Source organism: Agelaius phoeniceus, chromosome 5, assembly GCF_051311805.1.
Source record: "Agelaius phoeniceus isolate bAgePho1 chromosome 5, bAgePho1.hap1, whole genome shotgun sequence".
Taxonomy (NCBI): domain Eukaryota; kingdom Metazoa; phylum Chordata; class Aves; order Passeriformes; family Icteridae; genus Agelaius; species Agelaius phoeniceus.
In genome coordinates this window covers 30,823,465-31,101,807 of record NC_135269.1, presented here as the reverse complement: position 1 = coordinate 31,101,807, position 278,343 = coordinate 30,823,465, and the positions used below count along the sequence as shown (strand labels likewise).

The window sequence follows — 278,343 nt, the reverse complement described above, 5'->3', positions numbered from 1 at the left end:
GTGTTCTTATACTATGATATCTGTTATGCATAAGTCAGATTACAAAGCAAAAAAAAAAAAAAAGTAAAAAATATAATCAGGTGTCCCTGATGAAGGAGGAGCTTTATGTTGTCAAAATCAAATGCACAAAGGAGTAAAAGGAGATATTTGTGAAAATTCTGGAAGACATATCAAAGTTTCATGAGAATCGAGATGAGCTTTAATGTTTGTGTACATTGGTAAGAAAATAATTACTTACTTTTTAGTGTGGTTAAAAAGGCAAGAGCCTTCTAATGGATTCTCAGTGAAAGAACTTTTTAAAAAGCAAATTCTCTAAATGCCAGCCAGTTTAGGTAGTAAATAAATAAAGTAATATTCACCAGAATGAGCATGGCAGAGTCAAGCTTCTTACAGTCCTAATAAGTTCTGGGGGAAAAATATCCACTTTTTATTATTTTCTCCTCTGATATTTGCTGTTCTTCATAGTTAATATTTATCCTAACAATGGGTTTATTATTGCTTTGACAAAGAGAAGATATAATGAAAGGAAATATGCATCGACCATTAATATAAGATCATTCTCTAATTTACAAAATTCAAATGTCCTTAATAAAGTTTACAATCCTTATTTTTAAAGGTAAAATCTAATCTACAAAGAGATGTTAGTTATTTTTTGTTACTCTTTGTTTCGTATATTGCTCACTCATTAAATTTAATTTTACAAGTTAATAATGGTGTTGTACTTTTATTAATATAGTTTGATATAATTGCTACACCCTATTTAATGATAGCATAACTTTGCAATTAAACAATTTGCTTTACCCACAAAAAGTTTCTGTGATACAGTCTTTTTTTTTTAGTCCACTGAATTGCTGCCAATTTCTTGGTGAAACTATTTGCTTTTTCCAACACACTCTCTTATCCTTTTATTTAATGCTCACTTAAGTGTTCTCCTGAACTTTGGATGTTTGATGACAGGTTTGCAAGGTTCAAAACACTTGATTTGTTGGGCATGCCCTTTGGAAATGAAAAACACATAAGAAAAAATCATGTCTCTGAAGACTTGAATCAAATATAAGTTGTCTCTCATAGCCTATATAAACATATGAGGGTATGCCTCTGCAGGATAATGATGAGAAGCTTTATAGGACAATAAATCAAGTTTCTATTTTTGATGATGTATAGTTGTCTTCCTTTAATTGTACCTCTCTTATAAAATAAGTTATGTGGTCTTTCAGTACTCAGTGTTGTAATCTCTCTCTGCTAACTTACACAGTCATCCAAGTGTCCTGTTTGTAGTGCTTGTAGTCTGCTCATCAAATCTGTAATCAGCATCACTTGTATTATGCTTTGGAGTGCTGTGTCACATCAGCATCACAGCCCACCTGACAGAGACCACTGCATATTTCTGAGGTTTTTCAGAGACACTGTCACCTTGTATGTTGTCAGAGCTGCTTTATCCATGAAAAACCTTTTTCTACCCTAGCAGCTTGAAAATCTTTAGAGGATTGCCCTTAGGAGAGGGGACTTGTACAGTGTGATGACAACATCCATCAGCTCCTCTTCAGAAAAAAATCCAACAAACACATAGTGTAGGTAATATTGCACTGAAGAGCTTTCAGAGAATTCTTTACTAAAAATTATCTGCCAGATTGTTTATGCTGTGGTGAAAGAAATGCTAGGGAAAGAATAAGGCAAGCACTGACAAAGCCTAAAGACCTAGATCTTGAAAGTGTAAATCCCATGTCTACCAGAGCTGTATGAGGGTAACAAACCACCCTTAGCTCTCTTTCACCCTTACCTCTCCTGAAAACATCCTCTGCTAAAGTTGAGAAGAAAACTTGCCTGTATGTCTATCTGACCATAACATTTGGTTATTTAGAAATTCATTGCTATTTTACTTGTACCTGTTCCTTTTGTAGTTCTTCAGTAGCCAACAAACAGTAACCAGAACACATACATGTCCTCACAGTCTACTTACTCCAACTTGAAATGTTTGCTAATGGCTAGGATGGGCTCTTAACTTAGGCAGTTTTTCTGCCTTTTGCCCAGTTTTTACATCAAATACTACATATTACATCCAAATTTTGATAATGTAAGGCACTACTTTAGGCAAATTGCCTATGGGTAAGGCAGAAACATTTTTTATTTTCTAGGGCAATTAATTAGGCATCTGCAATGTCACTCCCACACTTAAATTAATCTCCATATGTTCAGTTATCATAGGGGAAAGAAAAGAAAGAAGAAACTGAAATGAAAACTCATAGCCACAACTCTGCAATGTATTTTTCAGACACCTGAATTTCTGTCAGCTTGCTGGGGAACCATAATGTCTTTGCTACATGCTTAGCTAACCAGCACATATCATAATTTCTACACAAGCAATGGCTCTATCACTTTTCATCATATATTTAAAATAGAAGGGAAAAAAGGAAGTGTAACTGATGAGTTTTTTGTACTTTTATTCCATGCAGTTTAGGATAGTTACTATTTACCTGTGAAATACTACTTTTAATTTAAATAGTGCATCACAAGTTATTTATCTTGTGATATACTGTCTTTGGTTCTTTAACTTCTTGTTCAATTTTCTTGCTAATTTGGAAAACAAAATCCATACTTGCTTTGTAATTTTTCTGAATTGCCAAAGTTCTAATAGGTCTTGCTGGGGACTCTATTAGGCTTTTAAAATTAAATATCTTGTTTGATGGGTGGACTCAGGGGAAAAAAGAAATACGGAAAGCACATCTGAACTACTGAAACACTTTAACGCAGGAAACGTTAAGAACTTACAACTAGTGAAATGTAGCAATTTTAACCTGTACTTATGGATTCTTGGCCTGATATATTTGTTTTCTTTATGCAACATTCCTGCGTTTTAAGGCATTAAAATTGCTCCCAGTCTTGCCTACAGTGTTTCAGTTGCACTCAGTCTGGCTGATCAGGTGGTATGAGGGGGCAGGATTTAATGTTGCATGGGCTCAGGCTGGCATGGGGTTACTTTTCCCCATGGCAGCTCCCCTGGTGCCGTGATGGTGCTGGAAAGGTGTTGATGACACCTGGGTGTTTTGGGTACTGCTGAGTGGTTCTGGCACAGCACCAAGGGTGTCTCTCCAACATTGTCCCCTCACCTCAGATGAGGATGGGCCAGTTCTTGGCAGGGACACAGCCAGGAGAGCTGACCCAAGGTGACTAAAGGGATATTCCATAACATGTGGCATCTGCTCAGCAATGAAAGCTAAGGAAAAGGGGATGGAGGCATTTGTTATGAGATTTGGTCTTTTGGAGGATCCATTTATACTTGCCAGAAAGTAACTGGACATCTCCTGCTGATGGGAAGTAGAGAATAAATATTTTGTTTTCCGTGCTTCTGTTCATGGCCTTTACTTTATCAACTGAGATTAGCTCAGTTGTTTGGGGCATAGTGCTAAAAATGTTAAGGTTGTTGATTTGATCCCTCTATGGACCATTTACTTAAAAGCTGGACTCAATTATCTTTTTGGGACCCTTCCAACTCAGAATATTCTGTGATAAACTGCCATTTTCTGACCTGTGAGGTTTTGTGAGGTTTTTCCTGGGTTTTTTTTGGTTTTTTTTTGTTGTTGTTTTTTTTTTGTTGTTGTTGTTGGGTTTTTTTGGTTGGTTTTTTTGGTGTTTTTTGTTTTGTTTTGTTTTTTTTTGTTTTGTTTTGTTTTTTTTAATTTATTTTATCCTCACCCTGCCTTGCTGAGGAAAGGGAATGATAGAGTGACTTGGTGGGCACATGTTATCCAGCTGGGATCAACCCACCACAACGAAACAGGCACGAATCTTGTCCAGCTTGCAAGTCACAGACTCAGCCCTCCTTCTAGGCCGCTGCCCACGCATGTTTCGGAGGCTTACTGCACAGATCTGACTGTGATAAGGAGTTTTCTTCTTCCAGCTTTTGGAAAGGAGCATGAAAACCAAACCCTAACCATCTACAGAGGCAGTTGAGCCATGCTGCCACTATCATTCTTTTCTCTACAGCACTTCAATGCACAGCAGGTACTTGAAACCCATAGTTTCAAGCACCCCATATGAACCCTGTACGAACTTGTTGACCTGGATTTTATAGTTTCAGTAAACAGAACCACATTAAGGAGGAAGGAGTCCAAGGTTTTATGTAAAGTTCTGCTAGATATGCCTTATCTGTGACAGGAAAGTTCTGTGACTTTCCCATCTTTCAGGTCTCACTCTCAATTTCAGCATTTCTTTAGGTCTTGTTATCTTATTTCTTATTTGGTTTAATGTTTTCTTCAAGCTACTACCTGTTTTCTTGCATTTTTATTTCCAGCTGGGGAATTCATCAGGCATGGCAATAGACCATTACAATAGACAGAGAAGACTGTTTAGTTGTAGCCATACCTGTGCTTTTTTTTGTTTTTCTTTTCATTTGTAGAGATTGAAGAAGGATGTTGAAATTTAATCAGTCTAAAAGCAGCCCTTCCTCCTTCCCCTTCTCCTTCTCCTTTCTCATTTCTTCTTCCTCTCCTCCTCCTGTCTTTCTCCCTTTTGTTCCACCTTTCCTCCCTTCCTCTCTTTTTTTTTTCCTTCTCTTCTTCCTTATCTGTAGAACCACTATGGAATTCAGTAAGATTTCTGAACTGATTGTAACTATATAACTAGATGTTAATAGAATTGTTCTTCTGTGTAAGGGCAAATAAAAGAGACATTGAAAGAGAAAATTTCCATGGAAACAATATTTCAGTAGCAATGAAAAATATTTCTCACCACAACATGCTAAAAATAACTTCACAAATAACTTCATAAAATTGGACTTTTTTATTGATAGTATGGCAGGAAAAACCATAATACTTTTCAGCTGGAGGATAATATGTTGCATTCTGAGTTCTGCATCACTAATTCTTTAATAGGATAACTTTGCATTTCCCAACCTGCTTTTTAAAGTCTATTCTGATGTTAGTTATTTCTATTCATCTAGACAGAGGGATTACAAAGCAAAGCGGGCTATAACGTGTTCTTGGTTGCTTGCCACTTCCCAAATTCTGCATTGTGGTTCTTTCATAGCAATCTTAAGATCAATTTTCCTGGGAAAGAGCAAGCAGCTTGTATCTGCACATTCTTCACTATTGCAAGGAAGCGATGTCTTCTTTTACCCTACTTACAATTTTTATGGAAAGGTTGATTGACAGTTCCTCTACAAGCTACAATAGAGCAGTTAAATTGGATAAGCAGTCCTTTGTGAGAACTCTCATTGTACCATATATTTTGCTTCTTCTATCACTGGGCTTATGAAATTCCCCTTGGGATCTCAGTTTTATGTTCGTATCTCCAATAGTCATGTACATCCTTGGTTTTTGGTTTCTTTTTCTTCTGCATTTAATTTTCAAGTACAAATATAAAAGCATATATCTGTGATGATTTGTGTCACTAATATTGCAAGTTGTACACAACTGGATTATTGCAGTCTGCAACTCTGTTTTGTCTGTAAGGGTTGTATGGTTGTACTTGTTTTCCCCTGGTGCTTCATTATTTCAGTGAAGTAAAATTTCAGTGGAATTATCTGTATAGGTGGTTTGTGTAGCTAACTGAAACATTGTAGCCATAGAGGAAGGAGTTAGTTTCTATGGAATAAAGTAGAACTGTAAAGATTATTTGATCAACAGATTTGTGCAGTAGGGCTTTGCTATCATCTGATGGGTCCTGTCTGACAAGGACTGAAAGGTTTAGAACAGAAAGAGCTAAAGTAAATACAAACACCTTTTCTTTTATTTTCATCAGCCTATTTAAACAGAGATTTTCTGCTAGAGCAGTTTGAAGGAAGAGGAAATGTTCCTGTCTTGTTGCTGACTGCTGGGTCTTCAGGGTTTTTGAATGTATGGGCTTAGAAGTCCCGTATGTAGGCCTGCTACTTATAGAGCAACCTCTGGCTATGTTTGTTTTCTCCTTTGAGCAGGCAAAATTATGAGCTTGTAAGGGTCATGCAGAAGGGCAATTGCCCATAATTATTTTCTGTTTGTTTGTTTTTCTGAGAAATGTGTGTTTAAGCTTATAGTGGTAGTTGGAGCTGGGTCTTACATAGAGATATCTGGGTTTTGGCTCTTGGAGGAAATGTTTATGTTCTTAACTGGGAAAGACTGGATTCCACCCAGATGGTGGAAGTCTCAAATGGGAGTCCCTAACTGCATCTCCTCAGTTACATGAGAGTGTCTACAGCTGGGCACTTTATTGGGTGCTATAGTGGAGAACAATACAGATTGTGCTCTTATGGTATTTTCTCTGCCAAGGACCTGCTCCTCTGTGGCTATTTGTGAGCCACTCCCAAGAAGAAGCATGTTACTAGCTTAAGTGACTTAAGAAATGACCTGCAGAAAATTAGGGAACCTTTTACAATTCAAATATGTAAATACTTAAGCACAAACAAAGCCTTTAGGTAGTTAGGGTTAATAGACCAAGACTACATAGTCTTCTCCAGTCATATGATGGTAAAGCAAATTTAATGTTCTTTTGAAATTATGGAAAAAAATAGTTTGAGATGTAAGATGGGACACACTATAATGAAATAATGATTACTTTGTCATATTGATAAAAAAATTATTCTAAAGGTCAATATATTTTTTCTTCAACATTTTATCCACCTATGTAGTAACACTTACTTGCTTTTGGATCAGTACAACTAAAAGTTGAATATCTGTGACATATTCACGTACTGGTGGGAAAGAAAAGACCTAGAATTTGTATCCTGAAGAAGAAATTGAGATAGAACTCTGAAATGAAAGTTTGACTGAATTAACAGATTGGAGGTTTAGTACATACTCTTATTTACAACTTTCAGATGGAATGAAGTGAACACAAGAGCTGAGATCATTGAAAAGGACCAATAGTGAGGTGAAAAGAAAATTAAACCAGTTTTAAATGGAATTTTTAGGTTAGGTAAGGACAGCCCGAAACCTTGCTAGCCATACTGCACAGGGTCTCATGGCTGACAAAATAGATAGGGTCAGGACTCATCCATCTTGTCAGTCTGAAATGCCTTTAGTCTACTAATGGCCTTTTCTGTAAGAGTAAATTCTTTTTAAAAATAGTCTTAATATGCAGGTTGGGGGGTTTGATGTAAATATGTTCTAATTAGGGATATATGCATTGATTAAATGACTTTAATTTCTTTGTGCTTTGAAGTTTTGTGGCAATCTCATTGGTGATCATGCTTAAAAAGACTTGCTTTGAGTAGACCATCTTCTCTGCACAGTGGATAAAAAATACTGTGAACTTCAGTATCTGCAGTCAGAACTCCTTTTGAATGGATTTTGGAATGTCAGATTGAACATACCCTCCTGCCTGTGATCCAAAGCAGTCACCCATGTGAAAGGTTTTCAGCCTCTATTTGTTTGTGCTCTTGGCTCCACTGGCAGTGTAGGTTTTGCACAGATGATTTAAGCTGACTGTCAATAAGTTTGCTGCTGTTAAAGACGCTGGTAGCACCTTAAGCAGAATGTGTAGACCATAACTTGGAAACCTTCAATTTAAGAAACTGCTACATGACAGTTACCCTATTTGAAATATTAAATAGTATGTAGGATGACAGACTTGAAATGGGCTTGTAGTAATGAGCATCTTATGCAATAATTATCTTAACTAGGTCCCTTTCTTTGTGTTACCTGAGCCTAGATCCAGAAAAGCATATATTTATGTGTGTCTTCACTGATTGTTCATTTGACTCCACTGGTGACTACCAGCCAAGAACAAGTAGCCATTTACATTGCATACACCTAAGGTTTACTCTAGCAGAGTCTAGCTTGATTCTGTAAGATGTGAATGTCCTCCAAGGGGTTAACCTTGCTCCTGTGGAGTTTGGAAAGTGGATCAATGCTGAAGGGCTATTTATGGACTGCAAATGTAGGTGCTTAATTCCAAAACATGGAAATTCGAACTGGCCATTGCCTGTTACCCATATTGTCTGTTCTAACCAGCAGAATTCTGCAAGTGGGCATAGGTCTGACCTGAGTGTGCTCAGAGATACTGACAAACTCACAGACTGAAAGGGTCACTAGAATACATAAATTAGAAATTGACTCCCAAATCATCTAACCCACTGCATATATTCAGAGACTGTGACTGAAGAAAACCTGCCCTAAACCCCAGCTGTGATGATGAGTCTCCTTTAACTGCTAACCTGATGGTTAAACCTCTCAACTGTTAGATAGGGCACACGAGTCTGGTTTCCTTTTTTAGGAGATTCAACCCTCTACTTCCTGGTGAAATATCAGCCCCTGAGGTATTTGGTATTCAGTTCTTGTAGCCTCTTCTGATGAAAAATAAGGAAAAAAGTCATTCTGTGGAAACACAGTGTCCATCTAAGCGAGGCCATATCCAGGGTGTACATCCAGCAGCACTGGTGGATGCCTGAACATATGCTGGGACTCTCCTCCCAGGCTGATAAGGAGGGCTCTTTCTACTTGAGCTGCTTCATTTTTTCAATTAATCAATTCTCTCACAAAGGATATGAGACTTTATTTGTCCTGTGTTTCCCAGAAGTGGTTTTCTTCTGTTCTTGCAATGGCAAGAGGATTTTAATTTTTTTTTAAGTGTTATGGAATGTTACTATCATTTGGGATAGGTTGGTTGTTTTCCTTGTGTTTATATAAATAAGTGATCAGTGTTTCATTCAAAGCCAAAACAAACCTGAGAAGACAGTCCAATCTAAATGAAAGGATTGCAGGCACTATTAACTCTCCTCCAATGTGGTAGCAGATGTTGCTTGAGGGAGTGGGTCAAACACTGCCAGAGATATAGCTCTCCTCAGCACAAGGAAATGCTGCAAACTGGTCCCAGTGCTGCTAACAATTGTTTTGGTCCTCAGGTGCTGGCAGCATTTAGAGCCTTGGGGTAAACAAACCTGCCAGCACTTTCAACACTGTTATCTACTTAGAGCAGACCTAATCAACACTGCTTAAAATGCTAAAGGTCTTCTGTGCTCTGTACTACAGCTTCCAGCTTTACTGAGCAGACAAATCAGTCAAGACTTTAGGTTTTGACATGGTTTAGAGCCTTTGCAGCTTACAGAGTGTTGTAACACATTTAACTACTCCTTAAGAGCTGGGATGATGGTGAGAACCACAGGAGGCTTGGAAGGGATGCAAGGGGTGTTATGTGGTGGGCCCTGAAGAAAACCTGATCATGATCTTTATCCAGGCAGAAGGCTACTATTTGAGAATTGCCATCAGTCATCATCAATGATGTAACACAAATCTTCTGTTACAGCATAATAAAAATGATTATACATATTTTTTTCAATGAAAAGTTAGTAAATGAGCTGCTCTTCCTAACTTTAAAGTAGATAATGAACCAGACTGTATACATATAGCCTTGTGGATTTCAGTTGTAGCAGAACACACTTGCACAGTTTTAAAACATAAATAACTCTATTAATATATTTGTATTCTCTGTGTCAAAGTCTTAGCTTCTGTGACATAAATCTGTATGACATTTTGATCTGTAAATCCTCTCACATGGTGATTTGCACTGTAAACCACAGGTTTTTTTTCAATATGCAATGTACTGCAAAGTGGAAAAAATATTTTTAAGAATCAGAGATAAATAAAAATATGTTATAAAGTGCAACTGGAAAACTGCATGGGGCCTTCTATTGTGCCTTATATGACATAAAAATATATTTTAACCCAGGATAATAAGGACACAAAGCTTGGTGAAGGCCCTTGGCTATTTTGTTAATACCTTGGCTGTCTGATTTGCTATGTTTGCTTTGGTTTTTATGCTACTTTAACTGATTATTTATTATCTTTTAATATTAATATATTAATAAATTTTATTTTAAGCTTTTGTATTCTTTATGTTATTTGCATACCTTTCACACTATATTTTGTCATAGTATTATCAGAATGTAAACTTTAAAGGTTTGACTGGAATTTTTTCTAGCTTGTTAAGAGAGATTCTTGGGGAAATTCTCATTTCACTTCAACTGGCATTTCTCTTTCAAGTTTGGGATAACATTGCTAAAAATGGAGATTTAGTCTACACAGAAATTATTGTCACTGACCTTTTGTATTGCTACTCCGCCAAGTTCAGAGTACTGCAGAGTTGCCTTTTTTTCTTTTCAAGTTTAATTTGTTGCTAAGTTCTCACCACCATATTTGGTGCCATTGTTTCACTTATTCTTTGTACTTTTGTTTTCTGACTAGATTTAGTGCAATGATTGAAAACAGAAAAGTTCTAAGCATGCTTTGTGGGGTACTAAAGCAGTATTTAATTTCTGGCAACATATTGTAGGTATTATCTCAGCTGTGTTTCAAAAATACTTAATATGGGTAGGAGGAAGGAAGATGAGAAAGAGGCACTCTTGCTCTCCCTTACATGGTTGTAGAAGACAGACAAGGTTATGGAAGGAGCAAATAACATCTCTTTTATAGACTAGTCAAAGATTTTTGTGAGACCACAGGGTAACTCTTGTCTATTTGCTCATCCTGAAATAGATGTTGGAAAACAATGGAGAAGTGGGAAAAAGGTCACTAGCTGGTCTGATGAATTAATATTTTACCTGCAAAAACATGCACCAGTTGACTTCCCCTCCTCCTTTACTGGCACAGCAGCTTATCTCAGGAAGATGCTGTGAGTAATAGAATGTTTCCACAAAAAGCCTCAAGCACCCAGAAGGTTAAATAATTGGTTTGTTCTCCCATGTTTTGCAAAAAATAAAAAATAAAAAAAGCCCTAATCATAGTTCCAAACATGCAGGTCTTCCAAAGGTAAGCTTTAGACAGTACAGATGATGGAAGAAGTTCAGGAGGAGGAAGGTGTGAACAAAAACTGGGTAAGGCAGTAGGCTGCAGTGAGCTATTGAGTTTTAGATATGGCTTGAAAGCAAAGAAAGATGCTTGGCTGAGTGAGGTAGGAAACATTAAAGAAAGTAAAATTTGAAAGAGGCAGAAAGATAAAAGAAATTAAGAAAGAAAGCAAAGCTGAGTGTAGGGACACAAAGGGTCACTTGAAGTTTTACAGTTCTTCAATTCAATAATACACTTATTATTTATTACACTTATTGGGTTTTTACCCTTTCAGAATGTCCATCTCTTCAGTTATCTGGCTTTTCAGGGTCTTTCTCCAGAATTATTTCATTTTGAAATGAGTTATGTACTAAACATTAGTTTCAATATATTTGTGTTTAAAGCCACTAGGCAGTACCAATTCTAATTCCTCTTTTCTCTATCCTGATAGTGGAAGAGAAGGTAAAAGCAAATTTTTTTCTGTTTGTTCATGAAGCCAAAATGAACAAGGTTGAGATCTGAGACTTGTGACTCAGAACCTGAATAGCAACTACTTTTTAGCTGGGAGAAAAAAAATACATTGATCTGAGACTTGGCTTGGCAGGTTTTACATTTTCATTAAATATTGATATTCAAACATCATCTTTGTTTACACTGCATGCTGCTTCCTCTAGGTTTTAAACAAGGTGGAATTTTGCAGATAGTGTTGAAGTCAAGTTCATAGCAACTTATTTATATGTGATAGGAGTTTGTCAGTGGCTTGTGAACAATATGGAGGTATTCTGGTATTGTTAATGACACCTCAAAGCTGCGGGGTTCTTGATATCAGATTTCTGACTTCAGTCACCTTAGAGAAGCTTCTAATTAAATCATAGCCCAATAAATAATCTGCATAAATGTCATGCTATGTGTGATCAATGCAATAGGGTGCAATCACTAAGGACATCAACATTTGAAATGGATTTAATCTGCAGTCTTTTTCTAGTTGTTTGTATTGTGTTTTCTTTCCAGTGAAACATATTCTATAGTTCTTAAGTTTGATTTTCCTGTTTTCAATAGATTTATAAATTTGCCTTTGTATTTGCATCAGGGCCTAGGGAAAGGCAGAAGGAAGGCTAAGAGGAAACAATTTCAAGGTGTTTAGAGGTACCATTTTTAGCTATTGTGAAGATAAGCAAGGTCCTGCTTGTGTGTTTAGGTTCCCAAATCAGGGTCAGATCCTGCCTTGAGGCTGTTACAGCAACTAAGTTGGCTGCTGTTGGCTTTTGCTTCCCTGTGGATGGATGTGCAGGAACTGCACAACCGAAGTCACTGTAACATGACTGCAAGCAGATCTCACTTGGGGTGCAATGGAAAGGGGAAGAGCTACCTCAATTTTACTTCTCCATTTTTCTTCTAATAAAATCACAAGAGAGACAATTAAATCAGCACTTTTTCACGTCTCAGTGATATCAGTACCCTGTGAGTTCATGGGAACATAAAGTTCAGGATACCTCCACACTCAGCGATTCGAGAGGCGGTGCATGTGTCATGGTGATAAAGTTTGCATGTTGCAGAACCACATAAATGTACACTGCCAAACAAAGAAGTTTGGCAGTGTACATTTATGTGGTTCTGACTGCCACAGAGATGAGAGCATGGAGCTCATGAATACCTACTTCAAAGGTATATGACACTAAAAGCAGGTTAGAAGGCATAAGCATGTATAACTCCATTTAATATCTTTCCATAGCCGCCCACTTGGAGCTCTTCTTGCTTCCACTGTTTGCCTACAATAATTTTGGCTTACCCTATTGTCATCTGCAGTGCTAGGGACCCCAGTGTCATATCACAAATAGCTACTTCTTATATACAGAAGATCCTGGCAGACATTATCCACTTACTAAAAGGAAGCTGGTTGAATCTGCTGCAGTTTCAAGTTACTGAGTACCACCCAGATTATACAACTGAGAAACACCCAGATTATTCAACCACAGCCTCCTACCACCCTCCTTTCAGAAGGCACTCCAATTGCTCCAGCCATCATCCACATTCTGCACTCTACTAGACTGGATCCACTACTTTTCCCTAAGAGGGCAAAACTCATCCAAGATACAGAGATATCTGTTAAGCAAGCTTGATGGACTATTAGAATAATTTATCAAAGGAGACGGTGGATTTTCTGTTCAGCTCTTACTGACTGTTTTTCTATTTCATAGACATGAAAGTAGTCCAATCAGAAGCTCTATCCAGAAATTAGTTGGATTAAAATTGATGACCTAGATTATCACTGTGAATATATTTGTTTTGTAAACAGAGTCCATGCAATAATCTGCTTATATCTAGCTGCAAAGAATAGGTTGGCATCAATGTAATTTAAATAAAATAAATCTAAGCATAAATGCAAACTGCAAAGATCATCCCTGAAGTCGGTACACCTATTCTGGTGTAAACTGGCACAGGTTTGCAGTGAATCACAAGCAAGTCATAAATACTGTTCTAAAATGAAAGTAGTCATATGGAATATTGATATCCAAAGCAAGGAGTAAAGGTGAATTAGTATTACCAGCTCATTTTGTTTACCACAGCAATGACTGGCTGTGGAGGGAAAAAATTACTTGATAGTTTATCATGAGTAAGTTTTTCCATTGTATCTTTTATGCCCACACGCAGCAATCGAAGATGCAATGAGTTGTAAAATGGTTTCTGAGATTGCATCCACTGGCAGGCTCAGGGCAGGGGTAGGTGTGTACCTGCTGCTGCCTGGGGCTGAGCTCTGCAGGGAGGGATGCCAGGACACCTCACTGTCCCAGGGCTGCTCCTGCTCTGGGCTCCAGACTGGACCTTAGGACCCATCACCAGCACCAAATCTGTTTACAGTGCTAACAGAGGCCTTGCTTTTGAATGCCAATTGTGTCAGCCAGCAGATCTGAGAAAAGCAGGAGAAAGAAGGCTGAGTGAAGCCTGGGTATTCTGTACTAGGAAAAATGGCAATAAATTAACTATCTTGCACAGGAGTCACAGAAATCTGGGCATCTGAACAAAGAAGGAATGGGTTGTTGAGCCAGTCTTTCCACTGGACAAAATAACTGGTATAGATAATGCCCTGAAGACAACCACCATCCCTTCCACTTTGTGTCCATTTTTTTGAAGGTACTTGATATGTGTCTAAAAAGGGGAGAGGGAAAGGCAGGATGAGAGCTGGGACATCATTCTGAGCAGACAAATCTAGCTTGTCTGTCATCAATTCCATGTGCTTGGTTTATTTGCATGCTAGCCTTCAGCTCTAGGTTCATTAATTAGTTGTTTGTTTGGGCTTTTTTCCCCCATTTTGTTTGACACTGCTGAGAGATATCTTGCATCTGTTTCTTAAGTTGAATGTTTTGTGGGGAGAAAATCCTCTCTGACTGCACGTAACATGCAGACTCAGCAGCTCAGCTTTTCTTCTTCTCATGCTTTCCTGAAACTTCAGACAGCAACATTCAAATCTGTACAATGACAGGGCAGGATCAGCCTAAAAGAGACACAATTCTAGTTTCTTTCCAGCTGGTTGACCAAGTTTTTGGTCACTTTTAACAGTAAGTTAAACCACATTTTGTAAGTGTATGAGAATTTTGCCACCCTGACAAAAGTAGGTATGGAAATTAATGTACAAAGCCAACTTGACCACTACTCTTCAACAATGCAAAACTGGTTGATTAATCTGGGTTTACACTGCTTCATATTGCCAAATAAAATAAAGCTAGATTTGATAAAAACTAATACATAGATAATAATTTAAAATTTATAACAGGACACATTTTCCCGTATTATCTGATTGTCTGCATGTTTCCCTACTGTTAGGAATACATCCTAAGACATGTGATAACAATGGGAATTTCAGTTACTGTGTGCATTACTGAAGAGATCACATGATTTTGTTTAGACTTGAGAGAAAAGAGTGGTGAGGAAGCAGTGCTAGATTCAAGAGATTATAAAAAATGTATTTATAGCAGTTATGTTTGACTGGCATAAGCTGTGTAATTACTCAATGCCCAAGGGGAGCACTCCTCTTTTCTGGCATGATTTACCTATCATAATAAAGGCCATGAAGAAAGAAATGGGACTTGAGCTGACACAGAATTGTGAGTTTGAGTGACCTCTGAATGTTCAATGTGGCTTTGTCTACAACAGTACACAGTAAGTCATATATAAATTAGTATAATTTCTGGATTGCAATAAGTTCTGTGATGTCTACCCTCAGACATAAAGTGCACAGTTTGTGGCCTCTGCAGGGTAGCATGGAGGAGAGGAGAGGCAGCTGGGTATAAAATAAGGCCACAGTGCATGATCATAAGCAAAAAAAAATTCAAGTTACAAAGACTTCAGTGGCTTTAATGGCTTTTTTAGTCTTGAGCACTTTGCTAGAAAGAATAGAGAAAACATGCATTGACTGAGAATTCATTTTGCAGATGTGTGAACTCTTTTCTGCAAAATGCTGTTTGATCAGTTTTGACCGCACCTTTCCTGTCTTCTAAAAAAAGCTGAAAACATAAATGAGGAATTGTGGTTAGAAACTGACAACACTTATTTGGTTGCATGGTTACAGGCTGTGAGCATATAATGTCTGTTAGGGTAAATGGATTTACATTATTATCAGCTCTCAGTGTTTTGTGAGGTTGTTTCTATGTACAGTTTCTAGAAGCTGTTGTGTAGGTGAACAGAGACTTAAACTACAATTAGTGTTTTGCTGAACAACTGCTGAGTTTAATCAAAAAGGAAAAGGAATGACTGAAATAGTAAGTAAAGTTCTCTATGTTGCAAATGAGAATAATGTTTACATCTTACTGTAATTTCTTTGGAGCATTAATGGGATTTGGCTCTGCATTTTTTGAGGGGAAAAGGGAATGAAACATGTCTTAAAGTAGCAATTGCAGAACATAAACTGTGCACGACTGTCCCTGAATATTCTTAGTATCTTGAACCTTGACAACAGGGCAGATTCACCATATCTTTAGAGCATGCCTGGCCTTTAGGTTAACCTGGTTTGGATGAGCTTAGTATTCAGGATACATGGTACAGCTGCTTCCACTTACAAATATTTCACAATATGAAAATAAAGTAAGTACCTTCAAAAAAATGGACACAAAGAGCAATATCAGAAGTTTGGCATTTGAAATGCAGTGTAGGCTCAGGTATCTATACTAAATAGAATAAATTAAAATAAATAATATAAAAATAGACCAGTATGACCTGAACAGGGTCCTCAAATTATTAATGAACCTAAGTTTCCTGGAAAAAGTCCCATGCAGGGACATGCAGTTTGGTAGTTAACATAATATCCTGTGAGAGGGAAGGGGCTACTCAGCTTCAGCTCCCCATTGGGTACATTGCAGGAATAAAAAGTAATGTAAAATTCAGAAAGTTTCCTGGAAACAGATGATATAGTAATCCTTCAAACAATATGCTGTTGATTTAGAAACAAAATGGAGCAGCAGCTGAAATGAAAGTTAGGCAACGGGACAAAATGTCACAGACACTGTTGTGTAAATCCTAATGGTATTTCCAGATTATTCTTACCCTCATTGCAGTCACTGATAAGTTTGTTGGTTGCTCTCAGAAGGATGAACAGAAGCAGTTGGGGTGTGTGTAAGTGCCAAACCTGTCTATCAGAACTTTACTTTTACAGTGGCTTTGATTTGTAAGAGTTCAAACTATACCAAGCCTCATTAGATCCCTAAAATTAACTTGTTTGCAGGGAAAATGTTGACTCATTATCCAGTGGTCATGATGTGTTCAACCATACAGCTACCAGCCTTGGGATGAAGACATCTATCTATTCAATCTGTCTGCAGAGAGACTAACAACATGGCACTACTCTAGAACTGTCCTCTCATTCTTACTAGCACAGTAAATGAAGCATAAGATTTTTCTCAGACAGTCCTAAAAGGGCATTTTTGCAGCAGACCATTGTACTGTGCAAACTGGTGTAACACTCATTGACTGAAATAGAAATGGGCTGATTTATGGAGAAGGTGTCATTTGGAAAAGAAAATCTTCTTGCAGAAGTCTGCACTGCTGCAAAACTCTTGGGGAAAAATGCAACCAGGCCAATAGAAAGAAAAAAAGCCAAAACATTTTAAGATTATTACATTAATTTTGCAAAGTATCAATGTACATACTGCTAAAATGAGTTGTAAAAGATGGGCTAATGACAAAATGATGTATTAGATGATGGAATTAAAACCAGGTGCTTGCTACATTAAGAACACTTGATAGTTCAACATCATCATCTATATATTTATCAGCATAGTGACGGAGATGGCATGTAATTTGCTTCTGAAAGTACTCTCCTGCAATCCTTGGGTCTTCAAAAGCCATTAAAGCAAATTAGCCACAAAAATCTAGAGATCAAAAATAGGCTGCCAAATAGCTGGGCATGGATTTTCAAACCCATAGGTATAGTAAAACCAGATAAAAATCTTAATGTGTCCCTGCAGTTGCAATCCATGGCAAACATCAAGTCTGGCAATGATGATGGTATAATTGAAACCTATGCAAAAAATCTATATCTTTAATAGACATTACACATTAAGTTCAGTAACAGTTAATGTTTTCTTTTTTTTTTTTTTAAGTGGCAAAAGAGTTTTGTTTGTTTGGTTGTTTTTTTGAGGCAATACAGCTGTTACTGGTACTCAGCAGAAATTGGATGTAGTTTAGAAAAGTTTTGTCTGCTTAATCTAGCTCTGGTATATATAAGCATGCATGTCTGTAGAGTCTGCAGTGTTAAAGACAAGAAAAACATTTGGCAGAGAGGAGTTATCTGAAAGGGAGGTTACAGACTGCATAATGTTGGTAAAGAAAGCTCACACTGTTTATGTCTGCACCATATGGCCCATGTGTTTATGAAGTAGTTCAATACTTATCTCATTCCTACCCAACATTCTCTTCCTCTTATTCTCATCTTCACTTCCTTGTTTATGGATGAGACAAGCATGAGAACTGGAGTTTCATATGAAGCTATACTGTTTTTTTTTTACTATTGCTTTTGCAATAGTCAGCATCTTAACTACTCAGAAATGTATACAATCTTTAAACATATGAACAGAAATTCCTCAAGCTCTGTTGATAATTGAGTTAATTGGAAGTATGGTAAAAGGGAATAGGACCACTTGTGCCTAAAAAATTAATCCAGAGGAACAAAAAGTGTTCAACCACTGGATTGAGTTGATGGTGAGCAGTTGGTTGTTAAATGGTCAAGAGTGAAGTTAAATAAAACCATCATCCAGCTGAAGAGGGACACTGATTCAACCAAATCATGTTTGGTTTATTTGCTGCTAGCTCGGCTGATGATATCGGTAGCCAGCCAGAGGAATAATGAAATCCTGTTGCTGCTGCATTACTGTCCTTGCCTAAGAACTACTGTTTATATTTACTATCTCTACCCCATTTTATATCAGATAATTAAGATATACAAGCAGAAACTGTTTCATATTATCCTTGTGTAATCCCACGGGCCTCCCCTGGCAATACTAATGCTGTTGAGAGAGGCAGTATTGGAAGCACCAGAAAGATGGAAACCTGTGCTTTTAAACCTACACATGCATACCTGTTTTCACATTTGCATATACATTCTGGCATATATGAGAAGATGGATCAGGCTGACAGCCTGATTTAGCAGCATCAAACTGTTAAGGATTGAGGATGAGCCAGTGGAATGACCTGCTTGAAAGGAAGGCCATCAGCATCCTGGATTGTGCTAACTGCAGCACAGGCAGTAGATGGAACTGATTATTCTCTTTTACTTGTGAGACCACATCTAGATATTTCATCCAGTTTTAGGCCTCCCAATACAGGAAAGTCATAATGAGCAAGTTCAGCAGAGGACCACCAAGTTGGTTTGGGCTGGAGGGTCTGACCTGTGAGAAGAGACTAGGGAACCAAGGCTAGTTCAGCCTACTCAAAAGAAGATTTCAGGCAAACCTAGCAGCTGCCTTCCACTCCCACAGTGCTCTGTACCTGCAGAGTATCAAGAAGACAGAGCCAGGCTGTACATGGGAGTGCATGGTGGGTGGACAAAAAACAGTGGCTGTTTATCAAGGGTTTCTACCTAATAAGTATTTTTTTTGCCATGTGGACAGTCAAGCAATGGTTGCCTACAGAGGTTGTGCAGTCTCCATCCTTTGAGGTTTCCAAGGCCTGACTAGATATAAGGCTCTGAGTAATGCAGTCTGATCTCAAAGGTGAATCCATTTTGAGTGAGTGTTTGGACTATAGACTTTCTGAGATCCCTTTCAACCAGAATTATTCAGTGATTTTATGATTCTTTGATTCTACATGGATAAACACATTTCCTACACTGAACTCTAAATTAAGCCCTACTTCATCAAAGGAAAAATGGGAGACTATTCTGCCATTATTTGTGCTCTGGCTGTGATTACAAAAGTAAGATGTTTCTCAGAGGAAATTTCTCTCTGAACAAACATCTATATCTGTGTGCTTCTTGCTTCACTAAACAGGTAAGAGTGATGTTAAGTGCTCAAGGTTGCTCAAGGGGTCTGTGGCAGAGGGAGATAACTCAGATCTCTTGGGCCCCACTCTATTTTGAATTTAGTTCTGAAGACATGGTCCTCACAAGTATTCAGTTCTCTTATTCAGTAATATACACACTTGTGCCCAAAACACCCCATTGAAAACAATCTTTAATTAAAGCTGCTGTTTTAATAGAAAAGGCTTTCATTTTTCTTTTTTTTGAAAAATACATAAACTTGTTCAGCAATAGGATCAAATAATGTTCTATTTTAGAGAAGGGCTAACTTGTGCCAATCATTCATATATTCTCATCTCTGATAGTCATAGTATCATAAACGTGCTTTCAATTTATTCTAGCTCTGGGTGAGAATCACATTTATTTATGGTTAGTTATTATAACTGTATATGCACTCCAAACAGGACTGGTATCTTTTTCATTGGAGGTACAAACACGTAGAAAAGACTGTTCTGCCTGTGGAGAGTTTTCATGATTAGCTAGATGGCTGATTATTAGAGACATATGACTTCCATATTTCAACTAAGCTTTAAATTCATGAGCTGACATTCCTTAGAGATGTCCCTACACAGAGGTCTTTGGGTTCATACATGCTAACCTCTGTTCAGTTTTAAAACCCACCAAAAGCCATATGTAACAAATGCAACAAAGCAGAAGTGCAATTGTTCCTTGTTTGTTAGCTGAGTCCTCTTTGATGATATGAACCACCTATCTCTTCACTGGACCTCCAGTAATACTCTACAGACTTCCAATTTTCCCATTCTGGTATGGAATTAGTTTCTTCCTTCAGCTATCCTCAAGTCAGCGCCTGAGTACCTGACAACTAATCCTGTCCATTTTACTTTCACCAGGGAAATAGCAGATGGCATTGATAGAATTTTGACCATTTCTATTCTGCCTGGAATCTGTACAACTTCTTCCTCCCAAATTGTTGGCCTGTTGAGATGAAGAAAACCATAGTTTGTCATTGTTTCTTTTTCTTCTTCTCACTGCAGCTGATCCAGAACACCTTCTCTTCTATTGTCTTGCCCATTGCCACAGAATGAGTTTTCTTCTATTTGCCTCATCAGGTATTTGCTACTATTATTTTAAAACCTATCACAGAAGTACAGAGCTCAGAATAATCTAATTACCTTATCAAGCATTCCATGTTGAGCCCCATGCTATTCTATTGAGGTGACTACTGTCAACTAAAATAGGTAGTAGGTTAATGCTGGCTTAAACACAAGTTTTTACAGTGCAATAGAGGTGCTCTGCTAATATATGTTATGTCATTCAACTTCCAAAATACCTGACTTGATCTTTCTTTTCTTTTTCAATTTGAAGATTGGCTGCTACCCAAACTGAAGAGAACAGCGGTAATAATAACTTTTGTTACAATACTTTATGGCTTCTGTCTTAGAAATGTACAAAGTCATTTTGGAGAGCTATGCTGAAGAATTTCACCATGTACTTTGCTTTAAGTGCAAAATAAGGTCAAATTTGCAATTCCATATGCAAAATGGTTGATTTGATTAACCATTCATGCAACAAGTATTTAGGCAAAATAAAACTTGCTATTTAAAGATGGGTTTTTTTGTGTATATCAGCTTTTTCATGACAGGAGTGATATTGTTGTCTTGGTTTTGTAACTGAGGACTTACACTTGAAATTCAAATTAATTAAAGATAATCTGTAACAGAATCATACTATGTTAAAAGACCAAGAAAAGTAAGAAATTATTAGAATCGTCCTGGAGATTACTTTGATAACCTGGGTGGAGGAAGGGGATGGAAGAAGAAGAGAGAGAGGGGGTTTTGTTTACATGGAATTATAGGCATTGAAGATGCCTATAATTGCCCCCACTGTGACAGTGTAGCTAAAAACTCTGGTGTGGCTCTTAACAGTAGAAATAGATCCCATTGCCATGGAGGCTCTACCACCTTGGTGCTCGTGCAAGCAACTTCTACTGGAATAATGTATCCATTTCATGTGTCCAGAAGTCAAGAGAAGTCAAGAGGAGGAAACTGAGAAGAAGTGAAAGGAACAATTATTGGGAGGATGATAAATGTGCTAGCAAGGCAGTTTTCGGTAGACACCTTGTCTGCATTTGAAGTAAAACATGTTCAGTTCTGAATTAATGAACATGTCGATTTTGGGGTTTGTGGGGTTTTTTTTGTGTTGTTTTGTTTTGTTTTTTTAGAAAAGATAATTAGATATCAGAATAATTTACCAAGGTGGATTCTTCATCACTAAAGCTTAAATAGAAAGTAGTTTGTTTGGTTTTGTTATTGGTTTTAGACATGCTGTAATTAAACCAGGAACAACTTGGGAAAAGTCCTGTAGCCTGTCAGGGATCAGAAATATCAGCCATTACACTTGGCGGACTGCTAGACAATTCCTAGCTTGCATAACTTCTTATTATACTAAGGAGAAATGTGGGAGTAGAGAGGGATGCTAATCCTGTTCCTACTCAGCTCACAGGGGTGATAGAACTGAAGGATAAGAAGAGACATCAGCCCCTAATTTCTTTTGCTACAAAAGCAATGGCAAGTATTAATATTTCATCATGGGTCTGAGTGACATTGCATGTATTTTTCTCAGAAGAAAAATTCTTGTAAACCAATGAGTGGAACTTTCAACTTTTCTTAAAACAGAAAAACCAACATCTTCCTAACCTTCTCCTTTCAAAGAGACACTTGAAAACAATGCAGTTTCACCCTGAAGGCTAAGAAAGTGATAGATAAAAGTATGCACATACATAATTAAAAAAAATAGTTGCGGCTTTTTTTTCGAGAGAAGCGATTCATAAATTTTACATGCTTGAGGTTGGTAGTGCTGTCACTAACACAGTTGATTAATACACTGATCTGGGTGCTAGACAAGTGCTTCTTCATCTGTAGAGAATGCAGAAAAGAGCAGATGCCACCCAGTTCAGATCACATGAGCAGGATATTGCTGTGGCACAACAAAGTAGTCTTTAGTCCTGAAATCACTTCAGATTCTTGGTAAGAGGGGGTTTTTCGGAGCTTTTTTGGTTTGGGTTTTTTTTTAATGCTTGTGAAAATCATTCAATTGTGAGTTACAGTACAAGGCTCCAAAAAGGTTTCTAAATCAGGTTGAGTCTTCAAAGAGCTCATAACAGTAGGAGACAAAGGCAGATTCTCACAGAAGGGACAGGCTCTTTCCAGCACTGCCCGCTGCCTTACACCACCTCCTGTCCTTACCGGTGTTGGCTTCACCGAGGGCTTGCCATAAAAGCTTACATGACAGCACTCATTAAGTCTGACTGGCTCCAAAAATATTCACTGCCTCTTTGCTTCTTATGCTCCAACCTGGACCCATAAATTAAGGCAATGGCTTCCTAAGGCTGTTTAGTAATTTAACAAGGAGCCAGTTCTTTGGAATGTAGGCTCCTCCAATGAGTTAGGGGCCTATGAGGTATACGTGTCAATTAATAGTGTCACTTAATTAATAGTCAAGATAAACTAATGATGACTCACTGAGGTGACAGTGCACTGAGTTTTAATGCTGTATAACTCACAATAATAATTTCATATATTGTTGTTTCTTTTTTATTTCTCCATATTATCTTTGATTGTTAATATGTAATTTAAAAACTTAAAGACATTTCAAAGAATTTTTCTAGGCAGGTATAGCAATTTAATTAAATTTTACTTTCCTGACTTGTTAATTTCCAAATGTTTTTCTGAATGTTTTGGAGTTATTTGCATGCTTGTTTTGTTTGAGCAGATATTTTTAGTTCTTGTCCATTGTGGGTAGGCTCTGTCTTGATATACTTAGAATTGTATATAGTTGTATGGTCAATTTATTTTGCACCATTACTTTCATATATATATATATAATCATTAGTTAGTAATTGAAAACTAATTTATGCTTTAACTGGAAAAGTGTGATTCCTAAAAAGCAGTCCAACTAGAAGATAGCTTGAGACCTGCAAGTTGATAATATCGACATGAGTTAGTCAAAGTAAGTAAATCAACTTCTGTGTAAAGTACAATACAATATTTTTAACATATGTTAAATCTCAAAGTAGATCCTTAGGCAGCCAAGCTTGTGAAAAAGCTGTGAGGGGAGAAGCAGTGGACATACATAGAGCAGTAATTATATGATTTTCCATCTTGCTTAAAGGTCAGGTCCCTGACCTCATGTCCAGTCACTCCAAGGTTTTCAAGCAGTGCAAGACAATGAGGAATCTGCTCTTAGTGCAATCTAATCCCTGTTATTACAGACTCCTACTCCCTTCTCCTTACAGCCAGAAAATTCGAAATCGTGAATAGACAGCTTCTACAGCACTCATATCCATTATTCTGCCAAAAGAGCTGTCTTAATTGGAGATTTGGATTATGAGGAAATCTGAGGTTCACCTTATGGATTCATCCCATTCTGGGCTGGTGGAGTGGTCCTCATGAATCTGCTGTAGTCTTGGGCAGCCAGAGGAACTAGCTGCCCAAGGTGATCCCAGACTGAGGAAGATCAAAATGGAGATATAAGAGCCTGTTCTTGTCTAAACCACAATCACAAAGAGCTGAAAGTTCTTCAGGAATATGGAAATATCTGAATTGCATCCCCTGGAAGCATTCAAACTTGGACAGTTCTTCCATGCAAAGGCAAGATGCCAGAGGAGAGCCTTGAAGTCGGCGCACCTTTTGTTAAGGAGTATTATAAAGTATCGGTTTATGCAAGGAGTATTATAAAGTATCGGTTTATGCAAGGAGTGTGCAAGGAGTATTATAAAGTATCGGTTTTGCCAGTTTTGTCTTCTGCCTGGAAATGGTGCCACTTATATTTCTGCCCCTAATCCCAGGTTCTCCCATCCTTTCATGATTGCAGCCACAAGTGAAAGCATCCTCTGATACTTCCTTCTTAGCAACACCTTCAGATCTGGATTTCTTTGACTTTTAATACCCATTTGTTGTCCCTGGCTCTACTACTGTGGACAACTTACTCCTTTACCTGTATGTAGAACTTGTCCCAGCTATAGTGCTATTGAATATATTATAATTCCTTAAGTAATTCTAGACCAGTTGAGAAAGCAGTCAACATCCCCCCAGTATGCCATATTCCATCGCTACTGCTTTTCCACCCTTTTTCTCATGAGGTTTTTAATATTATGTAAGCAGAAATTGAATGCTTTGGTACCAACTAACCTTGATATTACCTAGACTAATGTTGCTTCATTCCTTCTGTTTCTATGGTTTTCTCCACATAATTGAAATTAAGGGTCTGTGCTTATTATTGCTGACAAACAAAGATCCCTCGTCCTCTATTCATGTTGTAAAGGTTAGCCTAATGACTTCATGAGAAAAAGAATTAAGGTAGCTGTGTGGGAAGAATTGGTTCAGAGTGAGAAATCTCAGTATCCTGGAGACAAAAAGGATTCCTCATATTCCATACTGCATAGAATTCTTGTTTCAAGATCTCTTCCAAGGCTTCAACATGCACAGTGTTCTCAGGAATATATGTTTGAATTGCCCATGTAATTGTGCTCTGACCACAGAAAATATGTTAAATGACTGTGAGAAGCCCTTCTTTAACATTGTATCTTAACACGGCACAAAGGCAGCTTTTCAATGTAGAAGACACATGAGCTTTTATCCAGAAATGTCAAAGCTTTATTTTGAAATATGTATTTCTTTCCTATACTGGTGTCTTAAGTGCTGGATGGAATTCATACTGGCAGAATTGTTTGTAAATGTGTGTATATGCATATTAAGATATCCACATGCTTTTGAGTAATGGTGGAATTATAAACCTTGATACAAAGGAGGCTAAAAAAGCCTTTGATGTATCTGAGGAACTACTGGAATGTTAAATTCAAAGTTAAAATTTTCCAATACTAGCCTAGTTTTTAAAATTAAGTTCTTTGTGATATTATTGGTCTGTCATTAATATGGAACTAAAGTGTTATGAACAAACAAAACTTTAAAATTGGAAGAATTATGCTGTTTGTAATTTTGAGGTAACTACTTTCAGATCCTTAAATAGATCTATTTTTTGAGAGTAGATCTTCATCACTTTATGGAAAACTGTCATCTGTAAAACTTTTCAGTGTGGGTATCAAAACACTGAGGTACATGAAACATCAGGTTATGCTCGATTACATACTAGTGCCCAGAAAATTATTGCAAATAAGACTGTCTTATTGCAAATAATCTTGCTTATGCAGCATTGCATTTTGTAGTAACAGCAAACATTTCTAAAGCATGTTATTTATGTTCTTCTTTTTTACAGACTCTTTGGTAAGATTTTGTATTGATTCTAATCTGTTAATTGAATTTAGATCACTTTATTCTTATACCTTTGTTAGAAAGTATACCCACTTTCACAAAGAGGTAAAGCCATATCCAGGCTGAAATATTTGCAGAACACTTAAGGGAATTAATTATCCCACCACACTGAACTCGACTGACTGAGGTGAAGCAAATGGAAAACTCCCACATCTGGAAAGTTTAAAGAAGCAGAAATTTAAATGCTTGGGTTTATTTGCATTTGACCCATGCTTAGAATTTGCCACTGTAATTGAACATGTGACAGCCATGAAGTGTGCTAGCTGACTTCTGAGCATTGCTGCTATAATAAGCACTGTTCTGTTTCATGGCCAAATTCTCTTCATCAACAGAACATTTTAAAAGTTTCAACTGAAAAATTGCAGCAGCTTTCATGTTGGAAAAATTTTAGTAAGATGCTGGTTTTAGACAGCTTCATATTTCCTGGCAAGCAAGTAAAGCAGGTTGAAAAATTTTCCTCTTGGAAAATGTGGCTTTGCTGAAATAAGAACTTTCTGTGAGAAAATGTCAATTTCAATGCATATTTTTTATATTACAATTTGGGTAATCAAAACAAAGCCCTCCATGTTTCAAAGTGACAGTTTGAAACAAAGATACTTTTCTGTTCCAAATAATTGCTTGAATTAAAACAAACAAACAAAATAACAGGTCAAGTTGCTCAGGAAATTTTATTCCAATCAAAGGTCTGGTAACTTTTCACTTTGACATTTTCATTTTGAAACTTCTTATAGTTTTCTTCCTAGGTTTTGGGGTTTTTTTGTTTTGGTGGGTTTTTTTTGGTTTTTTGTTTAGTTTTTTTTTTTGATACTCCAATTTTTCATCCTGTCTTGAAGTAGAAACTAATTTTCTATGGAACAAAATTTTGTTTCCCAGCTAGTTCTGCAAGAGACCAATCAGTCTAAGATTTTCCACAGGAATAAGGGAGGAATACTTCATAAACATATGAATGTCAGTTACAATTACCTGACTGATCTCCCAAGCTGTTTTTGAAATAGATCAGGAGAAAACAATGTCATTATCAGATGTGATGTACCTCAGACTTTGTGCTCCTCAGACTGCCCTTACACATGGGAGGCTGTTTTAGATTTTCTTTTGTCTGGGTTATACAGACAAGCCCTTCAGAAAATATCTGGTTTTGAATCACTTCAGAAACCTTCCTCAGGTCTGTCACTAATGTCTGTGAGAACTGGGGACAATCTTTTCACGTGAGAAGAATGTAAAGACCTCACCAACCCTTTTTGTTACCAAACTAATGCCATCCTGCATGACTGCTGCCCGTTAGTCTGATTTCTTTTTCTTGTTTAATGAAATTGTATTTGTTAGCATGTGTAGTCAAGGATCTAACAATCTGAAAAGTCATACCTGAGGAATGACCTCTCTCTTGATTTCCACTTTGCCTAGGAAATAACTTTTGTTCACTACAAGCCCTTCACAGCCACCTTCTATCATTTATTATAACCAATGATCTACTCAACAAAAAATAGTAAACCATACCTGAAGAACATTGCAGATGGCTAGTTGAATTACTATAATGGCTAGAGATGATCAAGAATTCTGTAGGAAATAAAGGATTCTCTAAACAGGGATTTTACTTGTCATGATCAGTGCTATCTAGACTTCACTATCTGGCTCCCAGAAAGATGAGATTATTTTTCACTTGAGTTTTGGTCTCTGATGTTCTGAATATCTAGATATGCTGAAAAGTGTTTCTCTAAAAATAATACATCCATCTCACATATTTTGGGAAGATTAATCAGCAAAACTTGTGAATCCAACTAATTATGTCATAGTTTATAATTTTGACTTGGTGGCAGCAGATCAGCACCATTTTCTCTAGGAAATAACATTTAAAAAATATGTTTTGCAATGCAGAAGTGGTGCTAGAAACAGTATCAGTAAGCCTCGAATTTACTCTATGATGTGGAGTGCTGGAAGTTTTTGGAGAAGAAAATAAATCTGTGTTTGTTTCTGAAGGTCATACAGTTAAAAAGATGTATAATGCCATAAACAGCTTGTTTCAGAACAAGAATTTTCATTGCAGAAGATATGTGGTATTTTCCTCATTCTTTTCTGATTCATTCTGAGGGTAGACTTTACTGCATCATCTAAAAAGGGTGTTATTAGGCATAAATAACAAGGGACTGCTTCCTTAATAACAGAATAAAAATCTACAGTTTGATTAGCCAATCTGTGTTTCACAGAATGAATCAGAAAGCAGGATGATTCCTTGCAGATAGAACATCTTAAGAAAGGATTTTTGGAACAGCTCGTGGGACTAAGATTAAATGTCTTATACACACATACATGCCCATGCATCTTGGATATATCCCAAGATCTAGGATGTAATGACTGAAAAAGATTCAGCTTTCCCAAAATGTTATAAATGGAAGTAAATAAATGCCCTGATGGTCAAGGGAAGGTAGCCTTGTGTAAGTTTTGCACTTTACAGCACTGTGGTTATCAGTGCTTGGCTAGGCAATAATTAGCATAGCTGTCTCTCAGTGATGGAATTTATACCTGGACCCAACCCTCCACTGAGTTCATGGATGTTTTATTTCAGTTCCATCAGGGCTGATGACAGTCATGTGTTTTAAATTGTTGTCTCAGACTGGGCTGGTCAAGAGACTTCCTCAGCAGTGATGTTTCAGAAAACTGAATCTGCAGAAATCAAAATGTAGGACAGAGTTCTTTATGAGACCTTATTCCTAAATCATATATCTGCTATGACTCTGTGAGGATTTTTATTCTACTTCTGGCATAAAAAATGCTCAGTTTCTTATAACATTGGAATGTTTGGATCTGCTTTGATTCATTAGCATTACATGAGGAAGGGAGGAAGCTGAAACTCAGGTTTTGCTCTGCTTGGATGCTTTCTTTCATGGTTTCCAAGAAGTGCCAAAGTTCAAAGTGGAAAAGTTATCTAATTGTGTATTTCTGTGAATCTTATAAAGAAACTATCTGTATGCTGTAAACCTTCTCTATCAATAGGAGCTCTAAGAGAGTATGGTTGACATGTCTTTTTATGTCACAGGGGTGACACTATCTAGCAAGCAGTTAAACCCATTTGGGGGAAAAATCTAGTTCCCTGCCATAATGCAGTAGGTTATTATCCAATTAAAAATGATCTGATAAAAACACTTTTTAAAATTTGTCACATTTTTTGCCTGTTTGTGATCCAGCCAAAGAATTTCTATCATTTTGTGAATGCAACCAAGATATAACTAACTGTTGCTAACTGTTGCCATACCAATATCTAGGAAGAAAAAGAACCTCCTCCACATGTACTACCCACACAGATCTGATGGGCACAGTTTGTGAAATGCCTTGGGAATAAAATGGTGTGGAGACTGATGGCATGCACATGCCTGCTGCAGTTGGATCTGCCTGGGACTTACATGCTCTGTGCGTGCATATGGAGTGCGCGTGAATCACTGGGGCATTGTATCTGCTCATTGTATCTGCTCACACACACAGCTCCCATTTAACTCACCTGCTACTTCTTCTCCTCAATCTGTCAAATTCTGCCAGAGGAGCTGTGGGCCTGAATCTGGTTGTAGCTGTCTAACAGTACAACTTGCATAATCCCCACAGCAGAATGGCAAGATTATTCTTATTTTCTTTTGTTCCAACCTGAGGGCAGTTTTGCCTGTGTGACGTCCTGAGATGTTTGATGTCTGTGTTCAGTGATACCTTTTCACTGACACTAGATGTTCTGACATTCTTATGTAAAATGAGGAAGTCTATATGATGCCACTTATATTTCACTTTAAGTATGACCACTAATTTTCCTTTTAAAGCAGCATTTCTTTTTCCCATCCTTTTCTCTGTGTTCTTGGCTGTTAGATTGTGAGCACCTTGGAACAGCATTCAACTATTTCTGGCTGATGGCAGTGGGCTTAGCACATCATGAAAAACTAATACATATATATTTTAAAATGGATAAAGTTCTGAAGAAGTGTCTGAGCTACTTATTTCTCACTTATGTTATAAAACAGCAAAGAAAACAAAAGGCAAATCTCGGTAGTCCAAGGCAAACACTCAGTAGAAAAGAGAATGAAGAATTTATAGTTCCTTAATCTTTAGACTCTCAAAGATATTAAATTTACTACTCAGTTATAGTTGTCTTGTAATGCTAATGGTGTGATATGACTTACTGTTATAAATAAATACAGTCATTGAAACCTCAACATTGAAAAAATTAAGTTAGTTCAAGGCAAAATAAACTTTGCATGATAAGGGAGGATTTCTGCAAAATGAAAGGAAATTCCATGCTGCTTCATTTTCATATCAGTCAAAAAATCCTAATATAAAATAAAATATAATTTGGTTGTGGGCTATTTAAGACTTTTAACCCTTTCTTCCTCATTTAATCTACTATGAAATTCTTCTATTTTGTAAGCATAGAAAGCAAAGAAGAATAATGTCCCTTCCAAAATAAAAATTTCAAAAATATTTTGGTTTGTAAAGAGTTCTATTGATTTTTTTAGCTAACATTTTTCATCAGGTCCTACTCAACTTGTAGATAGCTTCTGCAATATGTGCCCCTTCCTTTCACTGAAAATGCCATTAAAAATAACAAGTAACTGATGACAGTAACTGGTCATCAATAGCATAGTACCTCCATTTTAACAATGGAGTCATGCTTTTATACATACTGTGTGCAAGGTTTTAAAAGTCATGTTCCAATGTAATATATATGGTCATTTTGAATGCCTGTAATGCACTCTCTATTGAATTCAAGCTTTCAGCACTCACAAATATCTGTTCTCATATTTATGCAGTCCTGGTTTTACATATGTTTCTAGTAAACATATCTTCTGAGATATTTGATGGGAAAAAAGTTTAGGATAGATCTACCTCTCTGGGCAACCTGTTCCAGTGTTTCACCTCCCTCATAAAATAGAATTTCTTCCTGATATCTAGTCTGCATCAACCCTCCTTCAGTTTAAAACCATTATCCCTTGTCCTATTGCTACAGACCCTACTAAAATGTCCGCACCCATTCGTCTTCTGTGCCCCCTTTAAGTATTGACAGGCTGCAATGAGGTCTCCCTGGAATCTCCTCATCCCCAGGCTGAGCAACCCAAGCTCTATCAGACGTGGGAGAGGTGCTCCATCTCTCTGATCATTTTTGTGAATCCAACAGATCCACTGCTTTCCTGCGCTTAGCTCCCCAGAGCTGGTTGCAACAGCCCAAGTGCGGTCTCAGAAGGGCAGAATAGAGGGGCATAATCACCTTCCTAGACCTGCTGGCTGCTTTTGATGCAGCCAGAATATGGAAGCAATCTTCTAATCTGACTAGACATCATAGGATTCACCCATTTAGATCCACAGTGGCTCCAGCAACTCATGATGAAGAAAACTGCTCAGGGCATTTATGTCAGATTTGATAAAACTTCTGCTAAAGCATCCATTCAAATAGGTCAGAAGTTTTAATGGTAAATCTATCAGACATTTTTTCTGAGGTCATGAACTGTGAAGAATTTGTTCCTTCTGGCTGTCAGTAGGTCTGCTCTTCTGGAAAATAAAAGCAGTACTTAGCTAAGGATACAGCTTTCCTCTGGGACACACACATACCACTTCATCTGATTTCACTGGGGCTTATGAAGTTCACCTGAGGTTTAAATGAGTCCTCTAATAATTAATTGTAAGGATTTTTAGGTTAACTTTAACTGTTCCAGTTAATAGTTCAGATACAGAACCATTTATAGTAACAGCCCAAGCAGCAGAAAGGCATCAGTCTCTTGTCAGCTGGTATAGTTGTTACAAATACATGAATGGCAGCTGCCTGCTGAGATTAAAGGGGAAAAGATATTACACATGATTTCTCTATCTCCTCACTTCTGTGTTTGTGAGAAAGTTGGCTTCTGTTTTTCATAAAAAATTTCAGATTCAGTCAAGCCAGCATCTTGTGCCTTTACATGACCTCTTAAGTTACACAGGCATTGATATCAGGGAAAACTTGACCCACACTATACCAGAGTGAACTGGGATCACTGAATGCACAATTTGTCCTGCTATTTGCTACATTACAGATGAGTATGAAACATTTGTGTGCCTGTTCTAATGGTGCACACAATTGTATAGGTTAGATTATATTTTAATGTTAAATTAATTTTGCACAGTTAATAAAAAATGAACATCTTTCCAGATTTGATAACAGGATATCATTGCCAATACACAAGTATTGCCCTTCAAGAAGTTAACTTCATAGTAGGTTCAGAGTTTTGCAAATGATGCCTCAAGTTCTGGTCTTGATGCTGTATACTGCACTTTTATATATACTCCTTCATACTGACTTTCTGTTTACTTAATAGAAAGGTACTTAGCTTTTGGAACTTTACAGTTTTTGGCACACTAAAAGAAACCAACCTGCTTTATTAAATTCATGATTGAAGGAAATCACTCTAAGCCTAATAAGATTTATGTGTTTCCATTCAGTGTCAGCAGGGAGTCAGATTAAATCAAGGCTGAAGGTCTCAGCTGCATTCAAACCCTTGATCAAGCTACTAATGCTTCAGTAGGAAAAGTATGACAAGATGATTAGATGATTTAAATAGCCCTGTGCTTTTTGAGATGACAGATATCATGAAAGAAATTATTTTTGCAGCAAAAATATGTATTTCTTATAATAATATTAATAAAATGTGGTGTCATGGCTCAACTCCAGCTGGAAACTAAGTACTGCACAGCTATTGGCTCACACCCCTACCTCACAGTGGGATGGGGAGGAGAATTGGGAAAATGTAAAATCTGTGAGTTGAGAACAACTTAAAAAATTACATAAAATAGTATATATATATATAAATAACACTAATACTTATAATAATGATAATAACAACAAAAATAATAATATTAATACTAGTAATAATAGTAATGAAAAGGGAGATAACAAAAAGAGAGGAATAAACCCCAGGAAATACCAATGCTCAGTACAATGTGTCACTGCCTGCTGACTGATACCCAGGCAGTCCCTGAGCAGTGGTCAGCCCCTTCTGCCAGCTTCCTGCAGTTTGTATGCTGAGTGCAATGTTCTCTGGCTAGTTCAGGCCAGCTGTCCTGGCCATGCTCTCTCCTGCCATCTTATGCACCTGCTCACTGTCAGGGCATGGGAAACTGAAAAGTCCTTGACAAAGAGTAAGCACTACTGGGCAACAAATAATCAACATGTAATCAACACGTGGTTTGTCAAGTTTTTCAATGTAGTTGTTTAATGAAAAGAATAATTTATTTTGTTTCATATGGTTACCTGTTGCACAGACATAATACTTGATGCTTACACAAAGTTGTTCTCAAAGCATTTTGCAAAAGACATCTGTGTGATTGTCCCTTTCTATAAATATGGAATGGAATGTATTTAATGTTGCATTTATTGAACATTAATAATATGTTCAATATGTTCGATATGTCAGGATTTCAACATCTGTTCTGATCTAGAGTGACTAATGAATGGCCACCTACCTTTTGAGGTCTTATTCCACAAATAATGTTTAAGTACAGCTAAAAGGAAGGAGCCATTTAACCAACACTGAGCATTTGGAAGAATTTTCTTGTACCATTTGAAGATTAGATAGTGTTACTTGGTGTTCTTTCATGAGGAATGGTCCAAAAACTGCCTGTGAAGGTCTACAAACTGACTCACCCACTTTTCCTTCCAAGATAAGACCAATGGTGCACCAATGCTTTAGTACCTGGTGCATATATGAGACTTATAGTCAAGGATGGATGTCAGATGGATGCTGGATTTAGAAACACATCTTTTACAATTTTATTGGAATTAAATGTTTCTTCATTCTACTACAATGTATGCAAATCAGACTTGGATTCTAGGCCACTAAGAGCCTACTGAAGAAATCCAGGGAAATTGAGTGAAATCTTGGGAATCTTATTTTCATGGGTTCATGTGATGACAGTATTATATTTCTGATAAAGCACACACTTTGAAAGCCAAAATTATTAATATGCCTTTCTTTTGCCTCAGTGTCTGCAAACCAAAACTGCAATCCCTGACAGTAAGTCTGGGAGCTAAAATCTGTAGATAATGGATCCATTTGTAATTAAGTCAAAAGATAAGCTAAGCATTAAGGAGTATGGTAGATATAGAAGGTTAAAATTTCCCTAAACTTTATCCAGGCTAAGCTCCTTTCTAAACCATGTTTCTCTTCCTTCATTAGCTGAGAGATCTTTGCTGGCTTTGTCAGTTTGAAATGCCATGCAGCTTATTACAAAAGATGGGCATTGCTATAAAATGAATGAACAAATCAAACTCAGTGTTGGCAACAAGGTATTTCCTAGTCCTCACTATGACTAAATGACAACCTGTGACACTGAAAGCTGGCAGTAAAGTAGATTTTAGACATTTACTAGCCTTACTGAAATTTTATCCTGTATTCTAAACTAGACTTTGTGCACAGGCATCAAACACTTGGAGTAGCAATAACCAAGGACTAACCACGTGTTGCTAAAATTTTTCTGTACTGAAAGAGGTAGTAGAAAACTACTTTTGGGATTCTCACATGGAGTACAAGTAGCCCTAACACTCTTCCAGACAAGATGGATGTGTAGGGTAGGGAAGATCATGGATTAACACCTCATTGGGGTAGATCTCTTCACACAGGGAAGGCCTTCTAGATACAGAGACATCATTGTTGATAATGTCATGGAATTGTCTGAACTGTAATCACACTGCTCCTGCCTGGGAGATAAAATCTTTCCCTTTTCTATTAGCAAAGTGATAGCTGAGAACTCTCCTTATAATGTTCCAGGTCACTGAAACCTATTTTCCTCTCAATGGACACCGTAAAAAAAGGTGATGAGCAGGTGGACAAAATGATTATTCAAAATATATCACTCAGGACTGTGTAGTCAAGGATCCTCTGATGAAGCAAAATGTTGTGGGATGATATAAATTGTCAATCTTCTCCTTTGCTGCTACTTGCCAGTTTGTTGTTGCTGTATAATATTATCAGTCTACTGGAGAATGTTGATATATACAGAAAACAAGTTTCCATGGTTTGTCCCAATCAGATAAATAGTGGCCATCTTAAATACAGTTCCCTCTTTAATTTCAAAGGTATGGGTACACAGTTATGTTTGGGCTGTACAAATTGCAAATAATGCAGAGGCTGAAGCAAGAAATCACAAACACATGACATTCTAGATGCAGTCAAGTGAGTACTGACTGTCCATTTAGAGGTCTCTGGAAATAAATTCTGTGTGATTCAGGAGTCTCAATTACAGAAGTGTCTTAAAATATGTAAAAATGTCCCTTAGGAAGTACAAACATACAAGAATAATTTATTCTATATGTAGGAAGCAAGAAATTATATGTTTTATATATGTACAAAATGTTTATCATTACAGAAAAAGTGGGAAGGGTTAAAGGGATGGAAGTTAAAAGGAAACTATCCCTTTCTTTTGTGAGTAAATGAGTAAGGGAGTACTTTGCAAAACTATCCAGTGAACTGAATGAGCTTTCCAACACTACTTTAGGCTACTGATGGCAAAACAAAATACTTATGCATCTATTTTGTTACACGTCATGAAATGCCATGTTTGCATAGAACTTGTTTAATGGTGAAGGTCTGGTAACAGAATTCCACTTCTTCCTGCATGAATATCCTCTTAACATGAATGCCTTTTCTCAAGCAGCAGTCTTGGCTAAGGCTCTGCAGCGACTGGCCAAGCTCACCCAAGTGAGGTAAGAAAGTTGTGGATGGCAGATGTCAGGAGCGAAGGCAGCTGCGTGACGGGGGGCTGCCGTGGAAGGAGCAGCTGCCTGCCAAGCCCTGTGAGCAGCGATGTGCTTGAGGTATGTGTGAAGCACAGAACTCTGTGCTGCAGTTGCAGGGCTGCTCTGATCCGTTCTGTGCTCACATATGAAATGTGCCTCCAAGTACCCGAGATAGAATTGGAGCAGTGTGAGACCAAGAAGCACATGTGCATCCCTAGCACCAAGCAGCCTTAGATAACTTGAATGGACTCCAAAGTGAGAGGAACTCGTGTCTGCTGTGATAAAAGAGCCAAATGATTATGGGCTAGACTGATAACTGGCAGTACAGAGACACAAGGTGGACTTTGACACACACCCTGGCTGCCCTAAATTTAATGCTCACCCCTCCTATCCATAACTGCAGGAACCCATTATCTCCCAGGAATGAATAAAGAGGAATCAGAGTCTGTCAGTGTCCATCCCATTCCTGTCTCTTCAGAATCATACAGACCTCAGACTCAGAGTTGAAGAGCTTTTCAGATGCTAACTACTAATTTACAAAGAGATAGGAACCTGCTGTGACTTTCAAATAAATAACAATGACACAATAATAGCAATAGATCCTAAAATGTCCTGGCTTTAGCTTATCTCTGTGACTTGCAAACTACTAAGTGGCATACACACCCACACAAACTCCTGAGCATGAGTAGAACACATGGTTCATGCTCACCCAGCCTCTTTCTTTGCAATCCACTCTCAGGGATCTCCATTCTGCCTTCTAACTCCTTCAGTGTTTGAGGTTTTAATCTTTAATGTCTCCACATGTTGCTTTTTATTTGGTAAGGAGTACCAACAGTAATGGATTAGGTGTCTTTTTTTAATAAGTTGCCATGATTGTTTATGAAATGTAATATCTATATGGGACTTCTCTGAATATTTGATTTTGCTGCTATGAAAGAACAAAGACCACTGTTTGCACGTTGTCCACTAGTGTTAGAGGAAACAATAAGCTAATATCCTTGTCCATAATTCTAGGAAGCCTTATTCTTCCTTTGTTTTTATGATAATTCAGAATTAAACACCCACATACCTGTGCAAAACGCAGGAAGGGAATCCTTGTCTGATAGCATTTGTCTCCTTCCAGAGACATTGCTTCCTAGTCCAGATTGAGCAGCTGCTGCAGGTGAGCACAGGGGTGCTTGTACAAGTCCCCCTGTGTGGTACCAATAGATGGCTGCCTGCTCCTTGAGCCTCTCCATCCAGTGGGTCTGAAATCATTGCATTTATCCTGGCAATAGCAGATCTGCTGTGCAACTGACCTGTTATTACACTTCATCTGTTGGAATACACACACAGGCAGAGACATGCTGCAGCTCTTCTTTGTGTTAAATGGAGGGTGAGAGGGTGAGTGGAGGACAGAAATTGCTATTGTTTTTAGAGTGTTCACAGAAATCATGAAAAAAGCACCATACATTCAGATAAAATTTGAAATATCTTTAATTCAAACCCACATGACAATGAAGATATTGTAACCCCTCACCTACATATTTCATACAAAGTGAGCCAACAGAACAACGAGGATAAAAATTGCTGTACATCTCCTTGCTTAATCACTCTTCCCTGCAGCTCTGAACAACAAATTAGACTTTTTAACATTCAAAACAATTCTTTCCTAACAAATGCTGTCTGAAGGAGTTCCTGCAGACAAGCCTTCTTTTCCTATGGAAAGGTTCAGGAATGTTACTGGCTACTTGGATACAAAGCTGAGGCTCCTTGGTGACTGTAAATCAGTCCCATCTTGTTAATGTCAGTAAGGCTATGCTAATTTATGCTTGCTCAAGTACTCGAACCTGCCAACGGGCACCTGGTTAAATAGGCATGTTTAACCTGCTGGAGTTGCTCAGAAACAATTAAAGCAGCAGACACTCCATTCGATGTGGAAAGGATGCACAGTTCAAGTCCATCTCTTCCTTCACCACCGACGGCATTTGGGTCCCCCTGCCAGTAAAGCCTCTGATGGAAATGTGAAGGCAGAGTACTCTAGATGCCAGCAATGTGCACTGGGAGCAATTGAAGAAGGAAGCTGAAGGCTTGCTGAGACCTTGTCCTGCTGTGCCCTGTGCTGAATGATGTTATGATCCAAACTTCCCCCATTATTATCCTTGCAGTCCTTACTTTTGCCTTCTTGACCTGCCACATTTCCTCGGTCTCTTTAGTTCTTGAACAAATTTTCACTTTGTTTATCACTACAACAGAAAAAATAGCAGAAAAATCATTACAGAAGAAAAAAAGCCCAAAAACCAAAACCACAAACAAAACAAAACAAAAAAGACAAAGAAACAAAAAATCCACAAACCCCACCAAAAAAACCCAAACCAACCCCCTCCCCCCCCAACAAGAAACCCAATCGAGCAAACAAAAAAACCCAGAAAACCACCTGACCTGATGTTGCTATTGCTGCTAGCTCTGCTCACATACCTCATGCTTTTCCTTTCCTTTGTATTGTCTTCTTGGACTGTATACTCTGAGCACTGTTTGCAGCTAAGTGCTGTACAAATAACGGGGGGCTAAATCTTGGTTTGTCCTCGGGCATTGCCACAACAAGAAGGCGTTTCAATTAAGAGCAGTATTGTAAAAGTGTGCCTGTTCTTAATGACAGATTGTCTTTCCTAGGTCCTACCAACACAAACAAAGCAAAGAGAGACCAGAATACTCATTATGAACAATGCTTTCAGTGCAATCCTGCTATTTCATTTTCACCCACTTCTTTTCCATGCAAAATGTACCTTTTTAACAACAGTTAAATATTATCATGAAACTAAGCAAAAAAGTACTATTCTAATGTGGCAAATTGTGCCCTTGCAGAACTGAAGACAGAAATGATAAAAGAAGCGTATCAAGCAATTTGATTAATGCTTAAGATAATATACCACATGAAGGAATAGTTAAAAAAAAGAATACTGCAAATTTGCAATATAACTTTATGGTGGCAAGGTAGTTAATTTTTCTGTGTTTTTTGCTTTGTTTTGTTTTTTTCTTTTCATTCTTGTTAGCATCTACTTTTCTGTCTTTACATGGGACACTACTTTCATACCAAAATAACAGTCTTTTGTTAGGGTTTTATGTGGGTTGTGAGATGATTTTGGTTGCTTTGTGTTCATGCCAGTGGTTGCTACTGTTCTCCTGACTGAAAATATTTAGTGGAAAGCTTTTACCTGGGCAGTACCATTAAAGAAACACATAAATTTGAAATGCTAGGGTACTCATTCACATGGAAAGGGAATGGAAGTATGGATGATTTTTGCCACTCAAATCAATGATATTCTGCTATCTTTCTTTATTAGATGGAGATATGAGACATCTCACCTAACTGTAAACACTCACACTGTAGATATCTCCTTTGACCAAATTATGCTAGTCCTTTTATAGTCAATGGAAAGAAGTGCCCTATCTTAGCCATTTCCTTTCAGATGAGAGAGATTGCACCCTCTGAGTGCCTGTTTCTCCCTCTTAGCTCTAAAGGCTGTTTAGCCTACAAGCTCAGATGGGGAGGTTTGCATTATAGATATTTGTATTTTGTCAACTCAGTCCTTTTCTTTAGTGTCAGATCTGTAAGGATTGAAGAAAATGCACAGTCTGAAAGACCTCACAATGTATGAATTGCTCCTTCTGTGCATGCCAGGCTTGGACCAGAGCTGAGTTACAGCTTCTGAGTTTGAGGCAAAATGAAAATTTCTGTGCAGTGGGAAGGACAGTCAGAGCAGGGTCTGCAGCACAAGAAGGAACAGGGCAAAGCTGGAAAATTCAGAGGACTTGGCTTAGTCCTTGCAGCTCTCACCCCATGCTCTGACACCTCCCTCAGCTGCAGCAGGCAGCCTGGTCTCCAGCCCTCTGGCACAGGGAATCCAGCTCTGAGCCCCTGGCCTTTCTGACACCTCTGCTGATCGCTGCTCCTGGTGTCCCTGACATGAGACTAGCTGTGACCTGAGACAAGAAGAGGAACACCTGCTTCCAGACCAGCTGTTCTCAAGGATAAGTCCTCTTTCCTCGCTCATCTGTCCAGCTGCAGGTTTTATTTGCCACTTCCTTGAAAGACTGTGATAAGCAGCAATTAGTAGAAGATAGCACAAGCAGGCATCTGCCTCCCTTAGGAATGAAGGCAACAAAATATTGTGAAGGAATTTGCTTCCCTTAGAAACTTAATTCTATTTAAAGACCTTCTTGTCATTTCAATAACTAATCTCAGGAGGAGGGATGTGGCTTGAGGGTTATGGGAACAGTTAATTCCTGACTGCCACTTGCTCCTTATGAAGAGTAAATCCTTCATGGTTCTCTCTTCCTCAATCTCTCTTTCACTCTCACAAAGATGCCTGAATCTAATATAATAGTGAATATTAAGGACTCTCTAATTTTTTAGAGGTCATGTTAAGCGTCACAAAACCAATGCAGGAGAGAAATTATTACTATTTTGTATGTCTATGACCAAAAAACCACTCTGGGAATGTTTGTGGGAATTAAATTATAGGTCAAATTCACAGAAGAGTCTCAGAGTTGACAGAAAAGCCCAAAATACTTGTTTAAATAGTTAAAGAATTATGTCTACTTTTCTAGTCCGTAGTCTTTACATTTTGCAATTTTTTTTATTTTAAAGACATTTTTTTATTCAAAGAAAAGAGATTCCACAAACAAGGACATAAACATATTTGTGTTCTGAGCCAGTCTGAACCAATCTTTTTCATGAAACCTAAAAGGCCATTATTCATAAAATTGTACTTAGAAAAACTGGAGGCAGATGAGAGAAACACTTTTCCCCCAGGCTCCTTGGAGACCAGTGAAGCTGCTAGTAGCTTGCTTTAATGCAGAACTGGAAAAGGGCTCTGCCTACCCACACAGTGTAGCTGTATTTATCTGAAAGTCTTCCTATTATTTGCCTTGGATACAATTAATTATTTTGTACCTAAGGTGTTCTGTGGCATACCATTACATCACATTAGCCTTGTGCTTGACATCAGACTGATGCAATGTGATACGTTAGGAGTCCTACCAGGGCTGTTTTAATTAGGCAAGGTATTTCATTCACTTAGCGAATATTTGCTTTGAGTTGCCTGTACAAGGCCATAAAATACAAGCACATCAATGCTCCCAACTAAATGTCAGATGGGGTATCCTACACTCTGCTGATTAATTATATAATACTTAGATCATTTAGCTAATCTGTTGAATGCATATCACACAGTTAATGAAAGACTTCAAAGCTGCAGGCAGACTTAAGAAATGAATCATCGAGTACAGCACAGTCTTCATTACTCATTGCAGAACTGCAGCATTCGTAGTTACTAAGCTTGAGCTGGGAGAGGTGCAAATGGCAGGGTTACCCTGCCAAACTCTGCTTGTTCTTTCTTTTCTGCCTGTTTGAGGAGTCACACGCAGTAGGGTGAATAGATACTCTGGCTGCTTTTCAGAAGGGCAGAGATTGATCCCCGAAGCACTGATGGGGAAGGGGATTCATCAGTATTGTTCCATTTTCTAGAGTGCTGCAGCACCCATGAACCAGGCTCATCTCTTGCATTGCTGCCCTGGGCAAAATTTTAGGGCAGTATAGGAAAATAGTAATGCTTGCCCAAGCAGAAAAATTCTGGGAAGGCCTAGAACCTGTAGACACCCGTGAGATTTTGGTTTTTGTTTTTTTTTTTTTTTTTCCCCACACGGATGTACAGTGATTAGCAAACAGACTGAAAAGTCAAGACATTGTCATCATCATCACCTATTGTCACGGCTCAAATAGCTCATTCCATTTTCAGAGTGGTTTTTTTTCAGCCTATTAGCAGCAATTAAAGGTATCAGTTTATCAGCTGACTTCTAAAAGGACTATGAGTTTTTTTTCCATAACTCTGAGGGGTGGAGTTTATTCGGTTTCTCTGGGATGGTGGAGGAGAAAAGTTTTTTGTTTTTTTTTTTTTAAGGAAAATATCTGGAACCATGGAATGGAAAGCTTCATTGAACAACAGCTCATTGATGTTTTGTGATCTGGCCCATTAGATCTGGTCTGGAAGCCTTAAGCTTGTAGCAAAGATACTTTGTGAAGGCTTGGGTGAAATGCAAATTAGAATTGGTAAGGACGAAAGGTATATGGGTTGGGAGGGCAAAAATAAAATCTATTTAGTTACTGTGATTTAGCTGATCAGGCAACTCCTCACTCACAGATTGCCTGTGGAAAGAAATTTTGTGAGTGTTGTGAGGTACTATCACAAAGAAATCAAAGCCAATAGAAATAGAAACTCTCCTCTGGGGTACACCTAGGAGGCTTCAGAGGGACATTCATCCCCATATCTCTCACATCACTGTTCTGCACCATTATCGGTGCTCAGTAGCACTGGGGGTCATCCTGCCCCGGTCTCCCTTTGTGGGAGGACTTGCGAATTCTCTCCCTATCTGACTCACCCGAAGGAAGCTGGAATAGCTAACAATCACCTACTCTTGTTTTTTAAAATTGCCTCTGGCTGAAGGAGATTAAGCAGTATGTGAGCTATCTCTCTGTCCCCTAACCCTCCAACGGGGGAGTGGAAACAAACATCTGGGGTGAGAGTGTCCTATCCACTCCAGATACTTTCTGAGTTAATTTCCGTTGGGGTATGGGGGATATACAGCAAAACGCAGCATCCATCTCCTCCCCCTGTTAAAAAAATTCCTGTATGTGGTCAGAACAGAGTTTTTTATCTCATCTGAAAGATAACACCTCCAGGAGAGCATCTTAGGAGAGCAATCTAGTACTGAGTCAGAGGGAAGAGAATGAGTCACTGCAGCACTTAGATTTTTCTTGGAAGTTTCTCACTAAAGCATTGCCCCAGTCTGACACTGTTTAGTAGATGACATCAGAGAGACTGGAGTTTATGTTAAATTCAGAATGGATAAAAGCTAGGATCCCAGGAAAATGTTTTTAAAAGAGTGGCTAATTTTTGTGGGGCAGTTAAAGAGCACTTAATTGGGGGTATATTCATCATGCACTTACTGCAAAACCAGAGTAAACAACAGCAAAAAAAAATCAGAAGGGAAGATTAACCAGAAATCTTAGGCTGTGAAATAGGATAGATACAGCATGTGTCACATTGCAGACTGTTCTTTCCTTTAGCAATGGCACACAAAGTGAACTCATTATAATTGAATTGTATTTGGCTAGGAAAAGTACCTTTTTTTTTTTTTTAATCTTACTTTGCAGCTACCTGATTTTTGCAGTAAAGCTGCATGCAATCCTGTGAAGGATCCCCTCAACAACAGCAAGACATCAATGGCAATACCAGGTTGTCATTGTGGAGTGGTGCTCTGGTGATTATCAGTGAATTGACAATGATTAGTGACTCACTGTTGCTCATTCTTAATCCAGCCCACTCCACCACTGCTTGTACTGCCTTGTGGGAAGCAAATCTAAGCACATGCAGAGGAAGAAGCTTCAGTGTTATTTTGCTGGCAGCCTTCTAGAAACCTCCTTTGCACTGTAAATGCTTGTTTGCTGCCCACGGAGTTTGCCATTCGGCTAGATTTTCTTCCAGCCCTACAGGGACTTCAGAGGGTAGACATTGTATATTACTGCCAAATGGTAAAAAAGATAAAAATTATTTAAGCCAGTGAAGCATGAGATGCACATGTGTGTATTGTGAAGATAGCTCATGTTGTGAATGAAAAATGTGCTGGCATGAATCACTGCTGTCAATCTCCTGAGGAATCTCCCTTGCTGAAGAGATCAGCTCCTGTGGACCATGGTGGTACCTACTTCAGCATCCTTAAGAAAGGACCCAAACCCAGAAAGGTTCATATAAGCTTCTTTTCTCTTGCTTCAGGCTTGAAGCGACATGACATGCAGACAACTGTAGATGGACAGAAGTTCTGTTTGCTCTGCCTTCTAGTTTTCTTCTTTATCTCTAGTAAAACTCAGATGAGGTTGAAGAGTAATGTGGCTGCTGCCTGGCTCATGTGCCTTGACTCTTTCCAGTCAGATGTGTCAGAACAGCCTATAGGCCAAACATCCCCTCACCAGACATCACAATTGTATGACACCAAGAAAGGAGAGTAGAAGGGCAGATGAGAAACTGAGAAAATTCAGCTTCAGAAGGGCTTTTAATAACCTGAGCTGAAAAAGCTGGAAATGAACCTGCCAGTGGAAATGTCTGATATTCACTGCATCTGTTTCAGTTCTCTTAAAATTCTATGAAAGCTGTCCCTCTCCTGGTATTGCCTTCTGCCTCTGTTGTGCCAACATATTTCCTCCATGAAGCTGTCCAATAAAACCTGAGCTTCTTTTATGATTAAGTACTCAAGGTGCAAGCAAATAGAGGCCCAATGTATTTTCAACAGGCAATTCTTTAAAAGATAGAGAGGAGAAGAAGCTGCCTATACGAATGGCTGTCTTTTTGGTATAGGCTTCATATTTAAAGCAACATTTCTCAGAAATCATACTGAAGGCAAAAACATGCTAAATAGCTATATGTTCAACAGCATTGTCTCTGGAAAGAAAAAACATTTCTCGTACTTGAATGAATTTATAAAACAAGGCAAAGTGGTTTACAATCACTTTGAGAAAAAAGGAGTAGGTATGCTACAGGGTCTCTAGTCTTTGACATTGCTCTTCATGCCAAACATATTTTGTCACATTTGCTCTCATTGCTTTGAGCTGTTTCCTGGCAAATTGAGCAAGTTCTGCTTACTGCAGCTATACATCTTGAACAAACATGAATTTGTTTATATATACAGTTTTGACGGATGGAGTGAAAGCTGGCATTTCAAGGCACATTTCAAGAGTTTGCATCCATGGTTCTTGGCAGACTGGTACATCCTGAAAAAAAAAATTGGTTCTGCCTCAGTGGTATGGAAAACCTCAGCTATAATAAATGGGCAGCCACAGGTAAAGTGGCATCTACACAGCTGCCTGCCAGACACTCTAGGCAGGTGTCCAGGCATAGAATCATGGGATGGTTTGGGTTGGAAGGGACCTTAAGGATCACCTAGTTCCAACCGCTCTGCCATGGGCAGGAATGCTGTCCACGAGCCCAGATTGCTCAAAGCCCCACTCAACTTGGCTTCCAGGGATGGGGCATCCAAAATTTCTCTGTGCTACACGTTCCAGTGCCTTACCACCCTCAGAGTTGAGAATTTCTTCCAAATATCTAATCTAAACCTGCCCCCTTTCAGTGTAAATCCATTTCCCTTTGTCTTGTTGCTACATGCTCTTGTCAAATCTCCTTCTCTGGCCTCCTAGTAGGTCCCCTTCAGGTGCTGTAATGATGCTATGAGGTTATCTTGAAGCCTTTTCCTTTCCAGACCAAATAAACCCTGTTCCAGGAGTTGGAACCCCAACTTTCTCAACCTGTTTTCATAGAAGAGGTTCTTCAGCCCTCTGATTATCTTCATGGCCCTCCTCTGGACTTGCTCCAACAGGTTGACATCTTTTTTATGTTGGAAAGATGTCAACTTTCTGCCACCAGAGCTGGATGCAGTACTCCAAGCAGGTACTCATGGGAGCAAAGTAGAAGGGGAAAAACACCTCCCTCAACCTCCTGGTCACACTTCTTTTACTGCCAGGCCAGGACATGGTTGGCTTTCTGGGCTGCCAGTGCACATTGACAGCTCATGCTGAGCTTCTCATCAATGCACCAACATCCACAAGTCCTTCTCTTCAGGGCTGCTCTCAATCCATTCTCTGCCCAGCCTGTATTTATGTTTGGGATTGCTCCAACTCACATGCAGAGCTTGCACTTGACCTTGCTGAATTTCATAGGTGTGCATCTACTGAACAGGTCAGCATGTCTGCTTCTGCTCCGTGATGCCTGCAGCTGGTCAGCAGCCACAGACCAGACTGAGCAGCAGTGGCACAGGGTGTTGGAGTGGGATGGAGACCTTGGCTTTGTGGTGCATAAATGGAACAGTGCCGATCACGCTGAAATCTTGTGTGGTGTGTGAAGTGAGGCGTGTCTGCCTGAGGCAGCCATGGCTTACCACCACCACTTCTCTGTGCCCTTCCTCAGCAGCCACAGGGGCTGAGAAACCTCAGCTGCAGCTTCAGACATAACTCCAGGCAGCATCAACAAGTGTCCCAAGGACACAGGCTCTGCTGTGCTCCTCACGCTTGTTGGACCAGGCTCTCCCCCTGCTGCAGCTGAAACCAAGGGACAAAACGCCCATGGAAACTAATGGGAACATGGGCAAGCCCACTTCCCATATGGTGCCTGTCAACCACGTGCTGAGGAAACATCTGATATATTTTTATTCAGATCATGTGCTTGGTATAATGACTGAGATTTGTTAAGTCCTGAGACTGTAGACCTTAAGTAATTCCCAAGTTTTGTATAAATATCCATCTTTGTTCTTTTGTGAGAGAATCACATGCCAGCGTGAGAACTCATATGATTTTGGGTGCAACTTAGAGAAGCCATCTGATTTAAGGTATACTTAAGTGCTCCACAGCAAACTCTGTGACTCCATTAGGGCAGTATTTCTTTACATAAACCTGAAGTGGAAGTAGCTTTGGTTTTTTGATGAATAATTGAGAAATACTGAGGCTGAATCTTATAATTTTTTACATTTCTGTGGGTTTTTTATAGCTGTAGAATACCTACCACCATGGCAGCTTAGTAATTGTGAAGCTATAATGCTATCAATCACTTTTGTTGCAAAATGAATTATATTGTTTATAATATTTATTTATTGATAATGTTTGAAACATAAACAGGAAAACTTTTATACAAAATTTTAGCTGAGAGCATAACCTCTGCAGTTAAAATATTTCTTGCAATAAAGCTGCAATAACATAAAATCATTGGAATGATATTAGATCGTGGTATCTCTTCTTCACCGATTAATATCTTGTTATGTAGATCATTTAAGTTTAAACAGGTCCCTGAACTTTGGGTAGATAACCAAAATGTTAATATGACATTATAGTGGACAGGATTTATCTGTTAAGAAACACACGTACTGTTTTATGTCCCCTTGACTTTGAGAAAATGTATCACATTATAACTGAAATTGTTCAGAGTACAATGGAGCATAAAAGAAAAATGATTCTGAATGAGGCACAGGCACAAGTTGACTTTCATGCTTCCTAAGGACAGAGGCTCAAGGAAAATGTGCATCATCTTTGTTGGTTTGCTTTTACCTTCTGGAGTGATCTGGAGGTCCCCCACTCATGGATTGCACTTAAGTGGACTAGATGCAAATAGTATATGGCTTAAGAAAGATGCAAAAAACAAAGGTACCTTCCCAAAACTTATTTATGCTGTAGTAAATTGCTGACAGTGTCACCAAAGCAGAGATCACCTTGTGTTTTCTTATCTTAACAGTATAATTAAGGAATTTTTTTCCCATTTTACTGTTTCATAATTGTTATACTATATCAATTCTATTTTGCCGGTAGGTTTGTGAGCAATAAATGGTTGGTGAAGGAAAAGAACAGAACTGCACAGCAGCTATATTTATAGGAAGCCAGATTAATTTAATATAATTTATTCTATTCAGGATAAAAATTAATATCTAACTGAAACAGCTAAGAACCTATCTTGAGTGGACAAAAATCTTCATTTACTTCCACTGCACCCAGAGTGATTTCCCACTCTGCTGCCTAAAGCTCATTCTTCACAGTTAATAATAAACATCATTGACTAAATGATGACTGCAGTTCCTCTGCTAGAATCACAAGCGATCACTTATGTTCCAGTCAGTGCTGTCCCACAGTGCACTCTGCATAACCAGATCCTCTGCTTGATCACCGGCTTCAGCCACCATCAAACTCACTTAAAGTAAAGATGTAAACATTTTCCAAGTAGTTGTGGAACACCTAATAAACTTGAGTGTTATCCTTGCTCTTCAGTTAGTCACTACCTATTTACCATAAGGAAAAAAGGGACTTTGACCTCTAGAATAGAATTTCAGGGACGATCTCATCCAGAACATCTGAAAAATGTGTCACCTCAAGCCACTAACCAATTTAACCTTTACTGTGTTTCATACTTAACAGGGAAAACAATTCCCTCTATTTGTGTCCTAAGGGTATGGGAGAGATACTGATATAATTTACAGTGTATTCTGGTAGATAAGGTTTCATTTTCATCTTTGGCATTTGAAGATGCTGAGTCTAATGACACTGTATAAAAATGACACTCTCTTCTAATTTGGTAATGCAAAAGGAGAATGATGATGAACTTCTGAAAGTAGTTAACTCAGCTACCATTAGTAGAAAATACTGGCTTGACTTCTTAATAAATAGGTGGTTGAGTTAAGTCCTGGAGTATTAATCAAAATAGTTGTTAGGATCTGAGAAAATCTAGAGGTTATTTGAAAGACTTGTGCTTTGTCTTTTTTTTCCCCCAAAATGGATTGGAGAAACTCTTCATGTTAATTCTCCAACAGCATGAAATGGCTGTATATCCTGACATATCATTTGAAGCACTTCTTGGACCTATGGTTGCAAGGCATCCATTTTAAAAGTTAATGTTAATAAAGGCTTGGTTATCAGTGAGTGAAAAACATGCCTGATTTACAACTCAGTATATCTCCTTAATCTAGACAACTTGTGTCCTGTGCACATGCCACTGAGAAGGTACCTCCTTCCTTGATAATTCTCTACTCTCTTGTAATCTAAGAAATAGTTTACCATAGAGACAACAAGCTTTCCATGATAAATGCAATAGGAAAATGTTTAAGTTCCAAATCTATTTGTCTTTCTGGTGATGCCAGGCACACACCAGCCATGCAACCTGATATAGTGTCATGCCATGCAGCAGAAGGGGAGTCACTCATGGCAGCCTTGGGGTGGTCCTGGAAGGCCTTGAGCAGAGCCCTGAGAGGCTGTGCCTACCTTCCTGCATGAAGCCTAAGCACCAGAAATACTGGATGTTATGTTTCTGTCTCAAGTAATTAATTAATGAAGGCAGAAATAATTAATGATGAATGTAACAGAAGTACAGTGTAGGTACTGAGGTTAACAAGTTTATCTTATTTCTCACCATCCATTATCTGTACATCTCTGTTATTAATGGGATAAATTGCCTAATCAAGAATTGGGCAAGTATATTCCAAAGCCTGTGACTCCTGCAATATTCCAGTTACAATTTTGGCAATGTGAAAGATGTGTGGTAAGTCATCAAAGTGATTGCTGAAGCAAGAGTGTTGCAGGTAGCACCAAAAAATCCATTCCCCAGGAATAATTTTGTCTTCAGGACTCCCCATTATAAAGTGGGAATACTGTCTAAAGAACAGCAAAATAATTATTTTTTTCTAGTTCAATCTGGATGCTGATGCTATTCTTGTCAAAGTGAATGCGAAAAAATCCATTTCGTAGGCAGACTTCAGCATGACTTCAGTTTCTGTTCAAGTGTTGGTAGAAGGTGCTTAGGATACCTTAGGAAAAAAATTACCAACTCCATGAACCAGGTTCAGAACCTGGAGGAAAAGAAATCATTCTTACTTCTACTTTTAAAAAAATTAACGAAAACAAAATCTTTCCTGTTATTAAAAACAAATTTGCCAAGAGCATCTGGACTTTCCAAATGTTTAGCATGTGGATGACTCACCAGCTTTATGCTAAGATATTATGCTGTTATTTCAAAACCAAAATACCAGCTTTGACATTTTTACATGTTGTACAGAGATCCATAGTCTTTCGCCTTATTCTATATTATTTCAGCTTTTAAAAATCTAGAAAGAATCTTGGATTAAATGTGATGCTGATTTTGAATGTCTTATAAAATGATTTTTCTCTGACAAATAATTTGTTAGAGGAATTGTATTTTTAAAAGCCTTTATTTTTCTTGCTTGGCCAGACTCACATTTTAGATGAATTATACCTGTTGCAGAAACTGAAATTAAAGGAGTTTTCTAATGAGCTCAGGACTTAGAACGAACCAAAGGCTTTCCTGAGCAGGGCAAATTTAGATGGTCTTTCTAGAACTTCTCTGATCATTGGGCCTTGCTAGAAGGCAATTTGAAATGCAGCTCTTCCACCACTGGCCAACAAGACTTAACTGCCCAGAAACATAATTTTTATAGAGGGTGGAGAAAAGGAAAGATTAAAAATATCTTTTTATGTATGTGTGTGCATATATATATATATACACATACAGACATACATATATATATATTTTATATGTATGTGTGTGCATATATATATATACACATACAGACATACATATATATATATATTTTTATATATATGTGTGTGTGTATGTATCTTTATTTTGTAATTTCTGAGACCTTTCACCAATATGAGTGGTTTATAGCAGATCTGAGGCTTTGATTTCTGATGCCTGTACAAAAAGCAAAGTAAAATGCCCTCCTTAAAGTATTTAGGTCTGCAGGGCTTCATTTTGGCTTCTGTGACTGAGTTTAATTTTTGTGCATAAGGAATTATATGTGCTCAAAAATATATATATACACTAAACCCCTCAGTTTGGTCATGCAAATCGACTTGGAATAAAATAAACTGGGAGTCTTCTTGAATGGCTAGTACCAGGAAGATGAAGGTGACCTAAGCCAAGGAAGGGAAACTGCATTGCTGAGACACATGTATTTCTTTTGATTTTTGTTACAATGAAGCATGGAGTTTCATATGAAACAAATGAAAAACTTTGTCCTCAGAGCTTTCCAGATCTTCAGATAAGAGTGATCTTTTGGCTAGTGTAATAGAAAGAGCAAGGCTGACCTATCTTCTGCAACAGCATCTGGGGATCTTTAGGTTAACTCAGACTGACAAGAGGATCTCAGGATGAAGAAGGAAATGGGTATACAAGGCTTCTCTATCTCCCTGGTTTAGTGCTCAGGTTGTGCTATAAAATGTGTGTATATTTACAAAATTCAGAGAATGATTTTCAATGTATGGAGACCTACATCACAAATACAGGAATTCAGGTCTCTGTGTACATAAAATAAGAAACTTTGAAATTGCTCTGGACTATTTTTCATTATACATTTGAGTCTTTCTTTAGCTACATAGGCTTGTTAATTTTACATTTCCCTGAGTTCTCTCCAAAAAGAAGAAATGGCTACTTTTTACCGTAGCTGTATTTATATCTAGTTCAGATTTCAAATGATTTCTATTTCTTTTATTAAGAGTCATGATTGTAGCAGCAAGATCCAAGAGTACAGAGCCTATCTAGCAACTGTCATATTATATTTTTTGTCCTGTTCCCAGAAGTTGTTCTCAACATAGGCACTGAAACACAGGTGTCTACAGGTCTGAATAAAAGAGGTATAGGTTGGAGAAGAGACCACAATCCTCTGAAAAAGGCTGCACCATTTTGGCAGTGTCCCATCAAAGTAAACTAGAACTATTTAGCTACACTTTAATGTCATAACTGGCCTGGACATGCAGATATAACAATTTAACTTTATAATCTCCCTGTCTGTGGTTATTGCTATTTTCCTGTGGCTCTGTAAATGTTGCGTTTTAAGCCCAGCTGGCAACTGATTCCCAAACAGCCACTCACTTACTGTGCTCCCCAGTGGGATAGTGGAGAGAACTGGAAGGGCAAACGTGAGAAAATCTGTGGATTGAGAGAAAGATACTTTAATGGGACAGAAGAGGAAGAAGATAATAATATTGATAAAATTACTAATAATAGTAATATACAAAACTAGTAATGCACAATTCAAGCATTCCCCACCTGCTGACCTGCCAGTTCCCAAGCAGCAGTGGCCCTCAGCCAGCTTTCCCCCATGTACATGGTGAGCATGATGCCACATGCCATGGAATGTCCCTCTGGCCAGTTTGGGTCACCTGCCCTGGCTGTGTCCCCTCCAGATTCTTGTGCCTCTCCCGCCTTCTCACTGGCAGGGCATGAGAAGCTGAGAAGTCTTTGACTTTAAACTTTGCTTGGGAACAAAATAAGCATGCTAAATCCAAATCACCACACTATACTAGCTTTATCTCTATTCCAAACAAAACCATGGCAGTAAATAATGTAATTGGGTATGTGAGGGACAACTGTCCCTCTCCTGGGGAGCAGACTGCCTTTCTTGAGCCCTGAAAATCCCTTTGCCTTCCCTGCTTCTATGCCTGCTATCCATTGCATGCCATTAGGTATACAGTTCCCTCTCAGTAGCTAATGAGACTTAAATAAACATACTGAGAGACGAACATGGCCTCTAGAGTTTAATAAATGATGCTGATTCTGGTTTCAATTACACTGGTGTAAATCTGGAACATCACCACTGCTTACAGTTGAATTAGTCTAGATTTATATCACAGCTGAATTTAGTCCATAGATTTCATTTTTTTTAACCCACTGGAATTTTATCACGGTGATTTAAGCCTTTTAAAATGCTAAATATAAAGATAATTCAATAGATCAGGTTCTGTACATAATTTTTTTTCCATATCTCTTTGCACACTGGAGTTCTATTTATATTTTTATGTTTTTAAACTTTACTCTTCCAATAATCAAGCAACTGATAACTGATAGCATTGCATATTATAATTAGAATATAATTTTTTCCTTAGCTCTTTGATTTTGCCCTTGAATTTTTGTACTTTTGGCTACAAGTAATGTACAGCCAAAGTTTTTAAGCACAATTTGACATCCAGTTCAGGATTAAAATAAAGTGATTTGATGGATGGAAAAAGCATAATGCATCTTAAACTAGTCAAAAGAACAAAGTACTGTTTTGTTCTGAAAAGCAAGTAGTGCCATCTATTCTCTGATCACATCACCAGTGTTATAATGAATAATGTGTTCAGAATCTGCCAAAAATCAAAGGTGAGTCAATAGAAAAAAAGTTGAGACGGGAGATGCGGCCAGTGAGCTCACAGGCAACACAGACCTTTGAGTGCAGCAACTTTTTACCACAGTCTTCCCTTTAGATATAAATGAGTTCTTTTAAGTTCTTCTTACCTCAGACAGACTATGAGCAGCCATAATTATATAAATTATAAGGAGGCAAATTTCTATGCATTCTAATTCTAAGATGGAAATGCCAAAGGTTCATGAAAAATCATGATTTTAATCTTGTTTGAAGCTGATTCAGCTCAGTAATGTTAGAATTTGGTGAAAAAGGAGAATATAAATTGACCTAGTAAAGGTATTAGCGAGCAGGAATCTTGGATTGTAGGATTCTTGAGAACATAAAACATGAAGGCGACCTAAACTGACTGGGTTAAATACGATTGCCAGTCTTGATGGAGCCATGATCTTCAGCAATGCTGAGGACAGGAATCCATAGATCTCATAATAGTTACCCATATCTTCTTGTTATAATAAGAAAATGTGTGTAGGAAGGGGGAGGGGGAAGAAGATATAAAAACGTGTGCAACAGAAGCCATTTAAAAGGCAAGATTTGCCAACTATCGTTACCATAGTTACCTTGCATTATAATTATAGGAGAAAGATCTGTGGTGGACTTATTTAACTATGTGTGGGATGTATTGGTGATTGGATGATGACCCTTGTTCTCTGAAATAAAGATGAGACATAGCCTCTCCCAGTGCATCAGGCTAATGGAAATGAAATATCATACTCATTAAAAATATCAACCTGTCAGTGCAATAATTAACAATTATGTTTATTTCAAGATAGCTGGTCACATACCCTGGAGATGCAGAATTGAAAGTTTCTTAAAAACAGGAAAAAGAAGATTAGCTGAGTGCTTTAGTGTTAATTTTCAAACCCACTGAGTCAGGACGTGTGCTTCTAGAGAGCTGACACACACTTCTATTGAAGAATTAAAGTATACTGACAAGTCTAGATTAATTATGAGAATTGGAGTCTGCTTGTTAAAGCTGTATATGTAAGACACTGGTTCTTTGCTCTTCCTGTTTGTAAACTGATCATTCCTGAGACATGCATGCTCTCTTTCTATATCTCAGAACTTTGTGATGTTTGTTTGTTTTTTGGTTTTTTGGTTTGTTTGGTTGGTTGTTGTTGTTTTTGCTTATTTTGGAAAAAAAGATAATTGAGTGTTTTTCAGAACAAACTTAACAGCATAAGAGAGCACGCATTTTCCAGCTGCCTTGCCTTTTCATACTGGCCCAGATCTGGTGTAAGGCTTAGAAGATGCAGAAATTCTGGCATTGCCATACCATATGGCATTGAAACTATTCTTTGGATCCTTATGCCTGGTACAGCTATGGAACAGCTGCATATTATTTGCCTTTGCCTTGATTATTGTTCTACCATTTGTCCTGGAGACAGTGAAATACAGGACTGCACAAGGCAAAGGTACATGCTAACTCACATGCCTAGGAACTGCTACTCAAAGAATCCCAAAGAAGCAAACATTTTGAACTTAAAATTATAGAGTGTCAAGTCTTTAATACTTCACAATTGGCTTCCTCCTCAAGATGACCATTTTTCCCCTTTTCCTCATACATACCATTATGAAAACCCAACAGCTGAACAGAACATAAAAAACAGTAATTAGTTGAGAGAGGGATTGTTTTGTAGCCTGGTGGATTTTGAGTCACAGCTGCATTGGCCTTTTCAGATGCTTAGATATGTTTGTTGTGGTCAAACAACTGATCTTGCTGTGAGGTGGCTAATTTGGGACCTGCTAACACCATCATCATGACAGCCCAAGCTAGCTGCCCTTGTGTTTGTCTGCTTCTGGGGCATATTTTGCAGCCTCCTTTGGGCTGGTGGCTGCTTCTTCTACTGCTGAGATTAGGACCTGAAATAAAGTTTCAATTACACTAGGTATGTCTGCAAGGGTTGGAATGCACTCCTGCAAATGTAAATATAAAACACTCTGTACCATGTTATGATTCATGCTTAACTTTCTATTAGTTCGGCATTTTCTATGGCAACATTACTACTTTTTTTTTTAGATATCTTTGTTTCGCACAATTATTTAATGAGAAAAATCAGCCTGCCTAGTCTCCTGCTTTTCTAGCATGGTTATTTCTATTTTTATCACCAAAATCATGGCATACTGTGAAAAAAAGAAACACTCTAGCAGTGCTCACTATAGAGAGAAAAAGTAGTTTACATAAGGTTTCCATAGGGCTATCTAGGGCATTGAACACTTACCACTCCCTGCTTGAGTGGTTTTTAGACCCTCATCATGGCTCCAGGGGAGGAGCTATCACAGCATCAACAGTTCTGCCACCTCCCTCTTCTGAGTTTCTCTTCTATTGTGTTTATTCTAGCCTGGTTTCCAAATTTTATTTAAGTCTACATTAAAGATGCCCTGAAATATGAAAAAAATCCCCGTTGTGAAATATTTTGCTTTTGTTCACTAAATTTTTACATGGCAGAAAAAATCTGGACACACTTAATCCATTTTGCATCTGTTATTTGTTTTCTGCTCTACCACTGACACAGATATATCAATTAGATTGATATTTGGGGATATCTTTTAGATTGTTCTACTTTTAGGACATATTTTTAAGTTAGTGTAAATTGTAGTAACTTTCAATTCTGCTGGGCTGTGGCCAGACAAAATATATTGATAGTCTGACCTGTAATTTGCATGTTCTCTGTGTACTGAACATTCACTCACCCTACACTAGAATAAAATACAGAAGTGGGAAGGAAGCAGTCTGGCATTTTTCCTACTGTGCAAAACAATTCTTATTCTACTCACATACTGCTATGTCAAAGAAACCAGTAAATCTGTTTCAGGTCAGCATTTTAATCTTTTTTTCTTTGTGATGAAGGCATAAAGGTCCAATATTTCATGGCAGTGAAAAAATATATTGATGGAAATTATTTTTATGGTTCTCACAATGTCGCATTAGTCTCCATAACATGATAAAGCAATTCAGAGAAGGAATCCATGGCACCCTCACTGTACTTCCCAGTTTCTATCCTCTCTTTATGGGCTGACATTTCCTGGAGATATTAACTAAGAACTGGAAAGACTAAATTATTCCATATTTGCTGCATGACCATGGAGTTTACAGAATCTCTGAAGTCACTTGATACTATTTCTGCAATCTTCTGCAAATCTTAACAGCCTGAATATGTACAAAAATATCTGTTAGTTAATTTTCAGTGGGGGAGGCTGTAGCTTTTGACTGATGCTCCACATTCATGAATGACTAAATTTGATTCTGATAAGCCTTTTGTCCAGGTGATCAGCCATGATAGAGGGTGGGGGAACATTTAGCCTTTCATTTTGGGTAGCCTCCATTTTACTCAACAGAAGTGGTAACCATCACAGATTATTCTGTGCTAAGTGTAAGGCTGTTAAGATGTAACTGCAGAACTGTCTTCATTTTGAAGTGGGTTTTCCTTTTTTATCCATAGCAGTAGTGCAGTAATGAACATGAATAATTTATTATTGCTGTAAAACCAGATGCTAAACTGTTGCACAAGCAAATAGTTTGCTTATGCAAGGGAGATAATAGGGCCTTAAACTAATTTTGCACATATTAATATTGCCTGCATAGCCACAATGTACCTTGCTGATACAATTCTGGTCAAAAACCTCACATTGAAAAGAAATCAGCCTTACTGAGTTCTCTGATTTAAGGCATCAGATTATTTATTTATTTATTTATTTATTTATTTACTTATTTACTTATTTACTTATTTACTTATTTATTAATTTATTTCAGAATCTCCTAAAAATGCATGTTCAGGATGTAATCCAGCAAATCCATACTGGGTGAGAAAAGCATAGTAGTTCATTGGTCTACTCTATGGGAATTATTATTGAACAGAATTTGCAAGCCTGGAGTCTTAAATTTGAAACATCTCTGTGGGCATGACAACGTCCAATTGCAGTTGTCCAAGGAGAGAGAGTTCAGTGAGGTGAGCCTATGTCAAACATTCAGCACCTTGAATCTCAGTAAGATTTGAATCTTTTTACACTTTCTGTCTTGTATTTTACTCCTCCATCTGCAGTTTTGAATATTCAAGCACAAGCTGAGAGAGGGAGTACATTATTTTGGGCTACTGGTATTTAGTTTGAAGTTGTCAGTCAGCCTACAGTCAGTGTACAGTGAAGAATAAACACTGCCACAATCTGAAAAAAAACACTCATTACTGTTGATACAAAATTAATTCATACAAAATAATCCCAAATTAAATGTTAATAGTTCTCAGATTGTTTATTAAATTTTGGTTCATGTTGACTTCCTCACAGGGTTCTGCAGTAGTGTAAGCAGAATTACACGTGGTGCTTCAGTGAAAATTACTTCCCAAAGAATCACTTTTCTGACAGTTTCCTCAAGGTCAGTAGCAATTTGCCTGCAGTGAATTTAAAAAATGCAATTTTGTTTTGCTTTGTATGTATCCTTCACACAATTGGATTTAGCCTTAACACTCCAAAGCTGCTACTCATATGAAACAGGAACATCTGCACATGCTCAGTCCCTTGTCAACAAAATAAACTCAACCTTCAGAAACTGCTCAAAGAAAACTGTAAAAATTCACACATATCCAGTAGCTCTTACGGTATCATCAGCTCTGGAAGAAATAGAAGAAAATTTATAGATTACTTCTAAATAAATTAAAATTTCCCAAAGAACATGAGATATGAAGATGCTTATACAAAAACTTGGGAGTTAAATTTTCAAAGCAGTGTCATTGTCAAGTTGTGGAGAATTGGGAAACATATTGCCTTCTCTATTTGAACAAGGGAAGGTGATTTTTCAGAAAGTTAGATGTCACAGTGACTTCAACTAAGCTGATGGCTGAAGTTTGGCCTGAGGATTGTTGGTCTGGTGCCATGTTGATGTGGTGGCCACCTGTTTGATTGGTTTTTTGGCACTGTGATGGAATTGCTTATAAGAAGCCATGCTGAACTGTAGAGAGGTAAGTGGAATGCTTTAAAACTGGAAAATACTAGATTATCAAGATAGAAAAAATTCCATAAAAAGAATTTCTTTTGAGAAAAGGGTTTGCTAAGAGGGCAACTCATATCCAGTGTGAAATTTCTATTCAGAAAGAGAAGAGGTAAATACAGAACTCTATAAATACAAACATCTGTAAATACAGATGCCTCTCAGGGTGCTGTAATATCTCTTTTAGCTGGCTGCTGTTCTGAGGAATCCTGAGTCTTGAAGAACACCATACACTGGGTATTTTCTGGCTTGTTCTTTAAATCTAGCTGGATTATATTTTTTATGCTAATTTAGGAGAAAACAAGAATGAAAGTATTTTTTCCCCCCAGTTCTTAATGGTTGTTGATGCTGCTGTTCATTAGTTCTCTGGTTTGTACCTGCTTAAAATTATGATTCAAGCAGTTTTTAAAAGATAATTAACATATATTTGTTTGATAAGTTTGTTAGCTGTATGTGACACAGAACATTCTTATGCATCTGTTTGAATATGTAATATTTCTTCTTTCAAATATAAGATTAATTTTGCAGTGCTAGTAAAGCAAATTAGTCTACTATAATTAGAGGAAATCAGACAAAGATGTAATATCAATCTGAAAACTTCAAGCAGGTCTTTTGAGGGCAATGAGTGGTGAACAATGCACAGTCTGATGTTCATCATCCTTGTTATGGAAGATAGTATTTCTAGCTAGGCATTGAACTCTGCCAGAAGGAAACCCCCTGCAACCTAAAACCTATGCAGAAGAGAAGTCATTGCTAAGGATAAAGGTAGAGCAGCACAGTCATTACAGGTATAACTGAGGGGTGGTCTCTTGGTTTATGTTGCCATTGTGTGAAACTGGAAATTCTGCTTTCGGAGGTTGTTCCATGAAGGTTAATTTCTTATACAAATCACTTTCTTGTTGAAATGAATTATTATTGGGTATGTGCCCAAGTCAAGATTGAGTTTGGGCAGGTTTAGCCCCCTGCAGAACTTTCTGTGAATGTGTTTTAATAAGAAATCCACTTATTTCTAGTTAGTCAGATTCATGTTCTTGTCCTACCATCCATAACCAAAACAACTGAAGAGTGAAATAGCTGTATACTTAATGTCGAGGTTTTACTTTGACTAGCTTGTAAGATTTTAATTTTTCAGCTTTTCAATATAATTTTAAATGTTGACAAGAGAACCTTTGTGTGGGTTTGATATTAAGGTAGATACATGCTGTTTCTAGTCATATAACATCAGCTTCAGAAAGCAGTCCTTATGTTTTCACTGAATGTCTTCTGGACTTCCAAATTGAACCAACATAACTTGATCCTGCAGAATTGCTTGCTATGTGAATCTTTTGTTGGCTTTACTTCGATACTTTGATATGCATTGAAATCACAGGCACTTTTAGCTCCAAACTGCCATCAACTAAATTATGTATCAGAATAATCATATTAAATCAACAAGGCTCTGTTGATACAAATACAAGAGCACTTTAAATACTGAACACAATCACTACACATGACCTTAGAGTCCATCTCACAATTCTTGGTTTACTTTTGTCTTCTGCAGTGTGGTGATTCTAAGCTGCTCTGTTCATTGTCGAACCACTTTGAGCAGCACCCTGCTTCTCAGTACTAAGTTGTGTGAAAGAAATAAATGGATGTAATCCTTTTCAGCCTTGCCTCTTGACAGACCTATACTTCAGGGGAAGATCAATGTTTTCCGCATTTCTGAAGTCACTAATCTTTATATAAATTTCTGTACTTTGAAGGAAAGGATCATTCCCATTTCTACTTGCATTTTAAAATTATCTTCTCACTAAGGTTATAGTACTTTACTGTTAGGCTTTGACCTGCTAAACAGCCATAAACTGTAAAGTGCAGCTTCAACATTGCTGATAGTAAGAGGTGAAAGATATGTCCATTCCATGTTTGCAAATACAGTCTTATATAAGGCAATGGGAACTGCCTGTGCATACTGGATACAGAAATTTGTCCTGAATCAGAATGAATGTATAAAAAAATCTGAGAGTACAGGACTTACAGAAAATGTTGACTCCAATGCAACAATTTACATATAAGTCAGGAAAGCAGTGACTATTTGCTGTCACCATTTGTTAGTCTATGTGAAATGAGAGAGTAAGTCCTGCCAGTTATGTTTTCTGACTAATCCCATTCCTGCTCAGCTACGGGAGTTGAGAATGTGACTGAATAATGAAATATTTCCCATGCTCAAAATCAAGCTGGTGGTTTAGTACCTTGATGAGTCAGGTGTCATAACAGAAAGCACTATAAGTCTTAAGGCTTGTTGGCATGTCTATAGGTAGGCTCAGCCAAGAGGACAAAAAAGGAAAGGTCTTCTCAGTCCAGGAAGCTTGTTGGCAGCATAATGTGGGAGCTTACCCTGTCACTGCCTATGCTGTGCTGGAAGATTAATGGTTATTTTATTCTGACTGCCTTCAAGAAGGAAAATGTGCTACAGCTTCTTTAAGAATGGATAAACATTTGTGTGTGCATATCTGTACAAATGCTCAATTATATATAAAATGCACACATGTACACGGCACACACTTACAGACTCTCATAAGTGGCTCTGCTCCTAAGGGGATTCACAAGAAACTAAACTAAAGTCTCACCAGTCTTTCTCTGCACCTTACAACTATCACCTCTCAATGAATATTTTTCCTTTTTTTTTTAAATAATATTTTTTCATCGCAAAGGGAATAAAACTAATTAAGAGATTAAGAGCAGCTAACAACAAAGTTGAAGTATTAAGAATTGTAAACCTTGTGTCTAACCAGATGTTTTTCAAGATATTTATCATTATGAATTTTCTTAATGAGAAAGTACTGTACAAAGTATATCTGATAAATTCCTATAGTTAAAAGGAAGTGAAAAATATTTATTTTATGATTTCTAAGGACGGGGTTTTCAATGACTGTTTTATTTTGTTTATATGTCTCAAAGCACACACATAGACAGACAAGAATTTAAAGTTCTTTCCCAAGGTCTTCAAAGCCAAGAGTTTATTCCTACTTTTGAAAGCAGAGGCCTTATTCACAGCTCAGAGGAAGAGCAAACCGTAGCACTCTCTGGGAGAAATCAGTTACCATGATTTTGTGGTTGAGCTGGCTAATCACACGCATGAGAAAAGAGGGAGGCTCGTGGTAACAGTTACACATTGTCTGGGTGTTGTGCCCTAGGTAAGGCTTCAGGGGCATCAGCAGACACTGGATCATCCATAGCCAAATGCCTGTAGCCAAACAAGGGGGTAGAATGATCCTTTTGTAATTTTCTTTGCTCTGAACACAATTGAGGACTCATATACTAGATTCTCATGTCCAGAATGCAGCGCTCACTTGTATTGAAGCATGATTTTCTTCTGGTGCCCCACCACCTGTCACTGCCTGGTTGGTTAGCTGCCAAAGGCCTCCTATAACAGCCTGGAAAGGTGTATTGAAAAACAGAGCTTCATGTTTGTAGGTGTGACATGGCAGAAACTATTGTCGTAAAAAGTCTCCCTGCCTACAGTGGAGCAACCACTGGGCCTTACAGGGAAAATCCTTAGCTGTGCTCTAATGGCCACAGAGATTGCAAGTTCACAATTGCCTTAATGTAAGTAATGCATACCTAAAGAATACACAGAGAGTCAAATGTCACTGTACACCCATTTGATGTGTTTTATGTTACACCTATGGTGACTAATGAGTTACATATTATTATGCCAATAAATAATTGGAATAATAAGTGATGCATTTCAAGGGCTCAACCTAATGATCTTAGAAATCCTTTCCAACTTTAATTATTCTATGTTTCTATTCTGAATTAACTGAAAAATGCATTACTTATGGAATAAGCTAATATTGACAATCATGGTTAGCCTGTTGGGTGTTCAGCTGAGGTACTCAGAAAAATACTAATTCACCGAAATGTGAACAGGCAGACTGTCCTCTCTGAAAATGGAGCAGCTCTGAGATGCTCCACCTTAGGCAGGCAGAAATCTAGATGTCCCAAGAAGTTAGATACTTTGCAGTTCCACTTGTTTTGGGTTTTGTTTTCTTTTTTTTCAAATGAGGCACAGGGAGAAACCAATTTGTAAAACAGACCATTTCTCTTTCAATGTTTCACGAAAAAACCTTCTTGCATGAACTGTACCTGGGATCACCATACAGAATCACTAAGTACATGCCTGGAATCTAATAGCAGAAGGCAGTAAGTTCACTCCAAATTCTCAAGAATTTGAAACAAGCTACTCTACCTTCTCCTCTGTGTTTTTATCTCCTTAATTAACCTTTATGTTGTTTCAAAATATTTAATACCTATCTAAATTTAATTTAACCTACAACAAATAAGACTGTAAGAAAAAGAAACTCATATTTGTACTATTACACTAATAGGCTTAATAACAATAATCCACTAACATCTGCAATCATAAAATAAAAACTTCATTATCATTTCAATACAGTTAATACAAAACCTCAGGTTCGCCAGTACACCAGCTGTGTCCTGGTGCTCAACAACACAAAACAGCAATTCATGCAAAATTACCAGTCTTTGTTACTGACTCTTTTTCCTGGCTCCAGTCCCAAAATATTCCTGCTGTTCAGGTCTTTTGTTTCCTCTCACTGGAAGCCTTTTATTTTCTAGGAGAATATAAAAGATCATCTCCAAGAACGACTTCAGTAGCCTTCTCACCTCAATTATCATGCCTCTAGCTCTTTCTTCCTTCCTCACAGTCAAGAGACAAGTGTTTAGTTAAAGGTCTCTACTGATTTGGACAAAGTGCTTCTTTTGCAGTGCTGCTGGCATTGCTCTAGACATGCCCATAATATTCTCCAGAACCTCTAATCACCTTGGAAATATAGAGCATTGGGAAAAAAATATTAATTGAACAATTACATTTTCTGACATTCCCTTAAGGATGGAAAATGCTCAGAAGAGCAAATCAACCAGTATCTAATGCTTGCCTTTGAATTAGTGTTTAGCTGGAAACTTATGGCCTTAATCATAGGCAAGGCATCAACGTACTGGGTATGGTGCATGGCTTTCTAGGAAAAGTTCCTCAGAAGGAGTTTCCTACTAAAAGACATTAAAAAGGCAAAAGACTAAGAGGACATAGGCTCAGGATTAAATACATTCGTCCTGGATTTGAGCCAGTAATTCCAAACTAGTCCCATTGCATGGGACCTACCAGTTCAGTCACTAGAAGCAGCTTTCCAGCATGCACTGTAAACCTGCCCTAGAGAGGTGACAATGATTGGTGAGCTTGTGGTGCTGAAATGTCATTCATGTCCCTCTCAAATAGCTTTTCATCTCTGCCAAGTAGGCAGCCAGAGTAAGGACAGTTTATGTTTCAGACTGCTGGGTTACCCTAGCATTTCCTCTCCATCTCATTCAGTTGGCTGAGGCAATTGTGTGTTTGCAAACTGAGATAATGGGTGTCTTCCTAGCAGTTCTTTTGGGAGGGGAGGAAGGGCAAAGGAAGTAAAAATGTTTGCATGTCAGTTGTCTGCATCTGTTATTCCCCAAAGCCTACTGAGAATGTAAAAAGAGGAATGAACTTTTGAGATAATGTCCTATTATATAGCAGACCACATATCTCAAGCTGCCATTAAGATGAGATTCAGCAGTGGTGGACAACAGAAGAGTCTAAAATAATTATCCAATATGAGAGGATTGGCATCTTTCCTGAAAGCATCCTGCACTGTACCTTGGTAGAAAGAGGACACAAACTGCCTGAGATCAATGCTCTGGCTACTCTGGTTTTATTTTGGGAAGCACAAGTGTTTCCATGCCCCATGGTAATATGAATAATAGTGTCCAAATGAACAATCATTTAAGAACAAAAGTTTTCCAGGTGACAGGGTACATGCCTCTTTACACTGATAATTTAATCACTCACTAGGAGGGAGAATAAAGACAGTCCACTGGTGTCTGGAGCACAAGAGTCTGTAAACAGTGTAGTTTTCTCACTAAGTATGTGAAATGACTTGAGATATTTAAAGGTATTTTAATCTCATTGGGAAGTGAATAACACTATGTTTTGAAATTACTTCTAAAATAAGTATCAGAACCGTGTTTGGACAAGTAACATGTCTGTAAAATGGGCAAAACACTTGTGACTTGAACTCATGAAGGGTGGGGAGCCAGATGCTATACTGCAGTCAGCCATTGTTCTGTTAGACAAATCACTTCCTCAGTGTTATCTCCTCCTGTCATTCCCTATCTTGTTTATTTGTATTGCAGACTCCTTACAGCAAGACACATTTCCTAGTAAGTGTCTGGGCAATGGCTAATATTTACTCCTTGTTCATTGTCATGATGTTTTCAGATCTAAAGTGACTCTTATGGATCAGGTTCAAGGGTAAACTGCACAGTGCTTTTAGTGCTGTGGAACAAATTCAGGTGTGTTTGCACTGAAAATGTACTCCAGTCCATATATCACTGGTACTGTGTAAAAATCAAAAGAGTTATAAATTTGGCTTTTAAAGTCCCACTTTGCTAAAAACCCTGAGTGGTTTTTTGTTGCTGTATAGTGAATTTTTTTGTTGCTGTATAGTGAATTTTTCATATCAGCTAAGTTCATATTTTCAAACCTGCAAAAATTTATCACAATGCCTAGGATTATAAATCCTTAATTATGGGAACTTCTGTTAATTTTTATATTTAAGAAATAAAGTCCAGGAGATGTCCAACCAGCTCTAGACTTGTTATGCATCAAATGTGAGATTTTTCATATTTTAGATACCTAATTAAAACTTGATCACAAAAGACAATTTAATACTGCAACAAAGAATTGCAGAAATGAAAGATTAAAAAAAGCATTTTTCAGTTTGATTCAAGAATGTCAGACCAAATCATTTGGTTAACATCTTTATGACTGTTCCATTCGGCTATCATTGCTATGTCTAAAGGTCAATCTCTTTACCCCATAATACAGATTTATTTTGTTTGCATAGCTGATTCAGTCTTTCCTTCCTGAGTCAGATGTAACAATCTCCCTTTGACCTTCTCTGTAGGTGTTGTAGGCAAAATCCTGCACAAGTTGTTAAGAGCAAACATGCACAGATTTTCCACTTTGACTATGGATTCTGTAGAATCCATAGAAGTAGAGAAGTAAGAGAAAGAGTCCAGTGACAGCGTAGGACTATGGAAGCATCCCACAGGATTGGGATGCTTTCCTGAGCTCTTGGGAAATAAGGTGGAGCTAATGCTAATGCATTACTTAGGCAGAGATTAGCACTTTGAAATACCATGTATTTGATAATCTTTATATAGACCAAAGAGACAGCTTGATGGATGACTATTCTGATATTAGCCTGTCTTAATGACTCTCAACAAACTTGATATTTATCCTCTTTTTCCACAATTTCTATTCTATAATAGTGATAAGACAGTAAGCAGAGTGTTTCCAACCAATGGAAACAGTGGTAATCACTTAGTCTTCATTTATGTTTCAGACTGAGGATCAAAACAATTGCTTAGATATACCATGGCCATTCACTGTCCTGTCTCTTCAGCAAATCACAGGCCGCCTCCAATTTTTAACTGAATGAGGTAATTTTCTTTCAAATGGTACCCATAATTCACATGATGACCTCAAAATATGAATCTAAGCCTGCTGTTCAAGAAGGATGGGTAGTTCAGCATAATCCAATGGAAACCAAATAGTCTGTCTTTTCTGTGTGATTGGCACTAAGGTTCTGTTATGAGAAACAGAAATTTTAGGTATTATTAGTTTAGGATTTGGGACACCTGAATTCAGTTTCCTGTGATACCTGTCATGTCCCCTGGGATACTGGATGAGTGTAGATCCAGCAAAGGACTTTGTTGCCCTGCAAGGCACCATCCAGACCTACAGACTGCACTTTTGTTTATGGTAGTAGTTAGGCTTCCTACGTAGTGACCTGTTATAAATGAGATAGAAAGTAGATTTCCCATTAAGGACAGAGACTTAGGTGCCTGACAGCACTTTAGATCTTTGGTGCCTGAATAAGAGTGGCAGACAAAAACTTCCATTCATTCAGGTAGTGACCAGAGAAAGGTGCCTGCATTTCTGTGAATGAACGGGGCAAATTTCTTTATTCTTTTGGTTTTTCTTTCTGTGTCCTACACAGTACAAATGATAAATCAAACCATAATTTCTTCAGTAGCTGTCATCTTCTCCAAGTTCAGATTTTAAGACAGTATGACTGCAATTACTTAACTCTTTGAGAAAGTCTATTTTTTAAGTGTGAAAACCTACCACAAAATTTCCAGAAGACACTTTTTTTCTTCAATTTTCCTCAGCTCTTTAGGTGAAATATCTGGATGAATGTTGCCAGGTATTGTATATTACTGTGATTCTACTGTGTTTCTACACTCATTTATTCATGCTGAGAGTCTTGGTAAGTGTATCTGTTCCTACCTTTTGCTTCAGCAAGGCAAGACTTTTCTTTGTGGTCATGAGTCCGGCAGAATGCAGGAAAAGCTTGAACCATCTCTGTTATAGCTCACTGTGTGCTTGCCAAATCCTACTATGATTCCAAGCAAAAGATCAGTTGCTCTTTCCAGCTTGCTATGTCTTACCTATTTCATGGGTCTGTTGCAGGCTGTTCAGTTTGCAAGTGCCTCTCAAAGCACCTAGTAAACTCAGATTGTTGAAGCACCAGAACAGCCCAAAATGTCTTCCAAAGCATTTCTCTGGTATGGCAATCCATCTTCTTCTGAGTACTGCTGGAATTTCTTGTGTTCCATTCTGTCATCTCCGACCATGTCCTCCCCATTCTTCTGCCTGAGGGCAGAAGGTGTGGGGAAGGTAAAGAGAAAAAGTTTATCCTATACCTGGTTTAAACAATATATATGTTGTTCACTTCTTGTGGATGTCAACACATTTTTTTTTTTAGCACTACCCCTTGATAAGGCAGTTTCAGCATTCAGAGGCATGGGCAAATCACAGTTCTGCAGTGCATATAAATCCCAGCACAGCTGGATATGCAATCTTTAACTTCCATATTTCTGTAAGTAGCCAATTCCTGGAGCCATCTCACAGAAAGGACATCTTTGTCCCAGGGGCATTCTAGCAAGTAAAACCTGTTACTGTGAGTTCCTGTTCCTGAGCTAAATAAATGCAAAAGCAGTGGATACAGAATAGAAAAGCTGTTCAGGGATTTGATCCAATAGAACCACTCAGAGCCAAGCACTTCTGACCAGTAGTCCTATGCTGTGCATCTTACATGTGAGTATTAAGGATCATCTGGAAATGATATAGATTTTGCAAGCAATATGATATGCTGAAAAAAACTTGCTAGCATCAGTATGTGAAGAAGCTGACTTAGCCCTCTAGTCCATTCAAAATTTCTGATTTTGAAATTGTCCTACATGAACAAATGAGTGGATTTCAATGCATATTTACACACAGTTGCTTGTACTTCAAAAGGTGCATATATGACATTATTATTTTATGTCACTAGCTATGACTAAGCCTTGATCTTACCACCGGTCTTCACATTTTTTATTCAAGTCTTTCTTGCTTAAAGATGGACTCTGATTTTTAATAGGCTTATCTATTTTATTTACAATACCAACAAATAGATATAAATATATAGGAAGTACAAAAAATTATTTTTCTGTGGCTGCATAAAGGATTTTTCAAACTGTGGTTCTGAGCAAACAGTGGAAATGGATAGAACAGGGAAAGGAATGTCCATTTTAAAGTGAGCTTGTAAGACTTTGCATGCCCAACACTGACAAAAATATGTTTTTGCATACTGCATGCTTGGTATGCACTAGCTCCTGTCCCAGTTCTAAGGAGGCTACCATGTTTTCTGGATAGTGGCAGTTCTGCAAAAATAAGTTACCTTTTTCTTCTAAAATCCTGCATGGATATCAGAATTTTCCACTGCATTTCTGTGACTGAGCTGTACATGAACGGTACTGACAAAAAGCAAATATTAAGCAGGGCATCCATTGGTATTTATGTTAGAATTCATTTGTATTACATTGGAGAAGGCATTGGAAGTCATGGAAGAAAGAGAGAGAAATCCCTTTCAAAAGAGCTCTGTCACAGAGCACATGTATTATCCTGCCTGTGATGTTATTATACCTGTTTTAAGCAACATTAGCAGGCATATTGTGAATCTATGAATACTAAAAAATAGGAAAAAAAGATTATATTAGACATTTATTTGAGCTGAGACTAATTTTTGGTCTCTTTTTGCTGCCTTTAAGGAGTCCTTGTTCATGAATATGGTTTGTGGATAATAGGAAATTTAATTAAAAAATCATTAATTATGTTGCATCTTGCTCTTGCTACCTTTTGTTCAGTCAGGTAGGAATTAAAAGACACAGAGAGGGAAGATTCATAATTTTGCTCAGGTATGTTAATCCTGCTTACTGTCAGATACCCACCTGAATTTTCCCTAAGAGTCCAAGGTCTGGTGATTTCTTCAGAACTCTCCCCTTGTAAAAATTTTGCCCACCAAAAGGAGTAGAAAACACATTGCTATGCTCAGTAATTACTCACAGTAAATGAACACAGGTCAACTTTTTGTCAATATTTGTGTTAGGTTTTTGTTACAAACCTTGTCACCTACTGAGCTTATGTAATGAATTAAATAAAGGGGATCAAAGCATTATCAAGAAGTATTCCCAACCAGAAAATAATCCAACTTTATCATGTTAATGCCTTAGCTCTATTCTGCAGTTTTCATGACACAGTATCTATAAATTTGGGTTGCATGCCCTTCGTCTTTCTAGCCACAACACTCAGATTTATGACAGCATAGATTTCCCATTGGAACAGATGGTTTACTGCAGCAGAATTTATTAAAGCTTCATTTCCCAGACCCTTTTCTGCAGCACTTTTGCTCATTCCCCTCCCTTTCCCAACGTGACAGAGCATTGTATGTCTCTGACACTGAAATTAGCACAAAGACGTGTGGTTCCCTGCAAATCTGCTCTGCATAAATAATCATTGAGATTGCTGACCTGCTAAGGCTCCTAGCTGGCAATCACACAGCAAAGCCTGTAATTTCTCCTACTTGGTGCTGCTCCACCATTTCCTTATCCTGACTTCTATGCTGTTATGCATCTCCCATGTCTGACATCAGAGAAAATAATCAGCTGGGACTGAGGAACATTATCATTCTATGTCTTATATGTAAGTATCTTGGCTTAGTAAGAAAAGAGATAGGTATCAGAAAAAGGATGTGACTCAACAAAATTAGGCCAAGTTAAAAGTGTTTAGGTTTTCAGGAAGTATTATAATTTCAGTTTTTCCATAAATCAGATTTGTAACAGATGGGTGAAATGTAGGTCAAATGCAGCAGACATCTTCGTAAGCATTTGCTTTAATGGTTTCCTTGATAATTTCTGCCTCTCTTGTCACATGATGAAGGACGGTTCAAATCAGTCCATGCAGACCACTTGCAATAAACAAGGGGTACTGACTGAGAGAGCAATCCTGCAAAATGAAGGGCAGGATTGTGGCATTCACTTTTGCCTCAGGCCAATTTCATCCTGGATGCACACTGGATAAAGCAACAGCATTGCATTGCAGGCAGGCAGAATTTGCACCCCTGTTAGTAAGTACTGTGACACATTTTATAAACAAGATTACACACACCGAGGTAAAGTTCTTAAAATCACAGGGCACCAAAAGTCCAACCTAGGACAGAGTAGCAGCCTTGGCTTTGAATTTCCCACCTCTTCCCAGCTGAGTACCTGAGATTTACATGTCTGCCTTTGTATTTTGAAAAAAAGCTATATGGGACACATAGCCACCTCCTCAAAACAGTATTTTGTTTATTCTCAGTCGTTTCCTTTTAATGGCTCACAGCCCCTTCAGTAAATATATATATGTATATGAGAATTTAAATGATCAGAGTTTTAAATTAGGTATCCCTTGGAGTTGTGAGGGCTCACTGCATAAATCCATCATTGCTCACAGGCATGAGGGATGTGGCTGCTCCTTTGGAGCTTTAAGAGGCTCTGATGCTGATGCTGTGCCTGCTGCACATGCTGCTGGCTCTCATCTCATGACGTACACAGAGCTCCGTGAGCACGGCTCTGCCCCTGCAGCTGCTCAGTGCACTGCTGGGCAGAGAGAAAATATACATCTCTGCTACTTATGTGAGTTAGCTTCAAGTGTAAAAATAAACACACACAAAACCATTCAAAATAACCTGTCATGTTACCCTTTCTTCATGAATACCATTCTCTAGCAGTTGTTTTCCTCACATCTGATATATTTCCCTAAATTAGACACCATGTTTCTTGTTTTACATCAGTAATTGTGTGCCACCGGGATTTGAATCCACAGGAAAAGGTCAGTTAAACCCAGAAATTATTTTTCTAATTTATTTCTAAATTTGCTTAGTTCTGAGTCTGAGAATACTGAAAATATTCTGAGAATACTGACCAATTGTTTTGAATATTGTCATTTTTTTATACACTTCATTTGTTTATGTACTCTTCCAAGAGAAGCCAGCCAGTAAAACTCTTGCCTATGTGCTTAATTAAACAGAATTACCATTCACCTTAAAGCTATACTTAAGTACTTCTCTTGCAGGCATCTCTGGGTAGAGCTGCTAATAGGAAATTACAGTTACTGATACAGAAAGATGTACTGATTTCAAAAACCCTGCCTTAGAATACTTTGCAACCTGTATGGAAAGCAATTCTTGAACAAGACTCATCTCCATAGGCCAAATGCAGGTAAGAAATGACATTATTTCCCTGCTGTACTCTAGGGAGGCACTGCTTTGAAGCTCAAGTCAAACCTGTCATGGGACAGGTGAAGGCCAGGCTGAGTGTCCCTCTGCAAGCCTTGCATTGAGAGGGGTGCAACAGGAAGCCTCTGTTTGGGGCCTAAGGACAACATCCACTGGAACTGAAATCAATCGTAATCTTTCCATGGCACAAATTAGCTTTGGCTGTGATCCAATTGGAAAATAAATTGTAGCTCACTGATGGAGTGAGTGGAACTGATCATCTTTGCTGCCAAACTGTCTGTTTAAAAGGAATATGCAAAGTCCCATTTCCCCTCACACAGCAGAAACTTGTTAAGAAGCCACTCTTCTGGTGATACTTCTAAGCTCTCCTCTGGGAACACTCATCCCGTAAATGTCTTTTCGGGCATTTCTGAAGGATAGCTGCCAGTATTTGTTCTGGCTCTGTTTCTGATTCTTCCTTGCTCTCTTCTCCCTTGTTGCACTAAATTCATTTGCTGGTTCTTCTCTAATACATACAGTAATAAGAAGAGCAAGAAACAAGGGAGCTGGATAGGGTCATAAAAGCCTTTAATGAAGACGCCACTCTGGTTTCACCAGTAGTTACTCAGAGATGTTTGTAGCCTTCTTATCTTACTCTAAAAAACCTTGCAACTCTCTTTTCATTAAAGAGATTTAATCCAATTTATCACACCTACGTGTTATATGGTCTTCCTTCTGGATCACATAAAATCAGAGAAGTATCTTTTGTCTCTCTTTGGTTTTTGGCAGTTGGGTGTACTGGTGAACTGTTGTTGACTGGAAGGGGCCATCCATGTAAAAGGCTACACACTCCTCTTCATCACAACTCCAAGGCTGAAGACTCTTTTGACACTATAAGCAGTTTGGGATACATACTGATCAAATATAAAAATATCTGATAGAAAATTGCCTATATAGAATAAATATCTCACAGGTTAGTTACCTCACTTTTATGAGAAGGGGAAGAATATTGTGACTTGTGACTATGCCTAAGCCCTGAATGATGGGCCATTTAAATATGATGTAAAAACTCTGCAATAAACATATCTTCATGTTGAATGACTCACATTTTGAGGATGGAGGGTAACAGCCATTTTGCTTTTCTCACCTCCAAGAGGGTTAAAAATTAACTCTTTCTCCTTTTCACATTCTCACTATTATAGCACACAGCAAAAAAAAAAAATTCTCGTGCCTCCTTGCTTGATGTCTCCCTGAAATTATGCATAGTAACGGATTATCAAAGCAGAACTGCTCTTATTGGTAAGGATATTTTTCAAAATGGATCTTTGACATGGCATGGAAATTGTGCTTTGGCTTTTAAACAGTGCTGATATGGATTTGATAAGGTGCACAGGCAGGGTTGGAACCACAGTTCCCAGAGCTGTGTCTCTTTTCCAGGACACTCGCACCACCAAGAAGGGCAGTGATCTATCCTGTGATACAGCTCCACAGCCACATGGCATGTTACCTCAGCTTCCACCATTTAAAAACAACCCAAATTCAAAAACTAGAGAATAGAAATTAGTCTGACAAAGATGACATTTCTCGGGACTGGCTCTCTTCAAAATGCATTCTGTTGATCACAATTTTTGAGTCCTTGATTTCCTTTCTGGGCAAGCAATTTGTGCACATTTTCCTGGGGAGAGAATTTCCCTTTGGAAGGCAGTGAGAGAGATTGGAGAAATGATGAAAAGTTTGCAGAAGCTGGTCAGCTGCCTAATCCTTAGAAAAGTTTCAGGTAAGATGTTTTAGAGAGGGACACCTGCATGTCCATAAACACCCATGCATTCATTTACACATCACACAGAAATGTCAGCCACAATCTAGGCCTCACTGTTCCCTGTAAAGATAGAGTTCATGCGTAAAATATAATAAACTCCACAGCTGATGGCATCAGAAAGGTGGTAGATCTATGTACAGATCGATGATATTCAATTTATACTCTGAAAAACTTAATTTTTCTGCCTTTATTGGAGTACTGCTTGAATAAAGATTATAAACCAATTTTTTAATGACAATGTATACCTTAATATCTTATTTGAGCAACAACAGAGAAGGAGAGGAATAAAGAGACTTTATTTTTTTTCTTCAGTCTTTGTTGTACATTTAATCTATTTCTATTATTGTAACTGAAAAGTAGCAGACATTAATAGACAAAATGTTGCTCATGGTGCATTTTATTTCTTTTGTTAGTGAGTGCTACTCACTTCAATTTCAAATCCAATTCAGACTGTAGATTATTAATAAAGTTGACTGAAGAAACAAATTCGACCCTTTGCAATCTTAACCTCTGAAAGATTTACTAAATTCTCATGTTCTTCAATCTTATGTGACTAACACAGTCAGAAGAAAATATAAAAATTGCAGCTGGGCAGATAAGATTTAGATTAAGAGAACCATTACCTCATAACAGCACTAGGAAGAGAATACAAATGTTAAATTGAGTTTGGATGTTGCTCAAAGCAGAATGTAAAGTGGTGGGAAGAGCCTGTGAACCCCCTGCTGCTGGGCGAATCACTTTTCCTAGTGTAGCAGCAGTACTTAGATAATCAAAATAATACACTATACATTTCTATTTCAGTTAATCAGGAATAATTGTGAATAAACTTCCTACAAAATATTTTCCTCCACCGAGCATGGCATTTTGTACAGAAAATTGCCACCCCATGGTTTTCAAAGGGCTTGAGCCATGTGAACATTTTCTGTGAGGGGTTGGGTTTGAAGGGTAGGTGCCTCTGGACAGATGGCCCACCAGATGGGTAAGGATGGGAGCCTGCCACCAGTATCTCATGGCCAAGGGTGGTTCAGGCTGAGCCCTTGACTGTGGATTAGACTGTTATTTGTGGAGCAGTGTGCTGGACCAGTTTCCCATCCCATGCAACTTCTCAGGTCATCAGCAGAACCTCAGGCTCCACCTGCAAAGCTGACCGTGTGGTTTGACATCTTCAGATACCAGCCCCAGGTTGTGCTTGAGAGGTGATCCAGTGGCCCTAATCTGCTGAGAAATTCCTCTGGGTAAACCACAAATTGTTCTTCTTTCATACTTCCCTCTCCATCTCTTCTTTCTCCCTCTAATCATCAGGTGCAGAAGGGAGGTTTGTTGGCTGAAGAGAAGGTAAGGAGGGGAGGAATAACACACCTCCCTGTACTTGTTTGATCTTGGAGATGCTGATGCAGAAGGCAGAGCCACGTTGTCTCTGTTCTCATGAAGAATCTGTAGCTAACATTCCTCAGGGGACAAATATTCAACTGGGAGCTTTAGGAAACAGAAACCCCAGGTTTCTTCTGGGGTCATCACTCAAAGAAGTTAAGAGTAGCAAAAAAATAGAGACAGTGTTCTGGCTCTATTTACCAAGCTATTTCCTCATGTTGGTTGTTTTTGCCTGTTCCTGGAAATGCAAAGGGCCCAGAAATGGTTGTGGACATGTTTGTAAATGCTGGTGTCAGCTCTCCTTTCAAGTTCATCCAAAGCTAGAAAGAAGAGTAATCTGAGAATCGATTTTTGCTTCTGTTGAGCTCTGAAATATACGTCAGATTTGAGCTTCAAAGAAACTGCTTATTCACCCACTCAGGATTCCACTTTTTTATATTCTCCTTTGCATTTTAACTGCACCCAGTAGACTGTTCTTTCAAGCAGAGAAATCAGACAGCTGAATACCAGCAGCTTTTGTGACATGTGTGCTGTGGTAAACAGCCCTTGTTTCTTCTGTTGCTGCATAAAACCTGAACTGAGTGCTTTTCTCCAAAAGGAGTTAGTATTATGCTTTCTCAGATTATTTTTTTAAATTGATATATATGATGGTACATAACTGTTGACTAGGTGCTTACAAAAATTCTTCAGTCACAGTGAAAAATCTCAGTGATACAGTGGCTCATGTTACAGAGTACCAATCATTACAGAGTTATAAATGATAGCCATTACCTTGGATGATCTGTGGTTCACATTTCCTGAAGATGAACTGAATGCCTACATTCAATGGCCAATATATCTAAAATGAAGCATAATCTTCAAATATTTACGTTATTCTGAATCTTTGAGAAAAATATGTAGGGCCAGCTTCAGGTCAGAGTCCTGTCTGGAGCAGCACAAAATCATGGAGTTTGACTGCTGTAAAATTGCTCCTTATTCTGAAGAGGAGACCTAATTCTCAGGCAGCAAGCAAGTAACAGAGGTGATTATCCAGTACCTTGTGATTATCATAATACTCATCTGTCACTGTGATATTGTCAGCCAGCACAGGATCCATTTACTGTGCCACCTTACAGCCATCAGCAAGGAGCACAGTGGATCCCAGCTAAGGCATGTATCAGCATCTATTGTGGCCAAGGAACAAAATGCTTCTCCTACCTGTGGAAATTTATACTAATAAACCAGAGTGCATCACTTGCCTGGAGTGGTAAATCCTTGCTCAGGCAGATTTCTTTCCTGTAGCCAGGCTCAGTAGCAGCGTGACAATGCAGGAGACCATGTGTACAACTTAGATCTGATCTTGTACAAAGCTATCTCCTATTAGATTTATAGCCAGGAGCTGTTGAAACAAGCAGGGCTTATATTTATTTCCTTCAAGTGTTGATGTGAACACACTTCACTCATGAGTCTATTTGCACAACGTAATTAGGAAGGATGTCAGCTTGCCTGACTGAGTTAAGTTTCACAGCTCTTATGTCCTTAAGACTGCCTCTGCTGCCTCTGCTACTGGAGCAGCAAGAGGAGTTAGCTGAGTGCATAGCTCACTCTCAGGAGCAGGCCAGTGGATGTGGCCATGGATATTCTCCTTTCTGTGCCTTTGTTCTCCAGGTACCCTCTTGCCATGTTGCCAATTCAGGCCATAAGGGATTTTGGGGCAGGGATTGTTTCTATTGATATGTAGAGTGACATGGTACACTAGTTTGAAGTCCTCACCAGCTCTGTACATATTCCTAAATCAGAATCACTATAGTAACACCAGCATGCCATTTGACCATTAAAATTGTGAAAGTTAATTTGTTCAGGCAAATGGCACATTGACAAAGTTATGTTGTCTCCCAGCTCTTCACACTCTGCTGTGCCATATAACTACAGAATATATTAAACAGCATTTAGGCTGAAGGGACCTTGATGATGAACAAGACTTCTATATACTCCTATAATAGAAACTAAGGATATCATCGAGTGGTGACCAAATTATTTTCATCAGGGATAAGGTGTACATTAGTAATTGTTCAGTAGTGCTCTGGATAACAAATATGTTGCCTTCATGGTCCAAGAGGGTTAAAATCTGGGAGAAAGAAAGAAAGAAAGAAAGAAAGAAAGAAAGAAAGAAAGAAAGAAAGAAAGAAAGAAAGAAAGAAAGAAAGAAAGAAAGAAAGAAAGAAAGAAAGAAAGAAAGAAGAAAGAAAGAAAGAAAGAAAGAAAGAAAGAAAGAAAGAAAGAAAGAAAGAAAGAAAGAAAGAAAGAAAGAAAGAAAGAAAGAAAGAAAGAAAGAAAGAAAGAAAAAAAGAAGAAAATGAGAAAAGAGATAAAGCAAGAGCAGCTCATATTGAACTGCAAATTTTTAGTGCAATAAATTGGAAATCTGGGGGGTGGAGTAGGAAAGAGAGTGACAGGAAAATTTAATATTCTTCCCACCGATAACATGTTTAATTGTAAGCCAGTGCAAAAGCCAGAGCTGAGTCCATCTTGGTGGCATAGAAAGGAGCTAACTTTACCAAGGCTACCTTTTCTTGTTATGCTTCTAGAAAGATAAATTATTCATAAACAAGAACTACTTTTCATGGGGTTTTTTTTTCCATCTAGAAGGTACAGAACTCAACACAAAAAAGTTCTGTTTCAATACAGCTGTTCCATGAACTGTGAACTAGATTAAAGTAGATTTAAACTAGTTCCAGGTTTCAGCCTGCAAAATAAGACCAGGATAGCTGTTGATCCCCCATCTTACTGAGATAATAGGAAAATAACTTGATTTATAATGAGTCCCTTTGGCCTTGTTTATGTATGGACTTGTGGCAAAAACTTCCGGAGGGAGGCATTCCTACTCTCATTTCTGAAACTTACACCACTTTGTTTTGTAATTTTTATTTTTGGTAATCTCTTTTGTAAACAGTGTCCTGCAGAGACCTACAGCAGTGAGTCCAATGCAAACAGGACATCAAAACGCATTACATTTAAAAACACATGCTGGTGTATAGTTAAGATTGCAACACTCAGGACTACAGCTTATAACATTATATAGGGCTGCACTATACAAACACTTGCAATGAAGAATTTCTCACACAGTTACTATTATTTTTGAGGGAGTTTATGTTTGGGTTTCTCAGCATCTTATCACAGACTTTAATAACCTTTCCTTGAAAAATCCTCCCTCTTCCTTTGCATGTGACAGAAACCACTGTGTAACCAGACCTCAGGGATACCTTTGCTCAGGCAAACTAAAGCAGCCCTTGAAGGCAGCTGGGATTTGCAGGTAGCTCCAGCCCTGGGCAGTGCATGCAGCCAGCCTGGGGGGAGCAGCCCCGCTGCAGAGCCCACCGAGGGGCAGTGAGATCATCACTCAGACCATGTCTCACCTGAACCACCCCTCCCACCTGCTTATTGCCCCGCTGCTGCCACACAGGCACTGCACAAAGTGTCACCCAGTGACCCTTGGTGGTCCCCAGTGTCTGTCTCACTGCTTGTGTGCCCTTCCTGTCCCAGCTGATGACAGGTAACGGTGGCTGGAGGTAGCAGTGGGAGGACTGGGCAGAGCAGAGTGTAGAAGGCTGATAACTGCATGTGCTTCAATCTAAATTTAGTGGCTTCTATTGAAAAAGTGTAACAAATGTAGAAATAGGTAACATTCCCATATTTCACCCCAATCCTTATATTGAAAGGAAGTCCCATATTAAATTGGAAACCTAGGACCTATTTGGGATTCACTCCAGGTTTACTGAGAGAATTAAATTGGGGGGGTCAGGGCTTAGTTCTGTCTGGTAGAGTAGAAATATGTGAAAAGATTTGGCCCCTGCGGAAGATAGTTTCCAGTCTAATTCACTTCAGTGATTTCCATGTTTGTCTTGCAGCTTGTCCTGCAATGAGATGGAATGCCACACTGTGTGGGAATTCACTGTTTTGTAACTAGCTTTTGCAAAGAGAAAAGACTGCTTTGATAGAGATATCATTCAGTTTAGGCAACATCCAAGTTTTGCCAACATCCAACCTTGGCCTTACAGCCTGCTTAGTTTGCTAATATACTGCAGGAGTGCATCCCAAGTTTCTCAGATGACTTTATTTCCTCATGCATAAATTAATATGATCCTGAAACCTGTGCAGTTTACTCTCTGTGGAGATCCCTGTATTTCTGGTTTGACATAGCCCTCCCCAGCTCCTTTTCATCCATCGAGTTTCTTGCAGTGGAAAGCAACAGCAGTGCAGGCAGTGCTGAGACACAGTGTCCCTACAGCCATGGAGCCACCACATTAAGATAGTTGACAAGGCAGCTTTTAAAAATCTCTTGACACAGCTGAAAAAGAATGTTTGCTCTAAAAACTTGTCCAACCATATCAGTTAAAAAGAGTGACTCACAAAGAACAAACTCCAGTCTCTACGATAGTAGCAGAAATCTGGAATTACTTTCTAAGCACCGAAGTGCATTTACTAAAGGTTTCCACTTGCAGAGGCAGCATCAGCTTTGGGCCCATATCACAAGCCACATTTTAATGATGTTCTAATGAAAATTTGCTCTAAGTGTGACTGAAGTGCGTATATGGCTTTTAGTCAGAAGAAATATATATCTGAGGAAATTCTTGACTAACTTTTAGACACTAATAAGGTAGAAGCAGCACTTGTGAATTAAAAACAGTCCTAGAGGCAACCTTTGGACACTACTTGCAGAAAGATTGATTCCTATCATCTTATCAGCCAAAGCATATGACTGCAGAACACACTAAGTGCTGGCAGGCTGTTTCCACTGCTCTGACACAGAAATGACCATCAGATTATCTGCTTGAGTACAGAAGGTCAGCAGTCTTGCTGATATCTTGGAATACAGGGAGGACAAATTCCTTTTTGTTACCAGGTACAAGTTAAATGGAAAAATAAAAAAGGAAAAGCAATCAATTTTAATGAGTGACTCTGTATTTACTGTTACAGCTGAGAGCAGAGTTTGGCTCATTGTGTGTAGATATATCTATGAATAACCTTCTTAACCTGTTGGAAAGCTAATGACGGAAAATGTTCCCAATAAAAGTATATATATTACAGCTGTGTAAATATATTAAAAAACCCTAAACTGTCAGCAGACTTGCTGGCAGATGTATGAATGCTTTAGCAAGATCTCTGTACTCCACATAGCTTCATTTTTATCCTCTACATACACAGGCACACACGTGTATAGACTTAGTAACGTTTAGAGTACAAAACTCTTTGATCAATTAAGTCCTCCAAGCAAACAGGATCTGTGGCAGAATATGTTGTACTGCTTATGAAACACATTTTATAAGCTTTACCTGGATGCCAGCTGTAAAATGCAGCAGGAAATCTATATAACAATCCCAAGACCTAAGAAAGGGAGGGTCTTTTTTGCTCCCTTCATACCTTTCAGGGGAGAACAAGAGACAGCTTAAGATGGCACTGAAGTCTCCCTATAGATGTCCCAGCAAGACCAGAGGGTTTCCTTGTTTTCTACCTCCATAAGTTGCTTTTATCATGGGCTGGTGGCAAATTTTTAAGTGCCAGGTAAGAAACATGGAGTAGGTGTCTTTAAGTCCCTCTGCCCCTTGGTATTACTTCTGGAGAGATGTGAATGACAAATTCAGGGCTAAATCCTGACTCAAACTTGTATGTCCACTATTTCAGTGGAAAAAAAGGGGGAGGATTTGACACATACTTCTGGCATTTTTAAAAGCTAATAAAGTGGTTAAATGTCTATAACTGAGCAGCTATAGTGAATAGTTAGTTTTTTTGGCAAGACTGTTAAGACATATTTACAGCATGCAATTGGAAAATAAGCTTGTTATATGTTATAAATAAACCATTCCCAGTGACAGATTAAGAAAATATTGGATATGTACAAAATGACAGCATTAAACAATGAAAGTATTTCCTGAGGAGCTGAGCCTTAGCAAAAGCCACAGACAAAATATTTTTAGTGGCATTCCAACACTCTGTGTTTCAGAGCCATTTATAACAGAGCTCATTATGAGATATTCCTTTCTGCTACAGGCCACAGCTGGATATACCAAAAAATTAAAGAAATATTTACCTAAGAGAAAGAGTCACAGTACCTGGCTTTATTTCATACAGCTAATTTCTCCTCTTCAATCCACCATGTGGGTTCAAGAGAAGAATTTGCCCTTATGTCTCCAAATCCTTAAGTACCTGCCTCTCCTGAGAACTGCTATAAATCCAGTCATTCCCATATGCATGAGCAAAAAATCACAGAAAAAGACTTCTGCAGGAGCCTGTCAGGGTAGGAGGATACCTGTACCTGTGGGCTGTAATTGCCTGCTCCCTTACATCCTCCTACAAGAAGGCAGCTCTGAACCCTCTTACAGCACATGCAAAATGGATCCTGACTTCAGCTATTGTGCTGGGCATGAAAACTAGCTTTCAAGTGAGTCATGCTGCTAAAAGCTCAGGTATACTTTCTTGTCTCTATAGAACTCAACCAGCTAAACTCAACCACTAAACAAATTATAGCCCTTAAGGACTCAGATGGGGTGGTGAGGTGGAAGGTGAAAGGAAAAGAGCACAAGTGTGAAAATGCACTGCCTCTGAGCAGCAGTAGCTTGAATACCTTGAGGGCATTAGGAGGAAAATGCTCAGAGAAGGCACTTTGTGGGTTTTGTGAAAGGTAAAAGCATCATTACCTTCGAAGGTGGCCTGCAGGTACGGGGCAGTTGTGCTATTGTGAAGTGGCACCAAAAAGGGAATTTTGTCCCCTTTGCACTGGGCATGCATCCACCTTAATAACATTTGTGCTGTTCTGCCTTCTGCCTTGTCTTTTGGCTGGTGACTCACACCAGAACTCCCTCCAAGCATTTTGCTTTTGGGAGCTGCTTTTTAGCAGTGTTTTCCCCCTACCAAGATTTGTCTGTTCTTCTGGGGTTTTCACCATATTCCTCCCAGCCAGGGCAGATGGCACAGTCTGTTACTGACCTGGAAAAGCTGCTCTAGGGAGGAGAAATAAATTAGGAGGAGGCAAAGACATATCATCACTTTGCTCAGGGGACATCTCAATGGAGATCTAGATTCAGTTTTCCTTCCTTTCCTCTCCTTTCCTGTGTGAATGGTGTTGACAGAGTGTGTATCTGTGTGTGTAAACCTGCCAGGCTTCTGCAGCTGCCTGGCTGGTGATCCTCTCCCAGGGAGCACATGCAGGTAGAGCTGCCAGTTGGCTTACCTAACTGTGCTTACTGTATAAATATGGATTTACTCTTCACATGCTGGCCTTTCTTTTGGAGAATATTAGTTTTTGGGTCTCTGGGTGACTGCAAACTAGGTCATATCAAGTGCCAACTTGTCCTCTCTCCCTTTGTATGCACCTCTGTCAGCTGACTCTAAGCACAGCCAACCACCAGTTGTATATACAGATGTGTGTAATTCATGCCACTGTATGACAACAAGAAGTTAGAGAAGAGGAGGATTGCTTGGATCAGTCATCAGATCTCCCTCTGATGACTGGGGATGAAACACAATTTGAAACAGCAAGGTAGAGATCTGTAATAATTTGTCAAGGTATTCCTTGTTTTGGCTTTTCTTTTTTTTTTTTTTTTGTTTTGTTTTTGTTATTGTGTTTGATTATTTGTTTTGTTTGTTTTGCATTTGTGTGTGTGTGTGTTTTGGACAGCTGTCTACTTCAAGTATTTATTTAAGACCTTATACTTTTTCCATCAAAGACCATGGAGGTACATTGAGGAAATTCAATGTCAGATGAATCTCATTTCAGTTTCTTCATAAATAAATAAACAAACACAACTGTTCTAATAAGGGTGATCTAGCTTTTTCTGATGGTAAATTTTAGATCCCAACCTGGAACTGAAAAGGGTGAGTCTTTGACTCTAAAAAGATATGAGAATATTCATACTTCCAGCCCCTCCTCCAAACAGCCAGAACCACAGTGATGGCAGATACTCTGAACTCAAAAAGATTTCACAGGCCTGTCCTATCCAGTGATTCTCCTGATGTTTTGAATGAGATATAAGCTACATGATCGAAAATTAGTTTGAGAGTCTAAATTCATTTATACCAACGGAAGCATAGTACATCTGAGATAAGATTTTTTGGCATTTCTACCTGCCTGATTTTGCTTTACTGTCTGGATTGATGCTATGAAAACTACAGAGAAAGCAAAACTATTGCAATGGTTAGAATTTCCTTATGGGGTCATTCCAATAACCTGAAAACTTAAATAGGAAATCAGATTATATATTAATTATGTATTATTTCTCAGTAGGATTGCTAATGTACTGTAGCCAGATATATTTGCTAATTGTTGAATGCTTTTTCCGTGAATCATATCACATTTTGATGTTAATTGCATAATAATTGAGGTATATTTTAGATTAGATAGGAGCAGCCAGATTCTATTTGTGCACAGTGTAAAACCAGAATAGTTTCTCTAGGATTTATTCCCCTCGTACAAAATATCACCTCCACTGAATAAAATGGAGGAGTGTCTCAACTTAAATAGGGTTAAATGGATCCTCCACTGGGTGTTATAGGGGAGGGTACCAGCAGAAGACAAATGGCTGAATCCATAAAGCATGTAGAAGAAAAATGAAACTCAATAGAAAGATCACTCTGTTAAGCAATAATTAAGATATTACATGTTCTCATGAATCTGTATTTACTGTGTGTGGCTAAGAAAAAATATTTTTACTGTGAAGGTGGTGCAACAACAGCTGGAAGAGATTGTCCAGAGGAGTTGAGGAGTCTTTGTACGTATAGATATTCAGAACTCTATTGGTCACAGTCCTGAGCCAATTGCTTTAGTTGTGGGTTTGGACTAGATGATCTCCAAGAAATCTCTGTCAACCTCAACCATTTTGTATTTCTGTGAATGTGTAATTTCAGGGTCCAAAGGCAATTTTAAGGAATGATAAAATACACTTATTTTTAAAAACTTTTTGCTTCAAAGGCTTCAGCTTGCTCTGGGAGCAAATAAAAGCTTTTGCCTTATAATTTTTTTGCATGGAAAATTGTTGTAACTGTGAAGTGAAGCAATAACAAAACAAAGCAAAACTGTTGAGGGTAAATAATAATAAATAATAATAATAAATTTGGGTACACCTTCTCTCTTCCTGGATTTCACAGCCAGAGTAAATGGCACAGCAGCAGAAGAAGTGAATGCTGGAGGAAGGTTCTACATTCAGAAAGCACTAATTCTTGTTAGCTGAAAGCATAATCAATAACCATATAGCAGAATGGAGAGTCACCAGTATTGTTCTGCCCTTTGTAAATCTGCTGTTGCAAAAATAGATGTGGTGGATCTCATATTCAGGACAATTAGCTACAGGGCAATTATAGTCAAATTCCTTCAATTTTCCCTGTAATTAGAGTAATTATATATCCAACATGCCTATGTCCCAAGCTGTGATCATGCTAGTAAAAGTTACTTGTTTCTATGAAAATCTTATTAAGCTGCATCATCATTGGTATTAATCTTTCCCTGTTAAAAATGTTGTTATTTCCAATAAATGAAGTCCCATGTACTGTGCTTTTTGTATTGCAAAATCCATCTGTACTTTCCCTCAAGGCAAAAGGTCTGAAGCAGCTGTTAATGTGGAGAAGTCTAACAGTATAAATAATTTGAATTTCTCTTCAGTTTGATTCTATGCAACAGCTGCTTTAATCTACTTCACAGCACATTATGTTTGTAAAACAATGCAAATTGGGCTCTGTTTCAGAGGCTGACCTGTTTGTGTGGCAAGTGTTAATTCAACAGTGGTGCAGTTTTACTGTCAGTTATAAAGAACAACCGATTAGTTTCCTGGGAATTCTCTGTCTGGATGTTTTACAACTTGTGTAGTATAGTAATAGATTGACTTCAGTTGGAGCAGAAGATGTTTTTTTCCCATGGAAACATACATATCTGACTAAATTTTTAGCTGCTGTATTTCTTGTACAATCCAGTTAATGGACAGATTGATATGTGTTGTGTATGATCTTTCCTTGTGCACTGATTTTTACCGGGCAGGCCTGAATGGAATATTCCTGAAAATACTTACTGCACAGTAATCTAAGTCAGAGTAGCTGCTTTTACAGAAACATGCTTTTCACTTACTCTGAAAAGATTGAAAAACAAGGTTTTTTTTCTGTCTGCTTTAATATTAAGTTTGAGATAGATGTGAGCAAAACCATTTGAGAATAGTTTTGCAAATTCTGATTGACTTTTCTCATCTTATGTTCATACATCTTTGCTGTTCAAGGAATTTTAGGTGCTTGCTTAGAGAGGAGTAGAGAATTTCCACTTTTAAAGTGAATATACTCATATATGTAACTACCATGCAGGTTGTTAAAACAAAAAACTGTCAAATGATGTGCTGTTACTGTAGTTGGTGCTATTATATGCATCGAAACTTCTTAACTTTATTTATAATGTTTTTAGACAGCTAAAAGCAGTGAAGGGCCAATACATGGTCAAGAGACCATGTAGGTCTTGCAGGTACAAGCCCTGGTAGGTCTTGCTGAACTAGTTAAATCAGCACATCTTTCAAGAAGATATAGCTCCCAATTAAAGAGCTGGCAGAACAGAGCCTTTTACTGCACCTCAGCTGTTCAGTTTTACAGCCCTGTACATAAGCTTAACTGAGCAATAGAAGTTGTTTTGCAGTAAGACACCAGATTATGAGTTGGAGCAGCTGAGGTGCAGCAGGTTTTGCTGTATCTGGAACGGGAGCAAGAATTTCTGGCAAAGGGTCAGCAACAAACAGCTGGGATGGGGGAGAAGAGGCAGTAAGGTCTTAGCCACCACAGCTGTTTGCTTAGTGAATATGAGTCAGAGCCTTGAGAGAAGCACATACTCAAAGGCAGTTGAATAGTTCAAGAACCACCTGTAGCCTGAAATACATTTACAGGGAGTATTTGTTGGACAGCTGTAAACGATGAGTAAAAGTGCTCATGTCTGCTCTTGGATCGCTTGCACAGAGCAGCAGAAGGCTGTATCTGTAGTATAAAATTTCCCTTATTAAGTTCAAGGTCTTGTACCTAGACTTTGAGGGTAAAATATTTTGAATGGAAGTTGGTTTTGTAAGGTATGTCCTTATAACCAGTATGCTCTTAGCACTTTGCAAAATCCATTCAATGTTCTTCCAAAAATGGCACCTACTACTCACAGTACTGACATAGTTTATTGGGAAATACCACAAAAGAATTCAGCGGATATTGAAGTAAAGAAAAGCTATGACATCAGCCAAAAAAGACCATTTTGACTCAATGTCAAAATATTCACTCTGTTTTTACCTTTTTTCTTCTGACAATTCCTGAATCTTGCCTGTGAGAGGCACCCACAGCTATTTATTTATTTATTGTCATTCATATCTATGAAATATGTCACCACTGCCCAAGCATCTGGTTGGATTTACATTCAAAAAACCCCTAATAAATAATTCACAATGTATTACCAACTATTCTAGAGAAAATAAAATCACAAAGCTAATTAATATCCACAAGCACAAAAGCCCTCTAGAAACTTCAGGTGTAATTAATTTCCCCACTAAGTCTCTTAAGATAAGAAGTATGTGGATTTTCTTATGAAGAAACACAAAAATGCTTTGCTCTGTGGCCCTGAGGTCTAGCAGGACTAGCAGTCCAGCTGGAAACAAGTTCTAGAACTGAGCATTTTTCCTGGCAAATATTTTCCTGTCCATTACTGGAACTGGAACTGACAACAGAAGCATTCCAGGTGAACTCAGTGGCTTAAGAGATAAAGCAAAGAAAAAAACATGCCCCAGACCACTTAGGGCTTTGTAACTTATGCCAACATGTTCAGTGTTATTGCTTCACAAACAAAACTTTATTGACTGCTTTCATAAAAAATGCACTCGGAACTAAGAGTAAAATGGTCATGGAGTTCATTTATGACACAATAAAAGTAAATTAGTCATGGAGCTGTAGTATCAGGTAAAATCAAATCAGATTTGCTTATTCAAACACTTTTCAACCTGGAAAATAAAAGACAATAATTTATAAAAAGTTTTATGTCTTAACAATAAAATCTTTAAGCAGTCAGACACATTATCTTGCATTTAATGTAGGGGCAAACAAGCTAAAAGCTAAAAGGTTTAGAAAACTGCAGAACTCAATGACTTACACAGTAAGAGTCTAGCAGATGAGTAAAATCAGAGATCTGCTGACGGAGGCTGGGATGACTGGGACCTTGTGACACATGGCCTCATGGTAAAGCTCAAGAAGCTGACACCAGACAGAGATTTGCAGGGTTGCTTCATGGATTGCATTCCACAAGTGCAGCATTTCTCTATGTAGTTCAAATCCATAGGGTACAATACTATTTCAGCAGCTGCTTTGCTCCTTTGGTCTCATTAGGAAGGGAAATCTTTCTTTGTCCTGTAGGGATACTTTTCCACAATTGTCTAATGGGAAACAATGGCATTGTTTGATGGGGGCTTTACCATTAACTAAAGATAGTGGAAACTCTTGCCCTTAGTTTTACATTAGTAATTGTGCTGGAGAAACATTTTCCAAAATGTCTAATCGAGAGTTTAGAGAACATTACTGAATCTTGGGAAGAATTGTGCAGAAACCCTGAGTATATAGAGAGGACATAATGGCAGGTGAAAAGGAAAAATAGACTGCTTCTACTTGATCCCAAGAACATTCAAAATGCTTAACTATTCAAAATTCCCATAAAATTCTAATTCACATAGAATATTTGCTTGCTGTGTTTCTCATTGAATAAAATCTCAGAACTCCTGATGTCCAGTGGCCTGTAAATTCTAAAATACAGAAAAATCTGAGAATTCCCCCTTCCTGGTGACACAAAAATAATTATTCCCTCTATCTGACAATAGACAAATCCTACTATTTGTCTTCTCCCATGTCTGGTGACTAAAATAATTTACCATGGGTACTGTCCACACAGTTCAGATGGGCCAAGCTATGGAGGACCTGTTGAGAGGGATTCTGCTCTACTTGCTTCCCAGCTCTGTCATTCATGGTTAAGTTTCTATTCAAGCAGCAACTGTCTTTTGGATAAAATCAAAGAGCTTTGAGTTACCTATGCACTTATATTGAGTGTAGGAACATTGCTTTAAAATGACAGAACTTAGAGCATATTCAGAGCAGTCTTTGTGTTCAAGCTTGTGCCTTACTTCACAAAGCTGACATGAGGTTGTTTATTGCATGTTTCCTAGAATTAGACCTTATTGTTCTGAGATCGCCCTTCAAAGGCAGATTTTTTACCACATATTTTCTGTCAACTCTCACCTGAGTTTTCCTGATAATCAGGTTGATACTATAAACTCATTGTCTTCAGTATACATATTTCTGTTTTATTTGCCTCTTTTTTTTTACAACCAATCAATCACTCTTACACAAACAGCAATAGGAGTCAATTCAAGATATGGTCCCTAGCAGTGTGAGCGACATAAGTGTCTTTTTTTTCCCTTTTTCCTGAAGGATGTTTCAAGTTGGGACCAGTGCCACCTGAAGTGTCTGTCACCTTGCAACCACCATCTGTCCTACTTGCAAATTCAGCAGGAACAAACCACAGATAAACAGGAGAGGAACCTCTCCATGAGGTCCTTCCTGCTGCATTGTTTCATCAGTGTTTAAAGATAGAGAGGGACCTGCTGTGGGGTCCAGTGGATGGCACCACAAAGCCTGCAGCCCTCACAGGTCCAGATTGGCTCCCAGGGGGGCACTGACTACCAGCCCCTCATGGAAGAGGGCCTGAGACACCAGGAGCCCTCTTGTGCTTCCCAGCAAGCTCCTAAAGCAGCCATACTGCCAGAGAATGCACAGGGAAAACTCCCCAGGGTTATGAATACAGCCACAATCTTTAGTCCAGCAGTCTCTGTACTGGTGAATAAGAGATGATGTGCTGACTTGAAGCAGTATTTACTCCTGTTATCTCTTGCTTTTATATTTTTCTGCACAAATTGTAACTCTACTGACAGTATATTAAGAGTTTTTGTAGAATATTTCTGCTACCACAGATACGATCACCAAATCTTTGTTGTGCAACTCCTTTCTAATCCTCCACAAAATCTCTTGCTCTTTGTACTTCAGAATGTGGCACAGACATCCACTGATATCAATGACCTTTCAAATCCCATCCCAGAGTTTTCCCAAAGGACAGATAAATCAGTCTACTAACATTGTGACAGTCAGAAATGTAAGCTTTACATCAGTAAATGACATGCACTGTGTTTCTTCCAGTGGGCTCCTTGTATAGGGCACTGAAGGCCTGCTCCAGTGTGTTATGCATAATCATGACTAAGACCAAATGGAATATTCTGCTATTTGAGTGTCAAGACATCTATCTTTTTAGAATGGCAGAGGCAAGTTGAAATGTGATTAAGATCTTTGCTCTTTGTCAAGATATTTCCAAAGCTCTAGCAAAAAAAGCTTGCAAAAATTTAGGTGAATACTTTTTATTCAGTCTCCTGGGATAAAAATAGATCTTGCATAGATCTGTGCTGCTCTTGAATTTTCTGAATTCAGTCATTTTTTGTGAAAGACAAGGGTGATCTTAACTAACTTCACCCTAGATAAAGTTAAGTGTAAAGCAAAAGAATGAGCAGATGGCTCCCTGACAAAAGAATGGAGGCAAGTCTAGTTGGCAATTTACCTCCTTCTAAACTAGATGTTTAAGTCATCCTGGCATAGCACCACCCCTGAAAGTGCCTCTCTCTAATGTGTAGCAAGGGTTTCCAGAACATTAGGGCCTCCTGCTATTTGACAGGTTAAATCAGCCCCAGCTCTAAGAAATGCAATCCCTATTTTATACACTTATAAGTGTATAAAGTGTTGTTTCTAATATTGTAGCTCTGTTTTACTGGACCAGATTTAATAGAGTTGCAATTTAGTGCAAAGATATTAATCATCAGAGAATACTGGCAACAGGCTGTGAGCAGCTGGCAAGAATGACCAGTCTTTTTCCTTGCATCATTTTGTAAGGTTAACAAGAAATTAACAGAGGCAGGAGGCGAGGAATGAACTTGGTTAAAGCCAATGCCTCTGAAGGTGCCATCATGGCTATAGTTGTGTGGATGAAAAACAAAACCCTGAGTTCACAAATATTAACAAAACTACCTACAAGCCTTTCCAAGGCACATGTATAGATTTAGGTTTACATTTATATATCTTATAATTTTCTGCTTCTAACAATTTTTGTGCAAGCATCATGGTCCACGAATTAATCAATCCATATAAATATAGAGGAATAAGTTACTGTGAACTCAGTGTATTGAATGAATCAAGTACTTCACAGAGGAAGCAGACCACATTTAAATTAATTTACTAGTGAGTTAACAAAACATTATAACAGGGGATTTATTGTAATGTAAAATGTGATAATAGGTAAGGATCTGATTCTGAAAAATGCTGAATGACAAAAAGGCTGTTTGGGAATGATAGGCTCCATGGGAAACATGAAATGCTGGGTAAAAGCTGCACTTACAGGAGTGTCTGTCATGGCACTGCCCATGGAACTAAATAAATACAACAGCTGCACTCACTTCCATTACCTCTGATTTTCCTTCAGTTTCTGAGACTAAACTGAATGATGAAAATTTGTGCAAATATAACATTTTCCTTCTTTCAAATGCTTTCTGATATATCTGCTGTTGCTTATCATCACAGTAATTTGTCGATAAAGAAAAAAGACATGTAGAGTTTCAGTCCTTGGTGCAATATTTCTTTAATGTGGTTCTTGCTATAGAAAGTTCAATTATATGTTAACTACTGTGAGCTGCTGAAGTGATAACAGAAAAATATTGCTGAAAAGCTTTCCAACTTGGAGACCAAGTTTATGACATTACTTTTTTGTGACAAGTCTGGTTCAAAGCTTGTAAACAACCAACACATTAGTAAAACTAGGTAACAAGATAGGTAGAATAAAAACCCTGTCTTGAATGGTTCCCACTCGCTTGTGTCATGTCTGCAAGATTTTTTTTTTCCTGCTGTTGATTGGTGTCTGCTTTAGTTACAGATCTGACAGGACATGCTGTAGATACCTAAGCAGAAGCATGTTACTACAGTCCAGTGTTGTGCAATCCTGAATACTGTTGAGGCAATAGTTTCCAAAAAAACAGTCCTGGTGTGCCTCAGCAATGGCTGTGGCACAGCTGCTTCTGTGCTACACAACTTCAGTTGTTGGGATGAAGAATGTACTTTTTGACCAGAGGCCTTATATTTTGGAGACTTGTCCCTTGAAGCACAAAATGAAATTTCCTCACTTCCAAAGTGCTGAAGACTACCTGTCAGGTGGCAACTACAGTAAAGGAGAGACTTAGGAAGTTTGGAGTTCACCTCATCTTTTCTCAGATCAGAAATCTGATATAGGCACGATGAATGAATTTGCCTTTGGCTCTCTATTGACAAACAAGGATGTAAATGGCCACTTTCCTCAGCTCACGTGTGAATGTGTAACTTTAGATGTTATGGCTTCTGTTCATTGAGGCTTACTCATGATAGTAATTTATTTTGGTTAGTCACAGATTTTAAAATATTTCCAATGAGGATGACAGCTGCTAATGTGACTGTAAACCCACAGAGGGTCAGGATGACTGTGTCTGATCTGGACTAGATACTTACTCAATCTTCCAGTTTCTTTAATGTGTTTCATAAGATCAGACTTCACACAGCACCTTCTTTCTCTTGGTCCAGAGCCATGCCTATAAAAAATGATATCTAACTGGTACAGTAAAAGTTCCCTTTTCTAGTGAGCTGAACATTTGCTTTGTTCCTCTTATTATAAAGAGAGATTGCTGGTAAGCCTAAAATAAGATCCATATTTTTGTTTGTGAATGTATATGATGAGCTTGTCATACCACCCCTCTGTTCTGCCTGTCCATTCAGTTCTTCTAAGTAGAGACACTGACACAAATGTCATAATAAGAGTCATGCTGTCAAGTCTCACATACTTCATTACCCTGCCTGCACACAGAGGTGAAGCAGAGTGGAGTGGCAGAGTGCTGTGACCTGCACATATCTGCACAAAGGTCGTCCTATTCCTCTAGGTTTGCTGTGGCCATGATACCATTGGGAAAACTGAATTTTAGCAGTACTGCACATTGTCACTGGGCAGATTCTTGGTTCTATAGGGCAGCAGAAAAAATAACATCATCAAATGGATGTATGGTTAAAAATTGGACCTGTCATTCTTAATAATGTCAGTCTTAACTTGAACCCAGTCCTTCTTCCAAGCACGCAGAGCTATGAATGACATGAAGGATTCACATTTAGCTGGTGGCTGGCAAGCACAGTGGACAGAGGCAGAGTGCAGCTATTGTTTCGTAGTCATGTAACTTTATTACAGAGCTGCTTAATGTTATGCAAAGAACCCAGAGGGGAAAAAAAATCACAATCGGTGGTAAAATCAAGTCTGCTGGGAAACTCTAATTATATCTCTTACACATAATCTTAAAGCCTGTATAAAAGTCAGCTTCTGTGATCTTGTACCTCTTGCCAGCACAAAATGTTAAGAATTTTATCTCTCTTCCTTTCTCCATTTCATAGTGCTGCATAGGAAGGTGGAGGGTATTCTTTATAGAAAGACAGGATATCACAAATTTTTCTGTGCTGGCTATGATTGTGGAAATTGGACCAATAAAGGGCAGCATTCAGCCTTGTATGTACATAAGGTTACATATTAAAGAAAGTAGAAATCTGTGAATTCCTCAATCTCTGGCACATTTTCTAAAGCACTCCAAGAAGATCTCTTAAAAAATTGCCAGTACATTCCCAACACTCTAAAGGCATTCTGAGACATAACATGGAAAAAACCAAAGGTTTAAATTTCAGCTGTCAGGCCTGCTGTGGAGTATTGATGCAGATTTCAACTTATTAATTGAGGATGTGCATGAAGGGGCAGAGTATACCTTCATCTAGTGTTCTGGAGGAGCTACTGATAGACCATACAGCTTTATTGCCATTCAAAGGGGCTTCGACAGGCTGGAGAGTTAAGGAGAAAGGAACCCCATGAAATTCAACAAAGGCAGATGCAGGGTCCTGCACCTGGAGAGGAATAACCCCATGTACCAGCACAGGCTGGGGGCTGACCTTCTGGAAAGCAGCCTCTGAAAAAGGACCTGGGGCTCCTGGAGGACAACAGCAGGTCTATCAGCCAGCAGCATGTCCTTGTGGTCAAGAAGGCCAGTGAGATCCCAGGGTACATCAGGAAGAGCATTGCCAGCAGGTCAAGGCAGGTGATCCTGCACATCTCTTTAGCCCTAGTGAGGCACATCTGGAGTCCTGTATCCAGTTCTGAGCTCCTCAGGGCAAGAAAGACTAGGAATTCCTGGACAGAATTCAACAGATGTCTGCAAAGATATTTAGGGGACAGGAGCATCTGTCTTATGAGGATAGGCAGAGGGATCTGGGCCTGTTTAACCTGGAATAAGAGGACTGAGAAAGGATAGTATCAATGCATAAGAAAATCTTAAAGAGAGGGAGTTAAGAGGATGGGGCCAGACTCTTTACAATGGTGTAATAGGACGAGGGTCAATGAGCCTAAATTGACCTAAACACAGGAAGTTCCATCTGACTTTGAGGAAAAACTCCTCTGCCTTGAAGATGAAAAACACAAGAACAGTCTGCCCAAGAACACAAGAAGAGAGGTGGTATCTCTTCTGGAGATATTTAAAGCTGCCTGGATCCTGTGCAACCTGCTCCAGGCTCCAGGTGAACCTATCACAATGTGTGTGGGGATTTGACTAGATGAACTTTAGACATCCCTTCCATTCTCTGATTAAGATGTAATGTAATTAAAGATAAAATAGTAGAGTAAGTAAAGTAAGATATCATGTATGACCTATAGATCAGGTAGGTATTAGGAAATTGTTAAATCATGATTAAAAAAAAAAAATTGTTTTTCTGTTTTTGTTAAAAGACCTGTTAACCCACACACACACTCCATACCCCACCAGCTGAAAGATCAAAAGAAAGTGGTTGGGATGACAGCAAGGCAAGACAGAGGTTTTTTTCTTTGCTTGTTTTCAGCACTGGACAGCAGAGTGAATGCTTAAAGCTAGATGCTGGTCCAGGCCTTAAAATAAGGTTATCCTGTCCTTAAACAAAAAATGATTTGCAATTACTGTAAGAGTAGTTTTCTAATAGCCTGTTGACAACATCAATAGACAAAGCCAACTTTGTATCAATAGCATAAGCGTAGTGTGTACGTCGAATTTTGTGGGTGTAAAATCCTGTCTTGCGTATCCTCCCTTGTGATGACAGAAAGAATGTGAAGGGCCCACATGAGGGTGGTGACCAAAAAGGCCAAAGACTTGGTGTCATGCTGATGTTTTGATCAAGGTTAAAGAGCAAATCACAACTTAACTCCAAAGAATAAATTCAGAAACAATTCCATGTTTGAGACTCTAACTGATTCACTGGAGAAGGAAAAGTGGAGACAGACAGAACAATGCACAAAATCTCAAAATAGGTGAATCTAAGAGCGCAAAATACTTGTAAAATTAAAAAAAAAAAAACAACAAAGCAATCTTCTGCAAAATGCTAAAAACCCAATAGATTTTAGATGTACTGTGACGTGTTCACAGGGCTCTTATGTTGAGGGAAGAGACTAGGATCTGACTCCATGTTACAGAAGGCTTGATTTATTATTTTATGATATATATATATTACATTAAAACTATATTAAATAATAGAAGAAAAGGATCTCATCAGAAGGCTAGCTAAGCTGAGAATAGAAAGGAAAGGAATGATAACAAAGGCAGCTGTCTCAGACTCTCTGTCCGAGCCAGCTGGGCTGTGATTGGCCATTAATAATAAACATCCAAGATGGGCCAATCACAGACCCACCTGTTGCATTCCACAGCAGCAGATAACTATTGTTTACATTTTGTTCCTGAGGCCTCTCACCTTCTCAGGAGGAAAAATCCTAAGGAAAGGATTTTTCATAAAAAGATGTCTGCCACAGAGGTACCTCCTCAATTAGGTGACCACCAGCATATTTTGGTGCCACTTATGCCCAAATCTACACTGCACTGGTGATTCCAGCTCACAGTAGCGTCTACCTGGCATAATAGAAGACTGACAGATGCTTTGCTTGCCTGTTGAGAAGTACAGTTGTATGGAAATCTCTGGATCATTTGAAATATTGGTCTGTTACCCAGAAATTATGCTGTTCTCAGTTAGATACTCCTCTCCATTTCTTAGGGTAGGGGAGAAAATGTACTTCACTTTGGAGTAAGAGCAAACTTTGCTGTACCCCACCAAGAAACCAAATCTGTACTCTTTATGAGAAGGACTCCCTGTTGGGCACTTTAACAGCTCAAATTCAACCATCATTTACAGGTCTCTGAGGCAGTTTTCTTCCATCAGATGAAGACAAACAAAAGTCTTGCAGTCATTCATCCTCATTCTAAGTGATGTGACTGCTAACAATTTGGAAGAAATATTAAAAGAAATGGTCTCCTACCCCACTGATACTAAAGACTGAGTGGAAGATGATACTGAAACAGTGGAGTGTATACTAAGAACTGCCTGGAGTATGAGACATCACCTGTATACCATCATTCTACTACTCCAATGGAAGAAGACATCTACTGATCTATTAAACATAGGCAAAACCATGTAGAGTAAGTTTCTAGCTAGCTTCACAAAGTTATCCTGGGGGTCTAGCTGGGATTCCTTTGTCTGTAAGGATCTCTTGACAGGGAAATGCAAGATGAAGACAAAATTCTTGAAGCCATGACTAGCACCCACTTTGGATAAAACCTTCTAGAGTGAGAGACAGACAGTGATCTTAATGAGAGAAGAAGCCTCAGTGTTACTACATTTACTTGTTTGGGTGCTAGTTAATGCCTTTCTTTCTCTATTAAAATTGTCTTTCAAAATCTTCCACAAGCTTTATACTGGCAAATGTAAAGACAAGGCCTTGATGCTAGTCACAGGCTCTTGGGTCACAACACATTTTGTGACAAACTCTCCAGCAATGCTCTTCACTTAACAAGGAGGAATAGTTTTCTCAATGATAAGTTATCTAGAATCAGGACTAATTTAGACAAAATTAAAACTAGACTGATGTTTTATTCAGAGATTTCTAGTCTGTTCTCTCCTTCCTTCAATCTGTAGGAAGGTAAGATAAGGTACAAGTACAGAAGAACACATTTCCTTCCTGCTGAACTCTGACTCCTACAGGCAGTGTGCAGGTGAAAGAATTCACCTCTCTTCTCATCCCTACTATTCAGTTCAGTGAAGGGACACTGAGCATAACAGAATCCTTTTCCCCACTCATCTTAGATACAAAATGCTAGCAACCTTGATATGGGTGTATTAGTTCAATAGTGACTACAGAAGATGGTACTCCAGCCCTTGAAGAGACAAATGCTTTCTCAAAGGGCCCTGCATGTTCCCCTCTGTCGTTAACTAAGGGTTAAAAGTGTTTCCAAAGGATGATTCATTGAATCATAGAATGGTTTGTGTTGGAAGGGACTTTTAAAGACCATCTAGTTCCAACCCCCCACCATGGGCAGGGACACCTTTCACTAGACCAGATTTCTCAAAGCCCCATCCAATCTGGCTTTGAAAATTCCTAGGGATGGGACAGGACATCCATAACTTCTCCCAGCAATTCTTTCTCAGGTTAGCACCACCCTCACAGTAAAGAATTTCTTCCTTAAATCTAATGTAAATCCACACTCTTTCTTTTTAAACCATTTCACCTTGTTCCATCACTACATGGCACTGTACAAAGTCCTTCTCCAGACCTCTTGTAGGTGTCCTAATGGAATGGGCTATAAGCACTGATCCCTGGAGTCTTGATCTCTCCATACCAAACAAGTCCAACTCTCTCAGCCTGTCTTCAAAAGAAAGGTGCTCCAGCCCTTTGCTTATCTTTGTTGTCCTCCTTTGGACTTGGTTGCAACTCAGTCCATGCCCTTGCACCTAGAGCTGGATGTGGCACTCCAGGCAGGGTCTCACCAGAGCAGAGAGGCACAATAATCTCCTTTGACCTGCTGGCCATGCTGCTTTGGATGCAGTCCAAGACATGGTTGGTTTTCTGGGTTGCTGGTGCACATTACCAGCTTGTGTTGTGCTTTTCATCAACCAACACGCCCAAGCTTTTTTCTTCAGGGCTGCTCTCAATCCATGATCAAAAATTAAGTGTGTAGAATAGAGATGGAATGAACCCTCTAGAGGAACAATGTTCTCTGCACTGTCTGTTCAAATAACATGGATGATGACAGTCTCAGACTAGAGGCTTCAATTTTGCAAGCCTGCAGTTAGGTGAGGTGAACCCTTTCTAAACTTAAAATTCCAACCACACAGTATCCAGAGTAGCACTTTAAATGATAAATATGGCTGAGTTAAACCTGCATGCCTATTGAAACACAATGGAAGAGGTCCATAAAGAAATTTTGGAATTAGCAATCTACCCAGTGCAAGCTGAAAAAAATCATCATCCAATGATGAGATATTTACAGGCTGGTTTGTTTTCTTTTTTTTCTCTGCAGATGAGTCATTTACATGACTAGTCCAAAAACTACAATCCTGTTTGTCCCCTTCAAACATGATCTCTTTAATCCTTTAAATTTCTTTTTAGGAGGAACATTAGTGCTTTCTGATTTTTAATGCAAGTGCTGCTTTGACTAATGATTTAATTGTTTAAAGAATGTAAGGACTGCCTCTAAGCTAGGCCTTATTTAATGAACAGCAGGAACAAAGCTGCTGCAATATATGTTAGAGAATAAGCTTCATTGGGGTGAGATCACCAATTCTCCTGTCCACCTCAGCAGTCTAACCATTGTTTTCTGTGAAATAAGTCCTGCCATCTATACTCAAAATTTAATCAGGAGAAAAGACACAGTAACAGCACTAGGAGTGTCTTCTGGCAGAGCCTTTCATAACCTGAAGCTGTTTTGCTTTCCTGGCAGTATCGTGCTCCATTTTGCTTGACATGATGATAAAGCTCTGCAAAAGGCAGCGCTGTCGATCCTGAGGAAAGCCGACCCACATCCCTGCCTGCCCACTCTCAGGAGTGTGACGAGAAGGCTTCACTCATTGCCTTTGCCTCTCTTTTAAGAAGGATAGCAGCACAAGAGAGTTTTTTGGAATTAAATGTTATGCATTATCTCTGTGCTTTTAAGTCATATCTTCTAAAATGCCCTGCCCATTTCTTTTCAGGTGACATTGGCCTCTTCTTCCACAAAACCTCACCCTGTTTTATCTCCCTTCCCTACCCATATTTCTTCTTCTCTGCATCAATCTCTTGCCACAGTGACAGTCTTCTCATTTCCGTTAATTGAACTTTGATGGTGTTTAAATAAAGAAAATATCACTGTGTTGGTGTACTGCTGTGCACTGCTTTGGATAAAAATACACTTTTTTTCTTTCTGCTATTCAATGTTTCTTTTATTTTAGTGCTCAGTGCTGTCATCTCTCTACTTGCTTCCTCCAACATGCATCTCAGCAGAAAGCAGGAAAGGCAGTCAGCTTTTAGCTCAGGATGACCATTCAAATACATAGAAAGAATGAAAGTTTAGTTTCATAATATGGGAGCTATTTTGTTCTTTTTCTCAGAATCAGAAGTACTGAGAATTGAGAATTACAGAGCAGGTGCCATTCTTCTCCCTGACTTGCTGCAAGCTGCAGTTTGTTGGGCTTTTAAGTGGCTCTGTGATTCCACATGAGTAGTTCCTGATAAAGGAAGTGATTCAGTGTCCAAAAGTCCTATTATCAAGAATGTACAACCTGTTAAGTGCCTGCTACTAGATGAAGATAGTGAATTTGTGAAAAAAACTCAAAGAAAATAATCCTGCCTATGTTGTAATTAAAAGCACAGGAGATAATGTGAGTGGCACGCATTGCTTGGGCTGTCATCTGTAAAACAAACACTATCTTCTGGTTTATTGCATGATTTATTTCATTTTTATCTGCTTAAAAAAATACTCATTAGGGACGAGCTGCAGGAGAATGACTTTTGGACAGCTATGGGGCAAAATGAGCACACAATGAAGGGTGACCTTTCAAAGGGGGATTATCTATAAATAGCGATGGTTATCCCTCACAGCCTTCTGACATAAGCCTGCTGGGAGTATGAAAAAGGAGACCCTTTCCACCAGTTCCTCCAACATGATTTTAGATTGGCACATGACATGTTTTGGCCATGAATAGCTGAGGAGAATTTGCAAAGGGATCAAGCAAAAAGCCTTAGCAGCTGTCTGGCTGTCGATATTCCCCTGGGTTTAAAAATTAGCTCAGAGCTTCCTTCTCTTTGCCCATGAACAATGGCACACACTTTACTAGAAAAGTATATTAAGATTTTATGTTTAAAATATGTCATTTTGGGAGCTCATTTATTAAAAAAAATTAACTATATCAGTTTTTAAAATTAGCCAAGCAGTGTCAGCAGAGTTTCTTCAAACACCAAAGGGCTTTAGGATCAGATTGCAGTTCTTAACTACTGTTTTAACTTCTGCTTTGCACCGTGGATCCATGAATCCTTTATTTGGAATGAGGAAGAATTGTTATTCCTGGCCATTTACTATTTTGAAAGAGAAAGAGGTGAGTGAATTTATCAGGAAAAAATAATGGACTATTCTCTTTGTAATGCATGTCCTTTGTTTATTTGCCATGTGATATTGTCATAAAATAGCATTTCAGAGATTTTAAAGTTTTCATATGAAGGATAATCTGCAAAGGGAGAGTGCATAGAAGATCATAGTTTTAAATAGTCAGATATGATCAGTGCCCGAACACTTGTGTGTTTGTTGCATGCTTGTGTTTTAAGGCACATCCTGTGTGCAGCAGCCCTTCTGCCCACAAAAGGCAGAACTGCACTGCGTTCCTAACTCCTGTGGCCTCATGTATTTAGGATATTATTCTGGTTATTCTGATAGAAACAAAGCCCAAGCTGCTTGATTACTGTTAGATGCATATTGAATGATTACTGTGTTTGCCATCACTACTATAATGATGAGTATTAATGACCAGGATCTATACAAAAGATTGAGCCCATGCACTACTGTTGGTAAACATAGTAAGAGACAGTCTTTGTTTGAAGGCATTTACAGCCTAAATAGACATGCAGCAAGAGGTGTTATTATCTCCTCTTCACAGATGGTGACCAAGATAAACTGACATGATGTGCCAAGGGATATAGGCAAATTTGAGGGGGCAGGGAGGGGGTGAGCCAGGGCTGAAGCTGGGTTACCAGCTTGCCCTGACTGTGACCACTCTCCCTCCTTGCACCCACTGCAAACTGAATATGGGCTTCCCTCTGCTTGCAGACAGGCAGTGCATGACAAGCAGCTTCCTCCCCAGCTCCTCCACACGCAGTTTGGCCCTCATAGTTGACTTCTGCCAAGTGGTGCAAGGTTCCTGTATACCCAGGAAGTATTTGTAAATGGTTGGCTTCACAAAGGAGATTTTTTCCATTCTGTCTTGCAGATGTTGTTTTAATGCACACTTGACAGTTGATTCTCTGCTTTAACATCATGATCTGGAAGCTGTTCACTTTGGATGTTTACAGCTGTTCTTGGGTTTAACAGCAGTGCTTCATTCAAACCTTTCCACAGTCCAGGATTCCTCCCTGAATTTATCAGGAGGAAATGTTTCCTTTAAAAAAATTAGGATTCTTACAGATGGGTTAGTGAAAGGCATTATATAATACAGTGCTGGCACTAGAAACAGACTCTGTGACCCAGAAGATAACTTCCAGTCCTGTGTTACTGTTGCCTATGATACAATGACTTATTTTCAGTGCAACACCACTGAGCATTGCAAGTTCTCATTTGACATGAAATCCCCTGAATGGTGACAGGGAGCAGATCACTCTCTTGTCATTGCTATCATGTATTTATACTCAGATGCAGCTCCAGTTTAGGGTGGGTGTTCTCTTTTGACCTCTCCTACAAGGACAGGTATAGAAAATGATTCCTGTCCTGAACTGCCAGGACAACAGGAAATGTTAGCAGATACTAAGTGACAATTTACATCTCCTGGTTGTCCTTCCAGCATAAAATTGAGGGTGTGTTTATCATGCAGTTATGTTGCTGCTCCACTCTAACTGGCAGGTTAGTTTTCAAATGTGTCTTATAATGTGAATCTTGTTTCCATGTTGGAGTGCTTCCACATTACTGCATGAAATTTGAATGTGTTGAAATAATGGGAATGTAGCGGCGGTGGTGGCTGGGAGGCAGGGATTATGTGAAAGCTTTCAGGATGCTCCTAGCAGTGTGCTGCATTAGCCAAGGGATTTTTATGGGCACAGAGGCACAAAGTAACCCCTCTAATCCCTTTCTCACTGGCTTACAGACTCTGAAGAAGCTTAATAATTACAGAGGAATGCAGTCAAAGTGTTTTTAAGGACATATGTGCAGAGGCTTATTTTAGTCATTTCCTAACAGCAAATGCACTGGCGGATTCTCAAGGAGAAATCTGGGCACAAATTTTCCCTTCTCTCAACCCCCCAACAAAAAGATGATTTACGCTTATATCAAAAAGAGGCTTAACCAGTGTGGAGCTGAAAGAATATTTCCCAGCCTGTAGGATTATGCTTTTCCACAGCCACACCACTTACCCTCTCCTTCTGGTGAAATACAAAGCGTATTCCCTGTTCTGCTGAGCCTCCCAGATGGGGCTTTTTCTTTTTTTTTTTTTTTCAATTAAAAGGCCAACAGAAAGCCTGCACGTTCCCTCTAAAATATTATCCTATCCTTCTGGACTATTTCACCTTCTCTGAAGTCACTGGTTCAGCTGATGGTGACTCCGCTGCTTATGTATCGTTACCCGTAAGTATGTCCCTAACTGCGTACTAAATATATGCATAAGAAGGAGGTGTCCAGGAACTGTTTCTGTGCTGAGCTTTTAGTTTCACAGCTATGTCATTTCTGGAGGAATCTGTGACGGAAAGAGAAAGATATGGTGGATACTCTCTCACTCCAGAGAGTTTTTGTGATTTTTTTTTTTTCCTCTGAGAATCTTTCCTAATTCAAAAATTATGGCATGGATTACCCCTCAGCCTCCTTCAAAATATAATCTCCTAGGAAATCTGGGCACAAAAAGCCAACAGTAACTTGAAAAGTTTTTTGAACATTAATGGTAGAAGAAGATAGGAAATGTATACTTGTTTTATGGTGCATGCTAATGCAGTGCTAGGTATCCCACTGTTGCTTGGAATATAAACTGCAATAAAAATGAGACAAGTTATATCTTATTACTGCATTACTAACTAAAATGGCCTGTTTTCTCAGCTTTATAGCAAAGATGAAAGTTAGTCCATGTACCTGCCATTTCTGTACTTGCCATAAGACAGTCCCAAGGCCTGTAAATTCATATAAAAATATATGAGATAAGAATTAGCCTCATCTGTCTTGAATTCTTCTTCTAAAATTGTGTTATTCTGCCTGCATCTTAACTAAAGTCTTGTTCCTTTTCTGCTAGGAATGCTAGGAACAGATTGCTCCTGTTAGGATTGCAAATTAACTGCAGTTTGAACCCTTAGTATTTGCTATGCTTGATCCAGTTTACTGGATGTGAAATTTTGAGATGAAACAATGTAAACTGATCCACAATCTGCTTTTCCTGTTTGGGTATTAGGAACCTGTGGCACTTTCTGCAGAGAGGGTGTTTGATGAAGTGACATAAACTTGATTTTTCTTTCCTGTGACCTCAAACTTTTTTCCCCTAGGGAAACTAACTCTCATTTTACATACTGCTTTCCCACCAAGGGCAAGGCTGCCTGGTTCAAGTGGTCCAATCAGTTTAGATTTGAGCTGACTCAGCAAATCTCTGCTTTCAGGGTTGGACTCTAGATACCAAGGCAAAGCAATGAGCACGTGTTTTCCAGCACATTCACAGACCCTTGCTGACTCCTCATGAATGTGGGCACCACTGACCCACTGGCACCCTCTCATGTTGCTTTCTCTTGCTTTGCACAAGATATGCCAGGGACCTTGACAGCAGCACAAGAGAGCTTCACCCTCAAATGGGAAGGTCTCCTTCCCTATGTGGTGGTTGCACATCCATCCTTCAAGCAGAGCTCTAAGGCTGTCTGAGTATAGACACACTCACAGCATCTTCAAAAATGTTTTGTGGATGGCACACAGTGACCTCACAGTATTTGAGATGGTCAGGTTTGTGCCAGTCCAATTAACACACTCCAGCTCATGATAATACAGTGTCCTACAGACTCTTAGAATGTGCCATCTAAAAATTACTGACTGAACAATATTTCTCTTATAACTAGTTATGTAGCCTTCTATGGAATGACTTTGTATGAGCACAAGGGGAATAATCCAGCCTTTTACATTTTTAATTGCAGTGACCGGTTTAAAAAACACAGAAAAAAAAAAAAGTGGGGGATTTGGATCTTAGATGCCATTACCCCAAGGTGCTGGATGTAATCTGGTTTTATGCTCTTTGAATGTTTCTAGGAAAAGCTGCTTCCCGAGTAGAAGAAACATGAAAGATCAGGAAAGTGACTAACAGCATGGGAGCCTTAATGATGCCTATCAAGTGCAATGCCTGAGAACACCAGGGCTTGTGGCAGGGATAACAAAATGGGCTGTTTAGCACAATAACTGCCAGCTATTGCTTTTCAGGCAAATGACTGGGACTTTGGGATGATTAGTCTATAACCAGAGGAGAGCAAAACCACTAGACAGGATGAGAAAGGGATTGTAAAAAACAGGAAATAAAACCCTCAGACAAACTTCCTATAGACATGAATTTTACCCCCAAACCAGTCAATTTTCAAATTTCCTCCTCATGTATGCCAATAGCGTCAGCACATTTGTACTGAGTTAAATATATTCTTTTACATAAATGTAATTGTTTGATCATGAGTTAGCTCCCTTTGGGAGTAAAAAACTCTTTTGCTGCTTGAATATACCTTCAGCCCTACTCTGTACATCTTCATGCTGTCCCATTTGCTTTATTGGTAGAAGGGATTGGAGGTGTTATTTCACAATGAAATGTAAGTATTTGCAGCAGAAAATCACCACTAATGACAGCTGGTCATACTGAAATAAATATCATCCATAAACTCATCCATTCCTGTGGTGTCTGTCTGTTGCAGCAGAGACCTCATGTTGCAGTAGGAAAACAATCCAAAAGGCAACATGGCATTAAAATATTGATGGAACTATGTTAATAGGAAGGGAAATGCATATTTAATAAGTGCCTAGATTCCTTTCATGTTTACATGTGACACCAGATAACTCAGGCTAATCAGAGTGAGGTTGGGTCACACCTTGTGAGGGACAGACAGTCCTTGTGAGGTTCCAGACAAAGCATGGGGATATCCTGTTGTAGCTGGCTAGAATGTGTTTTTGGTGCCTTGACCAGAGGCAAGGAGCAGGGTACTTCATGACTTGAATCCAGGTTCCTGCTGGGGACGCTGTGCAGGTAGCTCCCCTCATGTGGTGTCTTGAAAGAGCCATTTCCTCCATGACTCACTCCACTGTAAGGAGCACAGGCTTTGAGAAGCTGCTGTTGCAGCTTTCTGTGGGTTGATAGGAAGGCTGGAAGACATGTTACTCATTGTGGCCGCTCACCTGGAAGCTGGGAGGTGTCAGGACTCCTGATCCACCGCCGCAAGGAAGTCCCTGTCTGCCAGAGAAAGCATCTCAAGGGGTAAGACAAAAAGCTCACTGTGCCCCGAGCACCCCTCACAGAGATAAGTCAAGAACAACATAACCCAGGCTACTAATGGCAATGAGTTGTAAAAGCCTTGGCCTCTGTGTCATGAAACTGTGCTTGTTCCTACAATGCACTTTATAACCTGCAATTCCACCTTGGGCTGCCCTGGGCCTAAACACCAGGGACAGTACAACCACGTGTAAATGAGTGTGCACAGCCCCAGGCTTTGGCTTCTCAAAGGTGAGAACTGTGAGCAGCTGTTTGGTTTTACAGACCTGACACACACCTTTCAGATAGCTGCCTGTAGATTCATAAGCCTTTGAATTGCAAAATTGTTCTTTGTGTCAAAGTACATAAGGAGCCCCGTGTGTGCCAATGTATGTGTGGGTATGTGCGTTTAGGTGCTTGCTCCTTTATTTGTCTAAAACTTATTTATAGCACTTACCAATAGTACCCTGTACGTTTTTGTTAATGCCAGCTCTTTAGCTCTCATACCCAATGCATCTGGGGTAAATAATAAAACTTAATTGCCACAGTGAAGGAAATTTTCTATGCTTGAATTTTGATAAAATAATGGCTTAATAGAAAGGTACTTGGAAACAGCGACAATCCTTATTATGAATGTCATCTATTGGTGACTATGGTGAGTTGTAGATCACTTTTTAGTCTTTATCACAGCACTATTATATCCAGTTTTTCCACTGGAAACTGTATGCTTCCTTCTAATGAGTTAGTTAGTGATGAGAAACAAATCCCTGCTAATGAGAAAAAAATCCCTGGTTAATGAGAAAAAATTACCTAAGTTATAGGAAAGGAGTATTTTCACAGAACCTGCACAAAGCTGAAGCACATTAGGCAATTATTTGTAGTACATTACATCCCAGGCAAGGCAGACTTGCAAAGCATTAATAGTTACACAGACTGAGCCAGAGCGATGCTTTCATTGCAAACGTACTCCGTGTTCTGGCACCACAACTCTCTGAGGACAATTGTGTTATCACAGAGTTCCCTTGGGATGTATTTGGTGATAATGCTGGTTATAAAGAACTTTAGAGAAAGATAGAAATATCATGGTCAGGCCAGCATTTACATATATTGCCAGTTTACCATTTATAGACTACTAAACTTGGGTTTGATCTGTTACACAGCTGGTTGCTGGTTTATAACATATTAATAGGAGAAGAAATCTTTATTTGTCATGAATGCTGGAAAGTAACATGACATCTAAAAAATGGAATCTAAATCTGAAGACTGGGAAACTTCTTTAGCTCCATCTTTTACCAGGATATTCAGGAAGAATTGAGAAAAATCTATGAGAAAGAATTGAAAGTGCAGGACTTTTGAGCAATCAAGTTACTCAGCCAGTAATGCCTGGTTTAGAGCCTTTTCTGAAGTGAAGACAGCACTTTATAGTGATATCTAGCATGTGTATGGAAACAGACAAGCAGCTACTAAAAAGGGGCCCACAGCAACATTTCAGCTATCTATTTGGCATATTGAGATGTACAGAAGTAACAAAGCAGCCCATACAAAACACTTCCAAATGAGTTGGAATGGTAAATATATGTACAATTGGGAGTATTCAATGCTAAAGACATACTGAAGTTGGGAGAACTATAGAGCAACCACACTGCGTTACATGAAAAATGCCACTTTGGATCTCTTTCTATCAAGTAAACACTTGCAAGGGAAAAAAAAAGCATCTGCATTCATCTCTTGGATTCCTCCTGTTTTATATCATGGGCCAGACTGCCTCCAGTGGAAGAGGGAGGGGTGCAACACCTCAGGAGGAGGCCTGATGACTCCACTGGAGAACATTTGGCAGTTTTACACCTGCAGCCTATTGCCCCCTGCCTTTTCTTGGGAGGCAAAGATTGATAAGAGCAGTGGTAGCAAGGACTGTTGACCTGGCAGATGTCCCTACACTGCCCTTATATAATAGACATTCCCAGAAAGGAGCTGAGATGCCTTTTTTCATGGATTTCCTTTGCAAGGCAAGGCCAAAAGCAGGAAGACATCTTCCTATTCTTCCCTCCTCCTCTAATTGTATCCCAATAAAGACCTGGTCCTGCATAAGGTCATGGGGGCATGAGGAGTCTCTAGCAGGATGGAGTACCAGGTCTGTACACAGAGGGGCCTGTCCATGTGTTGATCATGAGAAAGACTGGCTCAAATCTTTCTGGGGCTGAGCTAGCTGCATCCAAACAAAGGGTTGCATTCACTAATCTTCCTGAATTGCAAGTGTTGGACAGTATTTTACTCACTGGAGCTCCAAATCAGAATAATTGGTGAATTAAAATGGATTTTCTGCTAGGCAAGACATTGCTAAGGCTGGTTTTAGAAGTTTGAGGGTTTTTTTTCTCCTTAATAAAAAAAAAAAACAAAAAACAAAAAAAACCAACCCAGAAACCAAAGCCCAAAAATTCCCTCCAAGACAGCTGTCTTTTGAGGGATCTGTATTCAATATTAGAAAGCTGCACAGCTGTGGAGTCTAGATGCTATCATAAAAATTGAATAGCAGAGACATGGCATTGCTGAAATACAACCCACTTTGTAAGTGTGCTGTGTGTTTGGAATGTGCATATCGCACAATAAATGTGCTGTTCTTGTCTTCAAAGCAAGAGCACCAATAGGCCTGTGGAGCTGATGTAATGAGATTCAGGCTGCCCTCAACAGCTGAAATATTCAGTTCAGCAAATGGATATTTCAAATGTAAATATTTATATGGGCCAAGGGCTCTTTTTTGCTTGCTATTTTGACATTTTCAAATCCCTCAGCTTTACTTTTGTTACAGAGATGGTCTATTTGCTGATGAGAAGAACAAAGATCAGTGACTAGTTATGCAGAAATGGTGTTATTATCACAGAAAAATACCACTTCTCCCAATCCACAAAGCTTTGATTCCATATCCTTCAACATGATGACCTATACATTAATGGAAATAATGCAGGTTGTTATGAGGAAGTACAATAATAAAATATAGAAACAACTAATTTGAGGTCATTATTGGATAGAATTAATGATTCATCAGGATGTTACTTGCATTTGACTTTCACTACAGAAACATTTCCCAGCTGCTCTTATTAGCCACTTGTTGTGTTTTGCTGGACTGGTATTTACCCTCAATACCATTGCTATTGCAATTCTTCCCTCATTTAACAGTGGGCTAGCTTTTTTGATTTTCTCCCAGTTTAGAGACTTAGGAGATGCTTAGGAAACATATATTTTAGCTAGAATTATTGCTATATTTAATCTCTACAGCCTTAAAAATAATATTACAGTCTTAATGTTATCTATATGAGCAATTTTCCTTTCTGTAGCTAGGTGTGACTGCTGCTGTTTATTTTCCCTTTTCTGTCTCCTCACACCTTTCCTACTCTTTCTCCTTGCTATGCTTTCTGCTTTTCTCTCCTTTCCCTTCCAGATTGTGGGTACCCTGCTGCTCCCAAACAATGTGTCTCTGCCTGCTTGCAACCAATTTACTCTCTTCTGCCATTTTCCTGGTCTTTTTCTCAGTCTGGTTCCACCAACTCAGCTCCTCAAGTTAAGTTTCTTAGTTTGGGCTTCTCCCCACTCAGTGCTTGGTCTGTTTATTCTTATTGCAGCAGTGGGAACTGTTGAATTATATATAACTGCTTCTTGGAAACTTGAAACAAAGATTGAATGTTTATCAAATCACTCTTTGGCAGATAGCCAAATTTAAATTCATATCCTTGGACTTCTCCCATAAATTGTTTTCTACAAAAATAGAATACCAATCATTTTTTCTGAGGAACATAAACATCTGGAGAGTAAATTCTTCCAAGATGATCAAAGCACATATAGGGTGTTATGGCCTTGCTGCTACCTGCCCAGATGAGATAGGTCAAATTCTGAGGCTATTTATTTTAGTCCACTTAAATATTTAGGTCTTGAGCACTGCTGGCTACTTACTTCTGCTTTTGATAAGGGACATGTTGAGGCATCATTATTAGTATTTGGTTGCATTCACTACCCAATTCAGAAATTAGGAGTTAAACTTTCAGCAGGAGTCTAATTATGATTCAGATCTGGAGCTGTATTTGACTTTCAAACCAAAGTAGGATGAAATTCTTCCCTGCAGGATCCTTCCTCCAGTCTCCAATATCCTGTGTGCACAGACCTCTGCTCATTTCCTTTGCTCATCACCAAATTCTCATTCCTGGCATGAGAGTCTCCAGGCTTTATTATTTTTAAAAAACTTTGGAATATTATTTTCTTAAGCAAAAACTAAGCTACATTAATTGCCAGGGAATGGAAATTTCAAAGATATAGCTGTACAATCAGGCTGCTGTGAAAGTACGTGTGAGGTCAGGAGCATGTAGATGTCCTAGAAACATCTGACATTTTAGGACTGTGAATACATGTACTGTCGGGTAATGAGTGTAATACAGAACTCTGGTGTAATTGCAGAACTCCAGCTAACCTCTTAAAATAGGAAGCCATAGATAAACAGCATCAGTTCTCCTCTAGTCCCTCCAATTTTCCTCGGTTTTCAGATATGAAACTTCATTTCTTAGCACTTGGACCATGACTAACAAATGCCTTTTTTTTATGGAGGTAATTGATTTTCCACATGGAGCCAATTAGATATTGTGTTAATAGCTTACAATCCTCTCAGGTCACAACTTGTGTGTATCCTCTGATGGGAATGGATTGGGATATGCTGGCGTGTTTGTGAGAGTACTTCTCTGACCATTAGGTGCATCGTGGTTCAGTTTAATGAAAATTTCACTTGCCCACCCTCCCTTGCCAAAGATTAAGTAAGCTTTGATCAGCATTGCTCTCACCAGGCAAAACGTTCCTAAAAATATTCTTTCCAGGTCACTGAGAAGCTCATGGAGAAGCTTCATTTTTTGTGTGTACTTTCATATATTTTCCCACATGTGCAATCACATGTACATTCTAGCTTGCCAGGTGCCCTGAAAGAAATGTTCAGTGACATTTTTTACCCAATCAGAAGTAGCAAAATCTTGACTTTGTAATGACTTCACCATCCTTTACCATTTTTTGAGCTAACCACATTCACAAAGTTCAGAAGCTGATAGTTTTTTGTCATGTCCTAAAGTATAAGCACAAAGATCTTGAGTTCTTCTCTTGGGCCCATTAATGTATCATTGAAACCCTTTTAGGCACCACCAAGTTCAAATATCTTTTGGAATACTTGGCTTAAGTAGCACTCTGCCCTCAGATATTTTGAAGTTTATCCCCAGTATCAAATTATCATATGTTTTACCAGTGATGTTTTCCCTTTGAGTTATTGCACTAATTATGTCCTGCATCACTCAGCCCTGATGAGACACAGCTGGAGTGTTGGGTCTGCACATCAACAGGCACATTGAAATAGGGGCCTGAGTTCAGTGAAGGGTCACAAAGATGGTTGTGAGATTGGAGCATCTTTCTTAAGAGGAAATCCTGAGAGAGTCAGGACAACTCTGCCTGGAGAAGACAAAGCTCAGTGGGATCTTGTGAATGTGTATTATACACCTAGTCCTATACTGATAGGACAGGAGTAAAGAAGTTGGAATGAGGCTCTTCTCAGCGGTGTTCAATGAATGGAAAAGAGACAGTGGGCACAAAACATTTAAAATAAGAAAACACTTTTTTACTATAAGGGTGATTGAACAACAGGACCAGTTTGCCCAGACAGTTTGTGTGGTGGCTCCATCCTTGAGGGTCTTCAAGGTCTAAATGAACACAGACCTGAGCAACCCATTGTGGTTCACTTTGCTTTGAGCAGAGGCTGGAATTAGGTGATCCCCAGATGCCCCTGCCAAACTCAACCATTCTGTGGTTCTGAGATTCTCCCTCTCACTCCTATAAGATTCTAACCTTTTTCCCCTCATTTTGCAGGCTTTCATGGTCTGCTTTTTCATTGCACATGGGTATGATTTGTTTTGTCATAGGTCACATCCTGAGTACCATTTGCTGAGTGATTTTATTTCTTTCATATCTGTTTATGCTGGTAAATAAAACTTATATTATTTTTGATAAAGCTTTCTGGTTTTTTTTTGACTGAATTATTATTCTCATTATTCTATTGACTGAACTCATTATTCTACAACTTCTTGCTCAGTGCAATTTTCTGATTTCTCAATGAAATTTCCTTTTGCTTGTATGCATTGCCTGGCTTGGTTTTATGGCATGCTGTGCCTGGACACTTGTATACATAGAGATATCAAAGCTTTTCTCTGTCTTAGGTCCTGCAGTCCCACAAGGATTTCCAAACAAACTCTTCACATAGCACTTTCTGCACATTTGGATAGGAGAAAATAACCCTGTATTACTATTACTACCTAAATAAACCACACCCCTGTATCTGTACTAACATTCATTAATATGAGGAAATCAGAGATTTATCTTACTCTGCCTCAGTTTGTCTCCTCAGCAGTTTCACTGTCCTCTAGGCTGTCATCAGTCCCTGCCTTCCAGTACCAGGGAAGCCCTTCTCAAAATACTTTAATTTAATCAATGCTATTGATCACATATGAAGTAATTTCCACAATGCAGTCCTTCTGAAATGGAATTGGAAACTAGATTTGGCTCATCCTTGCAAAAACATGTTTCACAAAGATGACCAGCATAACAACATTTCATCTTCTGATCCCCCTCTCTCCTCCACTCTTTTTTTTTGGCGGGGGGTGTGGATTAGATGGAAGTGGATACATATGTACTGCATGTCTTTTTTATGCTACAGATGCTTCTGAAAATGAGGGGTTTTCTTCATTTTCTTCCTTAATATTAGCTGACAACAGAGCAAAATGAAGAGGAAGAGCCCTTCTGAGCCATGGCAGCTGATAATTACCTTGCTCTGCACAGGGCTCTCCATAACCCCAGTGTTGTGAGAAGTGTGCTTGATTAAAGTGTGTGAGCCCAGCTCGGTGTGAGAGTTCTGCTTCATTAGGAAAATAGAGCTGCAGTGCTTTTGCTGATCTTATTTCCATCTCCATTTTTGCCCTCACATGTAAAGTTAAACTACCTTCATGCTCAGGTAGCTGCCAATGTTTTGTCCTTGGAGAACTTTAGAGGTAAATGCATGGAGCCATGTATTTACCTCTTATAAATACTTGTAAAAGTAGGTAGGCTGAGGAGAGGATAACCTCGAGGACCAGTAGATTCTCTCCAGAAAAGAAAATATAATGTTGTGACAGGATTTCTCTGGGGAAATAATAGTGCTTATCATTTGAGTGGGTTCGATTGTTCCATCTCTGGAGAAAAGAATCCCAGCTGGAAAAAAGCCCCAATGTCTATCCCAGAGGGAAAGAGGTGTGATCTCCTGGAATAGGCAGTGACTGAGCACAATGATGACGACCAGAGCCTTTTAATTTAGAAAAATGGATACATTGTGGCTCAACAGCCTGGCTCCAGCTGGGTGCAGAGAGAACCATGGCACTCCAAAACACTCTATTAAAGTAAGTAGGGATTTTGGACATGAAGGAGACTTAGCTGGAAGGATTGTTTTCACAACAGAGTGATATTTGCCAGGATACGTGTTTTATTCTGTCAGTGATCAAATATTGCTGATTAGTCAGCATTTCAGAACACATATAATGACATTTGACAGGTATCTCCTCTCAGCCCTGGCATTGTTCTTCAGGACTTCACAGTGAGCATGCAGCCCTATCAGCAAAGTAGAGAATTCATCTTGGACAGGAAAACTACTCATGCAGTTTTAGACCTAACTGCAGGTTTGGAATTATTTGTTCTTTCATGGACTCAGTATTCAGTCCTTCATGAATTTGTGAGTGTAGCTCCATTTGCAGGGTGCAAATTTAGGGACAATTAGGGTGTATGTACACCTTGTGATACAGCAATGAGATCCATGGGCTAGGACAGTCTGGGACTAGTGCACACTTAGTACAGTGCAGTCAGCTTGGGGTGGAAGACTGATAATATTCTCCTGAGATCATCTCACTTCCAGCAAATTCAAGCACAGATGGCAAGTGAGGGTGGGAAGTAGGAGGAGTGAGTATCTCCCTTCAGGTAATGTCACTCTCATGCTCAGTTATGAGATGTGTTGCTGCCATTTTTTGATGGCTGTGGAGTCCTCATGGGGTCAGGGCAGGGTACCACCATGGCTGTTGCAGATCCAGCTTGGCTGACACGCTACTACTAGTGTAGAAATCCCTTTAGCTTTTCAGATCTCATGCCTGTGTTACACAGACTATGCAGCAAAATAGTTGTTCTGGTTTGTTCAGTCATGTCTGTCTTCAAGTTGATATTCTAAATGCTGCAGTTCACTTCATAATGATTTTCTGGATGGTTTTAAAATCTGTAGGTATGAAAACCTGAGCCTAATTATTTCCTCATTTATATCACTAACTTTAAAAGATCTCTTCACAGCTATCTGTGCAAAAGTAAAAAAGACTGATCTGAATTCCAGAAAGCGTGGACTATTTATATGACCTTTTATTCCACTCTTAGGTCTTCCTTATAGTGATGGGACTGCTGTGAATTTGGTTAGTACTGTGCTGCAGCCTATTAGACATGATAGAAACAATGAAAGGGGCTAACAGTTGTAATAGAGTAACAGTTGTTACTCTGCCAGCCATGCATGTTCCTTCTGGTTACCTGCATTTTCACGGAGCAATGCTGGTCCTCCCCAACCTGGTGTATTTCCCTGGTGCCTGTGTACTCAGTAATTTCCTCTTTTTTAATGACGAAGATTCACCACATCAAACCTATTCATAAAGCTGCTCTGAACTGCATAATTCTGCTTAAATGAAGTCACTGGGGAGGAAAGAATGGTTTATGCTATTACAACAGTGAGAAGTGCACAAAGAAAAATGAGTTTTATTTCCACTAGTGGCTAAGGCTTAAAGTAAGATCTTTCCTATTATGCTGCTCATGACCTCCTTAGATCTTGTCTCAGTCATAGTGCATGGAATGGAGTATTACAGTGTTGGCTCCCAAGGGACTCCTGAGTCTTAGTTACCTTTTAAATTAACTAAACCTTTTGGAAAGATTAAACCATTCCTATGCTATTGTGTTTCATCTGGTCATTTTATTGTTTTAGTTAGCATTTTATGTTTTACTACCTTTGGTCAACATTTTCCCTGGATCAGAACAGTCATGAGGACAGCTCACCACAACAAACTCTTCTCACCTTTATTGCCTTAGTACAGTCACTGGCCATGTTGTGAGCAGCACACTTGTGGCTCCCCATGTGACGTCTTCTGCCTTATAGTCAAATGTGCAGTTTTCCTAGTACTGAAGATATTTGTAATGTAAGGGCAGCTAAAGATGTCTCAAATCCTTGAAATATTTTAGTCTCTTTTTATAAAGGAAATGTAGTGCAGCCCTTGATTGCATAATATATTTTATTGGCCCCATGATTGACTGCTTTGAATCAAGATCAGGCAGGGAAGACATGTAGGCTCAACTGGTTTTGTAAGGCCATTTTGAGGCTTTTTTGAAGCTGTGTCAAAGCCTGCCTTATATATTCCTATAGCATTCTGAGTTTTTCTGTGCTGAAGCACAGTCTGCTTTCACTGTGCCCTTCCAACCTGTTATGCTATGCTTCTATGGCATCTGGGGATCAGCATGTCACCAGCAGAGCAAACTGCTTCTTGTCTGCATCCTCTTTCCCCTTGGACACACCATCCTCTACACAGTGGGCTAAATTTATCTAAGACTCATTTCTATGAAAGCAGTTTCAGCCATCCTAGATTCTATTTGAATCTAGGATGGCTGAAACTGCTTTCACAGAAATCAGATGTTCCCTTTTTTTGCTTTTTTAAAAGTCCCTTTTTGAAGCCAGGGCTCAACAGCAAGACACTTGTGCAACTGCAAATCAGCTTCAGTACATACATTTCTATGTCCTCTTGGGATGGCAATGCCTTGTGGAAGGAATTATCAAGCTGTGAGAGAAAACTTTCTAAGAGCAGTGTGTCTCTCTGCTTCCAGCTGATTATATGCGGGGGGAGGTGGGGTACTAAACTTGTCACCTTATGATTATTTCCCTAGTGTAGGAATGAGTTAAAATCTCATGTACAATTAAAGCATCTGATATTTCAGCAATTACCTTAATTTGATAGGTAAAGCATTAACAATGCTTAGGTAGGCAGCTATGTGAGACCCATGGCCACCGGATAATATATCTAACAGTGGCTGTGCTCCACACTCGGGTATGTCTCCATTGAGAGCTAAAGAGATCCAGGATTTTTGTAGCTGTGCTAGTCTGGGTCTGGAAAATGGTCTGGTTGTGGTTAGAGAGGGCAATTTAGCCTGCCAAGAAACAGGGAAAGATTCACAATAAGATTTAGTGGGCAAAGTTTATATTATGCAGGTAAAAACCAATGGTACCTCAGTCACGTACAAATGAAATGAGAGAGTGTTGAATCAGACTTTTTTATTTTTAAACATGGGAAACAGGCACTGGAATGTGTATGGGAAATGCTGCAGAATTTGCTATGGCCCAGGAATCTGCAGAAAATCTGCTTTCATATTCTGGATAGCCTGTTAAGGTAGGGGAATTAATAGCATTAGCAGCCTCTGACAAGATACACAGCTTTCAGATTTCCTAAGTGGGTGGGTGTTAAAGCAAGGTGGATGATGGCAGGATGATTTTCAGTTCTAAAGAGAGCACCCAGAACTCCAGCAAACAGCTTTAACAGCTCAAAGAGCTTGTTACCAAGATGAACAGCAGTGCTAGGGCTGGGGAGGACGTATGGGGAAGGGAAGGGAAGGGAAGGGAAGGGAAGGGAAGGGAAGGGAAGGGAAGGGAAGGGAAGGGAAGGGAAGGGAAGGGAAGGGAAGGGAAGGGAAGGGAAGGGAAGGGAAGGGAAGGGAAGGGAAGGGAAGGGAAGGGAAGGGAAGGGAAGAAATATCCTGAAGATTACCATCAGTGCCTTCTGAGATTACTGAAATACAAAAGGATTACTTGGCTGATTCAGCTTCACTTGATGTTGGGAACCTCCTCCCCTGCCCTCCCTCACATCTGATCTCAGCTCTACATTTGAGAGCATGTGTCAAGCACAAGGGAGCAAAGCTGTTGAATATTTTGGTCACAGTCTGTTTCTTTGCAAAAAGTACAAGATATTTTGAAATGGAAGCATGTCTCCTGGAAGCACCTTTTCCCTTCCCTATCCAAACCACGTTTACTTGTTTCCTAACATTTATAATCTCAACTCAGGTCAATCTAATTTTAACTATAAAACTTGCCCTACTTTATCTTCTTTCCTGCTGTTTGGTAAACTCCTTCCTTCACACAATTCACATTGCTGTAGCAATTATGGTCTTTTCATCCTCAGCATCAAAACCATGTAGTCAAATATTCTTTTTTTAAAGCTGCCACGTGGTACGATGTGAACAGCAAGAGTATGTCATATTTAGTTACAGTCCTCCCTCTCCAAAAAGCATCAAATGTTAGTGGGTAAACAGTTAAGGTATCAGAGTAAAGAAAACTGCCTTTCAAGAGCCCCTCTCCATGCTGAGAGGGAGCCAACTCCCCAGATACCCCAGCCTGTGTTCCTGGCTGGCTTGGGGCACTGCTGTTGGATGAATCCCCATCCCTTCTGCAGATAATAGGCTGAGGAAGGAACACCTAGTAAATGCAATTTGATTTGGGATACCTTTTAATTTTTTTTTATTTCCTTAGCCCGGCAACAGCATGCATGATGAATCTGTGCTGGCACATCTTCCTCTTGCTGCCACCCCCTCTTTGTCTGTTCAATGTCCTTGCCTATTCCTGCCTTAAATGGGCTGCAGCATCCCATGTATAGCCTCTTCCTTCCTCAGTTTTTGTGGGTCTGAACTCACCAGGATGATGGGACTTTATTCCTGGCTAGGACTAGGTTCAGTATTTCTGTAAGAGCTGGTCTTCTGACTAGTCCAGCTCTGGACCTGTTACCACAGAATTTTGTCAGTCACTCTCCACAGTTACAGCATTAAAGTAGGAATGTGCGATTTTTCATGCATTATTCCCTGGCTGCATTAGCTCATCTATATTTTAATCCCTGTTAAAATGGCTTCTTCTTCTAGGAGACTTCTTTAGAAGTCCACCCTGTGGTGGCTGGAGCTCCCAGACAGGCTGCACAGAAATGTGGTAATGCAATGGGGCTCTATCCTTTCTGCCACTGGCAGTCTGGTGAAAACAGGCTGTTTGAGAGACCCTACAGATATGTGAGTCAAATGTGAAATCTTACTGACTGCAGGCACTACATGTGGACCAGGTTACAAGTCATCAGCAAAACAAGTTCTGGACAAATGCCTCAGATTAAATGGTGTTCCTCATCCTCACTTATTTATGTCAAAACCAGCAGAAGACTAGGAGGTGGTGGTTGCAATCCCAGCCTGAAGCTGGGTGAAGATGGACAGTGATTGGTGCCAGGTGGGCTCCCTGCACTGTCAGAGATGCCCAGGCACCCTGAAGGGCCCACATGGCATCCAGGACTGTGTTGCAGCAGGATGGGTGGTGTGCCATGCCATTGGGAAGGTTGCTTCACGTCACCATGGTGGTGACCCCAAGCTTGGCAGGGCAGTCTCCCCATGCTCTGCCCTGAGGCCCCTGCAGAACTCCCTGCTGCCCTCACACCTCTCTCTGCCCAGGGAAGGCTGCGCAGGAAGGAGCTTCCTCTCCTGAGCTGTGCTGGTATAAATAGCTTTGAGGTGAGTGGAAAGGGCTGCTGCCTTGCCAAGAGGCCAGAGCTGGTGGCACAGAGGGGGCTGACAGGGGTGGCAGCAGCGGGCTCCCCTCTGGGCTGTGCCTCTCAAAGCCTCCTCTGTCTCAGCTGGCTCCCTTTGAGCAGTTGCTAGGTAAAGGCAGGTGTGTCAGCTGAAGTAGTGGAAATTTCTATTCATCTTATAAATAGTTGAACAGGCCGACTTGGTGAAATGTGAAACGAGCAAAACATCCCATCTTCTCCTCTGAGGGCAGATCGGGATTCAGTCTATAGTGCTGTCATGTCACCTGTGTCAGTGCTGCTTTCATGATGCCAAGGCCCTATAAGTTATTCATGTGAACACAGCAAACAAAGGTTTAGCTTAACCAAGGGATGAACATTCCTCCACCTGCAGCTTTCTCCACAGCTAGATGCAAAAAGTGCAGAGGTCACTTAATCTGTGACAGAAATAGACTGCGCCATCTTTGGGGCAGTACAGTTTGCAAGTATAGAAATATGGCTGCAGGCAGGTCTGAGGGCTTCTGGCAAGGCATCCTTGGTATCAAGAGAAAATGTCATTAAAATCCTCATGCAGCTTGGCTGGCCTGCTTGAAATTTGCTGGACAAAATTATAAATTTCCCTTCTAATCATGTTTATACCCTAGGCTTTCAGAAGGATTTTTTCCTGCTGCTAAGCCCTCACGCTTCTTGTTGAACTACTCTGACCCTTGTTCTCCTGTGTATTAGGACAGATCCTCATCAGTGGTTAATACTCCCTATGAGAATGCAGGAGCTTTTCAGGTCTTTCTCAGTGACAGAAGGGTTTCTGCTCTTAAAAAGATGAGACTTCACAGACCAAATTTGAGCTATATGTCAGTTTGGCAATATGTTAAATGGAGTTTATTGTAGGATTTCAATTGCAGTCAGTTTTAAAGTAAGGAGATATCTCTGTGATATTGCCTGGAAACAGATGTGTCTGAGCAAGCTTTCATATAACCTCAAAGTATCCAGTCATCAACATCATCTAGTGGTCAAAGCAGAGGGCTGTGAGTAAAGGTAATGTAGATCCTAATTCTGCCACAGGCCCTTTGGCTGGACTGACTTAGCCAATCCATTCTACATCTTAGATGATCAAATTGCCATGGGGACCCTATAAATAACGTGCACTGAAAAGCACGGTGTGCTCATTAGATGAAAAGGAGTCTATAAGAACAAGTTTTTGTTTTCTTTTGTTCCCATTTATTCTTGTTAACCAGGTGGTAGGATTATGCTGATCCATAGCTTATCTGGGCTCCCACCTCCACATGGAGGTGAAGACACAGCAATGGCCCTGGGCAGCAGCTACTGCCAGTTACTGCAGCAGGGACAGTGACTGAGAGACATGGTCTGAAACCAGACCAGCACTTTATTTAAGTGTAATACAAAACACATCATTTCAGGTGACAGGCTTATTGGTGAATTATCATTTGCCATTGTTCTGTGTAGCTGCTTCTGTAAAGGAGTGCCTTGTGGCAAGCCAAAAGAGGGTGCTATAATGAGAAGCCAAAAGGGGTATACGAATGAAACCCAAGCCATTTAAGAGCATCTTATGCCTCTCCTGCATTTCTATTTTGTTATACTGACATCCATAGAGAAGGAAAAATTCAGCTTTGTTAGGTTAGCTGTTGCCCTTAAACACATGTTTGCCTCTAATCTGATTAAATTCAGGTGAAAGGAAAGCAATCAAAATTAAGAGAGATGGCAATGCTCAGTACAGAGCTGGTGCTTTACCCCTTGGCACGTGATGTAAGCTGTAAGTGAGCCTTGCTGCCTTCCTGGGAGATTGGTAAGTAAGCGGAGCAGTCATATTTAGCAGATGTAGGAACAAGAAAGCCTATAGCTACAGCATGAAGGGGGAGGATAAACAATTTATAAGTACTTGTAAGTGATGATGGCACAGCTCTGAGTCGCTGTTCTAATTTACTGCTCGCTGCTTGTCTCCCCCGCAAGCCTCAGCCAGCAGATTGCAGGGCACTGCCTTCTGAGCTCTGTGCAGCCTCAGACACACGCTGAGGGCTATGCTGCATGAACCACACTTTCATTCTGGAGAGTATACACGAATAGCCTCACTAAATTCAGTGGGATGCTTTGCATAAATACTCGCTCTGTATGGCTTACATTGGGTAGTGCTTATGAGGTGAGCCACTTAACCACAAAACTTAGCAAAGGCATAAAAATACAACCGCTTTTTATATAGAGCTACTGTAGATCACTGGCCTCAAAAGTCCTTGTTTTTAACATGATAAATGGCTGGCTCCCAAGCGTAGTCACTACTGTTGTGGAGTGTAATCTGACACAGAATGGTAAACAAGGTTTTATTTGATGTACAGTATTAAAGTGAATTCATGATTTTAACACTTCCTCCTCTATCGGTCCAACCAAGCACAGTATTCTACTTTATGCAAATAATTGCTGATGTGAACTTTTCAAATGCAAATGTTAATAAGGTATTGCTTGAAAGTGTTACATGGTCTCAATTAATTAGATGCAGGAAGCCATTTCTTGGTAGGATTCCTCACCACCTCAATGGAAAGATAAAGATTTTTTGAGGAACTGTGTGCAGATCAAAGGCACTCTTTGAACTGCACCTAAGTATTGGTTAGGCCTGGGAAATGAATTGTTATGGGAGACGTATTTAACTGTGTGTGAATATATATATATCTTAGAGCAGGAGAAAGGAAATTGTAGTTTCCTTAGAACTTCAAAGGGAGGAAACTTTAAAATGAAAAACTAATATGTATCTTCACGTAACACTTCAGGTTTCGTGTCTCCTGCCATTGTGTAATCTTGCATCAAAGGATACTTAGGTTAATATTTGAGGGAAGCCATCAGCAAGAAGAGAAGCATAAGGTATGGAGGGAGGGAGGGAGGGAGGGAGGGAGGAAGAGAGTTATCAAAAGGATTTGAGATTGATGAACAAGGGATTGACGAAATTATGTTTTCCCATATTAAACTTTTATATTCGAAGAACAGCTTTAAGAAGTTGTTTAGACATGTCGTGTGACCTGGTTACTGTAAATAAGTCCATAAATATTCACATATTATCAAAGTGAAAGTTTCTACTGTTTTATTATCCTTGCATATTGTGTGGATTTTGTTTCCCACCAATATTACAAAACTTCTTAGACTCAGTTGCTTTCAAGGAAATGTTGAGAGATACTTTTGATCATCAAATTTTTAATTAAAAAGATTTTTGATCTAGTAAAATCCCTAAAAATCTGAAAACATCCCAAGAAATATATATATATGCACTCAGCAGGTACCATGGAGGTGGTAAGGAAATCATTCTCAAGGGAGAAAAATAAGGTAGCCAAGGATGTGTATCATCCATGCAATAAAACTAGAATACAGTTTAAAATCCGATGTCTGCAGTAAACCACTTTATGCCACAGATTACTAAAAAAAGATAATTAAAATAGTTTTGAACTCTGAATGAAAACTTCAGTGAGCCAATGGGCAGTGTGAGTACAGAAAAAAGAGGTAGTATTTATTTAAGGGATCGTTTGCTAGGGATTGTTTGCAAAGTTTAATTGGCTGCCATCTTTATTTTGTATTTTACTCCAGCTCTTCCAATGGGTATTTATTTTGTTGTTCAAAGTCTGTAAAAGCAACTTAAGATACATATAAGTTCTCAGAAATCACTTAGCTGATAAGTTACTAAAGTGATTTAGGGCTGCTTGAAGTTTTGTTCATGAAAGCCAAAGTCAAGTAGAAGCTACTTAACACAGCAGAGTTTTTATTCTGCTGTTCACTTAATTCAAACAAATGCAAAAAGCTTATGCAGGGATACGTGAGACAATGCTCCTCTTCCTATAGAAGCTATTTTGTACATAAAAATACAGATTTCTCTTATACCATTGAGGCCAAGTTGGTAAGCAGCAGTAGTACTCAAAACTGTTTTCCTGTGGATTTTTGTGTTAATGTTGAGGTTATAGTAAGCATCTGTTATGACAAATGAAGTATGAAATCTCATTTTAACCTTCTCCTCAGTGAGGCTGTCTTTGAGTTTCTCAACCTTTGATTTCTCTGAGAATTTAATACATTTGGGATATTTTTCCATACACCAAATTTGGTAGAAAATCAGCAGTGGATTCAGAAATTATTAAAGTAAGTAACAGATTAGACATTAGCAGACATCAGTATCATATAATCCTTATTTATTTCAGCAACCAGACAGCAACAGAAAACAAACAAAATAAACTTTGGAATATTCTCCTCCTACAATTCTTCTTGCTGTCTGCAACAAAATCTTGTCCTCCAAACTTCAGAGACCACTTGTAAAAATTGACTGAGTAGTTAAGCATGCTTAGTGAAAGTGTTACAGGTACTGAAATGCAAATGCTGCTTTAAAGAAAGATAAAAATGTGCTTGATGGTCTTTACCAGACAGAACAGAAGACAGGCAGGCCAGCCCAATAAAGAAAACTGCTATGTCAAAGGTACTGACAGTATGATTGTCAAACTCTAACTTGCCAGCAGTGAGTTGTACTATAAGTAAGAATTTTATTCTTGTTCGTGATCCTGTAGTATGTCTTCAGCATATTCTCTCTACCAGAAGTAAATGGGACATATTTAACTTATAGAGACTAAAGTTAACACTGTTTTCTTGTTACCAGACAAGGAAGAGAAGTGCACACTTGTCATTATCAGTACCTTATCATTCACCACTGGAAGCGTGGTGTGGCACCCACCAAGTCCTTGTGGAATGCAGTGAATATTTTGGCACCATACATATTCAGGTTACTCCAAAGGACTTAAGAAAACAGATGGGATGGATTCCTGAAAATGTGTATATGCCATTCAGCTATTTTGCTGTAAAGAGAGCTCAGTGGCTCACGAGGGAAGATTTGCTATTTAAAGCCTTTTTTCTTCTCCCTTCTCCTATCTGTGGTGTTACACAGTAAGCCAATATGGTCCAAAGTCACAGAACAGAAGAAAAGGGACCCCATCTGCAGTAGGCAGCAAACTCTGTCTCCGTGAGAAGTGAGTGCTATAGCAGCCTAACAGGCACTCAGTCATGTGTAGTTAGCTCCCTACCTGCAAATTTCTGTTTTAAAATATCCTAACTGTAGCACTACATAGAGCAAGTCAGTTTGATTCTGCTTTCCTTGATTCCATAGGGATCTGTGGAAAGAATCTATTTAAAACACTGTTGTCTTGAGGGCTTTTTTTATGTGTACAAACCCCATCTGCTCAGGGATGAGTCTGTGATGTCCCCTCAACAGGATTTTATGTTTCTGCCTAGCCTGTAAGAAATTCCTCTTCTGAGGATCTCAGCTGAGTCAGAGGTCCACTGAGATTTATGGCTTAGCATGGACACAGGAAAGACAGAGAAAGGGGATATTGTGTCCTGCTGTACTGCTGCTTTCAGACTAGCCAGATAATTTCTGGAAACTGGGACAAGTCAGGCCAGGCATTAATACAGCTCAGAGCTCTATCACATCCTTTGGAGCCCCTAGTTCTATCTGCTGAGCAGCTGCAAGGGGAGCCAGATCAAAGCAATGAACATTTGTGTGCTACAAGGAGGAAGGCAAGCTGTGCTCCATTGAGACACAGCTGTCCATGCTAAAGAGGATTCTAGTTTTGAGGAAGTTATTTCCTTTGAATGCTGACATTATTGTTCCAAAGGTTTACAGGATGCCTTGGATGGTTTTAAATATGAGAGGCCAGCTCTGTCGTACTCTGAAGGAGAAGGAGGTGAAGCACACAATCCTTTTGCCTGAAAAAAATTTAAGTGCTCACTGATAATAGCAAAGAGCCATGGAAATGGCTGTTTGCTTTGGCACCAAACAGAAATGTTATTGATGTAAAGGGAACAGAGCTTTCTCCAAATTTTCTTCTTCCCTGATTGCATAAAAATTATATGGCCAACAGCTATATGCTAAAAGCACTTAATGTTTTTTTAAAACACACCCAGGCCTACAGAATTTACTTATATTTGAAGCAAGATATAACTCACCATGAGTCCTATCAAAGGATGGCCAAAGCTATCACTAGGTGAACAGAGTATGTTGCTTTTGACCAGTATATGTTTAAGTCAGCTAGGCATAGGTGTCAATCTAGTTTTCAAGATGTCCTTGGAGTATGGTTGAGATATACCATGTACTGTATTCTTATTGGTGCTTCAAGCTGAGGTGAAAATCTGTATATTCAACTTTCAGAATAGCAGCTGTTCTCTAACTATCACAACTCTTACAACATGGGGCTGGGTCAGATGGCTCTCCAGATGATGTAAAGACAGGAGTTTGGGAGCAGCACTGAGGGTTTTATGCACAGTATTCGGGTGCTTGGTGAAAATAAAATTACCCTCTTTAGTTTTATCTCATTTTCCACACTGAAGCATAAGGAATGAAAAAATAGTGCCACAAGGTCAGTTCCTGATATAATTATTTAAATAATGTGTATCTCATGAGTTGCGTTCTTTCCATTGTATTCAATATTTTTTTAAGCAGTTTCACACTGAATACTCTTATGCCTGGTGAGCTCTTATGCCTATCTTTATTCTGGCAAATATTCAAAGTATTAAAAAATTATCAGTGCTTCTGGTGGGCTAATGAAATTAATGCTGAACCTTGACATCTTTTATGATTTTGACTTACCATTTCACAAATCATTTTACAGAAGACTGTGAACAACAAAAAATAGCTCATACATTTGTTAAAATATCCAGCTTTATACAGTACATATGGAATGTTGCAGGAAAAAATAAGCTAAGTTGAGGTTGTAAGTCCACCTACTATTTTCAAGACGAAGAGTAAAACTCAAGACTAAACTGATGAGTGAAGACCTCTTAACCATATGGCAAAACTGGATTACTCCTATTAATGGTAATGATTTTTTTTCCATGCCAGAATTGATTCAATTGATAAAACCTTTTGGCCTTTGCAGTGAGAGCATTTGCAGTAAGAAAAAAAAATACTAAATAATAAACAGATGACTAGAAATAGCATTTTCTCCATTCCTGCTCCATGCATTTCTCTATGTGACACTAGCAAACTCTAGCTCCTCTGTTGATGATAGTAAAATAATGCTGTAAAGGAATAAAATAAAAATAATGATAACGTATATATCCTGGCATTAGATTTCCTTCCTGTCATTTTCCTAAATGTTTCTCCCCTCTCCTTTATAGGTAAACGCAATGAACCTTTAAAAATGTGGAGCTGCCTTCAAAATTGCTATCGTCATCCAGATCAATTTGGAACAAAGTCCTGTCTCCCAATCTATTCTAATTTCAATGTACACACTCTGCTGGCTGGCTGCCAGCACGGAGCTCAGGAAATGATAAATACCCATTTAGTCACAGATGCACAGATTTCCCTGGGATGGTGGGCTGGGGCTGCTTTAATATTCCCAAAGTTACTGCATGTTTACACATTGACTAACGTCACTTAGTGTGATATTTAGAAGCTGGGTGTAGCAATGACACATGGGGGAAAGGACAGAAGTTGCACATGCTCTTTTGAAGAGCGAGGGCTGAAGCTGGGAGTCTTGTTTGCCTGCCCTGAGCTGATAGCCTTCCACCTCAAATAACTGTACATAACATGAATAGAAAATTAGCTTGGACAAATCTAATTTGAAACAAGCTGGCCACAGTCAGCTACTGTGAATCTCAAAGGTCTTATGAACTGGTTATGATAAGTATTTGACATTTCTACTGGGTACTAAATGTAGCTCTCAGTTGCTATAAAGTGCAGCACACTGTGCAAGGAAAATGGGCTGTATGCATTGATTTCTATACTTATTGGTTTGGTGGCTTGTTGGTCTTTTTTCTTGAATTGCTACAGAGATGTGGTTTTCTTTGTGCGCCTGGGATATTTCCAGAAAAGGGATGAATTAATAGCTTTGGATGACTTTTCCATGTAATTAATTTTTATATCCTTCTCCCCAATTATTTGAGGACTGAATCTTTTGCAAAGGCTGAATCTAATGTCAGGGTAAATAGTTTCCAAAGTGGTTTGATTTTTTTTTGGTGCTTCACTTGCTGGTATGTTAGGTAAACATCACTTTAACAAACCCTGAATAAAAGCTGGAAGGCTGCAATGCAGTAAGCCCTAAAAAATGGAATGAGGTTAAGAGAGAAGCTCAGGTTTTTAATTTACATTAGCAAATCATTGAAAGAGCAAAATACTTGGTTAAAGATCATTATGAATATTTAACTAGTACTGTAGGCAAAAAAATCCATCTCTGGAAGAAACTCAGAGCCTTCTAATGTATCTGTTGCGTAATTACAATGTTAAAAACACATTCCTGTTTTCACCAGCATTAAATACAAACATATGCTTTGACTGTATGGATGACATATGGATGACATATACCATCCATATATGGATGATATATGGACTGGATTATTTGCTGTTCTGAGTTTCTTTGTCATGAGTGGACATTACAAAGGAGCCTGTCATGACCCTTACCTCAGTTTCTGAGTGGGAGCCTAAGTGATGCAGTCCCCTCATAAGAGGGTGGAAGCATTTGGAACCATTGTCTCAGAGACACAATTAAAATAAGGGACACAAGTGCACAGCTTGCTCTGTGTCAGTGCTGGCTGGATGAAGGGATTTGTGTTGGGGTCATTACAGTTAGAGGTCTATAATGCAATGTCTGCAGGTCAGATGGCTTGTCTTAAGATATATTTTTGACCATATGACCTGAATCACTCCTAAAGTGTCTTTATCTCTTGAAGGGAGCCCAGGAACAGTTGTTCATACATACATGCCTACATGATAGACATGTAAAGACAATTAAATAAATTGTACATCTGTGTCCTGTTATAAATAGTTAAGGCAACTACCTTAGAAATTCTCGATTTGCTACTTAAATTGTTTAACTAGATATTTTACCAAGTGGATAGAGAAGTTTTAGTTTCAAACTTTTTAACAAGATATTGCTAAATGAAAAGTTAACATTTAATAAAATTGTGACTCTGATCATTATGTGCCAGTAGAACAGTTTGGACTCAAAACAAGTTCCTAATGTTTTAAACAATGGATATAGGCTTCATAAACATTCTTAAATTAACTGACTTGGGAATACAGAAAAAATATGTAGATAGACTAAAGCAAAGAAGAAATTCCTTCTAAGTGTCCTTTTCATGTTTTTATTGAGATAACAAGTGTTTTCAAGTATAGAATTGCTAAAGATGTGACTTCAGCATGTTAGATGTTAACAATCTTTCTTGATAATTAGTACTAGCAAGTTATAAATTTACCTCTTCATTTGTTCTGTGCAGGCATACAATATCCTTACAGTATCTCACAGACGAACTAGAACAAGCTAGTTAGAAACATTTGTTTAGCTCCTGTATGCTTATCTCCAGCTCCATCCTTTCCCAACAATCTACCAGAGTTACTAGTTTCAATCATCAAAATTAATTTTCCACACATGAAATTTATTTTATATGCCACCTTTTCACTTTAGTGTAATTCAAAGCATGTGGATGAACCTGAGCTTGAAGAGTGCTGAGTAGCAGCATGACCACAGCCATTCTGTAGCACATGGGACGGAAAGCTTGTCAAATCTGAGAGTGACACTTGGGAGCTACTGCAGCCTGGACCCTGGCCTAGGCCCAGATATGCTGAGTGTAAATAATTGCTCATTAAGTTCTACTAAATATTAATTTACAATAATAATGACAGAAACAAAATATAATTTGCTTTGTAGAGTCTCTGTACTTCTTAAACTGATCTCCAGAATGTTGTTCTACACTATATTTTCTGGTTGTATGATTTTTTTTTTCTTCTTGTAATGAATAATCATAAGGTCACTGAGTATTGACAAATATTACCATTAGAGAATAACAGAAGGAAGAGAAGTTGTTCTTATCTCAGAGGAAAGGAAATGGATTTTGGGAATGAAGTAATCAAGATACAATGAGTTAGGTTTAACCCTCACATGTATCTATACAAGGATGTTTGTCCTTCCCAAGTATTGGTCTGTGCATGCATTGTTGCATCCATTGTGTAGTAATATGGTTAAATTCCAAGGTTATCTTATTTTTTTCTTCCTCTTCAATATAGACATGAAGATTTCCTTGAATGTTATGTTCTCCAAGGTCAGCAAAACATTGTTTTCTTTCCATGATCTTGGAAGGAAAACATTCCTGGCCCTTGAAAATATGTATTGTCTACTTAAAGGATTTGCAAAAGAAGCCTAGTGAAATCTGTGTGGACTAGAAGAGTTGTTTTGGATCAAAGCTGTTTAGAACACAATCCAAGTTAATAATAGCAACATTTTTTTAGATACACAAAAGTGCATATGAATAGAAAGAGCTATTCAATACAGGCACTTACAGGAAGATTACTTCAATTTACACATTGATCACTGGTGGAGATAACACATGTGTAGCTGTCCGAGCCTAATGTCTTTTGTGAGGTCTCCATCCTGTCATGAATTAAACCACACCATGTTTTTTGCTGTTCATTCTGCTGAGAGGGAGCCCAGGGAATTTCTGACTGAATTGTACAAATACATAAAACTTGGTAGTACTAATTCCAATTTACAGTGGGAGTGGCACTCTGTTTGCTCACTAAATTTCAGGGTAAGTTTTCCATAGACTTTTCATTTGCTGAATGTAAATTTCAAATCTGCTTACAGGAGGGGTATTGTAATCCTGCATAGTAAATATGCTTGTAGACATTCACTTAAAAAATTGCATGCCTCTGGTGTTTTGGAACGTGAGCAAAACTCTGCTAACTCTATGCACTAATAAGAAATAACTTTACTGAGGTATCTGGCTGTTTCCTAGATATGCGTTAAAGAAACAAAGTCTAACACTTTCCCTCATTTACTTCTGAGTTTGTAATTAAATCCATATGAGAAGAACTGCTTGGTGGATTGGGGTGAATAAAGTGCTAATAAAAACAACTCTTATTTCCTGGCCAGTCCCTGTTTTCCTTCCCTTGTGCACCAGTGGCTATTCCAGGGATCATTGCCAGATCTGCAGCCATATCCCCTAGGGCTTTGGTCTTGACACATCTTTGCGAATAAACAGGACAGAGGATGTGGACAAGCAAATCAGTTACACAGAACCAAGTAAAATTTTGGAAGAACCACCACGTCCCTGTGGGCCCTGCTTCTTGGAACCTTGCTATTGCTATGTACAGGGGAATAAGGACACAGTGAGGTAGAGCTTAATTCTCACCCTTGCTTATTTTGGGAACTCTCTGACTAAACCCCGAGCTTGATTGAAGTGCAAATTCTGCTGTATACTACTTTAAAGTTATCTTAAACATTTCCATTGCCTTAATGAAGTTGAAATCAAGCCTGTAGATTGGCATCTCAAAGGAAAATGTGGGCACTACAATAAAATGATGTGGGTGAATCAGTAGGTGTCAGATTGCTGAGTCCATAATGAATAATTATCTCAGTATAATTATTCTATGTGCTGTTTTTCAGGCAAGATGTAAAATCGAAGTCCTTTTGTTTCTTGGTAATTAAAACCACATTTCTTATGTGATTGCACCTTGCAAAAGAATCTCTCTTTTGGAGATTATGGTCGGCTAATAGTATCCGAGGCTGGATAAGGAACTATCATACTGATCATTAGGACTGTCTGTCCTATATAATTTTCTCTTCCAGCATCTCTGATGCTAATTTTTGAATTTTCATTTCAGTTTATATATGTATTTTGTAGAAGAAGCCCATATGTTGTACTTTCTTTGATACATTTTTTTAGTTTTGTGTAACAGAACAGGGTTTTGTTATTGCTCCTGGATCAATATTTGATATTTGATATAATTTTGAGTTCAAAAATCAACTGCTGGATTTCAAAAGCAACTGGATGCATTCATGGGATAAAAATACCTGAAAAGTGTTAAACGCAAAGACACAGCTTATCTTTCAGGAAATCCTTGAGTAGTAAACTGGTAAAAAATGAGAGAATATTCTTAAGATAAAGTCCTGAATGCTCCCACTATTCTTAAATTTTTCCCTCAGTATCTGCTCTTGACCACTGCCAGAACAATACCTGAGGGTTACATATTTTTTATTTTTGTCCAGCATGGTCATGCTCAGTTTTCTGTGTAATATACTGTAACCACTGAAAAGAAATTTCCCACCATTAAGATTTCTCACTGAGGCAAGGATGCAAACCTGTTTTTCTAAAAAAGATTAAAAATTTAAGTAGATTTTTTTTCTCTTGAAGCAATGTTACAAGAGATATATTTTCTTAAGAAATATTCCTGTTCTATTTTATTACAAAAATAGGCATCTTATCAAAATGTTTTGCACTTTCAGTAGGTTATGGTGTTTTTTTGGACATTATTCCTTGGCCTGCTCTTGGAGCTATTATGAGAAATTGGATGCAGAATAATGGTTTCTCATGTTCCATCCAAGTTCTTCAGCATATCCTCTTTTGCATTTGCTAGGTGCCAATGCAATTATTTTGAGTGGAAGAATCACAAAAATTTTAGATGAGACATAGCTAAAAAATTTTCATGCATCTATCCCGGAGATAACAGTTAAAGGATACTTCTGTGAAGAGCAGTAAGTCTGTCAAATTAAAATTGGATTGCTGACCTCCTGCTCAGAATCAGATTTAAGAATTACCTTATTGCACAGTGACAAATTCAGATTTTTCTAAAACTTTTCCTGTCATCATTTAGTGATTGTAACCAGTGAGGGCTACTTTTGGCTCTATCTTTGACTGCCCACAGGTTACAGGTGTGCTGCCTGTCAAAGTGTGACTTTGAGATGAATATTTCTTTTTCTCTGGCAAAAGTGAAGGAAAAACAGATAGAAAACATGAAGCATCTAACTCTGAAATCAGACTGAAAACTAAGAAGCTGGAGATGAAATCTGTCTGATGTCTTTCTATCTTTGTAACTTGGATGTGATAGAAGAGGAGAGGGTTCCTTTCAAGAAGAAAACAGTAGGAGGAAGAGAGCAAAGTGTGAAGAAGATGACTTGGCCATTTTAATGGCAACCAGGAATGAGAAGAAAAACACTAATTACTCCATGACTGGTATTTGGAGAAAGAAAATCCTCATTCTTGAGCAATGCAAACATCAGAATCTCAGGTGAAACTATGGTGCTGCATTTTCTTTGTGACAGTACATGGTGAGGTGGCTTTAAACAAAACAACAGTTTTTTATCCTGGCTGAAATTTGACTGATCAGTGCTGAATACAATTTTGAGCTTATCAAGAAGTCATCAAGATCACTGTGTCTGGTTACGTTACAACTAAGAAGGAAAGCAGAGGCCCTGGAACTAAGGTTTCAGACTTTGTGGAAAATAACAGAGCATGTATACCCATGTCTTGAACCTGTTCAAACCATGTTTCAGGAAATGAATAATAAAAAACCAAATCTATTATATATAATACAAACTTCAATATATTTCCATGTGTCTCCTGGACTGGGTGTGGAATTGGGGAATCAACTCTGGCAGTCAGTGGTGGTTTGCAGTCAGCTACCTGTGGGACTCAGGTGCACCCTGTGCTGCTCAAATTGTGAGACCTGGGCCTGCCATGAGACATTATCATAATAAAGAGATAACTCATGTGCTTGGAGAGGTACAAAATAAGGCAGCTCTCAAGCAGGAGGCCAAGGTATTTTTCGTTCTGTATTTACCAAGTGCATTTGCACATGGAGTGCTTGGCTGCCACTTGTGCAGACTTCCTTTGGAAGCATTTTCCATCTGTCATGTACACATGCAAAAAAACCCCTGGAGATTCCACCCCCATCAGTGAAATGGAACATCTCTTTGTCTCTTACAGCTTTCAGCAAGACTTTTATTAAAGAGACTGAGAGGAGAGGAAAAAATGCAGACAAGGTTCTTTCTAGCGTTTCATATCAAGAGCTGCAGCCAGCAAGATCACACATGCCTCAGATGGCAAAGAGAAAGGGATTCAGTTTCACCTGACTCCTTATTTCCACTAACAATCTCCTCTTTATCTGCAGCACTGTAAGATCCATCAGCTGCTTCATCCAGGCCTACTAAGAATTAAGTCTCTTTATATGCGGAGAACAGTGAAATAAAGTGAAGCTTGGAATTCTTGACAGTTTTTTGCTATACTTAGAACTGCATGTGAAATACCAGCCACCTTCTTCACAAAAGCAGCAGAAAATACTTTTCAATATGGTTTGTAACAACATTCCTTCTTATAATACATCAGTCACATCAATGGCAAAATGGAAAAAAATCACTGAAAAAATATATGAGAGGATGGGCATCCTCAACATGATCAGTGATGATGTGGAGGAGATATGTCTCTCTTATGTCTTCTTTTTTCAAAACTGTAATTATTTTGCAAATAGACCATTCTCTTATATAATGATTATGATTTTCAGAAGACAATCTTTGGACAGCACTTTATAATTTCTACAAGACATATACTGAATAGATGTTAGGATGACTAGATCATTTGAACAAATGGGATGTTTCTTTAACAGAATTTCCTTGATTTAAATTTCTGCTTCACATATTATGTGAAAGGAAGCTGCATATTCAGAAAATTGAATGACAAGGCCCGCTTAAAAGACTGGCTGTTGTGCCTATCACTGACAGTGAAAGTCTGAAATTTCTATTGTATTTCAGTTATATTTTGGTGATAGGGACATTTAAAATTACCTTTAAATATATTGGAAATAAGTCTAGCTCTTATTTTTGAGAAGGATTTTTTGGCTTCTCCTGTCTACTTTCTCCTCCTAACTCTATACAAGCCATGTCTCTCAAGGCACTGGAAACAACAGATTAGCACATTTTTCATGAAGAAGTATTGAACTTCTGCCCATTAACTGTGTTTCTTCAACTCTCCTGCCTGACACCACACAGTGTGCCAGGCTGTGGCTGGGCTGACAAGGCTTTGTTGTGTCTCATTCTAATAAAAAGCACAATCAGCTGGTGCAGTGAAAAAAATACAGGTTTATCAGAGATAAAGAAAACAAATTATTCACAGGGAAATGATCCATAATTGCTTGTGATTGAAGTCTTTAAGAATTACTTGTAGGAGAAGAAAGGAATTGCATAATAAATTTAACTCCCTGGTTTGTTCTCAGAACATGAGTGAATTGGGGCAAAACTTTCCTGTGAGCCAAAACACAGAAATGCTGATCATGCTCTTCAGCAGGCTTCTTAAATGTGCTTTTACTGAATTGAATGCTACCACCAATTCATTTTGTAATGGAAGAAAAAGAAGGTGGCAAGCTTGTGAAAGTATCCTGTTATCAAACAAGACAGATGACAAAAAATGAATTGGAGAAATTCTTTTGAGACCTCTCTCCTCACCAGTCTCCAAAAAATGAATACAAATCTAATGATATTGTTTGAAGAATGAAAAAATACGGGCACAAGAAAGTACTCTCAGCATACCAGAACCAGGCCTGTTGCAGAGATCATCATTGTGTCCTTCTCCAGATCCTTTTCCAATTTATTTTGGTAGTTGCTGTACTCTGGTATCCAGCATCCATGCTTCACCACAGGGGACTCCACAGTTCTGTTTTGGCTGAGGAATTCATGGGTTGCAGGGATAAGAGACAAAAGGACAGCAGAAAATGGCAAAAAGGCAAGATAAATCTTGTGGTACCCTCTGATCTCCATGGTCTGCTGTCTGCCAGCAGTTACCCCATGCAGAGGGCAGATGCACACACATGAATACACACTGTCACTCTCCCTCTTCCCTGCAGTTGGTTTTGCCACGCCACCTGTGCTCATACCACAGGAAGATATTCCTTATTCCTACACTTGCTGGAAGGAGGGGAATGAGGGATGGAAAAGGCAGCTGCTGTCTGGATTCAGGGGCAGAGAAGTTCTGTCAGGGAACTTCCCCACAATGACTGTCTCAGGGTGCCCAGCCCAGGTCAGGGGAGACTGGTGGTCACAGACTAATATTGGTAATTGCACGGGATATGTCACTTTGTGTGTCTGATGGACAAACTGCCATGGTAATTGCTTATCCACATACTGTGTACACAGTGACTGATAGATTTCTCATGAGCAATCAAGACTCTGGACAGAGAAGGATCAGAGACAAAAATTCATATATATTTGGACATACAGTTGTAGATGAGAAGGCTGATGCCTAGTTGTTCTGGTTGCCAGAATAGCTTATTATGGTCACAGGGCTGAGGTTATATCATGTTTGTATTCTAATATCCCAGTTTTAATGTCTAATAACACACTTTTCTCTGATCCAGAAAGGCCTTCTGTCCAAACATAACTTTATTTCTAAACTTTGAAATTGAAAAAGAATGATTCTTGGTTTTTTTTTTTTTTTTCCCATCCCCAAAATTATTCAGGTCCATACTATGATCGTGGGCTGCTGAAAACAGGATTTGAATCAGACTAAAATCCACCTGCTTTCTGTTAGGGCATGCCCAAGGAGTGGCATCAGCAACTCTTCTGTTAAAACTGGATCCAATCTATATATAACAGGACTTCATTCCTGTACAGTAACAGAGTGTAGCATAAAAAATATCTCTGCCAGAGAAAGTGAAAGAAGTGAGCTCAGTGTGAGAAAAAACAAGGAATGTGGGTGAAGAAGCAAAGTGTGGTGTGCTGTACCTGGGAATTCTGAGAGAGATAGAGAGGGAGGACAAAAGGGTGAGTTATGCATATCTCTGATCAAAAAGGCATCACTATGTTTTAGTTGCTCCTCATTTTCTCACCATCCTTTGGCAGTTGCTCTGCCTTCTGGGAAGGCCCATGGCCGTATTTTGTTTCTGTGAATGTTTTCTGTCAGCTGATGGTGAATGTTTCTTGCAGTCATTGACTGAGCTCCTTGCAGTGTATCTCCAAGGGCTGCATAGTGTCACGTAGTCGTTTATTTTCTCTAGGCTGCCAGCATCACCCTCACTGATTCAGGGAACAGGGCTTTTGTTTAACTGTTGTCTCTCTTGTGCAGTGCTGCTTGAAATGTAATTGCAAATTTGTATTTACTCTTTTTTTTTTGTTTTCTAACTGAAAAGGGGGCAGATAACGATCCATGATGCTACGAAATCTTCAGTAAGAACAGAGACATTTCAGTGCTTTTCTGCAAGTACTCCCTGTCTGCCATTTCCTGTTAGTGTCCTTGCTCTTAACCAAATGTTGCACTCCCTGTTTTGCAATGTGAATGTTTTAACTCCCACACTGCCCAGGGCATTCCTTCTGCTGCTGGCCCAACTTTGCTTATGGTTTTAATGGTTCAGATTAAACCCTTTCTGAATATTTTCACACTTGTATGAATGGGTTTTTCATTGTTTATGAGTATTGCATTGTTGCTGACATGACAGTCTTTTCCTAAAATGTGTTTTTATTCCCTATCATCAACTTGGTGTGGCCACACAAACCATGTACATTCTGTCCTTTTATCTGACTAATCTCAACATCTCTATCAATTCGCTCTAGTCCAGACATTATACAAACCCTAGAGCTGACACTTTCAGCCTCATATTTGGAATCAGGACCATGAGAACATCTTTGCTTGGGCTTCTAACCACCACCTGCAGATAACTTTTCCATTTCTCTGGCAACTTGGTTATGGATTGTAATTGATTCGGAGCCTATGAAGAAATGTCATCATTGTGAAATGCAATATTACAGATTATATACTTGTCTAATTTTAAATCCTACATTACATTATTGTCTTTAATAAAGGAAAAAGAAAGCTCCTTTTAACTTAGGAAGTCACTCCCAAAGTCTTAATAAGTTATTTGATTTTTTTTTTTTGGTTAGCCATACTGTGGAATCTGAGGAAATGAAATTACTTCCCCCTTTCCTTCCCCCCACTCCCCTCCAAAAGAGACCAAACAGTGGAAGCTGGGACCTATGGATACTCCAAGCATTTGCAAACGAACACATGAGAAGAAAGAAGAAGCACCACCCAACAAAAGATTGCTCTTTATCAGGGTGTTCCTATTAAAGGGAAGTGAGACTCTGAACCAAACTAGCCAACGTAGGTATGTGAAAGCAGGTGCCTCTTGACCCATCTGACCTCCTTCTACACAAGGTGACCCGTTTAGTGAATGAGGGGAAGACTGTGGATCTTGTCTACCTAGATTTTAGAAGTCTTTGGCACTGTCTCCCACACAATTGTCAAGCAGAAATTAGATGCCCATGACATGGATAGATGTAGTCTTCCCTGGGTGAAAAAGTGGCTGGGTGTATCAGCCCTGAGAGTGGTGGTAAATGGAGTTAAATACAGTTGGTGACCAGTCACTAAGGGTGTTCCCAAAAGCTCACAAAGTATTGGAGCCACTCCTGTATAATATCTTTTATTGACAATATGGATGCAGGGATCAAGGGCACACTCAGTAAGTTTGCAGATGACATCAAGCTGGCAGGATGGAAGGACACGAAAGGCAGGAATGGTCTGAAGAGGGATCTGGACATGCTGGATCAATGGGCCGAGGACAATTGTGTGAGGTTCAAGAAGGCAAAGTGCTGAGTCCTGCACTTGGGTCACAACAACCCCATGCAGCCCTACGGGCTGGGGACAGGGTGGCTGGGAAGCTGCCCAGAGGAAAAAGAAGCTGGGTGTGCTGGTGGACAGTCAGCTGAACGTGAGCTAGCAGTGTGCCCCGGTGGCCAAGAAGACAGATGGCATCCTGGCTTGTATGAAGAATGGTGGGGCCAGTAGGATTAGGGAAGGGGCTGTAACCCACTTGGCATTGGTGAGGCTGCACCTTGAGTGCTGTGTCTAGTTCTGGGCCCCTCACTAAAGCAAAACATTGAAGTGCTGAAAGGTGTCCAGAGAAGGGCAACAGAACTAGTGAAGGGACTGGAACACAAGTCTGATGTGGAGTGGCTGAGGGAGCTGGGGTTTAGCTTGGGGCAAAGGAGGCTCAGGGGAGACCTTACCATTCTCTACAATGACTGATAGGAGGCTGGGGTTGGTCTCTTCTTCCAGGTAACAAGTGACAAGATGAGAGGAAATGGCTTCAAATTGTTCAGGAGAAGCTTAGATTGGGTAGTAGGGAAAATTCCTTCACCAAAAGGGATGTAAAGCACTGGAACAGGCTGTCCAGGGAAGTGGTTGAGTCACTATCCCTGGAGGCATTTGAAAGACATGTAGATGTGGTGCTATGGTTTATGGTTGAGTGATGGACTTGGCAGTGTTTGCATAATATTTAGACTCCTTGATGATCTTGGAGGTATTTTCAAACCTAAATGATTCTATGATTGTCTATGCTATTCTCTCCTGGAAATGTTACCTCTAATAAGTAACATTTTATATAATACCTTCCAGAGTCTGAATGCCTTTAATATTAGTAGCATAACAGACCTGGACATTTTGTTACAAAACATTAGTAAGAAGCAGAATTGCTGTGAATGGTGAATATTTTCTATGTATAGATGTCACTGTATATTCATCATTATGACATTAAATAAGACTTTATTGATAGGGCCAAAATATGGCTCAAACCCTGCTGTGCTGAATCTAGAAACAAGAAGTTTGGGAGAGTTAACTTCCTCAGGAAAACAAGAACGAATATGTAAGTAGTTTAACATATGAGATTCAAAACCTGCAAATATCAGACTAGGTAAAATTCCCTTTTATGTATATTTAAAAGGAGAAATAAATAGAAATTTGGTGTCCTTTCAAGATATCAGGTATTATTGTATAGTACATGAGACATAGAAGATAACAAAAAAGACTTATTAATGAAGTGACTGACAGCTTCATGCTACTATTACACAGTTCATGATCAAACACAACGAAATGGTCCTTACAAACATCATACCATTTGCAGACCCACTGGCAAGGAAATGAGAAGTTTTAGATGTGATGAAGACACCTTTCACATCAATTGAAGTGATATGAAGAGCTCCAGAGAGATCCCTCCTCAACATATGAAGACATGGAGGTCTAGAGAGTCACAATGCAGTCCACTTCAGGACCTGGAACAAATTTAATGTATAGCAAACAACAGTGCTGTAGGGCAAACAGTGAAAATAATTAGTTGTCTCTCAATAATCTCCAATCATCATAAATTACATGGACAATACAACTTGCACTGAACTTTTGGTATGTGCACACTCATTCTCTGGAGTGATCTATGGGATGAATTCATCTGATCCCATCAGTGCTCTAAAAAACCAAAGACATTGGCTGGGAAAGATAAATGTTTTTGAAGATAATTTTGGAATTTACCTTCAATGTTCTTGAAGGTAAATTTGGATGAAACCAAGTATGTGATAAAAGAACTGGAGACCTGACTGCAGAGCCTGTTGCCTGCACTTACATGATATAAACAAAGGTATACATACACAACAGTGCCCTGCTATGCCCATTAGCTTGAAGCTATTCCTGTGGAGTACCAAAATGGGCTTGTTTTGCATGAAAAACAAGGTATGTGGGTTAGAGATATAGAAAAGCCAACAAGAAAAATCTATAGAGATAAAAAATCAGCTGTGGTGTGTGGCTTGTACAGCACCAGGATCAGGCACCACTACCAGCTATGAGAGCAGCTGTGCCAGCAGAGATGTGACTCATACAGTTCACTGCAGCTCAGGAATGACCATCAGCGACCTGAGTAACAATTGGTCTTAGGAGAGGGTCAGAATTGTTTGCCAATAAGCTTATGGGCAGCAGTAGTGGAGAATCTTTATTGTTACCCCTCCTTGTGTTTCAAGAGAGACTTTCAGTTCAGTGTGGCTACACCATGGAATACCAACTTTTCCTGGTTTTACCTATGCAGAAGTTAAAATGTGACAAAGGAGAATACAACCACATAAGGGAAAATGTCTCTGCCTCAGCATTCACTGAAAATATCTTCAAAAGGCTGCTCTCAGAAACAGCAACAGGAGACCAGCTGGTGCTGACTGCATGTGACAACCTCCCCAAGTTGAGATAGAGCAGTCACACAACATAAAACTCCCTGACAGTTAATCATACATTACCTAGTTCTTGTTGGCCTTCAGCCATGCCTCTTTTTTTTTTTTCCACTGGGTTATTTTAGGACTACAGGAACCTATGTTTCCCTCTAATCAGATCTCTTTAGCCAGGTGCTCTGGAAGTCCTTGGACTTCAAAAGATGGAAGAGTGGAGGAAACACAGTTGGGGAGCCTCTGACAGACAGACTACATATTGATGCTGAAAAGACAATAATCATGTGAACATCTAGGACACAGAATAGCAGCCAGAGAATGGCAGAGGGAAAAAAATCCTATAAAATTAATTTTATTCTATGTATTCTATCTAGAGTAGTTGTTACGAATCCAAAGCTTAGATTCCGAAAAACAGAGCCCACTGCACATTGGGAACCAGCATGCAGATTAACTAGCAGTGAGAAACATCCATAAAAAGAAAACAGTGGTTGGAGGGACATGAAAGAGATTTACAAATATTCAGGTAAGTTCTACATGTAAATTTTGTTGCATTCCTTGTAATGGAGCAATTTGCAGCAAAGAAGAAATCGCTGCTTTACAACCAGAGCCTCAACTTAGTGCAGTGTCTGTGCCCAGTGGATGGGTGCAACTGTAAACAAGAGACCTGTGACCACTGATAACACAGATGTGCATTTAGCAGTGATTTGAGGCTGAAGTTAGGACAGGAACATGCACAATACTTGAGAACATCACATAAACACATGAACATGTGGATTCCTAGGGGTTAAAGGAATGATAAAGGCTTATTAAAGCTGTCTGGATTGGTAGGAGTTCAATGTAGGCAGCAGGAATAAGTACTAATATTTTAAAGTTCTGTGTGGTTTTATGTTCACTTACTGTCATCTGAGTTAAACTCTGACTGACTGTTCTGGTGCTAGTACTTGTGTTGTCACTTTAAATCAAATTCTGCCTTGAAATTCAAGACTTTATGAGTCTTAAAGTATCTTTACTGATGTTTGTCTTTCCTCTATGGTATAGTGCCATAGTTCATGTGGCTACAAGACTGGATGGAGTAACAGTGCATTTGTTATGTAATACATAACAAGTGGTTATGTATTTCTTCACTTAAACTTACTTTAGTGACTGCTTGGTGCTTTTTTTGGAAAATAAAATAAATAATGCAGTGTTTTCAAATGTTGTCTCCAACTTTTTACATGAGGATTCAGCTTTTAGAACTCCTATCAGCATGTTTGATATTAAGATAGACTTTACATTCTTTACAAACAAGACCTCCATTGATTCAGATTAAATAGTGGTGAGTGGTGCGTCCTGCATATCACTGTGATCTTTGCAGAAATATGAATGAAATGGCATTTGAAAATGGTCACAGAACCACAGCCATGCACTTTTGAATATTTCATTAATTAATTGTAAATTAAAAAATCTATTGCTGTGTTTCTCAGAGTGGAATTGTCCCCCAAGACATCTCAGGAGGATCTTCTCTGTGTGCTGTCTAAGCTCACAGAGTAAACATAACTTGTTCCTGTCTCCTAGGATTGTTTCTGCCCTTTTTTTTTTTTTCTCTCTCCAGGACACTGTTGTTTTTTATTCCTTCTGTTGTGTCTTTTAATGATACATACAAAGAGCAATTCTTGGTAATCAGGACTCTGCAGCATCTGGCTACAGCAGAGGCTTAAAACTTGTCAGAAAATCAAAGCCCATTTTTGTGAAAGTGACATTACCTATCAGGAAAACACAAACTCTGGGGAATCAGCAGCGTTCCTGGAATTGTGGCACCTTGTGCGCAGAAACACAGAACCAGGCAAAGCTTTTCTGATGGCAGCAGAGCCAGCAACAGCTTGCAGGTCTGTAGAACAAGCTCTGGAGATGGATGCCAGCAACAATTAATTGCCTTCTGGAAATAATAAGGGGCAGCAAAAGGGGAGTAGGATCCTAGAAAACCACTTCAAGTCTTAAAAGTTATTTGCTTCAGTTTGAGAATCTGGCTAGTCTATTTCCTTGAATTATTTCTTCTGCTATCACTTTGAGAAATGCAAGGAGAATGACTCAATCCTCCAGCATCTTTTATGCGTCTTAGTCATTGTCAATCACAAAAAAGTTACAGTCTGCTTCTCATGCTGAATTGAAACACTTCCTGAGAGAATAGGCATACTTGATGCAATGCTGAGTCACTCTCAGCTGCTCACCATTATTAGGTATTCAGCACTGCTAAATTGATACAATTAATTTTCCTGAAGTCCTATAAAAGTCTCTTTATCCTCCTGACATCCCAATATTATTTCTATTCTTTTTTATTGTGGTAGTCAGTTTGCTGCTAAGACATTATTTCTTTTCTTTTTTATTATGGTAGTCAGTTTGTTGCGAAAACAAAGACAAGCCAGCTTTTGCTCTTGCTTTTGTATTTGAATTCCAAAGAGCAATTTTTTTATTCTCATTTTTTCCACTTTGTGAATCACTGCATCTTTCAGAATATGAGTCTGTAGAACATGATGCTCTTAGGTATAAAGTGAAAGGACAAAACCTCTTAGCCATCTCCTGAAAAGTCATAGAAAAAGAGACACTGGAGAGGCTGCCCTACATACCAGATTAGTGTTCCCTAAACAAAACAAAACAATTTGGGTATTTTCTGTGAATTATTGAGGCAGATATTACCATTGAAGATAGGACACACAAGTATAGTCCAGAATGCTTTCTATTCAACACTTTATTATTTGGTTCACTTTTCCAACATGAAGTGCTCAAAGGTCATTACACTTACTCCCCTGATTTACACAAAACTAACTTTTGTTTTCTTTTTTAATGCCTGTTTCTTATGATTTTTGGGAATGGGTGATTTAAAATATATAAAATTATAAAGTAACAGTTTTGAAAAAAGCCATATTTCAAAATAGCTTGTAACCTATCCCTCTGGAAAAAAGCATGGTCAGGTAGGTGTTCTCTACAGTGAGAAGAACTGGATGAAGCATGCACCTTGATCCTGGAGTTCAAGATACTGTAATTCTGCCAGGTAAAAGCAGAAAGCAAGTTTAAGAAAGGAATACTTGTGATGACTTGTTAGATCTGTCTTAGCTTATCTCACCTGCTGGTGTGACGTACCAGGAGAGACTGATTTCTTGGAAAGCATATACCAAAAGGTGGCTGGCCTCATTTTCTAAATCAGCAGGCAATGTAATCCATATGCACACACACTCTAGGGATTCCAGATGCTGAAGTATCCCAGAGAGGGTTTCTTGGGGGAGCAGGTTTTATGTTTTGCACTCCATGAACAAACTTTCCAGACCTATCTCCAGTATTTCAAGCTGAAGTCAAACAACTCCCCTTCTTCTCCATCTGAAAAACAATTCCTTTTAAACCATGCTAAACTATCGTTAAGTCCTTAACAAGGTGGACAACTTGCACTCTCTCCTACTGCGTTTCACATGAATGAAAAAAACATTCCTACACTTGGGGAACTGCTAAGGGCAAAAAGAGGCTTTCCAGAATTTAAGCTACCTAAGACACAACAGCAATAAACCTTCCAAAAAAAAAAAAAAAAAAAAAGAAAGAAATATTACCTCTGCTACTGCAAAATTATCGCTTCTCCAGGAATAGCACTTTCCTCTCTTAGCCCATTCATTTTCCTCAGTATGCTTCCTTGACCTCCACTTCTGGGACTTGAACACTGCAAATTTCAAGGTCTAGGCTAAAATAAAGATGTAGCTAACAACATGACTAATGAAATAGAGATGGGATTTTTCTTACGAACAATGGAGAATGTAAGAGTCTTTGTTTGTTTAGAAGCTTGACTCTATGCAGGCAGTGAGCACCAGCGATTCCAAGAAAAGGGGTAACATGTATTGCAAAAAGGATCTCAGAAAGGATAGTGGATTTATTCTATGTAGATTGTAACTATCTGTTCAGGCCAACAAAGAAATAAATGGCGTGACAGCACCAATCTTTTCAAGTAGAGCTTTTCCTCAACACCTTTTGTGGCCTGTTTGCTTTAGGCACGAGGGATTTTTACGACTGAAAACCTCTTACAGCACTACAATTTGTCTATATGAGGCAGTGCATGTCCTCATAAAAATTATATAAGACCCCTGAAAGTACCATTGTGACTCCAAGTTTCATGCAAATTGTATTCTTGGTGTAAATGTCCACGCCTTCATTCTATGGTAAAAGGCCATTAATACGTGTTGAGTTTCTAAAAATTAATAAAATAATTGAAGTTCACACTTTCTAGAGCCTCATTTTACTATTTTAAATAACATTTGGAAGTTCAACCATACCAGTGTTGGATCCCAGACATCACTTTTGTGTCATTGCGGAGAAGGCAAATTTCCCCGTTTCTTGGCTGGGAGTTTTGCTTTTTTAGAGACATCCTGAGAAAAGCTCAATAAATTTTCCTCCTTTTGGTAGTTCTGCTTTGGGGAATGACACTGTTGGTGCTTTGCTGTCAAAACTTTACATTAAGAAGATAAAAAAAAAAAACTTCTACAACAAATTCATGGACGCTGAAGGTCTTTGTTCCATATCTGTGCTGACACCTTGAGGGTAACCAAAGCCATGTGCTCTAAATTTAGAAACCTAGAGAACTAACATGTCTTCATGTACTGCCCATTTATCAAAAGAAACAAAATCAGTGTAATAAGTGGGGAAATTAGATGGAGGCTCACATTGCCTTGTGTGCTCAGGTGCTGACTTTTAGCCATGCCAAGGGCAGGCTTGGAAAGCTAGCTCTGCTCTCCTAAAAACAGACAGTGGAGGGAGAAGGGGCACTGATTATATTCCTCATCTAGTGCAGAAAGTCTGCATTCAGTTTCTCATTCTGCCATGACCCCAAAGGCTTCAGTGATCCTAGAAAGATCTTTTTTTCTTGAAAATTCAGAGGCATCCAAAGTATTTGCCTCTGCAAATGCAAGTACCTTCTCTCGATCTTTCTTGTTCTAACATAAATTCACAGTAAAACAATATTCTGATATGCACTTTAGAAACTCCTTTTTTAAATGTAAGCACTGTAGATAGGCAAAATGAAATTGCTTTGTGGATTGAGTCTTTCTAAAGCCTAGACAAGAACATAGAGTCCTGTATGCCTTTATAATTTTGTGAAGTCCATGTGAAGGATGGGCAGAATTGCAGTCTGTCCACTTAATGTAGAACAGGAATGCCTCAAAAGGAGCAGAGAAGAAATGACAGCACCAGGATGAGAGCTTGGCACCAGACTTTCTTGGCTGCCTGCAGGAAGGGAATTGTGCTACAACTGTTCTCTATGGGACTTGTGCTTCTCCTCTCTTAATTGGAAATTGTAGGTTCTCCTGGGTTGGTAAGGCGCCTGTTTCCTGCATTGAAGGTCCACACAATTTAGATGCAATTTGGGCCTCCAGTTTCCATTGAAAGGGAGACTCATGTATGAATATCTAGATAGAATGAGCTTCTTTTTGCATGTATATGAATTCCACTTATATGCAATGCATATTGCGCATACATACCAATATGTATTTATACCTCTGTGGGTTGTAACTGCAGAAGATCGTGATTTTCTCTTAGCTATATCTGGACATGTTGATTTGCAATGAGCTCCTTCTGAAATCCCATTCTGATTGTCATTTACTGGTATCCACTGTTTGTCTTGCTTATGAGACAAAATTTCACAGGCATTTTAGGTCGTCAGGAACCTGCAGGTGCCAAAGTCTCCTATTGGCTCTGGAGAGTGCACTGCACAACAAGGGCTAGCCAGTCCAGCTGGGGCATGCAAGGCAGTGTGGGAATTTTATTCAATGAATTTTTACTCAGTGATGATCTGTTAAGTGACCATGAAGATTGTCCTCTTCTTCTCCATGGTAGCACTCTGAGTGCCGTACCTTCCCAAGATAAACATTGCTGCTCTGTGTTGAGGTTGGACAAGCTTATGTTGGAGTGAACTGTAACAGGAAAAACAAGAATGGAGACGCGTGCCACCCTCTCCATCTGTTTGAAAGTGCACTGTACTCCTGGTTTACAATGTTGTTACAGTCCTGGTCTTTCTTCAGGTCATGTATCCACCAGCCCTGGACTGCAGTGCATTTTTTTGGGTTTGTTCCTACTAAAAAGAATATAATGATCAAAATGAAGGCAATACATCAAAACTCACTGAGTATTAAATATTGTACTCCTTTATCACATTCTGAAATTTTATTAAAACAAACCCTTTATGCCACTTTTATATACCATCAGCTGGAGTCATCATGAGAACAACACATCATTATGTCATTTTCTGTTTTGTCAGACCTGCAAGATGTTGCAGAAGTTGCACTCATTTTTGGTCCTTAGGGAGCTTTAACACATCTGCATAAGAGAAGAAGACAATGTGACACAATTTCAGTTTGTTTGACCACTGACAGGTTTTCAGGAACTAAACAAAAAGTAACAAGACCATCTAGTGTTGGGGCTGTTTCTTCTGCTTTATGTGTATCACAAATATAACAGTGCCCTTGCAGACTCAATGAGACTCCATCTAGTGTGCCATTCCTCAGCAATCAACATTGATTCCTAATACATCTGCTTGGATTTGGCATTAATCCCTCTCTGCTTCATCTGTATTTATCAATGTTTCAAAAATTTGTGTCACCTAGTCTCATACTCTAGCATGTCTGCACAATTGACTTGATAATCTGAAACTTTTAGGAAAAATCAGCAATGAAATAAAATAACATAGATATATTTAGATCTGACAAATGCACTGTGACTAATTGTGCCTGTCAGCATAGTTATGTCATTTTATATCCTAGATTTCCTAGCACCCATTTAGAAGAAAACCCACATTGTATTGAAGGAAAATTTCCTAAGAATAATAGTAAAAAATATTAAATTGCAGCAGCATTTAAATCTATGTTTGCAACATTGCAATAGGGATAGGTAGACTAAAGCACAGCTAGTCTAATGCAAGTCTATGAACTTTTTCCTCTCTGGCACATGAAGATTTCCCCAACTCCTCCCCTCACTAAATACTTTTTAAATGTTCCTAAAGTGCAGCTTGTGTTTTATGCTAGGACATGGTAATCCATCCACATGCTGTGCTGGCAAAGCAAATATGCTCTTACCTGTAGAGCATATACCTGGTTATTCACTTCTTCCCTCTTCTCCTTTAAGTTCAGGTAAGGAAATTTCCTGGGGAATTTAAGAGTCATCTGCTACTCCATTCACTCAAGGTAAAATGATACCTATGAATATTTCTCCAGTGAAGGTCTAAAGTCATGAACTACTGTGTTCTTTCTGCAGATGAACTTGAATGTCACAGAGAGAGCAACAAGAATTATTCCAGAATATGAACAGATTAGCTTAACCAGGTCTGTGGTTTTCCTCTCCTTTTATTTCTCATTCTCTTCCAAAGATCAGCTGAAGTTCATTTGATTTCAAGATTAATGTTTCCGACCCCTGCAAAATATGGAAGACTGAACATTAGGTAGTAGAGTCCTTAAAAAAGAGAAAGATATTTGTTAGATAGGCTTTTAAGGCTAAAATAAATTTTCTATATACATAGTAATGCTAAAATACCTTAATAAAATAAAGGATTTAGGAGATTTATACAAGTAAGAGATATAGTTGAGATGGACAGGCAACTTCAAGATATCTAATTTTTCCCTTATTTACACATTTGTATTGATAGTCTGCCCGTTCGTGTTATCACAATAACTTCTGTGCTGATTTGTGAGGAATAAGAATTGAAAAAAAAAAAAAAAATTAGAATTCTGAGCCTGTCTTTTTGTTATTATTTGGTTTGATTTCTTTTCTATAAAGTTTTCCTTAATGTTTTTGCTTTTATGAAAGCTTCATCCACCACAAATCTTGCTTTTAAAAAGGCCTCCTTAAAAGTTTCTTAAGCTTCTCATTCACATGGAGACAACAGATCAGGAAGGGAAGATGTCTCAGTGAAGCACAGTCCCTCTCTCCTGCCATGGCATCCTGATTTCCCAGCTTGGAAAATCTGCCCTCTGTGGCTGATTCCTTCCTTTCCATGAATCAAACATGTACTCATCTGAAATCATGTTGGGTCATCCCTGGAGCTGTGGGAAAAATTGATTTCCAAGTAATTTTCTCTACACCATCTACAATGAGAGGTAACATTTTACAAAAATGGGAAGTAATTAGGACTTCAAATTAATGGATTTCCTACCTCAAGGTGGACTTCTGCTTCTAGCTTTTGATAGAACTGCTTTATTATCAAGCTTCTGACTGCTCAATACAGTTAGAATCCCAGATTGGATGCTGGCAGAGACCTGTGAATTTTATTAATGATTGAATAACTAATGAGAAATGCTGCAGAACTTGCAGATTTTTAAATAATTCACACTTACCTTAGAAGACTTCTGCCCTCTTTTTCTGATTGCAGCCAGAATATACTTCAGCTGAGACATTTTCCTACTGATTTGATTTATATACAATATTTTTTTTCTGCTGCTCTGGAAATCAAATACTTGGATGACACAATAGGCCCCCTTCAAACTACATGGAGCACAGCACAATCTGTTTCATTTCAAGTCAAGATGGTCCAATTGATGTAAATCACAGAGTCACTAAATTTATTGCTGTTTATAAAATTAGTCACCTGCAGCATCATCCTGGATGAAGCCTAGTGGATGAAACAATGTTGGAACAGTAATATCAGTGCATGAAATATAGAGAATGTGGTGTCCCCCTTAGGTGCTTGGAAGTGGGACATCTCTTACTTGAGCATGGGGAGTCCTTTTCCATTCATTATGAACCAAATATCAAAAGACAATAAAATCCTTTTTAGAAAGAAGATATTTTGTTTCCCTAACAAAATTTGATATATTTCTGTTCTTTTCAGATATGGAAAACGACAAAATTGCAGTTAGAAATTTGAAAGATTAATATCAAAATTTTTCAGACCCAAAGGACTTGACAAAAGGCAATTATATGTTTTCTTTTGTGCTCCAAAATCTGTCTAGCATAATCAGGTTATACAAACTTAGAAAAATAGATCCACAGAAAATGGTGGGATTACTCTAGTATATGATTTCTGTTTACCCAGAGTAATCGTGACTTCTATCTATACCTGCATGGTTTTGCAAGCAAAAAAAATTATGACTTTCTCCTACATAATTTTCTGTAGATAATATGAAAGAGAGAAAGATTTTGCATTTTTCAATTTCCTATGATGACAATTGCATTAGCAGTTTTGTTTTTCTCCAGAGGCTACACACAGTGCTATCACGACGTGATCTCCTGCAGCATTAGTAGTAACAACTTAATGCAGAGCTCCAGTAATTCTCACTTACTGATGTAAAATTTACATTCACATTGGTGAAAACAGAATTTGTCATACTGAAGTTCTTTTCTCTTAGTAGCTGCTTGGCCTTATAAGGTAGAAGATGCTTTCTGCCACTAACAGATGCTGTTTTACTGGATATGAATCAGTTAAGCAGTGCTGTGCAAAACCTGTTAGCATTAAGGTCTGTCAGGTGATTTAGTTCAAAGCAATGTAGCTTAAATGTCAAGTATATATATATATGTACACACATATCCACATATGTATATACATCTGCAATTTAGAAAGAGAATTGAAAGAGAATTGCTTAGAAACAGCTTACTGTACCTTGCACAACACAGACCTGAAAAGTGAACTGATGATGCAGATGTCACCAAAACAGTTTCAATGGACTCATTTAATGCACGGGTGACTCTCAGTGTCAGAAAGTAAAAGTCTGGCAAAAAAAGCTTGATTTTCATTTTACTTAGTGTTGCAATTCTGTGTTAAAAGGCAACACTGTGTGTCAAGAAAAAAGGTGGTTCTGCTGAAGAAGGTTGCTTTATCATTAATTTTGGTTGATTGACTAATCTTCTAAAAAGTCATGGAACCAATAATGGAATGAAAACAGTCAGTGAGTTCATGGAAGTCTGAAGTATCATGAGGAGCTGACACCACTTTGATTGGGATCCTATTTTGTACACCTCTCATTGCTGATCTAGGCCAAGATCCTTTTTCTGACTGGCTCATGACAGTAGTTAGAATTGACTAATCAGTGCAGTTTTGGTTCATGCTTGAACCACAAAAGATAAAGGGATTAAAAATTCAAGCCAGAACAAGCAAAGCAATATTCTTAGTGGGAAGAAAAAAAAAAAAAAAAGGAACAAAGCTGAAACAAGTATAACTAATTTTTTTTTTTTTGCATTTGCCTGAAATAATTCAGGGAACCCCAAATTAAATTTGTGCATTGTTTCATTGTTTTCAGCTTATTTATACCTAAAGGAAAGAAAAATCTAATACAATTAATTGCATTAAAATTCAGACCATTTAAACAAAATTCTTTTTGAATAAGCATGCATCCAACTGTTTATCAAATCTGAAAATCATTCTAAAGTAATTTTTGTATGCATATATTGAAAATGACAAAATTGCAGTGGAAGATGACAAAATATATTGTGGATTTTTTTTTTTACTAATTTTTATTATTATTCCTAAAATAACAGGTACAGAACTCTCTGACTAGAGAGAAAGCTTTTTTTAGCTCCCATTTTCTATATATTGACTTATCTTCAGAAATATTAAGAATTTGTCCCATTCCTTTGTTAAATCTTCAGGGTTTCAACTAATTGCAGACCCCACCTGCTTTGAGCAGGAGATTGGTCTAGAAACATACTGGGATCCCTTCTGATCTGAACAATATTGGTCTGTATGACCAATATTGGTAAATACCTTTTTAAAGTTCTTCTTTTGTGGAGTACACCATCTTCTTCATTTCTTCACAGAAGAAATAAGACAAATATTTCACCCATCCCAATAAACAGTCTTCATAATGCAATTTCTTTATTATATACTGAAACTAACATATAATAGAGCAACAGAAATGCACTTATTAGTGTGCCTGAACTCTGACATGTCAGGCTACCATGAAGAGCAAGAAAACTGCTTATTTTACTGGCCTGTTTACTGAATCCTAGGCTGGTCCATCAGGGATGTCAGTGTAACTTGAAGATTCACACACTTGAGATAACAGCAGCAATTCCACTAAGAAGCCCCAATTTTCGCAGTGGGACCCATCACCTGCTTTCCTCAATGTCTCCCTAAAGCAGCTGGCAAAATCTATCTGCACTCTGCATGTTAGTGCCAATGAGAGAAAGTGGAAAAGAGATCTCATCTGCTTTGTACCACTTTTAGGAGGGAGTTGTCAGCTTGTTTCCATTGCCCAGAAGGAGAGCCTGCATAGTTACTGTAGTCCAGGCAACTAACTCTTCTATTGCCAAACTTAGACTGTGTGGATCTCATCTTCTGTTCCTATTGTAAAGATAAAGCTGAAATCTGGAGTTTAAAATTTTTATTGTGCATCCCCAAAATCTTGGACTCTTTACACCTATAAAACATTTCTGTACAATATCCTTGATGAAGACATTGAGACACATTGAGACACCCTAGTCAGAATCAAAATTTCTACTCTATAATGGCCATAAATGAGGGATCTCAAAAGCTTTCAAAATATCATTAAAGATTTTATTCCTATTAGCATTTTCAAGGTGTAAAGGAGATGGAATAATGATATTGTACATCCTCCTTAACCAAAGAAAATCAAATGCTTTTACATTACCACAATCTAAATTCTAGTGTGATAGATACCTAGTTTTGGTGTTAAGTGCATATTTCTCTGCCTGTGAAGACATTAAAGTCCATCTATTGTGACTTTTATTAAGTAGAAGAAGATTAGTGTCTATTCATCTGAAGAGTACAAATAAAAGGAAAAGATGACTGAATTAGATCAATCAGTTTAACTTCAATTCACAGAATAAGTTTGGACCACTTTTCAGAACCCAGAAAACAACATGGAGAGAACCAGAAGCCAACATAGATTTTCCAAGAATAAATCAGAGCAAAATAATTCACTCTTTCAATGACTGGGTTATAGGTTCTGTGGACAGATGAGGAGCAGAGGAACACATGTACCTTTACTTGAGCAAAGTTTTTGACTCAGTCTCTGTCAATATTCTCATGTCTGAAGTAAGAAAAACATAGCCTTTATTCTGTGGGCACAAAACCACACCATGGAGAAATTAATAAAAATCTAATTATACTCAGGGCTCTGTGGGGGGTCTGCCTTAGATCTGCTTCTGTTCAAGGTTTTCATTAGCAAAACAGATGGTGGAATAGTCAAAATGCTCATTAGTTTTGTATCTGACACCTTGCTAGGAAGGACCCCAAATGTATTGGAGGATAGCAGTAAAAATAAAAGTCTGCAGACATGGACTGGAAACATTGTATGTAACTCAAGGCAGAACAGGAATGGGGGCAAGATTAGGAGAAAGGGCAAGATAATAAAGAAAACATCTGTTACACAAATTCATTATGATGGTAAATATCAGAAAGTAAGGTCTTCAAAAGATGTCAAGACTTTAGTGGATTACATATTGGGTCTGAATCAACAATGTCAGATTCTTTTGGAAAGACGAATATTCGGCTCATAGTGTAAAAACCAGAAATATATCCCACAAGATGCATGCAAGATGAGAAGTTGGTTTCTATCAGTAATAGAAGCCACAAAGAAGTAAGATTGGAAGAGTGGGTAATATCAAGCCTAAGAAAGACAGAGAGACATTTAGGCAAGAAATTTTAACAATATTAAGCCATTCCTCTTGGTACAAAAGGAAACAATACTTTTGTGTGTATCCACAAAGAATGGGAAAAGAAGAAAGAGTTAAATTGACCCACACAAGATGAAAGTTATTAGAAATGTTTTCTAATTATAAAATTAACTGAGCACACTGGGAACACTTGCTAGATTGGGAAGACTAGATCCACTGTCACTGGAAGTCTCTAATGAAAAGTTATAGTTTTTTCAGAAATAACATTGCTATTGTGAATCTCTAGAGCATTGTGATGAATCAAATTGGTTTGTGTTTTTGGTTCTGCTGGAAGGACACAGCATAGCAGATAAAACAAGGACTATTTTGTCATTTGTACATTACTGTAAATCTGAATTTTACTTATCTAATGAGTCAGTATTGGGCATTAGTGCATCACTTCAGTAAGACTGGACACTTACATGTTATTACAATTGCATTCAGAAACTCTCCTTTGGTATAAATGAGATAGACCTGGTAGCAGCCACTGCTGATCACTGCTAATTCTTGATTCTTCTAAGTGTTTTTCCATGAGCACAGCCATTCGCACTGTGTGTGAACTATTGTTTTTTTTACATTTATTCTAATTATTTGTGTAGTACCCAAATATGGTGGCTAAAGAACAGGAATACACTTGGAGTAAAACAGAAGTAAAAAAAAGTATGTATGAAGACCAGTTTTTATAGCTATGTGTAACTGTAAAGCTGTTGGCTAAGAATTGGCAGAGGTTTTACCTCCATTAGATTGGAAAGAGCACAAGTGACTCTGATGGCTTTAGAGACATTTAGAGGCATAATAATCCCACTCTGCTCTCTGTCTGCAGTGTAGCTCTCCCTAAACATCCTAGTCCTGTGGGGTCAAGGACTAACAAAATCATGAGCTTCTGTCTTGGACTTGATCATCTTTCAAACCAAATTTATACTAAGGTTGCAGTGGAACCTTTTTCCACATCTTTCACTTGGGCAAGGAGGCAGGTTCTCAAGAACCCCACAGGGCATGCTACCTGTTTGAGTCTTCTCCAAAACTGAGATGTCCAGAAAATTTTTCCTCATTTAGGTCCCATGTGTCTAACACAGGGCAAACTCATGCTGCAGCATTTCCCTCAGCGGGTCCTTATCTAAACTCTTCCTCAGTCAGGACTTTTGCATTTTTACTGTCTCTAAACTCACAGGAGAAGGTATGCTAGTCAGGTATATATCAAAATGCATTAAGGACTTCCCAGGATTATTATCAGACTGCAAACTTCCCAGCACTACAATAAACTTAATTACCCTCAAACTGTCTATACCACCTTGTCAAAATACACTTAACACCTCACTTCTGTTCCTAAATGAATCAACCTCAGTGCTTTCTCTTTTCCTCTATTTCCCATAATAACACTCTTTGCTTCCTTCTGTATTTCCTACCTGGCCTTGGTTTAGCCTGGAGGGTCTCCAGGAGGTGATATTGGCTCTGGCTAGCCCAAATCCATGTGCTTGTGGAATGGTCTAGCATTCATCTAGCTTCCTCTGCTTGGGTAAATACCTGGTACATTTTTATTGTTGCAGGCCCCCAGATGGGTAATAATTATCACTGACTCCATTATTCCAGAAGGCTGATCCATCACTATGCTATGCTATACCTTATATTATATACTATGCTATGCTATGCTGTATTATTCTATTAAGAAACTCATCACCCTCACAGACAGTCTGATACAGACGGATCCAATTGGTCAATCAATTGAAACACCATCACCACTGTCCAATTAAGAAATCATCCCTTGGTAAACGAATTTCCATAACACATTCCACATGTGCACAACAACAGGTACAGCAAGTGGAGGAGATAAGAATTGTTTCTCATTCTGTTCTCTGATCTTCGCACAGCCTTCCCCAGGAAAATGCCTGGGAAAGTCATGCCTGCTGCTCTCTATGGAGAGAGCTGTGGCTACACATTTTCATTTTGGATCTACGGCGTGGATTTAGCCCTGAGAGCGGCCTCAGGAGCTGTGTGCACTGGCTGTTCAAAGTCACATTTGTGGGTAAACCTTCCTTTCCCAAGTCAGAGCTCGAGAAGCTTTTGGGCGAGACTGGCAGATGAGCATCCCACTCCTTCAGATTAATTGCAAAAGAAATCTTTTGCTGGGGAAAGCAGGCCGAGTTTTTCCCCTGCCACCTCTCCACCTTCTTATATAAAACTGTTTAATCTGCCAGCTGTAGCACACAGAAAGAACCTAGATGCATCCCTTCCTATTTCCAATACATATCTGTATTTTCGATGACTGTATTGCTGTACATTGTAATAAACAGGCAGCATGTCTTCTGGGTAGGACAAAGAGAAGTCTCCTTTCACCTACCACAAGCAGTGGAAAAGGAAATACAGAAACAAAATCTATGATTAAAGGAGACAACAAAAATCGCCTCCAAAATTTGATTAAATGGAAGCATCTGAAAACTCATTTGCAGTTTTACTGAATTTAAGATGGGTAGTTTTTCTACCAATAAGAATAAATTGGAGACTAAATTGCTTTGGTTGAGTTTCAATTAAAAAAAAAAAGAAAATAAAACAAAAATGTTCCCTTGATGTAGGTTATTTAGTGAGTCATAAACCTTTCATTTATAAACAGAAATGTTCTTAGAATTTGAGAGGCAGAAAAATATTTTGTGTACAACTACTTTTGGATGAAAAGCACTCTTGACTAAGAATATATGCCAAGCATTGTCAGAAAAAAATTACTTAACCCAATGTAGCATAACTTGCTTTAGCATTAGCTAGAGAACACTTTCAATTTACCTCTCTTGGCACATATACTAGGGAGCATTGTGCTAGAGAATAGGGAAGGGGTTAGAGTGCCTCTTTTACATGCAAATTTCTTCCATTCTGTTTGTGAATGTTCCCTGGTCCTTTTCCCCTTCTAATTAACAGATGTGCAAGAGGTTGTGGTGCTGTGTGTGTTGTATTCGGTTCTTGCAAGGGGTCAGTCAGGAATAGGGAGCTCACAGTCACAGTGCTCTAGCTCAGCATAAAATTTCTGATGGATTTAGGTGTAATCTGAAGTTAGAAAAATATTGTAAATCCCTTAATCCCAAAACCACAAATTGCCTCAAAATAATACTCAGTCTTCACATAAAAAGAGGAAAACAAATTCCTATGATGTGCCATTTTTACATACAGAAAGCAACAATCTCAGTCCCAGCTTTGAAATGAAGTGGTTCCAATGAAAGGTAGATTGAATCAATCACTTTGCAATATGCATGTTGGGTCCAAGAAAGTATCTTTGCCCAGATAATATTATTCATAAATAAAAAGCTGTCTGGTTTTAACTCTTTTTCTTCCCCAAGAAATTTATTGATGGAAAGTCTTCTAGATGTCATTAACATTAATGACATATAATTAATAATTTAATACTTGGGCCTGGGATATTTGTATCTGTTGCTCCCAGGAGAAGAAGGATTTTTCTATTTCCTGCCAGGAGCTCTGTATGTGAATTCAAGAATAAGCAGTTCATCCCATGACATTTCCTTATGCTCAAACAGACAAGGTGACACATAAAGCCCAGGGGTAAAGGGAAACCTGATAGCTAAATAGCTGAGCTGCAGTCGGAAGTGGTGAATTCCCTCTACCACAGGGAAAGCTTCCTGTTCTTTGTAGATGAGCCTATTATTGGAATACACTTGACTGCAGTTAATCTTCAAAGTAATTAAATGGAAAGGAAGCAATTAAATCACTGAAAAGGAATTGCATCTGGTTCAGAGGGAAAAACCCAGGCCTAGGAAGTATTTCAGTGATAGTATGTACTCAGCATAAACAGGTATCTTCCTGTTTGCAAAGACAATTAATATTTATGTGATAAGAATATTTTGTAGAAATCAAACGAGGTTGAAAATCAGAAGTTGTCATTACTGTGGCCTAGAAGTACCAAGGAGAGAAACGTTGATATCTGTTTTTCCTATGATGGGATAAAATTGAAACCTGGGCCCCTTACACTCATCTTGCATATTTTAGCCTGACACCTTGAAAGTTAGTAAAGCAATGTACATTTACTGCTGCTGAGAATCTAACTCAGCATTTCAGTAAGCACATCCCAGAGAAAGAAGACCATAACAATGGAGAAGCATGAATCATACCAGTCTACAAAGAGAAAGATATTCGAGTTTAGAAAGAGCTTGGAATGATTCCTTAAAATCAGGTGTTGGGGCTATGTGAAACAGGACTGTGCCTTTTAAAGATTGGCAGAAATCTTGACCTAAATTCAATTTTAATGTGTAGAAAGAAGCACTTGTTTTATAATACTCCTAAATGCTTGTATGTTGAATTTAGTGGCAAGACAGCGAATATTGTTGTATTTCTAAGGTGTGCATTTTGCTCAGACTGGAACAAGGGATCCCGTATATTGCTCTGGTCTATTATAATAGTATAAATGCTGGAAAGCCATCAAGAGGGTCTTTCAGTGAAATGCTCATCAAAGCTCTTACTGACACTGGAAAGTACAGGTAGTTTAACAGGCTGTTGAACAATTAAGAGGTAGTTAAAGAACAACTGTATTAATTAAAAATGTATAGTTGAGAACAGAGATTCTGTTGCAAGGGCGTAAGGAACCAATCTACTTTTCTTTGTCTTTCTTATGCCTTTTATTTTTCCTTTGGAAAAATTTTGCCCTGCAGTTATATGGGATCTAACTAACTGCACCATTGCTGTCATCTAAGAAGCTGAAAGTTGGGCTGGCTGAAGATAAAAGCTGATGAATGAACAGCTATAGATAAGGTAGGATAAGCTACCTGGGACATTAGCAGTGAACACTGGTAAGTGACAGCTGCTGGGACTGAGCAAAAGGAGGTGATGCAGAAAAGAGAGCTGACATGGTTAAAACAGTAGACTCAAACTATATTTGTGGGAAAAGAGTAGCAAGAAAGAAGTTGGTAGCAGGATCTAAGACCTGAGAGGATGAACATATGGATGGGACATGTAGGTCTTTAATTAGACAAAAAAGGCCACGTGTGACAGGGGATCCAGTGGCAAAGGTGCAGCCTTTTTCTCAGATAAAGACAAATATTAGCAGAAAAATATGCTTGGATTGCTGACTTGAGACACAAGCATTTGTTCTGGGGCAGGGACATGGGACTGAGGGTTTGGGGAGAGAACAAAATACTGACTGTTTCCCAGCAAATGTTATATAAAACACTCTTCATTATTTAAAGCAGTTCATTACCTGGCAAGAAAAATTATTATTCACGTTACATACGAAGGACCAAACTTTACTTTTAAGTACACATAGGTGTGGTCCTATTGTGTCAGCCCAGTTCCAAACCAGGTCCTTGATGGATATAGGTCTAGAACCTTTATTTTTATCTTGTATCAATTTTTATATTACTGTCTCTCCTGCTCTCAGAGAACTGAGTGGAAGATGTCAGTCAGCTAGACTGCCATTTCCTTCATGATCAGCCCCTCTAGCTACATATGCATTGCTATAATGCAGATAATTCAGTACTTGGATGCTTAGTTCCCCATACACTACTGTATGCCCATTTCAGACCTTAACAAAAAGAAATTTTAATATTAGGTTTGCTTAATATGAAATTTATTTAAATAGGACATATGAGTATATCAGACAATGTAGTTTTGTGGCTCTCAATGTAAAATACTAACTTGCATTCTTAGAGACTTGTCTGGTAGCACAATTATAATTGAATTTTGTGTGATACTTCCAGAAAGGTCCAATTTCTGGTACTCACTTAAGAATAGTAATAGCTTGTCATATTTATGTTCAAAAATGCCATAGGCAGTTTTATTTTTATTTCTATTCAGATGCTTCCAAAAAGGGGTATGTCTGGAGGAAGGCAGGTTGTTCAGCCCATGCTCGAAAGATTCTCAGCAGCATTAGGTTTCCTGTATGTGAGGCAAGTACTAGCTAAGGGGTAGCAGGAAGCCTTTGTATCAAGAATCTACTTTCAGCTATCTTGCCAAGCTGGAAGGTTTTGGAATAAATTTTGTCTGCTCAGTAGAGACTATGGAGACTTTAATGAACAAGCCCTTATTCCTCCCCCATGCCATCTGCAGCTACATGCTGAAAATCCACTAAACTGCCAGAAAATTATGCTCCCTGTGTAAATGCAGGTACTGCAGATGCCTACCATAGCTCAGTGAGATGCTAGGCATAAGGAAGAAGGAAGAGTGTGGGGAGAGAGAAAACAGCAGGACTCAGCAGTTAGAGATGAATTGGGAGCATGGAGAAGTAAGAGGACTAGAAAAAGTAACATAATTTAGGAGTTGATCTCCATATACACATGGATATACATATAAAAAAAACTGAATTAAAGTTGATCAGGCAGCCTTAGTCATGTAATTTCTCAATTTGGTGTCTCTGTCAAAGGGACACCCTGGTGTTCCATAGGAGCTTTATGACCTTTTAGGCTTAGTTCTGCTGCCCACTCCTCATCACTAATTATTATTTGCAATGTCGTGTGTGCAGTAGGCTGACAGACATAAACACAGGGCCGGCAGAGCTCTGCATTGCTAGAGACAGGCAGGATAGCCTGATGGGTTACTCATGGTACTGCTGGAAATGATAAAATCTCAAATTTTCTTTGTAATTTTTGTCAGGGTTTTTGTTCGCCTTCGCCCAGGGGGAAAGAGAATTGAAGTTCTTCCTGAGAATCTTCACTGGGCCAGGTCTGATAAGTTTAACATCTACAGAGATTGGGAGTAGCCAGGAGATCCACGGGAGATAACAACCATGAACCATGAACCATGAATGGGCATTATCCCCCAACACCACCCTCTGGAGTGGTCGGAGACACCTGGTTTGGGAAAAGACTGATAAGAGAACCAAAGAATGAGGACCAAATTAGCATTGAAGGCAAAGGTCTCAATAACAAATAGGAGATCAAATACTAAAAATTAGGTAATTTAAGATCAATCAACAGGAATTTATTTGGGTTTTGTCCATATAAACATGTGAAAAGTCTGGTAAAGAATTATGTGTGATGGAATGATTTTCACTTCACAGCCTGAGCATGCATGGAGGAAATTATTTCTATTGTACATCCTGGCCAGAATAACCTTGTGGCCAAAATAAAGTAATGCCTTGATTCTCTAACACTAAAAAATTGTTAGTGTTGGAGAGTTTCTGCTTTTGCCACAGTTGCAGTGACAATACTAGACACCTTTGTAAGGGTGTAAGGTGAATTGGTGTCAGTGAATTTTTTTTGTGGAAGTACCTATTCACAGGACGCTAAGTGCCATTTGGATTACTCGGAATCAACTTCATGTCTGGCTCTGCTCTTCAGCTCAGCCTTTATCAGCCCCCTGGCATGGCAGGCACCCATTATGGTTAATTCTTGCTGTTGCAGTGGATTCAAAGGAAGTGCTGTCAAGTAGACACAGATGAATGTTACCTTAAGGTTATTCGAATCCATGGTAGAATTATCGGCTTAGACCCTGGCCGCTTAAGTTTCCTATCTTGTTCACAAATAAGCCTTTGATATCTCACTGAGGAACTGAACAGAACAAAATTCTACCACAGCATGACAGACTTGATGAATTTTTATGAAGAGCAAATTTAGTAATTAAAATTTTTTCTATGTATATTCTTGCAGGTAGAACCCCTATAAATACCATCAATCAGCAGTCCCTAAATTGTGTCAAACTTAGATGTTGATCATATTCCAGCTGCTTATTCATGCACTATTCTTCTGCCTTTTCAGCTCTTTTGGACCCCTGCATGACCTCGAGCATGTTCACTCCTACTACAGCTCAACTGTTGCAAACAAACATCACCAAAATATTTTGAGGGAAGTATGCAGATGTTTTGCAAGGAGCATGATACACTGTCCATAGGGGAAACAACCTCAAGGTTTTATCTGGACCCCTAATGGTTTAGCTAGAACACTTCTTCTGGGAGAGAATCCAGGACTCATGGAAGATTGAGGTAAATTATTTCTCTGTTCCAGAATTGCTAGTTTTTTGTCTGAAATTGCAGATAACAGCGGGTGTGTCTCAGTGCTGTTAAACTTCACTTAGTTTGGAATGTTGGCAATAAAAGGACAATTTAATTTACATTTTTGGCCTTTTCTAACTTACTATAACTGAAGAATGACTTCCCAACGGCTTGTAGAAAGCAGTTATCTCTGCAGGATGCTAGTCTGGCTACTGCGAAGAGGGAACAGGAACACATAAACAGCCAATTGATTTGCTCTGGTTTTGATAACTGCAGCATTTGTCTTACTTTGTGTCAGGAGACACAGTGGCCATCCTGCCACTGTGCTGCGTGGGGATTGGAGGACTTTGGAAATGTTAAAGTTTGATTGTTTAGTCTCTCTAAAAGCAAATAAAAAACCCAAAATGTATTAAAAACTGCCTCAAAATTGTAGGAACAAATAAGTAATAGGTGAATCAATAAATACATCAGTGACACTGTAGATCCTCACCTCTTGTGTGCATCCTGTAATGAATTAAATTCTTGAACCCTGAAAGGATGGACAACTCATGTTTCTAACTTGTTTTTTCCCCACACATGTCGTGTAACCCTTTAACATGGTGCAGCTGCCAGGCAAGTAGGATAAAACTACAGGACTAGTGAGTACAAGACTGAATGCATCAAGCAAGTAGAACTGGGCAAGTGTTTTATGCCCTTATAAATCAGAATGCTGGCTCAGCTCTTGCTTTGTGTTATAGGGGAGTTAGGATGCATTGCAACAGATTACCTAATGAAGCTACAATATTTTTTAATTAAGGCTTTTCCCTATTTATCAATCATATTTTACCTCAATTTACAAGATTTTAAAATCAACAAAAATGAGCTCTTCAGTGATGTCATTAGTATAAAAATTCAGCAGTGCTGATGCAGCTAAATCTAGACAAGAATAAAGAGAGTTGCTGGTAATTAGATGCGTGGTAACCCTGCATGGAAAGAATAGCGAGGCACAGCAGGGATGCTTTCTGCTTGTTAGAGAAAAAAATCCCAGGGAAAGATATAACTGGGGGAAAAAAAATCATTTATACACATTTGTGGATTGACAAGTGTGCTGAGCAGATCTAGGGAGAATTATCCTCCCTTCCCAGGCTGGTAAAATGAGTCCCCCCCGCAGGGGTCCTTTAAGTGCAGGGCTGGTGCAGTCTCACTGCATGCAGGCATGCACAGTGATGACATAACCTGCCAGCTGCAGGGGACTTCCACAAAGGAGCCCATGTCACCCTTTGCTTCTCAAAACACTCCAGAGGCTTCCAAGGACTTCTGGAAACTGGATATAGCCAACAGCAGCTGTTGTAACAGGTGTGGTGATCAGTGATCCCTCAGGGTTAGATCCACAAGGGAGTAAAAGCACCATGAACTCCAGTTTTTAGGTGCCAGCTTGTGGATCCATGATCTTCACATCCTTTTATTTTTCAGCTGTCACCTATCTTTGGATGTGTGTAAAGCCCATTGGAGTTATGAAGGCAGAGGAAGCTGCCAACCCAAGGCCTGAACAAGGATTTCCTTCTCCCTGGTGAAGGCTGCCAGCAGCCAGGCATGGCTCCTGCCTGTCCCTGCCTGTGCAGACATTTCACCTCACTACACAGATGGAAACACCTCCAAGGTGGCAGATGACCAGGGCATTTCCTCCTCCTCAGTGGCCTGGAGCAAGTTTGACAGCCTTTTTCTGCCATGTGGCAGAGCTTGGTGCTGTCAGATGAGAGGAGGGGTCAATCCCAGGGCAAGCACAGCAGTGACAATGTGACATCATAGATAAGGGCCCTACTGACAGAGGCAGGCACAAGGCACCCCTCCCATCCAGGGGGCCACACAGGGGAAGTATGATGCACTAGCTGTGAAATATGTTTTTTGGTGATTCATACTATAAATTAAAGGTTATCCTAATTCTTTTCAGTACAAAATGTACTTTAAAGAGTTATTTTCCTGGTATGAATCACCAAGCTAGTCCTCCCTCTAGGTTAGCAACGGAGACCAAACTGCAAGTGGTCAGGAAAAAGAATATAATTTAACTTCTCCACTCATTTTGATTTAGGAAATATATTCTGTATAAGACAATATTTTCAAGGGAACTAAGCGTCCAAAAGTTGAATTCAGGCTTTCCTAAATGAAGACTTTTATCCAGCACAGATAGATCATTTATTTGGTCTGGGTGTTTCTCCAGCCTCAACTGGGGTGGGGTAGGGGCACGACTGGTTGAGAAAGCAGCAACTAGCTAGAGGAACTGTGGGCTTAGCCAACTCTCAGAGACATTTTAGAGGGGGAGTGAGGAGCAGGAAACTTTGGAACTCTCACTTTTGCAGTAGGTATCAGATGGGCAATTTGGGGAAAATATGCCAGGGCATCCATAGAAGTCTGTGGCCCATAGCTGGGGCACTTGGTGGAGCAGGCAGGGAGAAGCAGAGAGGTGTGTGAATATGTCAGATCTTCTCCTAGAATGCCTTATTTTGGTCAAACTCTGACAGAACTGCATATTCCTGAAGAAAACTGAATTTGCAGCTTTTTGCAGGGGAAATATTTCTACTAGTTTTCTTCAATTGCATGTTTTTTAGCTCCAAGAGTCTTAGACCCTTAAATACAATGGCAGCAAGCCTTGTTTAGAGGTATCTCCAGCCCATTCAAAGCTCTCCAGTGTGCTGACTCTGAATGCTCAGATTAGGTTTGAGCTTTGGAGCATGGAGACAGAGCAAGACCTCTTGGTTTGAATTTGAAAGCTTGAAAGATGACAGGGATAGTGAGAGGAAGAACCATCCTCACACCAACTGGATGTGAATGGCTTGGCTATGAACTGGGACTGTTTTTAACAACAAGGTCTTCTGAACTCTACCTAACTAGCTGCACAGTTCAAGCCCTGAAGGAGGCTCTGCCTCTCACTGCTGCACTCTGTCACAGAACTATGTATTTACCAGCGATCCGAGCAGCGATGAGCCCTGGAGTCATATTCCTGGGTATAAGAAAGAGACTCGTTTACAAAGATGAGGATATCTGTAGTAGTTTAGTCACCCCACAAGACACTGTAGGCACTAGATAAGATTAGAAAGAGTTAAATGTGATCTGGTGATGGTCTGCATTAATAGGGAAGCCATGGACAAGATCTTTCTAAGTTCATTTAAAAGATCTGATTTTCCCCATCCTTTGTTAAGGTTCATGAGTCAGTCAATGAAAAGCAAAAGGAATTCTAATGTTCTCATGAGAAAGGAGAGAAATAGGCAAAAGTTTTGGCCTGGGAAATGTTTTCTAAAAATATATACCTGTCAAAGCAACCAAGTCCTACCTCTGCATGAGCACAAGAGGAGGTACAACGTGGTTTGAGAACATTAATCAGATACTTTTAGCATCTAGGAAAAAAAAGGCTTCAATTTACTAAATATTTTCCAAAAGCACCAGATTTCAAATTTTTTTCTTTCTGCAACATCCAAAACATTTAAATTTTTGTCATACCACCAGAATAATTTGAAAATGTTCAAGATTTATAAGCTGAGTTTTAGAATTTTAAATAACAAGGTATTTGGTTGGTGAAGTTTAGAGTTGATGAAAACTAAATGACAGTCACTCAACCATAACATAATGCAAGAAGAAAGGATCTAAACTGTTAAGTACATCAGAAAGAAATTACCAGTTTTTTCTTCAGTGAGTTTATTCTTTCTTGTACTTGGGATACCACATACAAAATACCATTATTACAAGGAGCTGCTATTTCTAACTGCCCCACTATTAGCAGGTATTGCTGTCAAAAGTCTTAATTAATTTACATTTCTATCATAAAAGAGCACTGTACTTTTCTTTCCCATCTATATCAGTCTCCCACTCCCCACTATATCAGTCTTCACAGCTTTTTAAGTTATATAAATATGTCATCTTTATTACTCTCTACTGAACTTCTACACACAAAAGCATTCTAAAAAACTTTTTCAAATTCAAAGACAGTCTTCTTGATTAGTTACTGTTTTCAGGACACTGAAATCAATCAATATTTTCAGGACAAATGTATAGTCTTCAGAGTACTGTGTAAAGTCAATCTCACCTAAAGATGTGAGAAGGCAAATAGCTCTTACTATAAAAATGTGTCTAGGTGTGAAAATGCTATTTTCAGTTTTATGACTTTAGATTTGAAGAGGTCTTATTACATTTCAAATTAAATGTCTGCCATTAGAGAAGGAAAAATCTGAAATCATCTGAAAAAATGAAAAGGAGAAGAAACAAAGGAACTGTACATGTTGAATTTTATGTGAATAGAAAAATATTTTCTGCAAAAATTTTTCCTGAATTGTTTATATTTTTAAGTAATTCACAATTATTTTTATGGTGAATTTTAATGACTTATATTTGTTAGCCCATATATTTTTTGAGTAATTTTAATGACATATATTTGTTTTTGTATCTGGGCTACACAATACTTGAAATTCCAAATTTTGTTGCTCTCCAAAGCATGGTAAGGTTCTGTTGCATAGTACTGTGACTGTGAGGACATGTAGAGATGCTCATACAAACACATACCATAACACGTGGCTATACTGAGTGTAGGAGAAGTAGATGAAGAGTTGATTGAGTCTCAGAGAGAAATTTATATTTCCTGGTCTGTTTTAATGTGTGAGATTATGAGAATTTTCTCAATCTGTCCTTCCATTCTGAAATGATGCTCATGGAACTGACCAGCAGATGCTTCATTGTTGTTAAACACCTACCAGAATAGTAAGGATAACATATGGCAACTCCTCTCTGTGATTTCTTGCTTTGTTTGATTTCTTCTTCCTTCACGTTTAAAGCTGTTTCAAGCAAAAGAAAATTACAGAAGTTGTTTAGTTCTGTACATGTAAGATGTATATTCTTTTTACAATATTGTCGATTTACTGGGATTTACTCAACATTTATAGAGTGATAAGCATTATTTTTCACTGCTGTTTCATTTTTATAACCTGATCTGTCCTCCATGAACAGCATGAAGGAGAGCCAAGAATTTTCATACATATATTTAATGTAAAAGCATAATTTTCTTGTTGTAAGTGATCTTCAGGTCACATAGATAAATAGATATTTTGGAACAGTGAAAAGACAGAAAAAGATTATTTTCTACCTTTTTTCTTTGCCTAGCTATGGTAGGTCCAAAGGATGATCTACATCTCCTCATTTTGATGAGCATTTTCGTATTTCAACTAGTGGAATAGAACTAGATAATTATTTTAGGAAAAACTTTATATGGTTAGTATTTCTCCTAGATATCTCTTGAATGTATGGCCTCTGCATCTTCAGTTTTGTTGTGTTACGGATTTTTACGTCTGCTCCTTGTGGAACACAAGCACATTTTCATTGTTTCAGAGAAGATTGGAAATTATATAGAACCATCTGCTAACCTAATAATTCTCTTATAAATCATCAGGTTAGGCTTTACTTTACATATTTCATTAGTATCCCTTCAAAGAGCAGGAGAGATTTCTTGGCAAGACTCTAACAGTTTCATCATTGGAGATCTCTTAGAATTTGCTAACAAACATCTATTTCAAGCATCATAAAACAAATTAATCTTACTTTTGGACAGAGTGATAAATTAGATAGCCCCTAGCACTACTTTCTGTCCCATGATTAGATCATGTTTCCTGAAAAAGAGCATATAATATGATTTCTGGTTCTGAATCAGGCTGGAGATTGACCCTGTTGACCAGATAGTCACTTCTCAGCAGATTTGCAGGGTGTGTGAAAAAGGAAAAAAAGGCGAGGGTGGGTTTATAGGTGGATGTTGAATAAAACTGTATGGAAAATATAATGAAGAGCAGGAGAGTGTAAGACATTCCATCATCTGAGAATCCAAGAATTAACTCTTTAGCCCAGCATGTAGCCTGAGATAGCTCACAGAGATTAAAAAATAGTGAAAGGACAAATTTTAGCTGCTGTTTTGGGGTAGGATGAAAGAAATTTTAAGTGTGCAGAAACATAATTTTGGCCATTCTTGTCAGCAGTTGGAAGAACAAAAAAGACACATGGTATTTATCATAGTGCTAAAGTCTTAGAAATTAAAAATAACAATTATCAGAAAAGATCTGGAAAATTTATTAAAATATTTGTTTTTCACCCCTTCTCTCTCAGCCTGTGAAAGCTGAGAATTCTAACCATTTAGAAGTTCAAAATCCTTTGTATGCAGTAGAAATTACTGTCTGTGCTACAACGGCATCTGGAGACTCTGAAAGAGTTTTGGCCTTTTGTAGGCAAATACATAGCCAGTATGCACAAAAGCTATGTATTTCCCACAGAGTTCAAATCCCTATCACAATAGATAGGAATGGCCTTCCTAGTTTATGTGGGATATGGTTGTGGTTTTTTTGGTTGTTTTCTTTGTTTGATTTTGTTGTTTGTTTTCACTTTAAAATTGTGGAAAAAATGCAGGGCAAGATACATTGCTTGCAAATCACCCAGGAAACCTATGGTACATATCAGAACTGAGTCCATCACTGCCAAATGTCCCTCTGTAAGCATATAATGATTTTAAGCAGAGTTTTAAGTTTTAAGCAGACAGTAATTTTACAATCAGACCTAAAAGCTGCAAGAGATCCCTCGAAGGGATCCAATGGCTGGCCCATGACCTCTGCTGATAAACTATGTAGGAGGCACAAGGAGAGGTTGTACATATATTTGTACATATGTTTGCTTAGCCAGTTGTGTGCATCTGAAATGGAGCTACTGCTTATGCAAGGAGTATGTTTCAAGTACATGTGTCAGAATAGTATCAGCAATGCAGTTTGTCAATGAGGAAAACCTGAGTAATTGAAGTAGAAGGCTACGAGAGAGAGGAAAAAAACCCACTTCTCATGATGCCTTAGTAGATATAGAGGGGAGATTTCAGTATCAAATGTCTTAAGCACAATCTCTAGACACTGCAGAATATTGAAGGAACTGCATTCCCTGCTTGAGAGGCTTGTTGATTGAAAATGGAAATCTGCTACTGCATTTTAGAAGATAATTATTGAAGTGAAAAACTTCATCAGATTATATTGTGAGCACTTGGCCATCCCGCGTGAATCCATAATTTGTTGTTCAACAAGGTCACAGAACACCATGACATCAACAGGTCCCAGAAGACAGCTTGGTTGACAAAACTGGGAACAATATTAGATGACCAAAATAAAAGAAACACCACATGGAGAACAGGGAAAAGAAACAAAACCTGAGATGTTTCCTGTAGTCACACAATGTATAACAAATACTGCATGTAGTCAAACCAAAATAATCTGTTTGGTGAAGACAGGAGGAGACCCATATGAAGCAGCTGGAATTGGATGAGGTTTGAACTAAACAAATAGATATTAAACATTTTTCACTTCCATTCAGTCTTAGATATATCAAAACACAAAATCCACAATATATGCTAAGTTTGTGGATAAAAAAAAAAAGAAAATTTAAAAAAAAACCCTCTTTTTTTTAATCTGCTGGAGCTTTCAGCTATGTTGAGGGCATATCTCCCTAAATTGTAATAGAAATGCTTTACTATCCATTGTCCAACTTGTAAAATATTTTATTTGGAAATAAATGAGATAAACTCTACATAGGAAGGTTTCTTTTTAAGAAATCTGTCTCATCACTACTTTCTTATTATGACACTGATTTATTAGAAAGTGTCCTCAGTTCTTTAGCATTATTTATCTAAGGAAATTAACACAAAGAAAATAATTTCAAGAAATCTTTACCTGAAGGAAAGAAGTTACTAGAATTAATTAAAATTACAGCAAAGAGATTATTTGCTAAAATACTTAGCAGGGTTTTTTTTAATACTAATGCATTATAGCATTTCCATAGACAGGTTAGCTAAATCTTTGGCAAAATACATTTGAGTTTGTTCTACAGGCCCTGCTCCTGGGAGCTGCCAGGCACAGATAGCTGTGGAAACTGAAGTCATGTATTTGTTCACTGCTCAAGGATAGGGTTCCTGAAGCAGATCTGACCTGGACCAAAGCATGGGTCTATTTATATCTTTATGCCTACTGGGTTCCCAGTTGAGCATTCCTGCCTTGCTGCCAATCCATGGGTTACATTTTCCAGCCAGTCCCTTCAGTGACTGAGACCTTCCCTACTGCCCTGTCAGTTATGGTGGGGATCAGATTACGCAAACATGGCAGAAAGATGGAGTGCAGCAGAGAGGAAGGTGGAAACATTGGCTGTGGAAGGAACACCATCTGTCCAGCTGGAGGAACTCAGGTTTAGCTGGAGGAGCTCTGGCTTTTTTTTTTTTTGTTTGTTTGTTTTGTTTTTTTGTTTTTTTTTGTTTTTTTGGCTGGTTGATATGACAGACAAGGTTTGTGAAGAATAATAAAACTTATTTTTATAGTTAGAGCACAATGCCTTCACTCTTCTGGGCCAGTGGGAAAACAATCCCCTGAATGAGCGTACTTGCAACTATTCACTCAGCAGAGGTGTCCCCATCCACTGCTGCTTGCCACCAAAGGCTTCTTTTAGATACAGTCTATACTGGTGTTAAATCAAGGCAAACAGAAAGGAGACTAAAAAGTCCCACTCACAGTTGTATCTGAGCAGAAACCCTGAACCAACAGCCAAACACATAAAACAAATACCCCTTATTTTATTGCACATTGGAATATTTTTCAGCTACTCTTACCTATGCTGAAGGTTAAGGAGAGAGAATGTGACAGAACAGAAGCCAAAAACGTGTGATTTAGTGACTAGAGTGCCTAGCCTGTAGGCACCTGTCTCCTGAAAGAAGATGGAAGCAGGGGATTTGGGGCCTCACCTTCCTGTGCAGTTTGTGCAAGGGGTTGTAAGCCTTGCCATGAAAACTTTCATTGCAACTGAGGGGCACCTTGGGCTATGCAGCAGAGAAGCACCAAGCTGACAAATGAAACTGAGGGGACACTGATTCCCACACAGACAGAGAAGCAAGGAGTGTTCTGCCTCCTTGAGCCCAGGGCCTGTAAGCTTCCTTCCCTGAGACAAAGCTGAGACTTACCTTCCAGTGAAGGGAATGCAGTCTGCTCTGAGCAGGGGAGCTGCTTTGCTGTGCAATAACTCTGTGCAATTATGTAAGAAAGAAATATCTGAGAGGGACTGAAAAATAAAAGGAAGAAGGAAAATAGAGAAGTGAGTAGGCTTGGCCAGCTGAGCAGGGAGCACTGACCATGCCAGGACATCCTCTCAGGGCTGCTGGGATGTTTGAGGAGAAGAAAACTTTTCTCCCTCATATTTTCATGTCCTAATTGCATTAAACAGTGGAGGGAGCATGAGATTGCATGCATGGGTTTTCTGACTCTGTCCCAAGGGGCTAAAAGTTGGGTACTCATCCACATCCAAAACCAAGAAAATTTCTCAGAATGAAACTTTCATTTAAAATTTGACTTTCAGGACACTCTCTGAGGAATGAGAAATTTCTTATTGCATCTTCTTTGTAAGGTGAGTGAAAATGAATAAAAGTTTACTGGGAAAATAAAGGAGATAAAGAGGTAGAGCATGATTTGAGCACCCAGGTTCAGGGTCTTTAAGAGATGTCCTGAGCCACAATATTCTGTGTCAAAGAGCAGTTGCTGTGTTTTATACTAAAGAAAAAACTGTCCCAGCAACAGAGACACCAAAACTCTAAGTTTTTTCATCCTAAGCTGATGTCTTAACACTGGACACATTGGGCTAGAATACTTCTTTATCCTGTTGTCTTCTCTTCTTTTGATTCAGCAACCCCCTTTATAGAGTGACACAGCTTGGATGAAGAGAAAGGGGAGAGAGAACGTGGAGAGAAGGCTCAGGGTCAAAGACTATAACTCGCCCTTTGCACCAGGCTATGCTCCCACAGTTGAGACTCAGATCCATCCATCATTATTCTCAGATCCATCTTTCCTGGATCTGAAGATTGAATTGAACTACAGGTTCTTCTGCCTGGGTGAAAACCTTCTAGAGTGAAGCTATTAAAAAAAAAAAGCAGCATTTGTTCTCCTGCATCCTGTGCAAGAAAGAGTGGTTCCTACTACTTGTTGAAAGGAATTGTTTCTTGTTAGATTGTTTTAGAAACACCCCAGCCAAGCCTCCCAGAATAGGGAGAGAGGAATAGACCTCACATTAAACAAGTATAGAGGAATAGACCTCACATTTAAACAAGTAAAATAAGTAGAAGAATGCTAGGTAGAGGAAGGCCCAGTTTCTGAATCTAAGCAGGGCTTAGGCATGAGTGGTAGAGACCTGGCCTAAAGCCTGGTGATGGCTTAGTCCATACAAATTTTAATCTCTTCCCCCTTCACTTCTCAAAGTAGAATATACCCAGTAACATCTTTTCACTTCCTAAACATTTCCAAATTCTTGGATTCTTTGCTCTGTTTTCATGTTCAGATACCTTCTATTGAACTTTTGGACTCACTTCTGCCTCTAGTTTGTTCTTTTTCATTTGTCCCTAGCATACATCTGAGACTCAGTTTCCTGCCTGCTCAGAAAAGGTAAATCTTTGACTTTGGCTGCCCTTAACATCACCCTGACCTTATTTTTCTCTAAATGGCCCAGGGTTAGGCCATAGGTAAGTAGGGATTGCTGGAATTGCAATTGTGGGTGCAAGTGCCTAAATCCTTCTTAAAGCCCCTACTCAGCACTGTAAGGTTGAAATCAATAAACTAAAGCCAAGAGGTTCTGAGGCAGATATGAAATGTTTGAGGTAAGGAGTTTAAATAAGTGCCTACTGGTGGTTCCTTTTCATGATGGGATAGTAATTCATTCATGCTGGAAGCCTTTGTACAGGGACTGTATGTAGTCTTTAATTAAAGTTGATTAAAATGGTAATTTTGAGCCCTGATAGTTTAGAATAATAATTTTTTCTCTCCTTGCTCCACATCTGAAAACCTTTAAACTACTTCAGTGAACTGCAACCTAAGTAATCCTGCTCCTATTTTTAGGGACATAAGCCCTGGCTTCAGCAGGGCCATGGCAGTTGGAATAAGAAGATTTTCCAAGTGTGGAGGATTAGCCTTTGCAGCAGTTGTATGACAAAGCAATATAGTTGCCAGTGATAACAAGGAGGAGGAAAGAATTTATCATTTATTACATATTCATATTTGCCTTTTTTTTAACACAGCAATCTGTGAAAATGCATCCAAAATTATTCCATGTTTTTTGTTTGTTTTGTTTCTGTTTGTGTGTTTTTTAATTACTCAGAGCTTTCAGTTCCACAAACGTCTCACCTCACTGCAGAGCAGAATAGATGAATACTGAATGCCAGTTCTGTCCTGGAATTGAGAACACTAAGCATCACAGTTTGGGTCCTGTCTAATCCTCTGGTGTGGGGTTAACCTGCTGAGACCTAAAAGCTCCTCTCTTTCTGGTACTGATCTTTGTAATCATGAGGAAAGCAGCTAATTAAATACATAGATGAAGGGACATTTTATTATTCAGCTCTTAGATATCTATACTAGCTTTACTCTTCCTGTAAAATCTGTGCTCCAGCTGAGCAAGTGAACTAGTGCCCTTAAATTTTATGACATCAATCCTGCACTGGTGAATGTGCAAGATGACAAGGGAGATAAATTACTGAAACAGCAAACCAGCAGAGGATGGTGCAGAAGGCTAAGAGGTAAACTTGTCATTAAAGCAAAAAACTCACAATTTTCTCCCTTACTCCCCTCAAACAGAACACCCAAAACTCAAAGCTATGTTATAGTCCAGCCAGTGAAACACACAGGGTTTCAGAACTAGAATGGATAACACAAGGTAAGAAATGTGGAGCTCTGTATTTGGGATATATCTCCATTTTCAGTTGCAGAAATTTTCAATGTAAAAAGATGACAACAGAGACATTACATGTTCTTGGTTACCATAATTTAAATGTTCATCTGGTCCTGCATACATTGCCTTGAAGTTCACACTCCGTAGACTTTTCAGAGATCTCCCTTTATTGACACAAACATCCACAAACAGATCTCTTTAGACTCATATATAAGTGTTTACAGCTACTAGGGAATGCATCTCTCTTTCTGCCACCTTATGGCATGAAGAAGCTATCAGCTCCTGAGAGAATACCCCATTGTGCACATACTGCCAGCTGCTGGAATAATTTTGTGCCATTTGCCCTTCTTGTGGTGCCTTAGGTCTCACAGCAAGATGTTGAACTCAGTGGGAAAATAGGAGAGTCTTAAACCCCTGAAGGCTTCTTAAAGTTATGGTAATTGCTGGTGGGCAGGTGGAACAGCCAATCAGAAACTTCTGTAAAGGAAGTCCCAGGCATCCTTCCTTTTCCACACCAGTGCTTGCTTCAGGGTGGTGTAAAAGCACAGCAAAAAGACAATGTTTCAGATGCTATGTTTATTTCTATGGAGAGTCTCATGCATTTTTCTGGACAAAAAGATACTTTGTGTTTTCAACCAAATAAAACCAGTAAGCACGTGTGTCTTCCTTAGTGAGTTTAACTGGGACTTATTATGAACAATTCTGATTTTTAATCTATTTCAATGGGCCTGGACATTAGCAAAGTTTTTGTCATCTAATACAGACCCATGGTCAAAGTTACAAAGGCATCTTTGGTGCTGATAGATGGACCTGGTGGGATTTGCAAAGCACCTACAATGTTGCAGGCACCAAATTTTAATTGGTGTCTTCTGCTTGGGCAGAATCCTAAAAGAAACATTCCACTAGATGACAAATTATCTAACAATCACCTGTGATATCTCTTAAGTTTCAGGTGTCAGTCCTATCAGTCCCATAAAAGAGTCCTAAATTTTAATTGAGGAATCTGAGGTTTCTACAGACTTCATGGGAGACTCTGGCTCTTCTCTTTGCTTCGCAACATGCAACTTGTCGATGCCTAGAGTTAGTCAACTCTAGTTGACTAACAAAATTTTAAGAGAAATATCTGAAATACTGTTAATTCTTGTGACTTAGGCCTCGGATTTAGGCCTTCAGGATGTTTTGATCAGTTCTCCAGCTACAGATAATGTAGTGTTTTGTTTTGTTTTGTTTTGTTTTGGTTTTTTGTTTGTTTGTTTTTGTTTTTTTGTTTTGGTTTTTTTTCTTTTCCCCTGAGATTAGAGAAATCTTTGGCTTCAGCTTCCTTTTCCCTAGACATTACCTTGAGGATCAGCCTGCAAGGTGGTCAGGCAAGACCAGACTTTGAGCTACAATAAACTCAGACAGTGGGTGTGGATAAATACCAGATACCATAAACCAGAGAGGAGCGTATAAGCAAATAGTTTTGAATGCTAAAATAAGGTGTACAACTTGAAAAGTAGATTTCTGGCCCCAGCTCTTGTTGTGAAAACTTCTTTAGAGTTTTTTACCCATTGGCTAGTAAGAGGGTGAGGATTACTGCCCAGGATTATCAAAAACCATTACCCCTAATATTCCTTGCTGCATATTCTTTTCCCTTAATGATGCCACTCAAGTTTCTTGCAATGCAGTGCAGGAAGTCAGCATGCTGTCCATGGCAGTTGTCATCCTATCAGGCTCATTCATGCTATTCTCTTGGATATGTGGGTTGGACTTCCCTCAAGTTAAGGATTCTGTAGTATTTAGTGCAATGTTTCCTACCTGTTCTGCCACAGAAAACATCTACCTCTGCTGCCTCAGCTGTAAGGAAATGGTTCCCTTCCTTACTTTGCAAGTGTACTGATACCTCTGCTACAGTGGGGTCTTCAGCAGGTGAGGAGAGTGGGCTGGGCACCAACCTACATACAATGGGCATAGGCTGAAGACACAGGAGCCTAGAAGAACTCTTAATTAGGAGGCATCTAGCAAAGTTGGTATGCCTTGAAATAAAGTGACAGAAGGATGCTGCCTTTGAATTTGATTGGAAGTTTCAGTTCCGAGAGAGGCACTTATCTGATTCTTTGAAGAATTAATTACAAGTTTAACTTTGGAGTAGTTCTGCCCTCTGAACCCTAAGTAAAGAAATAAAAGCTTTTTCTTTACTTCTGCCTTTACTAAGAGCACTCGGATGGTTCAGTTTGTCCTCTATGGAGCCTCAAGGCTTCACTTGTGTTGTGGCAGTCTGGTTTGACATGTTTGTCAACTTAAACATCAGCATGACACTGCAGCAGAACGCTGGTGATTTAGGTGTAAAATACAATTAAGATAAAAATAGTACAGGGAAATTTCACATAATGTGAGAGACCCTATTCTGGCATAATTCCATGCCCTCCAGCATATCCTTCCATTAAACCGATTGCAAAGCTTATATGCACTAGAAATTGAAAGGCAATGTGGGTTTATCACTTAATCTTCAATATTAGTTTGTCCTTTTTTATTATTATGTGGGACACTTTAGTGGAGTCTCTTCAGAGATGATATAATTTCATTCTTGGTTTTCCATTTTAGAGTTGTCAGTGGAACAAGTGTTCTTCATAGATCATTTTGACCTGAGGTCTCCTCATCAACAATGAGGACCATACTCTGAAATATGTTCAGCTTTCTTTTGAATGTGCCATGAATTTGCTAATCTTCAGGTCACCCTCTATGCCACTCGGATAAATTATAAGCCTAGAGATCCTGCAAATGCTGAGCAGAATCTCTCTTTCTCTCTTTTTTTTTTTGTACTTTTTCCTTGCAGTAGAGATTTTTTTCATGCACAATCACTTTAATTTATCAGGATATGTGTTAGGCGTTTTGAATAAGATCAACACTGAACTGAACTTTCACCCAGGAAACGAAATTAATCTCAATATTAGGGGAACAGTCTTTAGAAATACTAAATCTCCATTTTGCAGAAATGTAGCAATTTCACAAGAAAATGAGAGTGAGATATTTACAAAACGATATTGACACACTTGGATGATCTTTGGATTAGAATAAGCTTTTATTTTTTTCAAATTTCCTCATCACTGATTATATTGGTTCAGGCTTTTAATGTGCAAAACAACAAATTTCTGCAAATCTGGTTCATTGAGGTCTTTGCACTATGGTTCATTATGTTGCTACCTCTTAGGTAGATCCTGTTCTAGTGAGGTAAATCCCATGGGAGCTGCACTTAGATCAAACTATGCATACATAATATGCAGCTGACATTGTTTATGAAGTACTAACGGAAGTGGCTGATTTTGCTTCTATGAAGCTGGTAAATGCAGAATATATCCTGAATTGAGTATGTATACATGAGCATTATTTGTTGTGCACTCGTATCTTTACCTGGCAGATATACCAGGGACAGGCAACACTGCTAAGAGCTATGAATGTGGAGAGAGCATAAACTTAGCAAGACTAACAATCCTTGAACTGAAGAAGTAATGGTTCCAGCTTCCCAGGTTACATATGCTGCAATAAAACTGGAAGACTCTGGTAAATAGTATATGTGTTTGCTCCTAATGATACCTTCCTATTGGAAAATATGATTTTAATGAAATCAATACTGGTTAGATGAATTTGCTTATTTCACTGAAGCTTCAGAAAAGCTATTTCATAACTTAAAAATATTCTCTTTCCAGGTCTGTAATATTTTGGTTTTTTTCCATCTTTAAACAGTTTTTGAATTTTAAAAATGCATAAAATCAAGGAATCACAGAAAAATTCATGTTGAAAGGAATTTAATCCAGTCTCCTCCTCATAATGGGCTCAATGTTATACTCAAACCAGTTTATAGAGTATACAACTGTAGGAAAAAATCAGATGTGAGACAAAATATTGTGATTAATCATAAAGCAAAGAAAAAAGATAAATGATGCTTTCAAGAAAATTTGAAATTGTCTGCCTTTTTTTCTGGTAAAATGGTAAAATTTATGATCCAATATTGAAAAGATAAGTTTCCCAGGAAGCAAAAGCTCTTTTATAACTCATTTATAACTTCAGTTGACAGCATCACAATGTACTAAAGCTAACACAATAATAACCAGATTCAGCAACTGAAAACCTCAAGTGTGAAAATTAGAGCTGGTCAAAGGGCTATACTGTCGTAAATACTGTGGTTAATTTACTCAGAGTGAGTATTGACTGTTCTTGTACACAAGAATAAGTTTCTACCCTAGAAGAATATCAATCCAACTTGCACACTGAGCTCAAGCACAACTAATATATCATTTCAGCATCAAATGGAAAAGTTTATTCCAAACAGTGAGGTTACCTCCTCTTTGGATTACCTCTCCTCTTTGGATTCCTCTGCAACTCTGCAGCAGTATCTTAAGAACCAAAATTCTGGAATCAGTGCTTCTGGTTCCCCAACCATGCTAAACCCTCTTCATTCATCTGGTTCTCACAGTCATGAAAAACTCTGTGTCTCTCCTGTATCAGCCTCTTGAAACAAATAAAAGTGAACCAAAGTTAAACCACAGTCCTGAAATGTATAAAATGAAATGAAGCAAGTCTTTTCACATCCCTCTCCCCCGCACAGTTGATATCATAACCGGCGAAAGGAACATTGGCTTAAAAAAAAATCAGCCTTCTTGTATAAGAGCTGTGGATCTTAGTTAAGCGCGTAATACAGCCTGGAGTGCTTACTTTTAATTTTTTGACACTTTGATCAGACAAAATGCTGTTGGCAACTTTGTACAATATTTTGATAGAAGTATGTTATGAACAAACAATTTCTGTTGCAAGTATGACAAGAAGAGACAGTAAAGGCAAGAAAGCAGAAAACAAACACATACATAAAGACTCACAATAAAGAGGAATAAAAATTTTAAAGGTAACAACAATGAAGACAAATAATAAAACCAAAAACAAATGGCAGTGGAAAGAATCTAGAAGACTGAAAGATGAAAAGTGCAGTGAAGCAGCAAAATGAAGAATACAAAAAATAGAAGAGAAAAGGAAGAAAATAAAAATTAATTATATAAATCTATGTGCAATCACATTGCACAGAAATAAGGGAAGCAGAACAACTAGGGAGATAAGGAAATAACCCAAAAATAAAAATATGAATGTTAATTGAAATGTTTGCTTTTGGAAGCTGGGAACAACAAACAAATTCTGTAATGTAAAATAATAATGAAAAGCAAGGGGCAGGCCAAGAATTTTGAAAGAAATTTCTTGTTCACATGTTTAAAAAAGTTTCAGGCTCACTGATTTTAGGATTTTTTTTTTTTTAGTCTTCTGATTATTCTTTAAAGGTTTGAGTTAGTTCATCCATCAAAAGCTTTGTGGAGGAACCAATGCTAAGAAGATAATGTTTGGTGGATAACAGTGAAGAGGGTGTTTTCAACTGTACAAGCAGATGCAGGACAGAGGAAAGGGAATCATACCTGGGGGTGTTTCTGTTAGATCATCATTCTTCTTAAATACCCACACTAATCTCCTAGTTAAGTTCTACCACTGTACTATTTATTTGAACATCTGGAAACTCTTGTAACACAGTGAATGATTATGATGCCTGGAGAGGATCAGAAATTTCGATATGACTCTGAAACTGGAGCTGAACAAGAAGATAACACGGACGTGTCCTAATCCTGAACAAGAAGATAACACAGACGTGTCCTAATCCTGTATCACACACTGCTGTTTTTTTCTTGTGATTCCCTATCCTTGCTCCCCTAAATTCTTTCACTGTCAATAAAGATTTCCACTTACCTATTTTAATTGCAGTTTTGGTCTTCCTTCCTCTCCCCCTCCTTTTTCTGTTGTAAAGTGCCACATTGGTGATACCCATTCATTAGCAAAGGGGACAGCTAGGGAAAGGAGCTTAGGAAAAGCAACTGGGAGCTGCACATAGGTGGTCAGTGAGGAAAAGTGGGCTAATTCAGAGCCAGAGAATTGAATGGCTGGCAGACCCAAGTAAGCAACAAAAAGGAGTCACTGTAGATAACAGGTATGGTTCAAAAATGCTGTGTTGGTAAATAAGAGGAAATTAGGTGCCCCAAAGCTGAATTGGCACTGACTTGCTGTTCCAGAGGTGTTTTTAATATTCATCCAGAAAGTACACATTCAAGCCTTGAAGTGTTTAAGAATGTCTTGTCCCTGCACTGGGATCACTCAAAGCTGTGTGTCTCCTTGACTCCAGCAGCTGCAGCAGCAACCATGGATGTGTGCCTTTTGGAAAAAAGCTGGTGTGCAGTCAGTCAGCATGAGTGTAGGAAGATTCAGCCTGCAAAAGGCCATGTAGCTATATCCCCACTCCCTCTATAACAGCCCTGCACTGTTGCTTCTGCTCAGTTTTCAGCTGGGTTCCACAGATCCAGAGATGCTGAGAGGTAACAGATGGAGGTAGCCTGAACCAACTCCCCAAGGAAGGGTCTGCCACTCCAGCAGAGCAGTGTTAGAGCTTTTTTAACTGCCAGACTATAGATCTAGGTGACAATTTCCATCTTCAGGGAAGCATCAGTATACACAGATTTCAAAAATGTAAGTTAACACTAGCCTCACTTTTTATTGCATGGTTTATAGAGGTTTAATCACATACCATATTTTGTGAGGCTCCAATTCAGTGTGAATAGCAATATTGGTCAAAACCCAGCAGGCTTTATTGAGTGAATATACACATACATGTATGGATATATTTTTAATCTTATATTGACAGTTATTGAAATACTACCTCCAAAGAACTAATAGCATGCTGACACCTTCTTTTCTTATTCTAACCTGAAAAAAACATGGAATAAAATAGTCTACCAATTTCACAGCAGTGAAAGAGTTTTCTTTTTTTCAATGACAATTTTGGTTAGTAGGACAGGAAATTTAACTGCAATATATACTACTTTGTTCTTTAGATACAAATTTTTAAAGGTAAAAATGTTATCTTGTGGGGTTTCCTGACATCCTGAAGCAAAAGAAAAGGAGGAATATAATTACCTTTAACCATATTAAAGGCTAAGGTAAAGAGTGTGAATTTGTTTTACTTAAACCAAATCACTCTACCAGCTTTTGCCCTAAACAAAGCCATTTTAGCAAATTCTATTGAATGAAGCCCAAGTGGGATGAAGTGCCAAGAATTTTGCTGCCAAATCTGTAAATGCTGGTGACATTATCTTCTTATTTTGCCAGTTTAATAGCGAATCAATTGTAGGATGCTACAGAAGCTCAGCTCCACAATCATCAATTATGGTTTCTGTATTAACTACAAAAAAAACAAAAAACAAAAAACAAAACAAAAAACCCCCCAAAACCAAAAAAAAAAACAAAAAAAAAAACCCCAAAAAGTAATACCTTTCTTACTTTCAAATATCAAGTTAAGCCTGTACAAGGCCAATAAATATACTGAAAATATACTGAAGATTCATTGCTGTTGGCATCATTGTTGGTTACAAAAAGTACAGTGTTGTTACAGCTGGGAAAAAGTAAGGCAAAAGACTGTGGAATACAGTAGCATGAAATGTTGTGTCAAAATTTACAGTAGTGTTCAAAGACAGAGTTGTTCAGGAAAGTGCTATGCAGTTAATAGGTAAACATCATGACTATAGAAAGTTTTTTTAAAAGTTCCAAACCCAGAGTGATGCTTTTATCCTAGCTTTGATTATTAAATATAACACTCCACGTGATATGAGGGTACATTGATTTGGAGATGTGAACCTCTTGCAACCTATCTGTCAGCAGCTGCAGCAGGCTTTACTTTTTCTGTTGATCAAATGTGTTAGTCCCCTTTGCCATGCAAAACATCCCTTTTGTTAAGTTGGAGGAAGCAACTTGTTAAGAAAAATCCTCAGATTTGGGCTCTAAATTTGAGGCAGCACAACCATTGGGAACAGATATAATTCAGCAAAGGACCTTAGCCCTTTTTGCAAGGATAAAGCTTACTTTTGGGTAGAAAGGCAGGCTCAGACAAAGTGTCTGTGGCTTCATAGTTTTTATTGCTATGCTTGGGATCAAAAGACATTTGTGGTCTAGCCTCTGGGGGATATACTATGTACCTGGTAAATATTAAGTCAACCATTGATTTACAGCTTTACTTCTGAAGTTTTCTGGACAAAGAAAAGTAAACCCAGTAACCCTTCTTTTGAAAATGTACTTTGCATGTACCTTTCATTACACAGCATTTCAATAAAAGAAATAGAGCTCGATGACTTGAGGCAATATTCTATTTACAGATAGTTTATTTTTAATTATCTTCTGCCTGTAATGCTTACTGCCAGATTATATCTTCTATGCACTTACACAGATTGGTAGTGGCTAAAACAGAGATAAAATTGTTTGAATCTTTTCTTAAACCCTTGGCTTTTTCAAGGCTTCATGCTGCAAATGGAGAATATGGTATTACAACTAAAATGTTTTGGTGTTGAAGACTGTCATGGAATCATAACAAGTTTATCGGTGTTTGGAAACTCGTGTTTTCCAGCTACAGCAATGCCTGCTTGTCTGGAGCAGTTGCTGTGGCTATTTTCCCACTATAGCTAGTAGAGGATGATAGCACTGTCAAAGCTACATATCTCAGGGAAGGCTGATTGCCTTTTCAGGGCTGTCTAGTTTTGCTTTGTTAACATCTGGAGGGAGTGTTATATGATTTGGACTTCAACACAAATCAGAATCATTGCAGTGTGCAAGTAGTAATTTGTATTTATGTACCAAAGTTTATATTTTAGCATGTTGCATGAAATCCCTAACTGCATCACTAAATGGTTACACTCTAGTATTTATTAACCAGTTTTCTACTGACAGCAATTTCATCATACATTCATGAGGAGGAGTTGTTCTTCTGGCATATATGTGTATTTGTTATAATAATCATAAAACGCCGCAGAAGGACTATAAAGTGTGCCTGTTTCTACAATCTGTTTATGTAATGCTTCTTATATGCACAGCATATATCTGCTTTTCAAGGAAATTGCAATAAAATGTGCAAATAACAATTTCTTTAAGGCAAAGACTTTTTATTCCAAGTGCATTGCCAGCAGCCAACAATGAAAAAACAGAGTAAGATATGTATAGTGTGTTGTCGCAAGATACATCAGATGTGATCACTGTTACAAGTCTCCTTCCCCTAAAGGTATTTTTTCTTAGGCTGTCCTGAAGAAAGCAAGCCTTTTGAACAGGCCTGGCAATTTTCTCTGCAGGGTCAAGAGATGTGCAAATTAGAAGTTGCCAAAAATATTTCACAGGCACATACAAAGACCTTGTACTTGTCTTTAAACAGCCAAAGAATCTCAAGTCTAGCAAGTAGACTAGAGATATGTCAAGTGATGAAATTGAATGTGAATGTAAAAGCTTTTCTCTGCTAAAAAAGAACACAGCCTTTAGATTAATATTAGCAAACCCTGCTATGTCACATTGCTACAATAAGCGTCTCTCTCTGGGAAATAAGAATACATTAGTTCAGGTCAATATCTGCACTCCCATCAGACAGAATTACCTAACTGTCTTTGTCTGGTAATGATAATGACATTGCTAGCCTCCAGGGAGTTGACGTCACACAACTAAGCGACTCAGGAAGAGCACAGTGTACAAGTGCACGAGTGAACCAGCAAAGACCTCCACGGGTATGGACTGATTCAGCTGAAGGATGTTGTTTCAATGCCATAAAAAAAATCCAAATATGCCCCAAGCTGCACTTAAAAAAACCCAAGCAACTTGCAAAAGAGCGTTTTAGGCATATAAACAGTTGTAAGCGACCCATCAGGAAAGAAACTATTTCAAGAACAGGAGGCGTGACTGAATCAAATCTGTGATGCAAAAACCACACTCAGATGTATACGTGTGTATTTGCACTTGTCATGGATAATCTTCCTTTCCGCTCTAAAAAACTGAAATCCTTTGACTAATCTCTGTATATATTCACTGTATATATCTACTTACCTATATGCACCTGCCTACCTCCTGGAAGCGCACTCAGGTCTTCCAAAGACAGCCAGGAGAAAGTAACTGAATATCAAAGCCGGTAAATAAGGCTAACTCTGCTGTATTATCATCATTGAAGTAACAGTGGCACATGAAATCCTTTGCCACTAAAGGAAGAATGACTGTGAAGTGTTTGAAAGCTTTATCTGTTTAATAAGAAAAGAAGAGCTAGTTTATCAGAATGATTGTGCGGGCTGAGGTAGGAGGATTTCTTTGGTGTTTGTTCAAGGCTTTGCATGAAGCTAATTCTCTCTGTATATTGCATTTATTTGATTAAAAGAGAAGTTCAGTCAATACTGCTGTAGAAGAGCCAAGGCATGTCTGAACTCATTAAAGTATTGTTTGTACGCTGACACTGATGAAAGACCTGCTGCTGGTGCTGCTGCGAGTCCGTTTAGTTTTTATTTGACATCAAGTTGCTTTGCCTGTACTGTCAGAGCTTGTATATGAAGCTGCAGTACCGTGAAAAAAGAGCACATCTGACAAGGAGCCAGGGATTTCTCAAATGATACCTGGGCACTGCCTCATTTGCCTGGTGTGTGATATAACAGGTCTGGGCAATCTGCTTTTCATTTGCTTTCTTCCCCATCTCAAAATGGTGCCTATGCTCTCTCCACAGTCTGCTCCAAATAGCTGCATGTGGGAGGAGATACCTGCAACACAGCTTCTCCTACCCGCAATCCGCTTCACACATGTTTGAGACGGGGAAAAGAAACGGCAGTCACAGGCACCCGAACTCAGCATTTGTGAAAGGAAGGAGCTCTGCTAAAGCAAAGTCTTCTGCTGCCAATGGTTTTCAGCCCACTGGGCTGCCAGGAAAATCTGCTGTCAGTGGATGCAGCTTACCTAACATCATAACTGTGCAGGCAGACTTTTTGTAGGGCATTCATGAAGGCTGACTTAGCCTGCTCAGGCTCATGCCACCAGACTGCTTCTATAGCCTGGGCAGGAGCAGTGAAGCATGCAGGACCATTATGTGATCCTGTTCTCTCTGGTGACTGCAGAGGTGATTATCCTCACTACGCTAAAGTTAGCTTCCATGAAAACATTTTTAGTTGGGCTTTTATCAAAATGACTGCTTCAGGGTCGAGCAGATTATATTCCCATAGCTCTGTTTTGACATGCTGTTTTGCTTTCTTTCTCTCTTCATGGTGCTTCTTAAGCACTGCCCAGAATTTTTAGAAGCTTCAGATCTGATCTGATTCATCTTTTTTGAATAGCCTTGCAATGTTATCTAGAGAAGATCCTTTTTATTCCCTCTTTTTTATGTGCAAGCTAGCTTTCTAAAAGGATTTGTCCCATTCTGCTCATCTGAAGTTTTCTTCATTGGCTCCCTTTAATGATTTCTGAGCACACTGGTCAATTCTGATGATGTTTATTAGGGCACAGAAGTCTCAGATATACTTACTGGAAAAAAATACAGAGGGGAGGCTGAAGGACTTGGGCTTGATTAACCTGGAGAAGAATGTCTCCCCTGTATATCTATAAGCAGGTAATCAAGAAGGTGGAGCTGGGCCCTTCACAGACTTGCAAGGCAGGGGAAGAGGCATAAATTGAAACAGAAGAGTTTCAGGCTAGATACAGGGAGAAGCTATTTCTCCAGGTGGACAGTGTCTGAGAAGCTCCTCACTCATACTGAAGGTTTCAAGATCCAGCTGATGGAAGACCTCAGCCAACCTGTTGTGATCTCAGAACTGACCCTGCTTTGAGAAAGATCTTGAACTAGAGTACTCCAGTGGTCCTCGTCAGCCTTGATTATTTTGTGATTTTTTTTATCCATAGAGAATCTTAAGCACTGCTGAGCTTAGGCAGGATTGCCTAATCAAACTAAGTGGGTTTTTTTGTCATATTTAGGAGGAAATATTTAAAGGTTTGTCTATATTTTTAGCAAATAAACTACTTAAAACTCCCTCTCTACACATATATATGCATTAACCTGGGAGAGCTGAGTTTTGTGCCATATGAATCTCAGAATTACATGTGACAGTGATAGTTTGAAATCCATTTTTGCAAATGTGTTCTGGGATTTAGGTTCCTTGCCTTCTTCAGCATTGTCTCCACATTATTACTTTCCTCTGACTCTAGAAACAAAAGATTTATATTCCCTCATCAGGAAGCTGCTGAGCCTCACTTTAATGACAAAAATCCCTACAAGCTTCACCCTGTATGTCCAGCCTGGAAGAGCCTAAATCCTGCTGCAGGCAATAAGCCTCAACGTCATTCAAATGCCCAGACAAGATCTCTACCATAAGAGGCAGCAGCAACATGCTTCAGCATCCAGAATCACACCCTGCTGTGGTCTCAACTGTTTCTCACCTCACAGTTCTTTCAACAGAGGAAACATTTGAATGAGAGAGGAAGCAATAATCCTTATAAAGACCAGGGAAATCTTCTCTCTCACCCTCCACTCCTACAAGGCAGAGAGACATCCAGATGAGCCCACAGCTCTCACTCTTTTGCCCTTCTAGCACACCTGCTATCCTCAAAATGAAGGTTGTCAGGTTGGCTCTGGGGTTGTTCTCTTGGCAGAGCAGTCAAACATAGTGCTGCTCTGATGGCCACACTGCACACAGGACACAAAACCAACTCCAACACTGTTCCCTTGCTTTGTGCTTGTGAGACCTCTTGGAATGAGAGGAGATGTTGACACAGAGACACTGTCTCAGCATCTAATGCAAACACCTGCTGTGGATACCCTGTCTTTATTTTTTCCCCAAGAAAGCTTTTTCCTTCAACCCAAGGTCTTGATTTGTCCTGACCAGGGGAGACCATCCTCAGAGGCCTGTCTCCCTGAAACAAATTGGCAGAATATTCTCATCTTATTCCACCTGGAGAAAATTTGGCAAAGACTGACCTAGATTTGGCAAGCAGAAAGCAAAACCCCAACTTTGCCCTTTTAAATGACATTTTTAACTTCCATGGAAGAATTCCAGCTAGGCAATCTACCCCAGAGTTTCTATTTACTCTGTGCAAGATAATGCTTCTGCAAAAATAGTAAGCAACTTGTGTTATTTAGCTGAAAATTACATTTTGGGGACAAGAAAATAAAAAAAAAACTTGTTGAAAGATTGACTCTGCAATGTTCTCTGCAGGAATGAATGGCAGGTGAATGGCCCTGGCACAAAGACACCATGGGCAGACTGCATGGAATGCCAGATAAGGACACTAGATGTGCACACAGATTAAGAATTAATAGGGTTTATAAATATATTCTGCCAGTCAAACAATATTATCTTTAATTTCAGCTGCAAAAGGGGTTTGCATGCTACACATGTCTTTTTATATTTGTGAGTGCTAAAGCTGTTTTAGTAGAATGGACAGGCGTGCATTTCATATTTTGGTAGTAAATTAAGCAATGACTAATTTTAATTCCCCAGGTACTCATCCAAAAAGATTATTGGGTAACTTAGGTCCCAATATTACTTTCTAGATGCATTCACTTCATAAACTTACTCTTTACTGAAATCCTTGCAGTCCTTTGTGGTTTTTCAGTGTTAAATGTTTTTTGTTTGTTTGTTTGTTTTTCTCCACCTCGAGAAACTACAGTTTTGGGATAAAGAAAAGAGAATTTTTATATTAAGAAATCATTATTCTTGTGAAATAACTACGGATTTTTTGTGTGTTTTTTTCTTTATTAAGAGATTCTGCTCAAATTTCTTTTTGCAAAGATTTGTTTGAATTCACAAATACTATTCATATTTGTTTTAAAGGAACATCATCTTGGAATGATAATTGGAATGGTTTTCATGCAGAAGAACTACCCCAAGCAGGTAACACTGCTATGCCAAATACATTCATTACAATTCCTCTTGAGAGAAATTCAGTCCCCGTCAGGCAAAAACTCAAGAAAAATAAAGAATGTTTAAACAAGCAATCTGCTTGGTGTTTATCTACCCATAGGCACACATGCCTAATATTCCTACTGACAACCATTTATCTTTTCCCTACTGATTCTTTCTGGTGCTTCATGTTAGTTAATTTTTTTCATTATATTTTTCCAGTTGTATCCCAAGTTTATTATGTGATTTATAACCGAAACCATGATCTTTGGTCTAAATAATCTGCATGCTGAAAAGAACATTAGACTAATATGCCACAGGATACTGAAACACTTCACTGATTGCTACAATAAAAGTCAAAAGGATTGATTGTGTAAGAATTCCTTCAGGTCATTAGATTGCTGTGGCAGGTGCTGGTTTATTTGCAAATTCCAACAAAAAAATCTGGTTTCTAGCAATATAAGTTTGTGAGGATAGGAAAATTACAATGCTTGGAATATTTCTGTAATATATGTCAGCTTCTTCATTTCCATGGGATGGACAAGCGCAGGCCCCATAGCAGACTGTACTATATTGTTTTGGGGAACAGAGAGGACAAAGTGCTTGCCAACATTTCTGAAGAGTTTGATATATACATTCAAACCTAAATACAAGATTATCTTGATGAAGTTCTGGAAGTTGATAAGATTATTTTTATTGGGGTTAAATTAATGTGTCTGTGTGTAAACATGCATGTACTATGCATATCTATATATTCAAGTGGGCAATTCCATCTGGTTTCTATCACCTTTGGTACAAAGACATGGTGGGATTGACCTATGAAGGGAAAATGAATTAGATGATGTTTGTCAACATCATATGCCTAAACTCAGAGGAAGAAACAGAAAGAAAAAATATCTTCTCTAAGTTGACCTCCTGTGTTCATCACATCATCTTAATATGTTCATAAAAACATTGATTGCAGTGTCTGCTCTCACACATGGTTCTTTCTTCCTCTCCTTCCTTCTATCCCCATGCAAGAATTCGGGGGTTGAACCGAGTTACTTTCTAATTGTTGTTACTCTGTGATATGCCATACATATTTTCTTAGTGAGACATATCAAAAAAGGCACATTTATTTTGAATGTAGAGTACCTTAGTTCTTGTGAGAACATGTTCTGCAGTCTTTCAGAGACATAAGAGAACATGTAATTGGGAAATAAAATTTAAATAAAAGTTTAATCATTGAAACACTGAAAATAACTCCAATAATCATCTCATCTCCATGTCACACCTTTAAAATGAGACTAGTATGTGTACCAAGTGACACAGTAGATGAGGAAATTACAGTAACTTCAGGATCTGAGTGTCATTGCTCAGTGCCATTAGAGTGAAGTCTGAGGGAAGAGATTTGGTAGCATGGACTGATATCCATAATATCGTGGTAGCACTAGAGTATGCTCAGCTCTAAAAACAAACTGGGAAGACTGGTAATGTCTCCTGAACTCAGAATTAGCCTCACTGGTCTCTCTCTGAAGTTTAGCAAGATGAAGTGCATCTTTTTCCAATATTCCAGATGGTTCTTGTACAATCCCTATAACATCCTTTAGTCTCCTATTCCCTTCCTGCTTTTCCTTCCAAAATGCCACTGACTATGAATAATTTAATTTGCCTGCCAGAGTTCTCCATCACTTTCTCCAGCCTTATGAGAGTAACTTTCTAACACTGTATTTCAATGTCTCCTGGCAGAATATTTTCCATCTGCTTTTTAGATGTGTGAGTGTGGGAGGGGCAGAGGAGGCTGGGATGGCGGGGGTGGTGTCAAGGAACAACGCCAAGACATACTGCTCTCGTTGAAATGATCTACTGCTTCCTTTCTGTTTCCACAGGGCTTGGTACACTGCTCTCACTTCTCTTCAGTGTAGCTGCTGTTCTTCACTTCTTCCTGAGGTAAGGATATGAAGGAAAGAGGAAAGAAAGTCAACTTCTCAGTGCATAACTTTCAGAGTGTGTTTAGATTGGAAAAGTCTGTGAAATAAAGCTTTTATTCCATTACCCTGGGCTTTTCATCTCAGTTAGCACTGTAGCTTGCATGAAAAGTATTTGAAGTATGGGCACTGATCTGAATGGACAGAGGGAACCAGGCAAGAATGTGGGCACCCACAAGGAACTCCATCTCTGGCAGAGATCACTCAGGGCATTGCTCTAGGAGCAGGGAGAACAAGGAGATTCTGGTTATCACAAAGTGTAAATAACGTAAAGCCATAGCTGTTCTCCAAGATACTGTTAATAGGAATAACACAAGGTTATTTGCCATGTGGATTTTAGGGGATTGCCTTTACAATGAAGGAATTGCAACAATGAATAGTTTTCCTCTATTTGAGCTGGGAGGACCTGATAAATCTTAGGTCGTCCCTACACCTAGACATGCCTTTGAAGTGGTTTTCTGTGACAATACATAAATAATGGGAATCTGCAAGAGGCATCCTGAAGCTGTCTTTAGGATTGCATTGAAGTACAGTTATATAATAAGAAGCAGCAACTTGGATTAGCTCATGAAAGTCAAGAAACATGACAGCAGGCATTATGCTTAAAGTGGAACTTATTAATGATAGATTAAATAATGCAGTATCCTGTTCTTCTAAAAGGCTACTCATGCAGTTTGATGCCTGTGGCTATGCCTGGTGTGGTGCACCCCATCACATTCAATCACAGATGCTCAGTCCGGCTGTGCAGGGACTTTATGTAAATAGAGACCTCTTGGAAATCCCACCCACCTTTGCCACAAGCCAAGGAACTGAACTCATTCTGTGGTGCAATATTAGATCATGGAAACAGAATGCAGAAACCGTTGTGCAGATCTGCTGCCGACATGCAATGTGGAAAATGGCTGCTGAGTGCTCCATTTTCATTGTGATCTTGTGCATTCCTTTCTTCTGAATTCTGCCAAGTACCATGACAATTATTCTAAATTATATAGCTTCTCACTGGATAATTGATTATTACATATAGTAGCATTTTATGCACATTATGTGTTTTCTTTAGTAGGTAGCAGTTTGAGCTGTATGACTGACAGGGAGTTGGATGAGAATTTCCCAGTCTTGAGAGTTGCAATGTAAAATTATCTCACTTAGATGTTCATGGGATGAAGATATGACTTTTTCTTTTGTTTCTAAAATCACTAAAGCTGAATTATGCTCTCCTATTGCAAAGTAGCAAACTTAAGTTACTGATATCTATTTGTCAGTGTTACACTGTGGATATATCACCACTTTTTGTCTCCATAGTCTTAGATGAGTTTGACAGATGAAAATCTATATGCAGCTGCGTAATTAATTTATACTTTGTCAAAGTTAGGAAAAGATTTGAATGGCAATTCAGAAGAATCTCATGCAATGCTTAAGTTAGATCATTGCGCCATGTACCTTACAGTGTGTACAAGACAAAGACTGAAATCTACAGCTTTGTTCTATTTTGCATTAAATTGTAGGGTTCTTTTTTCTTCTTCTTCTTTTTGAGCATATGCCACCAAGCATGCTAATGAACCAGTCAAAGAATCAGCTGTACTAATAGTTAATGAGAATTCAAAGAGATTTATTTAGCCTAGCATCATCATTTCAGTGAAGATTCAAAGAGGATTAATTTGATTTATGTCAAAATGGAGGAATCTTTATATAATCTGCAGTCAAACTTTCATGAATATATTTATTCAGACTTGCAAAGTTCTTAAAATTCATGTGTAAAAGGGTATGGGAGAAGAAGACAATATTTATTTATATGTAAATCATTCTTTTTGTGCATAAAATCTATTTTAGGTTTCAAATATGTGTATATCTCCACTTTGCAATGCTTGGGAATTTGCAGCATATAATGTGGAGCTTTTGAAATCAATGAGATTTTTATGTGAATATAATGGACTCCAATATTCATTTAAAAAATCTGATCAGCAGACACAGGTAAGAAAAGATTATACAACTTAATTTTTAAGGGCACTCTACCATACCTCAAAGAAATGCTTTTCTGGAATACATATCACACATACAGAATGCACATTAGTGTTATCAGCATTTCATTGCTCTCTTTTGGAAAAGCTGCATGACTCACATACCCAAGTAAAAAACTCGTGCTAATAACGTCATTTCCATGCACCAAAATTTCACATACAACTATATTGAGCATGGAAAAGACAGCTAATTTTAAAACCAGCAAGATTTGTAAGTGCATCGCTGTTCCTCAAACCCCACATTACCATTTCCAGGAACTGTGTATGGCATTAAGTGGCTTTTCATACACCATTTCCATGGCTGTTCATGCACTACTGCTTTCACACAATGACCCCATATCATGTGTGATGATGTTGAATCACAGATGGCTTTAATATAAAAAGCTTTGTTGAGCCATTTTCTTCACGTACACATTGAAATCCAAATTATTCATGAGTAACTGTGCTTTTGTTAGACAACTTGGGCTGTCTAAACTCCAAATTCACAAGATTATTTATGCTTGGCCAGAAAAGGAAGAAATGATAGCATGTAGTATCAAATGACCTGACCGGCATTTACAATGTCCTTCTGTTGTTTTTTGTTTGTTTATTTTTTGGGTTTTTTTGTTTTGTTTGATTTTTTGTTTGTTTGCTTGCTTCCTTGCTTTTTGTTTTGGTCCCTTTTATTGTTTTGTTTTGGTGTTTTTGTTTTATTTTGTTTTGTGTTGTTTTTAATGTGTTGTCTTGTAGGGCTTTTTAAATAATAGGGAGAAGCAGCACATGAATGCAATCTCTTGGTCTGACTTGTTCTTTCCAAGACTTTAGGTGGCTATTTCCAAGTCAGTGGATATTAATCCAAAACCAACTATGAGAAACAAAAGCACTTTACTTGATCAAAGTGGCTATTGGCAATTTATATTAACATATAGATTAAGCAAACCTTCAAACTGATACATGTTTAGGCATATAACATGAGAAAAACAGTAGATTTAGTCTTCTTTGCACCAAAATATCAGTTTCCCACTGACTTCACAGCACAGCACAGACTCTATTTCCTTCAGTATTCTTTCGTGCTTAGTAAGGATATTTGCTAAAACATTCTGTCTCTGAAAGGACTTTCATGCTCTCTGGCTGTGGCCAGTGTTCTCTGCCAGCCATCATGTTCAGCACATATTAATAATGTTATGCTTCAGTGATAAGAAATTAACATCTTGTACTGTCCAACTCACTGTATGGATCCTGCACAGAACTGTTTAGACATTCAGAATGAAATATTAGCCTTGGCATTGCCTCAAAAAAGTGAGGTAGGAAAAATCCATTTTATTCTTAATTTTAAATAGTCACATATATTTACTTTCTATACTAACAGAACTAAGATGTGCAGAGTAATACAACATTCTTGGCCAGAGAAACCTAAAAACCTTTTAGCATGTGGAAAAGATACAAGTCTGGTCCAGTTCAGCTCCCATGGGCATCAAAAGATATTCTGCCACTGCCATCAATAAGTTTGAGCAGAGTCTGGGGGGCTCTGAACAATTCAAAATCTAAAAGGAAACTTCTGAAAAAAAAAATTGAAAAAATTAGACGAAAGATTCTTTGACAAAAGTAGTAAAATCTGTTATCTGTTTCTCCCTAAACAAAACCTTAAAATGAAAGAACATGTTAGGAGATTCAGTTAGAGCAGCAGGATGGAAGAAATCAGGCTTCTCATGAATCACATTAGGCCAGAGCACAACTAGCAATGGCAGGTTTAGACCCACCATAAACAGACTGACTTATCTTGTGATGGAAAGCTGACAAGGCTTCAGCAGGGCAAATCTCACTGGCTGCTTCAGGTCCCTCTCTCCTTTCCAGTCACAGTCTTAACAAAATATGCAGGAACATGATATATCCAAGACCTCTGTGTTTGTCCTATCTTGTTGTAACTGGCTAACTCATTAGGCAGTTATTAGGTGGTACTGACAGATGAATTCAAAGACCTTATTTACTAAAAACCCAGCTGAAAGTAGGATTGTAACAGTGCTCTTTAGGTGACAGTCTCAGCATGATTTTAATTAAAGGGTAATTTTGGTACATAGCTATACAAATAAGCAATCAGGTTTTTTTAATGTGATTTAAAAGGAAAGAAGACTCCATTTCACTGAAGCAGGAAAAAAATTCTGCACAGAACAGTTAATAATGATGGTCTAAATATCATCTGCTACTGCAAAATGCAGGTTCTGTGTTCAGTCAGTTGTGTTATGATAACTCTGTTATGTAAAGTCAGGTCATGTGAATGTAATGCCATTTAATGGGATAGGTTATAAAATCAGCTCTCATCTGAACAAAAATCCATTACAATTTCCCATTCTTGCCTTGACAAGGGATAAAATCTTTGGAGTGGCCTACATATCTTGGCTCTGAACATATGGTATTTAATTTTAAAAGAATGAATTTACTTTTCCTTGGCCCAGAATTTAATTCTAAAAAGCACTCACCTATACCCTTATACTGCAATGTGTATAGGTTTCAAATACAGGAAAGTTAACTGTAAGTGACAGAGCTTGAGATCATTGGGATGGCAGCAGTATGGGGCTCAGAACTACTAATCTCTCAGTCATTTACTTTGCTTTTTGGCTTTTACTATCTCATTGAGCCTAATATTTTCTCTGTCACCTGCACCTGCATCAGGTGATACAATTCTAACTCAGGGTAGTTCCTGTTCCATGTAATGCAACAGCATTGTAGTCAGTAAAATAAACGAGTGAAAAATCCCAAAAGATTGTGTCTTAACCTGCTAAACATGGAACAGCTAAATATGGAAAATAATATCTTCACAAACCACATAATTTAACAGAAGTAATTCCCTTTTATTTCTGTTATCACTGTATGCAAGAAGTGGCATGTTCCCCTCGTACATGCCTCTATGCTTCCAAAGCTTAGATCCTTGTCCTGCAAGAAAAAGGAGTAAACTTTAGTAACTGACATCATACCCTTCATAGAGTGACCATAGAAGAACCACTTCAGTGTTTTCTTCACAGGATAAAGAGAAAAGAGTAATCTTGCACAGAAAAAGAAACATTGGACTGAATTAGAGACCTTGGATTTTTTTGAGTCAATCTATTCAGAAACTTAGTTTCCCAGACATGAGATGTAGAATGTTTTTCCAGGCCTTTTGAAAAACAGATTACTCCAAAATAACTTAAGTAATCATAATAAAAGCAATGCTCTTAGATCAGCCATGAGCTTGAACTTTCCCAGTGGTTATCCACAACAGAAATTTGAATATTTTTTTCACTGATGTATAATGAAAGGAGTTATGTCATCCTCTAAAAAGGTACTGTTTTTTATAAAATACTAAATATGATCCTATGCTATGTAAATAAACTGTAGAAAGAATAATATATTAATTACTACAAGAGATCATCTTCCACCTAATTAACATATCTCTTGAACTTCCTCTTAACATATACTGTGGATGCTATCGTGTTGTAATGTGTTATTTTTATAATCTGTCCTTTTTCTAGAAGTAAAAATGGGATGAGTACCATTTTGGATATGGAGATTTGTTAGACAAACTCTCTGTAAGGCTTCCCACATAATAATCTTCTTTTGACTTTCAGACTGTGGCCTCACTTTTAAAATACATATGCTGCACATGGAAATATTTCATATCTCTCTGGAAGTGAAATGAAAGTATATTTTAACATTTAAAAATGTCAGGATATTCTCTCCTGGTTTTTCTATTTCCTAAATAAATGCAAAGGGAAAGATTCACAGCTGCAGTTGTCATAGGGCCAGGAGAGTGACTTTTTCCTTTTTTTCCTTTCCTAAGTTTAATGGAAAGCACTATATGATTAAATAGTTTATGAGACTAGGAAATGAAATTTGTGATAACAACCTTTAGGTACTGTCCAGTTTCTCTAAGGGGCCTAGACAGAACTGAAATCACCATTCAAGAGTATTGCATTTACAATGGATACATCACCCAGGATACCAGGATTTCTGGTGTCGCCTGTGGGGTTTGGGAAACCACACTCTACTTATAGTCCACTCCCACTTCACTTCACTTATGTTTGGAAAAATTCATCTGAAGAAAAAGTGTAAGTCACCTGTTACAAGTGCTGTTCCAGTCACTCATGTCTGCTTTGCATGACTTGTGCAAATGCACAGTGATATCCTCATTAACTTAAAATTACAAAATATTATCCTCATCGTTGTTTTCACAGCTAGACAAAACCAGGAAGGCTGACATTTATGTGTTTTACTTTAATCTGAGATTTGCTTTGTAGAATCATTTGGAGCCCTATTCAACAAAAATTTTAGGGTCTTAGGCCAGTGTTGGTTTCACTTCCTCTAAGATATCAGCTGTACTAGTGAGCTCCAAGATGGCTAGATCTGCTCTGAGTCAGAGCAAAAAAAGAAAACACTTTTTTCTAGAAGCATCAACAGTGGATAAATATTTATTCATGAAAATAGACCTTCAGTTTTCACTAAGTCAAGTTAGCTGTTATTTTTGTTGTCTATGCTGTAAGCAGATGCATTTACAAACATGGAAACGTATCATTCACTTCCTCTCTTTCCATGTTTTATTTATTACTTTTAACAATTTATAAAAATTTCTAGGAGCAGTAAAACTCTTCTTGGTCTCAGCCTTCAGTCAAATAACAAATTTTGTGAAGAGTAATTGTGTGGTGATTATTCATCCTAATAGAAAGTACATTATGAACATTCAATATATAGAGAGGTGTTAATATTCACATTTGATTATCTGCTTGTTTAGCACTCTCTGCTTCTGGGATGCTTTAAAAAAAGATTTTCTTAATTCTTTGCTTTTCAGTGAATATTTTATTTGGCCTCCTGGTTGTGCTTTTTCTCCCTGAAATAAAAAATTGTTCACATTTCAGAGTCTGTATTTACATTGTTTAGTCAGTTCTACCTTGCAGCCTATTGTTTTTGTTGTTTTCTAAATGGTGTCCCAAAGAAGGTACTTGAGGACTGTAATTTTTGACTCATTTTAGTGGGATTACACACTCTTATCAGTTTATCTTAGACGGCCAAAATATTTTCATTCACTTATAAATATAGTTGTGTGCTTTCACTTAATTCAGTACAAACAGAAACCATTACTCAAGAATTACTCAAGAATAGCGAGTAAACAAATATCACAAAAACTTTCTCTGATAAACAGAGCATGAAAGGAATGAAAATGAATGATTGGTGTCTATGTTTGAAAATATGGTTTGAAAGATTCAACAATAGTAGTTATGGTTACCATAAGGGAACTCCATGGAGAAAAAACATGGCATTAGCAATGTTGTTAGGCAGTTTGAATACATTTCTAGCAAAAAAGGGTATGTTTTAAATATTTGAGTTTTAAAAAGTTTTATTAAAGCAAATTTCTCTGAGGCCTAACCTTGAAGGTTGTCATGCTATATTATTACACTGTATAAAACCATGTAAGCTTTACTTAAATTCAGAAAAAGTAGGATGTCACATAATACACAAGAATATATTTTGCGTAAAATTTTTTCTAAATAATCTTTTACTTTGTTCATTTTGGTGCACACTACTCCCTTATATAAATACAACTATTGATGTCAACCATGCTATTACAGGCTTGTCATTATACCCAAGCTGTTGTCCCTGGTGTAGCTTCTGTAGCTGAAATCTACATTTAAAACATTGACCTAGAAATAGAAAATAAATTTTATTTTTGGAAACCACAAAATTTCAGATGTGTTTACAAAATGGGAATACCTATCAGATTGTGCTGATAAATAGAGACAATGCACACACAGACCACAGGTACTACTGTATGGGAAGTGCTCCTTGACCACATTGTGACAGTGGAAATTTGGAGAGCTAGTGTGCCTCGTTTGGAAAGGCCACTTTAATCACTAATACACAGGACTCTTATGAACAATAAAAGTGCTTCAGATACAGGACACTAAAAATTTTATGACTACCCTCTACTAGTGTGCTGTCTCACAGATGTTCCTCTGTACATGGAGAGAAGCAGAGATAGGTCCTTATAGTGACAAACTTCTTTAATATCTGTCTATATATAAGTTTATCCAGTTATTTATAAAACTATATAAGGTTTCTAAAATATATTTGTATCTCTTTCTCTCAGCAACCATGCCTTCTGCTATTTTGAGGTGATAGTTGATACCCAAATAAATCCTATTTGCTATATTCAGCCCATCTTTATTTTTGGTTTCTTATAACTAATGGCTATGGGTCTCATCAGTTTGACCTTGAAAAGGCCTGCTATTTGCCTCATAGGACAATACAGATATGATGTGCTTATGAAAAGATAACAGAAGTTAGCAATCAGGGACCAGAGATGAATTAGAATTCAAGATTTCATATTATAAATGAGGTGGAGTTGTGGTCAATATGTTACTTCTCATTGGACAAAAAGTCAGGAAAGTCATATTCTAACTCTTCTACCATCTCTCTGCAACTAAAAGTGTGCTACAGATTCTGCTTGTGCAGTGCTAAATTTGGACAGAAAATGAAATTAATCTCATCTAACTTTAGACCACTCCAGTGAAGATGCCAGAACCAAGCTGGTCTCCCCAGGCCCACTTTACAGGCACGTAGACACAGTCGGGTGAGACTCACAGGCTTTGTATGAGATGGATGTTCACTGATTATCCAACTTGCAGTTATCTGCATGGGTTTGGAGGAAGTCTAGTCTTAAAACCTGATGTTCAGGCAGATATCATCCTCACTGTCAGCTGAAGCTAATGGAAGCTGCAGACATTCAGCGCTACTGAAAACCAGAGTCCATTTCTGACATACATAATTTGCAATGATTCTTCTGTGGCCAGGCTGGAAAAGCACTCTGATCTGTTGCCAGAAATATGTTACAGAGGAAGTGACAAAAATGCAGATTTAGATCTTAACTCAGCCACAAAACTATTTTAATAGTTGATAAACTCTGTAACCATTTCATAACCTCAAGTGTATTTATGACTTCTGAGAGGTGATCAGAGTTCATATGGTGGTGGGATGCATAGAAGAGTCTACAAATAAATAAAGTTGATAATGGGCTAATTTTTCAATTTCAAATTTCAGCATTAAAATATGTTCAAAAGTATAGGACTGCATTCAAGTTTACTTTAAATACTGTCCATCTGTGGTTGCTGAAGTCTATTCAGGAAAGCATTCTATCTGAAAAACAAATGCAGTAAAAATGCAGAGCACTTGGAGGTTTTAGAGATCTACCTATTTTTAAATTTCATCTTCCTCTAGTAGATCTCATTTTTAGGACATAAAATGATATAGCAGATATATCTTTTAAAAAATGAAACATTTCTTTTTTTCAAAGCAGTAGATGTCAAAGTAGAAAGTGCTGTGCATGTGCATAGAGGATAGAAAAAAGGGATGGAAATATTTTTGACTTCATGTTCTAGAGAGTCCTGTTTAATATCTGATAAAGGTTTTTTAAGAGGTTTAAGAAAGGGTTAAGAGAGATCATAGACTGACTTGAAGGAAAAGAAGAAGTGGAGCCAAGGCAGTGCCTCATCTGTGGCATGACATGATGGAGCATGGCACAAATTGAAGCAAAGCAAAACTTCCTCTCTCGTGCTTCTGGAAAATAATAGTTTTCCTCACTTATGAGATTGTGTCTTGAGTGTAACTAGGGCTTCCCAATATCAGCTAAAAAAAGAGACCACAATCTCCTTTTGAAAATTTGTTTACAGTGGTAATCTCAGGTTAAATTCCACTTCCATTGAAAGGAAAACACTGAGGATATTGGAGCACAGCTTGGGGTTTGAGGTGCTAAGATGACTAGAGAGTAAGAAATCTAATTACTTCAGATCTGGGTGGACTGTCTGCATGATGATACTTATCCTCAGCATAAACCATGAAAATAAGAAATAAAAACTTGTTCTCTTTTGCCCTGCAAAGTAATTTATATATTCAGATTATTCTTTTACTTTTACAGATGTATGATCTGAACAGGATATCCTGGACTAATTTCAACAGAGTACATTGTGATGCTAGAATCTGTGTGAATGCATGGATTCTTGAATATTAAAAAATCCAGTTCTTTCCATCATGACAAAAAGTAGCTAGTAGCTATTTCACAAGACAGAAATACTTCTGAAGGTGGTTGCAGCATCTCATTATATTGGATTGGGAAAAGCCCACACATGAATTGAAATGCTTCAATGGAGTGGATGTTAGTGAGCTATAAGATCTTTTCCTTTGAGATTTTTTCCAAGCAAACAGTGTAGCAAAGGAAGAAACTAAAATATAAGTGAAAATCAGTATTCTATGTTCAGCTGCTGCAGCTTACATATATTTGACCATGAATTACAAGCAAGGAAAAACTTTCTCACCATGTGAGCAGGGTAAAATATTTGAAGAACTAGGGCAGAGAATTTCCAACCATGGAAATATTAAAAACTCAGTAAATCTTTTACCAGCCTGGTGTAACTGGCCTACTTCAAGCAGGGTTTGGACTAGATGCCCCATAGACATCCCTTCCAGCCTCATTTATTCTATGATTAGAAAGGCTGGGCATTGATTGTACACCTAAGGCAAAAAACATCAACTTCAGGGTAAAAATCAGAGTGAAAAGCAAGACAGATTTCTGCAGGCAGAATATGTCACAGAATGAAGAAGTTTATTTTTGAAATTATTTCTCCCAACAGCTCTAAGAAATAGACGTAAAAGCACTTACCTTTAGGTCAAAGGTAAATTTCCACTTTAAGTTTCAGACATTCACTACTTAAAGTTATGCTAATAAATAAAAGACACCAAAATAGACTCAATGCTTTACCTTTAAGCTAAAGGTAGATGAGAAAACACCAATCTTTACAGTTGCAGGGTTTCCATGCAGAACAGAAAGATGAACGTGAAAATCATTAAGAGCTGCATTGTTTCTGGGATGCCATAAGGTTTGAATGCTGATTAAGGCAGAGGTACAATAAGGACTTCACTTCAGTGAAACAATTTGACATTTTCCTGATGCCTTCTCTGGGACAAACTGACAAGATACAAATTGGATGGGTAGGAAATTTTCTCCCAGGATGCACATATAAGAAGATGATCAAAGGTTTTTACCAGCCTGTCACAAGTAGGATTCCCCAGGGGTCAATATGGGGCTGCACACTGTTCAACATCTTCCAAAATGGTCTGGACAATGAGGCAGAAAGCACCCTGACCTAGTTTGCTTGTGCCACTAAACTGTATGATAAGGTAGACCAGAAGGAAGAGCCATCTTACAGACTGTCCTGCACAGGTTGGAAGAGTGGAGTGGAAGAATTTAACAAAGACAAGTGGGAAGTCCTGCAGCTGGAATGAAAAATTGAAAGAGTCCAGTATGGGTCAGGATTTGCGTGGTGCACAACCAGCCTTGCTGAAGGGGACCTGGTGCAGGATGAACAGGAGTCAGCAGTGCACTGCTGTAGCAACAAGGGTAAATCAGATCCTGGGCTGCATCTGCAGGGGCATTGCTAGAAGGAGCAGAGATTGAATCGTCCACTCTGCTCAGAACTTGTCAGGCTACACCTGGAATGCAGAGTGCAGCTTGGTGCCTACAATTTGAGAAAGATGTGGACAGACTAGATAGAGTCCAAAGAAGGGTCTCAGAGTTGGTCAGAAGGCTGAAGAACATGCACTGTGAGGAAAGACTGAAGGATTTGCTTTGCTGGGAGAAGAAAAGGCTTAGGGGGGACTTCATCACAGTACTATGGTAGTTAAAGGGCAACTACAATGAGGAGACACAAGGAGAAGACAGAGAGCAACTATTACAAGTTGCACAGGGACAAGTTTCATGTCCCTATCAGAAATAATTTTTTTTTCAGTGAGAACAACTGATCATTGGAACAATCTCCCCTTGGATGTGGTAGAGCCCTCATTGTTGAAGGTTTTCAATACACAGTTGGATAGGGTGCTATAAAACTTTGTCTTGGCTCTCTTTCCCATGCAAGATTTGACCACATGACCTTTCAAGGCCCATCCAACCTGGGCTATTCTGTGATTCTATGAAAGAGGAGGAGATAAAGTATATTTACACTACTTGGAATGCACCTGTGTGTTAAGGCATTACTTCATCAGGGAGCATGTGGTCAACAGTTGATTTAAGCAGACTTGACCACCTGTGACCCATGGTTGTTTCCTATACTGACTGTTCTTCACCAGCTCCCAAACTCACTGAACTGTTCTCACACAGCAACAAGCACACACTCACCCTTGAAATAACTTTCCTTTCAGTTGCTTCCCTGGCACTAAAACTGCAAACAAAAAGACTGTCTTTCCAACACTTCTCTCACTGCCAATCCTCCTACATAGGTTACAGGAGGAAAGTTTCCCTGGGTCAAGTGTGGAGAGGAAGAGATTTAATAAAAAAGCGTGGAGCTGTACTGGAAGAACTGACAATCTGGAAGGAAAGGAGAGGAGAGTTAGCAAATATTGATTCATGTTCCTCTCTGTCTCTTGGTACTGAACACAGTAATCTCAAATCTCTGTTTCTTTATTGCCTGGAAACTGTACTGCCCATATGTCCCCAGCTCATGGCAGAAGCAGAGCTAAACAGAAGATAATTTATCTTTGCTGTTCCACTCTCAGCTCATGCTGCCATGACAGTATAAAAATATTTAAAGGTCTATGGTATTCCTTGCTCTGACATGTGTGCCATTAGAATTGGAATACTTTATGACATTTCAGCTGTTCCCTAGTAGGAAAATCTTACTTGATTTGAATGCTATACATCACTCAAGTGGAGACCACCTTCCTATATGTGACTAATAGAGTTGCATTTTGCTATGAACTTTTTTCAGCTATCTTTATTTTTCTGTAGGAGGGAGATATTCTTCAATGTCTAAGAATCTCAACAAATTATTAAAAATTATTGTTAAGGAATCACAATGTGATATATTGCAGTTTGCTAACCAGGGAAGGAAGCTCTTTGCTCTATGGGGGCAACTTTCTGATAAACTTCTCATGTTGCTTATAGTTAAAAAAAACCAAACAGAAACAACAAAAGCTTTTGGGCTTATTTATTTATTATTCTAACAGAGGACTGTACCATCCTGAAGGGATCCTACCACTTTCTGAGCGAATTACTTCTGACATCTCACTTGTCATCTGAAACATGGAACCAAGTCTCATTTCAGGCAAGTTTTACTAATTGTTTCAATGGACTAAATATAAATTGCATGAAGAAAGAAAAGATTGGGAAGCAAAAACCAAACCTTTCTACTGATATGAAGGCTTAGCCTTCTGCTGGTCTTGTTCTCATAGATTGCACTCAGGAGTCCGGATGGTTTTGTGGGTGACTTTTCTTTCCATTTTAGACATTTAAACTCCCGTTTGAATGAAGTTTGGTGTAGTGAGCTAAAGGAGGTCAGAGCTTAGTGCATTTGAACGAGGCAGTAACATGGCAGTGTAACAGAGTCCCACCTTCCTATGCCTCTGTGCAAGAGCTGAGGAACATGTCCCCAGACCTGACAAAGGGAAGGTTGGGTCTCTGATACAGAAATCACCGAACCTCCTGTTTAAATCATGCTAAGCCTCCTCAGTTACCTTGAGACATTTCAGAGTTAAATTCATCTTTTATATCTTATTAAACATTTTTTTTCATAGAAGAAGACTGGATATTTGAGGTTTAGTTCAACTACTGTAATCCAGGGACAATCAAAACCATATATTGTGATGCTTTTCAAGTTTTCTTCCTAATTTATGAAGATTGTGTGGGAGAAGACAACAATCTGTACTCAGGAGAAATGCAGTGAATCAGCCTGTTCCTTATGGTGAAATGTTCTTTTAAGCAGCTGCTGTACCTTGTAGAAATAAAAAATAACAACAACAACAAACAAATAAACTCCAGATTCCACTTTAATAAAAAAATTAAGCTGTTGTTCTTTAAAATACTGCACTACTGTCTACAGTCTTAATGCGATATTTGGCATTGTTTGGAAACATAGCATAATGCTACTTCCCTTTCTATTTGGCTGTAGAAGCAAGGGTTATTAATCACACTAGACTATTATGGAAATTAGGGAAAGCACAGAGGGGGAATGGTGCAGAGACCTGTTGTCTCAGGGAAGAATCTGGGAGGGGCTCTTCCCTAAGGATCCCCATATGCAAAAAATGATGCTTGAGATGCCTTTTTAGGAAATTGAGAGTATTTTCGGCACAGCCAGCTGGCCAGCTAGGATCAGAGAGAGCCAAGCACTGCCCTCACTGTCTTCTATCAGTGCTGAGCAGAAAGCCTGTCAGCAACAACCACGACTTGCCCTGCTCATCGACTGTGCAGGGACAGAAGAGGTGACAGAACAGGTACTTACGCACACAGAGTCACCTGGAGAAATGGTGATCAGTTTAATTTGATCCGAGTTGTTTATCACTCTTGGTCCCTACTCTGGGAAGTAAAGGACAGTATGGAAAGGAGCTGGTAAACTCAGTGACAGCAGAGTGGTGTCTGTTCCTCTATACCTTTTCTGGAACAGAAACCAGCTGAGGATTTGCAGAGATATCCTCAATGTAGAGGATGGTCAGTTCTCATTTTTGGCCTATATTAACTATCTTACTGTCATTGTGCTAAGAGCACAACAACATGATTTTATAGGTCTGGGAACTTGATGTAAAACCTGAGGAACATTGGGATTATGTTACTCAGGAGACTACTTGAAGGGTCATGTACTCTGACATCTCTTCTACTCATTGTGAGAAACCCTAGAAATATTAAAACCATCACCACTGATGCCTCTGATGGGCACAGTCCTCTGTGATTTATACTCTTTGAAGGCACAGTAGGATAATGTTCCTTTGTGCATTCCCATTTCACTTTCTGGTCTGATCAGATACAACAATGGCCCAGAAAATCTGACAGCCTCAATAACAACTGTTCCTGTTCACTGTGGACATCTGCTACAAGTCTCAAGGGACTTCTAAGGTTTTGGCCATCAGTGACTCCATTCCAGATTGTTGTTATGACTACACATAATTGCGTTTTAATTTATACGAGGAGAAAGCATTTCAAGCTTTTTTTTTTTAGTGACAAATCTAGCCTTGGTCATCCTGCCTTACATGGACATTGCAGACACAGGGGGATTCATCAGTCAAAGAAAGCCAGGTCCTACCATCCACGTACCAGAGACCACCAAGAACTGCATGTTCATACTCAGAACTATTTCTTGGCTCCCTGGCAACTGTTGCATGAGGTAAAAACTACTGATTGAACTAAATAGAAAATGGCCATTCAACACTTCATAGAGATCATACAGTCATTTAAATCATACAATCATTTAAATTGGAAACTTTATGATCAGGATGCCATTGGCCTTTTTGGCCACTTAGGCACCTTCCTGGCTCATGCTCAGCCGGCTGTTGACCAGGACTGACAGGTCCTTTTCTACTGACCAGCTTCCCAGCCCAGCTTGTTGTGCTGCATGCAGTTGTTGTGACAGAAGGGCAGGACCTGGCACTTTGCCTTTTTGAACCTCATACCATTGTCCTTGACCCATTGATCCAGCCTATCCAGATTCCCCTGCAGGACCTTCCTCCCCTCCAGCAGATGAACATTCCTGCCCAGCTTAGTGTCATCTGCAAACTTACCAAGGGTGCCCTCAATCCTCTTATCCAAACCATTGATAAAAATATTGAACAGGGATTACCCCAAAACTGAGTCCCAGGAACACAATTTGTGACTGGCCACAAACTGAATGTAGCTCCATTCACCACCATTTTCTGCCACCCAGACAGTTGTTAACCCAGCTAAGAGTGCACGTGGCCAAGCCATGAAGCTTTTCCAGAAGAATGTTGAGGGAGGCAGTGTCAAAGGTTTTACTAACATCTGGGTAGAATAGTCAGCCATTAAGGAGGTCACCTTGCTGTAAAATGAGATGGGTTAGTTATTTTTGCCCTTATTCTTCCCCCAAAATTCCTTGTACCTAAAAGAAGGACCTACACATTTGCAACACTTTTGGCCCACTCCCAGCCTCCTTCAAATACACTTTTGAGGAAACCTAGCATCAAGCAGCATGAGCTAAAACACACTTTCTACAGAGCAGGTTCTGTCTTGCAGCAAAATACAAAATCCTATCTCACAGAACACATTTGTAAAGACATTCTATAGGACTTGTCTAACTCAGTAGGAAATAGGGACTAAGGCATAGCTACAAATCCCATTTGGTGAGAATTTGGCACTGGGCTGCTGAAATATTTTAAGGTCCAGAACTTCATTCAGTGGATTTATTCTATTTCCTTTCCATCTGCAGGGTGTGGAAGAAAGACAACAGCTTTGTTTTGTCCCATTTCACAGACTCCAGTTTACTTCAGTTACATACCCCCTTATCCCATCAGAGCAAAATAGTTTATGAATTCTGATTCATGCAGTTGTCTCTACTGTCTGAGTTAAAATGTTCCAGAAAGTTGATTTGAAGAGCAATAGGGATAAAGTGATGATTTACAATGTTCATGGCATTGCAATGGTTTAATTTCTCCCAGCAACACCCAGATATGTTCAAATGCAGCTGCTGCTATGTCATTGTAAGCTTTTGTTATTGTGTCCAAATTCTTACGGGGGTGGGGGTGGTGTCCAGATGTAAATTGAAGATCCAGGAAATCCTTCATACCGCGGTCAGAGACATTTACATCCCTGGGTTCAGTCTGAGAAACTAAAAACTTGGAATGGAATTTTTTCCAACCTTTTTTTTCAGGGTGGCAGCAGCTGTTAGTGCTGATGTTTATGACTTTGTGCCCAAAAAGACACAGAGAGTGACAGATTGTTAATGATTATATAGGGTGATCATCTTTCTTTCTAAAGTATCTTTTTATTATTGTTGATATCATTCATTGTTACTGACCAGATTTCAACATCATCATTCACAAACAGCCCTTCATCTCAGAAGAAATCAGACTGCTTAGTTTAGGTGGAGCAGCAAATTCCTCACTGGGGGAAAAGAACTGATTCTGCTATTTATGTTAGAGATGGGAAGATTTTCTTTCAATTGTGGAGCACAAGGAGTAGCACACCATTACAAGCTCCAATTTCTACATATTTTCTGGTATTCCAGCATTAAAAAGACATAACCATGAATGTTGCAACCATGGCCAGAATGTTGCAAATACTTATGGGGATGCTGAATTCTAGGTATGCAAGTCCAGTGAAATTCAGCAAGGATAGTAATACGCAGGCAAAAAGTGATGCTGATATTTAGAGATAAGAAAGGAAAATAAACACAACTCTCTGCTTTACTACCCAGGGATGTGGGCTAGTAATGACATTGTTGCTGTAAGAACGTAAATCCTAGGCATACGTCAGAAGCTGGCCATCTTTCAGTTATCTGGAAAAAATCCAAGAGCAGAGGTAAAATCCATGTTTCTGTGGGATGTATGGGATGTATGCCTCCCTTTTCTCTGTATTTTCCTTTCCATTTTTATTTGTGTGTTGTGTGTGTGTTGGGAGTGAACTGGGGTCCTGCTAGTGGCAGCGAGTGCTCAAACAAACAAGCTCTGCTAAGCCCTGTGGCAGAGGGAGGCTGGGGGCGAGCCCAGGAGCTGAGTCAGTGTGCTCAGACTGAGAGATTTAGTGGGAATACATCAGCATCAGAAAAGTGATGGCTGGAAATGCATCTGAGCTCTAGGGTGGGCTATTTTAAGTATGAAGAATTAATTGTGGCTGACCTCAGAATAAGTCTGCAGGTTGGACACTCTTTTATAATGTGTGACAGGCTTGTCAAGTACTCAGAACAGGCATGTGAATGCATTAGTTCAGCAAAGCTGGGCTTCAGATCAAGTTTCTTTTTCTTCTGTGCTGGCACCCTACTTGCCTGGCTCTTTTAGAGGACATGAAGGTGAGCAGCAGGAGTAGGGAAAGCAAAGCTTTCACTTGCTCTTTGTATTTTTCCAAGAAAAAGTAGAAAGGTCTGAAAGGTCTCCATTTCATCCCAATATGGAATGGAAAACTGTTTCTCAAATTGAACATATTCCTGGAATGGGAATAAACAGTTTCCTGCTCATTTCTATTCATGGATCTTCATTCTTTCCACGGATTTCAGATTATGAAGTCCAAACACCTTTGAATACTGGTCCTTGCAGGAGATGCTTAGAATGGTTGCTCATGTGTGAGTGAAGATGGAGGACAGTGGCCACATAAAAACATCCCACACTTTCCTTCCTTTATTTTCATAGTATTCCTTTGGCCTTCAACTAACACAAATCATTTAGGAGAAGAAAGATATGATGAAAGCCTGTCATAAATAATTACATAGTCCTGCATTTCTCTCAGCAATGTTCAGCACTTATTTTTGAAGCATGCCACCACTAATACACAATTGTTAAAATGCTTCAAGTTATTTGCTTTTTGTGTAATGATGAATTTTTTCTACTGATGTTTTTTATTTGATGAAAACAATGCAACTGACTGGGAGCCAAGAAGATCCTGTATTCTAACCCATGTGAGACAAGGATTTGACTAAGACCTTGTCATCCTAAGCAGGATTGACCAGGTCAAAAAGAAGAAAAAAAATAAAAAAAAGAAACAAAGTTAGAGGTAGCAGGAAAAAATGAACAAATGTCCACTGATTGAATACTTGACACCTCTGGTGAATGAACTTGGGCAAGATGATTCATAGTACGATGATTTTATTAGATTAGGGATATTGCTAATTAAGTAAGCAGCTGTTGCAGCCAAGTGCTTCATCTTCTAACCATTTTTCTCTTTGCTGTTCTCTGGAATCCTGTGTCTCTTATTATATTGTTGTATGCAGAACTTGTAATAATTTTCCATGCCTTTTATGCCTTCAATTAATCTAGCATAATGTTGCATGGGAACCTTCTGCCAAGATGTTCTGGTAAATGTTCTAGTGCAGCATATAGTGGCCTCTTATAGAGCAGCAGGAAGCTTTACCTCAGTGCTCAGAGACCGACACCATCACTTCTTCATTTCCATGTCATGTTCAAAGTGTTGCTTTTAACTAGTAAAAGGGAAGTAGGCTTCTTTTATCTTGCTAACTTAAGAATCTGTCTTTGTTGTGCAATGTTAGCTCTAGAAAAGATAGAAGATAAAACACCTTATTTTTTTATAATCACCATCAAAATGTGATATCTGGCCACAGTTTGACTTGATCAATCTTAGCAAATTTTAATGTCAAGATATAGGAATTGCAAGAAATGGTAAACTGAAAAAAGAGAAGAAAAGGAAGAAAATATCTTTACAATAGTGCATTAGCTTTACACAGATAAAACTTTTAACACTATGGTAGTCCAGCATTCTAGTGCAGCATATAGTTGGCCTCTTGTAGAGCAGCAGATAGCTTTACCTCAGTGCTCAGAGATTGACACCATCACTGTTGAAGAAATTTGCCAGTTTATCTGTCCAAAAAGTAGTAAGAGGTACTCATCAGCCTTCTACTACTGTTCCTTGCAAGATTGAGCAAAACTGCATAGAATTTTCTTTCCCATCACCTGGCTGGGAATCACTTGCACTGGGGATATGTTACTTCTGCAAGAAAATGAAATGCTGCAATTAGACTAGGAGATTGCTCAGCTCAAGCCTTAAAAGCCTTGAACTTCCTCACAAAAGAAGCTTTCACTTCAAATGATTTCAGCACTGGTATAATGAGTCAGAGCACAGGAAAAACATCCCTGTAAATCTTGAGAAGTACTTTGGGTAGGCAAATATCATATACCTTCTGCATAAACTGCAGTTCAGTTCTGATTTTGGCCATGCAAATAATGTGATCATGTGAATGGGTCCAGATAGTTGCACCCTCATTCCCAGAGCCTAGAATGCAGTGAACACTTTAATCTTAGCAGGACAAAATGGTTTGCACTACACTGTAGTCAGCCAGATTGGAGTTCAGGCAGAATGGATATGTAAAAGTCTGAACCTCTCTGTCCTACATTTGTTTACTTGCAAACTCTGAGGCAAGTGAAATCCACGTAGCATGTATTTCATAGATTAGGTAGGTACAGGAAATGCCATTTTGAGAGAAAGAAGGATCAGATACAAAGGACACATAACTATTAAGCAAACTCCCCTGTCTGACCATTCACATACTCCCAGTGCCAGAGACTTCCACTGCTGGGACCAAAGTCCCTTCACAGGGGGCAGCTCCAGTGAACCCACAATTGTCCTGCTTAGCTCCCCACACACTCCATTCCAGTGTCAGACCAGTTTTCCTGACCAGTTCACCTCCTGGTTTCCCATAGAAGGGTGAGAGTTCTGGTTCCTTGAAGCCATTTACTCACAGTGCAGTGAAACAGAAAGAACTCGAGCTGCTGCCTCCAAGGAGGGACCCCCAACAAAGGAACCCCTGGGCTGTTGTACCCCCAGTCCAAGGGCACAAAAGTCTCATTCCTCCTCTTCAGTCCTCATCTCCTGAGTGCCTTGGAGTGTCTGGTCCCCTGGCTGACAGGTCCCCAGCCCCTTTCTTATGCAAGGGGTCAGCAGTTCACAGCCCCTTGCCTCCTGCTCCAGCCACCCAGAGCCCAACCTGCTACGCACACTGAACCTGCACACTGAGCTACCTGCTCTGAATGTATCCCTTAACATGAGAATTTATAGAACAATTACAAATATTTAAAGGCAACTTGCCAAAAATCTTGCTATAAATCATGAGCATATTTAAACAGAACAGAAGTAATATTACCTGTCATAGAGTTTGTACTCAGAATTAGGAATAAACAGGAAGCTAAATTTCATGGGTGAAGTTCCAGTTAAAGATATTGTAAATAGAAAGAACAGATTGTTGAGAATGATGTGTTGTAGTCAGGGCTGTAGGGGGATAGAATATAAGAAAATAAAGATAGTGTTTTATTTGTTTTTGTTTATTGTATTTTTATTTTTTATTTTATTTTAACTTCTATTTTTTAAATTTTTATTTTTTTAAGATTTTTTATTTTTTATTTTATTTTTTAATATTTTAAACTTTATTTTTAATATTTGTATTTTATTTTTAAATTATTTATTATATTTTGTTTTTTATTTAATTTTTATTTCTTTAATTTAATTTTATTTTATTTTGTTTTTTTATTATTTTATTTTATTTTTATTTCATTTTATTTTAGATAGTGGTAGGATTTTGGCTGGAGTTTATCTATCTTCTTTTGGTCCCAAATGATTTCTGATCATTATATATGAGCAATAAAAAATGTGACTGTGTGGGCTGGCTATAATGAAGCTGGGATTTTGTATTCATTCATCACAAGATGTAACTCCTAAGTGCATCTGTTATCTATTTCAAGATCGTATTTCTTTTGGGTAGTTTTATGGATAATTGAGTTAGTGAGGATCTCGGTAGAAAATCATCTGGAAAGAAGGTACATGGAGATTTCAATGTGGTTTCTCTTTTGTGTACTCAGTCGTGACAGAAGAATTAAAAAAAAAATGTTTACTTTGTACAGATTAGCCACATAAGCTTTAGCTTAGCATTTCATACAGTCGTGATGACCCTCTCTCTCAATGTTACAATGTCTCAATGTTACATGGAAATTCTTCTGTTGTCTTATACACCTGTCCTGTGATGTGGAGAACTCTTATCCCTCAGCAATTACTATACAGATCCTAAATAGTAGCTTAGGTGAGAGATTTCCAGTGGCTGATAACATAAAACTTGCTTTTGGGATACAACAGAAACCTCTCTGCTCAGGTTAAACTCTCTGAGAAGCCCTCCAAGGAGAGAGAAACATCCAGGTCTTGCAAAGTCCTAGTGGAAGCTGGGTATAGCCTTCAGCAGGTACAGATAGAACTAGTCTCAGGCATTAGGCTGCCCCTCTTTCCTAGAAAAGGAGGCATGTGGCAACAAAAGCCTACATGCAAAAATTCTGATCTCATTTAAAGCTCTCTAGTCATGTGTTGCTTGTATATATAATTACAGTGAGCTTCAGAAGCAACAGAAGCAGTGTTGCTGACACAAGGGAAGGAAATGGAGGTAGGCATAAGCTCGAACATGGTCACATGCATGAGTCAGTGGAGAGTGTAGAGACTGTCTGTGCAAACAGCAGAAGCTGTTTAAAGAAGTACCTTCTCAGCTGTTTGCTTACTGGAGGCTACTGCTCCTGCAACTCTGCTGGTAGAAAGGAATATGTATGAATCAGAGGCTCCCACTTACAGACCCACATCTTCATGCAAGACCACTTTTATCACCTGTGTCAGCGAAGACTCTGGACCTTATGGTCCCATCAGGGAGATAGAGGCACAAACCAAATTATTCTGATTCTGTGATGAGGAGGGAGAAGAAAATGGTGAGCAATGGAAAGCTGTAAATTAATAGCCAGACATCCACCAGAAATGGTTTCTCAAAATCCTAAATTGGTGAAGAAGTTTCTTTTCCACTACCTCCAAAAACCTCTATCATTCCTTCGTGTGTGCTGCAATCAGAAATTTGTTTATGGAAGAAAATATGCTTAGTGCTAGAGGAGGTCTAAAAGCATAAGCAAGGATTAAATACCTGACTCCTCCTGATTTTCAGCATAACCTATGTTATAAATCAAGAAGCTTACTGTAACAAAGTGTTGCCCTCTGTACCTTTCAAGTATTTCACAGTGGACCTCAATGCACTGTTTTTCAATGCATTTCTGAGAAGCATTTAGTTTTTGCCTAGAAATTGCTGTGCTATTTTTGCATATTCAGATCTCTGTATCATTCCAGTTTGGAGAGGCCAACTGTTCCCTCTGTTTCCATATGAAGATAGAATGAATCAGTGTTGCTTCCATCCGTACTGCCATTCCCCCAAATGCTTTCACAGATGTACTGGGAACATGGAGTTCTGTGGTCTGTAACTGTAATACCCCAGACTGGGCTGCTCTCAAAAGCCACCCTTCAGAAACCATATGATTATAAGTAACTCAAGGCTGGTAGGAGTTACCACACATTAGATGAGGAAGGATCCCATGAGGCTGCTCAGGTGATGGCAAAGCTTTAAGAGGAAAAAAATTTCACAGAAGCAAAATTTCACTGAAGGTTTCCAGCAACCTGATTTGCATCCTTAGGAGAAGAAAATTCCCATGTCTCTAAAAGTGGCCAGACCAGTACCTACTAGATGACTTGTAAGGAAGCTCTACTGGTTGTCATATCACTTCTTTTCAATTTGTTGTGTACATTTTAGCTTGCTGTCAGAAAGCTGGGTACTGGTACTTCATATACTTTATTCTCCTCAGAAATCCAGCATATACTCCTGAGTATAAGAAGACAGGTGATTTTATACATAGCCTGCTGTGAGAATGAGTTCACAGCATCATTGCATGTCAGTTGTAATAGCTCAGCACAGGTATCAGTGTGAGTTCAGAATGGAACAGCTAATTAAATCCACATTCCTGATGAGGGAATCAGGGAAGGTAACAAACTACAGTGGCAAGACAATGACAACAGGAGGGAGAGGAAGGTCTTCAGCTCCTAGGACTTCCAACTCAACAACCCTGGGCATTTTTTCCTGACACTCCAATAGCAATAACATCAATAACAGTTAGGAATAAAGTGTTAAACTAACAGTTAAGAGAAAAATGAAGGCCACATAATCTTTCCCTATCTGTGAGACACTTAGGTTCCACCAGCTGTGCTGGCTGGCTTCCTACATCTGGGTTCCAAAATGGGTAACAAGAAAACTCTGAGAGTACTATTTTAAGAACTCTGGCACCAAGCAGAGAGGAGAAAGGGAAAAAAAATCCCAACTCTCCACTTCTTTACTGAAATCATTCTGTTGAAAGCATTTCTGTTTGGCTGCCACAGCTCACCAAGCAGCCTAATGTGCCAGCTATTAGTACCCAGCAGAGAGCATGTTTGCAGCTATTCAGCAAAACTATCACATGTCCTTACCGAAGGAAAGAGGGATCAGCTGCCGAATACTGGAGCTGATGAAGAGCAGAGCTATTAAAGCAAGCAATAAAAAAACCCACAACCCAGAATGCAGACTGATTTTTATTATTATTTTTTTAACCTAATCGATGACATTTATAAGTGGAAAGTATGAGTCAGTATGCTGTGCCAGCATGGGGTCTTTATGATGTTTTCATCTTGCTTGTTCTTCCTTCTTGGCTAGGAGCATTCTGTCTTGTTGATTTGTAAGTTTTAGGTTCCTTGCAGTACTTCGGAGATGGGCATTCACATGTGTTTTGTGTGCATGTAAGAAGTGACCATAGGTCAGTGAACTGGAAGTAAAGGGCTAAACTACTCAACTCAAGAAAATTTTTAGGGAGCAGTGGGACTACTTTACAGTGCTGGGACTGCTTAGATAAATTATTGCTGCCAAAGTGTCACCACTGCCAAATGTGGCGGTGACGTGAGTGTGGGAGGCAAACACCCACTTGCTAGTGAGGACAAAATGGACACAGCTCCCTCTCTGCAACCACTAATCTAAGCCAAAATGCTTTAAAAACAGAGTACTGTTTGTCCTTTGGTAGCACATAAGCAAATAGAATGCATTTGACACAGAGCTTCTCTGTAATGTCACATCTCTAGCATGTAACCAAGAAACAAAATTATACTACTTATTGCGATGATATTTGAGTCTGGTTACCTCAGAAACAACACACTCAATTCTAGATTCTGACTCCAGAAAGTTCTCTCTACATTGCAAAATCAGGCCTGAAGCACCTCCCAGGGTGAATTAATCAAGGAATGCCTGGTATGGGAAAGTCCCCTTCTGACCCAGAACCAGCATTATTTCATGGCAGCTTCTCCTACTCTGCAAGTCCCTGACACCAAACTCACGTTTTGACAGGCAAACTCCTGCTAGGAGAGTAATTTCCAAGGCCCATGCAAGGCAATGTCACCTAGTCATGGCTGTCTGGGCTGGTGCAGCAGCAGGGTCACCCCACAGCTTCCTGAGAATGCAGGGAGGTGTGAGGGGCCCGCAGAGCCTTTGCCTTCCTTTTCCCACAGCTGATATGGGTCATGCTCAGCACAGCTGAAAATTGAGCCCTCAGGCAGGGAGCTATAATGAATTCACTAGATTAGGCAATGAAAGCCAGTGTGAACAAAACAACCAGCTGGCTCAAGAATATTTTGCACTAACATAAAAATGCTATGGTAGGGGAGGAAACAAGCTTCAGAACCGTCCCTTTTCATTCCTCTGAAAATCATGCCCATCTTTTCTTTAATGCATATTCTTATAGCCTCCATATATCTGTGAAAGTAAAGAAGTAAAGATATTTTTATCCTCTGTGTTCTGTTGCAGTCATTGAAAATAGTAAACTCATGTAAGAATGTGATGCAGCTTGAAAAAAAATTGTTTGTGGGGGAATTTTACCTGAAGCTCTGTAATTTTTTCTTTTCTTTCATAATGAGTATCGGAATCTAACTACATCATTCAGGTCTTTGTAGTTATTTTTTAATTCTGGAAAACTAACAATTTTGTAAGTATTTATAAGCATTATTTCTAAAAAATCTAAAGTAATCAAATTATACATATAGGGTTGTATAGTTCCAGAATCAGAAACTGAAAAGCTGCCCTACCTTTATTACTAGAAGTGGAAAAATTGTTTCAGCATAGACTAGAGTGACAGACAAGACTTGACTCCAGTTTATTTCTTTGCTTTTGTCCTTTGTCTAGGGTTGTGTTGAAACCCTGTGTTTCCAAACATTGTTTTTCCTTTATCTGAGAGGTGACTTTTCATATGTGAGCCAATCCACCCACACTCTTCCTGTGATTATTCTCAAGAAATAAGAAGAAAATTCCACACAATGTCCATACCCAAGAGGATTGCAAGCCTAGTTTCACTTGATTAATAGTTTGCTTTCCTTTCTAGTTCACAAGGAATGTGTGTTCCCATTAGGTGATTTTGGAAAATGTGTTATTCTACTGGAGGAATCTCTCCTATGGATGCCACCAGAAAAAAAAGATGTCAGTAAAAAGCAGCCTCACATTTGTATTTGAAGGAGTGAAAGGCAACACTTAGGAATTCCCACATGGCATTGCCCTTACAATCTCCTGAGGAAATCCACCGTAAAATACAGTATGTGCTGAGAACAGGCTGGGCCACCTAAATTTGGATTGCTTTTGGCTTCAGCTATGCAGAAATCCCCAGAACAGGTGCCAAATTAAGTCACCCTACTAGCTGCTTTCCATGACTGAAGGTCAGTAATAGTTAACATGGAAAGGAATTTGGATAGCACATCTCACAATCTGAGAGTGCTGTGCCTGCTCAAACATACCAATGCATTCTTACCTCAGAAAACCTCAAGTGCAGAGCAGTTTCACTTTTCTTTGACATGGGAGCAGTTTACAGTTTATAAGGAAAACACGTTAGTCTTTGGTATCAATGTTAATTTATGCCACATTTCCCATCTATTTATAACTCAAGCATTCTAAATTAGACTATTAGATGCAAATATATTGTAATCTGACAGAAGGCAAAATATTCCATAAATCTGATTTGGAAAAGGGAAATATTCATTCATATATAGCTGACTAATGGCTCTACATTTGCAATTTCAGAAACATGATTTCATCAAAGAACTGCTAACAATCCATGTTAAACTTTGAAGATTAGTGTGTTTAGCCATAATTTTGCTCCCATTTGAATTTTATTTTGTTGTCAGCTTGTTTCTCATTGCATTCTTTGTTTCTTAGAACTTGTATAAATAGAGAATTTTTGTTTCTTGAAAGCCTTTTGATCTCCTTTTCATTTCCCACCTGCAATTATAACTCTTTCTGGGTGACATCACCCGTTAGATGCAGTGAAAAGAATTCTGATAAATAGCTGAATAAAGAATTATTGACATCAAGTGGAAAATAGCCCTCTGGAACTGATGAACTCTCAAAAAGCCTGTCTGCATGCAAGAATCACAAATAAGAATCATTACAATCAGGCAAATACAGAAAATACTCTGTGCAAGGTGTTCAGTGCAAACTCAATGTCCAGAACTGGAAAACTCATGAAGGTGGTTGTTAGTGCAAAGTTAAATATTTAACCTGGTTAGCTAGAGAGTACTCACAAGTGCAGATACACCAGCAGTGACATATTATGATGTTTTATTTCAGTAAACAGGGAATTAGAACAGCCCTTGCAATTTCTCTTTTTTTTTCCTCACCTTATTAAATTCAGACAGGGTGCACTTTTAAGAATATCCTTCTGTATAGATGAATTTCATTCTCCAGTGAAACACTCAGTAAGTGCATGGTAAGTCCACATTCCTATTGGTTTGCTATTTTACCATCTTCCTTAGTCCTCAGACTATTAGTTGTTACATCTATGTCCAAACTCTGAGCGAGCATTTAACAGTACAATTCTTTGAATGTGACTGGAGTTGCCCGTAAATACGAATCTAGTATTCTTCTGAAGCAACCACTGGTATATACTACTGTTGTAGTTTTGGTTTGTTTTTTGGTTTTTTTTTTTTTTCTTTTTTTTTGGTCTCTGTGTGTGTGTAAACTAGAGTTACACTGATGTTAAGCACAGACCATATCCATATTTACTACATGGATATAGAGTTATGGACTGCAACCCACTTCCTTCTTTTAGGAATGAAATTATCTTTGAGGAGACATAACAAGCAGATGTTGTTCTTGGGCTCTGTCTGGTCTGTTGCAGTTCTTCCTGACATTCACAGCATAAAATTGAAGACAGGCAGTGTATAGCATGTATCAATTATCCTAAGTCTTGGTTCTTCTTTTGTAGGAACAGAAGAAATGTAGAGAGGAGTTTCTGTCACTTTACTTTTTTTTCAGAGAAGACAGAAGCATTATCTATCTCAGTTTGGGTACTCTTGGTTTGCTGTCTAGAAGGAATGTGATAGATAATTCTAGAAAATTTTGAGGCTTACTAGACTAGAGTTTAACTCATGGTTATAGATTATTATCATTATAGTGACTTTTTAGAAAAATCTGCTAGATCTTTCTTCACTGAATAATAAGACATAAAAAGTTACTGAACTTCAGAATATGTTGAAAGACCGTGACACATAGAGATTCAGTAATAACCTCTAACAGAATACAACAGACATACAGAGTCTTACAGTCACAACAGGTCTGTGTCCACAATCACAAAGGTATTTCCCATAGCTCTTATACCAGCACTGTTTACTAATAGGCATGGATAATGATGGATAATGTCAGGGCTTTCCATTGTACTTTGAACTTACACAGCTTATCACTTCATAGTAGAGATGATCCAAATGCATTCTCCGGTTCAAAAGTAGTTCCCCTCTGGAACAACTTAATAGGTGTTCCTATACTTAATAGGTGTTCCTAAACTAAATTATTTCCAGTTACCTCTAAACCTAGTTATATCTAGAATTTTTTTCATGCATGGGATATATCTGCTCTAAATCCATCAAAGCTACTGTAGGTTTATACTATTGCAAAAGCAAAAATAAAACAGGCACTGCCTATCCTCTCATTCCCAGGAGCAGCTGACTCTCCCTCTTTGGAATGGCACTTATGGGAAATCCATGAGCTCTGCAGAAATGACCAAACTAGATTTGATTTAAAGCAGGTATTTTGAGAATTCAGTTAGAGAATGTAAGTGAGGTGATGAAAGCTTCTGCTAAGTCATCCCTGGTCTTCTGATAGCGCCATAGTCTCAAACACAAAGAGACATGGAAATCAGAAAATGGTTTTAGAAACTCTGATTCTGAGAGAGATGTGTTTTGCATATGACCCTTTCAAAAATGTCAGCAACAGTGTATTTGCCTTTCTTGATCTTTGAATCAATACCTTCTGGCTACATAAGACACTAGCAAACACATTTTGACTCCAAACAAATTATTTCAAAACTGTCACAAGTGAATTTTACATGGATCATCATTCATATGACATTTACAGTTCCTGGCAAAAGCCATTACAGACACACCCAAAGAGCCACTATTTTCCTCTGAGAAAGGGGGACCTCAGAATGATTATTTTACCAAAGAAGACAAGGAGTTTGTTGGATGGCAGACTTCTACTTCATACATCTTATTTAAAATCATATAGGTAATAGGTAGTCATTAAAGGGAACACTGTGACCCCTTTGAGTGCAATTGGTGATGTCACAAAGCTGCACTGTGCTTCATACTGTCCAGATGACACTGTTCCTCATTTTTCTTCATGCTGGGTTGAGATCATTGCTTGGGTGAGAGGCAATTACCTGAAGCACATCTGAGAGATGCTGGCAGACTGTCTGAGAGAGGTACTGTCTGAGTCTGAAGGAGCAATTTCCTTCCTTTTAGCGAAGCTTGTGGATTGAGAGAACCTTTTAGGATCTTTAGGGGCATCTTGATGCATTGGCAACAACAGTAGCCAGGGAATTGTTCTATTTTCTTGTTTACAAGCACATGTCCAAATGAAGATTTTCCAATGTTTTGTCTATCCAGGGTAAGCAATTATACACTCTAGGTTTTAAAAGCATTGCAAACCTCATCAGGAGCAAAATACACTTTGTTTTTTACTGCAGGTCTTTTGTGCATTGCTGCTTAATTGCTATCCTCATTTCCACTACCATTTCCATTCTGGACATGCACTAATTACTGGCATTTTAGTTCATTGTATCTGAAGGACACAGTCACTTACAAGGCAACAGATAAGATCACAAGTGGAATATGTGCTCATGGTCCTCATATCTGGAGTTCTGGATGGATAAACTTCTACCCCAGTGTTATCTTTATTTTCTGGTCTAGTGTGCTGATTTTCATTGAATACTACTGATATAATAACTTATTATAATACCTATATGCTATATCACAATATAATATAACTATTATAATTAAGTTATAATAACTTGGGATTTTATTAAGAGGAAACTTGTCTAGGTTTTGAAGGTTGGAAGGTATTTATTTTAAATTGTGTCATCTTGATTTAATCAATAAAGTGAGGTTTTGTATATGTATGTGAATATATATAGATTTATTCAGAATATTTGGGACAGGTGCATCATATAAATTGATCAGATGATTACATTAATTACATAGCTGTTGAAGATATTAAAAGCAAGAATTTGCTAGAAAATGTGATAAAATTGCTAGTACAGAAACTGAGGCATGATTGTGGTTTGTCAGACATACTTATCTGAAGGTTTCTCTTTAATAATTCGTGCTATTAGAGAAGATGACTTCATTGCCCAGCAACCATTCAGAGGTTGATGCAAACAGAAGCAGTTAGCCGAAATAGTTTATTTGGTTCAGTCCCTCACTATCACTGCATTGCACACATCTGTTTACCAGGTCAGAGAGTATTTTATTTTTAGTTCACCATTAAGGGTGCATTATAATCTCTTTATTAGCCTTTCTGAACACAGCACATACCATCATAAATGTTTTAGTAATGCATTCAGAAAACAGGTAGCACAGCTTGTCTGTTTTTGCAGACTATTACCAACTAGTGCTGCTAGGGCAGGATGAGGACTGAGACTTCCACTGAGAAACTGTCTAAGATCTTATTTCTTTGTCTTGGTTTGGAAAGACAGGAGTCTGCTAAGGAAGGCAGGAGCCTCCCCTGAAATGGAGAATGTAAACCCTCCCCACCCCTCCGAATTGCTATAAATTTTAAATTAAGGGGCTCTCAGGCAAAAATATGGGAGCAGGAAATAACACTTCTTTAATAGGGAAAGGAAAAAAAAGGATAAAATAAACAATGCAGTACACTAGAACTACACTGACAGAGTCAGAACCCAACCTGACACCCTGTGGGTCAGGGTGTTGGTAGCAGTCCAATTGGAATTGTGGCTGCATTCCTCCTGAAGTGTCAGGTGTGGTTCTGTTGGAGCAGGGATCCTGTAGAAAAGGGTGTATTCTTCCTCCGAAGATCCAGTGGAAGAAAAGGCAGCTGCTGTTCCTCTGGGAAATCCAGTGGAGAAGCCATGCTGGTGTCTCAGAACCTCTGGATTATATCTGGGGAGCAATGCTTGGCTCCTCCCTCTGGGCGGAGCATCTCACAATGGGATGTTATAGTTCTTATCAGTCATGCAGTGACATCCAATAGTCTGTTATCAGCAGGTGTCCCCTCCCGAGGGAGGAGTGATTGTGCTCACTCAGAGAGAGAGATAAGGCCAACTGCCCACTTGACAAAGATAATCTGCCATACAGATGTCAATTGAAAACATCTTGCATTGCAACCTTCAACATTCTTGTAACAATTTCAGTTAAAGTACATCTTAAGAGAGGAACAGAATATATGGCAGTATGGATAATACAGGTTTTACAGAAGTCTGTTCCAAAGATGAGCCAATTCAATAGTGGTCTTTTCTGTAGTTTCACAGTGTTTTCAGGGATTTTACAAGATCTTCAGAGTAAAATATTTCCTTGCTGTAATTTAAGAGAGTAAGGAGGCAAGACAGACTTTTCAAAAGTATTTCTTTTGTTTGGGAATCCTTGTATCTAGTGTCTGTATTTTAGCCACCTGATAGTTAGGCATTGCCTTTCACTATTGTATTAACCTGCGGGACTTCCATTATACTTTCATTGCTTTGGTTTCTTTGGAAAGAGAGAAGTTTTCTATTAAAACATCAAATGTGACCTTCATTATAAATAATCAAAACTGTTCTGCTAACTCTGTCAGTCTGCAAAGACAGCCAGATAACCAAAATTTTACCGTTAGGGTCATGTTTGGACAAACATCTATGAAAACAAGATTTCTTATCAGATTCCAGCACTTCCACTTGGCATCTCAGCTGGAAATACCAGAAGAAAAGCTTTTCTGTTAGGCCATGGTCATTTCCAGCTCTAGTCCCTGGTGGAAATCAGAGGTGCCAAATAATTTTGCTCATGAAGGGTTCAACGTAAGTTCATTTCCAAACATGCATTAAGGTTTCTTTTGTATTTCTTCCTTAAAGCCTGTGTCGAGGCTTATTTTGTAAATGCCAGGAGTTTTTGTGGTTTTGTTTGTTTGTGTTTTGTTTGTTGTTGGGTTTTGTTTTGTTTTGTTTTGGTTTGGTTTGTCTTAGGCTTGATTTCTGTTTTATTCTGTTTGTTTTTTTTTTTTTTTAATTGCTATTTGTAAACCAGGAGTGCCTTCACTTCTAATTGCTGTCACAGGATGTGACTCCAGCCAATAGTTCTAAAGAGGACCGTTGTTTTCACATATGTTAATTGTCTGGTTTTCTGTAAAAGAGAAAAGAAATGGTTAAGGGATTGGAGGAAACTTTCCTTAGGTTAATTATGTGATAGATGAGTAATGTGATTATTGACTCTCACAATCAATAGACCAATATCATGTATATAGATTAAGAACATTTTTATAGATTTATAGTTATGTTGTACCCTCTCACGTTGTTTTCAAGGGACAGCTGGAGTTGGGACATTTGGGAGGGCTGGATTGTCACTATGGTGACATTTGACCTCCAATCAGGGTTTGAGGAAGAGATCTCCACCACTGGACCGTGAAGGAAGGGTTGATGGACAGAACTTTGGGAGGGGTTAAAGAGTTAAATAGGAGAAACCTCCATTGTGAGAGAGAGCACATGGCAGGGAAAATCTTTTGGTCCAGGTGCCATAACCTTTTGTTTCTATTCAGTCTTCTGTTGTACTTTTGATAAGGTTTAATAAACCTTCCTAAACTATGAAAAGTGAGTAGCTATTTCTCACAATTGTTAAGTCTAGCCCTTTTCCATAGAGTATTTTTCTCCTGCCCAAGGAGACTTGAGCAGCAATCCTTTAGATTCCCTAGGACTACCCTCATGACTGCACTTCAGCAGAGCCTGGGAGTGGGAGGGAAGAGAGGCTTCTTGGCCTCTTTAGCTGAAGCTATTCACCTTTTAATGAAAAAAATACAAATTAGATGAAGATGTTTAATACACATCTCATAATATTCTGACAAGTGATTAAGCTAAAAGATGGTTTTATTCTCTGTGTTTACCCAAACATTTAAATGACTGCATATGAATAGATCTGTTTCTGCTGGAGAGGTAGACCAGATTCTCTGTTACGAAATGTGTTAAAACCAAGGCCGTGCTTGCAGAAAGGGAGTTCAAGACCTCTGAGGGAGATAAAGAATGTGAGTTGAAGACTTTCAAAACCTTTTCTGAGTGCTCTAATGACAACAGTGAACATGTCATAAGCACCTCTTTCAGCAGTTTTTCTTTGTGTACGATGACAGATCCAGTAGAAGTGTTGTGAGAACTCCTAGACCTTGAGGGAACATTTAGTTGGGTTTTTAGTTCAGTGGATATTTTGTTCACACAGGTATGGTTTGAGTGGTCTTTCACATGCACTTAAGTAGATATTTGAGGTCAAACTGGGACTGATCTTGATGAATTCCCTTCTTTAGTCAATGAAGGCACTGTCAGAGGGTCATTCATCCTACATACCTTAGGCTCACATCTTGATGGGCTAAGTTGTTCTTGAAGGTTTCTATTTCTCTTAACAGTAGGAACCTGGATATACAGCTTTGCTTATATTAACTTTTAAGGGCAACTGGTAGCAATTCTGCTGTTAAAAACTGGAAGTATAACTTGTAGAAGAGAATACATTTGCAAAATTCAGACATTATACTGTTTGATTACAGTTTGTGGAATCTTTTCAAATTAAAATTTTGAATGTCAGCAGTAAAAAATCAAATCAAAACTGTTTGATTACAGTTTGTGGAGTCTTTGCAAATTAAAATTTTGAATGTCAGCAGTAAAAAAAAGAAGCAGATAGTGTAACCTACCAGATAGTGTAGCTCTCTCTTATGGCTGATCTGTGGAAAGTGTGCACCTGTTGCCAGATTCCTAATCAGAATGCTGTGTTATCAATATACTGTTGTGTATAATCCTAGGCAATCATGTGCCAGCACAAGGCAGGGACAGAAATATCCATTTGACAGCTAGCAACTTGAGCTATACAACAGGCCCTGTTTAATCCATTCTGGTTTAATTCTGATGTTTGTGCTAGAAGAAAAGGGTTATCCCATTGTGTGGAGAAGTACTACACTCTTGGAGAAAGTGAACCAAGTTTTCCTGCTGCTTGAAACAGTAGAGGTGATAATGAGAGTTATTGGAAGTTCACCTAAGGCAACACAGCTACTTCAGCTCAATGTACCATCTTTGCCTAGAAAGCAGGAGTCCAGGCTCACCTCCTGTCTGAAATTAACTATTTTGCTGTGTGTATTTTCTTGAATTCAGAAAACTGCATGGATTGTACCTGTGAGTTGTCTCTGTTGTGGAACAGAGTGGAAATCCAGCAACCAAAGTTACTGATCCAGTTATCAGGCCATTTCTCTTTTCTTCCTACAGATTTCATCTTCTTGGCTAAGGAAGACAACAGTTTTTGAATATCAGCATCACCAGGAACTGCCTTCAATATAGGCTGTGCATTGTTGTGCTTATAATCCTTGACCCAGACTGTGAACTGGGAAAGGGACAGACTCTTTCCAGTTCCTAATAATTCATTTGGCCCACTCAAGGGCCAATTAATTTTAACAGCGGTTCCTTACCTGTTTGGAATAAATGAACTTCAGAGAGGGCCAAGGAAGCAGAGCTGTGACACACATCTGTTGAGATCACAGTGCCAATGGAGTTTGTGAAATGATGCGTTTTTCATGTAGAAAATCCTGGTTCCTTCTTTCTGCATAAAGTACATTTTTTTTTCCTCCAGAAGTTAATTAATTTATGCTTCATAATGTTTCTTTTATTACTAACATTGCAGCCTGCTGCACAATTTGCACATCAGGTGTTTCTTCTTTTTTTAGGCTTTCAAACAACTGTAGGGTGACACTAGCTGTTCAGCAAGACAGAGCACATACTACCCATTGCTAATTCTTCTTCAAAGCAGCAGTTGAATTAACATAAGCTTTAAGTGGGCGTTATGTATTCATTTGCACATTTTCTGCTGCTGCTTATGACTAGTTTAGCTGCAATCTGCTACACATAAAGGATTACTGCACAGATACAGAGCTTTATAGAAGTAACACATCCTTCAGGTATCTCTGCATAAACTCATGCATCAAACTATGGGTCATTAATTTTAAATGTCTGGAGGCAGAGAGATACAAATCTCTTTCTCTCTTTTTCTCTATCCTGTCTCACCCACTACCAGCTCTAGACAGACACAGTAAATTGGCACTCCCTAAAACCTACCTCATCATCATGAGTCATGTTTCAGCTTATTGTCCTTTTTCTCTGTTGTCTATTATTTAGGTGAGTTATTTGTTAAAAATACACCCACAGTACTCTGGTCGTAAATGAGTCCAGGGTTTTTTGTTTGGGTTCTTTTGGTTTTTTGTTTTTGGGGTCTTTTTTTTAAAATTTTTTATTTTACTTAGATCAGAATACTGAACCTGATAAAAAGGAAATTATTACTGTGCTTCCTTTTTTATACACCATTGCTGTAGTATCCCCAGCCTGAAAGACTGCATGCATAGCCCTTTTGCTGGGTGTATTGAAATAACTTTGTTAAACTATTTCCTTAGAAAGAATAAGATAAATATGAATGTATAATTCTATACAAGATCTCAATTCAGATCTTTTTGCAGAAGTTCCAGTAACAGCTCCCAAGTACCACTTTGGTTTTTTTTCTTTTTTTTTTTTCCTGGATAAGCACCATTTGCAGAAAAAAATTAGTACTGTTGCTCTCTGAATTCGTATAAATCAGGCCATATGCTATTTTTGGTTCTGGAAAATATGATCTTTTTTTTCTCCCTTCTGCTCAGAAATTACTTTGCATGGCTTTTTTTTTTTCCTCCCAGAGCATATTAGTATACTGTATTTTGTTGATGTATACAGTGGTAATTTCCAAGACCACATAGGAAAAAAAAGTACTGTGTGTGGTGTTTGTTTGGATAGTTTACCCAGTCATTGCACAGTGAAGAAAGAACTCAGTCAATAATTATTAATTTAGTATCAGTTACCACTGTGACCACTGTGTGCAAGTTGCTTTGCAAACAGAACTATAGAGATCTGTTTATTCTCTTACCTCACTGAGAGCATTTAATAAAGAATGCACGTAGGGGATTACATGAAAAGATGTATGGCCTTTTTTGTGGTTTGTTTCATTTTTGTTTTTTTTCTGACCTACATTTTATGTGGCATATGTCAGGAGAGCTTAAGCATTTATAGTACTACTTCTGTATGCACTTTCAAACACCTTTTCCTACTGCCTCTGGTTGCTATGTATGAGAACCTGTGCACGGTATCACTGAAGATATTCCAAATTTTGAATGTCATGCAAGGTAGCAGAGCTATTCCAAGGGCAGATGGCTAAAAGTTAGACTGTGACTGAAATATATTAGGCCCTAGTGTAAGGTCATGTATTTTTCTGATATCTTCAAGCAATGTGGCACAAGCTGCTTTACTTCCTCCACTCTCTTTGGTATCACTGATTTACAGAGTCAGGCTGTAGTTGTGAGAGGTGAAAGGAAGGGTGGCTGGCAAATTGCAGAAACCACTGTAAGAACTGAGATGAGAGGACTGATGTCCATGTTTCAAAGACAGAATATTCTGTATGAAATCCATATCTTGACATTCTCATTCATTTCAAATAATTCCTGATAAATTGTTTCTTTTGCTTCTGGGGTAGTGTAGTATGCAGTATAGTTTCCAACCACTAATAATTTGCTAATTGGGAACCCTACTTGATAAAGAAAACAATTAACATTTGAACTCACTTTGAAATGCTAAACATACATTCTTTAAGCAACTTTTTTTTTATGCTGTTGGCTACTTAGTTTAATAATATATTCATCCCTGAATATTCTTTTTAAAAAACCCAGTGGAAATAGCTTTGATGCAGTAACTGAATGATAAGTTGACAAGTTTCTTTTCAGCTGTAAGTAAAATGTCCCTGTTGTCATGTATGCTGTTTGACATTTTAAAAACTGCCTTTTGAAACAGGAGTTTTCCAACAGGGAAAGACAAAAAATATCATAATATCCTAAACCTTTTATTTGAACAAGAACAAATGAGTGCCACACTAAAATCATAATTAAGAGTTTTTTTTTTCTTGCTTTTATAATTCTTTTTCACATTCAATTGTACAGTTTTTGAGTTCTTAATATATAACACACTGCATCCATTCTCATGAAGGAAAAACTCAAGCCTTTGGCATGAGGTCATATTCATCTCACCAGATTTTATCCATGAAATATGCATGCATTTAATCTCAACTAATCAAGCAGGCTTCGTTTGAAACACCTCCATACCACCTTAATGCAAGTGTCTTGGGCCAGTGGGATGAATGGCTCTCTCGAGATACCTGCCTCTCCTTTAAAGACAGATGGTGCCTGGATGACCATCCTAGATTTGATGTCACATCTAACTTTTAGATGATTAAAGCTTGATGAGGTAAATTGCATGTAAAATCACATAAAAATTTATATGGCACAATATGGACTTAAGAACTTTTATGGATTTAAGAACTTAAAAGAAATTCCAACATTAATTATAATATAGAAGAAATGCAAAATAAATTAGCTACCAAAATCTTTTGCTACTATAATACTTTGCAATATGACTTCATGTGAAACAAGTCAACAATGCAGGAAAGAAGGCTGAATAATCAGAGAAATTATCATTCTCCTCAAGAGAAGAAAACAGCTCTCATTCTTTGCTCTGTTCCCTAGGTAGACTAGTGATCCACATTACCCTCCATCCTCGCCTCTAAGGGTATGGGCAATAGAAGAAATAAAAGAAAAAAGTTGTCTGTAAGGAACACGAGATAGGACAACAGGGCAAATTAGGGGGACAATAAAGGCGATAAATTATGGGAAAATGAATTCAGTTAAGAAAAAAACAAGTACACTTACTATTCTTTAAAAATGTCTCAACTGGTTCATTCTTATCTGCCTAATTTTGTTAAAATGGTGCTTCCTAATGAAAATTATTTCAGCATTAATTTACTGTGTGTTTTTTGTAGTGTATTTGGCAAACTCATTTACAAAAACATTCTTGTTATTCAGGACCACCACCACATGTAAAATACAAACTCTCATTTTATAAAGTAAAAAGAAAACATAAAAATAAAACACCATGGTATTAAAACCCCTCATATTTAAATAGTTTCATTCCATACACTTACTTGCACAATAGTTTCAGCCATGTGATTCCTGTGTAAATAGCTGTAATGACTTGAGAGAATGGCATTTTACTGGTGCATAGTGATCATCCATTTGCACATAAGAAAGAGGATTTGGTAATAATTATTCTTCAGAGAAAAGTATTACACTTTGGGGACTTTGTGTAACTTATTTTCACCATAAAGCGAAGAAAATGCCTTTGAAAAACTCTCAACTACCTGTGGGATGCATCAGATATGCATGCATCAGATTCTGCTGATGGAAGCTACTGGGCAAACACTGTTATCATAATGAGTTGTCTGCATTCACTAATAACCAGAAGAGTATTTTATCAGAAATCACTTTCTGATGTTGGAACCTTAGACCTTAATTCTTAGATCAAGCAATAGAACTTAAACATATAAAACCTCATTTGGTTACTTTTATGTCAGATCTTTGCTGGTATTGTGTACTCAGAACATCCAATGGCTTCCAGAAGAGCCATTTTATGCCTCAGCACCTCCCAAAATGAGATTGTGGAAAATTGGCTTGAAAATCTCATGTAAGTAATACTGACTGAAAAGCAATGACATTTCAAGACCAAATGTTTTGTTTACGGTATCAGTTATTGTAAATGATGCAAGCTTCTGTATTTAGTTTTTGGAGACATTATTTGTACTTTACACAAAACAAGTGCCATTACTAAATTAGCTAGTTTGAGCAGTTGTCCTTTTAAAAATAATTAACTCTGTGAACACTTGTTGGAAAGCCAGCCTGGAGCTTTTCCATTGCATTCCTTCTGCTTAATGATGAACTATGGCTACCCAGGGCCTTGCTGTCATTTGGGTATGTGGTCCCATCATAATCAGTGAGCAACCCAGAGAATCACTACTCATCAATATGGACGTGGTTGTACTGTTTGTTTCTAAAGGAAGATGGTTCATAAATGTCAGGGGAGAAAAGGACTCTGTAAATATGAAAACAAATAGTACATTCATTAAAACCAAAAGTTTTCTAAATAGAAGCAATTCTATTAAATTCAGTAGAATTACAATCTCAGAATGCCATTGTCCAAAGCTACATGGAAATTTTGTCTGTAGAATTCCCATCAATTATGACATGAAAATTTCTGATTATGATTATTACTGTTTCCCTTTTGTCCAAATGTTTCACCTATTTTTTTTAAACAGAAGCCTTATTTACACTTGAATGTACTTCTCTGGCAAGGTAGTAACATTAGCCCTCATTCAGCAAATGTTTAAGATAATTATAGACAACACAGTTCATAAGAAGCCATGATAGATATAGGACAACAGCCTCTCTGCTCTAGCTGATTAGATATTTGAGAGATCTGAAAGCATTTTGGTGATGCTGCAAGGCAATGCCAAGACAATAGGTTTCACCCAAAAGTATAGTTCAGACTATGGCATAAGTATCAGCTGTTACATCAACTTGCTTAAAGTCTCATTATGTCATTCTTGTACCTGCTAAACTGCACAGATCCATAGGTTACAATGGATCCACAATTCTAGGAAGGTGCCATAGCAAAGAATGATCAGAGAGGTAAAAAATGGCAGAAGTGCAGACTATCTTTGCAGTTAAGATCCAAATTAAAGTCCTTTTATTTTGCTTTTAACTGGGAAAAAAAAAGACAACAAAACAATGTATGTTTAAATATTATTTTAAAATACTATATCTATCTTGCTATTTAGAAGCAGATATATACTAACACATATATATGCATGTGTATGGATATATGCCCTTTTAAAAGGAAAGAAATTCAGTCACATGTCTGTGCAGCTCCTATATTATTCAATTAGCCCCAGGGTGTTAGGGCAATGTTGTCCTTTATGAATCTGAAAGGCTAAAAGCCCACCCTAAGTTAAGCATCTTCATCTATTTCAAGAATCAGACTCATAATTTGTGTGTGTGGTCACTGGTCATTTCTGGAGGACAGCTGATGCCTTCTGCCTTCATTTCTCTCCAAGACCAGAAGAATCTCTCAGGAGCTGCCCAAACTTCTATATAAAATATAGAGGCAAGTACAACACTGACTTTGACTGGACTCACATTTTAGATTACTAAAATTAGTGATGTGAATCCTGCCCATCTAGGTTCATTATCTGTATGTAGACACTTGGTGTTGTGTAGTAAATGCAGACTACAACAGATATTATCCTTGTAAGTTCCCAGAACTTAAAACAAGGCATTGTGAAGTTGTTTTCCTGAATTATTTGTCTAAACTGGGCATGAATTTTAAATATTTGACTGACATTTGAATGTCTTCAGCATTTGGCTGGCATCTTTAATAAACATGAACAAGTTTTAAAAACATCAGAAGCTCATCTCTTCTGCTAAAAATATTGATTCTGTCTTCAGCACCTTCTTGTGAAGCAAAGGAAGCTATTGTAAAAAAATACATCCATCTGAGAGCAAAGATAATGAGAATAAATGCAATTGTCTTGACTCAGAGTTTGAACCCTTGATTTTAAATTGGTAATTAGCTTTTTTTGATCTCAAGAATGTTGTATTTCTGAAACAGAAATGATTATGACACAGTATAAGTTTCTTTATTTAAAAGTTTCAGTCTATGTTTGTTATGATTATAGTGAAGCATAGTCCAAAATTGCCATCTGTGCAGAAAAGACTTATTATGAAAAGGATGTGAAAAGAAGACCTATATATTGCTATTAATTTCATATTGTCTTCACCGTTGCTTCCTGGATATTAGGGTGTAAATAAGTTAGGCATGGTCATTCACTTCATATGTTCAGGCTTTTGGGAGTAGGTGAGATATTTAGAAATTCAGTATGTCTCTTCAGCAACTGATGTCAAGAACTTTTTAAATTAAAAACTTCTATTGATGTATTATCTTTTTTCCTCATTTTATTTCTCCACAAAAGAAAGAACCTTACAGTGATTGATTTTTTGCACATGACTAAAAAATCATAGCTTGAAAACTTGGGGATATAATGAGTGACATTTATGTAAAATCTGCCTCTATTCCAAAACAGTAAAAGCTTTTCTGGCCTTTCACCTCCAGTCTCGATCAAAGGCAAAGTAGTGACAAATTTGAATAAATGGCATCCCTCATACTTTTTCTTCCCAAGAACAAGCTGACCATCTCCACCTGACAACCCTTAGGAACAACAGTCCTGGTGGGGCAAATATATGGGAGATGGTACTGCAGTAAAGCCTTTGAACATGAAAACTTGCACTTCTTAAAAAAGATTAGTACCTGATATTTTCCATAGCAAATCATAGCAGCAGAGATATGTGATTTTCATTCACTTTCCCTTTAGCAAATTTCTCTGTGCTTCTTTTTGTTTCTATGTCTATTTTATTTATATTCTTCAGGATAAGATGGCACAATTCCCACTCAAATATTGTGTATAAGAATTATGTAAAATAAACTTCTCTTGAGGTCCAGAAGGCTTTTTCTCCTGCTGTACCACACCTGACAAACAACTGCTCTGCAGCTTCTAAATTTGAGCACTTATTAGAAATGCTTTTACCTCAACTGGCAAAGTGACAATAGAACAGTCTTATCTACAATAGAAGGAAATGTTCTCTTCAGAAGCATTATGCAAAAACAGAAGGGAAATAAGCATTAAAATAAAGCACTTAAAAATAGGCTACAAAGTCCTTGATGTGTCTTTCTATCATCTCAAGATGATATGAGATAATTATCAAAAACCAAAAAATAATATATTCCTAGGCCAACCACTACAACTTTTTGGGACTTGTCTGGTGTATCTACATACACATAATAATTTTCCTGTCTGTTGCATGAATTCATCTGCACTGGTTTTCACACTGATTCTGAAAATAACTGCCTTGGTTATTCCCATTACACTTCCCTGCCTAAACTGGTGGGCACAAATGCATAAACCAAATACACAAGCAGAGCATAATTCTCTCTCTTGAATCCTATATTGCTTTTTATAAAAAGATAAAATTGCTTTTCAGAGACAACATGCTATTGCAGTAAAGCACTATTTCACAGTACAGTCTAAGGGGCAACCACAGTCATTCTTTGACAGAGAGCTCCCTTCTGATAGGGGGTGATATTATGGTTTCCCCAACTCCAGACAGTCAGAAATCATGGGTTAAGTCCATTCTCAACACATATAAGATAATAACTAAGAAATGCCAACAGCACATTTTTTTGTTTTTCCTCTTGGGTTTTGAGGCTGTAGGTGTGCTTATAACATGCTTTCAAAGTACTTTTTTCAGGCAGGAATATTTTTATTTAGGTTTTTATAAAACTGGAATTATGTTTTTGCTCCTCATCTTCAAGAGTTGATGTCTTAGAAAATGTCTTACAGAAATGAAGGCCTCAGAAACATTACAGGAGCTGGGAGCACATATATTAAAAATCATGAAAGATGTAATGAGTTATTTCTATACTACAAAATAAAACTGTGTCACCAAGAACATTGTGCAAAATTTAAATAATGAAAATTAGATATTGCTAGCTGATCTTTAAAAGGAATTGTACAAACATTCATGGTGCCAATGTTTGACTTTTCAATTTAATAAAAGCAGTAAGAAATATGTTTTTCATTTCACCGCCTCTCGCTATTCATACAGGCTAATTCTCACTCTACCAGTGGCTCATTTCTTCAATTACAGGATGTACCTTCATTACACTTGATATATTATATTAAACAGTAAGTGTCTTATGCTAATATACAGAAACTTGTGGTTGCCAGGCATCGTCCTTAAAGGAAAAAAATACTTTTAATTAAACAGTTGTCTTCAGTATGAATAGTTGTCATAAGTTACTGCCATTACCCAAGGGGTAATGTTTCAAAGCTCATTATGGAATTATTCAAAAAGAAATCCCACACCAGCATTTACTGAGTAGTACATGGAATACATAAATACAGTCAAATTGCCAAGTAGACAGTTCTCTAGTGTAGCCACAAAGGAATGAATTGTATAACAGAACCAAAGAAGCTTTGGGCATTTTCTACAGTTTCCCATTGTATTCTGTGCAGATATGAGACAACAACATTTATCATTTCTATAATTTGATCTTATCACTCTAATATTCATGTTTTGCCCTCTAATACTTACCCCAGTATTAGATTTTCCTCAAAATTCCAACTACTTTTAGTTATGACTAATGTTATAATTTTTATCCAGATTACAGTAACAAGAAGGAGAATTATTTGATATTGATAAGGAATATTTACTTATTCATGAATCATAAAAAAAAAAAATCAAACTTTGCCCAGGAATTTTGATAAATGCATATATGTTCTTTATTCTCTTTTAAGTTTGTGTTTCTTTAAGAAGACTTTCCTATTTGTTCTGTGTCATCATAGCAGGTTTGTCAGCCATGTGTGTTCCTGAACTTCTAATAACTTTTGAGTCTGTCAGCTGATTTCAGACTAATTCGATGCAGAGGTGGAACTTTCATGAAGAATTCCTGAGTACATCATTCAAAAAATCTGGTTGGGTAGAGGATTATGTGTCCTAATGAAAGTAAAATTGCCATATGAATTTATATCTGGTTATGTACCAAAGAATTAAACCAGGAAAGTGCCCTAAGTCACCTGCTGCATGGAAGATTCAGTCAAATTTGTCTCCTTCTTGATATCAGATTCAATTAAGGATGTTAATAATGAGCACTTTTGGCAGCCTTTAACTGAAGCTCAGTGGTGAACTATCTTACCACATAAGATAGTTCACTCCTTGATGATGTAACACAGTTAGGAAACAGCTGTCTGTTTCCTTCTCAGACTACACCATTTCTGCAGGGAAACTGTGTTGCTCATTTTGTATTAACCTTTGGTGGAGCCAAGCACATCTACAGCAAACTCCAAAGACTCCCTTTGGGTTAGTTGAAACAGTTTGTAGCCGTTTGCAAGCAACTTGTAGAAAAAAGCTTGGATGGAGGCTTCCTCCAGGTGCTCAGAAATCCACTAGCAGTAGTTAGAACATCCTTGTAAACAAGGAATAGAAAGTCTGTTTTTCTTAGAAGTACACAGGCCTTTTGTGTCACTACCCAGCATGTATGAACCATGGTGACAAGGAGGAAAGTTAGTGAAAATAACGAGACAAACGAGTGTGTTTAGCAGCAAAACAAGTCTGCACTTCAGAGTCTAAGTAGGTGAGTCATATGATAGGAAATGAGATAATGATCAGAAATAGAACACAAACCAGGGACAGTGGAAAAACTGTTTCAATTCTGTCACCTCAAACTGAAAGGGTGTTTGTGGTGATTGTTTTTCAGAAAGCAAAGAGCAATATATGTGATAGTGTTGAGAAACTTGTTATTATATGCAATTTTGCAAGCCTTAAAAACTTCCTAATTTTTGGCCAGACTATGTCAAGGAATTTGTGCCTCCAGGCTTTGGGGGATCTTGGTCAGCGAAACAAATTAAAAACTTGATTATTATCTAAAAATAATTATTGTGAATGCTTATTGTGAATAAAGCATTCAGAGAAGAAAAAGAAAAATAAAAGTGGATGCTTACATTTCTCCACTGTGGAAAAAGATGAAAAGAGTGAAAAAGTTTTAAATAATAATTTGATGAAGAATGCATTGAAGGAATAAGGGATGAGAGGTAAAAAAGTGGATCTGAATGAACAGCAGTTTTGAAAGAACCAGTCATGCTATAGTAAGCATTAAAAAAAATTCAATAAGCACAGATATAGTTGAAGTTTTGTAAGATAGGTTTGGGAATTATTTACCTGAAAAAATAACTTTAGTTATTTTAGTAATTTGATAAAATTTAGTACAAAAGGAATTATAAGGGGAACAACAAGTAGGTTGAGATACCAGGTAATTCACAAATATCATTAGACTAAAAATTCATTAGCGGTGGTGCTTATGTCTCACCAAGCATGGTCTTTTGTGTTTTAGAGTTTGCAACTCTAGTAATACAGTAGGTTTTAAAAGGGGTTTTGCTTTCAATGCAATTTTTTCATGACTAGAACAACTGAAATGATGGTTTAACCATTAAACTTGTTGGTTTGCTTTTTTTCTCTAGATACAGAGAAATGCCACTTACTAAATAGTGAACTGAAACTTGAACTAAAAAGTCACGTAGCAGCAGAGATGAAAACAAGTTCCTGGCTTGGAATCACACCTCTTGTTAAACATATTATTTTGTATGTATCATGCATAGACAGATAAATATTTTAAGAGTTTAACTATTTGGAGGATGAGGCTGTAAGGTAGCCCCTGTGTTTGAGATTTTTTTTGCAAAGTAGAGAATCTTCCACAGTTCTGCCATTGATGGGTTTGTAAAATGGTAGTTGCCAGTGGCCTTTTTCATCCCACTTTATTCACCCAGCAATACATCTTTTTTGTTTCTCTACAAATTAAATTAGAATTCATAATTTTATATCTGAATTAGCTTCCCACAGAGAGTCTTATTATAACAAATGAAGTTGTAGTAACTCATTTTAACAATTTAATCTATAAATTGCTAGAAAGTACTTTATGTGTTTCTGTAAGGGAACAGAACTTACTTTTAAAGGAAATTTAAGAGAATTATATGTACATTATGGTGAGTGACTGATACATTTTTGCATATCTGTCATTACAGTATATTAAGCATGAAATAAAATACAAAATAGGAATGTTAGCAGAAGACCTGAGTAAGAAATTCAGAGAAATAAGACTGAAGAGAAAGAAGTAACTCTTTTGTGAAAAGAACAGGATTCTGCTGATGTGTTAGTGAACGTGGAAATGTATTCTGATGAATACCAAGATTTCAAATAAAAACTGCTACCAGAAGTGTTGATAGACTTTCTTATTGTGGCATACTGTGCTTAGCCTGCAGGCAATTCTGAGTGATGTGGCAGATATTAGGCTTTATTTATAGAAAGACAGGCAGACTAGTACATCTGCATTTTAAGCCATTCTTTAAGAATAGCAATTATGGAAATGGTTACTGTTTTTTTCATTTCTCTTAGCATGTTCCTAACTGTCAGGGAGCAGTTGGGCAGCAGAGGGCTGGAGGGCTGTTCTAGGGCTGGGGGCTGGCAGGGCAGGCAATGCCGCGCTGCCACCAGGAAGGGTGAAGCTGCAGCACCTGCACAAGGTGAGCAGGGCAGGAATGGTGGCAGTGGCTGGGGACACTTTCCCACAGGCTGGGATCCTTGTGGCTCTCTTTCCCAGGAGATGGTGCTTGGAGGCACCCCCTCAGGGCACAGGCAGCCAACCTCCTTGGCACTGGAGGAGACTTCATACACTCGGAGGTGTTCAAAATCCTGACACAGGCAGTCTCTTGACCTTGTCTTTTCTCATCTCTCACTCTTTGAATTTTCACAATACAGTTTTCTTTCTCTTAGGTATAACTTTATCTTGATGAATCTCTGTTTCTGACTTGAGGAAAAATGTGTATTATATGAATGGTCTTTTTATTTGTCAATAACTATGTTCCTTCAGGGATTTCTATCTTCTATATTGGCAACCTTGGTTTAAAAATGTTTGCTTTGGAATATCCTTTTCTAGAATATTCCAAAGCAAACACTCATAATAAACAAGAGTATCTGGTACTTTTATTTCACTGCACTAATGTGAACAACAAAGAAGCTTGTAACTGTGCCTGAGACCTGAGTTATTCAAAGTCAGAGGAATTTCCAGTCCTAATAATTCCTTTTTTGTATTCTCTGATTTTTTGTGCGTGTAATTGCTTAAAATAGGGTTGATAAGGATGGAACAAATTTATGGCTTTCAGATATTCATATGTCCATATGTATTGCTCTGTTAAGAACAGAAGCCTAGAAATTACTTGGTAGATATTAACCTTAGATATTACAGTTCACAAATCTGTCAATGTTAAGTGGTTATATTTAAAACAGGGATTACACAATGCCACTTTGATCATATCAAGTTTCTGTTTTTCTGAACAAAATTGTCATCAGTCTTTATCATTAGAAAGCCTGTATATTCAAGTGTCTCTGCCTAAAATTGTTCATGGCATTTGGACAGGAATATTCCAAGCAACTAAAAATTCATTGAGTGATATCCTTCATCATTCTTGAAAAATATGTATTTTTGTAACATCTGTAATTTTGGTCTGATACCACCACAGGTCATTGAAGGTGCATTTATTAATCTTGGAGTAATTTTATCAAAGGTTTGTTTAACAGAACACAAGCAGTTTAGGTTAATGTCTCTGACTTCTGATGGTAACAAACTTCTCAACACTTTCCAAAACACAATATGTAACAGAGTCCAAGGAGAGCAGCATAAAAATCAGTTGATCAAAACACATACAAATGCCATAAATATATAATTCTTTTCAGGTTAATAAGTCACCGAGTTCACCCAGCTTTAATTTTTCTTTCTTACTTAAATTGTAGCAATAAAAACTAGGAAATGGCAAGTTTTCAGGAACTTGAAGTCATCATTCAAAACCTGACAGTCCACTGGAGGGTAGGCTGGGCGTGGAACATTTAATGGCCCTTGTATCACTACTTGGGATATTAAAAGTTCTTTTAAAGTCATTAAAGTCTTTTCCTGACGGCAGTCTAATTCGCTTCCCCTCTGCTCTCTAGGAATAGTTGGTTTTCATTTCAGACCCTTGTGTTCAATTATGCTGGGTAAAAAGTATGACAGCAGACAGCAGAAACATTTTTCATTTAGGACTGTTCTCTCAGTACATTTCAAAGACATCAGTGGCTGAGGGACCTGAAGTTACTTCTGTAACACAATCTGAACCCCAATTTCCTAATTCCTGCATCCAGTGTTTTTTGTTTGCTCTTTATTTAATGTAGTAGTATGAATGTCAGGTGTCTGTGTAAATGATTTATAGTCTTAGTTAAATAGGCTTCTTAAAGTGCAATAATTGTGAAATCACATCACTCTACCTCAAAATAGTTAAAAGAGCTGCAATCTAAGCAGAGAAAGAAATGTCATCTTAGACTAGATATAAATGTTAATTAAGAACTTTTACATGCTGAAGTTGAAAGGAAATATCTTCATGTCCTATCCCTCTGAACAGGAGCAATTACCCTGAAGATTTTTGAAAACTTTGCCCAGAAACAACATTACACTAGCTAGAAAAATGTTAATATCTGTCTCCATTTCCTGCCCAGGTATTAAGATTTATTATACAGAGACTTCAATGGCATATTGCCAAGAAGTACTGAAAATCCAATCTCAATATGTACAAAATTACAAACAATGCATGCCAAATTAGTTATGCAAGTAGTTGTCTGGCTAAATTTCTTGTAGCCTAAACTGATTCTGTTCCAAGTTGCTTTCCAAATGGATATGATCTAGGGTGCAAACTTGATCTTCTGCTCATGATAGATGGCAGTCATTTACCTATTACTTTTATTACTATTAATTAAGTCTTTTGAAGTTTATGGCTTTAAATGTCCTTGTTCTTGCTTTTAGATCTATATTACTTCAACTCAAGGTTAAAAGGAAAAAGTGAATCTTCTGTTCCACTGTAAATCTAACAATAATTTTCCTGATTGACGGAGACATTGATTCTCCCATTGCCATTTGAAGGTAGCGTAAGTATATAAATATATATCTATATATCCACACTAGAATACATGCATCTGCATATAGACATACACATGCAGAGATGGGAAGACTTTTCAAAGTGAAGAGTTTGTCTTTGTACTCACTTTCTACTTAGATCAATAAAACTTCTGAAATCCAATTTGTACCTTTGAAAAATCTTCTCCATACAGATTATTTTCAGAGTTAATATTCAACAGATTAACCCTGTAGTCTCATCAATAGAAAGAAAAAAGGCTTAACTTCTACTTTGGCACTTATGTTAGAAAACTCCTTCACCTTATTGGAAAAGAAACATATTGTATTCCATTTGCTGTATTTTATCTTTACTACAGGTTATAATAATGTCTGTATCACTGAGGTTCATGTCATTTAGCTTCTCATAAGTTTTCCCTTATTGCAGTAGCACCTCTTAAAACATTTAATAGAAGACAATTAAGGGCAAAAATACGACTGTTATGTCACAGTTATTCTGCCATTTTTTAGCAGAAGAGAGGAAGGGAAGGGAAATACTGTTAATTAATTGATACTATACTATAAGAGTAATGAATAAAATTGTAGGAGCAGATAAGAGTGTTTGTTTTGACAACCATCTCTTTATGACTGTTTTTCAATAGTAAATCACTCTGAATTACATTTTATAATCAAAACATGATACGATTTGCAGTTATTTTGTGAGGACTGTGGAAGTCTTGAACAACAAAATATCTTTGCTAAAACACCTTCGTTTTCAGCTGAAAATTAAGCAATTTTATTTTTCTGAAAAGGGTGGCACCTCTTTTCTGATGACTTTAACTACTAGTCTCCTCTTGATACTGAAACAAGGGCATCTTTTTTCCCTAAGACTATGTTTCTCAGTTACCCAAGGTCCAAATGGCTCCTGTCTGTCCCACAGACTGTTCTCATAGTATTTTTCACTCTCTGTATGTACATGGGATTGTCCATCTCTACAAAACCTCTAATCACTGCATGCCACTTGATCGTTCCTGCTGTTAGTCCTTCCTTAGGTTTCATTTTTTCAAACTTTTAAAATTCTTTCATAGTTCCTCACTACTGCTTATCTCTCCTCCTTACTTCTTCTACCATCTTTTCTGTCCCTTCTCTAAAACTAAACCATGCCCTGTTTCCCTTGTAGACAGAATCATGTCCCTATCCTGCTTCTCACTTTTGCACAGAAGCCTGTTACTGCCTCCAATCCCCCACTGATTTAGCCAATGCTGATACCTCAGCTTTTCTTGCCATGTCCTTCATTTCACACATACACAAAGTGCCTTGCTCTCACCGCCTCTTGGCTCTTGATTTTTGAACTGATCTTGGTTTTTCTCCCCAATCTGGCACTGAATCTGCACTTGTTGTCTCTTGTGGAAAGTAGTATTTTTATTATGCTGCTTTGTTTATAAATTTTTCTTTGTATAGCCTCCAATTTCTATCCCTAGTTATTACTTCTCCCGTTGAAGAACACCAGAGTCTTTTACTTTCCTTTGTTCCACGTTGCTATTAATTAGGCCAGACTAATCTTACCTAATTTTAGCTGTCTAAAAGCTAGGATGCAGCCTGAGCTGCTCATCCTACGTTTTTACTTCTGAAGTTAAGAAAGAAAGGCAATTTGAGAGACTAAATCATGATGCTTTCATGTCTCAGGATGGGAAGACATAGTTTGTAGAGGTGATTATTTTTCTATATTGATTATCAGAGGGATTTACACAAATAGATTTTATTACACAAGTATTTTTTGATGGTTAAAATTAATCCTTACAATACATATTCTATTGTAATTTCAACCCCTAACATTTCCCCTTATAATCTCTCAGACATATTCCACAGAGGTCTGTATAAACTAATATTTTCCATTTCTAAATTACTAAATTAATATCTAATTTAAATAAATTAATATCTCATTTCTCAAGATTAAAACTCTCTTTCTGTCAATATAGTTGACTATCTATTTTTTAAATTTTTACGTTATTGAAAATACTTTCTTGTATTATCTTTGACTTTTCCCTTTCGTTATTGGACTGATGGCTAGGATGGTTAAAAGGTGTGTCTGTCTCATAATAAGGATGGTTTTAATTCAGGTTTGAATACACAGTTGCTGACTGGGAATGAAATACTTTCATTATTAATGTAAGAGGCTTATAAGAACTTATAGTTTTTTAAACCTGAGAAAAAAAAATAAATGGCACCTAGTTGTTCTAGACATGACAAAAACTAAATAAATGAAACCACCAAACAATAGAAAAATCAGTTTTCTGATTATGTTAGATGTCTAAAGACAAGAAATGTGGCATATAAATAGACCTGGAAGCTTTGGTATTTGATCAACAGTATGACTTATATGGTATAATAAACATTTAATGATATAATAGAAAGATAAAGTTCATGATACACAAGTCATATGATATTAGTACTAGCAACTTTAATAAAATACAACAATAAATGTTAAATATGTGTTATTTTACATCATCTTTAATATGTAATATGAATATAAAATATTAAACCATACAAACTTAAAACAATAAAATCAATATTTATATTAATGTGAGAGGTCAGAAGCTGAAAAGGGAAGGAGTGCTGATCTAGCTCAAAGAAATCCAGAATGCTGTTGAGCCCAAAGATATCTGAGGCATGACAGCAAATGATGAAAAGTATATCAGACTAGGGGTTATAGTGAGCCATTGAGTCACCCCAGGACAGCCAAGTGAGTCAAGGTGGATATAACTTTGGATAAAGATGAAACAAAATTCTCTGAATCAGGGAACTGAGTGGTTTTACCAGGGCACTAAATGAACTTTTGCTGGGAGAGGAATTTTGAAGCTATTCAGTAGATTCATGGAATGAGCTGAGGATTTGATAGAGAAGGTAAAGGATGCAGCAGAAGGGATTGATTCTCCACACTACAGAGTAACTAGTAATGACTGAATGCAACTTGGGCAATGGTGGTGCAAAGTCACAATGGTAGGAAGAAAAATAAGGGAAAAGGTGTAACAAACCCAGAAGATTCGAGATCGTTTTCAATAAAATCCAGGGAATTGTGAACTAACATTCTCCTCAGAGAAAGTTCAAGGGAAAAAAACGCCTAGAGGAATGCTGGCAATCTCTTAAGGACATAATATTAAGCATAATTCCATGTTATGTTTTAGGAACAGGATTGAGCACTTCCAGGGTTGAAGATGGGTATTTTTCAGATCTGGGAGGGCATGACTGAGAGTCCAAAAGATAGAGAAAACAGATTCACCTTTTTCTCTTTGAGGATGAGCTGGGAAAAATTATACAGTCAGCTAAACTGTAATTCATGGAAAATGCTGCAGCAAATACTTAAGTAAACTGTACATAAACTAATAGAATGTGTAAGCAGATAGAATCTAAAAGGAAGATGGGTAACTTCCAATATGTATTCATCAAAAAAATGTTACTCTCAGTTACTCTCAGTGTTTTAATAAGGAGAGGTACTAGTTTTGACTTACTGCAATCTGTTACTGCACAGTATTACATACAGTGTCCAGAAATGCACTATATACACCTGCCATTGGACAATATGGCATATTAACCCAAAACACACTAATAGTGACAGTGTATTTATACATGTGAATTAAGGGTTTCCTAATTTCCTAATATTTACTGATTTACTTCTCTATACTCTCAGCAAACCTGACACTATGGATCATCTTTTTGATTATCTTAATCAATTGCCCATCAATAGATGACAGGAAATAGGACTTTTCCCCCCACCATAATATATGCTCCCAAATACATTGACAAAATCAAAGAGAGAAAGCTTATTGAACTAATTTATTTGAGAAAAAAACCCCTGTTCTCATGGTTGTATTTCCCACATTTTATGAACAAAAGCACTTGGAGTATATAAATGTGTAGACCTTTGAATGCAAGAAAAGCATATGCATGGAAATTCCTTGCCTATTAATGCAAGAACTTAAGCATTTTGACTCTACTCCACTTTAAGAGACACATTTATATAGTAAGCCAGAACAATTGAAAAGAAATAATATATATAGTGTAATAAAAGCTTGCATTAGTGCCAAGAAGTAAGTGTTCATGCCAAAAATGTTCTGGAGCACAGCTGCCAAAAAAAAGCTGAGAGCATTATGAAACACACTAAATCTATACATAGAGGGGGCTTGGAGAAGAAGAAGAAAAAAATGTATATTTATTCTTAGGATTCAAGTATATGACATCATTATGGTTATTTTATGCAAAATAAGCAAGGCTCTGAGCATGCTGGCAAACATTCAAGAAAGCATCATGTTGCCTAAAAAGCATGTTCATCATTAAATTCAGGAGAAAGGCTCAAAGAAAGATATTTGACTGTTTGAGGCAAGCTAAAAACCCAAAATGACACAAAAAATTTCATGTGCTGTTTGACATGGCTTAATAACAGTCCTGACAATGTTAAGCTAGCTCAGGTCCTCGTGAAGGTGATTTCAAATGTACAGAGTAGGCATCCTGCAATTGTTTTGAGAGAGATGAAAAATGGATTGCCACTGCTGCTGTATGGCTTTCAAATGAGAACCTCCATGAGGAAGCCAGAGGCTCCTAGGAACTATTCCTAGTCTGCTATTTACAAAACAGTACCACAACCAACAGGTGATGGGGGCTTTCCAAAACTTAGTCCTTTGAGGGGTCAGAAAAATCAAGACTGAGAGATCCAGGAGATGACCTGGAAACCCAAGGCCAGAGACAAGGCATGATGATAGGAGATGGAGCTGCCATCTTCTGAGAAGAGACTAAAGGGATGGGATCTCTTTCTGGGGACAGAAGCCTGAAGGATGACAGCCTGAGGTTTAAAACTCCTGAAGGCAGTGGGTAAGGTGAAGGCACAACTGTTATTTATCAAGTCTCACCCTACTGGAGCCAGAGAGCATTCAATGGCGCTAGTACGAGGTGAGCTTAAAATAGATAGGAGGAAGTGCTTCTTTACACAGCAGGAATCAAACTTTTAGAACTTACTGCCACATGAGTTTTTTTAATTTTCATCTATGGAAAAGGATTTCAGACATGTTGTCCTCCTTATTCCTTCTTGTGGTCTGGTGAAAATGTTTCAGGGCTTAGATGGCTTGTGATATGTGATGCAGGAGCCTAACCTCTGTCTGATGCTGCACAGCATCTTCAGCTCCTTCCTTGGCATTAGGAACTCAGTAACTAGGAGTGTGCTCTTAACTTTGGAGCACTACAACATTACCTGCCACAATGCCTCACTGTTTTTGTTCAGTATCTGCCCTTTTGCCTGTGAAGATAGATAAGCAGGCACATTAATTTCTCTTCCAGGTTTAATTTATGTAGTATTTTCTAGCTTCCCTGTGAAGCAGGATTGATCAAATACAGTCATGAAACATGGAAAAGAGCAGTAAATCATAAACATGTGTGATAGGTTACTTAATACTTGTGTCTGGAGAGAAAAGTAACTAGAAAATGTGATTTGCAAGCTCATAATTTTAGTAATTAGACTATCAGATAGGTACTACCAGATTATGACAAGACTGAATGGAGACTCCTACCATTAATAAAGAACAAATTTCTGAGTTTAATGCCTGCTGCTTCTGATGGTAGGTGGAGTTTATTGTTGACTTTCTTAATTACTTTTCCCATTATCACAATATACATTGAGGAGGCAATATAGCTTCACTTTTTTTTTTTGCCTAAAAACAGAAAAGTGACATCTGAACTGATTTTTGGTTCTTCATTATTGCTGTTCCTAAACATACAAATCTGTGACATAGACCCAGGCTGGGTATTCTCAGGTATTAAGTACAGAAATAATTAAATAATAATGAAAATAATATGATTTAAACCAGTAGTTCTTTCTTCTGCATTGCTCTGGCTAGTAACATGGTGCTGGCTCACTTCATTTCCAGATGCTAGATTTCACTAAAAGAAGCTAAAAATAAATTCAATACTTTCCTAAAATGACTTTCCAAAGTAAGCAAGTGCTGCAGTTGCCATAGGGATGCTATAACATCACAAATGGGAAGAAGTTCTCATGGTGGTAAATAAGCACACTGGTGGGTAAGTTGTCCATTTGAGCCTGTCTCAGAGAAGAAATTACTCAGTTTTTGAAGGAGGAGGTTTTAAAAAAAAAGCCAAACAGAAAAACAAAATGATCACCATTGATTCTGTCTGTGGCAGTACAAATCTGTGAATACAGGAACTCAGAGGTTGTAGGGATCAATGAAGATGCAGGACACTGCCTGTGCTAAGTGCTGTCGTGCCTAAGCTGCAGGAGCTACATCTTTCCTTGAAAAGAGAAGAAAATGTTGAAAATATCTTTAAATTCTGTGAAAACAAAAACATCAAGTTCTTGCATTTACCATTTGTTCAGTGAGCCTGGAGCTGTCCAGCTTGTCCTTATTTTGCCTTCTCTTTTGTAATGCATTATATGACTGAATTCTGGTAGTGCATTTGCTGCCTCATATTATTCATTTATTCTGGAAGTCAATACTAACAAACACAAAGATGCCTAACAAACAAATGGCCTTTCTGTTCAAGGTTTCTTCATAATATGCTACATCATAAAATTACAAAGGTCAGATGATATAAATGACCAGTGACTTCATTGAAGTTGATACTACTGTCCTGATTTACAGCAAGTAGTAATCTTGCCCCAGTAACTCAAGCTTTCATTCTGTGTTCAACTCAGAATAGAAAGCAAATGGCTGGATAATAAATACCATGGAAACAAGAGAAAACCCACACAAATCCTATAAAGAATCAATTTAGGAAAAAAGAAGAAAACCCAGATTATCTGTAGATAAAACAAAATTCACGAGGAATCTGCAACAATATAATTTAGATACAAAATATTGTGATAGTTACTACCTTTTATAATTTTTTTTTTCTTTTTGTACTTTCCTTTGGTACATCTGAGGTCTTTTTCTATTTAGACTGACATCTTTACTGGTCTTACCATGCCATTACCAACTTGCTCTTCAGAGCCCAGATTCAAAGAGGTCCCTTTCCCAGGCAGCTCTTTCTCATTCTCTGGATTGGCCTCTCACAGCTCTGCTGTGCCTCACTGCTTTCAGCCCATACTCACTTGTTTTGTCAGGCAAATCAGTGAGGTGTGGGTGTTGCCCTGAGGTGTGCCCCATTCACTTTGCAGAATGGGTGTAGCTACAGGGTCAGTAGTGGAGCCAGGCCTGGTCAAAGTTGTGGATGGGTAAACATTTAACCCTTACTCATCCCTGTCTGGGCTTTTACCTACACTACACTACATTTATGGCATTTTACAATACTAGGCTCATAGTAGAGGGTGAGTGCTTGAATATAACATATACATCCCCAAAAAGTGCTTTATAAGCTGATCATATCAGGTTTCATGTTAACACCAGTGTCAGGGGAGAATTAAGTTTGAAAAATCATCCACCATCTTCCGTGATCTTTCTCTATAAATCCATTATTATTTGGGACCAGGTGGCTGGTTAAGCACAGCAGATGGAAACAAGCCCTCCGGAATTTGAATCACAGTGTAAAAGGTAACCATGCTAACAAGAAAATCTGTGCTTTTTTCTTCAGCCTTTCAGTGTCCACTGTTCAGAGCCTATTGGTAAGGGGAGAGAGAGAGTCTCAGTGAGTGCTTCTTTAAATAGTGGTTGGTCAACTATTATCAGGGCTGCTAGAACCTCACAGACTAGTCTGAGTTTGGAGCGAGATACTCTCTCCAGTTTTGCATAAAGAAGATTTTGTACTGCACTAGGCACCTGAATTCCTTTGATAGTCAACAGGAGAAGTAACTTCAGATAGACTGCATTAATCTTATTTTAGACACGCTCAAGCATGAAATAAATAAGGTGAACTGTGCTCTATGTATGCCTATTTATGTCTTTTGGTTATAAGGGAAACCTAGAATGAACAGCTCAGATGGGTAAATTTAAGTCACAGGTGTTCAGATCATGACAAAAATCACCTTGGCTGCTCATACTGTCCTTGTAAGCAGTTAGGATTCACACTGATTTCTGCTTTCCTGCAGATGCCATGCTCCTTTCTGGAAGAGAATGTCAGGAGCTGCCCTAGAAGGATCTCAGAAGTTTTGCAGACAACCACTGGTGGTAAAGACATATGTGGAAGGTGGAGAAAAAGTATTGTATCATCCACTTAAAGAGCATCTGTACTGGATAAACAGAAGAAGCTGGTGATCAGCTCTGGGACTGCTGATTGCCCCACTCCAAGCCCTGCTGCACAGGTAGCAGACATTGCAGTACACATGCAGAAAGAGGCAGACCCACGGGTGTGGGTATCCGTCCCTTCATCAAGGTCTAGTGCCCTGTGGGTTGCCTCTTGCTCTCTTTCTTGTGCCTCTGTAGATGTGCTTCTCTCTGTCTCACCCTGTGAGAGACATCACATCTCTTGCTCACACAGTGGCTCTCCTGAGAGGTGCCAGTATGGCTCTCTGTGAATGCTTCAGCATTTTATACACATTGGAATAGCATGAATAGAAGAGCTCGAGAACATTTTCCTCTGGAACAACCCACAATGCAGTCCTATCAGGCATTGAAAGGTGGGATTTGAAGAAAAAAGTGAATTGAATACTTGTCCCCCACCCCCTCTATTCTAAGCAATGAGCTATTGCTCAAAAGCATTACTTCTCCTTTCTTCCCATACTTTATTTTGTGGTTTTTGTGTTTCATTTCACTACAAGTAGATGAGAATGAAATGTGCTGGAAATGGCAGGAACAGTTGGCTTCAATACTCCCAAACTCTTTCTCTCAACCCAATATGAAATCTATTAAAAAAGGGTTCTATAAGTTTTCCTTTTGGTTAAAATGACAAGAAGATACTGACCTAAATGTACAGTGTTTATTGGTTGTCCTAGAAGTGAGGTCTTCAATGTAAAATGTACTTGAACAAAATCCAGCTGCCTTGTCCCCCTAACAGTCTGGTATGATGGACAAAAGAGAAATACAATCCAATTTTTAAGTTGAAGGTAAAACAGTTTTTTGGGGCACTGAAGACCGCAGAGTGGACAGAAAAGCAGAACAGACCCTTGTATAGACCTTAATGATTTAAAAAGCCAGAATATATACGGCAGTGAGTGGTCCAAAAAGTCTCATGAAAGTGAAGCTCCTTCTGAGGATTGATCCATTGAACAAAAATAACAGTAATCTGAAAGACAAAGTGTGTTTGGCTGCAATATTTTGTTACATTTTTGCATATATATACATAGAAATCTTATATATTTATAGCTATACACAGTTAGTTATATGGACAGTTTTGTGTTAATAATGACTAGGAAATTTTGTATTATGGCATGTATGTATGTATGTATATTAGTATGCAAGCATATATATAAATAACTATCTATATCCATTTATATCCATATCCATCTATATCCATAAAAAACTCTGTTTTCCAGTTTAGACCAAATACACCAAAGGCACTTGAAAGCACATACAAACAGTATGGACTAATTTTATCTATGTTACCAATTGTATGTATGTTATAGTGGATTTTGTATCACTTCAGAGAATCAGCTGTCAAAACTTTCCCAATCTGAAAAAATATTAGTAGGATTCCAAATTTTCATAAAGACCTTTTCCTGTCCTCTTGGAGGTTTTTCTTCTCTCTCTCTGCCTCTTGTGCAACACTTCTTCAAATGAATTAAATATTAAATCCTTGCCATAGTATATATGGAAGCTAACAGATAGACTGAGCCAGCAGTACTTGTCTGATACACTTTATGGCAGCTTTCCTACATAGGATACTCTGGGCTGGCAGGCACACCATGCCAGCTTCTGACAGCACAGGCTATGCCAGCTGCTGCATCTCCTGGTTCTGGGCCAGTTCTGGACTTATAGAAAGTAAGGCCAGACACAGCGTTGCAGGTCAAAGACAAAGACAAGAGCAGCTGTTTCTGAACCAGCCCTGAAGGATGACCATCTTACTTCTTCCTGAAACCTAAGAGTCACACTAATTTCATGGTCCTAGGGCAAACTATTCTAGTAAATAACCACCAGACAGTTATACATCTCTTTTATAATGTCTAATATAGATCTTTGCTACAATTTTTGCATGTTACCCCTAGTTCTTCTCTCAGAGAACAAAGAGTGCAGTTTATGTTCTTTTTCTCTGACAGTTTCACTTAAAGTATGTGAAGACCATTGGCTCGTCTTTCCTCCCACAACTCAGTCAGCTCTGCTGTAAGCAAAAATAACATAATTCCCCAGATCTTTCTGTATACTTCTTTTTCTTTAGCTTGCAGTTCATTCCAATTGCACACCTCTGGACTTTTTTACGAGAGTTAAAGTTAAGACAACTTTTAAACAATATAAATTGATGACTTCTATAATCACAGAATCTAAAATGTAAGTGTGAAAATGATCTGTTATTTCTTTCCAGAGATGTAAAATGGCCTTTTCTTTCCTAATTTTTTATTCCATCTTTTATCTCTGCTTACCCTAGGCGATTGTTGAGTTGCTTTGAAGGCAGTACCACCTTAGGTTCTATTTTGCTTGTAATTGTCATTCATGCAATTGCAGAAATGCATCTAAAAATAGATCTCTACCAAACTCTCTGCAATGAAGGTATGACCTCATAATGCTGGGAAGGAAAGAAAACACATGGTCCCTTAAGCAAGGAACTATGGCAACAGACATTGGCATCTCATTGATACTATTTTACATAGAGGAAATGCATTTCTTTATGTTTGAAAGGAAAAACATTTGTATAACTCAGAGGTTGTTTGAGAACCCTTATTTGCCTGATCTGATGTTGAAAGTCTGTAGGAAGTTACTGGTCTTGCACTTCCTTAAGTTGACACTCTTTGAGCCAATTTTCGTTGACTGACTGGTGGCAATTGGAGCGGTGATTGAAAAAAGCACAAACTACCCCAAGTTCTTCAGCTGAAGGACCACACATGGCTGCAGCACACACTGGAAGTGGCAGACAGGAGACAGTGTTTGGATCCACAGTGACAGGCTTTGCACGTGGGGTTAGTGAAACTGGTTAGACGTGCCTGAAGGCATTTCTCATACCAGTGTCTCCTAACAGGAGAGCCATGGTGGGAAGCAACCACAATATTTACCCTTTTTTCCCTAAATCAGATAAAAATATGCCTTTTAGGTGCTGAATATGAAATTTGTTTAGCTGTGATTACTCTTTTCTTTACTAAAGCCGAATAATTTTTTGAATGACATAAACAGGTATCTTGATATCTCTCCTATGATATCTCTCCTATATGGAACAAAGCCAAATGCCATAAAAGCTCCAAATAATCATTATTTCATAAAATGTCCTGTGCCAAAGCACTGTAATGAAATATCAAGCTGTACATACAGACACTTTGCATCTTTAAACCCACTTGGATGGAAGCTAAAGATCTTTTCTTTCCTTATTTTTTCCCAAATTAAAATGATTTTTGAGAAGTTTCTGTACTTTCCAAATTTGTCCAACTTTGAAAGCAAAATCTTAAAAACGGTAAAGGAAGCAACACTAAATAAATAAATAAATAAATCCTTAATCAAGGAGCTAGATCTTGGTTACTGTATAGTTTTTAGTTTTATTTTTCCAAAGCATTTCCCAGTCTCCCACTGGCCAACACTGCTGAGTGAAATGATTTTTCAGCAAATACAGTTCACTTCTGGATTATCAATAGATCTTAGCTTTGCATAGCAGTAAGGAAGGCAGCTTCTCATCGACATACTTGTTCCTTGCAGACATTCCCTGCCACAGTTCACTCTCTAGTTCTGGACATGCTGAATCTTTACTCCTTTTTGGCTTGTGTGAATAGTGCCATTTATTTGGATGTTTGGCACTTGTCTCCTCTCCTTCTTTCTACATGTGCTGTTGTGTAAGTGATGATTTGGGTGTGTCCATGAGAGCTCTATTCCCATCTTCTCGTTTAAGTCACAGCCACTGGTATTATCAGAGCAAAAAGCAAAGTGTTTTCCCTCAGCAAGATTCAAGGATAGAGTTTCATCTCCTAAAGTGCAGGGAGGCAGAATGGTCTGCAGGAATCAGCTTGCAGATGGGAAGTTGACATGAGTGCAGTGGATTTCTGTAGTACTGGACATTGTGCTACCCTATAAAAGAAAATCTTACCCATCTCTGCTTTAAGCTGCAGACAGAGTCATACTTGATTGGTTGCTCTTTTTGACTTGTACAGAGGCTTAGACAAACATGTCCTAAACCTGTTTTTTGTTGGACACATTTTAGCACTCATATGAAGGAAATTGGGGAAATAGCCTGGGGAAGTTCTATAGGGGCTTTCTTATTTGTGCCAGAAAAAAAAAAATATTTTTTTCTGGCACAAATAAGAAAGCCCCTATAGAACTTCCACATTGCTAAAATGAATTTGCTTGTTTACACCATATTTACATTATTTGCCAAGGCCAACTGCCATAAGCCACAACAACTAACACAAATCACAGTATTTTTTTATGATGGTCTTTTCTGGTGAAATGTAAGCCAATCAGTAGGGTCGTAGCTAATATTGAATGATGCTTTATAGTGCTTCACTCTCCCTGCATAGACTCATTAGCAAACATGGAGTTTTGTACTTCATGAAAAGTATATCCTAAACAGCCATCTTAGTTGAGAAAAAGGGGACAAGTTTTTTTCAAACTGTTGGGACAATTAAAAATTTCATAAACATTTTTCAGACTTCCACTGTCTTTTGAATTTTCATATAGCTATCCCCAAATTATTTACAAGTTTGAACATGCAAAATATTAGTGATGGTGTTAACATTGCTTGTCTTAACCTTGAGTTACATAGAACTACAGAAACAATGTCTTAAATCCTAAATTCCAGCAAAAAAAAAAAAACCAAAAAAACACAACATTTCTGAGAGGAATACCCCATGCATAGGTAAAAAAACCTGAAGGCCTGACACACAGAATAATATGCTGGCCACAGATTCCTTTCTTTGGGGCATATCTAATCTTCTCTGGGAAGTAACCAAATGCCCAAACCAAGTCAAAACTCTGAGTGGTGTGTAAGCATATTGTGAACATCAAACCATGTGTTTCCAAAGAACATCATGTCTTATTCAAAGGAAATGGCACTGACAGGATTTTACCTCCTTAACATAAGGGACTTCAGAGCTCTCCTTGGACAATGCAGTTTGCTATCACTCTCTGCATGACAGTTAGGATAGACAGGTACAATCTGAAGACAGTGTAAATGGTTCCCCATAAAACAGAAAGAGGAAGAAGGATCTTCGGGGAACATAGAAAACCCAGCAAACATAACATGCTACATTCTCCCTTCCTGTCAACTCTCCCTCACCTCAAAACCAGCAGAGATTTTTTTTCTCAGCAGCAGTATGGACCCATATCAGGACTTTAAAGCATTTTCCTTTTAACTTTCTTATGCTAGGAATTTTTACATGTCTGTCTTCTACATATATTTTTACTCCTTTGTGGTCTAAAACAAGCTTCAGAAGAGTTAACTGCTGTCTCATTTACACCTTTCTTATACTCCTTTCCATCCCAGTGGCACAATTTTGTTCAGAAACTGTGAACCCACAGGAATTCCCTGATATGTTTAATTCATTTTTCTGTGGCTTAGAGGGATTCAATAAATCCCTAAACCATCTCCAGACACTGTGACATTTATGATTAAGCATATGTGGCCAGCTCCATCCATTTTATAGCCACATCCAATAGAAGTGTGAATTCTTGCCTCTCTCTCAAAAGATGTACATCTTGTGGACATCAAGGCAGGACACTATCAGTACAATGCTGTCAATGCTCAGCCTTCTGTGCAGCCTGTTTGACCTTTAGTGGCATCTAGTGGCAAATGAGTTTGTAGGGGAAAATCTTCCCAATTAAATGGCAATTAAACCAGTGAAAATTGATTTCATGTTCATATGTGAGAGTGGGAAGAATGGAGCTTGCAGTGCATCAGCATACTGAGGCCACATTGCTGGCTGCCAGCCTTCCTTTCCAGTCTAAACTAGTCACTAGGCATTATAGGCCACGTGACCAAATTGGTTTCAGTGCTAATTTACAGAGCTTCTGATAAGACTTTCTAATTATGGTTTGGAACAAGGACTGCAGGTAGTTAAGAAGTTAGCATTAGCCACCTTTTGAAAATCAACGTGCTATTTTTGCTACTTTGTTGATCATAATTTATTTCTTCCATTAAGCCATATGAGACATTCTTTTCTACCACAATGTGGGTGCTCTTACTATTATCCCTAGAAACAGCACAACAGATTTTGATATTGCCTGGGCAGAAGCACAGAGCTTCTCTTCCTAAGTGAGATTCACCAGTGTTTTGATTTTACCAGATGTCACAATACTTTCTTCTCCTGTCTAATATTAAAATATATATGGAGCAATATGCTGGATAGCAGCAACATACTGATAAAAGCTCAGAGTCAAAAGATGTTTGTCTCATAAATATATGATTCCATATTCAGGAAACATACTGATAGAAGTTGAAGAGACTTCTCGCTCTGATGGGATAGCAGTCTACAATATTTAAACTGATGTGGTTTTAGTGCATTAGTTTTCCAGAAAAGTCAGCTATTTGCAAAAAGAAGCAATTGAGTAAGTGTTGTAGGTGAAACAGTCTACCTAAATGTTTTTTTTTCCTTTTTAATAAACCCAAATGTTAAAAATTCAAGACAAAATATACATATACTAAAATTTCTGTAGAAAGTATCTCCACAGGTGCAAAATGTCATGCATGAATTAATACATGCTGTTGTTATTATGCATTGTTGTTAATGTAACCTGTTGTTATTTTGCAGCTCCACAAAGGGTGAGAAAATAGCTGTGAGTATAGTATTTAAAATCCATAATATTTTCTAAAGAAAATCAGTATTTACATTTAGTACCTCTTTATATTCATGCAACAAAAAAGAAGTTCTGGTGAAAAGTTTAGTATTGCTCATCATTTGGGCTGACAGAAAAGGTATTGTTTGAGAATGATTTTTAGTGAAATGTTTTCAACTAAATTCTTCCTTTTACTGGGATACTGTCATATTACAACTTTACAAGGAAACCTGGCGGGAAATGCAGAAGGAGATATTTGGTCATTGTACAACTGCAAAATAATATGCAGTCAGATCTCTTAGCACAACTAAGATTACAAGAATACTGCAATATGCCATTCTGGGAGCTGTTGATGAAGTCCTTGCTTCTGTGATCCAGAAATGCCTCCTGTTTCCTGGGAACTGCCACTTCCTAAAGGTGCTATAGAGCAGTATGTCACAATCTCTTAGGTCAGCTTTTTGAAACAAGAAATGGGTGTTCTATTATGGCACTAAACATGTCTATGAGTCACAATTCACTTTTTAAGAAAGAAACAAGAAAACTTGCCCCAGTGGATTAATGAATCAGATACATTCATACAAAAAGTCCTTCTTACTTCCTTTGCTGCGGGTTATACTGACATTTTGGCAGCTAATGAAACACAGGGGGCCAGAAAATATATTTGGGACAGTTGAGTGTGTTTGTCTGCCAAATTAAATAATAGACCAGAGACATTGGAACAGGACTAGAGAATGTACAAGATAAGTGAAAGCTGTGCCAGCTGAGAGGTCTAATGGTCTTACTGGAAAGTGGCTTGAACAGCTTGCAGCTGAGATGAGACAAAAAGTCCATGTGGATAGAGAATTCCATCTGTCCCTGAATACATTTTTCCATTTAGAGTTTAAGAAGGATGTAAAAATCATTTGGGTTCCTTGATTTGCATTGTGAAAGGAAAATAGGAAAAGATGATTATGCTCTCCTGATACTACCCTGTGACTTAAGCTTTATCTTTGCTCAAGAAGGGAAAACCTTCTGCTTGAAGAAGCATTAAAGCACAGTGTTATAAGTCAAGGTCCAAAAAGCTCCCTATTAATAAAATTGAATTAATGATCAGTCAATAGCTAATTGTAGCAGCAAAGAAACTGCATCTAGATGAAACTGATTTGACATATGAAAGAAATGCTTTCTACAGTTCAAGACTTCTGACTGTCTAGTCATGAAGTCCCAGGAAAATGTCTCCTGTGAAGGAGGTGAGTTTAGAGGAACAAACCCCTATTGGAGCTACCCAGCATTCTGAAGGCTTGAAACTGCCTTAAACTAGACATAGAGTTTCTAGTTATCTTCGAGCATGCAATGAGCTGGCAGCTGGCATCTGACAGCTGATCAGAGAGTTTAGAAATTTCAGTGCCATGGTGGTCTCTGAAAAGATAATATCTTCTGGCTAAAAGAAGACTGGTTGAACAATTTGGGTTTGATTCAAGTAAACAGTTGGCGGGTTTAGGAATGCTGCTTAAACTGAGGTGGATTTTGTTCTTAAAAGCTTATGTTTGTCAAGCATGGCACCCCAGCAGCCTAAGTGTACAGTATGCTTCTCTCCCTTCAAATCCAGGAATAGATGAGATTGAAGGACAAGTCCTACCAAAGCTGAAATGATTTTTAAAAATGTACAGAGTATCAAAAGTGTGAGCCACATTTGATTAAAACATAGCAAGACAATGTATTTCCCAAAATGCTTAAATCTGAAATAGTTTCATTTATATCAAACATAACACATTCAAGTAAAACATCCAAATAATATAGATTTTATATTAAATATAATATTAAGGTGTAAACACAATGGACTAAATAACTGTTAAGGCAAACATATGAGTCATGGTCAGATTTACCTGAACATATTTTAGCAGAGATGATGTAAGAACACGAGTATAGAGAAAACTTCTATGTATTAGTTGACAATGGCATATGCTTCAGTGAGATTAGCTGACAAAGAAGGAGTAATCCAAAGTTTTTTTCTCTCCTGACAGGCTCTACTCTGCTAATTCTGAGTTATAAATAGAAAAAATGTAAAGTGCATTGATTTCAAAATAGCTCCTCCCCTGAAGAATGTAACTACATAATGAGAAAAAAAAAAACCCCGAAACAAAACAGGGATAAAATTAATATGTACTAATAAAGAAGAAAGAAGCATAGAAGAAGGCAAATGATAAACATTCTTTTTTGTAAATTGATAGTAGTAGCAGGAAGGAAAGGTATACCTTTGGGACAGTGAAGAGAAGAGAAAGGGAGGAACTAAAAGGTAAGTATGGATAGTGTAGTAGTAGATAGTAGATAGTAAAGGTGAATGTAAGCAGCTTGAATGTGATATCAATGGACAAGTGGAGCTGATCAAATTGGAATCAAATTGAATCAAATTGATTCAAATTGGAAATGATACTGTATTGCATGCACAATATCAGTTAAAAAGGAGAAGCTGCAAAAAGCAGTCAAAGAAAGGGTGCAATTACTGAGATTCAAAGAAACAGACAGGGAGACAAGATATTTTTTATTTTTCAAAACTCAGTTTGATAGCATCTACAGGCTGTACTCTGTGTGCTGAGCATTTTTACCAGATACAGCCAAGAACATTGGGAAACAGTTGTTGCTACTCTTTCCCTTGCAGAGAAATCAGCCCTTATCAACCATTTAATTGGTGAGACTTAATCGTGCTTCAGAGTCTCTGAAAAAATACTTAAAACAAATACTAAATTTATCAGCTATTAGGTTATTAAAGTCTTCAGATAAGCCTAATCACAGAAGGGCTATTGCCAAAACTAGATCAGATCAGCCTTGAATTTGCCTAGCTGGATCTTGGAAGTCTCCAAAGGTTTTCAACAAACCTCCAGGAATGGTGATCCTACAGCCTCTGTGATTGTTATCTTGTGCTCCCAGGAGAGATGTTTTCTAATGTCCAGTTTGAGCCCCAGTTGCTTTACTTCAGAAATGCCTATCAATTCTCATAATTCAGAAGTTAAAAGGCCCTATATTAAAGACATTTTCAATGCCACAAGACAAGTTCCATGCATTCAGCTATACTTCCCATAGACTCTTTTTAGTGTTAGAGAAGCAGCCAGAACACTAGACCAGTCAACAACTTAAAGAAGGAATCACACAAACATGCCTAAGTATTTACATTCAGTGTCTGCTTCCTTTTTATTATTGTCAATGGTATGACAAGAATGGCTCGTGGTTCCTGCCATCACGCTTTCCCCCATGATGCTAAGCAGAACTTCAACCTAAGAACAGAGAGGTGAAAACCTTCTTTCCCACAGCATGCAGAAGCAGAGGTCTGGGGTTACACCATACCCCAGATTCATGCTACAGGCTGCCTCTGTTATGAATGAGGTTTTGCTCCTTTGAGCTGGGGAATTGAAAGCAGCTGGATATAATGCTTGTCTTACACGCCGTTGGCTACAGATGCTGGCATTCCTTAGCCATGCAGTTTTCCTCTGCCCTTTGAGGAGTGCTTTTGGAATGCTATAATGCTGGTAGTGTATCCTCCTACTGTCACACTCCAAGTTGTTCTTCAACCCAGTCTGCTCCCGTCCCAACTAAACAGATTTGCCAGTTTGGACAAAATGTGTAAAGGCACATATGTTGGATGCCTGTGCTGCTTCTCACTTGCAATGGGAGCAAATTTGTCAATGATAATATTTTGTTTCTTTCTGCTGGTTGAAACAGGAATGTAATTTTCTCCATATATCTGGGTGAGAAATAGGTGCTGAATGGGCTGTTAGTCATTTAGCATGGGTCTTAGAGCTTTCAGGTTTAGAATGCCAATCCCTTAATTACTAATCTTCTTGGGTTTGGTTTTGCCTTTGAGGAAATGAACGCTCTAACTCTGTCGTGGAAGCATTCAGGAAAGTCTGAATAAGCCTTATATTTCCCTTCTTAACTGGACAACCACAGCATTGGAACTACATTTGTGGTTTATTTTCAATTTGTATTCTTTTGTTAATGCATATTTTAAAGTATAGAAGTAACTTAAAAAAGAGTAATTCTGCCCTAGCATAACCATCTGCAGCAAAAGAGTAAGTGCTTGGCAACACTAACTAGTTCATAGAAGTTCTTACTAGATATAAATAATCCCATGTTCTGGCAAAGAAAGTCTTCACAGTGTGATCTTTAGTTGGAGGAAAGAAAACTTATGTTAGTTGGCACATCTAGCAGCATAATGTAGTTATTATTAAAAAAGTGACCAAGTAAAAGTGGCACCTTGTTAAATAATGTAACAACTCTCTGTGCACGTTCTAGGGCAGATTGGCTTACACTGTTTAAAACAAAAATAAACTTTTATTGCCTTCTGCTCCTGTTAACACTGCTGAGCCAACACATCCACACACAGCAGCAAGAGGCCAGAGCCAAATACAGAAGTGTTTTACTAGGACCAAGGTGGACTTTAAATATGTAAGTCATTAATACAGATTTAAAAAATGGGGTTACTGTAGACCTAAATTTCCAACAAAATCCTCTTTCTAACGTAAATCCTGATCACAGGGATTTTGCAGAACATGCCTGGTATTTCAAGACTTCTTGCAATACCGGCAGCATTGATGCTTCCCACGGTCAGCTGCGTGACCAGAGGTGTCAGACATGCTCTGCTCTTGCGTGTACAGCTGAGATTTATGGACATGCAGCCATCTGGCCAGAGACGCTCTGCACTTTTTCTTCACAGTGATCCCTTTGCTTCAGAGACACTTCAGGTAGGTTAGTGACACATGCTGCACAAATACAGCAAATACTGCCACTTCTAGACCAGTGAAATGGCTGTGCTCAGGACTGTTGTCTGGCACAGAGGTCACAGAGAGCACCGTGCCTTATTTCTGCTCTTAACTCTACTCCCTCCTGCTCAGAGTGCCTATGTCTCTGTGGGAAAGTTCAAACACATAGAAAGCTGAAGCCTTTCACAGGCTTCAATAGAAAGCCTATGAAATGTACATAGAAATGTAGAAATAGAAATAGAAATGTACATGCTATGTGAAAAGGTCTTTCATAGACAGAAGCCTCCCATTCTTGATTTCAGGGCTGTGTATGCATTTCACTCAAATAGTCCCTCTAGGAATAAAGAAACAGGCTCTATCCATCGTTTAGGACTGGTTCACAAATCTTTTTACTACAGCAAAACTCACACACTATTGAGCAGATTTTTCCACTTTCCAGGCAGGTGGTGTAAAGAAAGCTTACAATGCTCCTGTTCTTGAGCAGAGCCTACAAGTGTAAATGTGCTTGGAAACAAACACTGGGTGAGGGCCTGATGGAGAGGGATGGCTCACATTTAGGTGCTCAGGTGGTCAGCTGTGTAATGACTGTGATGTTTCTGCTGATGCCCACAGACAGGGGCTTAATCATCTGAGGAACACTGACATGGAATTCTGTTGTGACTGTGCCTATGGGCACCCTGTGCAGTGGCTGGGAGGAAGGGAACTGAAGGTGCAACTTGAGAAGACAGATGTTTGATTTTATTTGATCTGGGTTTTATCCTTTTATTTGATCTGGGTTTTATCCTTATTTCTTTTAGTTAAGCCATGCAAAAAACTATTTCCTTCCCAAAATCAATAGTTCACTTTTGTCATGTAAGACATTTAAAATTACAATGGGAAGAACTTTGCTAGAGCTAGGCTTGACCATCTGCACAGAGATCAGCAAAATTTTTTCTTAAATTTGCATTTGAATGAAAATGTACCTGATCTGCAGCTACTGACAGCCTGTTGTCTCCAAGACATAGAATTTGTTTGTCTTCAGTAGAAAAGCAATGCAGCCAAATGTTTTGTTTCCTTTCCCTACCATTTTAGTTTTCCACTGTATTGCATCACAAATATTTCACAGAATTTTTAGTACCTGATGGCTTTCAAACTTTTAGTCTTGCTTTACTAGAAATCTGAAATTCCTGGATTTTTCAATTATTATTTGTCCCAACCATGAATAACTTTAGTGATTGATATTAACCAATTAATAGAATGAAAAGTAAGTAGGATATTTTGATTTTTTCATAATTGCAGTGTTTGTGTGCTCTTACTTGTTCACATCTTTTCTACCAATAAAGTATATTCTTAATTCTATTCATATGCAGTGTGAAGCTAGTGTTTAAATGGAGATAACAATACCTAATATTATTTAACATTGAAACCAAAAATGAACGGACAAAATTGCAAAATTTTGTGTTTGTCTAATCAAAAAAAGGACACATTGCTATGGTAGCAAAATTAATGGTACCCACCTTCAAGGGGACTTATTGTACAATTTCTATGACGTGCTTTTAGGAGGTTTCCAAACATTTTCAGAGGAACTGTTCCAAAAGATTTTTTGCCATTTAAGTTCTAATACCTGTTGCCAGCTTCAAAAAGCTTTGAATTTTTTTATTTGTCTGTAAGAAAGCTGCTATGATTTGATTCACTGAAATCGACCTTGCAGGTTATTTTGGTTATAAAAATGTGCAGTATGTAATTTATTTTTAAGTACTTTTCAAAGTCTACTGTGGTGACTCAGAGATAATGGTCAGTTACAGGAATGACATTTAAAGCATCTTTTAGAGGTTTGGTATGTAAACTTTAAACATCACTATTATAAGTTATATTCTGGAAGTGTTTTCTTACTTAAATAGTTAGAATAAACTCTGACATAGGTGGAGTTAGGTATGAAAAATCCTACCCTTGATGTCCAGGGAAGTATCTACCAGCAGAGACTAGAAGAGTGCTACAGACACATACATGAAATGTGTGGAAATATATATGTGCTTTCCTGTAAATGTGTGAGAATGAACATGGGAATGAAAGGGTAAAGTAGAGCCAGTTGATAAAGAACCTGCAAATGGAGTGAAGGAGTTTTCTTCTGTTCTGAAGAATGCTGGTCCTACTGAGTCAAAAACAACACGTCGCTTAACTGGAACCAGATTTTATCAAAGCAACTAAAATGATGACTCTAAACTGGATAAGTGTAAATCTGGTTCTTGCTAGCATCCAGCTTCCATTGATAGATGTGGAAGTTCAGCATTTCTAAAAGTCTATGAGTGATGACCCCATTTAAGTCTGCAATGCTCAATTTGAAAGTGTGTCTGCAATAACAAAAAGTATTAAAAATAAGATTTTTCTTTTTTTTTTTTTTCAAGCAAGTGCTTTCAAACCATTTCTGTCTGGTTTTCCAATGCAGTACTGCTTTTGCAGCCATGGGTAGAATTTTCTGCTGCAGCATTTCCAGAGCTCAGAGGAGCTGTGGGAATCATTTCTGACTGTGCAGCTGTAGACATCCTGTCTGCCTTCCCAGTTCATGTCATTCCCCATTCATTAGTGGAGATGCAGTGCAGGTGCCTTAGCAGGTGCATGAGTGCCTAGCATTGCCAATAACATTTAGGTCAGTGCTCAGATGCTGTGTGAAAAGATGGCATTTTTTGCTGTTACCATCAAATATCTGTAGTTATCATTCCTGAATCACTGCCTTCTCTTCTATCTTGGTCTTGTTGCACAATGTTTTTTTCTCTCCCTGTGTGTTTTTTTGACTTATGATATAAAACCTATCAGATGAGGTAAGGTAAAATTCTCTAAATCTTCAAAGATACTATCTCATTCTTTTTATATTTATGATGTGTTGCAAGACAAACCTGAAAAATTCCTAGCAAAAGTTTTTTACAGACCTAATTCTGTCTTTGGAACTCCTGTTTCTTGATAATGAGACTTTTGGAAAGTGGATTAATGGCTAGAGCTGACCCCTATCCCTCGACAATGACAACCTCCTTACAATAGCAGAGTCTTTCTTTTCAACAAATTCTTAAATTCAACACGGTTACTTTAAAAATAAGGTTAGTAAGAACTATATATAGTGTAACTTTCTAAAGGAATTTCTGAAGTTAAAGAAATTGCCAATAAAACCAGACTTGATCTTAAGATAGCTTTTGTCACTGCCCTTTGAAAGGCTGACAGCTTTCTGCAGGGTGGTCCCATTAGTATTTTTTTATCTATTTTGTAGTTCGGTAGTCATAAGGGGAGACCTGTGGCACTGACCATACTGCCAGATGCTCTTGACTCCTAATATGGTGATTTTATTCCCATTAAATCCTGCTGGGGAGAACTTATAGGTTTGGATGGACCTTGACTGTAGCATGGATTCCAAGGGAAAATTCAACCAGCTTTCTTTCACCATGCTTATAACAAGTCTGGGAGATTCCTCCTGTTCTTGTGTATGACCTGAGGGCACTACAGCTTCAGAAGGTCTGGCATAGAGAAATTAAGTCACTGTCCCTTCTCTGTAGAAATGAACAAAGTGGCTATTTTAGAAAAGAGGATAAAGCAGGAAAATTCAATAGAATATTTTCCTCAGGATATGAACTGGGCCATGAGTTTTACAGAGGCTGCCTATTCATCGCTGTATTTATTACCCATCCGTGAACCTTTCATATGTGTTTTTATTTTGAAATAAAAAAATACTTCCACTCTTTGTTTTTAACTTGATGACTCAGGATTTGATTTAGTTCACTCCAGGTCTGGTGTTATGAGAAACAATGACAAGTTATTGAATGTTAACCTTCTTTGCCATGTTTCTGTTATGTGTTTCCTTTGCGGTTTTGGGCTAAATTCTAGTGAGTTTAGGCTCTGCTTGTGTAGAAAGAAGCCTCTCCAGTTTCTTAACCCTTCCTGTTGCCTTTTGTATAATTTCTTGTCTTATTCTAATGTATCTTTATGGAGGTGGAATGACCAGAACAAGTCATAATAATTAAAAGGTGTTGGCATCAGGAATTTGTACATGAATATAGCAGTTTGCTATTTCATTTTCTATTATCTTTCCACAAATTCCTGGCATTCAATTTTCCTTTTGACTAAGCAATGCTATGAAAATTTCAAAACCTGTGACATACAGATATCTTCCTTTGGTGGTAGAAATTAATTCAGTTCTTCATTTGTATGTATAGGTGAGGGCGTTTGTACCACTGACAATGAATTTTATTTTCCATTTTATTAATCTGCTGCTCAACATTACAAAATATTTGAGATTTTTTTCTTTCAGAACACTATGGTCGATTTTAGTTTTGATCATCAAGGCTATTCTTGTATTACTTGCATATTTTTTGGGTAATAATTCAGTCTCTTTTGCAGACTGTTTAAGAATACGCTTGGTCCCTGAGACAGTTCCATACGGGACTCCCTTAAGAATCCTCTCTTTCTTTTTGGAAATTGAGCCTTTATTGCTGTAATTGGTTATTTACTTTTCTACCAAGTACTGATCCACAAGACAACTTACTACTTTTCCACACCAAAGCTTAGTTTCTTTCAAAAACATTGTAACAGATTTTGAAAATCCAAAGGTGCGTTATTTGAGAAACCTTCTTTCCACATGATTGCAGACTCTTTGGAAGAACTCACACCTTTCAAATCTGGGAGGCATACATTTGCTCTTCAGAGGTTAAATTTCCTCAATTATGTTTATTTTTTGATTATTAATATAATTTCCACTAATAGACTTGGACTGAAAGTCTATTCCTTAGTTTGTGATCCTATTTATTTGAAGCCTTATTTATTTTTTAAAATTTTTTTAAATCATGTTGTCATGATTTGTTGTTCCCTTTGACAGTAGATGGCATAAGAGTGAGAAAGCAACTGTAACACATGAAACTCATCAATTTTAAATCTGGGTTTCTTTGGACTCCTTAGGTGAGTCCAAAGAAGGTCTTACTGATTTGTTTTAATACATATTGCAATGCAATTCCAAAATTCTCTAATCAGCGCCAATCTTTCAGAGCAGGTGAGGTAAACCAGATGTGCTGACTCAAGATGGGTCCCTGTATGACTATATTTGTGTCCCAGGAAAGATTTGTCTCCTGTCTAAATCCACATGGGATAATAAACCTTAAGTTGCACGCTTCTGCTTTTAATAACTGAGAAATGAAATGTAGCCTATGGTTGTGAAAATCAGGTTAGCATTTCACATATACACCAGTAAAACAGCATCCACATGTCTGAAAGGAAGAGTAAGTGAAAAAGATCAATTCCATTTTATTTAGAATTATTAAGAAAGTAAAACATTGTGATAAAATACTGTAATACTAGAGTGTAATAACTTTAATAAACATTTTTAAAGGCAGTCTACAAATGGACTGAAAGGAAGGAGTCTGAGATTTTTTGCTTTCTTTTTAGTACATAGAAGAAATCTAAAAAATTATGTGGGGAAAAAGAAGACTAATTCTCTTGTTACATATTAACAAAACAGATTTAGGGAAGGTGAGGAATTACAAGAAGTGCTTGGCTTTCCTGTAACCAAAAATTCATATTTGTTTCTGCATACTTCTTTTCCCAGAGTTTTCAAAAATAATCAGTTTGTCTGCGACAGATGGACATGTGTGATTTTCCTTTGCATTGATGAAAACAACTTTGAATATTTCCTTTTAGCACCCACAAACATATATATACTTGGGGAAAAAAGGATCTGTGAACAGTTCTATTGACATCCCTTGTTCTGTCTCTTTTGGCTTTAATCAGCAGAGATGTGAATTTCACTAAATAGGTTGTTAATTAATGTTTCTGGCATTACATTGCTAATATTTTAAGGTATAACAGTAGCAGAGAATGAAAGTCTTTAGAGGGAGAAGCAACAAGCTCTTTCACAGTGACTTTAGCAGGAAGAAACAAAGATTACCGGTTAGAATAAAAGTGGGTTGTGTGCTCTTTAATTATAAATATGTGATAAATTCAAATAGCCAAAAATAATCTTGAATTATATTGAAAATACTCTTCAAACAAATTTGCTGATAGTATGCATTAATTTTATTTTCCTAGCTTAACAAAGCCTCTCAGATACGAATTTGTAGAAAATTTTAACAGAGCCACAAGAATTGACTACTGTTAAAAATAACCATTATCTTCAGAAAGTTCTTTTCTTTAGCTCCAAGAGAGGATTTGCTTTTCCTTAAGGAACATAAGTAGTATTCACTTAGAAACAAATCAAACCCATTCCTAACTGTGTTTATGCAGGTCTAGTATCTCCATTACTTACACAAGATAAGTTGTATTGTTTTCTCTTTATTTTCCTATTAATGCTTTACATTTTTTTTGTCCTCAGGATAAGGATTATGGCCATGATTAAAAAAAGAATCGTGGAGACTTTAGACATCTTTTGTGTTTCCCTGCATAGCCTCTGTTATTGGAGACAAATAGTTACAGAGAAACTCTGGTGTTTTGAATGGAAAGTTGCTATAATTTAGCAACTGAAATGTAAATAAGAGCAGGATAGGCATAATGTCTGATTGTTGAAACTACATAGCCACAGGTTCTTCTAGAAGGTAGGCAGCATTCCAAACTACATCAAAATCAGGCATTTAAAGGGAATGCAGTTATGACCTTTAGCTAATAACTTTTTCAGTAAGTAGTGTCTCTTGGTTGCCATAAAATCTTACCAACATTTTCCCCTTCAGAATTAGTTCATCATATGAAGAGGAAGTATTTCTAAGAAACCAGTAGCTGGTAAAACTATGAATGTGGTCTCAGATAGCACCATTTTTTCACTTCCATAAGTAATATACCAGTATTAAATACATGACTGTAGTTTAACGTCAGTATAGAGCATAACTACATTTATAATCCACTAATCCTAGTGGCTCTGTCTCTCTGACATCTCTTTAACAGGGCTTTAATAAGGCTTTGCATGAGTTTACAGCCTTCATTCAAGTATCATATTAAAGGGCAGAGGTCATGACTTGGGTGGTTCTCATTCAGGTACTGTGTTTACTTAAATGTTTATCAGTATATAAATAAACACTTTAAGATAAGTATTAATCAAATGGGACTTTAAAACTCCCTCTCATCTTCTCCCTTGTCTTATATTTGTTGCCCTTAATATTTTTTCAGACCTTCTTTGCCAAACTATGGATAAATTTGAACCTCTCCCTGTTGCTATTTCACTACTGAGTCAAGCTGATCAACAAGACATGCTTACAGCCAGTGTGAAATGCATCACAAATGTGTTTTCAGGTTGATCCCAGAAGATGGGATCATTTGGCTTATCTTTTCATTTCCAGCCCTCCCCTTCACATAGATAAAGTTTTATGGTTGCATGCATCACAGTCAACAAGATTTTTGGGGCAATGTTGATCCCTAAAACCCTAGTGATAGGAATGCCTTAGTGCTCTTTTCTCAAGTTGTTCTGTCACATACATGTGCCAACATTTCAGCCGGGCCCATTCATCCCGTCTGTGGCTCATGCATCCCTCTACAGGGACCTTTGTAGGCTTATTGTGGTTTTTATTTATTGATCCTCTGTGACAGACTTGTCAGGATAAGAATATGTCATGCAGGTTTAAGGCTTTGCTTTTTGAGTACATTCTAGAGGAAATGGCTGCTTAGCTGCCATTCTTTTCTGAAGTGCTGTGATCCCTTGAGTCCACGGCACATGTTAGCCTCATGTATGAGCAGCTGCACATCCAGCACAGCCTCTGTGCTCAAGGTACATGTGCAATGCTTGAGGCCATTCTAGGAAAGAATATTTTTTCAGGGCTAAAATAAGAAGGAAAAGTGTTAATATCAAATTCAGGGTCAGGTGGATCCTGCCATTTCAAGAATGGACTATTTCAGTTTCCTCTCCTTAGGTGACTGGAGGTTCAAATGTGGTCTACAACCCAGTTAAGGGATTCACCCACCTTTCCTCCTTCCACTTGTCATCAGGCTGCCCCAAAATAGATTCACAAGGGCTTTCTTCTTGCTTTTTACAAACAGTGTTCTTTTGAAGAGGCCAGGGACACTCTTAGAACCCTGAGCATTGCTGGATGAATGTACTTGAAGACTGGAAAGTTCCTACCAAATTTCTGAGTAAACAGGTTGCTCATTGCAGGTAGATGCCTCTATCAGGTGAGCAATCCTGTCAAGGCAACTGAAGACTCTTGATATGGTAGAATGTGTCTGAGTGGCAATATTCTGTTCTTGTGACACAAATACCAGCCAACACACAGAGAAGCACCCTGCAGCACGGCTTGGGGGTAGGGGCAAGCTGGGAGGCTGTTGGGCTTCGGTTGTAGTGGCAGATGAAAGGATGTTCTCACCAAAGGCCTGAGGTTGTGCCCCATGGATCACTCCCATAAGAAGAAAATCCTGTAGTGCTTCTGAATTTATCATGTGGCATACTGTGACATTCATTCTGTGGTCAGATAGCACAGGGTCTTCAGGAATTTGGCTTTGAGGGGAGAGTTGAAAGCATTTGTGTGGGACTGCATGAATACATCTACATTTCATCATATCCACTGATTTCAAGCAGTTGTATAATTGTGCATAGCTCAAAGTGGCTATGGCAGCCATTAATTTTTCACAATGTAATAACTCATATCCCCCAGTCAGTGACCTACCTATCATAGCTTCCAGTACAGCTGAATGTGTGCTCATTCTGGGTGAATGACCTCTTAGAGAAAGGAAAAAAATGTATATTCACAAACAAATTTTCTCCTTCTGCTTTAGAGTTGCTTTTCTTGTGTCTGCTGATCTTCTTAAAATTTACTAGACCAACTTGGATTCTCAAGCAGGGCTTGTTTTTTCCTCATGGCAACAACATTTCTTCAACCAGAAGTATTCATTATTTATTTGAAAATTCAATATGCACCTTCTGCATGGGAAGATTACTGGACTGAAATATCACTGGTGCAACAAGCACCAGTGTAAATCAGAAGTAATTCACTGAAATTGATGCAGTTGCCACAATATAAAAATAACACCAATGAAATGTCTTCAAGACCTAGTACTGTGATTTCTTGAGCCATTAGTTTCTCAGTTTAAGGTTGTACCAATCAACTCAATCAGTAGTGGGAGGAAGAGAGAATAAGAAATTAAATAGAATCATTATATACACCTAAGTTTAGTAAGCATGTGATATATCACTGTAAAACTTACCAATTTTTTTTTACTCTGGGATTTTAAGTTTTTCTTGTATTTCTTTGGACAAAGAAATTACTGGCTTTTGTCAGGTAAATGCTAAGCACCTGCCTGAATATTAACAAGCAAAAAAGAAAATGCTTCCTTTTATTTTCAGATCCACCAAATATTATAATTCATGTTCCTCCTTTTCTTCACAACCCACAGCTACACACATTTCATATCATCATCCTATAAACCTGCCATATTTTGTTTTGATTGTACTGTGTTAGATTTTGTAATCAAATCTGAATCCTAAAAATATTAAGGTTTAAGGGGAATTTAGCAAGCTTGTGGTATGGAAAGGTTAACTGAAAACTGTCAAATGAATAATGCTTTTTTTGTGCTTGAAAGAGTGAAAATTGTTAGTTCTCTGTCATCTAATCTGCCTACCTATTCTCTGTCTGGATAAAGGTTTAAATGTATAGATAAATACTTAGTGTATCTAAAAAAAGAGAAGCGACATAACAGTAATCCCTAAATCAGCTTTACATGCTGCCTTAAAACAGTGGAATACTTTGCATCATTTAAATAGTAAACTTCAAAATCTAAGTTCATTGCTCTACTCTCAGGGAAGACCCACTGAATTATACTCCAAGTGGTGGGCTAGCACAGCCATATGTTGCTCTGGACAAGGAAAACCAATCAGGAATACCAGTCTTTGAGAGTGTGACTAACCCACTTTCCACGTCAGTGACACCAAAGCAGTTTATCTGTTTTCTTGGAAACATGCCTGTGCTTCTGTCCCCTTCCTTCTTGAAATGTACTGCACACAGAGCAGCTGCCAAGCCAGATGAATCGCACACTAGGGGGAATCACTGAAAATAAGCAGCATGCAGATTGAAAATAGGGCTTGGGAATAATTGCAGGAGAGGAGCACAAGCATGAATTTCACCATTCTGGCTTCCTCAGCCAATTTCCAAATGCTTCATGTTCTGTGGAATGCATTCTAGAAGAGTTGTAGTGGCTTGAGCCATACCAAATACTCATTGCTGTCAATGACTTTTAACAGCCAAAGATTTGGATCAGACCCTCAGTCCCCAACATTCTGCACCCAAGGCCTCACATGATAGTGAAAAACCTAAAAGAGTGCACTCCAGTGAAACATGGCTTTTGGTGCCTGTGCCCAAAGCTGAGTCCAAGTCCTGCCCAGCTCAGATGCTGCCAGAGAGAAGGGGCACGTCCCAGACTGCCCAGACATGTTCTGCCTCCTGAGTCCCTGGGCCATTTCACAGGCCACCATACAGTGTATCAAGCACAAAAAAGACTCTTGAAAAAAAATATGAGGTTTACTTTTCTCAGTTGACAGCTATATAAACAGCTTCTCCTGGGAAAACAACCTGAGCTTTCATCCAGAAGCGGGAAAAAGCTTATTTCATGCTCTTGTCTACCCAACAGGATACACAGCTGTATTTTCTAGTGTTCCTCAACCATTATAGACACTTTAATGCACTATGGGAGAAAGAGGGAATATTTTCATCCCCTCCTGTTGAAGCACTCTTATTGTGAAAAAGAAAGCAAGATTTATTGTTGTACAGCAAAATTGTTGTACAACACACCACTAGACTGCTTTTTCTGTATTTTACCATAGAGGCAAATATATAGATTTCTTGTCCTTATCAGAGGCTTTATAAAGATTTAAGGAACAATCACTGTGTAAAGACTGTTTAGAAAAGGATTAGGATTCAGCTGTCTTATTGCCACTGTTTTACCATTAAGCTATGAACCAAAGACAATTTTTTCTGCTTATTTTTTTCCTAATGTTCCAATCCAATTGATCCTCATTTTGTTATTACTCTACAGCTTGGTTTCATCATAACATCCTCCAGAATTTTTCTATTTCTCCCTAAATGTCTTTCCAGATAAATGCAGACACTCTTACAGGAGGTTACATGGAGCATTAAAATATTTTCTTAGTGTGCTTTTGTCCTCTAAAAACTAAATTCCTCATTTTGTTATGGGTATTCCAGCAATCACACAGTGATAAAAGACGAGACAGCAGCAAAAATTAAACTTGTCATTTTGTTGTCCTTATTGGGGTGTGCTTAAAGGTGCTAGGAGAAATCTTGCCAAGCCATTCCCTTCTAGAAACACAGAGGGAGAAGTACCAGGCCCAGCCATGCCTTATGCATCAAGCTTTTCATGTAAGTCAGCACTGAGGAAGAGCCACAAATCTATCAGGTGGGCACTTCTGGGACCAGAAAGCAACTAAACTGATGTATATAGAGCCATTGTTTAGGACTGCAGAAAAATTTAGGAATATTATCTTGGTGAATTTGGTCTTCAGTACTTCAAGAGTACAGACTGCTAGAGCCTCTTTGGTTAGCCGGAGATTCCTGAAAACAGGAATAACCAAAAAAATTTTTCTCCTTGTCACCACAGAGGTTATTTTATTTTTTGGCATTAGCACAGCTGCTATAAAAACTGGTCAGTTCTCTTCCAGGGCTGTTTATATTACAAAGAAAGGTAGATCTGATCCTCCAGTTACAGACTGTACTCCAGAGTCTCAGGAGTTTTGGTTCTTCAAACATATGTATTGCATGTATATTTGGCTTTAACACTATAGTCCTTATTCAAGCAAAACCACCCACTATGGTCAAAAATAGTAGGGTAATTTGGCATCCAGTTACAATCTATTCTCAAATGGTATTGTTCTCTTCCCACTACTGTTGCTTCTTGCTTGAATAATTATTGTTCTTCTCTCAGATTTCTCCAGCTTCAATAATTTATTAAATCTACTACTTATTTTTCTTTCTCCTTCTATATAAGAGAAAATAAAACTTGACAAAACTTCAAAATGAGGTGAGAGAATTCATATAATGCTATGATCATATTTCTTGCATATGCAAAGAAGACTGCAATGGATTCCATATTTCCTCTCTTTCCTCTTCTTAATACAGTCTTAACAAGTTAAATACTTTTTGGGATACATGGTAAATATTGAGCAGATATTCCATTTTGGCATTTGAAAAAAACCCACATCTATGTATAATTTTTTTGTTGTCTATAAGTAAATATACCCTTATTTACAAGGAAGATGACTTTTATTATATGGAAAGACAGTAAAAACAAACTAAAATATTAGAAATATATTTTATTTCCCTTCTGTTGGAGATCTTCCAATGTGACAATGTTTCTAAAATCTTGCATGGAAAGATTTTGTGTTTCAAATATTTCTTGAGAAAAAATAGCATCATAATCTTAGATCCAGACTTTTTCAAAGCCTCATTATTTGGAAAGAAACATGTTTTTTGATTGTGTATGTCTACATATATGCAGTCATACATGTACATGCCAACAGTTTTAGAGTGCCATCTGCTGTCATACGGGACTAAATAATGTTGTTTCTGTTAAGTTTTTAGGATCAATAAAGTTGTTACGCCCTTGAAAATTTTTCTGATTAAATTGCACTACCAGGCAGAGCACATTTTTAAATTGCAGGAGGTATAAAGGTGTTTTTGCCAACCTTTGGATATATAGAATCATAGAGGCATAGAACAGTTTGTGTTGGATGAGAACTTGATGATGATCTTGTTATAACCACCCCCACCCCCACCTTGGGTAGGGACACATTTCACTAGACAGATTGCTCAGATCCCCATCCAATCTGACCTCCTGAGCTTGGAGGAGGTGATCCTTAAATACTAACCAGCCTTCTTGTGCCCCTCTTCCCTACAGGGTTTTATTGCATGGCATTCTCTCCAGTCATAGGAACCACCCCAGCACAGCTCTGTGATAATAAGATAGTAGCCCTGATAGTTTGTGTATATCTCTAACTCATCTTGTTTATTGCACACTTCATATATGTTTGATAGGAGCATTTAAGTTGAACTCTTATGAAGTCAACTTGCTGGCTGGAGTGGAATGGATTTCTTTGTGCTTCTCTTTAGGTGCTCCCCTGATGACCTGCAATTCCTCTCCAGGTTCTGAGCATCTCTTGCTGACACTGGTAAGGGTGAGATGGATTACAGCTCCCTTTCCTCAGCAACTTTAGTCTGAAGGTCTCTTCACCAGCTTGGCAAGCCTACAACCAAAGATGCTCTTCCCCTCCTGTGACAGATGGACACACACATGGACCCCTCTGTACTGCATTATGTTTGAATTTGTGTGATTGCTGAATCTTCCTGACTCACATATCTGCACAATCTCTTTATTCTTTTGGCAATAAATGGAAAATTATTTTCATGGAAGGCTTGTGTAAAATACTGTTGATTTTCTTAAAATGTTAGCCTATCAAGACCAAGAGGTTATTTTATTGTTGATTAGAAATATGTTGCACAGAGTCCAGGCAAATGTGAACAGCAGCAAAGGTGTTCAGAAATTATATGTAATCTCCTTCTTGGGATTGAAAATCTAAACTTCTTCAGGAGAAAAGTCTGCTTTAAAAACTGAAGCCACAGAAAGATTAAGGCAAAAATAAACGTTGCCACTTGTCACAGCTTCCTCAGAGATGCAAATCCCACCCCCCAGCCATATGGCATTTCATTCAAGAATGAAAACTTGCTCAAATGCTGTCTCCTAAGAGTGTTCAGTACTTCCCTCTGGTGGTCTGTCCCATAAAATACTTCTCAGAAAAGAAATTGCTTAAACCATTCCCTTTGAACTTAGGACAGTTTGTGAAGATGTACATGCACAGAGGTTTGTATCAGTTTTCAGATGGAGTCTGAAGTGGCTTCGACTAGGAGGTGGTCAAAAACATTTTAAAATGATAGAATGTTTTCTAACATGATCTGGGTTTCCAGTTTGGATTAGGTATGTTGTATTTGTGAATTTTAACTAAACTTCAAACCTCATGAAAATCACCCGATGACATTTAGCTCAGTTTTTAAGAAAGCAAGAATGGAAGCCAGCAGTGTTCTATTTTGGACAAGCTGACTTCTTAATCCCTTCAGAAAAGATAACCAGTGAACCAGCACATTTTCTTTTTTCTAACATCATTGAACAGCTACACATCCTACTCTACCATGATGTCTTTACGTGCTGTCATGATTATTTTGTCTTCCCCATGAAATGTATTCTTGTAGAAATTATGACACTCTAATAGAATGACATTCTGTACTTTTGCTAAGCATGTATTTTCTAAACCATTCAATTTTTATTATTTACTTATTTTAGGATTCAAATATAGATACATCTAACCTCAATTTAAAGTCATCATTTTTTTCAATTTTTGTTTTGGTAATGAGCACCCAAAATAGGCTTTTAATATAGGCATCCACAGAAAGAAAAGACGAGCTAAAAGGAGTCAATAACTAACATTTGAAAAGTGGTGCCATATTCAACTTCATTCTCCTTTTCTGAACCAATCTGCTTTTAAATGTAAGTTAACCACCATTCCATTCGTATTGCTGTGAATGACATTTTTCTGTGAAATAATTATCTTTTTGCTCCTTTCTCATACATTTGTTTACATAGTCTTCCTTACATAGTCTTATTTATATACTGCTATTATGTAAATACTTACTTACTTTTATTACATAATAAAAGTATTTATTACAGAAATACTGTGAAAGACTGTCCATTTCTTTAGAAGTTGTTATCCTCTTCACTTTTTCACTTTCTTCTGCAAGATCATATTTTAAAATCCACCTTTTAGTTAATTACTCCTGCAGTGACTTAAACAGAATTCAAGGTAAAGTCAAGAACAGCCGAACCTAAATTGGAAAACTCATTCTGTTAGCTCTAATGCTGAATTATCGCTGGTTTTCAGAGTTCTGAGGTGCTTTCAAATTTTGGAAAGGCAAGGATATCCAAACCATAGATCTATTTTACATGTATGGAAACTTAAACAGAGTTAGGCATGGACCTGTCTTGAAAAAGATGATTTCCACTGGAAGAATAGATTGAAAAATAGTGGGAATTCACCTCGTTTGTGTCAGCCTTCAAAGTTTTCTTATACAAAAATAATTTCTGGTAGAATATAAGTGAGACTAATCTTGCCACATAAACCTGAAAAATATTTATATTTTGAAGGTCACCACTGAGATGGATATCTGAAATGGATTTCAAATACCTGTATTTCACTAGGTATATATTTTGGCAGCAAAAACATAGAACAAGATACTCAAATATCTTGCCCAAGATTCTATATTAAAAGATTGACTGTACTTTTGGCTTCCCACAAAATCAGGACCTGAGAAAGATAAAAGATACAGTATTAGCTATAGCCCACCAGAAATCTGATATATTTCACTTTAAGTAATAATATCCTTGAATGGAAATAAAAAGTTAAAAGTTTGGATTTATTGTCTCTGTGAAAGAGGAATCAGAATTAAAAAAATCCATTTAAGAAGAAAAGGAACAACAAACAGCAAATCATCTCATTTTCAGCTCTTTCTTTAGCTAGACATCCCGTCTTCCTAAATCCCTGAGAAGCCAGCAACATGACTCCACAGGCAGGTGGAAATTCAGTGGCTGAAAGAATATGGCATTCTGACACACCATTCAGGCTCTCTGGCAAGCAGACAGGTGGGAAACCATGCAGAGAAGCAGACAATTTGTCTTAAATGCTTAATTCCTTAGATAAGGTTGAGAGAATCAATATAAAATCACGGGCTATTTTAGTCTGATATAACTGGCTTTTCAGTCTATCTTAAGAGTAGTTTGCATGGTCAGAGTGGCTTCCACTGGGGGTCTCAAAGCATTTCCAAATGCTCTTGACTGAAGTGTTGAAATGCATCATTTGCATTGGGCATGAAACAAACACAAGAACTGATGGAAACTTTTCCTTTTACTGGAGATGGTCCAAACTAGCATTGCTGAACACTCCCTTCACTTCAAGTGGAAATAACATAAATTGTACACATATTCTCTAAGAGAGAGAGTCCTTAGTCTTATTCTTTCAAAAATATTGATATATTCTGGCAAGAAAGAAGCAAAGGAGAAAAGGTAGATCCTGGTATCATAAATGACTCTTACTTATGCTTAAAAATTGCTTAAATAAAAGCCAGATTCAGCTTCCACAATAATTAAATAGGATAAGCTTCTTTTTAGAGTTGTGCATTACCCATGGGTCTGCAAATTTGGCAAGACTTTTACACATCTGGTTTTATTCATAAAATTTTTAAAACATGTGAGTGACTATTATAAGAATAAATAATGCTCACTTTAAAAATGTGCTGCTGTAAATAAAATAGTTGAGGACAGAAGCAATTCATATCCCAAATTACTGCTGAAAATAGGAAAGCTAAAAAAAATAATGGAATTTAAAGCCTTCAAATGCCTTTCAGGTTCCAAGTATTATTCTGTGAATATAGGCAATGACTTAATATATATTCAATATGTGCTGTTTTTCTTGACCTTAAACAAAATAAATTACTATGTGTCATCTTTTTATATGTAATGTTTTCTTTTTTACTTTATGTGTATTCATTTACACACAAGAAATTCCAGTTTTTCTTGAAACTGAAACACAAGCACCTAATGTAATTTTTAAGATCTACAAACTGCCAGTGAGGTGTCAAACTGAAATTGGTGTCTGTGCAAGACCTTTCTGTAATTTTTTTGAAGTGCCAAATATCAAGGTCAGATTTGATTACATCAGTAATACAAAGAGAGGTAAAACAACCCTTGGGGACTCTACTCAACTCCATGGGACCAGGCCTTTCACTAGAGCTCATAAATCAGAAGAAAAATGGCAATGTTTCCCACTCCAATGTGAAAACATTTGTTTACTCCTTCAAACCTTTATTATTATACTATTATTACAGATCTTATCATCATACAGTTACTGTGGTGCATTACTGCCTTCAAGACAAAGGAATTCACTTTTGAATAAAGCAGACCATATGTCTTCTGTAACAACCACGATTTTGAGGAAAGCAAGCAATGGTATCCCTAAGTTTTTTGGAAAGTGTTTGTTTAGCTCTTGAAGATCAATGCCATTCTTTAACATTTTACTGCTCTTCTTTCATTATGGCTGAAAAAGCTCCCAACAATAAATTTTCATTGATACCAGAGTAAAATTAATTTTGATAGCACTCTCAGCCATAATATTCAAAATGTGAGCATTATACTACTTAAGATAATGTGGCCTTGCAGTAATAAACATCCTAATGCAGTTTGGATTCTTATTTAAAGAAAAATCTCTTATTCAGCTATTCCGGCTACAGAGAAAAGTGATGGAGTTACATTATCAAACACAAAAACCATATAAAGGGAAAAATAAATCTATTTTAAGAAACTAAATATATTTCTAAAACTAATAAATATGGAAGATAAAAATAGAGGAATACAGTTCCTTTACCATTTTAGAAAGTGTAAGACTTTAAGATTGGAGTTTTAGGGGAATACATAATTTTTTTGAGCAGTCACTTTAATCTTATGTCTTTGGTGTCCTGTTTCAAGGGAGGGAAAGAGAGATGGAAATTGTCAGAGCATGGGAATTCACTGAGATTCCTAAAGCAGGGTGGGAAGAATTGCTGCATGGAGAAGCCTGTCTTTCTCCTCTGACTACAGGTTGCCTTGAGCAATCAGTTTATACTTGATTCCTGACATTTAGAGAGCTAAAATTAGGCAAGATAAATTCCACCTTATGTTAAATACTTCTCCACGATGACAGAAACACGAAAAAGACTGTGAGGTGGAAGATAATGGGATTATCTGCATTGCTTGTGCCAGGGGTGCACTGAAGAACCTTTGGTCCTCAGCTGAGTTTTGAGAGCACAGTGAAAAATGCAAACACAGAAGAAGAGAGCATAGCCTGCCCTAGGGAGCTTATTCATTCCTCACTGTCAGAGATACTAATAGTTCTACCAGAGCAAGAGTACCTTCCCGTGCTGGTCTGCTGCAGATCTATGATCACAGTCATAATTCAGTAATGAAATTTATAACAAAAGTACACAATACATTAGAATTGTGTACTTTAACATTCTGTTAATACATTAACAGAAAAACTGTTAATACATTCCATTGATATCTTCCCTGATTCTTAAGGGTGGCTAAATTATTAGGCTTCCCAGAATAAAAAGTCTAGTTTCCATCACAAGCTGAAAACATTTAAAAAATTGAATGTTTTGAGAATTCAAAAGCATTTTTAAGCATCTGGATTCTTATTCTATGTGTGTCAGGTGGAGAGATAAAGGTTTCTCTATAGCTACAGGTGGGCTTTAGTGTCACACTTTCTCATCAGAGTATATGGAAACATCATTTTCTAAGAGATTCAGTTTAAAGATTCAAGGCTGAAATCAGATAAAATCTTAAGAACTTCAGGGTACATATTCCAGACCCACTGTTCATCCAGTATGACTTGTTTTCTTTATCCTTCAGGTTGTAGTCATGTATCTCAGTGCAGATTATCACAGAGGATAGAGGTCATAGCAGTAGGCAAAATCTCTGTACTATTGGGTGTTTTTTCTTAGAGGACAGGCCATATTGTCTTTGGCCAATTTGGTTTTGTCCTTTCTGTGTGACACACAAAAAATATAGTTATATCAAATCCTGTTTGATATCCCATTTTAAATGGTGGCCCTGATAGATACTCAGTCAATTTATGATTGGCATGCCAAACTTTGGCAGGAAGATACTGTAAATTCTTCTGTATTGGGGACTGAGCTGGAACTGCACCATATTAACTAGTTCTTAAAATTCCAATAACCTCTACAGGAACTAAAAACATTCAAGCTGCAGCACTTAGAAACAAGCAGCAGGTATTTAAAAATACATAATAGGTTGCAATGCAAATATTTATTACTGGTTTACTTTTTAACAAACTTTATCACAGCATCAATTTTTTAAACATACCTGAGTGTTGGAGTTGATGACTATTGATTAATTAATTTATTTTCACCAAAAAAGTTATAAGTTACTTGCCTGTGAGGCATACCCTGTAAAGTCCAGTAGATGAAATATAGCTGGATGTGTGGTAAAATCTAAGATAAAAATTCAAGGAATAATATATAACAATAACTGTAATAATTAAGAGATAATTGAATTTGAAAGCAATTAGCCTGTTGCAATTTTTCAGCTGGTGCAGTACTGTCACAACTAAATTTTGAGAACTTCCATCAGACTTTGCTAGACACCTCAAGAGATAGATAAACCCCTTATTAAAAAGGGTTTAGATAGCTATAGCAGAAAATTAAAAGCTGATGATTCATTTTGCTATTACAGAAGAAATAACATTACATTGAATTTATAAATTATTCTTTTTGTCATAGAATGCATAATGAATCCCAATTTTGTTCATCACTTGCCTATAATTAATTTAACAGGCATAGAGATGGTGTAATATATTTTCTCCAATTCTAATTTTTATTAATAGAAGTCTTTTCAGGTTTAGCATAGTGATGAAGAGGAATGTAGTGTTGGGGTTACAAAGGAGCAAAAAAATAAGTCTCCTTGAATTTCAGTTCTGCTTTACATAGCAGTCTGTTTTACAGAGAAAATTATTCTATTCCTCACAACAGAACATACACATTATGGAAGAGTATTGCATGCTGTTTTAATGAAGCCACAGACTACAACACAGGGATTGTGCTGGGATTTTTTGGGATATAGATGCTTACCCAATTGCAGAAGCATGCAGAGAATATATACATTTATTCCTTCCTCCAGCTAATATACCAACAGTTGTAAGGATAATGAAATGAATTGTATTACAGCAGTGCTTCCATAGAAAATACTTATTTATGTGTGTTCATATATAAAATGTCAGCTCTCTTTCCATCAAATAACTGTCCTTACTCCTGGAGCAACTTTCAACATTTCTCTACAGTACAAAAGTTGATAAAAACAGAAGTTAATTTTATAAATGTTCATTTTTGAAGATATCAATGATATATATTAATATATATTAAGGCTCATTTGAAATATATTCTCTCTTTTTCAAGAGAAGGCATCTACTATTTTTGTGGCATTTCTCAAAATGAAAGCAGTACAAGTCTCAGGAGTTTCAGAGGAATTCTGCATGGCACAGGCACAGCAGATATAGTGGGTCTGTGCTGAGTGTGTGTTTGGATATATCAGTAAAAGAAGAGCTTCTGGCTTTGTCTGTGTTGCACAGCTATAGAACCCCCAAAGCTTTTGTTTGGCTTTCAAAGTGAATCCTTGGAATGCTTACAGTGTCTGACTCCAGAAGTGATCTCCAGGACATCCGGAGTACAGCATGGCTGGAGGAGGCTGGCAGAGAGGAGCTCTGCTCTCAGGCCCATCAGAATATCTTTAGGAAGCCTGTGAATCACTCTGATATTGAGCATGCCAGGTGCCCAGCAATCCCCAGCTCAGGTCTCACCTGGGAATGAGATGCACCTCCAGCATCCCATTAGATTGCTCTCCTTAAGGAATACCAGTGATTTGGTCTCTTCTCACCACAAATGAATCTCTAGTCTCAGGTGATGGTCTCATATTGTAATTGCAGAATGGTTTGGTTGGAAAGGACCTTAAAGGTCATCCAGTTTCAACCCTCTGCCATGGGCAGGGGCACCTTCCACTAGAGCAGACTCAGAGCCTCATTGAACCTGGTCTTCCACACTTCTTGGGCTGGGCATCCAGCTGCTCTAGACAACCTGTTCCAGTGTCTCACCAATCTCCCAGTAAAGGATTTCTTCCTAATATCTAATCTAAATCTACCCTCTTTCAGTTTAAAGGACAGACCTGCTTGTGATGTAGCTCAGGTCAGTCGATTATTAAGAATGAAAAATGCACTGGACCACCATCCTGTTGTGGAAGAGGCAATGCAAATATGGTCTCTCTGTATACAGTGCAAGCACGAGCTTCTCATCCAGTATCTAGGCTTCCCCAAACATTCACCTGTCCCCAGGGCTGAAAACCAGACACTTCTCAGCTTGGAAAAGCAAATCTCCATCTTGGCCCAGACATAATTAGCATATCCAGTAAAGCAAAGATAAATTGCCCTTTTGGGGAAACCTCTTTCTGTGGTAGGCCCTAGAATTTTTGGATTCATCTATTACTCTCTAGAACCTTTACTTTCCCACTCTCTTCCAACCTCATTTATGATATTTTATGACACATACTAACTAGTGCAGTGAGTGCATTATAGGGCATGATGACAGCACATTTTGGAGTAAGATGGTATTTCATGTCATAGATAATACACAGTGGGTGAATACTAAGAGTGTCTTGCTAGACATGCAGTGAGGACCTGTGGTATTTCTCGATGAGAAAACATTATGCAGTTGGGTTATGTCTGAGCTACCCCAAAAATGCCCAGGGAATTTGGTGTACTGTCATTAAGTATAAACATGAAGTGCCCACGGTCTTTCTGAGTGATTGAAAAGAGTAGTGGCCTCCCAGCTTTCCCTCAGTTGCCGCAGGACTCCTGTCCCTCATCTTTTCAGTCTCAGAGCTGCTCTAAGCCCTTCTAGCCCATCTTTTTCTATCCATCACTGAACTCTTCTGATCTCAAAGCCTTCCTTGTCCTCTGCCCAACTATTTTCCAAACCCTTCCTGGCCCAGGCTCATGCTCCCTGACACTTCCCGACCACAGGCACGGCTTTTGGCATTGAGGTTCCTGTGCCCCTCTTCTTCATTTTCTGCACCCTGTGGGGGTAGCTGCTGCCACACCAAGCCACACTGTTGCAGACATCTGCTGGTACCTTTCAGCTCAGTTCCACTCCTGTTCGTCCAGCAGCAGTTGTGCATCTCATTCTGACAGGGATTTAAAAATACTGCCAAGAGGTATTTATAAAACATTACCCTAGATGCATTTCAGAGGAAATGTTCAATAAAAAGGGGGAAAGAAAGCCCTCCCTGAAGGAGCATTCTCTCCTCCACTAGCCACAGAAATTTTCTGGGAGGATCTTTGAGGGTTTATTTAGTTTTCTCTCTTAAAAGGATTGGCAAATGTTTTTAGGAGCCATTGGCTTTGTCTCAAAACCTTAATAAAGCATTAAGGAGAATTACATAATTTAAAGGCAGCAAAGGCCAAGTAGGTCATCCAGTGCAACTTCTCAGCAGTGCAATCTGGCATTGTTCAATGTATTTAGTGGTGCCTTTGTCCAGTCTAGATCTGATTTACAAGGGATAAGGCTTCTGACAGTTTGCAACTTTTAATCTTTAGAAGTTTACAATGTAAAAATGTGATACATGTGATTTTCTTTCAGACAAAGAAACTATACTTGTACGCCATACTAATTTCACTTCTGTCAAAAGTCTCAAAAGTCAAGACATACTTTTATAGCTCAGCAGCAACTGAAATAAAAGTGTAAAAGGGCTACTCAGTGATTCTCTCTTTTCTGCTCATTCACAGAAAAAAAGGAGCTCTGACTAAGCAAACCTCTCTCTTTCTATAATTGTCAGTGCACCTCACCTGTTTTCAACCCTTACATCTACTCTTCTGGATGAGTGTGTCTTTTTTTACTCCCTTCTCTCATTTCTCTTTTCACTTTTGACCTTTTTAGTTATGTCCCAATACCTTTTCTCAGAGGCTTTGGGGGATATTATGAAATACTTCAGTGTTCAGCAAAGCTGTAGGATGCCTGAAATTCACAGTAAGTCTTTCTGATTTACTATATAAGTAAATCAGAAAACCATTGTTCCACTGCAACAAACAAGGTTTTCTCTGTAGTTCAAATGTCACCTCATTTCTCTTGTTTTTCAGCTTTGCCTTTCAACAAAATTTTGAAGTTGCTAATTCTGATAAGAGTGATTTGATCCCAAATTTTAGAGCAGCAGATAAGATGTGCCAGCTTGACTTTTAACACTTGTGTCAAGCAGGATTTTGTTCTAGCAGGCAACAGTACTGCGAATCCGCATCCATAGCTGGGCAGGTAAGAAATATCTCATGGATTTGAGCAGGACTACATGGAGGCACAAATTCATTGTGGATGATTGTGTAGTTACCACATGACTAAATGGAACAACTAGGCTTGTGTTAGTGCTGAATGAATAACTTCACAGGATTTGAATTTTGTGCAAAACCTATATTAAGGCCATTCATAAACTAGTAGAATCATAGAATGTTCTGAGTCAGAAGGGACTAACAAGAATTATCAAAGTTCAACTCCTGGTCCTACACAGGGCAGCCCAAGAGTCACACCATGCATCTGAGAGCAATGTTGAAACACTTTTTGAACTCTGTCAGGCTGGTGCTGTGACCACCGCCCTGCGGAGCCTGTTCCAGTGCCCAACCACCCTCTGGGTGAAGAAACTTTTTCTGGTATATAAATTAACCTTCTCTGGCTCAGTTTCATGCTGTTTCCTTGAGTCCTGTAACTGGTGACCACAGAGAAAATATTGGTACCTGCCCTTCTGCTCCCTCTCTTGAGAAGGTCACAGACTGCAATGAGGTACCTCAGTCTCTTCCTCTCCAGGCTGAACAGATGAAGTGACCTCAGCTACTCCTCAGCCATTTGTATGGCTTCTTCTCAAGATTCTTCATCATATTTGTAGCCCTCCTTTGGATGCTTCTAATAGCTTTATTTCTTATACTGTGGCACCCAAAACAGCCCCCAGCACTCAAGGTGAGGCCGCCCCAGTGCAGTGCAGAGGGGACAATCCCCTCCCTTGCCCAGCTGGTGATGCTGTGCCTGATTCCTCCAGGACACCCCAGGTTGTCTGGTGCCTCCTGGCTGCCAGGGCACTGCTGGCTCATGTTCAGCCTGCCATCCACCAGGAGCCCAGGTCCCTTTCTGCAGCTCTGCTCACCAGCCTCTCATTCCCAGTCTGTCCATACATCCAGGGATGCCCCATCCCAGGTGCACAATCTGTCACTACCACTATTTGTGTGCAATGAAGGAAGGTAAGAACTGTACTAAAACTGGAATTGAAATAAGAAGATATCATAAATATTTATGCTTTCAACTTCTTGGGGTGCCATTCGAGTAGTCTTTTTATGTGGAATATTATCCACACCTTTCACCTGTTGTTCAAGGACATTTCTTTGCCAATATAATTTTGGAGCAAACTATTTCTTGTTATGATAATAAATTATAAGATTTACAGGTTAATTTTTGGGGAAGTATTTACAGAGCATTTAAGTTAAAATGAACAAGATATGGCCTCTGCTTGAATGTGAAAATGCAGTGGATATGGTATTATCTGTCAAACAACAGGCTGGGATCTCTCTTCAGAATTCTTTCTATGTGCCCTAGATGTAGTTGAAATAAATCTGGGTAAAATGTTCCCTATTATGTAATGAGCATTCTATCTGGTGTACCCAGACAAAACATATACAAGATTTGCCTCTTTGTAATTTTATGTGCTCAGTTTTTAAGAGGCTCTGCTTTTTTCCCATTGGACTGAAATATTCGTCAGTAAAAAAAAAAAATTTGCAAAACCTGCATTTTTCCATGAATCAAACAAAGTGGAAACCTAGTAAAAGTTTCAAGTTATAAACTATTAATCAAGGTGAAAATTGGACATTACATTGCTATGAAAATAATGATTTTGCATCACCTTAATTGACTTAATCCTTCTGGAATAAAATACTGAATCTCCAAGCTATCATAGTCTTTCGAAAAATCTGAATGCTAAACAAGGTCATTGTGATTAATGGCTACCATAATTAATGTAGAATGAATTAATAATGACTTCCTATTTTTTAGTAAAATGATAACAGGTATCTGCTGTGGTGTATTTTATGTCTCAAAGAGATTAGTCTTTTACTACATACCATTAAATTATGTGAAACTGCTATTCTTCATTTGCTTTGAAAATAAATGTATTGTAGCTTACTGCTTATCAGGTATTAAAAGCTTATTAGATATATTTATGCAGGAAGTGTGTGGTAGATGTCCTTAAAGAGAAATTAAATTTCTGGACATGGAACACTTATAATGAGGTGTAGCCAGATTCAGTCTGAATTGCAACAACAAACCTTGTTAAATAAATAATAATTAATTTCATACTTTATTTTGAAAATGGGGCTTTCAAAACCTAAATAGGGAGTTGTATTCTCAACAGTATCAACAGATACATATTGATAGTCAAGCTCTCTTTTTGGAATAATATATGAATGCATATACCAAAGGACATTTATCTTTACTTCTGAGAATATAAATGTTTGAGACAGAGTAAGGATGACGGAAAATAAATAATGGGGGGCTTGAGACTTTATAGTATAATAATCTCTCGTATTTGTTTTTATTTTGTTGTGATACCAAAAATTAAATATCACCAATTCTTTGTGTTTATATAAAAGTTCAGGACAGAATTTACTTAAAGTTAGTGGCACTTGAGAGATTTGCCTTTCAAATGCAGTAAACGGCAATAATTGGGACTGAAAATGTTTGTACCAAAATGTTGTTTTAGGTTAAATCAGTATTTTTTGTCTGCTGCATTTGTGTTAGTTTTTGAGGGTTTCTTTGTTTTTTGTGTAGCTCCATCTTAGTTGGTTATGAAATAGATGATTTCCAGATTGTCCCCAAACTGCTTTGACAGAATATATTTTGACAGAATTGTGGAGAAATTATGCTATATTTTTATGTATATTTATTTAAATCCTCCTAAATATTATTCTTGATATGAAATGGATTTAGAAGATGTTTTCTGCAGAAGTGACAGGTATATAATGAATTCTGAATACTGTATATTTCTGAATTCAAATAATGCCTGAATTCTCAGTGTTTTAATATAACAGGATTTTCATTTCTGATATGGCAGACAGCAGCACTGGGGCTTCCCAGCTTGCTCTCTTCTCACTGCCAAGAAGTTTCACCCCCAAATACTTTTTGCCATAAACTGAACTCTAAGTCTTCCTTAACAGGATGGCTTTTGGGCAGCTTTATAAATGAAAGCTATGATATTTGTACAGAGAGCCTGACAAAGATTTTGCTGTTAATTAAAAAAATCAGAAAATATATACATCAATTTAAAAAAATGGAGTGAGGCAGCTGAAACCCCAAGATTCAGACTCCTGTTGCCATTAGTCTGTGTACATGGATAAGTGAGGAGGAAAGCAGTTCTTTATACTGCCTCTGACTTTAAAGGGAATGTCAGTATACAGGATTAATATCTTGTAGCCTAATCCCAGTGTGCTTGCTCCCATGCCTGTTCCATATAGATCCGCCATGTCCCAGCACCTGAAACAGAAACAACTTTGTGTCACATCCTTCCACTGTTTGCTGCTAAGAGAATAGACGTCAGTGGAAGATGCCAAACAACGTTGTGCAAACAACAGTTAGCAGAAGGAGAGGAGATCCATGAGGCAGAAAAGTTCATGTGTCTGCCTCCAGCCTGAGACATCATGCATGGCTGTGCCTATTTGCAAAGCTGAGGAAAAATCCTCTCCTTACAAGTCCATCCACTGTGACAGATGTGTATTCTTTTCATTTGCTCCATCTCCTTTCTTATGATTATTTTATAATGCAGGGCCTGCCAGGCTGATTCTAACAGAACAGGTCTCACATTACCTCACTGTCTTGAGGAAGAAGAGGGGCCTGGACTTGGTGGGGAAGCTGTGGGCAGCCAGACACCATTCCTGGCATCAGAGTGCCTCTGTGACTGACATGTAGGCTCAGCTCTTCATGGTTAATTCCTAATGAAACTTTGAAACTCTGAGACAGGTTAAGCTCTGAAAAGGTCTTCAATTTTGATTAGTCCAACAATTTTCTGGGTGAGTAAACTTCCTGGGCCATTTTCTGAAAAGTCTGCTGAAGCAGAATGCTGGAGCTCTACTCAGAAGT

The 278,343-nt window shown here is 38.2% G+C and overlaps 2 long non-coding RNA genes across 31 annotated transcripts; one reads left to right on the top strand and one right to left on the bottom strand.

The window, feature by feature from the left end:
- Positions 1 to 56,583: 56,583 nt before the first annotated feature.
- On the top strand, positions 56,584 to 268,049 carry LOC143694134 (uncharacterized). 25 transcript variants are annotated; one of them, XR_013182373.1, is made up of 9 exons: positions 56,584 to 56,984; positions 143,121 to 143,188; positions 153,119 to 153,218; positions 156,158 to 156,381; positions 181,782 to 181,841; positions 183,719 to 183,779; positions 185,645 to 185,785; positions 232,009 to 232,125; positions 240,122 to 243,281. It is a non-coding gene; the product is annotated as an uncharacterized LOC143694134 (long non-coding RNA). The 25 variants fall into 25 exon arrangements; XR_013182374.1 differs by lacking the exon at positions 56,584 to 56,984 and adding an exon at positions 99,066 to 99,609; XR_013182376.1 differs by lacking the exon at positions 143,121 to 143,188.
- Positions 138,519 to 147,036, bottom strand: LOC143694135 (uncharacterized). 6 transcript variants are annotated; one of them, XR_013182398.1, is made up of 3 exons: positions 146,560 to 147,036; positions 144,016 to 144,118; positions 138,519 to 143,276 (listed from the first exon to the last, which is right to left on the bottom strand). It is a non-coding gene; the product is annotated as an uncharacterized LOC143694135 (long non-coding RNA). The 6 variants fall into 6 exon arrangements; XR_013182402.1 differs by lacking the exon at positions 146,560 to 147,036 and having other exon boundaries at positions 138,519 to 141,945; positions 142,049 to 143,276; positions 144,016 to 146,078; XR_013182400.1 differs by lacking the exon at positions 146,560 to 147,036 and having other exon boundaries at positions 138,519 to 142,187; positions 142,943 to 143,276; positions 144,016 to 146,078.
- Positions 268,050 to 278,343: the final 10,294 nt, after the last annotated feature.